This window comes from Hemiscyllium ocellatum, chromosome 3 (genome assembly GCF_020745735.1).
Source record: "Hemiscyllium ocellatum isolate sHemOce1 chromosome 3, sHemOce1.pat.X.cur, whole genome shotgun sequence".
In the NCBI taxonomy this organism is placed as follows: domain Eukaryota; kingdom Metazoa; phylum Chordata; class Chondrichthyes; order Orectolobiformes; family Hemiscylliidae; genus Hemiscyllium; species Hemiscyllium ocellatum.
Genome location: NC_083403.1, coordinates 14111304 through 14399661, shown reverse-complemented (window position 1 = coordinate 14399661; position 288358 = coordinate 14111304). Strand labels below are relative to the sequence as shown.

General features: G+C 41.7%; 2 protein-coding genes across 3 annotated transcripts; one reads left to right on the top strand and one right to left on the bottom strand.

Moving 5' to 3' along the window:
- Positions 1-69623: 69623 nt before the first annotated feature.
- mrpl14 (mitochondrial ribosomal protein L14) lies at positions 69624-84824 on the bottom strand. Its single transcript, XM_060855780.1, has 3 exons — positions 84501-84824; positions 73288-73362; positions 69624-72075 (listed from the first exon to the last, which is right to left on the bottom strand). Exons 2-3 carry the CDS (start codon positions 73353-73355, stop codon positions 71709-71711), a joined length of 435 nt encoding a protein of 144 aa, XP_060711763.1. The 5' UTR covers positions 73356-73362; positions 84501-84824; the 3' UTR covers positions 69624-71708.
- Positions 84825-85087: 263 nt separating this feature from the next.
- LOC132830770 (CSC1-like protein 2) lies at positions 85088-281125 on the top strand. Of its 2 annotated transcripts, XM_060848613.1 has the most exons (25): positions 85088-85329; positions 171456-171638; positions 176140-176219; positions 188426-188464; positions 195308-195398; positions 218342-218379; positions 224295-224437; positions 227208-227259; positions 233512-233620; positions 235366-235436; positions 237702-237782; positions 238207-238318; positions 238657-238790; positions 240904-241041; positions 244919-245072; positions 250458-250564; positions 253792-253878; positions 258280-258345; positions 261826-261988; positions 266555-266660; positions 269763-269930; positions 271441-271556; positions 273263-273322; positions 276157-276234; positions 278628-281125. In XM_060848613.1, exons 2-25 carry the CDS (start codon positions 171477-171479, stop codon positions 278778-278780), a joined length of 2508 nt encoding a protein of 835 aa, XP_060704596.1. In that variant the 5' UTR covers positions 85088-85329; positions 171456-171476; the 3' UTR covers positions 278781-281125. The 2 variants fall into 2 exon arrangements, with proteins under 2 accessions (XP_060704596.1, XP_060704604.1); XM_060848621.1 differs by lacking the exon at positions 273263-273322.
- The last annotated feature ends 7233 nt before the right edge of the window (positions 281126-288358 follow it).

Sequence of the window (288358 nt, the reverse complement as noted above, 5' to 3'; positions counted from 1 at the left end):
TAGCAAAAGTTTATAGTGTGATATAACTGAAATTATACATTGAAAAATACCTTGATTGTTTGTTGAGTCTTTCTTCTGTTCGAATACCATGATAGTTTCACTTCTTTCATGTGTAAATCATGAAACATTTTTTTTAAAGTTGCATTCTCAGATTAACTGTAACAATCAGTGTTAGTTAGTACTGCGCTGTATTTTTCTATGTTCTATGTTCTATAACCTGGTGTTGTGTGATTTTTAACTTTGCACACCCCAGTCCAAGACCGGCATCTCCAAATCGTGCTTTCAGATGGCTGGGTCCAAGCTCTGGAATTCCTTCCCTAATCCTCTCTAGTTCTCCACTTCCCTCTCTTCTATAAATCTATCACTTTGAATAAGTTGTTGGTACATTGTAATATCTCCTTATGGGACTCGGTGTCAAGCTTTGTTTGTTGATGTCACTATGAATTGCCTTGGAACATTTTATTGCATTAAAGGTACAATATTAATGCAAGTTATTATTGTTGTTTAACCTCTTGACTTCTTACATTTTAGGTGGAGATAATAGAGAAGATCTGAACCTATGATCACTCCAATGGACCTACTTAAGTGCAGTAGACAGAAAGGAGCACAGTTATAAGAAAGAACTCTGTTAAAATTAGAAAGATTTGGGCATGTAGAAGTGTCCAGAGTTAGAGAGGGGAACATAAACCAGGAAATGCTGGTAGTTACACCAATTTTCATAGTGCTACTGCTGACGGATGTTCAAAGGACAGCTACCGGCGTAAGGTTCCAGCTGTTGAGCATCTGGTATCGTTGGCCAGCAAGATCACAACAGGAAATGGAAAATGGGGTAAAATGTATGAAATTGGTATTTGTACGAAGTTTGGTGGAAAGTGGAGAGCAGCTGAGGACAGCAACGTGATTGAGCTCAGGGAAATCAGGCCACTGACGTGCATTGAGACGTGCCTTGTCTCTGGAGACCTTGACAATGTATACAGTGTCACCAACACTCCCACTGTGCAAATGGATTCCAAATAAAACAATGTTTACAGGGAGTGCATTGTGCAGAAAATAACAAACATCCTGTGCATTATGACATTCATATTCTGACATGATGTAGACAGGAGAGATTAAAGTCTTTTGATTGTTTCGTCTTTGTCCCACTGCAGCCACTGAACAAAAGAAGAAATATGCTTGAAGTATGAATTGCAGCTGTGTCCTTGCACTGTTAGCAGGAGTACCTTGCTGAACTGTCACAAAAAACTTTTTCCCAACCATGAACTTGTACTAGGACTGGGTGATATTGATATTTCTAGCCCAGTGAATCTTCATCCAAACTGACTATTCAAGCCTGAATGTCAAAACATTGGTTCTGCTTTCTGCATGTGGCCAGACCTGCTGAATTTCACCAGCATTTTCTTCTTCTGTTTCAGATCTCGAGAGCCTTCAATTGTTTGTTTTGTATTGCTATTATTTGTGGTTGGTCACACCAGATGTGAAGCCGCTGGAATTTGGGAGTGCCTCCTGACTACTCTTAAAGTTGGGGGAGATGGAGAAGTAAACAGCAGGACCAACAGACCATTCTGACATATTATGGTCAGGATGAGGCCATTCAAACTATTCCACCATTCAGCTGGATCTACTATATCTCTGTTCATATTCCAAACAGGTGGCACATGGAATATAATGTAGGAATATGTGAGCTTATGCACTTAGAGTCATAGAGAATCATAGAGATGTACGGCATGGAAACAGACCCTTCGGTCTGACCGTCCATGCCAACCAGATATCCCAACCCAATCTAGTCCCACCTGCCAGCGCCCGGCCCATATCCCTCCAAACCCTTCCTATTCATATACCCATCCAAATGCCTCTTAAATGTTGCAATTGTACCAGCCTCCACCACTTCCTCTGGCAGCTCATTCCATACATGTACCACCCTCTGTGTGAAAAAATTGCCCCATAGGTCTCTTTTATATCTTTCCCCTCTCACCCTAAACCTATGTCCTCTAGTTCTGGACTCCCTGACCCGAGGGAAAAGACTTTGTCTATTTAGCCTATCCATGTCTCTCATAATTTTGTAAACCTCTATAAGGTCACCCCTCAGCCTCCGACGCTCCAGGGAAAACAGCCCCAGCCTGTTCAGCCTCTCCCTGTAGCTCAGATCCTCCAACTCTGGCAACATCCATGGAAATCTTTTCCGAACCCTTTCAAGTTTCACAACATCTTTCCGATAGTAAGGAGACCAGAATTGCAAGCAATATTCCAACAGTGGCCTAACTAATGTCCTGTACAGCCGCAACATGACCTCCCAACTCATGTACTCAATACTCTGACCAATAAAGGAAAGCATACCAAACGCCTTCTTCACTATCCTATCTACCTGCGACTCCACGTTCAAGGAGCTATGAACCTGCACTCCAAGATCTCTTTGTTCAGCAACACTTCCTAGGACCTTACCATCAAATGTATAAGTCCTGCCAAGATTTGCTTTCCCAAAATGCAGCACCTCGCATTTATCTGAATTAAACTCCATCTGCCATTTCTCAGTCCATTAGCCCATCTGGTCCAGATCCTGTTGTAATCTGAGATAACCCTCTTCGCTGTCCACTACAGCTCCAATTTTGGTGTCATCTGCAAACGTACTAACTGTCTATCTTATGTTCGCATCCAAATCATTTATGTAAATGACAAAACGTAGAGGGCCCAGCACCGATCCTTGTGGCACTCCACTGGTCACAGGCCTCCAGTCTGAAAAACAACCCTCCACCACCATCACCCTCTGTCTTCTACCTTTCAGCCAGTTCTGTATCCAAATGGTTAGTTCTCCCTGTATTCCGTGAGATCTAACCTTGCTAATCAGTTTCCCAGGGGAACCTTGTCGAACGCCTTACTGAAGTCCATATAGATCACATCTACTGTTCTGCCCTCATCAATCTTCTTTGTTACTTCTTCAAAAAACTCAATCAAGTTTGTGAGACATGATTTCCCACGCACAAAGCCATGTTGACTATCCCGAATCAGTCCTTGCCTTTCCGAATACATGTACATCCTGTCCCTCAGGATTCCCTCCAGCAACTTGCCACCACCGAGGTCAGGCTCACTGGTCTATAGTCCCCTGGCTTGTCTTTACCACCCTTCTTAAGCAATGGTACCACGTTTGCCAACCTCCAGTCTTCTGGCACCTCACCTGTGACTATCGATGATACAAATATCTCAGCAAGAGGCCCAGCAATCACTTCTCTAGCTTCCCACAGAGTTCTCGGGTACACCTGATCAGGTCCTGGGGATTTATCCACCTTTAACCGTTTCAAGACATCCAGCACTTCCTCCTCTGTAATCTAGATATTTTGCAAGATGTCACCATCTATTTCCCTACAATCTATATCTTCCATATCCTTTTCCACAGTAAATACTGATGCAAAACATTCATTTAGTATCTCCCACATTTTCTGTGGCTCCACACAAAGGCCGCCTTGCTGATCTTTGAGGGGCCCTATTCTCTCCCTAGTTACCCTTTTGTCCTTAATATATTTGCAAAAACCCTTTGAATTCTCCTTAATTCTATTTGCCAAAGCTATCTAATGTCCCCTTTTTGCCCTCCTGACTTCCCTCTTATGTATACTCCTACTTTCTTGATACTCTTCTAAGGATTCACTCGATCTATCCTGTCTGTACCTGACATATGCTTCCTTCTTTTTCTTAACCAAACCCTCAATTTCTTTAGTCATCCAGCATTCCCTATACCTACCAGCCTTCCCTTTCACCCTGACAGGAATATACTTTCTCTGGATTCTTGTTCTCTCACTTCTGAAGGATTCCCATTTTCCAGCCGTCCCTTTACCTGCGAATATCTGTCCCCAATCAGCTTTCAAAAGTTCTTGCCTAATACTGTCAAAATTGGCCTTTCTCCAATTTAGAACTTCAAGTTTTAGATCTGGTCTATCCTTTTCCATCACGATTTTAAAATCTAATAGAATTATGGTCGCTGGCCCCAAAATGCTCCCCCACTGACACCTCAGTCACCTGCTCTGTCTTATTTCCCAAGAGTAGGTTGAGTTTTGCACCTTCTCTAGTAGGTACAGCCACATACTGAATCAGTAAATTGTCTTGTACGCACTTAAGAAATTCCTCTCCATCTAAACCTTTAACACTATGGCAGTCTGAGTCGATGTTTGGAAAGTTAAAATCCCCTACCATAACTACCCTATTATTCTTACAGATAGCTGAGATCTCCTTACAAGTTTGTTTCTCAATTTCCCTCTGACTATTAGGGGGTCTATAATACAATCCCAATAAGGTGGTCATCCCTTTCTTATTTCTCACTTCCATCCAAATAACTTCCCTGGATATATTTCCAGGAATATCCTCCCTCAGCACAGCTGTAATGCTATCCCTTATCAAAAATGCCACTCCCTCTCCTCTCCTGCCCCCTTTCTATCCTTCCTGTAGCATTTGTATCCTGGAACATTCAGCTGTCAGTCCTGCCCATCCCTGAGCCATGTTTCTGTAATTGCAATGATATCCCAGTCCCATGTTCCTAACTATGCCCTGAGTTCATCTGCCTTCCCTTTTAGGCCCCTTGCACTGAAGTAAATGCAGTTTAATTTATTAGTCCTGCCTTGTCCCTGCCTCCCCTGACTGACTCACTTCTGTTCTCAGCTGTACCCGCGTCAGATCGATCTCTTTCCTCACTATCTCCCTGGGTCCCACCCCCCTCCCCCCAAGCAGTTCTTGCAAATTTCCCTGCCAGTATATTAGTCCTCTTCCAATTTAGGTGCAATCCGTCCTTCTTGTACAGGTCACTTCACCGAAAAGAGATTCCAATGATCAAAAAATGTGAATCCTTCTCCACACATCAGCTCCTCAGCCATGCATTCATCTGCTCTATCCTCCTATTCCTGCCCTCACTAGCTCGCAGCACTGGAAGTAATCCAGATATTACTACCCTTGAGGACCTCCTTTTTAAATTTCTACTTAACTCTCTGTAATCTCCCTTCAGAGTCTCAACCTCTTCCCTTCCAATGTCATTGGTTCCAATGTGGACAATGAACTCCTGCTGGCCCCTCTTTTGGCAAAAATAGTAGCTAAATATCATTTGAATGGTGAAAGGCTGCAGAAAACTGTAGTACAGAGGGATTTCGGGGGTCATAATGTATATATCAGGGAAAGCTAGCATGCAAGTACAACAGACATTGGGGAAGGCAAATGGTATAAAGTGTGGTTTTTAATTTAATGCAGTATAAAAATAGGGAGGTCTTGCTTAAACTATACAAGCTATTATTTTGACCATCTCTATGATACTGTGAACAGTTTTAGACCTTTATCCAAAGAAAGATATAATAACGCCAGGGAGGGCACTCCAGAGAAACTTCATTAATCACAGGGATGCAGAGATTTTCTTACGAGGAGAGGTTGAGTCGGTTGTGTCAGTATTCATTGGAAAAATAAGAGGAGACCTTATTGAAACATTGAAGAATTTTAGGGGACTTCACAAGAGTAGATACTGAGTGGTTGTTTTCCTTCGTGGGCGAGTTGAAGACAAAATCTGAAATTAAGAATCTGCAGAATTAAGGCAGAGACGATGATGAAATTTCTTTTTCTCATTGGGTTGTGGATCTATAGCATTCTTTAGCACAGAAAGCTGTAGGATATGTGCTGTAGAATATATTCATGGCTAAGACAGACAAACTGTTAATCGGTGTGGTGCTGAAGCATTAGTTTGGGCTCTTCATCTAGAGGCCCAAGCTAATGTTCTGGTGCAACACAACAAAGAACTGAAGATCTAAAACCAAACCTAACAAAGAGTTGTTTTACTCAAAACATAAACTCTCTTTTGCTCTCCACAGAATCGCCAAACCTGTTGAGTTTGTTCAGCATTTTCTGCTTTTGTTAATGTTCTGGTGGTATGCATTCAAATGCCACAATGATAGATAGTGAAATTTGAATTCAACAAAAATCTGGAATTGAAAAGCTGACCTAATAGAAACCATGTAAGCGCTGTCCATTGTTGTAAAAAAAAATCTGGTTCATTAATGCCCCTCATGAATGAAATCTGCTGTACTTACCCCATCTGGCTTACTTGTGACTCTCAGACCACAGTAATGTCATAGAGTCATAGAGTCATAGAGATCTACAGCATGAGACAGATCCTTCGGTCCAAACCATCCATGCCGACCAGATATTCCAACCCAATCTAGTCCCACCTGCCAGGCCCATATCCCTCCAAACCATTCCAATTCATATACCCGTGGGTAAAAAGTGAGGTCTGCAGATGCTGGAGATCAGAGCTGAAAATGTGTTGCTGGTTAAAGCACAGTAGGTCAGGCAGCATCCAAGGAACAGGAAATTCAACGTTTCGGGCTGGAGCCCTTTATCAGGAATGAGGAGAGGGTGCCAAGCAGGCTAAGATAAAAGGTAGGGAGGAGGGACTTGGGGGAGGGGCGATGGAGATGTGATAGGTGGAAGGAGGTCAAGGTGAGGGTGATAGGCCGGCGTGGGGGGCGGAGAGGTCAGGAAGAGGATTGCAGGTTAGGAGGGCGGTGCTAAGTTCAAGGGAATCGACTGAGACAAGGTGGGGGGAGGGGAAATGAGGAAACTGGAGAAATCTGAGTTCATCCCTTGTGGTTGGAGGGTTCCCAGGCGGAAGATGAGGCGCTCTTCCTCCAACTGTCGTGTTGTTATGTTCTGGCGATGGAGGAGTCCAAGGACCTGCATGTCTTCGGTGCAGTGGGAGGGAGAGCTAAAGTGTTGAGCCACGGGGTGGTTGGGTTGGTTGGTCCGGGCGTCCCAGAGGTATTCCCTGAAGCGTTCTGCAAGTAGGCGGCCTGTCTCACCAATATAGAGGAGGCCACATCGGGTGCAGCGGATGCAACAGATGATGTGTGTGGAGGTGCAGGTGAATTTGTGGCGGATATGGAAGGATCCCTTGGGGCCTTGGAGAGATGTAAGGGAGGAGGTGTGGGCGCAAGTTTTGCATTTCCTGCGGTTGCAGGGGAAGGTGCCGGGAGTGGAGGTTGGGTTGGTGGGGGGTGTGGACCTGACGAGGGAGTCACGAAGGGAGTGGTCTTTGCGGAACGCTGATAGGGGAGGGGAGGGAAATATATCCCTGGTGGTGGGGTGGGTTTGGAGTTGGCTGAAATGACGGCGGATAACTGACTGACTCCCACAGCTACCTGGACTACACCTCCTCCCACCCTGCCCCATGTAAAAACTCCATCCCATATTCCCAATTCCTTCGTCTCTGCCGCATCTGCTCCCAGGAGGACCAGTTCCAATACCGTACAGCCCAGATGGCCTCCTTCTTCAAGGACCGCAGATTCCCCCCAGACATGATCGACGATGCCCTCCACCGCATCTCCTCCACTTCCCGCTCCTCCGCCCTTGAGCCCCGTCCCTCCAACCGCCACCAAGACAGAACCCCACTGGTTCTCACCTACCACCCCACTAACCTCCGTATACAGCGTATCATCCGCCGTCATTTCCGCCTTTAGTCATCCAGCATTCCCTATACCTACCAAGCTTTAATTTCACCCTAACAGGAATATACTTTCTCTGGATTCTTATTATCTGATTTCTGAAGGCTTCCCATTTTCCAGCCGTCCCTTTACCTGCGAACAGCTGCCCCCAATCAGCTTTTGAAAGTTCTTGCCTCATACCATCAAAATTGGCCTCTCTCCAATTTAGAACTTCAACTTTTAGATCTGGTCTATCCTTTTCCATCACTATTTAAAATTTAATAGAATTATGGTCACTGGCCCCAAGGTGCTCTCCCACTGTCACCTCAGTCACCTGCCCTGCCTTATTTCCCAAGACTAGGTCAATTTTGCACCTTCTCCAGTAGGTATATCCACATACTGAATCAGAAAATTGTCTTGTACGCACTTAAGAAATTCCTCTCCATCTGAACCCTTAACACTATGGCAGACCCAGTCTATGTTTGGAAAGTTAAAATACCCTACCATAACTACCCTGTTATTCTTACAGATAACTGAGATCTCCTTACAAGTTTGTTTCTCAATTTCCCTCTGACTATTAGTGGGTCTATAATACAATCCCAATAAGGTGGTCATCCCTTTCTTATTTCTCACTTCCACCCAAATAACTTCCCTGGATGTATTTCCAGGAATATCCTCCCTCAGCACAGCTATAATGCTATCCCTTATCAAAAATGCCACTCCCCCTCCTCTCTTGCCTCCCTTTCTATCCTTCCTGTAGCATCTGTATCCTGGAACATTCAGCTGCCAGTCCTGCCCATCCCTGATGTTTCTGTAATTGCTATGCTATCCCAGTCCCATGTTGCTAACCATGCCCTGAGTTCATCTGCTTTCCCTGTTAGGCTCCTTGCATTGAAATAAAACCAGTTTAATTTATTAGTCCTACCTTGTCCCTGCCTCCCCTGACTGTTTGACTCGCTTCTGTTCTCAACTGTACCCGTCTCAGATTGATCTTTTTCTCCACTATCTCCAAACTAGTAAGGTGACTGGGGTGGGTTGACTCTTAACTGATATCTGCATAAACCTGGATGTGAGATAAAGGCTAGCCTAGCCATTAATGCCAACATCCCATGAAAGAATGAAAAAGCATTCAAGGGTTATGAGGAGAAGGCAGGAAAGTGGAGTCAAGGATTATGAAACCAGTCATATCCCATTGAACAGCAGAGAAGGTGCGATGGGCTGAATGGATATGCATCTACATCTTACGGTATTATTGAAAGCTCCAACTGACACCCTGCATCCAAGTCTTTTGGAGAAACAAGTTCCAGACTTCTACTATTTTTAGTACTTCCTTCTGGAATAGTCTCTTATTTCAACATTCAAGCTCAATCCAATGACACCGAGCCCAATTATAACAAAGAACAAAGAAAATTATAGCACAGGAACAGGCCTTTTCGGCCCTCCAGGTCTGTGCCAATCCAGATCCTCTATCTAAATCCATTGCCTTGTGATGTCCTAGCACACCCAACATTGACGATGGCCATTTGCTTGTAAATACATTTTAGACTGACCTTTCTGAGCCCCATGGATTGGTTAGGAAGTGGAAATAGCAGCAGTGCTGTAAAACAAAGCAATGCTGTCATTATTTAAAATATTAATTTTACTCATTGCACACATCACCTTTTGAGGTACCATTGGAATCTCCTGTCTGTCTCATATATCCTCACCTCACCTGGTGTGGCTGCAGGCACTCTATGATTCCCCTCCTTGCCTAGTCTGCTTGCCTTCCTTACCTGGATGGGACTTCTGGAGGAAACATCTCTCTTGGTCACCCTGGGAAGGTCACGACTAACATCCCACCAGGATCACAATCAAATGACAAAAATTCAGCCCATTGTGTCAGTAGCTACTGAATCAAAATGTGGCGACTCATTAATTACAGCAGGAGATATCAATACCAACCAAAACATCAAAGTTGACTCTTTCACCCCTCCTTTGCTTTGCTATGGTCATGGAATGACATATTTCACCAAGCCCTTTCTTCATAAGGATAGTGCCCCTTTAAGAGAAAGTAGTCTGTAGCAGAACAACCAATTTGTTCAGTAAAGTGGACCATTTAGCGTTTACAGGACATCCTATTCACACATCGTAACAAGCTGTTCACTTGAATTCTGGAGGTCAAGGGTGGAGGAATGTTAAGGACCCAAGACACCTGACTCTTATTTGGGATAGACTGAAAATTCCTTCACCTCTGACCTTCAAAGGGCATTATAACTTCCTGTTCTGATATCATGAATAGAGACGATTATGATGTAGCAATGTGTGGCAGTCAGAGTCCACCAATTAGAGAATAATGAGATGTCAAATTGGATTTATAGAAATAATCAGTGTAATAGCCTCACTGAAAATGTGGCACTAGTCTACTCTCCGAATGCATTGGGTTATTGAGCCCTAAAAAGCAGCTGGTCACATTCGGACATTATTAATCAATAGATTCCACACATGTGTGTGGAAAGAATATATACTCTTAAAAAAAAATTCATTAGATAAATTACAATGAAATGTCACACAACTGGAGTGCTCCTTGTAGTGTGAAAATGGACTGTACAGAGCTAGAAGATCCCATGTTAAATCAGAGTTAGTTATCCCAACGATGTACACTATAGACAGACAAATATCTCAACTGTTACAGAACAACCTAAAGCAAGCAGAGTTTCTCCCAGCCCAGCAGATCCTTGTACAGAGTAATTAGGAAGACAAATGGAATATTACCCTTTGTTAGGTGGAGTATGAAATTATAAATGTAGAGGACTCGTGCAGAGTCTTGGTGAGACACTATTTGATACATTTTTGATCTCCATACTTAAGGAAATATTTGCATTGGAGGCAGTTCATAGAGAGTTCACCAGGCTGATACCTGGGATGAAGGGGCAGACTTGCATGGAAAAGGTGAGGAGGCTAGGTCTATATGCTTGGAGTTTGTAAGAATGAAATGTAATCTGATTGACATGTATAATATAGAGTCACAGAAACTCTACAGTGCAGAAGCAGGCTATTCAGACCATCAAGTTCACACCAATCTTCCAAAGAGCATCCCACCTAAACCCACCCCATCTCCGTAACAATTCCCATGGCTAATCCACTGCACATTCCTGGACACTATGGGCAACTTAAGTATCATTGCAATTTCCTGTCTGTCTCATATATCCTCAACTCACCTGGTGCAGATGCGGACATTGTTGCAGACATTCTATGGTTCTCCTCCTTGCCTAGTCCACCCACTTTCCTTAATTGAATGGAACTTCTGGAGGTAGTATCGCTCTTGATCACTGTGGGGAAGACTACAACTAACATCCCACCATGGCTGCTTCAGGGTCATGACCAAATCGCAAAAATTCAGCCCATTGTGTCAGTGTGTGCCATATCAAAATGTGGAGATTCATTAATTACAGCAAGAGATATCACTACAACCCAAAATATCAAACTTGAATCTTTCACCCCTTCTCAGCTTAGCCATGGCACGGAATGACACATTTCATCAAACCCTTTCTTCATAAGGACAGTGACCCTTTAAGAGAAAGTAGTCTGCCACAAAACGGCCAATCCACCTAAATCGCATATCTTTGCGCTATGGAAAGAAGCCCAAGCATCCAGAGGAAACCCACCCAGACACAGGGAGAATGTGCAAACTGCACACAAACAGTTGCCCGAGGCTGGAATCAAACCTAGATCCCAGGTGGTGTGAGGCAGCACTGCCAGCCACTTAGCCACCATGCCACCCTAATAATAGCATGATAATCTGAGCGGGCTCGACAAGATAGATTCTGAGAAGATGTTTCCCCGAGAGGCAAATCTAAATTTAGGGAGTATAGTTTAAAGATGTAGGGTCTCCCAAATGTGATGGAGATGAGAATGATTTATTTTTCACTTGGGGTCACTGGCCTTTGAAATTCTCTTCCACATGTAGCAGTGGATCAGTGAATAAAGTCAAGGCTGATTTACACAGTTTTTATGACAAGGGCATCAAGAGTTATGGAAGACGGGCAAAACAAGACTGGTCATTAAGGCTTCAATCAGATCAGCCGTGATCTTACCGAAATATTGAACAACAGTTTTGCAGGTGGAGATGAGATCCCTCCCCACAGGAGGCAAAATTGACACTGGATCAAATCCTTCCTCCTTACCTACTCATCCATGATCTGCCATGGAAGGCAGAAGAATTGAGTTTAGATGAAAATCAGGAAATGATGAATGGAGCGGCCTTCTTTTTTTGGTTACAGTGAGAAAAATTCAATAATATCCAATTTTTTTTATTCATTCACAGGATTAAGCCATCACTGGCTAGGCTATCATTTATTGCCCATCCTGAATTGCCCAGAGGGCAGTTAAGTGTGAACCACATAGCTGAGGGCCTGGAGTTACATTAGGGCCAGACCAGGTAAAAATGGCAGTTTCCTTCCCTAAAGAATATGTGTGAACTAGATGGGTTTTTCCGACAATGAATTTGTGATCATCATGAGACTATTAATTCCAGATTTTATTGAATTCAAATTCCACCATCTGCCACGACATGATTCAAACCCTAGTCCCCAGAACATTATCTTAGTCCTTGCATTAACAGTCCAGTTATATTACCATGAGGCTATTGCCTCATCTTTCTGAAGCCTAACCTGACTATACATTGAAAATCCCATTCAATGGAGGCAAGAATCAATCATTTTGGATTAACTTTGTAAACACAAAATGCAAAATGAGGTGGTACTAGCTCTCTGTAAGATGTCCAGTAACTGAGTCTTTTCCAAGAATACTCAGTTGAAATCAAGAAGAAGCATAATATAAGGATATAACAAGATGATAACTGGGCACAGCTGACCTGAATAACACAGAAAGGTTAGGGCCATCTTCTCTCCAAGTATTCAAAATTTCTACGAAGAATTGTTAACTATAGATAGATGATTTCCATTGGCAGGGAAATGAAAGGTATAGGCCGTGAACTTAAACTGAGCAATAGATACATAAGGAAATCTTTCCGTCCACAGCTAACAGAAAGGGAGCACTTTCCCTTTAAAGGCAATCAATTACAGTTCCAAAATATTACCAGTTCAATGCGTAAATGAGAGAGAGAGGGAAGGGGATGAGAGGAGAGAGAAGTAGACAGATGATACTCTTTAAAAATCATCCCCCAAGACGGGTAAAGTTGCTATTTCTGGCCCAGGAGGCCTGAGTTCAAGGGGGTTAGTTCAACTCAGTTGGTTGGATGGCGAATCTCTGATACACAATAATACTAACAGCCTGTGTTCAATCCCAACTCCAGCTGACTTTATCATGAAGAACTCGCCTGCTTAACTTCTCACCTGAAGCATGGTGACTCTCGGACTAAATCACCACCAGTTGTCTCTCTTTAATAAGCAGTCCGTGGTCTGGCAGGACTGTGGTTTACTGTAAGGAGACGGTATTATGAAACAAAACACTAGGGCCTACAGTTTAGAGTGGTTTGAATCTATTTCTAATCACTGCTCTTAATAAAAGCCATTCACCAGAACCAACTCAGTGATGGAACTTTCATTGGCTCCATTCTTCAGCTGAAAACAACACCTGTTTATTGAGCACTAACTCTCAGCAGTCTTACCATTACAAATGGAAACCAGATGATTCACAAGCAGCATGTTGGGGCACTCTACTTAAAATGATTACAAATGCCAAATAAATGGTATTTATTTGCTCAGCTCATTAACACATGGATTTTTAAAAGGACACACAACTCTGTAAGTGTTGTATTTATCACTACATGTTGGCCTAGATTAAAACATGGTCAAGGTGAGATTACTGGGCTTTATTCATTTACACTAAGAAACAACCTCTACTATTTACCAGACTATTTATATCAACAACTCTGAGTAATAATAAAAAATTAGCAATAGGGACCACTTTGGAAACTGCATTGAGAAAGTATTGATAGCAGGTATCTCATGTAACTAAAATTCCAAACATACGCTATCTGAACCCCTCGATTAGATTCCAGTCTGTAATCATCCCCAGGGATCCATTATTCTATATATAAACCAGCTGAACCCCTCGATTACATTCCAGTCTGTAATCACTCCCAGGTATCCATTATTCTATATATAAACTATCTGAACGCCATGATTAGATTCCAGTCTGTAATCACGCCCAGGGATCCATTATTCTATATATAAACCATCTGAACCCCTCGATTAGATTCCTGTCTGTAATCACTCCCAGGGATCCATTATTCTATGTACATAAACTATGTGAACCCCTCGATTAGATTCTAGTCTGTAATCACTCCTAGAGATCCATTATTCTATGTATAAACCATCTGAACCCCTCCATTAGTTGGGGACTAAGTATAGTGTGTCAAAGTTTGCAGGTGACACTAAGATGAGTGACAGAGCAAAGTGTGCAGAGGACTGTGAAACTTCGCAGAGGAACATCGATACTTTAAGTGAGTGGGCAAAGGTCTGGCAGCTGGAACAAAATGTTAGTAAATGTGAAGTCATCCATTTTGGTAGGAATAACAATAAAAAGGAGTATTATTTGAATGGCAACGTGTTGCAGCATGCTAATATGCAGAGTGATTTGGGTGTCCTTGTGCATGAATCAGTGGGTTGGTCTGCAGGTACAGCAAATAATTAAGAAAGCAAATGGAATGTTGTCCTTCATTGCTAAAGGGATTGAGTTTAAAAGTAGGGAGGTTATGTTGCAGTTGTATAGAGTGCTGGTGAGGTCACACCTGGAGTACTGCGTGCAATTTTGATCTCCTTACTTGAGAAAGGAGGGCTGCAGAGCAGGTTCACTAGGTTGATTCCGGAGTTGAGGGGTTTGGCTTAGGTGGAAAGACTGAGTAGACTGGGATTATATTCATTGAAATTCAGAAGACTGAGGGGGGATCTTACAGAAACACATAAAATTATGAAGGGAATAGATAAGATAGAAGTAAAAAGGATGTTTCCACTGGCAGGTGAAGCAAGGACAAGAGGGCACAGCCTCAAGATGAGAGGGAGCAGCTTTAGGACTAAGTTGAGAAGGAACTTCTTCACCCAGAGGGTTGTTAATCTGTAGAATTCCCTGCCCAGGGAAATAGTTGATGCTACTTCAGTAAAGGCTTTTAAAGCTAAGATAGATATTTTTGAAAATAAAGGATAGCTGAGATTGCAAGTAAGTGAAGCTGAGCTCATGAAAAGATCAGCCATGATCTTATTGAATGGTGGAGCAGGTTCGAAGGACCAGATGGTCTACTCCTGCTCCAAGTTCTTATGTTATGTTTTATATTATGTTATGATTAGACTCCAGTCTGTAATCACTCACCGGGAACCATCATTCTATATATAAACCATCTGAACCCCTCGATTAGTTTCCACTCTGTAATCACTGCCAGGTATCCATTATTCTATCAATAAACCATCTGAACTCCTCCATTAGATTCCAATCTGTAATCACACCCAGGTATCCATTATTTTATACATAAACTAGCTAAACTCCTCGATTAGATTCCAGTCTATAATCACTCCCAGGGATCCATTATTCTATATATAAACCATCTGAACCTTTTGATTCATTTCGACTGTAATTACTTCCAGATATCCATTATTCTATGTGTAAACCATCTGAATCCCTTAATTAGATTCCAGTCTGTAATCACTGCCAGGGATCCATTATTCTGCATATAAACCATCTGAACCCCTCAATTAGATTCCAGTCTGTAATCACTCCCGGGAATCCATTGTTCTACATATATAAACAATTAGATTCCAGTCTGTAATCACTCCCAGATATCCATTATTCTACATATAAGCCATCTGAACCCCTCAATTAGATTCCAGTCTGTAATCACTCCCAGGAATCCATTGTTCTACATATAAGCCATCTGAACACATTGATTAGGTTCCAGACTTAATCATCCCAAGGATCCATTATTCAACATATAAGCCATCTGAACCCCTTGATTAGATTCCAGACTTAATCATTCCAAGGATCCATTATTCTACGTATAAACCATCTGAATCCCTCAATTAGATTCCAGACTGTAATCATTTCCAGATACTATTATTCTACATAGAAACTTGATCCATATCCCTTCATTCCTTGCATATTCATGTGCTTATCTAAAAGTCTCTTAAATGGCCCTATCGTATTTGCCTCCACCACCACCCAAGACAGCACTTTCCACAATTCTACCACTCTCTATGTAAAAAATGTGCCCCTCACATCTCCTTTGAACTTTTCCCCTCTCACCTAAATGCCCCTTAATAGTTCTGACCATCAACCCTATCTATGCATCTCATATAGACTTCTGTCAAGTCTCCCCTTAGCCTCTGCCGTTCTAGAGAAAACAGCCTGAATTTTTCTAACCTCTCCTTATAGTTCATACCCTCTAATCCAGGCAGCATCCTTGAAACCTCTTCCGCACCCTTTCCAAAACCTGCAACCAGAATTGAACACAATACTCTAAGTGTGGCCTAACCAAAGTCTTTATGAAGCTACAACATGACATCCTGACTCTTGTACTCAATCCCCCAAACAACAAAGGCAAGCATGCCATACACCTCCTTTACCACCCTATCTACTTGCTTGGCCACTTTCAGTGAGCTATGGACTTGAACCCCAAGATCCCTTTGTACACCAATGCCGTTCAGGCTCCTGTCATTAACTCTATACTTTTCCTTGAACATTTGATCTACCAAAGTCCAGCACCACAAACTTACATGGAGGGGGAGGTGGTGGCCTAGTGGTATTATCACTTGACTATTAATCCAGATACCTAGAATAATGTTCTAGGGACATGGGCTCGAATCCCGCCATGGCAGATGGTGGAATTTGAATTCAATAAAACAAAAATATCTGGAATTAAAAGTCAACTGATGATCATGAAACCACTTTCAATTGTCGGAAAAACCCATCTGTTTAGGGAAGGAAATCTGCCATCCTTACTTGGTCTGGCCTACACGTGACTTTAGAGCCACAGCAATGTGGTTGACTCTCAGCTGTGTTCTGAAATGGCCTGGCAAGCCATTCAGTTGTGTCAATCGTTACAAAGTCACAACAAAAAAATGAAACTGGACAGTCCATCTGGCATCGAACTTGGTACCAGAAACGACAATGGCAAAAATACAAACAGGCCTGGCAACCATGCAAAGTCTTCCTTACCAACATCTGGGGCTAGTGCCCAAATTGGGAGAGCTGTCTCACAGACTAGTCAAGCAGCAGCCTAACATAGTAATTCTTATGGAATCACATCTTACACATAACATACCAGACACCGCCATTACCATCACTAGATATGTCCTATCCCACCAGCAGGACAGAGCCAGTAGAGGTGATATACAGTCGGGAGGGAGTTGCCCTGGAGTCCTTGACATCAACTCCAGACCCTATGAAGTCTTATGGCTTCAGGTTAAACATGGGCAAGGAAACATCTTACTGGTTACCACATACCATCCTCCTTCAACTGATGAATCAGTACTCCTCCATGTTGAACAACGCTTGGAGGAAGCGCTGAAGGTGGCAAGGGTGCAAAATGTACTCTGGGTGGGAGATTCCACCACGAAGAGTGGCTTAGCAGCAGTATGACTGATCGAGCTGGTCGGGTCCTAAAGGATATGACTGCAAGACTTTGTATGCGGCAGGTAGTAAAGAAACCTACAAGAGGAAAACCCATATTTGACCTCATCCTTACTAATCTACCGGCTGCAGAAGCATCTGTCCATGACAGTATAGGTAAAAGTGACCACCACACTGTCCTTGTGGAGACGAAGTCCCACCTTCTCATTGAGAAGTGTTGTGTGGCACTATCACCGCACTAAATGGGACAGACATTGAATTGATCTAGCAGCTCAAGACTGAGCATCCACAAGGTGCTCTGGGCCATCAACACCAGCAGACCTGTACTCCAGCAGATCTGCAACCTCATGGCCTGGCAAATCCCCCACTCAACCATTACCATCAAGTCAGGGGATCAACCCTGGTTCAATGGAGAGTGCAAGAGGGCATGCCAGGAGCAGCATCAGGCATATCTAAAAATGAGGCGTCAACTTGGTGAAGCTACCAAATAGAACTACTTGCATGCCAGACAGCATACACAGCAAGTGATATACAGAGCTAAGCGACTCCACAACCAATGGATCAGATCTAAGATCTGCACTCCTTCCATGTCCAGTCGTGAATGGTGGTAGACAATTAAACAACTGACTGGAGGAGAAGGATCCACAAATATACCTATCCTCAATGATGGAGCAGCCCAGCACATCAGTGCAAAAGATAAGGCTGATGCATTCACAACAACCTTCAGTCAGAAGTGCCGAGTGGATGATCCATCTCGGGCCCCTTCAGTGGTCAGCATCCTTCATTGGTCAGCCAATTTGATTCACTCCACGTGATATCAAGAAATGGCTGGAGGCACTGGATACTGCAAAGGCAATGGGCCCTGACAACATTCTGGCAACAGCACTGAAGACGGGTGCTTCAGAACTTGCCGTTCCCCTAGCCAAGCTCTTCCAGTACAGTTACAACACTGGTAACTACCCAACAATGTGGAAAATTGCCCAGGTATAGCCTGTACACAAAAAGCAGGACAAATCCAATCCGGCCAATTACCGCTCAATCAATCTACTTTCCATCATCAGTAAAGTGATGGAAGTGGTCATCAACAGGGCTATCAAGCAGCACCTGCTCAGCAGCAATCTGCTCAGTGATGCTCAGTTTGGGTTTCGCCAGGGCCACTCAGTTCCTGACCTCATTACAGCCTTGATTCAAACATGGAAAATACAGCTGAATTCCAGAGGTGAGGTGAGAGTGACAGCCCTTGATATCAAGGTCACATTTGACCGATTATGGCATCAAGGAACCCTAGCAAAACCGGAATCAGTGAATATCAGGGGGCAAACACTCTGTTGGTTACAGTCATAACTGGCACTGAGGAAGATGGTTTGGTTGTGGGAGGGTCAGTCATCTTAACTTCAGGTCATCACTGCTGGAGTCCCTTAGGGTAATGTCCTAGGCCCAACAATCTTCAGCTGTTTCATCAATGACCTTCCCTCTGTCATAAGGTCACAAGTAGGGATGTTCGCCAATGATTGCACAGTGTTCAGCACCATTCACGACTTCTCAGATACTGAAGCAGTCCATGCTCAAATGCAATAGGATCTAGACAATACCTAGGCTTGGGCCGACAAATGGCAAGAAACATTCATGCCACACAACAACCATCACAAATAAGAGACACTCTAACCACCACCCCTTGACATTCAACGGTACTGCCATCACTGATTCTCCCACTGTCAACATTCTTGGGGTTACCATTGACCAGAAACTCAACTGGACTCACCACATAAATGTAGTGGGTACAAGAGCCAGTCAGAGACTAGGGATACTGAAGCAAGTAACTCATCTCCTGATACCCCAAAATCTATCCACCATCTACAAGGCACAAATCAGGAGTGTGATGGAATACTCCCAACTTGCTGGATGGGTGCAGCTTCAACAACACTCAAGAAGCTTGACACCATCCAGGACAAAGCGACCCGCTTGATTGGACCATATCTACAAACATCCATTCCCTCCACCATCGGCACTCATAGCAGCAATGTGTACTATCTACAGATGCACTGCAGAAATTCACCAAAGATCCTTAGACAGTAAGCCCATGAGAACTTCCATCAAGAAGGATGAGGGCAGCAGGTAATTGGGAACACCACCACCTGCAAGTTCCCCTCCAAGCCACTCACCACCCTGACTTGGAAATATACTGCCATTCCTTCACAGTTGGGTCAAAATCCTGGAATTCCCTTGCTACTGACATTGTGGGTCAACCCACAGCAAGTAAATTGAAGTGATTCAAGAAGGCAGCTCACCACCACTTTCTCAAGGTAAAATAGGGATGGGCTATCATTGCTGGCCAGCCAGCAACACCCAAGTCCCACAAATGAATAAGAAAAAACTTAATTCCATCTGCATTTTTCCACCAATATCTGCAACAGATCTATATCCCACTGTATCCTTTGTCAGCCTTCTATACTATTCACAACTCCACTGATCTCTGTATCATCAGCTAACTTATTAACCCACCCTTTGGACAGGTATTGAAGAGTGCTTGTGGTATTATTAGCTGAAAGCATACAATAAATCGTAGTGGGCAACTTGGAGTAAGATCCCCAAAGTCCAGATCTGAAATTAGAACATAATCCACAGGACACGAATGAAAAGCAAAGTGAGACAGGATCTTGGGAGTCTTTGAGAAAAAGCTGGAAAATGAGAAGACTCCAAAGGCCATGAAAGAACCTCAAAAGGCTTCAAACACAGGGTAACAGAGCATTAAGTCTTGAAAGTAAAAACTCCACCAGATTTGAAGTCAAGCTACCAACCAGCAGTGCTCTGGAGAATAAAAGCGCAGAAATGGAACAGTTCGACAGTAACAAGGGAATACGTCTACACACCCAGGTCGGTAAAGCTTGCTAGGGATAGCAACCCCACTATAGACTTTACTATAGACATTAAGGGCCTGCAACAAGGCTGAAACTGGGAGCTCTGGCAATTTCAGTTCCATAGATCTATTTCATTCTCACACACAAAGCAACAGTGGTACCAGATTTGCAAGTTTTTACAAATTGTAGTCCAATATCTGGTAAGACAAAGCATGGAAGAAAGTACTTACATCTATGACGCACTGATTTAAGCATTAGATGTGTACATTAGACCCAAACAAATTTAGTAATAGAATTTTAATCAGGATGCATTTTAAACAGCAATTTCAAAGTTTAGTGGATCAATACAAATTTAAAAAGGATTTACATCTCCCAATACGATGTTGTTGATAGGAAGTTTTAAAGGATGAATTATTTAGGGACCACAGAGAAATAATTGTGAGAGGTGAAAGGTTGCTGGACTTTCTCAACCCTAGAAGGATTTAACATTGGAACAGGCACTCCAGAGGGAAGAAGAGTGACTGCTCTTGACATTAAGGCCAAATTTCATCAAAGAGCCTTCGCAAAATTACAGCATATGCAACCAAGGTAAAACTCACTGCTGCTTGGAATCATACCTGGCACAAAGTAGGATGGCTCTAGTTGTTCAAGGTCAGTCAGCTTAGCTCCAGTGACATCCTTGCAGGAGTTCCTCAGTATGGTGTCCTTGGCCCAACCATCTTCAGCTGCTTCATCAATGACCTTCATCATGTCAGAAATGGAGATGTTCATCAGTGATTACACAATGTTCACCACTGTTCATGATTCCTTCAGTACATATTTGGGCAGACAAGGGGCAAGTTACATTTGTGCCATGCAACTGCAAACAATAACCATCTCTACCAACAGTGAATCCCTTTGACATTTAATGGCAATACCATAGCTGAATCTCCAACTATGAACATCCTGGGTGTTGCCATTGATCAGAAATTGAACTGGACGTGCTGTATAAATACTGTGCTACAAGCGCAGATCAGAGGCTCAGAATCCTACAGCAAATAACTGACCGCCTGATTCCCCAAAGCCTGTCCACCATCTACAAAGCACAAGTCAGAAGCATGAAGCAATTGCAATCTTTCCCCTCTCCTGAGACATAATGATCTTCAGCTTAAACCACTAACAGTCATCTCTCTCTAATTATTAAGGCTATGGTGACTTTATCCTTTGGGCTAACCGGTCAATGCAGCCTCGATGTCAACGATAGTCAGTTTCACATCGGTTGTTAATGGGAACAAAGTTAAAAACAGAAATATCACAACGCAACTTCAAGCCAATAAATGTCTCAAGACCACAAGCAGATAAAACATCTAGAGAAAGGTGCATAGAATAGCAAAGGTGGTATAACTCTCGACACAGACCAAAAACTCTATTAAAACAGGACAAAAAGTCAGGTTGAGGGACAGGAAATCAAATGCGACAGTCATGACAAGAGCAGATCAAGCGAGATCATACACAGCCAGAATGCCAGAAAGGGCACTCCAGAGAAACAAGATGACATTGATTTTACTTGAGCCAAGAAGTGATACTGAGGATGATTATCACAGGATTATCACACATATCTATCAGGTAGTGTACAGAGTAGTACAACAGGATACATATCATCAGGTACCATGATTTGGAGATGTGGGTGTTGAACAGGGGTGTACAAAGTTAAAAATCACACAACACCCAGTTATAGTCCAACAGGTTTAATTGGAAGCACTAGTTTTAGGAGTGTCGCTCCTTCATCAGGTGGTTGCACCTGAGGCGTGCGAAAACTAGTGCTTCCAATTAAACCCGTTGGATTATAACCTGGTGTTGTGTGATTTTTAATCAGGCACCATACCATCCTTAGCACTGAACCCCAGGCAAACCAGATTGGCCCATCCAGTCAGAGCTCACGATCATCATGATCTATGTGATTTGGGCTTTGAGGCAGGTGAGTGGGGAGCAAATGGCTTATGATGTCAATGACTACAAAGATGATGTAAGTAGCTAAAAGTGAATTATTGGTATAGTGTATACCAAAAGAAATTTGGGGAGAGATACAATATAATGATTTCTGCAAATGACCATGATATAACTGACCACAGGAGATGGGTGAGATACTAAACGAGTATTCATTTACTGTGGAGATGAACATGGAAGTTAGCAAACTTAGGGAAAAAATAGTGGTATCCTGAAAAGTGTCTATATTACAGCTGAGGAGGTGCTAGACAACTTAAAAGGCATAAAGGTAGATCAACCCAAGGACCTGATCAGGTGTACTCTGGAATTTTTTGGGAAGCTAGGGAAATGATTGCTGGGCCCCTTGTTGAGATATTTGTATCAACAATAGCCGTGGGTGAGGTGCCAGAAAACTGAATGTTGCCTAATATAGTGCCATTATTTAACAAAGGTGGTAAGGAACAACAGACTGGTGAGCCTGACGTTAGTGGTGAATAAGTTTTTGGAGAGGAATCTGAGGGTCAGGGTTTGCATGAACTGATTAGGGTTAGCAAACATGGCTTTGTGTGTGGGAAATCATGTCTCATACACTTGAATTCTATAAAGAAGTGATAAAGAAGACTGATGAAGGCAAAATAGTGGACATTGTCTCTACAGACTTCAGTAAGGCATTCAACAATGTTCCGCATGGTAGATTGGTTAGAAAGGTTGGATCAAATACAGGGACAGCTAGCCCGATTGAAACAAAATTGGTTCGAAGATGGAAGACAGAGGATGGTGGTGGAGAGTTAATTTTTGCACTGAAACACTGTGACCAGTGGTGTGTCGCATGGATTGGTGCTGGGTCTACTGCTTTTTGACATTTATATAAATGATTTGGATGAGGAGATAGGAAGTATGGTAAATAAGTTTGCAAAGACACCAAAATTGGTGGTGTAGTGGACAGCTAAGAAGGCTATCTCAAAGTATAACATGACCTTGATCAGATGGGCAAATAAGCCAAGGAGTTGCAGATGGAGTTTAATTTAGATAAATGTGAGGTGCAGTATTTTGATAGGGCAAATCAGAGCAGGACTTAGACACTTAGTAATAGGGTGCTGGGGGGTGTTGCTGAACAAAGAGACCTAAGGGTGCAGGTTCATTGTTCCTGGAAAATTGAGTCACATGTAGATAGGGTGATGAAGAAGGCATTTGGCACATCTGCCTTTGTTGGTCAGTGAGGTAAAAAACAATGACTGCAAATGCTGGAAACCAGATTCTGGATCAGTGGTGCTGAAAGAGCACAGCAGTTCAGGCAGCATCCAAACTGCAGCGAAATCGACGTTTCAGGCAAAAGCCCTTCATCAGGAATAAAGGCAGTGAGCCTGAAGCGTGAAGAGATAAGCTAGAGGAGGGTGGGGGTGGGGATAAAGTAGCATAGAGTACCTAGGTGAGTGGGGGAGAGGATGAAGGTGATAGGTCAGGGAGGAGAGGGTGGAGTGAATAGATGGAAAAGAAGATAGGCGGGTAGGACAAGTCCGGACAAGTCATGGGGATAGTGCTGAGCTGGAAGTTTGGAACTAGGGTGAGGTGGGGGAAGGGGAAATGAGGAAAATGTTGAAGTCCACAGTGGACCTACCTGCCTATCTTCTTTTCCACCTATTCACCCCACCCTCCTCCCTGACCTATCACCTTCATCCCCTCCCCCACTCATCCATTGTACTCTATGTTACTTTCTCCCCACCCCCACCCTCTTCTCGCTTATCTCTCCACGCTTCAGGCTCGCTGCCTTTATTCCTGATGAAGGGCTTTTGCCTGAAATGTCGATTTCGCTGCACTTTGGATGCTGCCTGAACTGCTGTGCTCTTCCAGTACCACAAATCCAGAATTTGTTGGTCAGTGCATTGAGTATAGGAGTTGGGAAGTCACGTTACAGCTGCACAGGATATTGGTTAGGCCATTTTTGGAATATAGCGATCAATTCTGGTCTCCCTGCTATAGGAAAGGGGTTGTGAAACTTGAAAGGGTTCAGAAATGATTTACAAGGATGTTGCCAGGGTTGGAGGGTTTGAGCTATAGGGTACAGGTTTAGGCTATTTTCTCTGAAGCATCAAGGCAGTGGGATAACTTTATAGAGGTTGATAAAATCATGATGGGCATAGATAGGGTGAATAGCCAGGGTCGTTTCCCCGGGTAAGAGAATCCAAAACTAGTGGGCATATATTTAAGATGAGAGAGGAAAGATTTAAAAGGGACCTAAGGGGCAACTTTTTCATGTAGGTGTGGTGCATGTATGGATTGACCAGAGGAAGTGGTGGAGGCTGGTACAATTACAACATTTAAAAAGCATCTGGATGGGTATATGGACAGGAAGGGTTTAGAGAGATATGGGCCAAATGCTGGCAAATGGGAGATAATAATGTAGGAGAACCAGTCCGCATGGACAAGTTGGACCAAAGGATCTGTTTCTGTGCTGTAGCTTTCTATGAGTCTATGATGTAATTCTAACATCAATAAGAGAGAACAAAAGACAAAGAGAAGCATGTACAAAGAGTGAGAGGGATCTTGGACAGTACTCTCGAAAGCAGTATCAGGAAGATGAAATGTACAAATTTAAATAAAAGACAGCACGGTACGTGTGGAGTGGAAGTGTTTGATTTAGAAATAAGGAGCCATCAGCCTTAGGGACAGTGTATGTGTAGACACCCACAGTCGAGAATACTAAGGTCATGTGCCTGGATGTGCTGGCAGCAGTATTAGATTAAAGCACTTTAAAGCAACCATGAAAGTAAAATGTGTTTGGACATTCAAAGATCATAAAAGATGTGGCCAATTTTTTTTTTAAGTTAAAATCTGATAACTAAGAGGGAAGTATGAAAACCCTCTCTTCACTCGGTATATCTCCAAGCCAGCAAAAAGTGCTCTCCAGGGCAATTGCAGTTCTGTCAATAAATGATGGAAAGAGTTCAAGCCATCACTCAGGACAAATAACCTGCTCAATGCTGGTCAGTTTTGGTTCCTCTACAACTGCTTAAATCCAGTAGTGTAAAATTTGACTTGGATGGAGTCAAAATTAGACAACATTGCACCTTCCATCTGTTGGATCTCATCACTTTGGATCTCACCACAATCCACATCTACACAATGACACAACAGCTGAATACGAGAGAATTGTGTGAGTAACTGCTTTTGACAGAGTGTTCAATCAAGTGTGCTGTCAAGGAAAATGAGCAGAATTCTCAATGATGGGTATGGTTACTTAGAGGTACTGTTTGTAGTACTACCTGATGCAAAACAAGATGTCAGAAGCATTGCCACCATGTGTCCAGATATTTCACCCAGGATAAGACAGGGGTTCCTTGTGAAATACCCTCAGCACGACCATCTTCACTAATAACATGAGTAAATTTTCCTCAATCAAAAGGTCAGGATGCCAAAACAGAGAGAAAAGAAGGTTGCACACAGATTCACACACTGTCCTTTCCCCTTTGAGACTGGGTGCTACAGTGGGTAACGTACTGTCCTTTCCCCTCTGGGACTGGGTGTTACAGTGGGTAACGTACTGTCCTTTCCCCTCTGGGACTGGGTGTTACAGTGGGTAACGTACTGTCCTTTCCCCTCTGGGACTGGGTGTTACAGTGGGTCACACACTGTCCTTTCCCCTCTGGTACTGGGTGTTACAGTGGGTAACGTACTGTCCTTTCCCCTCTGGGACTGGGTGTTACAGTGGGTCACACACTGTCCTTTCCCCCCTGGGACTGGGTGTTACAGTGGGTCACACACTGTCCTTTCCCCTCTGGGACTGGGTATTACAGTGGGTCACAAACTGTCCTTTCCCCTCTGGTACTGGGTGTTACAGTGGGTCACACACTGTCCTTTCCCCCCTGGGACTGGGTGTTACAGTGGGTCACACACTGTCCTTTCCCCTCTGGGACTGGGTGTTACAGTGGGTCACACACTGTCCTTTCCCCTTTGAGACTGGATGCTACAGTGGGTAACGTACTGTCCTTTCCCCTCTGGGACTGGGTGTTACAGTGGGTAACGTACTGTCCTTTCCCCTCTGGGACTGGGTGTTACAGTGGGTAACGTACTGTCCTTTCCCCTCTGGGACTGGGTGTTACAGTGGGTCACACACTGTCCTTTCCCCTCTGGGACTGGGTATTACAGTGGGTCACAAACTGTCCTTTCCCCTCTGGTACTGGGTGTTACAGTGGGTCACACACTGTCCTTTCCCCTCTGGGACTGGGTGTTACAGTGGGTCACAAACTGTCCTTTCCCCTCTGGGACTGGGTGTTACAGTGGGTCACACACTGTCCTTTCCCCTCTGGGACTGGGTGTTTCAGTGGGTCACACACTGTGTTTTCCTGCCTGGGCCGAAATGGTTTTGGGTAGTTGTAATTGGAATTCCATGTCAGCATAAGTAAATGCATAAGTTATTTTGGGGTTAGTGAAAATACAGAAAAATATGCGAAAATGTTTTAAAGATTATCTGTTCACACAGTGTTTAAAAAAATCAGCTCTTGAGTAAGTGCGAAAAGTCACGTTGCACAGTTCCTTCCCAGTTGATAAAGATTTATTTCAAGTATTAACTTTCCTATTACAACAATGTTTATCAGTGATATATAAAATACACACACAGCAACTGCTAATGTCAGATTGTACACAAATGGTGCCAGATTTTATATACAGATATTCACGAGTAGTACCTTCTTTGAGTATTACAGGTGTGATAGTTATAGAACAAAGAGATAGTTCTTTATCATAGTTAAACTGACCCTGGTGGAGGGGGTGGGTGTGGTGAGAAAAAGAAGGAAAAATGGAAAGTAATGCAGTGTGTGTCTCTCTCTGGCATTTATCAGATAAACGGTGTTTGTGTTACAAAGGGCAGTGCGTGTGTTATCACACTATTACCCAAATTGTTTGATTTTCCTCTGGGGTGGAGGGGGGGCTTGGAATGCCACAAGGGGTCTTAATGTCAATGTTCTATCTTCAGAACACAGATTGTGTAAAGATGTGGCCTTGGATGGGTGTAGTGGGAGGTTGCATGCTGTGAGCCTTGACGTCAGTTCCAAGGCGAAGACATCCATTCCTTCAATGAAAGGCAAACAGCCTTTGCACAACAGTTCCTCGGCTGCAATACTTCAAGGTCATGTGACTTTGATTTGCTTCTAAAGTCCTCTGTACATTCCCTTTGTTCTTCAGTTTCCCACAGCTAGACATCTGCAGACTCAGAAGATTGTGTACAATGGCTTCTGAGCTCCAAAAGGCCAAGAAGGTTTCTGTTTGGATTCCCAGGCTCCACTGAAGGAACTCAACACAGTCAGGAAGGTCATAAAATTCTCTATAATTGACTTCAATTTACCCAGTTGCAACATCTGAGAAAAATGGCCGCAAGAAAATAAACGTCTCACTTCTTATCCATATCTACCTGCTCCAACCAGTGTAAGTGCAGGTGCTCAAACCAGGCCAGACAAACTTGATCACAGATTTCCCTGAGATTTTTTTTAATGAATGACATAATAGATGGCCACCAGCAAAACTAACTTCTTTATAGAAGACCTGTCCCAATGCCTGTCAGTAACGAATATTGAGGGTTACAAAGATATCAGTGGGCATCCACAAATTATAATGGAAGTAGGAAAAGTCATTAGGAACATGCAGGGGAGTCCATGATTTTACCATTCATTCTCAGACTGTTGATGGAGGGCTTGAATAGGACAATGTTCTTTTTGGTAATCATAATGGCTTTCATCTATTTTTTATATGTTCAATCAGACATTTATAGATCCCTGGATAGTAATAACCACCAAGGAATATGGGATAGTGGGGAGGTAATGAGAAAAAGGTACATGATTAGCTATGATTTGTTTGATTGACACTTCAGGCATGAATAGGTTATTCATGCCTGAAGTGTCAATCAAACAAATCAGGCATGAATAACCTATTTTCTATGTTCCTGTGCTTCACTTGAATATTGGAAAATGGGGAGGCAATGAGAAAAAGGTACATGATTAGCTATGATTTGTTTGATTGACAATTCAGGCTTGAATAACCTATTTTTCTATGTTCCTGTGCTTCACTTGAAAATCAGGTACCTGAATATCTGTGCAAGTCTGAGGCAAGTGTGTGTGTGTGTGTGTGTGTGTGTGTGTGTGTGTGTGAAAGAGAGAGAGATGAGGGAATGTTGTGGACTGGAGGCTGTAGTTTGTGGATTTGTGGAGAGTGAGGTTGTCCATCTGTATGATGGATATTTTGAGTGGGTTTTTAGCTTGTAAATGTTGCTTATGATGGGAATAAAGTGTTATGGGTGGTATGCAATGTAATTTTGTCTTATTTAGTCATTCATGAAATGAGGCATCACTGGCTAGGCTAGTATTTAATACCTATCCCTAATTGCCCATGACAAAGTGGAAGTGCACTGCCTTTTTGAACTGCTGCAATCTATTTGACATAAGGAGACCCCCAATGCTGTTAGCAAGGAACTTCCAGGATTTTAAACCAGCAACATTGAAGGAATGGCAATTTATTTCCAAGTGAAGATGGTAAGTTGGAGGGGAACTTGCAGGTGGAGGTGATCCCGTGTATCTCGTGCCTTGTTCTTCAAATGGGGAAGAGATGGCAGGTTTGGAAGGTGCTGTCAGAGGAACTTGAGAACAGTAGCTGGCCATTCAGCTCATCATGGCAGATTGAACACCTCAATGTGTTTTACCCACATAACTCTCTATGCTACTGATTCAACCCTTATTTTAAATATGCATGGCTTAGAGGCGCCAGTGTTGGATTGGGATAGACAAATTTAAAAATCACACAGCACCAGGTTATAGTCCAACTGGTGCTCTGAAAGCTAGTGCTTCTAAACAAACTTGTTGGACTATAACCTGGTGTTATGTGATTTTTAACTTTAAATATACCACTTTCTTAGGTAGAGAATTCCAAAAATTCATTACCCTCTGAGTACAAAAGTAGTCTCCTCACCTCAGTCCTAAATGGCATCCCCCTTATTTTTAAATTGTGTTCCCTTATTCTGGACTCACTAACTAGGGAAACATCCTACCTGCATCCACCCTGTCTATCTTAATAAGGATTTTCTAAGTTTCTGTGGGGTCACCTCTCATTCTTCTAGAAAATTTAGAGAATGCATGCGCAGTTTGCCCAATCTGCCTTCATAGGAAAAGTGTCCTTTTGAAGGGGCACTGATGAGTTCATGCAGTGCGACTTGTAAATAGTACACAACGCTGCCACTATGCAGTCGTGGTGGAAACAGTGAATGTTGAAGGTGGTGAATCGAGTGTTAATCAAGTGGGCTGCTTTATCCTTCGTGAGTATTTAAAACTGTACGCATTCAGGCAAGTGGGGAATATTCCATCACATTTCTGACTTATATCTTGCAGTTGGGGGACAGCTTTTGGGGAGTCAGAAGGTAAGTTACTCTTGCAGAATTGTTAGCCTCTAATTAGCCCTTGTAGTCACAGTATTGTATCCACCTCTCAAACCCATGACTACTACTATTTCGGAGGACAAAGGATATATGGCAGCAGATATATGGGAACATCACCACTTTCAAGTTTTTCTCCAAGCCATTCACCATCCAGACTTGTAAATATATCACAATTTCTTCACTGTGGTTGGGTCAGGAACTCCCTTGCTAACAGCACTGTGAGTGCACCTACACTCTGCAGAAGCTCAAGAAGGCAACTCACCACCTTCTTCTCCAGGGCAACTGGAGACAGACAATACATATTTCAAGAGGCTGGTCATGGCCCACAACAACTCTAATCCCCCGGCCTGCCTTGATCCCCTTCAATTTGCCTATCGATGAAACAGATCCACAGGGGATGTCATTTCCCTAGTCCGACACTCATCCCTGGAACATATGGATAACAAGCTCAAGCTCAAGCTCCTAGTCATCAACTACAGCTCCACCTTCAGCACCATAATCGCTACCAGACTAATCTTAAAACTCCAAGACCTGGGTCTCGGGTCTGCCCTCTGCAACTGGATCCTTAGCTTCCTGACCGACAGACCGCAATCAGTGAAGATAGACATCACCTCCTCCACAAAAATCCTCAACACTGGTGCCCCACAAGGATGTGTTCTCAGACCCCTACTGTCCCCCCCGTACACCCATGACAGTGTAGGCAAATTCCGAACCAACGTCATCCACAAATTTGCTGATGGCACTGAGGTGGTAGAATGAATATCAAACAAAGATGAGTCAGAATACAGGATGGAGATAGAATGCTTAGTGTTGTGGTGCAATGATAACAAGCTCTCTATGCTGACATAATAAAAAAAGGTTCATTGAGTTCAGGAAGAAAGAAGGCGGATATGTCCCCGCCCCCCCCCGCCCCCATCTACATCAACGGAGCTGAGGTGGAGAGGGTTGAGAGCATCAAGTTCCTAGGAGTGACGATAACTGGTAATCTGTCCTGGACCTCCCATGTAGATGCGACAGTCAAGAAGGTACAATGCTTCTTCTTCCTCAGAAGGCTTGGGAAACTCTGCATGTCCTCACCAACCTTTACTGATGCATCAAAGAAAACATTCCCTTGAGTGCATAACGGCCTGGTACAGCAACTATTCTGCCCAGGATCCTAAGAAACTACATAAAGTTGTGTGCACAGCCCAGACCATCACGGAAGCCGACATCCCAAACATGGACTTCATTTACACCTCTCATTGTTGCGGAAAGGCTGCCAACACTATCAAAGACCCATCCTACCCCAGTAATGCTGTCTTCCGACCTAGTCCATCAGGCACCAACACACCAATAGGTTCAAGAACAGCGTCTTCCCTGCCATTATTAGACTGCTGAGTGGACCTCTCTAACTTCACATAATGTTGATCTTGGTAATGTTGATCTTGCTTTGTGCACCTCCTGTGCTGCTGTAACCTTGTATGCCTCGTTCTGTCTAAGCACCTATGACCTGTATGTCCTTGTTTGCTATGACCACCTGTACTGTTCACAAAGCAAAGCTTTTCACTGTACTCAAGCACATGTGACTACAACTGATCAAACAATGAATTTTTTTTAAAGAAAGCTTCTCCAGTTCAGTTTCTGGTCAATGGTAACCCCCAGGACGTTGACAGTGAGCAATTCAGAAGTAGGTAATGCCATTGAATTTCAAGGGATGATGGCTAGATTCTCTTCTTGGCGATAGGTCATTGCCTAGCACATGTGCCTGAAGCATTATTATTCACTTATTTGCCCAAACCTGGATGATGCTCTTGCTGAATTAATGAATGAATGATTTATTTATTGCCACATACATCTAAGGAGAAAAAGTAAAAAGTGTTCTGTTGCAACAAACTGGCGCCATTTTGAGGTACAAAAACAATAAAAGAAAGTACTTAAATAGAGTTCATCATCATCAGCCGGGGTCCCAAACATGACTCTAGGACTTTCTGCAAGGTCCCCATGCCAGACCTATCGCAGCCAGAACCCTGCATTCCACATACCGACACCGCCACAGTCAATGACCTACTGCCCCCAATGAATCCACGCTCTGTGCCTACCACAGCCAGGAGATCTCAGTCTGCCATCGCTGTAGCCAACACCCCAACACCAATCCAGAGTCCACACATTGGGGCCACGAAGCCAGAAGTCCCCGTCTCCCCACGACGTAAGGAAGATGAAGAAGAGAAAAAGGAAAAGAGCGAAAAGGAGAGAGCAAATGATTGCGGCCAGACTGAAGCAGATGGGCTCAGCCAGAACACCACCTGCTTCTTGCTCGCTAGGAGATCCTGGGCTTGGGATGGAGCTGTGTCCGGCTCATCCTGGGATTGTTGCCACTGCTGCCAGAGACCGCCTCCTCCACCTGATGTTCTCCAAGCTTCAAAAAAGAAGAGAAATGGAAAGAACAAAAGTTAAAAAAAAAGAAAGAAAGCAGATGGAAGTGGACAAATCTTGGGCTTAGCCCTGCTACTCTGCCACCATCTTGAATGTTGCTACTTATTGGCTTAACTGCTTCAGTATCTAAGGAAATAATAGTAAATTACGTGGATGCTGAAGATTCAAAACAATAAACAGAAAATTCTGCAGGACTGGCAGCATCTGTGAAGAGAAACAGAGCTGATGTTTCAAATCCAATCTGTGGAATTCAGTTTCCATGAAGACTCAAAACATTAACTCTGTTTCTCTTTCCACAGGTGCTGTCAGACCTGCTGGGTTTCTTTACCACTTTCTGTTTAAATTCAGTATCTAAGGAGTCATAAATGATGCTGAACATTGCACAAATATCAGAAATCCCCATTTGTGATTTTATGATGGAAGGAAGGCCATAAGTGAAGCAGCTGAAGGTGGTTGAACTTAAGATTCTATCTTATGAACTATCCACATGCAGCAGGAATTGGACAGGACCAAATCCTGGTTTGGGCTGATAAGTGGCAAATAACAGTTAGGACACACCAAGTGCCATGTTTTGCAGGTGTTATTTGAATACAGATTGTTGTTATACCATTCTACAATTCTTTTGCTGAGAATGTCAAACTTCAATAAGAACAAGTCCAACCAATAGCCCAATATTCAGCAGTATTACCATCACCAAGTATCCTGTTATCAATATTCTGGAGCTCACTATTGACCAGAAACTCACTTGGCTTCTAGAGCAAATCAGCTGGATTTCCTATGTGAAATCCTGCAGTAAACAATACATCCATCCACTCTCTAAAGTCTCTCCAACATATACAAAGCAAAAATCAAAAGTGTGACAGACATTGTGTAGCTGCAGTGTGTGTACTAACTATAAAATGTACTGCATCAAATAACCAAGACTTCTTCAGGCAGCATCCAAAGAGATGATAGCATAATGGTGGACCGGTAATCCAGCGACATGGGCTAATAGTCCTGGGACATGGTTTTAAACCCTACCATAAGGACTGGTGGAACTTAAATTTAGTTAATCAATCTGGAAATGAGAGCTAATCTTAGTAATGGTAACACTGAGACTATCATCAATTGTTGAAAAAACTTATCTACATTAATGTCCTTGTGGAAAGGAAATAAGCGAACTTTACTTGGTCTGGAATACAAGTGAGTCCAGAATCATAATAATATGGTTGTCCTCTGAAATGACCTAGCAAGCAACACAGTTCATAGGCAATTAGGGAAGGGCAACAAATGCTGGAGATGACTACGTCCCATGAAAACCCTCTTACATTTGGTATGTTTGTCTTTATCGGTCAGTGTACTGAGCATAGGAGGTCGCAGGTCATGTTGTGACTGTATAGAAATTGGTTAGGTCAGTTTTGGAATACTGAGTTCAGTTCTGGTCTCTTTGCTGTAGAAAAGATGTTGTTAAACTTGAAAGGGTTCAGATAGATTTATAAGAATGTTGTCAGGGTTGGAGGGTTTGAGCTATGGGGAGAGGCTAAATAGGCTGGGGCTATTTTCCATGGATCGTTGGAGGCTGAAGGGTGACTTTCTAGAAATCTATAAAGTCATGAAGGGCATGGATGAATAGTCAATGTCTTTTCCCCAGGGTAGGAGAGTCTAAAACTACAGAGCATAGGTTTATCATGAGAGAGGAAAGATTTAAAAGGGACCTGACAGATAACGTTTTCACACAGAAGATATGGAATGTACTGCCAGAGGAAGTGAGAATTAGAGTGGTGCTGGAAAAGCACAGCAGGCCAGGCAACATCCAAGGAGCAGAAAAATCGAGGTTTCAGGCAGGAGCCCTTCATCAGGAATCAGTGGTGCTTTTCCAGTACCACTCTAATCTTGACTCTGATCTCCAGCATCTGCAGTCCTCACTTTTGCCTGCGAGACGAAGTGGTGGAGGCTGGTACAATTAAAATATTTAAAAGGCATGGGTATATGAATACAAAAGGTTTTGTGGGAAATGGGCCAAATGCTGGCAAATGGGATTAGATTAATTTAGAATATCTGGTCAGCATGGACAAGTTGGACCAAAGAGCCTGTTTCCATACTGTACATCTCTACGACTCTATAACTTCCACCAGATGGATGGTCTGGGACTGCTGATGTGTGGAAATATCACCACTTCCAACTTTTTCTCCAAATCATGCACACTATTCTGACATGGGCATATATTGCTGTTTCAACATTGTTAGAACTCACTACCTAAAAACATGATGGGAGCAACGTCAGCACATGGACTGCAGTGGTTCAACAGGATGATCACCACCATCTTCACAAAGACAATAAAAGATGGGCAATAAATGCCAGCCTTGCCAGTGATGCCCATGTCCCAAGAACTAATGATAGTTGTGCTTTAGCTTATTATCCCAGGCTCTTAAGTAAGGCTTTATTTTGATAGGAATATGACAGAGTAACCTTGTCAGGCTGATGGTGACAATCCTCTGCTGGGTATAAGGTCAAGTAACTCCACCAACTAAAAGTTGGATTCATGTCAAGAGTATGCGAAGCTATCAATAACATGTTGACTGGGTAATCAGTTCCAAGCACCAAATCTGGCATGTAAATTTTTTTTTCATTTATACTTCCTTTGATTCAATGGGTTAAAGCTTGTTGGTGCCCACTTGTGGTTTAGCATTGGAACAACACCTCTCACATTATGATTTTGTATTCAGTTTTGAATTGGTTCCTGTGGTATTACTTTTACCTAATAGCACAGAGCTTACAGCACAAACTTAGCTGGCCATCTCAACTGTTGTCTGCCAAGGTTTATGCTCCATACTACCCTCTTGCCAATCCTCAATAAAACAAGTTGTAGAATGGGACAAGAACAATTTGCATTCAAATAGCACCTTAAAAATTGGAAAAAAAAGAGCATTGTAAATCAAAATATGGCATTATAGTGATTAGAACAAGTACCAGGTGGATCTGATCGACCACAGGATCGTTGATTGGGGTTATTAACAAGGGCCAAACAGGGAACCCTGGACTCGGGCAACTGTGCCAGTCCTTTCGTGGGTTCAAGGTTCGTGGTCATTGTGGATGCCCATTCAAAGTGATTGGATGTGCATAGAGTTCATTCAGCAAACTTAGTGATGACAATTGAAAAGCTGTGAACATCATTCTCGATACACGGACTCCAGGAAGTATTGATCATGGACAAACGGACATCATTTACGAGCAGAGAATTTCCTAAAGTCAAATGGCATTCCACATGTTTGGACAGCTCCTTATCTTCTATCAATCAATGGTCTGGAGGAAAGAGCAGCCTAAGTATTGAAGACAGGTTTAAAGAAACAGCCTACAGCTTCACTCAATCCAAAATGTCCCGGTTCCTGTTTGATTATAGGACCACCCCTCCTCATGCAACAATAGAGAAAGCTCCAGCAGAGTTGCCAATGGGGAGAAGACTCCTTACCAGGTTAAACCTTATTATACAAGACTTTTCTTCGGGGGCGGGAGGATGTGCCAGGGGGGCGAAATAGCAGCGGGAATGCCGATGCTGACCACATGCCTCCTCTAAGCAAGAGAGAAAGCTTACTTCAGGGACCGAAATTTGGTGTCAAAACCATGCAAATGACCCTGAATGGGTATGAGGCAAGGTCGATGCGAGGTCAGGTGCCCTGACACACAAAGTTCGGGTAAGTGAGGCAGTCCTGAATATTGTATGTCACAGGATCTAACTTTGTATTGACCTCACCTCATCTTCATTGGTGTTTCTGCTGCCATTTCTTCCTCCGGCCCCAGGTCCAGGAATATCGGGTTTAATCTGGTGAGGAATCTTCTCCCCATCAGCAACTCTGCTGGAGCTATCCCTGTGGATCACCTGAAGCTGTTACATTGCAAATAGGGCAGGAGCAAAACATACCCGGCCCCTCAGAACAGCCAGAAAGGCTGTCAGAAACATGGTTTCTCCCCCTCTGTCTAGCGACATAGAAACCTTGGACTCCGAGAGGATGCAACCTCGATACCATTACTGCCTGAAGAAAAGGAAGAAACTCACACAAGACATTTCAGGCACAAGAGACAGGCTACAATCCAGTAGGCGCTACCTGTGTCGAGAATGCACAAGAGAAAGAACAGGCCAACATTCTTACATTTAGCATGGTGGGGGTGGGGATCCAGTGATAGGAATGATCACCAGATGGATTTCAGTGACTATGGGATCCTTGGTTGGGGTTGTTAACCAGGGCCACTCAGGGGCCCCTGACTGACAGAAATAACCAGAAGATTCACACAACATTGCCTTTTGTGGAGGGCACTGCTTGTCACTGGCCACTCGGGTGGTTTCCTGTCTTCCTGGTGGTGGAAATTGAATGAAGATTCGTGCACCTTGTGTCTCTCACTGTGTCTCACACCTGCACACACACAACATGGGTGCTGGGGAAAAATAAGCACTACTGCAGTTAGGCGGTAGTGTGGGGGTTAAATAATTTTTAAAAACCAGAAGATTCACACAACATTGCCTTTTGTGTAGGGCACTGCTTGTCACTGGCCACTCGGGTGTTTCCTTTCTGCCTGGTGGTGGAAAAAAATAAGAAAAGAAAATAAACAGGAGTGTCAGAGGTTCTGTTCACTCTGAGAGCTGGCTCTGAGGGAGCTGGATTAAGGACTCTCCATGTATAAATAAAGGGTGACTTGGTGACAGGATTTCAGCCTTTGTGGAGTTTTGTTCAGTGGTGGTGAGACAAAAGCACACTCCTGAAGAAATCCAATCGCAACAATCATGCTTAACTTGGACAGAAAAAAAAATTACCAGAAGATTCACACAGTATTGTCTTTTGTGTGGTGCACTGCGTGTCACTGGCCACTCGAGTGTTTCCTTTCTTCCTGGTGATGGAAATTGAATAAAGATTCGCACACCTTATGTCTCTCACTGTGTCTCACATCTGCACACACACAACATGGGAAGAAAATAACCAGAAGATTCACACAACATTGTCTTTGTGTAGGGCACTGCTTGTCACTGGCCACTCGGGTGTTTCCTTTCTTTCTGGTGATGGAAATTGAATAAAGTTTTGTGCACCTTGTGTCTCTCACTGTCTCACACCTGCACACACACATGGGAGCTGGAAAAAATAAGCACTACCGCAGTTAGGTGGTAGTGTGGGGAGAATGGGAAAAAAATTTTAATAAATAAATAAGTAATAAAAACAGGAGTGGCAGATATCTTGCTCACTAAAAAAAAGAGGATTTAGGGAAAAAAGGAAAACAATATATATATATATATAAAACCAGGGACAAAATATTAAAAGGAGAGTCAGAAAGTCTCCTGATTCTAGGGATTGGCTTTGAGCTGGCTGGTCAGAGCCCATGTACTCTGTACATGAAAATAAAGGGTGACTTGGTGACGGGATACTGGCCTCTGTAGAGTTAGTTCAAACATCAAACTACATAAAGTGATATTAGGGCAGATTGTTGAAAGTGAAAACAGGCAGAAGTGAAGTAGCAAAGTGGAAAGGTTTAGGGAGGGAATTTCAGAGCTGAAAGTATGGCTACCAGTGGTGATGAATTAAATTCACAGATGCTTACAGTGCATGTAGCACAAAGAAAAGCCACTTGACCAATCTGCTCATGCTGTATCTTTTGTCATGCCATCCGCTCATCTTCCTTGTCCCCATTGCCTCGTATTTTGGTTGAAATTCAAACATTTAATCAAATGTCTGTTAAAGAGTCCAAATGAATTTGTTTCCAGCTAGCTTTTTTGTCATTTATATAAATGATTTGGATGCGAGCATAAGAGGTACAGTTAGTAAGTCTGCAGATCACACCAAAATTGGAGGTGTAGTGGACAGTGAAGAGGGTTACCTCAGATTACAACAGGATCTTGACCAGATGGGCCAATGGGCTGAAAAGTGGCAGATGGAGTTTAATTCAGATAAATGCGAGGTGCTGCATTTTGGGAAAGCAAATCTTAGCAGGACTTATACACTTAATGGTAAAGTCCTAGGGAATGTTGCTGAACAAAGAGACCTTGGAGTGCAGGTTCATAGCTCCTTGAAAGTGGAGTTGCAGGTAGAAAGGATAGTGAAGAAGGTGTTTGGTAGTCTTACCTTTATTGGTCAGAGTATTGAGTACAGGAGTTGGGAGGTCATGTTGCGGCTATACAGGACATTGGTTGGGCCACTGTTGGAATATTGTGTGCAATTCTTCCTATCGGAAAGACGTTGTGAAACTTGAAAGGGTTCAGAAAAGATTTACAAGGACGGTGCCAATGTTGGAGGATCTGAGCTACAGGGAGAGGCTGAACAGGCTGGGGCTGTTTTCCCTGGAGCGTCGGAGGCTGTGGGGTGACCTTATAGAGGTTTACAAAATTATCAGAGGCATAGATAGGATAAAGAGACAAAGTCTTTTCCCTGGGGTCGGGGAGTCCAGAACTAGAAGGTATAGGTTTAGGGTGAGAGGAAAAAGATATAAAAGAGACCTAAGGGGCAACTTTTTCACGCAGAGGGTGGTACGTGTATGGAATGAGTTCTCAGAGGATGTGGTGGAGGCTGGTACAATTGCAACATTTAAGAGGCATTTGGATGCGTCTGTGAATGGGAAGGGTTTGGAGGGATATGGGCCGGGTGCTGGCAGTTGGGACTAGATTGGGTTGGGATATCTGGACAGCATGGACGGGTTGGACCGAAAGGTCTGTTTCCACGCTGTACATCTCTATGACTCTATGACTCTATGACCACAACCATTTGCTATGTAAAATAAAAATTCTTCATCTCGATTCTGGTTATTTTGCTAATTGCCTTAAATCTGTCTCTGCTGATTCCTGACCATTCTGTCATTAAAAAAAGACATCTCTTTAATTATTCAAAGGAAATCATTTGTGATTTTGAACACCTCTTCTTAAATGCTTATATTGTACAGAGAACCTCTACAGTCATTCCACATAAATGAAGTCTGCCATCCCTTGTACCATTCCAGTAAACCTCTGCTAAATATTCTGCCCACATTCCCATTCTTTAATCTTTCATGTGTTTATCCACGTCATCCTTTACTTCTCATCTCAAGTATTCGTTGTACTACTAAGTTATGTGTTCTCATCCCTTGTAAGTCATTTCTCGATTTATTTGTGACTATCTTTTACTTAAAACTCTAGTTTTATTTCCTCCACAAGTGAAGACATCTTTTTGTGATCACCCTGGGAAACGGAGGAGGTGATGACATAATGGTAGTGTCCAATAATCCAGAACCCAAAGTTAATGTTCTGGGGAGGTGGGTTCAAATTCCCCCACCATGGCAAATGATGAAATTTACATTAGTCTAAAGACAATTGCTATTAAAAACCAGTCTGGTTCAGTAATGTGCTAAGGAAGAAAATCTGCTGCCTGACATGTGACTCATAGTAATGCGATTAGCTCTTCATCGGTCAATCAATTCTGGCCAAGGCAGTGAAGCCCATGTTCCCACGAACAAATAATATTTTTAAAAAGTTAACATTAAAATCTTCTGTTCAGTCACTCCTCAATCCTTTCTTAATCCTTCCTGATAAATATATGGCATCACCCTTGTGAATTTTGTGGTCACCTTCTCTAGTGCCCTCAATATACTTTTTATCATATGGATACCAGAACTGTGCAGTATACAGTATTCCAAAAGTAATTTAACAAGGCTCAACATGAGATTACTCCCTTTCCAATTTTATACCTTTGAAGGGTCTAGAACCAGAGGACACAGAGTTAGGATGACTGGTAAACCAGGCAGCAGGGGTGAAACCTTTTTAAGAGGGGGGCCCTCAGTCATGAGTAGGAATCCTGGAGAAGGTAAATTCAATCAAAACAGAATTAGATGAACGGCTGAATGGAACCAATTTGCAGGGCTTAAAAAAAACAATGAAGGAACGGGACTAGCTCAGGCTTAACAGGCCCAAGCAACCTATTTCTCTTTTTTTGAACACTTGATTTCTCTCTGATTCCAACACTAATACTTGGTTTTCTTTTATTTAATGGCCTAAATTATCTGCATCTACATCTACTTCTGTTCTACTCAGCTGGACTGGGGGGTGGGGGATGGCAGACTTTATTTAGCTCAAAAATAAGAAATCTCACATTTAAAATGGAAGTGAGGAGGAATTTCTTCTCTCTAATTTCTTCTTTGTAATTCTCTTTCACAGAATGCATTGGATGCTTCTTCATTGAATATATTCAAGGCTTGACTTAGAAGACTAAACATTTTTGACCTACAAAATAATGGTTACCCTGTGCTCCTACATTGTTTTGCTCCCCCAACACATGGGACACTTAAATAAAAACAATGAACTGTGGATGCTGGAAATCTGAAACAAAAATAGAAGGTTCTGTAGAAACTCACTAGATCTGACAGCATCAGTGCAGAGAAAAACAGTTAACGTTTCAAGTCCAGTGACCCTTAATTTCCAAGAAGCACGTAACCTCCTGGATCATCCAACCAAAGTATAACACTCCCGCTTAACATATTTGTTAACTGCGCACCAATTCTTCAAGTTTATTAATGCCTTCTTGTGTTTTGTCTTACTTTTCCTCAGTATTGGTTGTACACCAGGAGAAAGTGAGATCTGCAGATGCTGGAGATCAGAGCTGAAAATGTGTTGCTGGAAAAGCGCAGCAGGTCAGGCAGCATCCAAGGAACAGGAAATTCGACGTTTCGGGCATAAGCCCTTCATGAGGACACCACTCCAGTTTGGTGTTGCCAACAAAAAATGAGATTGTACATTCATTTCCCAAGTTTAAATCAATTCTACTACAGGAGATCAGTTTCAATTTTTGCAAATCCTTAATAGTACACAGGATGTGTAAAGTGCAGATACTTTAAGGTAGACAACCATTTGTTCAACTACAGAAAAGTTAAAGCACAGACATAAACAGGTAGATATATACTGTAGACTGACCAGGTCTGCTTGCCGTATAATCAACAAAAGGTAGCACAAGGAAAGGAACTCCAAATCTAGCTCATTCAACCATGATGCAGGTTTCAATGAGATTCTGTCTGGTGTCTCATACTTGATGCAGCATGGCTCTATCATGGTCCCTCCTGGTCAATGTCCTGATCCTTTCTTTTATTCATTCATGGGATGTGGACACCGCTGGCTAGGCCAGATATATTGACTGTCCCTACTTGAGAAGACGATGATAAGCTGCCTTCTTAAACTGTTGCAGTCCACCTGCTGTGGGTTGACCTGCCATTCAGGAGAGAGTTCCAGGATTTTGACCTCGTGACAGTGAAGCAGTATTGTTACATTTCCAAGTAGGATGGTGAGTGGATTGGGGGCTAAACTTGCAGGTGGTGGTGTTCCCCTGCAGCTGCTGCACTTGTCCCTCTTGATGGAAATGGTCATGGGTTTGGAAGGTGCTGTCTAAGGGTCTTTGGTGAATTTCTGGAGCACATCTTGTAGATAGTACACACTGCTGCTCCTGAGCGTCGGTGGTGGAGGGAATGGATGCTTGTGGATGTGGTGTTAATCCAGCAGGCTGCTTTGTCTTGGATGTTGTCAAGCCTCTTGAATGCTGCTGGAGCTGCACCATTCCAGGCAAATAGAGAATTCCATGAAATTCCTAACTTCTGTCTTGTAGATGGTGGACAGACTTTGGGGATTCAAGAGGTGAGTTAGATACTGCAGTATTCCTAACCTCTGACCTGCTCTTGTAGCACTGCATTTATGGGGCGCATCCATTTGAGTTTCTGGTCAATGATAATTCCAAGGATTTTGATCGGGAATTCAGTGATGGTAACACCATTGAATGTCAAGTGGTTAGATTGTGTTAGGTTTTTAGATTAGATCCTTATCCTCATTCTCAGAGGATTACTTGTTATCGCCCAATTCATCTTTATCTAGGACATCCCGCCATTTGTCAGTCCAAGTAGTCAAGGACACATCATGCCAAAATGATATGGCACACCCTTTCAGGGTTATACTGAGATGCCCCACCAGAGCAGTTCAGGCACTGGAACCACATCTTAAAGGAGGCATATGGTCTTTTCCACTATAAAAGAAGGAAGAATTTTTTGCCTCAATTCTGAGACAGTCTGAAGTTTTCATAAAGATATCATCAGCCAGGTTTGGAAGAGATAGCCCTTGTCTCTCAACATCAATCCTAGTCAGGCACAACAATCTTGAAGGAGGCAGGAAACTATTAGTCATCCAGCATGGCAGCTCATAGGATACCTCCAAAATATAGTATTGATGGTAAGGAATGAGTTTATTTGTCACTAAATGTAAAAAGAATAAATAGCACCACACATCTACATACATCAGGAACAAGCAAAGAGTCCAAGAAAAACTAAATTTGAAAGATAAAGGAATCAGTCTCTGGGTTATTTTGTGAATAGTAGATAGTCCATCAAATACAGAGAACAGTGGAGAAACTCAGCTTCTCCTGTGATCTCTGTGTTTGTTTCAGATTTCAAGCTTCCAAATTAGCGAGTTTTGAGAAGATTTGTAACTCAGGTTGAGGTTCTGGATGTAGGTTAGCTCGCTGAGCTGGAAGGTTCATTTCCAGATATTTTGTCACCCTACTTCAGTGTCCCGGAGGCCCACTGAAGGTGTTACCTAGTAGGGTGACATAACAAAACATCTGGAAATGAACCTTCCAGCTCAGCAAGCAAACCTACATCCAACTTCCAAATTTTTCCTTTATTTTAGTTGATATGGAATGTTGTCAGTTGAAGTCAATTTCAGGACTCTGGGTTTTGCAGATTAGTTAAAACTTTTTTCTCCTGTTTGTTTTTTTAAGATCATTGGCTGTCTGTACTCAAAGAAGAGTCTAAGCCTGGCTCTGTGGCTCAGCAGAGAAGGGGGAGAATAGGAGAGTGATAGGAGATTCAATGGTTAGAGGAATAGACAGGAGATTCTATGATCGTGAATGAGACTCCCAGATGGTGTGTTGCCTCCTGGATGCCAGGATGAGGGAGGTCTTGGATCAAGTCTACATGATTCTAAAGGGCGAGGATGAGCACCCAGAAGTCATGGTATACATCCGTACCAATAACATAGCTAGGAAAAGGGATGACAACTTGAAAAGTGAGGTTGAAAGATAAAAGGCAGGATGAGCATGGTAGTTATCTCTCAGGATTGCTACCAATGCCTTCAGCTAGTGAGGCTAGGAACAACGAGTGAGTGCAGCTGAACACCTGGCTGCAGAGCTGGTGTAGGAGGGAGGGCTTCAGATATGTGGACCATTGGGATAATTTCTGGGGAAGGTGGGGCCTGTACAAGGAGAATGAGTTGCACCTGAACTGGAAGGGCACCAATATTCTGGGCGGGAGGTTTGCTAGAGCTCTCCAGGATGGTTTAAACTGGTTTGGAAGGGGGATGGGAACTGGAGCTATGGATCAGAGGATGGGGTAGCTGGTGAACAGGCAAACTCAGCATGCAGAGATCTGTGAGGAAGGATAGACAGTTGATCAGATGCAGAAAGGGAGATCGTCAAGGAGGGTTTGTCTACTGAGTCATTATGGGTAGCAGTCAGAAACAGGAAAGCAGCAGTCACTTTATTGGGAGTTTTCTATAAACACACCCCCCCTCCCAATAGCAACAGAGACACAAAGGAACAGATTGAGAGGCAAATTTTGGAAAGGTGCCGGAGTAACAGGGTTGTTGCCATGGGTGACTCCAACTTCCTTAATATTGATCAGATGCTCCTTAGTACAAATAGTTTGGATGGAGCAGACTTTGTCACTTGTGTCCAGGAGGGATTCCTGATGAAGGCCTTTTGCCCAAAACGTCGATTTCCCTGCACTTTGGATGCTGCCTGAACTGCTGTGCTCTTCCAGCACCACTGATCCAGAATCAATATGTAGATAGGCTAACTAGAAGGGAGGCCATATTGGATTTGGTGCTTGGCAACAAACCAGGTCAGGTGTCAGATATCTCAGGAGGAGAGGATTTCGGTGATAGTGATCACAACTCCCTGACCTTTACTATAGTCATGGAGAGGGATAGCAGCAGATTGTATGGGAAAGTATTTAATTGGGGGAGGGGGAATTACAATGCTATTAGGCAGGAACTGTGGAGAATAAATTGAGAGCAGATAGTCTCAGGGAAATGCACGACAGAAATGTGAAGGTTGTTTAGGGAGCACTTGCTGTAAATGCTGGGTAGGTTTGTCCCAATAAGGCAAGGAAGGGATGGTAGGGTAAAGGAAGGTTGGATGACAAGAGATGTGCAACATCTAGTCCAGAGGAAAAATGAAGCTTACTTAAGGTTGAGGAAACAAAGATCAGACAGGGCTCTACAGGGTTACAAGGTAGCCGGGAAGGAATTGAAGAATGGACTTAGAAGAGCCAGAAGGGGGCATGTAAAGCCTTGGTAGGTAGGATTGATGAAACCCCAAGGCATTCTACACTTATGTGAGGAACAAGAGAACTGCCAAAGTGAGGTTCAGGCCAATCAGGGATAGTGGAGGGAACTTGCACCTGGAGTCGGAGGATGTAGGGGAGGTACTTAATGAATACTTTGCTTCAGTATTCACTAGTGAGAGGGACCTTGTCATCTGTGAGGTTGGTGTGAAACAGGCTGATACGCTCGGTGTTAAGAATGAGGATGTGCTGGAAATTTTGAAAAACATGTGGATAGATAAGTCCCTTCGGCCATGCGGGATATAGCCAAGGTTACTACAGGAAGCGAAGTAAGTGATTGCTGCAGCATTGGTGATGATCTTTGTGTCCTCACTGTACACTGGAGTAGTACCAGATGATTGGGGGGGGGGCAAATGTTATTTCTTGGTTCAAAAAAGGGAATACAGATAACCCTGGGAATTACAGACCAGTCAGTCTTATGTCTGTGGTGGGCAAATTATTGGAGAGGATTCGGAGAAACAGGATTTATAATTATTTGGAAAAGCATATCTTGATTAGAGATAGATAGCATGGCTTTGTGAGGGGCAGGTAATGCCTCACAAGCCTTGCTGAATTTTTTAAGGTGTGACAAAACACATTGATGAAGGTAGAGCAGTGGATATGGTGTACATGGATTTTAGCAATGTGTCATAGAGTCATAGAGATGTACAGCATGGAAACAGACCCTTCGATCCAACCTGTTCATCTGACCAGATATCCCAACCCAATCTAGTCCCACCTACCAGCACCCGGTCCATATTTCTCCAAACCCTTCCTATACATATACCCATCCAAATGTCTCTTAAATTTTGCAATTGTACCAGCCTCCACCACATCCTCTGGCAGCTCATTCCATACACGTACCACCCTCTGCATGAAAAAGTTACCCCTTAGGTCTCTTTTATATCTTTCCCCTCTCACCCTAAACCTATACCTTCTAGTTCTGGACTCCCCGAACTAGACTTTGTCTATTTATCCTAGGGAAAAGACTTTGTCTATTTATCCTATTCATGCCCCTCATAATTTTGTAAACCTCTATAAGGTCACCACTCAGCCTCCAACGCTCCAGGGAAAACAGCCCCAGCCTGTTCAGCCTCTCCCTGTAGCTCAGATCCTCCAACCCTGGCACCATCCTTATAAATCTTTTCTGAACCTTTCAAGTTTCACAACATCTTTCCGATAGGAAGGAGACCAGAATTGCACGCAATATTCCAACAGTGGCCCAATCAATGTCCTGGACAGCCGCAACATGACCACCCAACTCCTGTATTCAATACTCTGACCAATAAAGGAAAGGCTACCAAATGCCTTATTCACTATCCCATCTACCTGTGACTCCACTTTCAAGGAGCTATGAACCTGCATTCCAAGGTCTCTTTGTTCAGCAACACTCAATTAAGTGTATAAGTCCTGCTAAGATTTGCTTTCCCAAAATGCAGCACCTCGCATTTATCTGAATTAAACTCCATCTGCTACTTCTCAGCCCATTGGCCCATCTGGTCAAGATCCTGTTGTTAATCTCAGGTAACCCTCTTCACTGCCCACTACACCTCTAACTGTACCTCTTATGCTTGCATCCAAATCATTTATGTAAATGACAAAAAGTAGAGGACCCAGCACCAATCCTTGTGGCACTCCACTGGTCACAGGCCTCCAGTCTGAAAAACAACCCTCCACCACCACCCTCTGTCTTCTACCTTTGAGCCAGTTCTGTATCCAAATGGCTAGTTCTCCCTGTATTCCATGAGATCTAACCTTGCTAATCAGTCTCCCATGGGGAACCTTGTCTAACACCTTACTGAAGTCCATATAGATCACATCTACTGCTCTGCCCTCATCAATCTTCTTTGTTACTTCATCAAAAAACTCAATCAAGTTTGTGAGACATGATTTCCCACGCACAAAGCCATGTTGACTATCCTGAATCAGTGAGTAAAAAGTGAGGTCTGCAGATGCTGGAGATCAGAGCTGAAAATGTGTTGCTGGTTAAAGCACAGCAGGTTAGGCAGCATCCAAGGAACAGGAAATTCGACGTTTCAGGCCAGAGCCCTTCATCAGGAATATGAAGGGCTCTGGCCCGAAACGTCGAATTTCCTGTTCCTTGGATGCTGCCTAACCTGCTGTGCTTTAACTAGCAACACATTTTCAGCTCTGTCTTGATTCAGTCCTTGCCTTTCCAAATACATGTACATCCTGTCTCTCAGGGTTCCCTCCAAAAACTTGTCTGTTAAGGTTCCCCATGGTAAGCTCATTCAGAACATAAGGAGGCATGGAAGATTTGGCTGTCTGACCCATAGAACATATAGGATGGTAGTTGATGGAAAGTTTTCAGCCTGGGGCTCGGTGACCAGTGGTTTTCCACAGGTATCTATTCTGGGACTTCTGTTCATTGTGATTTTTGTAAACGATTTGGATGAGGAAGTGGAAGGATGGGTTAGTAAGTTTGCCGATAACACGAGAGTTGGTGGAGTTGCGAATAGTGTAGAGGGCTGTTGTAGATTGCAATGGAACATTAACAGGATGCAGAGCTAGGATGAGAAGTGACAGATGGAATTCAACCTGCAAAAGTGTGTAGTGATTTATTTTGGAAGGTCAAATTTGAATGCAGAATACAGGGTTAAGTGAGAATTCTTGACAGTGTGGAGACACAGAAGGAACGTATCTATGGATCCCTCAAAGTTGCTACCCAAGTTGATAGGGTTGTTGAGAAGACAGATGGTGGGTTTGCTTTCATTAACAGGGGATTGAGTTTAAGAGCTGCGAGGTTATGCTGCAGCTCTAATGCCCTGGTTAGACCACACTTAGAATATTGTGTCTAGTTCTACTTGCCTCATTATAGGAAAGATGTGGAAGTTTTAGAGATGGTGCAGAGGAGATTAACCAGGATGCTGCCTGGACTGGAGGGCATGTCTTATGAAGAAAGGTTGAAGGAGCTAACGTTTTTCTCATTGGAGTGAAGAAGGATGAGAGGTGACTTGATAGAGATGTACAAGATGATGAGAAGCAGAGATAGATTGAATAGTCAGAGACTTTTTCCCACGGTGGAAATGTCTATCGTGAGGGAGCATAATTTTAAGGTGATTGGATGAATGTTTAGGAAGATGTCAGAGGTAGGTTCTTTACACAGAGAATGGTGGGTGTGTGGAATGCACTGCATTAGGGACATTTAAGCGACTCTTGGATAGGCACATGGATGACTGTAAAATGTAAGGTATGTAGGTTAGTTTGGTCTTAGAGTAGGACAAAAGGTCAGCACAACGTCAAGGGGTGAAGGGCCTGTACTGTGCTGTACTGTTCTATGTTCTATGTAAGGTGTATCCTTCATGTCCTCTGTCCCTCTGATTGGCTTGCTGGTTAATTGGCTTCTAGCACTCAAAGAGCGAGTGAGTCCTTTTACTGAGAACTCAGGGTAGTGGATTAATAGTTAGTCAACTGTGACCTTTACGGTATATTGCACTGAAACAGGGCAGTGAATCAGGTTATTCACATACCTTCTTTATTTGCATGCTCAGACCTGGATTAGAAACGTATAAAATAGGAGCTGTAGTAAGCCATTTGGCTGTTCGAGTCTGCTCTGCCATTCAATATAATCATGGCAAATCATCTAACTCTGTACCCTGTTCCTTCTTTCTTCCCATACTATTTGATCTCTTTAGCCCTAAGAACTATATCTAACTCCTTCTTGCAATTTTTAATCCTTTCTAAACATTCTTGGAATAGCAAAACACAAAAAAAGACGTTCACAGGAGGTGTCTTTCTGCCAAGGAGGGGTAATAGTCACCCCTCATTATATTTTCTACTGCATCTCTCTCTCTCTCTCTCTCTCTTGCAGATTCCCTGACAATCTACATGGACCACAATGAAACTGGATGGACCACATGGCATCAACTAAAGCACTAGAAATGGGGCAGCATAGTGGCTCACTGCTGCCTCTCAGTGCCAGGGACCTGGGTTCAATTCCCACCTTGGGCTACTGTCTGTGTGGAGTTTACACATTCTCCCTGTGTCTGCATGGCTTCCTCCGGGTGCTCCAGTTTCCTTCCACAAAAGATGTGCAGGACGGATAAATTGGCCATGCTAAATTGCCACAGTATGGAAACCAACAAGGTAGCTAATTGGACGTAATTCTTTATTACAAGAGCAATTTGAATATGAAAACAATCAAGTTACGCTTCAGTTACACAGGATATTGATGAGACCTATCCTGAATACTAAACAAGCGGCACAGTGGTCAGCACTGCTGTCTCACAGTGCCAGAGACATGGGTTCAATTCCCGCCTCAGGCAACTGCCTGTGTGGAGTTTGTACATTTTCCCCGTGTCTGCATGGGTTTCCTCCAGGTGCTCCATTTTCCTCCCACAGTCCAAAAATGTGCAGGTTAGGTGAATTGGCCATGCTAAATTGTCCGTAGTGTTAGGTGAGGGGGTAAATGAAAGGGAATAGGTCTGGGTGGGTTGCGAGTCGGTGTGGACTTCTTGGCCCAAAGGGCCTGTTTCCACACTGTAAGTAATCTAATCTAAATGAGAATAGCAAAATCAACTCTGTTGACCATTCAAACTACTCCTTACAAAATCTTGTGGGATCTGGTCAATTACCGGCAAGGGACCTTGCCGATTACAACATATCTCGCCCCCTCTGATGAATCAGTATTCCTCCAAGTTGAACAATACTTGGAGGAAGCAGCGAGAGTGCCAAGGGCACAGAGTGCACTCTGGGTAAGGGATTTTAACGTTCATCACCAAGAGTGGTTTGCTGACTAAGTTGGTCAAGTGCTAAAAGATGTTGCTGTTGGATTGAGCCTGCAGAAGGTGGTGAGGGAACCAACGAGAGAAAAAACATATTTGATCTCTTCCACAACAATCTGCTTGCCACAGATGCATCTGACAATGACAGTATTAGTAACAGTCCTTGTGGAGACAAAGTCTCATCTTCACATTGGGAATACTGTACATTTTATTGTGAGCACAATCACTGTGTTAAATGTCATAGACTTTAAACAGATCTAGCAACTGAAAACTAGGTATCCAATGGGCCATCAGCAGTAGCAGAATTCCAACACAATCTGTAACCTCATGGCCCAACATATCCACCACTCCACCATTACCATCAAGTCAAGGGATTAACCCTAGTTCAAAGAAGAGTGCAGGAGAACAAACGAGGTGCAGAATCAGATAAACCTTAACATGAAGTAAGGTAAAAAGGTAAAAACTTTTATTCCTGATGAAGGGCCTTTGCCCGAAACGTTGATTTTATTGCTCCTCAGATGCTGCCTGAACTGCTGTGCTGTTCCAGCACACTAATCCTAAACATGAAGTATCAACCTGGTAAAGCTACAAACAAGACTATTTGCAGGCCAAAGGAGGATAAGCAGCAAGTGACAGATAATGCTAAGCAATTCCACGACCAATGGATCAGATCTAAGGTCTGCAGTCTTGTCACATCCAATCATGAATGGTGGGAGATATTTATACAACTGACTGAAGGAGGAAGCTACACAAACAACCCCATCCTCAATAATGGAGATACCCAGCACATCAGTGCAAAAACAATGATGCTGGAGCATTTGCAACTGTCTGGTTTCTGTGTTTGTAGTTCTGAAGTTCTAGTTGCATAAATCAGAAATCCTATATTTTCATTGGTCTTTTTAAAATAATGTTTTACAATGAATAGATTTTTTTCCGTTATTTAAGAAACCTGGTGTGAACTGTGTTCAAGTCATACTGATTTACAGCACAGAAAAAGACCCATCAAGCCTATACTGGTCAAAAAGAACCATCCAACTATTTTAATCACCTTTTACAGCATGTGGCCAATAGCCTTGTATGCCATTGTCCTGAACAGTATTCAGGCAGGAAAATTTGTTATTTTGAGGTCTTATTGGGATTTTATACATTTATGCATTTTGTGAGATGTGGAACAGAGGGACATGATTATCGAAACACTCTTGCCAGTTAAGAAGTCACATGTTGCTGTGGTGGAAACGCTTTACAGTCGATTATGATATAACACGATAGTTCCATTCTGCATTATAAGAAAATCACACAATAGCAGCACCATTTAAACCAAAGGGACCGGAATCACATTATAGCCAATACTGATAAGCAAAGTTCACATTCTACAAATAATGGTCTAAATTATTCAATCGCGCTATAGCAAGAAACATGGGTTATAGCAGAACCGACTGTACTTGTAAGGGTGTACAAGGAGATTAACTCATCATATTCAAAAGAGAATTGGATAAATATTTCAACAGTAAAAAATACAGGTTTAAGAGGAAAGAGCAGGAGCAATTGATAAATTTACCGAAGACCTAGTACTGTTGTAATTTTCTGTAATTCTAAGAGCTAGATCATAGTTATAATCACACTGAATAGCGGCTGCAGAGATTAAATGGTCTATTTATGCTCATATTTTCCCCTTAAGAAGTTTGTGGTGAGCCTACTTCTTGTGAAGATTTTTCCATAGTATGAATCATTGTTTGGGTATCAGGAACAGGTGTCTTGGCCATATCAATCTCCTCAAATTGCAGGTGCCACAGCCAGTTACAATGTTACTGCTGTCCTAATTGAGGTCAGCAAGTTTAGCAGAGCTTGGAATCAAATCCTGAAACACATCTAGTGAGTAAAGATCAGAAACACTAATTTAGGTTTGTTGGATTTCTTAACTGTGTGTATGAATTGAGAGAAAGAACTCATACTTCTATTACACTTCATGATTTCAGGATATCCTGAAATGTTACAGCCAATGAATTACTTTAGAAGTGCAGTCACTGTTCATTCACAGCCAGTGCCGATACAAGATCCCAGACAAGCAATGAGACAAACAATCATTTCAACTGTTTATGACAATACTGGTTGAGGAATAGTTATTGACCAGGACATTAATATTTTTCAAATTAGTGCCATATGGCTCTTACATTGACGTGAGCATAAATAGGGGCTTGAATTAATATCCTACTGGAAAGATAATGTAAAAGGTAATCTCATGAGAATGTACATAGGAAGCTACATCATTGAAGGTGCCATGACCATATGATGATGAGACTCAGGAGAAGGAGCAAGAGCTTAGATATTGTACAAGTTATGATATACGTAGAAAGCGCAATGTTAGTAGCCAGATGCTTTTAAAACAATTCTAGCCATTGCTTTACCTTAAGTTGTGTAACCACAAGACAGATGGCACCTCCAGCAATGCAACACTAGAATCATTAAATTTAGCCTAAGAAAATCTTGAATAATTCAAATTCAGAGGCTAAATGTTACTGATCAAACCAGGACTGACATTGAAGGAAAAAACAGATGATGACTCAGAAGATATGAACAGCAATAAGAACACAAAATACGAGAGAATTCAGCAGATTAGTAGCATCCATGGAGAGACAAACTAAGTTAAAGCTTTGAGTCTGATAACTCTTCTTTGGAATGGAAGAGTATTGTTAAGTGATGGTATTTTATGCTGTTGACAAAGGGGAAGTAAATTGAACAGATAGTGAGGATGCCAGTGCAAAACCAAAGGAAATGCTAATAGAGTCATAGAGATGTACAGCATGGAGATAGACCCTTCGGTCCAACCCGTCCATGCTGACCAGATATCCCAACCCAATCTTGTCCCACCTGCCAGCAACCGGCTTATATCCCTCTAAACCCTTCCTTTTCATATAGCCATCTAAATGCCTCTTAAATGTTACAATTCTACTAGCCTCCACCATTTCCCCTGGCAGCACATCCCATACACGTACCACCCTTTATGTGAAAAAGCTGCCCCTTAGGTCTTTTTTATATCGTTCCCCTCTCACCCTAAACCTATGTCCTCTAGTTCTGGACATCCCAACCTTCGGGAAAAGACCTTGTCTATTTACCCTAACCATGCCTCTCATAATTTTGTAAACCTCTATAAGGACACCTCTCAGCCTCTGATGCTCCAGGGAAAACAGCCCCAGACTGTTCAGCCTCTCCCTATAGTTCAAATCTTCCAACCCTGGCAACATCTTTCCGATAGGAAGGAGACCAGAATTGCACACAATATTCCAACAGTGGCCTAACCAATGTCCTGTACAGCTGCAACATGACCTCCCAACTCCTGTACTCAATACTCTGACCAATAAAAGAAAGCATACCAAATGCCTTCTTCACTATCCTATCTAGCTGCGACTCGTTAGCAAAGGATCAATATAGATTCAAAATAGGTGTTAATCGTAGAAGTGATTGGAGAAAACAGATCCATACAGCTGAAAGTAAACATATGCACTCCAGACATGGTTGGAAAACTGGCGGGGGAGCACTCAGATGATAGTGTTCACACTTTGAAGTTGTTGAACTCAATGTTGAGTCTTGAGGGCTATAAAATGCCTGAACTGAAAATGAGGTGCTGTTCCTCCAGTTTGCATTGGGCGTTGCTGGAACACTGCAGTGGCTCAAGAATAGAAATGTTAGTCAATCTCCAGCATCCATAAAGGCCGGTTTGGTAGCTCAATGGTTAGCACTGCTGCCTCACAGCACAAAGGATCCAGATTTGATTCCAGCCTTGGGCAACTGTCTGTATGGAGTTTGCATATTCTCACCATGCCTGCCTGGGTGCCCCCCGAATCCTCTGGTTTCCTCCCACAGTCCAAAGATGTGCAGGTCAGGTGGATTGGCCATTCTAAATTATCTGTGATGTGCAAGATAGATGGATTAGCCTTGGAAAATGTGGGGTTAAGGGATAGGGTAGGGTGGTCTTCAAAAGGTCAGTGCAGATTTGAAGGGCCGAATGCTCTCTTTCTGCACTGTAGGGATTCAGTGATTCGTTGTACTTTTAAAATACACTGTTATATTTCTGTAGATCAAAATGTCAGGGCCTGTAGCTGATTGTTGATCTGTAAGAATCATTTGTAGATATGACAGCTGTGCTTGATTCCAAGCTTTGAGATCAGTGTGTCTACATTTCCTTCACTGCTATGGATTACATTGGTCTTCCACTGCCTAAAAGATGCAACTGAAAGAAAATAGTATGGATAGAAAATAGATCATGTGGGCGGCACGGGGGTTAACACTGCTTCCTCACAGCGCCAGAGACCCGGGTTCAATTCCCACCTCAGGCGACTGTCTGTGTGGAGTTTGCACATTCTCCCCATGTCTGCGTGGGTTTCCTCCGGGTGCTCCAGTTTCCTCCTACAGTCCAAAAATGTGCAGGTTAGGTGAATTGGCCATGCCAAATTGCCTGTAGTGTTAGGTGAAGGGGTAAATGTAGGGGTCTGGGTGAGTTGCGCTTTGGCGGGTCGGTGTGGACTTGTTGGGCTGAAGGGCCTGTTTCCATGATATGCAGCTGAGGTGTTGCTCTTGAGACTAACACCATCTAGTGGACAGACAGTAGTGTTGCAAATAAAGGAAGAGAAACGTGAAACATGCATCGTTGCATCCTTCCTAAAATATGAAAGCAAAAAAAAAGTAACAAATGTAATCTAAACTATCATAAATAGTGATGGGATTGTTGAATGCTGCATGTTGTAGGCATCTGAAATATTAGGCAAAAGTGAGGACTGCAGATGCTAGAAACCAGACTTTAGATTAGAGTGGTGTTGGAAAAGCACAGCAGGTCAGGCAGCATCCAAGGAGCAGGAAAATCGACGTATCAGGCAAAAGCCCTTCATCAGGAATGGAGGCAGGGAGCGTCCAGGGTGGACAGATAAGTGGGGGGGCGCTGGGGAGAAGGTAGCAAAGAGTACAACAGATGAATGGGGGAGGGGATGGAGGTGATAGGTCAGAGGGGAGGGTGGAGCGGATAGTTGGGAAGGGAGATTGGCAGGTAGGACAGGTCATAGGGAGAGTGGTGAGCTGGAAGGTTGGAACTGGGGTAAGGTGGGTAAGGTGGAGGGAGGGGAAGTGAGGAAACTGGTGGAGTCCACATTGATGCCTTAGTATTTAAAATATTAAAACTAGTATTTGTGCAACTGAGGGGAGTGTGAATGAAGGGAGAATTAGAATTGGGGTTCAAATCCATACATACTTTAAAATTTAAGGTTACAGTACATTTGACTATTGTTAACATTGAACCAGAAGTGTGAGTATTATTTTTGTTACATTTTTTTTTGCTTTTATACTTTATGAAGGATGCAACGATGCATGTTTCACGTTTCTCTTCCTCTATTTGCAACACTACTGTCTGTCCACTAGGTGATGTTAGTCTCAAGAGCAACACCTCAGCTGCATATCATGTACAATCCTATAGAAATGACAATAGGGAAACAAGCCACTCAGTGCAACATTGGTTAGAGGCAAAAAAAACTGCAGATGCTGGAATCCAAAATAGACAAGCAGGAGGCTGGAAGAACACAGCAAGCCAGGAATAAGAGTTACACCTGAAACATGGACTTCCCCACCTCCTGAATCTGCCTGGCTTGCTGTGTTCTTCCAGCCTCTTGCTTGTCTAACTCAATGCAACCTGCCCAAGTTGATGGCTGTGGGGTCACACAGCCTCTCTGAGGTTCCTCTGCTGTCCCACCTTCTGATTAGCAGGTTGATGCATTAATGTCCCGTTTTGGAATTCAATGCCATACACAGATTTGATTAGATTCCCTACAGTATGGAAACAGGCCTTTTGGCCCAACAAATCCACAATGACCCTCTGAAGAGTAACCTCCACTATATTTACTCCTAACTTGGCAATTTAGCATGGCCAATGCACCTGACCTGCGTATCTTTGGATTGTGGGAGGAAACCGGAGCACCCGGAGGAAACCCATGCAGACATGGGGAGAACGTGCAAACTCCACACAGACAGCTGCCCAAGGCAGGAGTTGAACACAGGTCCTTGGCGCTGTGAGGCAGCAGTGCTAGCCACTGAGCCACCATGCCACCTGTAAATCTCAGAAGTCTATGCACTGAAAGAAAATAAACGGAGTATTGCAATATTTGTTACATTCCAAGAAGAACCAAGAGGCCAAAATGTTAAATAGCAGAAGCTTTATTATGGAGGTATCCACTGGTGTACTCAGAGCATTGTTTGCACAATGTTGTGACACTCACTGCCAAGTTACTGTCTCCATTAGATGCTCCAGTTATTGTTTTATCCTCAGTATATCTAGGTCACTATTTAGCACAGTTATTTGTGGAACTTCAATTATTGTTGTCCCTGGCATATTCATTCTGGTTGGTGAGAATTGATCTGTATGTTTTCGCCATGCTACATTGTCACTCATCTGTACAATGTAGGACACTGGTCCAGTCTGTGCTGCAATAATGGCTGGTACCCACATCTTGCCAGTGGTGTAATTGTTCACCAATACTTTTTGATCTTTTTCGATGCCTCTAGGCATGGTATATTGGCAAGACTATGGAGACACTACAACAACGGATAAACGGACACCGCACAAAATCACCATACAGGAATGTTCCTCCCAGTCAGGGAACATTTCAGAGGTCAAGGATACTCAGCTTCCAATCTTCAGGTAAGCCTCCTCCAAGGTAGCTTTCAAGTTACACAACGCAGAATCACCGAGCAGAAACCGATAGCCAAGTTCCGTACCCATGAACATGGCCTCAACCATGATCTTGAGTTCATGTCATACTACACGTGACCTCATCATACTTCTGTATCTGTAAAATCTTCCCTACAGTCCTATTTTCACACCTTCACCTTGATAAATGATGATCTCTCTACCTTAGTTTGTACAGTTTTGGATCATTTATTAATTTGATTAGACCCTTGGCATGTGATTCTTGTACCTATCATGTCATTCCAGTCAAATAAAAACTGAAAGAACTGTAAAGTCAGCTGTAAATCAGGAGCAAGGGCAGGGTTTTTTTTAAAGAAGGGGTTCTGAGACATCTGTGAAGAAAGATCAGAGTGAATGTTTCAGGTCTGGTGATCCTTCCTCTGCTTTTCAGCAGCTTCTGGTTTTGTTCCATGTTATTCCAGTCATTTGGCTTGTCTCCAGCACCACTTTATTTTTAATTTTTTTTGTAATTATCTCTCTGGTTCATTTGATCAGATTATAGGTCATCACTTCGGTTGATATTCATCTCTTGAAACTTTACTCACACTAACACTCTTGGTCACTTCCAGAGACTTATTATTCGACACTCCACTCACTCCATTTGTATGGTCTTTTCATCTCTCTGCATAAATTCTGCATTCTGTGTGCTTCCCTCTCTCTTCTCACAAAGGGGCTACGCTCCAAAAGCTTCAAATAAACCTGTTGGACTTTATCCTGGTGTCGTGTCATTTCTGACTTTGTTCACCCCAGTCCAACACCAGCACCTCCACGTCCATAACAGCTATCTGATTCTATTTATTTACTTTCTGCTCCTTATTCCCATGTCTACAGGCAAATGCGTGAATCACTTCAAGGCAACCAGCACAGAAGTGATTATAGTTCAGAAATAGAAAAGGGCAGGGATGACAGAAAGATTGCCAAATATGTGTTAGAATATTCCCTGTATACAATGTCTGACATCAGGCCTATTAATGTACACCTCAAGTCTCAAGATTGCTTGCAGATCACCTGCTTCACAGACTGTCTGAAGTCAGTCCCATGGGTTCTCCAAAATGTGTTGTGTTTGTCTGGTACAGAAGACGACGTAATTATCATTGAACTTGTTCCATTAACCAGATGAAGTGTGCAGGCAGCATCATAGTGGTACCACAGCAAGACTCGTACTTTATTTTTTTGTAATCTTTTGGTTGATGCTCTACAGTTGATGCATTGATTTTCACCTTAGCCAGGAAGTTGAGCTGTTATCTCAGTGGTGCTGACGAAACAAACCCATGGGGCAATGAGGTATTCTGTTTATTACATTGCACCAGTTTTAATTCTTTCTTGTTGGTGTAAGGGACAGCTTTGCCAAACAAAATTTAACACAACAAAGTGTGAGATAATACATTCTGTGGTACTTTGAATCAGAAGACACGACACATATTATTTTTTTGAAGGTGCAAAAACACAGACACTTGGGCAGGTTTCTGAACAAACATTTGTTGCATTGTTAACCTGCATTATTACCTTCAATGAGCCACATAGCTCCCGAGCTTAAAAAAAAAGAAACATAATTAAAACCATTAAATTATGCTACACTAACATTTCCTAAAAGCGTTTAAGAGATTTGGTGTGAAGACTGCAGAATCAGGAGCTGGAGTGGAAAAGCTAAGAAACGATTTGGTACGGATGTCTGAAATCATGAAAGTTTTAGATAGACAAATTAAAGACAAATTGTTTCTAACGGCCAAAGAATTGTTCAGCAGAAGGCATAAATTTAAGATAATTATGTCAGAAGAACAGAGCCAACATGAGGAATTTTAAAGGTATTGCCTGATAGGTTAGTGGCAACAGGTTCAACAATAATTTTTTTTAAAAACTGTATAAATACTTAATTCTAAAGTAACGAGGAAAGAATTTGTCAGTTTGACTAACTGAATTGCTCTTCAAAGGAACAAGCATAGACTGGATGTTCCAAAAGGCCTCCTACCCTACTGACTTTTTCTCTTACACCATCCATATTTTTTGTTAAATCTAGATCTGACTGTGTCAAAGCTTGCTCAAACAGCCTCCCACCTTCCACTAAACCTAGACTCATCAAAAGCTCTGCTGCTCACAACTTAACCATATCATTCCCTGGGGAGGCAATGACCTAGTGGCATTATCTCTGGACTGCTACTCCAGAGACTCAGGTTCAAATCCTGCCAAGGCACACGATGAAGTTTGAATTTAATTTTAAAAGTCTAATGATGATCATGCAGATTGTCAGGGACAACCCATTTGATTCACTAAAGTTCTTTAGGGAAGGAAACTGCCATCCTTACTTGGTCTGACTCACATGTGATTCTGGACACACCAGCAATGAGGTTGACTCTTAACTGCCCGCTGGGTAATTAGGATGAGCAATAAGTGCTGCCTTGCCAATGATGCCCTCCTCCCATGAATGAATAAAGGAAAACAAAATCACAATGTTTGCTGATCTACAATGAGAAATTTTGTAAGAGTGATCATTCAAATCCTTCTATAACCTCACCCCCCAATGTTTTGGTAACTTATTGAATCCTATAAGCCTGCAAGATCTCTGCACTCTTCCAATTCCCACTGCCTGAGCACCTCCTGTTGTTATGCTGGATGTTTTGCTCCAGTGTTGTTCATAGATATGGGCATTTCTGGCTGGGCCAGCACTTATTGCCGACCCCCGAGTTGCCCTCAAGCAATTGGTGATGAGCTAACACTTGAACCATTGCAGTCTTTGGTATTTAGGGACAATGCTTTTAGGAAGAGAGCACCAACAACAATAAAGAAATAATGACATAATTCCAAGCCAGGTTGGTGAGCAGCTTGGAAGGAATTTGCAGGTCTTGTTTTGAGAAGAACTTGAGGGTGGTGGTGTTCCCATACATCTGATGTCTTGTTACAAGTCACGGTTCTAGATGGTGGTGTGAAAGATTCAGTGATGGATAATGGCAATGCATCTTGTTGATTGTGTGTACCTACTGCCATTGTGTGCAGTGATGAAAGGAGGTGTTAAATGTGGTGGATTGGGAGTCAATCAAATGGGTTGTTTTATTCTGGATGGTACCATGCTTCTTGAGTGTTATTGGAGCTGCACTCATGCAGCCATGTGAAAAGTATTCCATCACACTCCTGATATGTATCCTGCAGATGATGGATGGACACTGAGAGACAGGAGGTGAGTTACTCACCAAAGAATTCTTAGTTCCTGACTTGGTTTCGCAGCCACTGTATTTATATGGTTGGTCTGGTCCTGTTTCCATTCAACAGTCACCCCCAGGATGTTGCTATTGGAGGTTTCAGTTACGATAATCTCACTGAACAGCAAGGGATGATGGTTACATCCTCTTTTGTTGATGATGATCATTGTCCAGCACTTAAGTTGCAAAAAACCTTCATACCACTATCAGCGCATGCTTGAATGTTGTCCAGGTCTTGCCAAATTTGGACACGGACTGCTTTACAATCTGAGGAGTCACATATGATGCAGAAAATTTTGTTTTCATCAGTGAACATTCCTACTTCTGACCTTATGTTACAGAGAAGGTCCTAGTTAGATCTAGGATACTATCTTGAGAAACTCCTACAATACTCTTAGACTGAGATATCTGACCTCCGGTGACTACAAACATCTTTCTTTGTGCCAGGTATAACCCAACTCAGTGGAGATTTTTTTCCCTATTCCACTGACTCATGTTCTGCTAGGTTTTCTTGATACCATAACTCAAATACTGCCTTGATATCAAAGGCAGTCATTTTCATCTCATTTCACCCTTCATGCTCAGCTCTTCTGTCCATTATTGAACCATAAGTTTTAACGAGGTCAGAAGTGACCCTGGCGAAACACACACTGAGCACTGATGAGTGAGTTATTCTTTTGCAAGTGCCACTGGATAGTCAACAATCCCTTCCGTTTAGGAAAAGCTTCCTTCCAGGGAAAAGCAGTTGATGTTGTCCACATGGCCTTCAGTAAAGTCTTTGACAACATCCCCCATAGCAGTCTGATACAAAAGGTGAAATCACGTGGTATCAGGTGGAGCTGCCAAGATGGATTCAGAACTGACTTAGACATAGGAGACAGAGGGTAGCAGTGGAAGGATGCTTTTCAGAATGAAGGGTTGTGACTAGTGGTGTTTCACAGGGATCAGTGCTGGGATCTCTGCTGTTTGTGGTCTACGTAAATGGAGGAAAATGTAGCTGGTCTAAATAGTAAGCTGGCAGATGATACAAAGTGGTGGTGTTGTAGATAGTGAGAAGGATTGTCAGAAGATACAGCAGGATATAGATCAGTTGGAGACATGGGCAGAAAAACACCAGATGGAGTTTAATCCAGACAAATATGAGGTGATGCATTTTGGAAGGTCAAGTACAGCTGGAAATTATACAGTGAATGCCAAATATTCAGAAGGACATGGGTGTGCAGGTCCACAGATCACTGAAGGTGGCGTACTTGACTTCATTGGAAGGGGCATTGAGTATAAGGATACGCAAGTTATGTTGCAGCTTTATGAAACTTAATTTCTGGATTAGTGGTGCTGGAAGAGCACAGCAGTTCAGGCAGCATCTGAGGAGCAGATTTTACTGCTCCTCAGATGCTGCCTGAACTGCTGTGCTCTTCCAGCACCACTAATACAGAATCTGGTTTCCAGCATCTGCAGTCATTGTTTTTACCCTTTATAAAACTTAAATTAGGCCACACTTGGAGTATTGTTAACAGTCCTGGTTACCACACTATTAGAATGATGTGGATACTTTGAAGAGGGTCGCTATGAAGAAAGGTTGGCTAGACTGGATTTGTTTTCACTGGAACACAGGAGGTTGGGGGAGTAGGGAGTTACCTGATAGAAGTTTATAAGATTGTGAATGGCACAGATTGAGCGGAAAGTATGAGGCTTTTTTCCAGGTTCCTAGGGGACACAAGTTCAAGGTGCAGGGGGAGATTAGTTTAATGATGTGCGAGGAAAGGTTTTCACACAAAGTGTGGTGAGTACTTGGAATGTGCTGCCAAAGGAGTGGTGGAAGCAGACATAGTAGCAGCATTCAAGAAAAATCTGGACGACTGCATGAATAAGAAGGGAATAGAGGGATACAGATCCTGTAATTGAAGATAGTTTTAATATGGAAGGACAAAATGTGTTGGCACAGGCCTGGACGGCCATTGCCGACTGTTCCTGCGCTGTATTGTTGTTGGCTCTTTGTATCATTTTACCGATGATTGTGATATGGCAGTAATTAACCGGTTTAGATTGTGCTGTTTTGTGAACAGTACATAGGCAAATCTCCGCACTGAGGAATAAATGCCAGTAGACCAGTTCTGATAAAGCGTCACTGTACCCAAGCTAATGACTCTGTTTTCTCTCCACAGATGCTTTCAGAATTTTCTTTCCCACAATTTCTGTTTGAGCTTGATGAGGGGCATGGTTGGTTCTAGAGTACAAGATTTCTGTACTATTACCAGAATATTGTGAGGACTCATAGTCTTTGCAGTATCCAATGCCTTCAGCCATTTGTTGATACAGGAACACGGAAACCAGAAGCAGAAGGCCATGTGGCTCTTTGATCCTGCTCCACCATTCAATGTGATCATGGCTGATCCATTTATTTTTTGCTTAATAAAATCAGTGACCTCTCCTCCACAGACCTCTGTGGTAGCAAATTGCATATCAAAAGGAGTGAACTGAATTGGCTGAGACGGATATGTTTTATTCCTCGAAATGTCGAAGATGAAGTACTCTGTTACTAGGATGCAACATAAGCAAAGCTACTGTGTGGCATGGGAGAAAGTGAGGACTGCAGCTGCTGGAGATCAGAATCAAGAGTGTGGTCCTGGAAAAGCACAGCCAGTTAGGCAGCATCCGAAAAGCAGGAGAATCGATAATTCGAGCATAAGCTCTTCAACAGGAATGAGGCTCATTGTGGCATGCTCTGTGGCATGTCATTCCCACAACAGGATTTAATTTGTAGATGTAGTGTTGAGTGAAATAACTCCATAAAGGCCAGTGTCCCATCACCAAGTCACCCTTTATTTACTTGTATATAATACAGGATCAATCTGGTGAACTATCAACCATAAAATCTTCATTCACTCAAGCTGCATGTCCCCTTGCAACTTTCTTATCCTGTATATGTTACAATGTCCTTCTTATTTAGTGGTATAATGATCTGTAAAGGAGATAGTTAAATTACATAAGTGATATTAACAGAATATCATGAACAAGAAGGCACACATTTAAGTTGAAAGGGGAAAAATTTAGAAGGGACCTAAGGGGCAACCTTTTCACTGAGAGGGTGATGAGTGAATGGAATGAGTTGCCAGAGGAAGTGGCGGAGGCTGGTACAATTACAACATTGAAAAGGCATCTGGATGGGCATGTGAATAGGAAGGGTTTAGCGGGATATGGGCCATGTGCTGGCAAATGGGATTAGATTGGTTTAGATATCAGGTCAGCATGACGAGTTTGACCGAAGGGTCTGTTTCCATGCTGTACATCTCTATGACTCTATGACTATGACACTGACCCAGCTAGCACAGAACTGGCTCCTGGAGTGAGCAGATCTCCTGATACTCCTGTTTAGGTCTGTCAGCCAGGACCCCCTGATTGGACCAGGTTAATAGCTCCAATCAGGGAACTCAGTCTATGAGATCCACCTGGCTGACCTTGTTTCAATCACTAGATCCCTTCCCCATTTGAGTCCTGGGATGTAGGCTCATTCTTTATCCTGTAGCTTCTCCTGGGGCATTTTCACAACAGGTTCAGCTCCTCCAACTCTATCTTGGATAACGATGGCATGTACCAGACCTTAGGCTGCCTCTTGTGCCCAGCTGAAACACATTTTATTCTTCAGGCAGTAATAGTGTCGAGGCTATAACATCTGCCATGTCCATCTTGTCCTCAGAGATTTCTTCAACGCCAGGCATAGGGAGAGAAGCCATGGGTGCTGACAGCCGTGCCAGATGTTTTGAGGGACTGGGTATATTTTGCTCCTGCCTCGTTTGCGCGGTTGCAGTTTTCATGTGTCCATTCAAGACCACCTCTCCAACCGAATTTTATACATCACGGGATCTGACTTTGCGTTGACCGTGCCTTTTACCCACGCAGAGCCATTCCAATGTTTTCGACACCAAACATCTGCTGAAAGAAATTGCCTTTCTCACTTAAGGGAGCCTTGTTCAGCTTTGGTGTCCTGATGCCATTTCACCCTCCTGACAAACCGCCCCCCCCACCCCTCCGAATTAGATCTGGAATGATCAGATTTAACCTGGTGCAGAGTCTCCTCCCCATTAGCAACTCTGCTGTCACTGTCCGTGGTTGCATGAGGAATGATCCTATCATCAAACAAAAACCAGGACAGTTTGATATTGAATGAAGCTGTACTTTGTTTCTTTGAGCCTGCCTTCAAACATTGGATTGCTCTTTCCATGAGATAATTGTTTGATGGGTGGTATGGAGCTGTCCTTATACTAAGAGTGCCATTCAACTCGGAAATACTCAAATTTCATGCTGGTAAATGATGACCTGTTGTTTGTGACCATCACCTCTGGGAATCTGTGTTTTGCAAAAAATGCTCTCAACTTTTCAATTGTCATCCCAGTGCTTGACAAATGAACTCTATACACATCCAACCACTTTGAATGAGAAACCACAATGACAAAACAGAGAACCCATGAAAGGACTGGCATAGTTGACACATAATTGAGTTTAGGGTTACCCAGTAATTTCCATAAATGTGTGGGTGCATCCTTGTTGGCACTCTGTACACTGCCCCACCAATGCAGCTACGTCGGCATCCAATCCTGACAACCAGACATAATTTCTCATCAACATCTTGATTTTGGAAACCCCTTGATGATGCTGGTAGAGTTCAGCCAGTAACTTGTTGTGACCTTTGCTCGGGACAATCATTCTAGTGCCCCATAATAATACGGCATCAATTACTGTGATCTGGTCTCGCTGGGTCCAGAAAGATTCCAATGGCCCTTTTGTTTCTACCATCACCACTAGCTGTTCTACTTTTGTCACAGCAGGATCATTTTGTGTCCTATTATGGACCAGGCCAGACCCCCTCAAAACATTTCAAGAAAGTAGCCCAGATCCTAACTTTGCTCATTGTCTTAAGCAGGTGTCAAGAGGATAGTCCAGGAGAGAATCGGCTGGTCAAACTAATTAGTTTTAAACAAAACAGATAGAGAGAGAGACAAAGAGATAGACAGAGAGAGAGAGAGAGAGAGAGAGAGAGATGACAGAGAGATATTCAGCATGAACACTTTCTTCCATGTAGCTATTTCTTGGACCAGCAGCCTCAAACTGACTGACTGCTTTCAGTGAACAGCCAGACTGCTAAACATACAAACCAAACCAGAGAAAAGCTGAGCAGGGAGAACCGGCCACCTCCCTTTCACTGTACAAGTGTACTTTTTAAAACTTGAAAGCATTCTTATGTGTATCAACCCCAGATATTTTGGAGTCTGTGTCTTTATGATGTCCTGAAAAAAAAACCAAGGACAACCTAACCTTGTCAAAAGAGCAGCATCATCACACTTCCCCTCTTAAAAAAAAATGAACCATCAATATCCAAAGATGGCTTAATTTTAAAACACTTAATTTTAACTGTTAGTACTCCTCAACACACATATTACATTCACAATAATCATGCAAACATGAACCACATTTTGTTTCAATTTGTTTTACTCCTGCCACCGAATGCCTCCATTTTTCATTTTCTGCTAAGAACAGAACGGGCCCTGGAGGAATATCAGAACAGTAGGACCAGTCTTAAACAAGGAATCATGCAAGGAGTCATGAAGCAGCTTTAGCAAGCAGAATTAAGGAGAATTCCAAAGCCTTTTATTATTATATAAGAAGCAAGGGGGTAACTACAGAAAGGATTAATCCACTAAAGGGTAGTGAAGGAAGGCTGTGCATCGAACCTGAGAAAATGGGTGAGATGCTGAATGATTACTTTGCATCAGTGTTCACTGCAGAGAGGAACATGATTAGATTAGATTAGATTAGACTTACAGTGTGGAAACAGGCCCTTCGGCCCAACAAGTCCACACCAACCCGCCGAAGCGAAACCCACCCATACCCCTACATTTACCCCTTACCTAACACTACGGGCAATTTAGCATGGCCAATTCACCTGACCCGCACATCTTTGGACTGTGGGAGGAAACCGGAGCACCCGGAGGAAACCCACGCAGACACGGGGAGAATGTTGAGATTAGAGATAGACGTTTGATTAGTCTGGATCACATTGACATAAGTAGGGAAGATGTGTCAGGTAGGCTAAAGGTTATTAAGGTGGACAAATCCTCAGCATTGGGTGGGATCTATCCCAGGTTGCTGAGGGAGGCAAGAGAGGAAATAGCTGGGGCCCTGACAGATATCTTTGTGGCATCCTTAAACACAGGTGAGATGCTGGAGGACTGGAAGGTTTCTCATGTTGTCCCCTGTACAAGGAGGGTCGTCAGGATATTCCGGGTAACTACAGACCAGTGAGCCTGACGTCAGTGGTGGGAACGTTGCTGGAGAAGGTACTGAGGGATAGGATCTATCTATATTTAGGAAAGAATGGGCTTATCAGTGATAAGCAATGTGATTTTGTGCAGGGGAGATCGTGTCTTACCAACTTAATAGAGTTCTTCGAGGAAGTGACCAAGTTGATAGATGAAGGAAGGGCTGTTGATGTCATATACATGGACTTTAGTAAGGCCTTTGATAATGTTCCCCATGGTAAACTAACAGAGAAACTGAAGTCACGTGGTGTGCAGGGTGTTCTAGCTTGGTGGATAAAGAACTCGCTGAGCAACAGGAGACAGAGAGTAGTAGTTGAAGGGAGTTTCTCAATGGAGAAAGGTGACCAGTGGTGTTCCAGAGGGGTCAGTGTTGGGCCACTGTTGTTTGTGATATACATAAATGATCTGGAAGAGGGCAGTGTTGGTATGATCATCAAGTTTGCAGATGACACAAAGATTGGTGGAGTAGCAGAAAGCATAAGGGACTATCAAAGAATACAGGAAGATATAGATAGACTGGGCGGAAAAGTGGCAGATGGATTTCAATCCAGACAAATGTGAGATGATACATGTAGGCAAGACTAATTCTAGAGCGAATTATACAATGAACGGAAGAGCCTTAGGGAAAGTTGATGGGCAGAGAGATCTGGGAGTGCAGGTCAATTGTACCCTGAAGGTTGCTGCACAGCTGGATAGAGTGGTCAAGGAGGCATATGGTATGCTTGCCTTCATTGGATGGGGTATTGAGTATAAGAGCTGAAAAGTCATGTTAAAATTATAAAAGACATTGGTTCAGCCACATTTATGATACTGTGTACAGTTTTGATGACCACATTACCAATAGGTTAGTTTTGTTTTCATTGGAAAAAAATAAGCTTGAGCGGGGAACTGATTGAAGTTTATAAAATCATGAAGGTTATAGACGGGGTGGATAGAGATAAGCTTTTTCCCAGGGTGAACGATTCAATAACGAGAAGTCACGCTTTCAAGGTGAAAAGGGGGATACACGCAGCAAGTACTTCATACAGAGGGTGGTGAGTGCCTGAAACGCGTTGCCGGTAGAGGCATGGTAGATTCATTTAAAACCAGTCTGAACAGATACATGAGTAGGTGGGGAGCAGAGGAATACAGATACTTAGGAATTAGGCGACTGCTTTAGATAGTAGATTTGGATCGGCTCAGGATTGGAGGGGCGAAGGGCCTGTTCCTGGGCTGTAAATTTTCTTTGTTCTTTGTCCTTTCTTCTTCAGTCAAGTCTACCCAATGCATTGGCAATCATGTTTCTCATCCTGCCACATGCACAATTTTTAAAATTGAATGGCTATAACAACAAGCTCTGTCCTTTCAATTTCTCCACAAACTTCAATGGGTTACGTTCAGTGTATATGGTTGACTCAGATACATTACTGGTAACATAAACATTAAAATGTTGCAATGCCAACACCAAGCTCAAAGTCTCTTTCTCAACTGTCTGATTTCTGCTGATGAATGTTCAACTTCCTGGAGAAATACTCAACACCCACATCACTTGTAACGATAGCCACCTTGAATGGCTTTGCACAATTAGGGCTGAAAATGTGTTGCTGGAAAAGCGCAGCAGGTCAGGCAGCAACCAAAGAGCAGGAGAATCGATGTTTCAGGCATGAGCCCTTCAGGAATCCTTTGCATAATTAGGTACAGCTTATAATGGGGCAGTGGTTAATACAGCTTTCAGGCTGTCAAATGCCTGGTGACAGTCTGCTCTCCACTGAAACTTCTTGCCCTTCATTAGCAATTCAGTGAGTGGAGCAGCCACACTGCTAGAATTTGGTATGTATTTTTAATCAAATCCACTCAATGCCAGGAATCATAGTTCGCCATTGCTGCTGGAAAATGGCACAGGCTGATGATACCCAAAAGTTGGTATCACATATTGGTACAAACTATTATGGGTATTAATTGTAGCATAACTCTGGGAGTCCTTATCTAATCGCAATTGCAGGCTTGCATCGCTCACGTCTAGCTTCGTGATGGACAGCCCCTCACACCAGCTTTGCATACAAGTCATCTATACGAGGGATTGGGTATTTATCCAACTGTGAAAAGCTGTCCACTGTTTGTCTGAAATGCCCACAAAAGCAAACTGACCCGCAGGCTTCACAATTGGTACAACCAGAGCTGCTCCTTCCGCAAACAATACTGATTTGATGATTCCTTCACTTTCCAGCTCCTGATTTCTGTCTCTCCCATTGCACGTAACGCAAGTGGCACGGCAAACCTTCCTGAATCGTGGAATTGTTTCTTGGTCAACATGTAACGTGTTCTTGGCTCCTCTCATAGTCCCTAAACCTCCCTGAATAACATCTAGCTATTTAATTAAGACTTCACTCAGGCAGCTATTTTCTAATCAAAAAAATACTGAGCCAATCAAGTTGAATCTTTCTCAAGCAAATTCTCCCCATCAGCTTGAGCCTTTTACTGCAATTAGTAGTTACTGAACCAGTGGTGTTTCATAAAAGACAGGAATGAAGTTGCATCCTTAACCTGTAGCAGTTCCCCAGTATATTTTCTCAACCTGGCTGCGAACTCATGCAAACTTAAAGATTGGACAAAAGTGAATTTGGTTCCACAATCATCAAGACAGTGCGTCCATTAGAACTGGGTGACCATTTAACCAGATTTTTATTTTGATTGATCCTGATTTGGACATTGCTAAGCAATTTAACTATTCCAAACAGCTATAGGATCTGGGTGAGTAGGCCCTTGCAGTTGCTGCTGGTACAGGGATACGATACAACAATAGAGTCCTGAATTGATTAAGAGAACTCACAGGTTGATATTCAGGAGAGTGCACACTCTGGAAAGCCAACTTGGATAGTCTAAAAGAGTGAGCAAAGGAGTGGCAGCTTGAATACTATGTTGGAAAGTGTAAGGTTATGCGCTCTGGTAAGAATAGAGCAGAAGACTATTTTCTAAACAGCAAAATACAAAGGGACTTGGGAGATCTTGTTCAGGATTCTCTTCAGGTTAACAGGCAAGTTCAGTTGGCAGTTAGGAAGGCAAATACAGTCTTAGCATTCGTTTCAAGAGGGCTAGATTACAAGTTGCACTGCTGAGGCTATATTAGGTTTGGTCAGTTTGCATTTGGAACATAGTGAGCAACTTTAGTCCCCATTTCTAAGTAAGGATTTGGTGGCATTTGATGGGGACCAGAGGAGGCTTCCAAGTATGATCTCCAGGATGAAGAGCTTGTCATATCAGGAGTGTTGATGTCTCTGGTTCTGTGGATTTAACCCTTCAAGTCCACACCAACCCTCAGAAGAATATCCCACCCAGAACTACCACTCCTACCCTATCGCTGTAGCCCTGTATTTCCCATGGCCTGCACATCTCTGGATATTATAAGCAATTCAGCAAGGCCAATCCACCTAACCTGCACATCTCCAGACTTGATGGGGTTTAGAAGGATGAGGGGGATTGCATTGAAACTTAAAATACTGAAAGACTTAAATAGAGTGGGTCATGGAAATATTTCCACTTGGAGGAGAGACTTTGATCCAAGGCCAAAATGGAGAACTGAAATGAGGAGGAATTTCTTCAGCTAGTGGGTGGTTAATTTGTGGAACTCATTGCCACAGAGGGCTGCAGAGGCAGTCACTGAGTATACTTAATACAGAGGAGGATATGTTTTTCACTGGTAAGGGTATCAAGAGTTACAGGAAGATGGCAGGAGAACAAGACTGAGAAATGACTGTAGCTCAGTGGTTAGCACTGCTGCCTCACAGCACCAGAGATCTGGGTTCAATTCCAGCCCTGGGCTAATGTGTGTGTGCAGTCTGTACATTCTCCCAGTGTCTGCATGCAATTCCTCCAGGTGCTCTGGTTTCCTCCCACAGTCCAAAGATGTGCAGCTTAGGTGGATTGGCTATGCTAATTTGCTCACAATGTGCAGTGATGTACAGGTTAGATGGATTAGCCATGGGAAATGCAGGGTTACAGGGATAATGTAAGGTGTGAGTCTAGGGTGGGATGTTCCTCAGAGTTGTTGTTGGGCAGAATGGACGGTTTCCACACTGTAGGGATTCTAAACAAATGCCATTGGGGTGGTGTAGTGGCTCAGTGGTTAGCATTGCTACCACACAGCACCAGGGACCCAGGTACGATTGCAGTCTTGAGGGACTGTTTATGTAGAGTTTACAAATTCTCTCAGTGTCTGCGTGGGTTTCCTCTGGATACTAGATTAGCTATGGAAAACGCAGGGTTATAGGGATGGGGAATGCCCTTTGGAGGGTTAGTGTAGACCCAAAGGGCCAAATGGTCTGCTTTCCCGCTGTAGGAATTCTATGATAAACGTATCTGTCATAATCAAATGGAGGTGCAATAGCCCGATTGCTCCTGTGACTTGAGATGGAGGAGGAGACTGAAGAACAGCAAGTCAAAAGGATCATCTCACCAAGCTCTGTGAATTGGAACCACCAAACTGCTATCCCAGCTCTTTCTTCTTCACAATAATCCCAATTCTTTAGGTGTGTGTGTATAGGGGAGTTTTATAAGGGGTTAGTATTCTAACTAGTAGAATAATATGACAAAAGTTGATGATTGCTTACCTGTGTACTGAAGCCTGGTCTGTGTTTTCTGTTATCATAATTTGATAAGACAGACAATAACTTGGGGAATTTTACATACTTTAATAAGTACAAAGAAAACCAAAAGCCAATTAAGACAACCAAAACTAAAGATAGTATTCCACAAATGGTCTCACTAATGTCTTGTACAACTGTAGCAAAACACATTTATTTATTAAAAGGGAATTAAAAGTAGAAGTTATTTGCATTTCTAATCACCTGCTGTAAATGCTTTCTAATTTTTCTGATTTACAGACCAAGACACCCTCCTTATCTCAGTACTGCAATCTCTTGTAACATAGATTTTTCTACACTTTTTTAACACTTTATTTTGGAAATGAAATGAAAGTTTATCGGTTATGGCTGAAAGGCCAGGAAAGTCTTGCAACCTTAAAATCAAGTGCTGCATTGTGTTGAACAATGCAATACAACATAGTCTTTGAAGCAGCAAGAGGGAGAACTCAAGACTGAGCAGCATTGGGAATCTTTTGAGTAAAGAAATTTTGCCTGACAATAGCCCTCTGATTAGTTGAGCTGTGCCGTGTTTAAAAAAACCTGTGAGCACCCACAGCAATGATCAAGATACATCCAAAGTCTGTAATCTCTCCTTCCCTAGTTCTCCAAAATAAACCCAAGAATGTTTCAAAGAAAGAAGTCTGAGACAAAGAATACTCTGATCAACAACAGAACTGAAGAATGACTGCCATTAGCAGCATGAAAAACCTGTAAGATGCACTGCAGAAACAGCATCTTCTGAACCCACAACCGCTTTCATCTTAAACAAGGGCAGCAAATACATGGGAATACAACAACCACCTGCAAGCTCCCCTCCAAGCCTCTCATCATTCTGACTTGTAACTGTACTACATTTCCTTCAATGTCAAAAATCACTGAATTCCCTTTCTAGAGGCATTGTGAATCTACACACAATACACAGACTACAGCAGCTCAAGATGGCAGCTTGAGAACAACAGGAGATAGGCAATAAATGCTGCCAATGATGCCTGAAACCCTCGAGTAATTTTTTTTTTAGAGAAAAAAAATCTTAAAGACAACAACGTGTCAACTTTGCTGAAATCAACAGTTCGAGAATGTAACCTAGCATTGTTGTGGTCTGGACTTTTGATCTTCAGCATTTTGTTTACCTTGTGCCATCTTTTCTAATCCATAGTAGATGATTAAACTTTTGCCAGTCTTAATCATGATAGTGTGAGAGATGTATTTGGGATTGCAAAAGGGTATATTTTAAATTGAATAGTTGTAAATTATAAATCCTCTGTTTCACTGCTTTTGTTAGAGACTAGTGTGTTACAATATTTTTTTTTTGGTTGCTGATATAAACTGGTCTGAATTGCTTTTGGCTTGAGCACCAATCAGTCAGGTAAATCTGTCATTTTGGTGTGCTCTTTGGGATTGTATAAATTTTGTGATGGCAATTGGACAGTGGGGCATGATTAATACCAGTCTCCCAGTTAAGTTGTGACACTTTCTATTGAAATAATATGCTGCTTTTATTTCTACATTCCACCTAGATAACATCCCTAAGGCATACTATGCCAAACAGAATGCAGTTCCTCTACTTCCATATTCTGGTGTGTCCAGTGCCTTCATTCTACCATCTGCAGCTGCACCATCCTCTGAAATTCTCTTGCTAAATCAGCTCCACAACTTTGCACTTTATTTAAAACTACTTTGCTATTAATTATCAATGCTCCTGTAGTTTATCCAAAGGAGCCCATTCAGTCTGTCCCACAATCAGTTACAAAATGGTGGCAAGATTAGGGAAAACTGCTTCAGTAATACATCAAAAAGGTCATGTTGTAAACTGGGGCCACAAGAGAAGGACAGCTGAGAAAGATTTGAAGGGAAATAGGTGCAACAGTATGCAATGCTAAACTAGATGCAAAACAGAACTAAATTATACAACAGTAAGCGAAGCTTATGGGCAAGGTCTTGTTGAGGAACAAGATATTTAATGTATAAACATATAGCTGTTATAAGTGAACCAACTTTTGCAACTCAAATGTCCGAGACGTCTATAATGGAAGTCATGCTTGATCTGCACGGGAAAGTTATTTCTTTCCGTAAATGATAGCCACTGTTGATAATTCTTTCAGTAACTCAGCAAGTCCATCAGACAAATTTCTGAGCAATTGCCAAAACTTTGGAATAATCACCTTCCAACCGACGCAGGCTAGTGGGGATTGGTACTTTGATACGTGTCCCTGTTGGGTTCCCATTATCTTCAATGAGCACCACGTTGTTGGAGTCAAATCTAGGTGTCATCCTTGGACCAGGCATCCGATGACCTACAATCAATGCCTTCTTCTTCTGCCCTTTGATTGCCAATAATATTTTGTCTCCGACTTTGCCAATTCCATTTTTGGTATACACATGGATGCATTTGGGTGGTCTATGGTAAGGGGTGTTGCCAAGAGAACTGTTGTCCACTACCCGTACTCTGGTCATTTTCTGTATGGCTGTACAGGCTGCTGAAGTACTGAAATATGGAAAGAGAATGAAGGGTATTTTTAAAATGTCAGGAAAGGCAGATACCAATGTCAGTTTTGAAGTCTCAAAGCTTTCTTACATTTTTAGATAGGATTCAATCAATCTTCAATGTCTCATTTAATAAATACAAGAGATTAGAAAAATGTGAAGAATACATGTGCAAGTGGCAAAACTGTTCCAATATAGATGAGTTTGATGTGTGCTTTTTGGTGGGCAGGAATATGCACATTGCAAAATAAGCTTTGAAATGAGGGAGAGAAGCAAACAGATCTTGAGGATATTCATTCATAAATCACACAGTGTAGCAACAACAAGACCAATAAAAAATGAAGCTTGATTTCTGATTTCAGAATTGAAAGGTGAAAGATTATATTCAACTTGTATGGACCCTTAATTAGGTTGTATTTGAGGTAAAGTTAATGGTTCTGATTTCCATATTATAAAAATGAGATAGAAGCACTGGTAATGGCAAAAAATGAATTACGTAGATATGGCATCATCCATCAGGAAACACTGAACAGACTGGAGCTCTTTTGTCGAGAAAAAGAAACAGCTGAAAGGTCACCAAATTGAGGTTCTTACAATTATGAAGTAGTACAAGGGGATGAATAAAATGTTTCCACCTGTGCACAAGACCCAAAATATATGTCAGAAATAGAATCAGAGCACCAATGAATCCAATAAAGGATTTCAGGCAAAATGCTTTAGTCAAAAATTGGTTACAATGTGGGACGTTTCTCATGGTTGAGGAAAGTGCAGAACAAAGGAAAATTGAATTGAATGCAATGCTGACATGGATAGATCAGGTAAGGCAGTATTATGTTTATGTCTTACTACTGTAAATTCCATGTGATTCATTCACGTGCTAAAATGAGGCGCTGCCTGTCTGCTCCATTACACATGAAAGATTCTTTAATCAACAGTCGATTAAAAGGCCGATTGCATCATTGGTGTTTGTGCAATCTGGTGTACATAAATAACAGTCATGTTTGTATATATAACATCAGTAACTGCTTTCAAGAAATTCACTGCATCTAAATTATCTTGTGATGTTGCAGAAAAAAAGTGATAAGCGCTTTAGGAATGCGAGACTTTCTTTCAATACAGGTTTGAAAGAAGCTGGCCTTTTTAAGCAGCAACAATAACCCTTTGGAGGCTGGCTGGAATCCCAGGATCGATGCACAAAACGTGTGCGCAGTACCTGAACATTTGGTTCATTATTTCTGTTGCACGAGTAAATGGTACGATGGTTTTCCTGTAGAGAGCCATGACGAACCTAAAGACAAGAACATTGAGATTTACACTGAGGCACAGAGATTGCACTGATACGACATATTGTTCATACAAATCTTTCAGATTGGCTAATTAAAATCCTTTCAGTACTTTACACCCAATTATTTCATTTATAAATACTGTCAATTATTTATTGGCTTCCACTTTAACTGTTTCAAAAACTTTATCTTTATGCTAAAACAAAGTTGCATACATCCCACCAACTACAGCAAATCACGTAGCTCATATGCAGTCAATTATGTCAAAATTGGCCCAACATGCATCCGGTTATCTGAACTTCATGCTTGATTGCAAATTAATACTTTCTTTTTCAAAGGAACTTTCCCTGGTTAGAACCTGAATGTTTGGAAGAAATGTTTCTTCTGACCACACAACAAAGTCCAAATCTCTTCTGCTGTTTCCTTCTTCACAGCTGTGGGATCTTTGCTAAACCACACCCTTACCTTGTTGGTAATATGTTTCTGATGACAGAGCAGGCAGCGCCTCAATTCCTTGCGTCTCCTGCCAGACATCGGAAGCTGACCTACACAAATCTATGCTTTAAAATCTGTAAGCCCTAACTCCTGCTATATTAGGAAGGGGGGAAAAATGGCTCAATAGTATCAACAGGTGCTTTGACTAGATTTGGCAATGTGTTTTATCTTGTCTTAACTTATATCCAAGCACATAAATGAGTGTCCCTGGTGTTTCTTCTACAGTTTATAGCATTGAATCAGATAGATGGTCATAAATGAACGATTGTATCTGCAACCTTTGTGATTCAGTTGCACAGAAAGCATTGCAGTTACCAGACAAATGGTTCAACAGTACCATCGGCAAGGCACACCACATCAGACATGTGTTCTTTAATTCCACATGAGTGAACATCCAATTTACCACTGTTTTTAAATTCATTCATGGGATGTGGACATCACTGGCTTTACAGCATTCACTGCACATCCTTAGTTGCCCTCGAGAAGGTGATGGCGATGGCGAGCTGCCTTTTTAAATGCAAAACACTATTATACAGGGGGTTTCAGGATTTTAACCAAGTGATTGAAGGAAAGGCAATCCATTTCCAAGATAAAATTGTGTACGGCTTGAAGGGAAACTCATTGGTGTTAGCATCTATCTTTTGACCTTGCCCTTCCAGATGACAGACGTTCACTTAAAAAAATAAAGATTTTGTCAAAGATATATAGTTCTAGTAGGATAGAATTTTTAAAAAATTACTAAAAGACAAAGAGGGAAAAATTACAGTTCAAGAGTAAAGTAGCCAAAAGTATGAAAACAGATTAGTTCTTTTAAATGCTTAAAATAATAAATTTTAAATGAGTTTGGGGAATTAGCAATAGAGTATAAAGAGATGACAGATGAATTGAATATCAGTCATCAATACAGAGAATTCACATAGCAGCCCGGAAATAACTGCATACCATGAATTTTCTGAAAGGGAAGGAAAAAAAATCAAGAAAATTACTGGGTGACCACTTCACAGAACACCTATGTAGCACAGAAAAACAATGAAGGACCCAGAGGAGTATGAAAAGTGCCAGGTGAAACTCAGGAATACAATTAGGAAAGCAAGAGGAGAAAATGCTGGTGGGGAAGATTAAGGAGATCCCAAGGTATTCCACAAGTATATCAAGGGGAAGAGAACAACTCACGAACTTGATTGAGTTTTTCTGAAGTAGTAACAAAGAGGATTGATGAGGACAAAACGGTGGACACGATCTATACGGACTTCAGTAAGGCGTTTGACAAAGTTTTAGATTAGACTTAGATTAGATTAGACTTACAGTGTGGAAACAGGCCCTTCGGCCCAACAAGTCCACACCGACCCGCCGAAGCGAAACCCACCCATACCCCTACATTTACGTCTTACCTAACACTACGGGCAATTTAGCATGGCCAATTCACCTGACCCGCACATCTTTGGACTGTGGGAGGAAACCGGAGCACCCGGAGGAAACCCACGCTGACACGGGGAGAACGTGCAAACTCCACACAGTCAGTCGCCTGAGTCAGGAACTGAACCCGGGTCTCAGGCGCTGTGAGGCAGCAGTGCTAACCACTGTGCCACCGTGCCGCCCACCAAAGTTCTCCAAGGGAGAGTGGTTAGCAAAGTTAGATCTTATGGAATACAGAGAAAATTAGCCATTTGGATTAAGAACAGAGGGTGGTTGTGGTGGGCTGTTTTTCAGATTGGAGGCCTGTGACCAGTGGAGTGCCTCAAGGATCAGTGTTGGGTCCACTCCTTTTCGTCATTTATATAAATGATTTGGATGTGAACATAGGAGGTATAGTGAGTAAGTTTGCAGATGACACCAAAATTGGAGGTGTAGTGGACAGTGAAGAAGGTTACCTCAGATTACAACAGGATCTTGATCAAATGGGCCAATGGGCTGAAAAGTGGCAGATGAAGTTTAATTTAGATAATTGCGGAGTGTTGCATTTTGGGAAAGCAAATCTTAGCAGGACTTATACACTTAATGCTAAGGTCCTAGGGAGTGTTGCTGAACAAAGAGACCTTGGGGGTTCATAGCACTTTGAAAGTAGAGTCGCAAGTAGATAGGATAGTGAAGTCGTCGTATGGTATGTTCTCCTTTATTGGTCAGAGTATTGAGTAAAGGAGTTGGGAGCTCATGTTGTGCCTGTACAGGACATTGGTTAGGCCACTTTTGGAATAGAGCATGCACTTCTGGTCTCCATCCAATCGGACAGATGTTGCCAAACTTGAAAGGATTCAGAAATGATTTTCAAAGATGTTGCCAGGGTTGGAAGATTTGAGATATAAGGAGAGGTTGAATAGGCCTAATGGGGAACAAGGAGCTATCTGTACAGAGGACGATGTCAGTGTTAATGAGTACTTCATGTCTCTCTAAATCTGATGCAGGAGAATGTAAAAAGATAGACTGTGATGTTCCCAAGTTGATTGATCTAACAGAAGAGGTGGATTGGTGGGTTTAGAAGTGGACCCATTCAGGTGAGTTGTATCCTAGGCTATTGTGGGAAACAAAGGAGGAAATTATAGAGGCATTTAAATTTTTAAGTCATCTCTAGCTCAAGGGGTGTTTCCAGAGATGTGGCTCATCTGGCTCCACTTTACAAGGAGGATAGTGAAATAGACCAGGGAACTAAAGACTAGAGAGAGTAACATTGGTGATAGGGAAATTATTGGAAAATACAGTAAAGGAATAAATTAATCTTCATTTCCAAGAGCAAGGTCTGATCAGGGATAGCATGATTTTGTCAAAGGGAGGTCATGCCTAACAAATCTAGTGGAATTTTGGGGTGACTAAATGTTTGGATAAGAGTAGACATTTTATGAAGCTTATTGAGATTTGCGCAAGGCTTTTGACAAGGTCCCATGGGAAACTGATAAAGGAGGTAAATACTCATGGGACACACAGCAATCTTGGATCCAAGATTGGCCGAATGACAGGAAACAGAGGGTGGTGGTGGAAGGTTGTGGGAGCGGCTACACTCTATTGTGCAGTGACTTACCATAGGCATCAGTGCTGGGTCGCCTATTGCTTGTAGTATTTATAAATGATATGGATGATTGCATGGAGAGGGATGATAAGTAAATTTGTGGAGGACAAAAAGTTTGGCTCGAGGCTTGAAACTTTGGAGGAAGGTGTTAGGTGACAGGAGAGTATCAATAGATTGGTCAGATGGGCAGATCGGTGGCAGATGGAATTTAATCCTGATAATTGTGATATGAAGTACTTTGGAAGAAGGCACAAGATTAAGGGAGCCCTCAGTGAATGATAAGACACTAAGAAGCTCAGAGGAATTTTGGAGTACTTGTACCTGAAGATGACTGGAAAGGTTAATAGGTAGTTAAGGCATTAAGGACACTTGCCTTTATCAGTTTTGGCAGAAATTATAAGAGCAGAGATCGTGTTGGAATTGTACAGAACTTTGGCTAGGCCAAATCTGGAGTATTGTATGCAGTTCTGATCACCACACTATAGGAAATGATATGATTGCATTGGAGAGGTTGCAAAAGATATTCAACAGAATGAACATGGGATGGAGCATTTCAGCTATGAACAGAGGCTGGATAAGTGCGGAGGTTTTCTTTGGAACAGAAAAGATTGAGACGGACCTGATTCAGGGATGAGGTAGCAGCCATTCCCCTTCATTTAAAAGTTAATAACAAATGGGTATAAGTCTGAAGTGAAAGGCAGGGTTTGCAGGGGATTTGAGAAAGAGGTTTTTGCTGAAAGGATGTTGATGTCTGAAAAGCACTGCCTGGGAGAGTAGCTGAGGTGGGAAATCTCACAACCTTTAAAAATACTTAGAAGAACACTTGAAGTTTCATTACATTCAAAGCTATGAGCTTCATGCAGAAAAGTGACATCAGCGTAGACAGTAATACGTTCTTGGTGGACTTGATGAGATGGTGGCCCTTTTCTGAAGTATGAATCTTTGATTTGAGAACGAATTTGTTCATGCCTTGATTTATCCCATTCTGGTCCTCTTGCCTGGTGGGCGATAGTGAAGCTCTGGAGGTTTTCAGATAATGATTACCAAACAAAATTCCAACAAAAAGCATCTTATTAAGACAAAACAAAGGCTAAGATTTGCATTTTAGACTTCAGGGTGAGATGTTGTTGGGAATGGGGGCAGAGAGAATCTGGGGTTTGAGGGAGGTGGTGGTTGAGAGGATGACCTGATTGAGGTTTAAAAAAAATGAAGAGTATAAGTCACATTTCACTTGATAGGGTTACTCCAGCTAAATAATTCAGAGAGAAGCAGAGGTCACCAGTTAAGCTGTGCGAGGTCAGAACTAGATTAGATGTCAGGAAGTGGTTAACCAGTTAATAAGAGAAATTTCCACCATATTTATAAATGACTTGGGTGAGGAGGTTGAGGGGTGGGTTAGTAAATTTGCTGATGTCACAAAGGTTAGAGGTGTCATCGATAGTATAGAGGGCTACTGCAGCTGCAGCGCGACATAGACAGGATGCAGAGCTGGGCTGAGAAATGGCAGATGGAGTTCAACGGATAGATGCGAAGTGATGCATTTTGGAAGGTCGAACTCGAATGCTGAATATAGGATTAAAGACAGGATTATTGGCAGAGTGGAGGAACAGAGGGATCTGGGTGTGCGAGTACATAGATCCCTCAAAGTTGCCACCTAAGTGGATAGGGTTGTTAAGAAAGCATATGTTAAGAAAGAGCCGCGAGGTTTTGCTGCAAGTCCCTGGTGAGACCACACTTGGAATATTGTATCCAATTCTGGTCACCCTACTATAGGAAACATACAGTGGCTTTGGAGAGGTTGCAAAGAAGGTTTACCAGGATGCTGGCTGGACTGGAGGGTTTGCCTTATGAAGAAAAGATGAATAAGGTCGGACTTTTCTCTCTGGAGAAAAGGAGGAAGAGAGGAGACCTGATTGAGGCATACAAATAATGAGGGGAATAGATAGAGTCAATGGCCAGAGACTTTTCCCCAGGACAGGATTGACTGGTACTAGAAGTCATAGTTTGAAGATATTACCAGGAAGGTATAAAGGAGACATCAGAGGTAGGTTCTTTACAGAGTTATGAATGCATGGAATGCATTGCCAGCTGAGGTGGTGGAAGCGAAGTCATTGGAAACATTTACGTGACTGTTGGACATGCACATGGATAGCAGTGAGTTGAGGGGTGCATAGGTTAAGTTACGATATTTTATATTAGGATTAAGTCGCGGCACAACATCATGAGCCAAAGGGCCTGTTCTGTGCTGTACTTTTCTAAGTTCTAACTTATCTGTGGATGATGGACAAGCTTTGGGTTGTCCAAATGTGATTCATTTACCACAGAATTCCCAGCCTCTGGCTTCTTGTAGTTTTTAATTGGTTGGTCCAGTTACTTTTCTGACCGATGCGACTTCCTCTGAATGTAGATGTTCAGGTTTCAGCAGTTTGAATGCTGTTGAATGTCAAATGGATGTGGTTACATTAATTCCTTTGTTTAAATCACCACTGTCTGGCATTTCTGTGGCTCAAATGTGGCGTGCTACTCACCAGCCCAACCTTGAAAGTTCTTGCTGCATATCTGCAAGGACTGCTTTATTGTCTTTGTTATGTAATCATTATCTGAATCATAAAACAGGATCCCATTTGTTGCTATGCAGTTGTTATCTTACCTGTGATCTTTATATCAGGTTTTTAATTAATTTTGCTGACTAGCTGTGGGCAAGGATACCAACACTTGACGTTTGGAGAAGACTGGGAGTTTTGCAGGAAATGCACTGGCCAAATGAATTCTCATTAGGGAGGCAATCATGTTGCGATAATGTAATTGGACAAGTAATGCAGAGATGTCAGCTCATGCTGTGGGGACATAGGTACATATGATGAAATTTGAAGTCAATTAATAAGTCTCTAAGTCAAAAACTAGTCTAATGCAGACCACATAACCAACGTTGTAAAACCACTTGGTATATTCTTGTCCTTTAGCAAAGAAAATCTGTTATCTTCACTTGGTCAGGTTTACAGATGACTCCAGACCCATAGCAATGCAATTGACTCTTAAAATGCCCTCTGAAATAAGCGCTATAAAGTCTAATAAAATGAATGAAATTGGATGAACAACTCTGCAATAACCAAGCCAACAGAAATGATCACAGAAAACACCACCCTGTGCATTCTTGAATATCTGGTGGCTTGAACCAGAATTGGAGAGTTATCAGACAAACTAGTCAATGCAACAGCCTGACATTGTATTTAGTATGATTCTATGAGTAACACAGTCATGCCAAATACAACAACCCATGGCACCAATAGATCACCAAAAGTACAGGCACAGTGGTAAAGGGTTGGAAGGCAGTTGTCTTATCCTCAGTACATATGGACTCTGTATCACATGAAGGTTCATAGTATCAGATCAAACAAAGGTAAGAAAACCTCTTGCTGATTACCACTTCCTAAGCCCTCAGTTCTCTTGCATGTTGAACACCACTTGGAGGAAGCAGAGGCTAGCAAAGACACAGAATGTAGCCTGGTTGGAGAAACAACAATATCCATCAGTAAGAGTGTTTTGGTAGCCACTACTGACCGAGCTGGCAGAGTCCAATAACACATAGACTCAAAGTGGTGCGGGAACCCAACAAGAGGGAAAAATCTACTTGACCTCACCATCATCGATTGATCTGCATTGTGGAGATATCCAGAACAGCATCAGTAAGTGTGACTACCACAGATCTTGTGGAGTCAAAACCCTGCCTTCACAATGAAGGTACTCTCCATTGCGTAGCATGGAACTATCACTGTGCTAAATGAGAGAGATTTTGAACAAATCTAAACTCAAGACAGGGCATCCATGAGATGCTGTGGGCCATCAGTGGCAACGATATTTGATTACAATCTGTAACTCACAGCCCAGTATATTTCCCACTACCATTAAAACGGGATCAACCTTGGTTCAATGAAGAATCAGAAGAATACTTAAGGAACAGCATGAGGCAAACAGAAAAGATCTGGTGAAGCTACCAAACAGCATAAACAGGGTATAAGATGCACGACTAAGCAATTCCACAGACAATCATTGCTCAGACTTAAGCATTACAGTCCTAACATATCAGCTATGATTAATGGTGGACAACTGATCAACAATTAAACTAGAGAAGACTCCACAAATATCCTTATCTTCAATATTATGGGTGCCCAGTAAATCAGTGCTGAAGATGAGACTGAAGCATTGGGAACAATCTACAGCCTGAAGTGTTAAATGGGTGATCAATCTCTGCCTTCAGGCAGAAGTCCCTAGCATCACAGCCAAGTCAGGCCACTCCATGTGATATCAAGAAATGGCAGAAGACTCCGGAGTTTGCAAAGGTTTTTTGCCCTGACAAGATCCAGGCAATAATATTAAGGCCCTGTGTTCCAGCCACAACACTAGTATTGACAAGGCAACGTAGAATATTGCCTGGATATATTTAAGCACAAAAAAGCTTGAAATACTCAGCATAGCAGATAGCCTTTATGGAGAACAACAAAAGAAATGTTTCACGATTATGATTGCTCATCTAATAAAGGTTCATCAACACATGGAAATGTTCATAAAATATTGGCTCTCTGATCCTCCTTGTCTTTCCTTCCTTCTATAAATCTAAATGCTTTCAAATTCAGACTGCACCTCACACAGCCATACCTTAAAATTTAAAATAGCTTTTGATCTGTGGAGGTTGCACCCAAGTTTCAGCAAATAAGAGGATAATTTCACCATTCCAGTGGACAAAATGAATTCTGTTTGATCCTGTTCTCATAGATGCACATGCACCTTCCTTCAAATGTTCTACCGGTTACAATTCAAGAGGAAGAAATCAGGTTTGTATTTTCTTTCCTCAATGGACACTAATTCTGGAATTATAGTTCAATAAGTGTCAATGTCCCTCATGTATGTCTTCACCTGCGAGTAAACTTAGGTAGAGTTTCAGCAGGCTGTTCAGCCAAATCCACCCTTCCTCTCACTTTCCAAAAAGTGCCAATCACCCTATTCAAAAGATTGTTCCATCCAGTCTTCAATCATCTGAGATTACTCTATTAATCAATAAGATTTAGTGTATTTTCCACCTCAGATCAACAATCCAACACATCACCATATATCGGGAAGGATGGTGTCATCAATAGTGGTATCAAGCAGCAGCAGCTCAATGATGCCCAGTTTGGATTCCGTCAGGGCCATTTAGCTCCTGAACTCATTGCAGTCTTGGTTCAAACACGGACAAAAGAACTGAATTCCAGAGGTGAGGTGAGAGTGACCTCACCGCTGGGATATCAAGGCTGCATTTGACCAAGTGTGCATCAAGAAGGCCTATCAAAACCTGAATCAATGGGTATCGGGGGACAAACTCTCCAGTGGTTGGAGTCAAACCTGGCTAATAGGAAGATGGTCGTGGCTCCTGGAGGTCAGTCATCTCAGCTCCAGAACACTTTTGTTGCAGTTCCTCAGGATAGCATCCAATGCCCAACCATCTTCAACTACTTCATCAATGATCTGCCCACCATCATAATGTCAGAAGTGGAGATGTTCGTCAACAAGTGCACAATGCTCAGCACTATTCATGTCTCCTCATACACTAAAGTAGTCCATGTTCAAAGACAACAATATCCAGTTTTGGGCTAATAAGTGGCAAGTAGCATTCACGCTACACAAATGCAGAACTGTGACCATCACAATAAGAGACAATCAAACCACTGCCCCCTAACATCCAAGGGTGTTGCCATCACGGAATCCCCCTGCTATCAACATCATGAGGTTATTACTGACCAGAAAATCAACTGGGCTCACCACAGAGTGGCTACAAGAGCAGGTCAGAGGCTAGGAATACTGCGACAAGATCTAGACAGTTTGGGAGAGTGGCCTAGGAAATGGCTGATGAAGTCCAATGTGATCAAATGCGAGGTCTTGCACTTTGGAAAAAAGAATACAAGCATGGACTACTTTCTAAACGGTGATTCATAAAGCTAAAGTACTAAGGGATCTGGGAGTGCTAGTCGAGGATTCTCTAAAGGTAAACATGCAGGTTGAATCAGTGATTAAGAAAGCGAATGCAATGTTGTCATTTATCTCAAGAGGGTTGGAATATAAAAGCAGTGATGTGCTACTGAGACTTTATAAAGCTCTGGTTAGGCCCCATTTGGAGTACTGGGTCCAGTTTTGGGCCCCACACCTCAGGAGGGACATACTGGCACTGGAGCATGTCCAGCGGAGATTCACACGGATGATCCCTGGAATGGTAGGTCTAACACACGAGGAATGGCTGAGGACCCTGGGGTTGTACTCATTGGAGTTTAGAAGGTTAAGGGGAGATCTAATAGAAACTTACAAGATAATACATGGCTTGGAAAGTGTGGACGCTAAGAAATTGTTTCCGTTAGGCAGGGAGGCTAGAACCCATGGGCAGAGCCTTAAAATTAGAGGGGGTCAATTCAGAACAGAAATGCGGAGACATTTCTTCAGCCAGTGAGTGGTGGGCCTGTGGAATTCATTGCTGCGGAGTGCAGTGGAAGCCAGGAGGCTAAATGTCTTCAAGGCAGAGATTGATAAATTCTTGATGTCACAAGGAATTAAGGGCTACGGGGAGAATGCGGGCAAGTGAAGTCGAAATGCTCATCAGCCATGATTAAATGGCGGAGTGGACTCGATGGGCTGAACGGCCTTACTTCCACTCCTATGCCTAATGGTCTAAGTCATAGAAAAAGCTTGTCCACTATTTACAAGACACAAGCCAGTAGCCTAGTGGAATACCCCCCACTTGCCTGGATGAGTGCAGTCCAACAGCACTCAAAAGGTTTGACACCCCCAACCTTACCCGCTGCTGGAATGTCGATATCTCCAACCTTACCCGCTGCTGGAATAAATCGATATCTCCAACCTTACCCGCTGCTGGAATAAATCGATATCTCCAACCTTACCCGCTGCTGGAATAAATCGATATCTCCAACCTTACCCGCTGCTGGAATAAATCGATATCTCCAACCTTACCCGCTGCTGGAATAAATCGATATCTCCAACCTTACCCGCTGCTGGAATAAATCGATATCTCCAACCTTACCCGCTGCTGGAATAAATCGATATCTCCAACCTTACCCGCTGCTGGAATGTCGATATCTCCAACCTTACCCGCTGCTGGAATAAATCAATATCTCCAACCTTACCCGCTGCTGGAATAAATCGATATCTCCAACCTTACCCGCTGCTGGAATAAATCAATATCTCCAACCTTACCCGCTGCTGGAATAAATCAATATCTCCAACCTTACCCGCTGCTGGAATAAATCAATATCTCCAACCTTACCCGCTGCTGGAATAGGTCAATACCCCTCAACCTAAACTACTCGCTGCAGATTAACACTATTACCAGAGAGATGAGTAACGGCACCAGTCCTCACGTTGTCCTATTGCTGGCACCAGTCAAAGCCACCATCACCTCCCAGCCGCCCCCATTCCGAACCTGCAGCTGGCACCAGCCATTGCCCCAACCCCACCGGGCACACACAGGAAACCTATAGAAATGGAGGGAGTAGGCCTCGAGGCGCGGGCCAGAGGTAGGACAGACCCGAGGCGCAGTGAAGCGACACCGAAGCCGGTCGCTGTGCGTGTGTGTGAGAGAGACTCGCTGCGGGTTAACACTGTTACCAGAGAGGCGAGGACCGGCACCGCCCGAATCGATGGCCAGCCGCGGCCCAGCTCCAGGGGCTCGGGGAGCGGCGCGTGAGGAGACCGCGCGGCGGTTGGTTTCAAACTGTCCCGTCAGCTTCAGGAACAAACGGCAGCGAACTGGAAGTTTTATCTGTTCTCACACGGGCGCGGGACCCGAAATGGGGGGGGGGGGGGGGGGGAGCCAAAACGATAAATGTTTTTAAAAAAAAGCTCAATTCGCAGACGGGGAAAGAAGAAAAAACGTTACGCCCTGGGGAAAGAGGTCGAGAAACGGGCGTGGCCTGTGGCCGGGACGTTAAACAGGGCGTGGCCTGCGGCCGGGACGTTAAACAGGGCGTGGCCTGTGGCCGGGACGTTTAAAATAGGGCGTGGCCTGACGCGACTTGGATTAAAATCGCCCCGTTACGTCATCACGTCGAATCTGCTCTTTTCACCGGCAGCCGCAGGTCTCCAAAGCGTACGGCGTTTATCCCGCCCTCCCTCTTTGACGCTATCACGTAATAGTTTCAGCACCGTCATCGCGTAAGGGGTGGGGCTTCTTCAGTGGCTGTCCGCCCCTCTTCCAGCCGGTGCTGCGGTCCCTCTGACGGCTCCCTTCCCCCCTCGACGAGAAGCGGGAGGGGGCAACGTTTATTTACCGGCAGCGTCGAAATCGTGAGCCGAGACTGCGTTTTATTTTGCGGGCGAGGAGTGAAAATATTTAAATTTTAATTCTGAGCGACCTCTCATGGATCCGGGGATTTAGGAGCGAGGGTGGAGGTTGTCGGTTGCTAAGGGCTGGGCTCGCTGCTGTAAGGTGGTGCAGGTAAGGAATGGGCCTCTCCCTTCCCCACTCCCACCCCCATCCTGGCTTATGGTTATCCTGCCTTGGGGCGGGGGACAAGAGGGCGGCAAAAAAAAATCTCGGGCTCCAATTGAGCGCAAGGTGAAGCGAGTTAAACGCCACAAAGCCACTCTGACGGCGCAGCGATGTTTTATGCCTTTAATTTGTGCGGCGGTATGGGGATAGTCGCTTTATTCTGCTGTCGTTCTAAGGTGTTGGCGGGGGGGGGGGGTTTGCGGAATATGAGCAGCTGCCTCGGATGCTTGCTGTGCTTTTCCAGCACCACTCTGATCTTTTTTAAAAACTGCTGATTTTTTTTGTTGATGCGGTCACCCACCCCCCCCCCCCAACGTTTTGAACAATGAAAACCCCGTTTTAAAATGTTTGCAATTGCAGTTAACGTTTCCGTTCAAAACGTTGGTCGTTTTATTTTTTTTATATATTTAATGGGTTTTTTAAAGCAGTATAATTGATCTCAGCACGTTGTCACCTCAGGTTTCTTTCATGTCTTACACTCGTTTCTGCTACCTCGATTAAAAGGGCACTGCTAATCGTTTCACAGTGATTGATTTGTCGATTTTTAAAGGGTGTTTTGAGGGTGAGCGTATTTTGCCTGAATGCTGGTGAGGAGTGAATTATAAGTGCTTGTTAAGGTTTTTTGTTCCTCGGAGGCTCTGCGCGTCCGGGGTACTGGTCTTCCCTTTGGACGCGGTGCATTCAAATCCTCGTAAAATGTACAGAGCGCCATTTCGATTATTCGAGATGTGTGACACCGTGGTTCAGCTAAACACTAATTTGCACGCATCGTTTTTAGCATCTTATTCGATGCAGTGATTTGTAGTCCATCGTCTCTTTTGAAATAATGGATGTTCTAATCAACAGAACTCTATTAGCCGAATGCTTGCTGTGCGGATTCATCTCGATCGAGGGTTGCTCTTTATCGTTGGGTGTAGATTAGGTGGCAGTGGGTTTGAAACAGTGGAAATTCAAATTAGGAACGAAAGTGTACAATGACAGGCTGACTATAACCTGAGAGGGAGTACCGGTAGGAGGAAAGGTTCTTTGAAGCACCCCACGTTGAACTTTGGTTTTAAACACTTTTTTTTTGCTGTTCTCTGCTTGGATTATTTCAATTATTTGCTGTTCTATTTGCATGTTGTTCTCATTCAAGCAGTTTTCTCAGGCTAATGTAATGAATGAGTCCAAAGTCCATATAAATCTTAGCATGAATAGTAAACTTCTAAGTGTTTTCAAAAGTACCTTTTTTAAGATGTCTTTATCAACCATTGCCATGATAGCTAGAGGAAAGTGAGACTAGATGAATGGAATATGTAAATGTATTTCTTACAAGCGTGCCAACAAGAGATGTGCCGCTGCCCTCCCCCCTGCCATTATCGTCTTCAGCAACTGAACCAACAGCTTCACTGATCTCTTTCCACTGCTCCCCACTCCATCATCTCCTCCCTTTAGTTGTCTGGCTATTCAAGTACACCCCTACATCCCACCCCTCCCAACCTCCATGACCCCTGATCTCTCTCCCCATTCTTGAAACCTACCCCTATCTCAAACACCCCTCAATTTGGCAAGCTGTGGCCAGGAAATTGAGCCCAAAACTGATCTCATCTTGAGAGATGCTGAGTATAATTTTCCACTGAAGCATACCAGAAAGAGAAAGATAAGGAGGTCAGTGGTGAGTGGTCATCACTTTTTAGAATTATCACAATGAGAAAGATTAGCTGACAACTTTTTTATTGAAGTATACTCACATGGACTGATTTGCGAAATGTAAAAGGCACAAATCAGCATTTATTTGAGGGAAGAGTGAGTAAACATTTGAACAAAGGGAGATGCCAATTTTTTGCAAGGAATTAGGATTGTTGTGGTGTCAACCTGGTGCTGATATGATAGGTTATGTTACTACTTTCTATTCTGTAAATCTCAATAGTTTATGGTTCAATCCTAATGTCACAATAATGGAAACAGCAATCGGGAAAAATCATCTCCTGTGATGTTACATAGTTCTCATTCTGAAGTAGCAGAACAGTCCTTTGAGGAGTTTTCAATTTGGATGCAGACTTTGTACAGAATGTACAAAAGCTTTGTTATGCGGGTTTAATTTATTTAAATAATGGTATCAATGTTTAACACTCCTTTTTCTAGAATTTAGCTTTAACATGTTGCTTAATGATTAAGAACACCTATTCAAAGCTGCCTTCTCTCATGTGAAGAATTTTTAAAAATATAATTTTAGCTTAAAATTTGAGTTTTAAGTTTTCTTTTAAAAGTCTGTGCTAAAATATATTTGTATGTTTTAATGATGGAAAGGTATGCGATGGAGTTTACCTGGTAGTTGGTTGAGATTGCAATAAGATTGTGACTCATTGGCAGATTGGGTAATCCAATACAATATAGAGTTTTATAAAATCATGAGGTGCTTAGATAAGGTAAATAACAATACATTTTCCAGATGGTTGAGGGGAGTTCAAAGCAAAGGGGCATGGTTTTTAAGATTGATATTTAAAAAGGACCTGAGGGACAAATTTTTTGCATCTAGTGGTTTGTGTGTGGAATGAATTGACAAAGGAAGTGGTTGATGCAACTACAGTTACAGCATTTAAAAACCATTTGGACAGGTATGTAGATAAGAAATATTTAAAGGGATATGGGCCAAACACAGGCAAGTGGGGCTGGTTTAATTTGGGGAACTTGGTCGGTCCAGACTTTATAACTGCATATAGTCAGAAATGAATTGCAATGGTGTTTTAATCTACCAACTTCTAGCACCTAGGGAAACTGCAGCATCCAGATTTTAGGTCAGGGTTTTCTAAAAGATGGGTTGTGACTCCACTGGGAGCCAATGAGTCTGACTCTGAGACTGCAACGTCTGTGTGGAAATGGGATTGGTTTCTGGGTATTAAAAAACCCTCTAAATGCTTGTGGTGTTTTGGTGGGTATGGCCTAACGGATTGCTCTCTGAGCACCCATTAATGCTGCAAAAAAATGAATGTGAAAAGATGTATTCATTTTCTTGGGAAACCTTACCTTTTCATCAAACCCTAAACCCATATTAAATTCTCTCATTCTTGCTGATCAAGAACTAAAACCTCACTTGCTAAACATCTCTCATGGCACACTCCATCCCAATTCAAACACTGGGGTCATATACATTTTAGAGGGAATAAATTGTGGTCAAACTGGGGTAAAAGGTTTGGGAAATATTGTTCTAAATATCAAAAGGAAATGGCAAGTCTGGATCACTGTTAGGTAGGCAAAAGTGAGGACTGCAGATGCTGGAAACCAGAGGTTAGATCAGAGTGATGCTGGAAAAGCGCAGCAGGTCAGGCTGCATCCTGATGAAGAGCTTTTGCTCAAAACGTTGATTTTTTTTCCTCTTCGGATGCTGCCTGACCTGCTGTGCTTTTCCAGCATCACTCTGATCTAAACTCTGGATCACTGTTAGTGTCTGCTCCTCATCCCAAGGGGAGCAGGAGGCATGTCAGTAGCTACCAATGCTGCTATTATCCACCTAAAATTTCTCTCTTTCTGGTTGTTATAGCAAACACTGATTTCTGATTTTTTTTTCCTTGGGGCCGCTGTCAAGCAAGTTACTCATTAAAGCATAGGTGAAAAAGAATAGGGTATGAAGTGATTTTCAAATGGGCACTAAATGTATAAAATCCTATTTAAATTATGTTTAATATCTTCCTTTGTGTGGAAATAAATTGCATTTGTTGGGGAGGATGGGACTTGTGTATTTTACTAGAGCTGATGTAAGAATATGATGGAACATGTGATCTTTATATACTTTGTGAGTAGCAGCTTTGAGCAATTGGGATGCAATTAGCAAAATAATTATGTAGATTTTCCATTACATTGTGAACAAGAGAACAGATACTTGTACTGACCAAAGGGGAGCAGTTATTATTTCCAAGACCAGATTCATGCATTGGCCTTTCCTGCTGCATATTTTCTGTGATTGTTAAGATGCATATGAAAGAAATGTAACTGACAAGTGCCTTGGATGTTGCTTTTAATGGTGATTTGTTGATGGTTCCTACTTTCAATGCAACTGCGCACAGCCTTTGCTACTATATCGCTAGTAGATTGTATCGAAAAATGTGGGCTCCCTTGATTGCCGATGGGAAACAGTAGCCTGTTGAGCTTATTCTGCCATTGAGATGCGGCAGATCTGCCACAAACTTCACGAGCCCTTTTTTTTAGAAGCATGTTGCATAACTGCAAATTTATGTAATAAAGCATTTTCAATAATTTTTTTACCATTTGGATGTGGTATAGTTAATCAGTTGTTCACAGTTAAATGTGGAATTTGTTTTTGTGCTGCATGATTCCACAGATATCACAAGAATGATTTGGCTTTTGAATGGCATTGCTGGAAGAGTTTTGGCCTGGGCACTTTGTAAACTACTTAATTTCTTCAAAGTGCTATATAATTGAGGCACAGATATGGTTCACCGTACAAAAAGCACCAGCATCTTTTTCTCTTCCTACACAGTGCTAGAATTTCAACCTCCAACTTCTGGTATGGATTTGAAGCTGCAGTCTTTTAACTGAAGTAACTGTGCGACAAGCTGAGCTGCATTGACACTATTGTTCAATCTAAGGGGTCTGAAACTGCAGCAGATGATTGATTCTGACAATGCTGCCAGTACCAGCTCACTGCTGTTCCTTGTGTGGATTTGCTTACTATTCAGACTGAAGCTTCCTTTTTTGATGCACTGAAAGTGAACGAATGCATTGTATCCATTGTAATTTTTCATTGGCCTGCTGTCTGGACTGTATTAGTGTAATACTTTGTTCTTTTTTTTAAATAATTGATATAGGGAATAAGTACTTTTTGTGCTCTTGCATTTAGTATTGTACTGTACGTACTGAGTACGATGTTAAGGAGTATTGTTCAGTGGAAATTGCACTGCCCACTAAACCAGTGTTTGAAAACTGCAAATGACCTGTGGAATAACTGTCCCCTTTGAATTTCACTAGTTACATTGGTCATTGGTGTCCTCTTACTATCTTTATAGCTGCACTAATTTTAATATGTCCACTTTTCTGAGGCTCAGTTGGCTGGATAGCTGGCTTGCAATGCTGAGTGCTGCCAACAGTGAGGTTTAATTGTCTCACTGGCTGAGGTCAGCATGGAGGTCCCACCTTCTCAACCTCTTCCCTTGCCTCATGTATGATGACCCTCCGGTTGAACTCAACAGCAGTCATCTGAGTGTGATTATGGTGAATTGCCTTTAACTGTTCATTCACCGAGTCTTCAAACATAATAAATTGCCTCATCAATTCTGTGTATTTTGCTTTTAAAGTTAGTCTTGAGTTGGATAAGGGTATAGTCCAACAGGTTTATTTGGAAGTACTAGTTTTCACAATGCTGCTCATTCAGTTACCTGACGAAGGAGCAGCACTCTGAAAGTTAGTATTTCCAAATAAACCTGTTGGACTATAACCTGGTGTGTGACTTGCTTGTTTGTTGATAATTCCAAGCAGACCAGGAGTGTTGTTTCCATTCCTCACTTTGTGCAATCTGGTGAGGAATACAAGTCATTGAATTGGTGTTTAAGAGTTTGCTGTGTGCTAATTCACTGCCATGTTCCTTGCATTATCACAGTGACTATGCTTCAAAAAAATGCTGTATCCATTATAAAGAGCTTTAGGAAACCTTGTGATTTGTGAAAGGTGTTTCATTAAATTGCTCTCAAGATATTTTTATTTCACAGTCTATATTTCTATGGTTTAGATCGTAGGTAAGTTAATCTCCAAACACCCTCTTGTATCTCTCAGGAGCGACATACCCCCCTCGACCTCTTTTCAATTCTGGGGAAAATGCTCTTTTCTCAAGTCACCTATCGTTACACTTTCAAAGCTGCAATACTTTGAGTCTAGCCTTCCATCTATCATTCAACTTCCGTAACCTGTTGATCAGCTCAGTCACCCTACACCACCTGTCCTTGTGTCATGTAAAGCCTTTGCTCTCAACCCCACCTTTTTTCTTTTCATTCCTAGTCACTATATTAAATTTGACCTCCATTTGCTGTTATGTAAGTGCAAAGGGTTATTGGACTGTTTGCCGCAAGAATATACTTGCTGCAGCTGTCATTGCTGCTAACCCTGTATTCTTCAAATCTTTTTCCAATGCCTTTCGTTTCTATTTTTTATTTGCATATCTCTAAGCTCCTTTTGACTGCATAGTGTGTACCTCCTGCTGAATTCCCCCAACTATTGAGGATGTGGTTTCCTTCCTGGCTTTTATGCTAACCAACACTGTTTTGTTCTCTTTCCTTGGGTATTGTCAGGACCCTTTCGACGCTCTTCCCAAATGTCCAAAAACCTGGTCTGCAAGGTCTGAGAGTACCAGAAAATATTCAATCTACAAGCTCCCTTTTCTCTTCAATGAATGTGTTACCCCAAATACATGTCCACCTTTTTATAACTTGTAATTACAACAAATGCTACATCTCATTAAACTACAATTCAGGGTCAAAAAGTGTGAATCTGCCTCACTTTCTCCTAGTAATTCAGGAATCCAAGCTAATTTTGTGGGAACATGGGATCAAATTCCATTGTGGCAGTTAGTCACATTTAAATGAATCAATCTATTAATTGGCTGTTGTAAAAAACCACTTGGTTTGCTCACCTAATTTAGGTAGGGAAATCTGTCATTATTATTGCTGAGTGTGCAGTCATATGTAGACAATGTATACAATGAAAGAATAAAGCCACAGCCTTGTGGTGACCTAATATAAGTCACAAATGACACCCTGTATGATTGTGATCATAGTACTCCTTTACTCATCCTTCCTGATTCTAACATAGCTATTGAATCATTAGCTGTGCCATCCAGCTTAAAGTGCCTGTCATCTGTTATCTAAATCTATAGGATTTCTGTTCATTTAAATCCTAGCAATTATGGACAGAATCTATAATGATTTCTCTTCCTTTCCTGTCTCTGTACCATTGTCTCTGGAGCTTTCAAGAATTTATCCCAGCTCTTTTTGCTACCTCATCTACATGCATTGTCAACATAGTCTGAAGACATAGGATTAGCTAATAATGCTACATTGGCAATGCCCATTTGAGGGAGATCTTTAGTAGTGAATTGATGCATGTGCTTATTGTTACTACATGGACCATAACTGTTCAGACCCTTGAAACTTAAATAAAACCCCATTGAGGCATAGCAAAACAAAAGTTTTCAATTGCATGTGATGAAAGAGAGAGAACTTTCAGAAGTAAGTCCTATTGTATAAGAGGAAATTGGAAGAATTTCAGTAGGATGTTAGAAAATGATGGCAATGTAGCTGCAGGTGCTGGATGGAGAAAGAGTTGAACTGGAAAAAGCACAGCAAGTCAAGGAGAGGAGGAATCGACGTTTCAGGTTGGGGCCTTTCATCTATCCATGGGCAAAGATGCACGTCCATCTGCAATGGCGAAGGCCTCCAATCCCTGTGTTTCTTTCTCTCCCGTCGAACCAACTGTACCTTTCTACCAATGCACTCGTTTGATTGGTGGAACTGGTCCTCACTCTTGACAACTTCTTCAAATCCTCTCACTTCCTTTACACCAAAGGGGATAGCCTTGGGCCCCAGTTATGCCTGCCTCTTTGTAGGATATGTGGAACAGTCCATCTTCCACATTTACATTGGCACTGTTCCCCACCTTTTACTTCTGCTGCAGTGATGACTGTATCAGTACCACAGAGGGCTCCCATGAGGTTGAACAGTTCATTAACCTCAGAAACCTCTTCCACTCTGACCTCAAGTTCACTTGGACCATCTCGGACACCTTCTTTCTCCCCCCCCCCAACCCCCCCCCCAACCACCTCTGGCAACTGACTAAAGGCTGACATCTCAAACCCCACGACTACCAAGATTACCCCCAATCCCCCCCACACCTCCAAAGCAAAAAGCTATCCCTTAGACTCAATTCTTCTGCATCTGCTGTACCTGCTTCCACTCCAGGGCAGTGTTTCAAGGACCACAGTTTTCCCCCCACATGGTCAACAATGCTGTCCTGCACCTCCGCCCTTGAACACCATCCCTCCGAAGATAGAACCCCCCAGTCCTCGCCTTACATTCCAACAATCTCCAAATACAGTGCATTATCCTCTGCCATTTCCACCATCCACAATCAGACCCCACCACCAGAGATATATTTCCCTCTCCACCCCCTCAGCATTCTGCAGAGACCATTCCACAACTCCCTCATTAGGTCCCCCCCCACTCCAACTATGCTCTATTCCTGGCACTTCCCTGTGCTGCCTCAACAGGTGTAAAACCTACTACCCAACCCCACCACCACCGCCTCCGTCAGAAGCCCCAAAGGATTCTTCCACATCGGTCAGATTTTCCTGCATGCCCAAACACCATCTACTGTGTCCATTGCTCTCTATATAGTCTCCTCTACATTGGAGAGACAGGATGCCAACTCACCAAACATTTCACGGAACATCTCTGGTGCGTGCACACCAAACAACTCTATGCCCTCTGGCCAACCACTTCAACTCACCCTTCCACTCCGTCAAGGACATGCAAATCCTGGGTCACCTCCACTGTCAAATCCAAACCACCCAACGCCTGGAGGAAAAACGCCTCCCTTTCTGCCTTGGGACCCTCCAACCACACAGCATCAGTCAATTTCACCAGTATTCTCCTCCTCCCTCTTTCCCACCCCCACCACCTCATCCCAGATCCAACCCTCCAACTTAGTAAAGCCTCTTGAACTGTCCTACCTGTCCATCTTCCTTCCCACCTATCCACTCCAACCTTCCCTCTGACCTATCACCATCACACACCCCCTTCCCCCTCCCCCAATATCCACCTATTGCCTTCAGAGCTACCTTCCCCACCCTCCTGTTCATCTCTCAGCCCCCTTTTATCCCCTGCGCAACCCATCACCCCCACCCCCATTATGCCTGAAACTTCGACTCTCCTGCTCCTTGGATGCTGCCTGACGTGCTATGCTTTTCCAGCACCACACTTTTTGACTCTGATCTCCAGCATCTGCAGTCCTCACTTTCTCCTTGCCTGGTCCGACTAAATCTAGATATAGTAATGTGGTTGATTCTTAACTGCCCTCTGGGCAACTAGTGGTGGGCAGTAAATGCTGGCACAGCCAGTGATGTACATATCTCATGAATTAATCTTTTTTAAAGCAGCCAGACTTGAAGTTATGGTGGCAGGATTTTGATCAGTTGACTATTTTGTACTATGGTATTTTAAGCACCAGGGCAAGACTTGAAAGTTAAAGCAGTCAGCAGCATTTGATGCCAGTTTGAACAGCAGTGTTTTGGTTAAGTGGAAGTTTACAGAAGAGGGGTATTGCAAATACTGAGGGTGACATCAGAAAAGGCAAATCTGTAGATAGCATTGGCAAATATCAGTAAACAGATGGAGAGAGTCAGGCAATGTTACATGAGCTCTTGCTGGAGGTGATTCGGAGTTGACTGATCAGCTTGGTCAAATAAATGCCAAAGTTATAGAAACTGCTGAGAGATAGTGGTTGGCAATGGAGTTGACTGGATATTTGAAAGCCATCTTCTAGCACAGAGTTTGAAAAGTACAGCATGGAATTAGATGTGGTCAGTACACAAATAGTGGAAGAGCCCATATTTATAGAATGTTGTGTTGGAAGATGGATATGGTTAATCGTTGACCATATAATGTAGCCACACTGACATGTCGTAATTTAGAGATGGATGACAACTACTTTTGTAAGGTTATGTAAGTTGAGGTTAACACAGAAGCTAATGCAAGTTCTATTGCAGGTAGAATTAACAAGTAGAATATAAAGACACCTCAACACAAACATGGTTAATAATTCTGTTATTACTTTAATGTTTGAACACTCAGCCTAATCGTTTAAGATGTCTTTTTTAAAACAAAATGCATGGCAATAGTTGTTTTGTACCAACTTAAACTGTAAATTTTGTCCATTTGTGAAAGTATCTGCCCAATACTGTGCTGAACTGAAAACTTTAACTCGCGTCTTATTTGTACTTGAGCTGAGTTCATAAGCTTGTTTGCTCCATCTCAATCTATCTATGCCTGCTTCTGCCTTTCATCTTAGCTGTGCTGTGTCATCCTGGACATTATGGTTTATGTAGCAAGTTTAACTACTTGGGATCAGTAATCCCTCTCTAATGTGTACAGTTGAACTTAAAGATCCCCCAGGGTTACTACTGGATTCTAATGTTAATTTGACTCCCTTGTTCAGATTCTCAAAGTTGTGGAATTATCCCCTCCCTTAGTATTTGAGTTACCAATGAATGAATAACTACACTTATATTTTCCCTTAACATAGCAAAATGTTAAAACCTCTATAGTGCACAATTTATCAGACTAAGGGCCACACACAGTAACAATGGTGACTAAAACTTGGCATGTTCTAAATGGAGGATTAGAAAGTGGAGAATTTTAGGTAGGCAATTCAAAGGTTCATGGCTTTGAATCATAGACTGACTGCAGCATAGACTGTAGGCATTGCAGACAGTGAATCAAGGATATTCTAGGGCAGAATGATGCTGTGTATGTGTTTTAAAGTGTGGCCGAGAGCTGTGCAACACACTTTTTAAACACTGTGTAGAATGCCTGTATGGGAATAATGAAGCATAGTATCTTTTTAAAGGAAAACGGTAACCTGGCAAGCTGCCATGCCCTACCACTCCAGTTGATAGCAAGCTAGATACTTTACTAAAAATATATTTATTCTAATTCCTCCAAGTTGTATCATGATTTGAGAAATGTTTTAAAATTTGAACTTGTAGAAATTACTGTGAAACTTCCAAACTGTTTAAACTGAATATAGCTATCACCTCTTTAGTTGATGTATGATCAGTTGTATCTTTAGTCATCCTGAAATACAAAGCATGACACCACACCAAGCAAAACTTTGTGATTTAAGTATTCCAACATGTTTTATTGATATTAGTTACTTTCAATATGTAATAAATGTTATGTAGGTGCAGCCACAGCCAATTTCTGTACAGTGAGATCCCACAAACAGTTAATGTCTAATGAATGCTGGCCAGGGTATGAAGAAAATTTGTTGCCTAATGCCTTGACATCTAATGCATCCACCTGAGAGAGTGACGAGTTTGAGCCTGCAGCCTAAAGTGGTGGTCCAGTGCAATTCTGAGAAAGTATATTCAGCTGTTTCATCAAGAACCTTCCCTCCATCATAAGGTCAGAAGTGGGGATGTTCATTGATGTTTGGACCATATTGACTATTTGAGACTCCTCAGATACTGAAGCAGTCAATGTCCAGGTTTGGGCTGACAAGTGGCAAGTAATATTTGTACCACACAAATATCAGTCAATGACCATCTCTAATAAAAGTCAATCTCCTCCCCACCACACTTCGATATGCAATGGTCTTGCCAGCAGTGTCGCCTACTGTCAACATCCTGGAGGGGTTATGATTTAGCAGAAATTTAATTGGATTTGCCACATATACAGTGGCTACAAGAGCAAGTCAGAGCCTAGGAATACTGCAGAAAATAAGTTTCCTCCTGACTGCCCAAAGTCTGTCCACCATATACAAGGTACAATCAGGAGTGTGACGGAATACTCCCCACTTGCCTGGATGGGTGCAGCTCCTACAACACTAAAGCTCGACACCATCCAGGACAAAGCAGCGTGGTTGATTGGTGGAGGGAGTGGGTGTGCTACCATCGAGGTTCCAGAGCAGCAGTGTGTACTATCTCCACAATATACCTGAGAAATTCACCAAAGATCCTCAGCACCTTCTAGAGTCAATACTATCACCTTTGGGTTCCCCTCCCAGCCATTTCCCATCGTGAGTTGGAAATATCTTGCTGTTCCATCACTGTCACTGGGTCAAAATCCTGGAAATAGCTCCCACAAGGCATTGCGGGTGAACCCATAGCATGTAGACTGCAGTGGTTCAAGAAGGTTGCTCACCACCATCTTCCCAAGGGCAACTAGGGGCAGGCAATAAGGGGTAGCCAGCGAGCAATGTCCATGGTCCCAAAATGAATTTTAAAATGTGCTACTATCACTTAATAAAGTGTGATTCAATTTATCCTTTTGCATGAGTATAAAATATCCAATTTTTTGTTTTGTTGATGGGTGTAGGCATCACAGGCTGGGCCAGTATTTATTGCCCATTTCTAGTTGCCCTTGAAAAGTGCTAGTAAATTGCCTCCTTAAAGCACGGAATTTTGAAATTGGGGATATTGTCAATGACTGAGGAAATATCAGACATGTCAAATAATTACTTTGCCTTATTATTTACTGTGGAAAAGGAGGGTAGCTTGCCAGAAATCAAGGGAATTAATATAAAGTGGAGACAGGGAATTAATAAAATTTAATGTGAATAAAACATGAACAATGAGGAAATTAGTGGCATTAAAGTGAAAAATCCCCAGGACCTGAAGATTTCCATCTAAGGGTGTTAAAGTAAAGGAGCATATTGCCATGGCCTAACTATAATCTTTCGGAGTTTTTTTGAGTTATTCCTCTGGATTGAAAAATTGCACGTCACCCTTTGCTTTTTCAGAAGGGCTAGAGAGGTAATTACAAAGGAATTAGTCTAACATATGGTGGGGGAAAGTGTAGTAGACTCCAATCAGGAATGGGGTAACTGAACACCTTTTTAAATTATCAGTAAATCAGGGCAAGCCAGCATGGATTCATCGCAGGTAGATCGAGCCTGACAAACCTTTTTGAATTTTTTGAGGTGACTGAGGTAGAAGATGGGAATGTCTACATGTGATGTTTGTATGGACTTCTAGAAGACATTTGATAATGTTCCACATAGCTAATTAAGAGAAAAGCCAGTGGAATTGAGTACAAATTACTGACCAGGCAGGGAAATTGGTTGAATGGCAAGCGAAGAAAGTAGGGTTAATGCATAGTACTCAAATTTGGCAGGGTGTGACCGGTGGTGTCCCTCGGACCTATGTTAGGGCCTCAATTATTCACATTATTTATTAAATGATGGCAAAGGACATCCTATTTCCAAATGACTGATATGTGGCAAGTTAGGGAAGAAATTGCAGGGCCTAGTGCAAATATTTCTGCTCAATCTATAACCATGGGTAAAGTGCCAGAGGAGTGGAGGATGGCTAATGTTGTACTTCTTATTTAAGAAAGGCTTCACGTCACAGCCTAGGAACTATAAACCTGTGAGCCTGCCATCAGTGGGAAGTATGTTGATGATATTAAAAGATAGGATTCACATGCATTTGGGGAGGCAGGAACTGATTAGGGATAGTCAGCCTGGTTTGCTGCAAGAGGAAATAGTGTGTCTCAAACTTGGAGTTTTTTGAGGATGCAAGCGAAAAGATTAGCTGAGCGGTAGATTCTGCACAGTGGGCTAATTAGATCACATGGGATTCACAGTGAGCTTGTCAGTTGGATACAAAATTGGCTTTATGGTAGGAAGCAGAGGCTAGCTGAAAGTTCTTTTTCAGCCTGTGATCAGTGGTGTTTCACAGGGATTGATACTGTCTCATTTTTGTCACTTACATAAATGAGAATATAGGAAACGTTAGCTGCAAAGGCGATAGGTAGAAGCAGTGGGGCATGATAGGTCTATGGGGAGGATGGAATGGATAGTTGGGAAGAAAGATGGACAGGTCGAAAGGGTGGTATCTTGAATCTGAGATGAGGCGGGGGATATGGGCCAAACATTAGACAAGTGGGACATGTTTAGTTTGGGAACATGGTCGATGTGGACTAGTTGGACTGAAAGGTCTGTTTACGTCCTGTATGACTATGATGGGTTAAGTAGACACAATTGCAAATGATGTATAATGTGGAATTAAATTTTGGCAAGGAGAACAAAAAGTGTTAATTGAGGAAAGTTGCAATGTGAAGAGAGTACTTGTGTCTGAAACACAACTGGTACACAGGTGCAGTAGGTAATCGGGATTGCTAATGGAAATGCAACCCTTGTTTCAAGGGGATTGAGTATGAGTGGGGATTCTTACTGCAGCTGTGCAAGGTGCTGGTGAGACCACATCTAGAGTACCATGAGCAGTTTTGGTCCCTTTTTTGTTAAGGATTCATTTTCATTGGAGGCTGTTCAGAGAAGGTTCACTAGGATGATCACTGGTATGGAGGGATTGGCTTATGAACAAAGATTAAACATATTGGGACTCTATTGGAATTTAGAAGAATGAAAGGCGATCTAATCATTCGTAAGAGGCTTGGTAAGGTAAATGCCGAAAGGATGTTTCACCGACTGGGAGAGTCTAGAACCACAGGACAGCCTTTAGAATTAAAGAGCACTAATTTTAAGATAGATGTGGAATTTCTTGAGGGTGAAGTCTTTGGAATTAGGGAAGAGCAGGAGAGTGGACATGTCAGATTAACCATGAGTAAAAGTTTGCACAAACTATTATACACACCAACAGTACCCCTTATGCAATTCTATTTTCATAATCTTTCGGGAGTGCTTTTTATTTGTTGAAAGAGCTGTGATGTATCATAGACATAATAAACAGAAAATGCTGGAAAGGTAGAGCTGATCTGGCAACATTTGAGAAATGTTAATATTTCAAGTTGATCAGAACTCATGTCAGTTATCTCCAAATATGCTATACTTCAGATTTGATATATACGTAAGTACCTCATTGTATAGATTTTAAATAAATCTTTTCCTCTTGGGCTTATTTTCAGGGAACGGTACATTACTTTCATGGTACAATCTGCATCTAATGTATATGAAAGTCATCAGAAAATTGGCTTGAGTTTCCAGTGCAGCACCTCCAGCAATTTATTATGGATGAATTCAATTCTGTGTGCTGTTCTGTATTTCAACAATCATGCTCTTGTAAAAATAATACCCCTAAGATAAAAGGGAAAGGAAAAACTGATAATCATGCAGAAAAATGCCACCTTAGCAAGGAAGTATCTTTGCTTTTCTAATATTTTCCTTAAAGGTCATGATCCCTCCACCACTGCTCAGTAGCAGCAGTGTATATGCAAGATGCAGTGCAGACATTCACCAGAGATCCTCAGCACCTTGCAAACTCTCAACCACTTTCTTCCAGAAGGACAAAGGCAGCAGATACGTATGAACAACACTACCTTCAAGTCCCCCTCCAAGCCACTCACCATCCTGACATGGAAATATATCACAGTTCCTTCACTGTCGCTGGATCAAAAATCCTGGAATTCCCTTCCTCAGGGCACTGTGGGTCTACCAACAGCATATGGACTGCAATAGCTCAACACCACCACCTCGCAGGCAATAAATGCTGGCCAGCTAGTGACACCAGCATCTCTCAGATGAATTTTTTAAAAAGTATTGATGTTTACATAATCTGACTTAATTAGATGTCTTGGATGTTAAACAGTTGAGCCTGATCTGGATACTCCCTGATAAGGTATGAAGGTAACTGGTGAAAATGTTTGTGTACTTTGGGTAGAAACCAGTTTTGCAGTCAACAGATTGTGAAATTGGTGCCAAAGTTAGCACTGCTGGGTGTAGTGATTTGATAGTTGTTATTACACAGCATGGCTTTCAGCTTTTTGTTAAAACAACAGCTTGAATTGTTCCACCTCCCCACCACCTATCTTATTTAAACTGTTCCTTCAGCTGACCTGTTGAGTAATTGTTATTGGAATAAGGGGGTTACTTTGGGTTTATGCAGTCTTCTATGAAACAACCTTGCTTGTACAATTTCATGTCTCCTACATGTAAATGTAAGCTTGATGTGACCAGTTTGGCCATTTTCAACATGGTTTCAGATGGGGACATAGCACACAGTGCAATCTGATTTTGATGATAGACCCTCCATTTCGGGCATTGTATCAACTATGGCAGGAAATTTAAAATAAAACATTAAATGCTGGAAACCTGTGACAAAAACACAAATTGGTGGAGAAATTGAGCAGGTCTTGTAGCAGCTGTGAAAAGAAAGCTGAGTCCATGGTTCAAGTTCAGTGAGCCCTTATAAGAGTTAATAGTATAACTAGTAGTTCTGATGAGTCACTGGATCTGAAATTTTAACTCTGCCTTCTCTGCAAACCTGAGTTTCTCCAGGAAACAAAAATGTCTTACTGGTGAGCATCAGTAACTTTAGTTGAACTGAAAATAACGGTGCACTGGTTTTGGCAGAATTGTCTTTTGAGGTTTTGATTAGGGCATTGTTGAAGGAAAGTACTGTACAAAGTTAAAGATTGATTTCTGCCTCACTGTCATGAGTCCATTTTGCAGTATGGGTGAAATGTAGACAATAGATGCATTTGTAGTGTTTTGACTACAAGTCTGGTATAATGTAATTGTTAAAGTACCCATTTGAGACAGCTCAGGGAATCCCTAATATACTCGATCTGTAACACCCTCTCAGTTCATCTGGAGATCATACTCTGTGGCAGTCTGGAATAACTCTTGCAGCTTAATTTTAATTATTATCTTTATTTACCAATGGCATCAATGTTACATTATAACATAACTTAAGCCTGGCTTGTAGGTATCTAAGGTTTTAAAACCATTAGCGGAGTAGCAGAACTTGCTCTTACCACTAAGAGCGCGCTCAGGCGCTTATTGCTGCAAACATGCTGTCTTTATACAGAAATTGGTACTGAGATTATAAAAACACCACACGTCCTTAATCAATAAGCAGTAATAAAATGGCAAAAGTTTGTAGAGGAAAAGAAACTAATTGACAGGTCAGCATACGCTTGACTAATTAAGCTACATGCATATTAAAGTGGGAAACCCTGATCAAGCCAGGCCAAATGGCCAATTGTTTTGGCTAGATAAGCCTCCCTTTTAACAATACATCATAATGAGAGGCTAGTCTAAACTATGTGGAAAAGGTCATGAGGTAACCATTGTCCTGCAACATGGCTTTTTTTTAAATCCCTTTAGATTCTCAAATGCAAATGAAGTTGATAACATTCCTGCATCTTGAGCTACAGGGATGTATGAATATCTTCCAACTTTTCTTACTATCTCAGTTTTAGCCTTTTGTTTTTCTAGCTTGTAAGGGTAATGGATCATGCACATTTCAGAACGCTCAAGGTTATAGAGCTGAGTTTCATAAAGTCAGATTCCAACTGTAAAATATGTGTAGCTTCCAGCCCTCTGGGTCAAAAGGAAGTATGGCCACCCATTCCTCAAGTGAACAAATGTTATCCCCTTATTTACACTGATCCATTGACATTAAGAACAGATGGCCTTAATTCCTCTGAACAAATGCGCGTGCCCCCCCCCCACCCTGCCCAAAATTGGTCAAGCGCTGGAGCAGATGTTGCGTGTAAGACTACAAGCTTTCTCATAATGGTCTGTCAAAGCTGCCACTTGATTGTAAACCTGTCAGGTTGATGGCTGCTTCTCCTTAGCATATTTTGTGTAAATCTAACAAAAACCCCAATTTTAGCAAAGACGTTTAACAGGGCAGCAAATAGTTTTAATCCATTTGGAACTTCAGAAATATATTGTAGCAGTATGCATTGTGTCTGAGATCATGTTTATCTATTCAGCACTCCATTATATCTGGCACTGGTTCAGCTTTGGCTGTGGTGCACCTGCCTACAAATCAGAAGGATTTGTTTTCAAGTTCCATTCCAGGACTCTGTCTTAGTTATGGAATTTGGGCATCATTGGCTAAGCCCATGGAGGTGCACTATCTTCTTACATTGCTGCATTCCTTGGGGAATGTGGGAGCTCATGGTGCTGTTAGGAAAGGAATTCCAGGATTATGACCTGGTAGCAGTGAAGGACTGATGTGGTTCTGATGCAAGATGGTATGCAGCTCCAAGGAGAACCTATAGGTTATGGTGATCCGTGTAACTGCTGCCCTTGGCCTTCTAGTTGTAAAGATCATTGTTTTTATTATTTTGTGGGACGTGAGCATTGTTAACTGGCCTGCATTTATTGTCTGTCCTTTGTTGCATTTCAGAAAGCAATGAGCTGCTGACTTGAACCACTGCAGTCCATGTGCTGTAGGTAACCTGCGATGCCATTCCTGATGAAGGACTTATGTCCAAAGCATCAACTCTCCTCCTCAGATGCTGTCTGACCTGTTTTCCAGCACCATGCTTTTTTGACTCTGACTCTGATTCTCCAGCATCTGCAGTCCTCACTTTCTTTCTCACTGCCATTAGAGCAGGGGTTCAGGGTTTTTAACCCATTGACAGTGAAGGAACAGTGATTGTTTCCAAGTCAGGATGGTGGGTGGCTTAGAGGGGGACTTGAAAGCAGTGGTATTCCTGTGTACCTGCTACATGTGTCCTTTTCAGATGGAAATGGTTGTGGGTTTGAAAGGTGATGTCCAAAAATGTTTGAAATTCTCAGTGCATCTTGTCGACGGTGCACACTCCTCCTGAGTGTCAATAGTGGAGGTAGTGGATCCTTGTGGTCGTGGTACCAATCAAGAGGGCTACTTTGTCATGCATGGTGTCAAGCTTTGTGTGTTTTGGTGTTTGGAATATTTGGAGGTGTTACTCGCCACAGTATTTCAAGCTTCTGACCTGCTCTTGTAGCTGCTGTGTAGATATGGTGATTCTGGTCAATGCTAGTCCCCAGGATGTTGTTAGTAGGGATTCATTGATGGTGACATCATTGAATGTCAAGGGGTGGTGGTTAAATTGCCTCTTACTGAAGATAGTCAGTCATTACCTGACTTTTGTGTGGCACGAATGTTACTTGTCAGCCCAAAAGAAGGTACTGACAAAGGAACCTCTGAGTTACTCCAGTGAATCTTACAGATGATCTCACCACATTGGTGATGGGGATTAATGTTTGTGAATGTGGTGACAATTGAGCAGCTTTCTAGCTTCTTAATTGTTGGAGCTACAGGCAAGTGAAGAGTATTCCATCACACTTCTGACTTTACCTTGAAGATGCGGAGGCATTGGAATCATGGGTTTGGTGGCAGCGAGGAGCAAAAACGAACTGCAGTAGTCCGCTTATTAGAGTCACATGTTTTGTGCCTTCAGCTGAACTCAGCTAGTATAGGAGTTTAGCTTGTGCTGTTGGCATCACTTTTATATTGCAAACCAGCCATTCAGCCAACAGATGGACATGACACCTCAGATACAGAAGTCATCTAGTGCTGAACATTGAACATTGGAACATTGGATCACTTAACATCCCTACCTCTGACCCTGTGATGGAGTCAGTAAATTTAAGGCTGATATACAAACCTGGAACAGGCCATCCAACCTGCTTTGGTACTCTAAAGCTTATGGCTAACTTGACTTTTGGCCTCAACATAATGACCACTGACTCTCCTGTTCATTAAGAATCAGTCTACCTTTACCAGTGGTACACACTGGAAGAATGTTCCACAAGATCATGACTCTTTGGAGAAAATCCTCTTACGGTAGAATGCTAATCTTTAAATTCTATCCCTTAGTCCTAGATAACTTCTCATTCTTCTACCTTCTAATGATGAGTCCAGGCTGCCCAATCTTACCTCATAACATAATTGCAGCTTCCTCTCTTAAATGCATGCATATGCACATGCACACCCTAAATTTTCATCATGTGAATCAAATCTTAATAAAAGGAGGCCAAAGTTGTATGCAGTATTCCAGGTGTTGCCTTGCCAGTGTTAAGGGAACCTTCTCCTTTGCAATAAACTAAATACATCATTTGCCTTCCAAATTCTTTACTGTTCCTTTTGTGATTCATGTACCAGGGCACGCGGATCCCTCTGAATTTTTCAATTTCCAGTGATACAATATATTGCTTTACCATTCTACCTTTCAAAATGGCAAGTTTACATTTCCCATGTTTTACTGTTTACACCAAATTTTTGTCCTCCATGTCTATATCCCATGACTGAACATTCTTTACTTAAATTCATAGTGATGTACCGAACACACCCAGCAATAACTAGACTGTTTAGCTTCAATTAATCTGCTTTCCTGGTTTTTAATTACCTTTAAACATGGATTAAAGTGGTGATTTACGATGGTTCTTCAACTCCCTACAGGTCTCTTGTCTCAACTTTTCCATCATGGTGGGGTAACCTTAGACTAAATTGTCAGACTAAGTCAGGGTGGCAACATGCCCAACCTAATCTCTTTTTACAGCATAGGACATGGCTAAAGAGCAGCTTTTCCCCTAAAAACCCAACCCAAATAAAAGCAAAACACTGCAGATGCTAGATATCTGAAATAAAAAAAAATTGTTGGAGAAACTCAGCAGGCCTGGCCAGATCTGCAATGAGAGGTTTACATGAATGTTCCCAGAGATGAGTAATTTCAGTTATTGGGACAGATTAGAGGAGCTGGGATTATCCTCGTTGAAAAGGAGAACGCTGAGAGGAGATCGGAATGAAGTATTCAAAATAAAGTGCAGCCTAGAAAGGCAAAGTAGGTACAAAACATTCCCACTGATGAAAGGATTGAGGAAAAAAATAAAAAAGAAACCGATACGAAGCTAAGACTTTCTTGCAGATTTTAAAGGCCTCCAATGTTAAATGGTTTCCTGTTTAGAACTTCTGTTTAAAATGTATGCACACACAAGTTGGTGAATTGTCTGAAGGAGACTTCTTGAAATCTGAAAATTAATTTGTTATCCATTGTAATGGGTTAGTACTTTTTTTGAGCTTTTCACAACGCATGGTGCACGAGCAACTGAAAAGGTCCCTAGCTTGACCTTGGCAGAGCTCCCTCTGACTCAGTACAATAGTTGGCACAGTTCACTCCATTAAGAATTCTTTTCTCTGAAGGCAGTCCCTCTGTCTGTGACAAACTGGCATGGTGATATCATGTCTGTTTGCTGATCGTGTTACGTGGGTGGAATATGTTAATACTGTAATTAGAGATGATTGGGGCAGCATGGTGGCTCGGTGGTTAGCACTGCTGCCTCACATTCGATTTTCAGCTTGAGGTGAGTGTCTGTGTGGAGTTTGCACATTCTCCCTGTCTGTGTGGGTTTTCTCCAGGTGCTCAGGTTTCCTCCCACAGTCCAAAAATGTGCAGGTTAGGTGAATTGGCCACGCTGAATTGCCCATAGTGTTAGGTCCATTAATCAGAGGGGAACGGGTCTGGGCGAGTCATTCTTCGGAAGGTTGGTGTGGACTTGGTGGGCCAAATGGCCTGTTTCCATTCTGCAGGGAATCTAATGAAATTAGGCACACTCATCCTGTTCCTTTTCAAGATGATGATAATTGGAATATGATTGGGTTCTGCATGTTTGTGCTGTCTAAGGGAATTGTGGAAAACTGTCTGCAATTGGAATCATAAAATAATTCCTAGCCTTTCAGTCAATTGTATGTACCAATTCTTTGAAAGTCACTCAGATAATTTCCCTTTTTAGCCCTTCAAGAAATGTGTACATATTTTATGTTGCTTCTGAAGCATCCTCCGCCATCATTCTCGAGCAATGCATTCCATTCCCAAGGACTGTAGCTTCTGGTTCTTTATCTTAATCTCCTAAAATCTGTGTACCCATGGTTAACGCTCTTGCCACTAGAAACAGTTTTTCCGTTTTCACTCTATTCAAACCCATTACAGCTTTGAAAGCTTCTATTTGATCTCCTCTCAACCCCTCTCTGCTGTAAGCAGTCCAATCCAAATCCTGAATTAGCTTTACCATCTGAAATACAGCATCCTTTTTACCATTCCAGTAAATTGCTTTTGTAGTCTGTTTCTGTGCTGTACAACTGACCTTTCAGTCCAACTCATCTGTGCCGACCAGATTCTTTATTGATCTCATACCACTTACCAGCATTTGGCCAATACCCTCTATGCCCTTGTCTATTCCTATACCTATCCAGATGCCTTTAAATGTTGTAATTGTACCAGCCTCCTCCACTACTTCTGGCAGCTTTTTCCATGCAGAGGATGGTACATGCGTGGAGCAAGTAGCCCTTTTTTAAATCCTACCTCTCTAATCTGAAAACTATGCCCTCTAGTTTTGGAATCTCTCCTACCCTGGGAAAAGACCTAGGCTATTCACCATATCTATGCCCTTGTGATTTAATAAATTTCTATCAGGTCACTTCTCATCCTCTGCTCCTGGGAAAATAACCCTATCCTGTTCAACCCCTCCAGACCAGGCCACATACTTGGAAATCTTTTTCTGAACCCCTTCAAGTTTCACAACATCCGTCCTCTACCAGGGAGACCAGAATTGAAAGTATTATTTCAAAAGTGACCTGACCAACGTCCTGTACTGCCGCACATGACCTCCTAACTCCTATACTCCATGCACTGACCAATAAAGGCATATGTACCAAACATCTTCACTACCCTGCGACTCTGCTTTCAAGGAACTGAGCCTGCACTCCAAGGTCTCTGTTCAGCAACACTCCCCAGGACCCCTCCATTAAGTGTGTAACTCCTGCCCTGATTTGTGAGTTGTTGCACTTTGGTAGGACATTCTTGGCCTATTGGCCGATTTGATCAAGATCATGCTGTACTTTGAAGTTCCCCTTTGGTGCTGCAGCACACAGCAATTTTGGTGTCTTCTGCAAACTTACTGACCGTGTCTCCTGTACTCACTCCCAAATCACTTATTTAAGTAACAAAAATCATTTACTATTTTTGATGTGGCCAAATGCCTTTTTTAAATAAACTTTCTCGATTTGTCCTGTTGGCTTCAAAGATTGTATACGTACTTACCCCATCCCAATGAGTCGAGCAGCACACTGTCAACTCCAGTCCACAGTCCTGTACAATCTAAACTTTGTTGTATTCATTAGATATTGCTGCTTCTCATTCTTCTCGCCGGCATGTCACTTTGCAATTTTCTCTCTGTATTAAGTTTTGTCCCCCATGTACCTGCCAGATTCACCAGGCTGCATATTTCCCCCAAGCCTGTTGCTGTCCTCCTTTGTTCATTTCCTTTGGCCTGCATTTCTATTACTGGTTTGTATCTTTTTAAGAACTTTTTTTTTCTTTTTTTGCATTCACATTTTGCTTTATTTTAGATCTGTTCTCAAAGAATCATAGAATCGCAGAATAGAATCATAGAATCCCTGCGGTGTGGAAGCAGGTCATTCAGCTCATTAAGTCCGCACTGGGGCTTTGAAGAATACCCCACCTAGACTCACCCTCTTGTCCTATCCCTGTAACCCTGCATTTCACATGGCTAATCCACCTAGCCTGCACATCTCTGGACACTATGGGCAATTTAGCATGGCCAATCTACCTAACCTGCATACCTTTGGACTGTGGGCAGAACCTGGAGGAAACCCATGCAGACTCTGGGAGAACTTGCAAACTCTACACAGTCACCCTAGGCTGGAATTGAACCCAGGTGCTGGCACTGTGAGGCAGTAGTGCCAACCACTGAGCAATTAATCATAGAGATGTACAGCATGGAAACAGACCCTTCAGTCCAACCTGTCCATGCCAACCAGATATCCCAACCCAATCTAGTCCCAGCAGCCAGCACCTGGCCCATATCCCTCCAAACCCTTCCTATTCATATACCCACCCAAATGCCTTTTTAAATGTTGCAATTGTACCAACCTCCACCACTTCCTGTAGCAGCTCATTCCATACATGTACCACCCAGTGTGAAAAGGTTGCCCCCTTAGGTCACTTTAATATCTTTCCCCTCTCACCCTAAACCTATGCCCTCTAGTTCTGGACTCTGCCACACCAGGGAAAAGCCTTTGCCTATTTACCCTATCCATGCCCCTCATAACCTCTATAAGGTTACCCCTCAGCCTCCGACACTCCAGGTAAAACAGTCCCAGCCTGTTCAGCCTCTCCCTATAGCTCAATTCTCCAACCCTGGCAACATCCTTGTAAATCTTTTCTGAACCCTTTTCAAGTTTCACAACATTTCGAAAGGAAGGAGACCAGAATTGCACACAATATTCCAACAGTGGCCTAACCAATGTCCTGTACAACTGCAACATGATCTCCCAACCCCTGTACTCAATACCCTAACCAATAAAGGATAACATACCAAATGCTGCCTTCACTATCCTATCTACCTGTGACTCCACTTTCAAGGAGCTATGAACCTGCACTCCAAGGTCTCTTTGTTCAGCAACACTCCCTAGGACCTTAGCAGGACTTATACACTTAATGGTAAGATTTGCTTTCCCAAAATGCAGCACCTTGCATTTATCTGAATTAAACTCCATCTGCCACTTCTCAGCCCATTGGCCCATGTGATCAAGATCCTGTTGTAATCTGAGGTCACCCTCTTTGCTGTTCACTACACGTCCAATTCTGGTGTCATCTGCAAACTTACTAACTGAATCTCTTATGCTCACATCCAAATCATTTACGTAAATGACAAAAAGTAGAGGACCCAGCACCGGTCCTTGTGGCTCTCCACTGGCCGCAGGCCACCAGTGTTTAAAACAACCCTCTGAGCCAGTTCTGTATCCAAATGGCTAGTTCTCCCATTATTCCATGAGAATAATTTATTTTTCATTTTCAGCTTGGGTCTCTGGTTTGAATCATGCAGATATAGATTGGGAAATCTCTTCTTCTTTTTAACCGCTTTTATCTCTAGTCATCCAGACACTGTGTTTTGAGTTCTATTTCCCCACATTTGACTTTCTCCAACCTATGTTCAAATCACCTCGTTTAAAACTTCCTGTTTTGATCCTAAGTCAACTGGGCTAGTTCTGTTTTCAAATTAGTGAAGTTAACCGCAAAAGCAGAAATTGCTGGTGAAACTTGGCAAGTCTGTCAGCGTCTGTGCAGAGAAAGCAGAGTTCATGTTTTGAGTCCAGTGTTTTGAAAAAGGCTGACTGGATTTGAAACATTAATTCTGCCTTCTCTCCACAAATGCTAACAGACCTGAGCTTCTCCAATTTGTTTCCGCTTTTGTCGATGACCCTCAGCATCCACAGTTATTTCGTTTTAGTGAAAAATACCCTTTCTACAGTTATGTATTATTCCAGAAAGACTGTAGGGTAATACCTGGTGGTGATTAAATACTAAGTGTTTTGGGCTGTGTGGAAATTCCTCACCATTTGTTTGATTTGTTTTTTAAATGGATTTGTACATTGTCAGCTGATGACAGTGTTGAATTAATTAAAATGTAATTTTGTCTGAGTATTGGAATTCTACACATGATGCTTATTTGATCACATTAATACAACACATCCAGTATTACATTCTATTTGAAGAATCTGAAGAAGGAAGTATTAGACAATGAGGCAGTTTTCAGCCAAAATATTAAAAACCTGTATAGTCTTTTGCTCATAACAACAGGTTTTGAAAAAAATTAGTGTGCTGCAGAAAAATATAGTTTCTTAAGCACCAGGGAAATTGTGAATTACCCGAGTTATGCAACGGCATTTCAAATCCCACAGAATGGGTTGGTGCTTGAAGGTGGTGATGCTCCCCAGAAATCATGTGTTTGAAAGGTACATTCACTCAAAACAGAACTTGAGCTGAATTTCAAACAGATTGTAATGCCAGTGTATTATTCTCTAGCAAGATAAAGCATAACCTGGAATGGCTGAATCTAAATGGCACAGCATGCTAGAAGAGTATTTCCTTAGTGACTAATACTGTGTGCATTTACAAACTGCATGAAGCCAGTTTGATGATCCTTTTTGTTTGTTTGTTTCAGGATTTGTCAAGGAGTGCAAAATGCTAACAAGGCTGCATTACTTTCCAATTCTTACAATAGCCTTGGTGAGCCTTCAGCTTCTGCAGATCTTATGATGTGGGCACAACGGTTTTTGAAATGTCATGTTATGGTACAGAAGGAGGCCATTTGGCCTGTCATATTCACACTGACTCTCTAAATGAGCATGATGACTTAGTGCCATTCTTCTGCATTTTCCTACGCCCTTTTACTCGTGTTTAATCATCAATCATATGTCCATTTGTCTGCCTCTGCTAAACCTGCCTCAGCTCTTTTTTTCCCCCCACACACAATTCATTGCAGGTCACTTGTGATTTTGTTTTCTCACATTACATTTTCTTATTTTGCTGATCACTTTAAATCCATTGCCTCTTCTGCTTAATCCTTTTAAATGGGAACAGTTTCTCCCAATGACGCTATCCAGGCTCCCCTCATGATTTTTGGAAGCTTTCACTAGTTCTCATTTTCTATAACCATTTTCCTTGAATTTCTTCTGCCCTGACTCCCAACACATTCATGCCCTTTATACAGTGCGATGCCACAGCACTCGCAAGTGTCTGAAACAAGTTCAGCATCGCCTTGCTCATGTACTCTGTCCCCCTATTAATAAAGCCCATGATTATTGTATGGTTTGAATCTCGCTCTTGCGTGCTCTTGCCTCAATTTGTGCACTTATGCATCTGGGTTCCATTCTACAACCCCCTTTAGACTTTTAGTCCATATCACATCTGACTTCTCCGCATTGAACTTCATCTGTTATCTATCTTCCCATCATCTGTCCTTTTAAGCCTTCTGTACTGCCTTCCTTGTTAAGAGTTTTTAAGTTTTATATCTTGAAGTCTTTGAAATTGTCTCCGGTATACCAATATTCTAGATCATTAATACATATCAAGAATAGCAAGGGTTCAAAAACCGAACCCTTGAACTTCAATATGAATCTTCTTCCTCTTAGCCTGAAAAATATCCATTCGCTGTTGCCCTTTCCTATCATGTGCCAACATTATTACTGTCTCTTTTTTGCACCAACACTAACTTTCCTTACTAGTCTGTTACACCATGCTATATTGAACAACTTCTGGAAGTGTATGTACATATCAACAAAATAAGCCATTGATCCTTTCTGTCACCTTTTCAAAAAGATCCAGTATGTTCATTAAATCTAACTTCCTCCTTAAAAATCCATGCTGGTGTTTTCTCATCAACCCACCTTTTTCCAAGTAACTAAGTCTATCCTCAGTAATTGTTTCTGGAACCTTTGTCAGTTCAGAAGCTAAACTAACTTCAAGGATGAAAGAATTTTAACTTCTGTCAAGGAAAATTGAATGGAATATATTCTGCTTTGGAAGGGATTTGGAGGTATTGGTGTTCTTCTAGTGTTACTATTCTTTTTTTTAACCTGTGGTGAAAGTGTGCCTCTTGTAATGGTGTGTTGGTGAGTTGTGCAGTGAATTCTGTAGATCATGCATACTGCAGCTATAGTGAACTAATTCAGGGGAAAACTTTAATATCGGCGTATTCTTTAACGTAACGGAGGAAACAAAATTCTACGTGTAAGTGATTTACTTGGCATTTAAGGCATCCAATTCTAATTGAGTTGGATTTTGCTAGCAAGATATCCATTCAATGTTTTTGTTTAAATTTAATAAGTTTTAGTAACTTGGTTGGTAGTAGAATTAGTGTACTCTGCAACCTTGCCAGGAAATGACAAAACTTTTAATTTAAGTGTCTGTCTTGACCTCTGAATATTGTCTAGCACAGCAACAAAAAAGAATTTTTAAAGTGCAGTTACTGTGTAGGCACTTTTTTTCTCTACGTGTATTTGTTTACAGCAAAGCTCCGCAACCATCAGTGAACAAAGTTGATCTGTTTCTGGCTGTTTTTGATTTCTGGAGGAATTTTAGTTGGGTCATCAAGGAAATTTCTTAATTCATGTATGCTAATTTTTGTTTCATTTCATGAAGTGAGTGTTACTGGCAAGGCTTTCTTATTTTTTCCAGTGCTCATCCCTCATTGCCTTTCTGAATTTGGTGAGCTAATTTCTTGAACCACTTGTGAATGATGTAGTACTAAAACAAGGAGTTCAGGTTTTGGTCAGGATTGTGAGTGTGATGGAGGGAAATTTACAAGTAGTAGTAGTGGATGACATTAGGTTGGATGGAAGGTGCTGTCAAAATAAGTTTGGTAAGTTGCTTCAGTGCACGAGGTTAACCATGAATTCTTTTGTGGCGTTGGAGGTGATGGGTTGCGTGTCGAACAATCATGCTGCTTAGAAAGCTGCTCCATTTTGAACACTGACTGTAATTTGCAATGCCGCAATTACTGACAATCTCAGAATAGTTCAGTGTAGAAGGATGCCATTTGGCTCATTGTGCCTGCCCCTGCTCTTCAAACAAGCATCATTGTCCAGTACCAAACTCTTGCTGTTTTTCCCCCCCCCCCCCCCATACCCTTGCACGCTGATGCTATCCTAATAATCATCAAATGCCCTCTTGAATGCTTCATTTGAGCCTGTCTGCACCTGCTCTCCAGGCAGTACATTCTATACCCTAACTACTCAGTGTGGAAAAATAGATTTCTCCTATTGCTATCGTAAATGGTAGCAGACGCTATATGTAATTGCTTTCTTAATTCACTAGTGGGTTGTGCGTAACACTGGCTGGCCAGCATTTATTTCCTATCCCTAACTGCCAGTGGGGAGGTGCCTTCTTGAACTGCTATGTGGTGTATGGTGATCCACAATACCCTTAGGGAAGAAATTCCAGGATTTTGAAACCGCAACAGAGATACATTTCCAAGTCAGGGTTGTGAGGTGCTTGGAGGGGTACTTGTAGGTGGTGCTATTCCAATGTATCTGTTGCTCTTGTCCTTCTAGGAAAAAATGGTCATGAGTTTGGAAGGTTCTTTCTTGGGATTTTTGGTGAATTGTTCAGGAAATCTCCATTTCTGACTTTAAGATGAAGGTATGTCATCTGGAAATGGTTAACCTAGAACACTATCCTAAGGAACTACAGCAGTATCCTAGAAACGAGATGATTGGTCTCAAAGCTGCAGCCAACATTCCGTATGGTAGGCATGAATCTTTCATTAATTCACATTGACTTTAGTGTTTATTGGATCTGCAGTTCTCTAAAGTCCTGAGGTTGGATTTGTTCCTAAAATCCTTAATTCAGAACCAAAATTGTGCTTGCATGTATGGATATATACTTGGAGTGCAGGACTAGAGAAAGTGGAAATGAACTTGTAGACTGGAAAATAAAACAAAGGCATGAAATGGGCTCCTTCTGTGATAGATGTTATGATTCAAGGTAAGAGATTGACCTAAGTAGCCCCTTGAATATATTTTGTAGACCTAGGAGAACAGATGGCCTCTCTCAACTACCTCAGGGTTTCGGGAAGGGGTTAGAGGAGATGAAAGTTCCAATTCACTGAAGAGCAAAAGGGTGGCCTTCTGATGGCTCAATTTAAAAAGATAATGCCCATTGTTGTGAATTTGAGTCCCTCGGTTTATTCCTACTATTCCTTTGTCCTGAACTTACCACAGTTATGGGTCTTGCAAATTTTAAGCTAGAATTTGTCACTTTAGTCATTATGCAGAGACAGAGTGCACTTTCCCCACACTCTCTGAATTTTAGATGAACACAAGGTCGCCTTGGTTGTGTCACATTCTACAAAGCCTTTACATGGAGTCTAGAAAAATCAGACATAGAATTGAAATCCTTGGATACCATTAGTGTTATAAACTTGGAAGTACGAGTTGGCTATCTCTGAGAAAAGTGTTCTTTCACTGAGGTAATGAAGTGGCATGATACTAGCTCAACAGATGAGAAATGTTGCAGTGCAGCGAAGATTTAATTGAGTGGTTTCTGTTCCTACGAATGGGCCAATTAGTGCACAATATGTGGCAAGTTTGTTGGTTGACTCTACTTGCTCATGATGTTCTGAAGGCTGAAAAATCTCTACAACTAAAATACCCTGGCGTTCTGTTGGAGAATTGCATTAATATTAAAATACAGATGGAACTATTTGTAACAATACTCGATTTTTTTTGCCTAACTGGTATTTCCTGACTCTGCAACATTCTCCTGCTTGATTGTGGTTGGCCAACTGCAGAGATATAAGCAGGCAGGCTGCAGTTCACTCTCCTTCCAGTTTATATTTTTGACCCTTGCCTCAGTTCTGGGTTTCAATACGCTGTGCAACTGATTTGTGTGGTCGATGCAATCTTTATTTAGGTTTTAGGTGTTAGCTTTTAGCATGTGCTCATTGCTTATTTTCATTTATCCTTCTAATTGCCCATAGAAGAAAGTGAACCACCGACATGAGCTGCTGGCAGTTTTGAAACAACTGAAGAGCCTTGTTAGGCCATGCTTTTAATCCCACCAGTCTACAACTTGCCTTTTGACCACACAATCTTGATCTATTTTTCCTTTTTGAATTGTACCTCCCTATCTTCCTACAGACATACGGAGATAACCTAATGAATCAACAAGTCTTTTTAATCAACCCACATATTTCAATATCTTCTCTATTTAATATTTTAAATAGAAATTTTAAAGAATGCCAATTAAGGCAGCATATGTTGTAGTTTGAGGAAGTGGTAGGGATTCAAATCATAGCTAACCATGACAAACAAAATCACTTTAAACAAAGTACAAGCCACTGAAGGCTCTTGAGGGAAGAATGTGCAAAGATCTTCAAGCTAAATTCAATGTCAAACATAATTTATGAGTTGCATAAAGAACATAGAAACATATGAGGATGGACAATGGAATACTAACACTTTTTTTAAAAAGCCATTAAAATGAACAAAAAAGTAATGGAGGAAATAATTTCAGGTGACATGAAAACAGACAGACAGAGCTTCTTTAATTACATAAAATGGAAAGAGGTAACAGTGGACATAAGCCACTCTTTAAACTCCCATCTTCTAATGCCATTTTGACTCTTAAGACCGGTCTTCTGTAATCAAGATCTTAAGGGCCTACAACATTTTCTGGATTGTGTAACTTGTAAATCTACTGACATCCCAAGAATATTACCTTATTGTATTTTGTAGAGAATAGTAGTGGACCATTCAGTCTATTTGAGCCTGCTCTACCATTCGTTATAATCATGGCTGATCATCTAACTCAGTAGCCTGTTTCTGCTTTTGCTCCATATATTTTGATCCCTTAGCTCCAAGTTTCAAATCCGACTCGTTCTTGAAGTCCTATAATGTTTTGGCCTCAGCTGCTTTCTCAACTCATGTAATTCTTTTAATGATCAGCATTGTCGTCATCTCCTTTCAAACCTTCCATGTCATATGTAATTTTAAAAATCTTGTTATTCCATTTTTGGACACTTATTTGCATAAATAGAATTTTAAGTTGTGCCTGTTGACCATATCTGAAGGATTCCTGTGGGTTCATCCTTCCTTCCTTCTGTCACTTTTCTTTTCCCCCAAATACTGTAGTCTGTTTATAATTGCCAAAGGTCTCTGCTCAGGCCATTAATATTTTTGGCTTGTACAGTAATATCGCATTGCAGTGAATTGAATCCTGTTTTTTTTTGTTACTGCTGAATATCCCATTTGAACTCTGAACAAATTACAAAAAAAATTGTAGCAGTAAAAATAGTTGAAGTTGATCCCCAGTCCTGTTGAGGTACAATCTTTGATTTGTACAGATCCAACCCTACTCAACACAATGTCTCCAGTGGTGTATTTGTCAGCTTTATCTTCTGGTTATTGAGCTTGCACACTGGCAGCAATCCAAACATCGTTGTCTTTTGAGGCTCAGTTTTTCAATGGCCCAACTATTCCTGTGACTATTGTTTTTGTTTTCAATCAAATCTTTAATATTTTGAATTCAATTTCCCTCCCTACTCTTTCTCCACCCCTGTACTGCTCTGACATCTGTATGAATAAAAAGCTAGAAAGATGGGGGATTTGGATAAGCAGAGCTGGTAGGGGCTGCACTAGGTATGGCAAGATTTGGCTCTGCCAATTCTGTTCAATGTTGGAGGAGGAGGGGACACCCTCGTTAATATGAGGGATGGGGCACAGGGTCAGTGGTGTTGACAGGTAGGCTGGGGTCAGGGGTGAGACCAGTGTCAGGTATGAGCATGCCAAGGGGTATGATTAGGGGTTATAGTGCTGAGAGGATAAAATTGACCTGTAGTAATAGGGTAGATGAAATGATTAGAGGGGGTTGCAAGCAAAGCAGGGTGGCATTGTTAACGAGATAAAGAAGTGAAAGGTATGATCAGAGCTTGGGAAGCAGAGAATAAATAGAGCAAGGGTGTAGTGGATGGAAAAGAGGAGGAAAGCTGACTTGTATGGTAATGTAGAGTTTCAACAAAGCCAGGAAGGCAGTAGTATTTTGGCATTCCTACTGACTTGTGTCTATGTTCCTAGGCAGATTTTATGCTCCAAATAGATCCATGTAAAACCTAGAGTCAATACCAGATAAGCATTAACCTTCAGAGCGCTGTTCCTTCAGGTAGCTACCAAGTGGTGATTCCAAATAAACCTGAAGGACTATAACTTGGTGTTGTGATTTTTAACTTGGTGCTATACAGGCAGTCTGCCATCCTGGACTACTTGCATGAAGTGCCTGCTTATTTACAATGGAAGACTCCACCAGTGTAGCTCTCCCTCCTTCGTCCATAACAACCGTTTTCCACCTCATGGTATTACTGAGCCACCATGATACCTGTACTTCTGAGAGAAACCATCACTGTTACCGATATTCATAACTGGATGCCAGCTGAAGACTGGGATGCATTCAGGGATCCTTGTCCTCACCTTCTCCTCTTTCTGACAATTGTGCATACAAATTTCACTAATGAGAGCAGACCTTGACTCAGTAGGAAAAGGTCACAAATGGATGAATTTGTGACATAAGTGTCTGAGCATGTTCAGAAATATGACCATACCTATCCTGTGCAAGCTAATAGAAATAGATGGCAGAAACCTGATTACAATATGCTTAGCAAAAAATGTTTTGTTTTTGCTCTCTTTATCTGGTTTCACCTGACCTGTCACTTGTGAGAAACCATTAAGCATTCTCAGCACTCCCTTTCCCACTCCAAATATCTATAGTCTGATTAATAATATTGTACAAAATATCCTTCAAAAATTGGCCCATTCTTTCACTGGCTTTGCCATACACATTGTAAAACTGCATCAAAGTTATGGGAGGCTTTTCAATTGGGAAAGATCCAGCTGTAACAAACCAATTTGTAACCATAATTTTCATGTAACAGGAATGTGGCAGCTTCTGTTTTGTATGCTGCAAAATTATCCAGTTTTTAAATGTTACTAGGTTCTTTTAGACTCTTTAAACTCTTAGAGCTGTACAGCATGGAAACAGACCCTTTGGTCCAACTCGTCCATGCTGACCAGATATCCTAATCTATTCTAGTCCCATTTGCCAGTACTTGGCCCATATCCCTCTTAAACCCTTCCTATTCATATTCCCATCCAGATATGTAATGAAATTTGAGTACATAGTTCATATCCCCTGCTCCTCTGTGATTAGCTCTTTAAGAGACCAACAGAAGCAAGATGTGCAGATTGGCTTCCTTCTGTGCTATGATTCTGTCAGTTTAAATGGAGTTTGAAATGATTAAACTTGGTGAATTCATATTATGTAAAAGTGTTGCCATGGAAATGTAAGCAGAAGAGCATCATCATTCCAGTGAGTCACTGCTTTGAGGCTGTCTGTCTTCGTTTCCAAGTCTTCCATCGGGTTATTTTACACAATAAGGTACAATTTATTTTGTGAGTCAAATGTTAATTTGTAAATAGTTCATAATGGATTCTTTCTGCAAAGAACTAGACTGAAAAAGCACAAGTGTAGCAACAGAAATCAGCTTGACATATTGAAACTGCCAGTAAAGTTTAATTTCTTTTCTAATCCAGGTACTGTGTTTTTAATAGGATATCATTTGAAAGTCTACTGCACAAGTGTATTTACATGTGCCTTGCTTACAAAGGTATTTAGGCTGCATCTGGCATACTGTGTACAATTTTGTTGTATGAAGAAGGATGTTGGTTTAGAAGCAGTTCAAAGAAAGTTTATGTGAGCAACAAATGAATATAGAAAAATAAGCCTGAGGATAAGACTAGAGAAGGGGCTGAACAGCCTCCCACAGTGTAGTAAGCTGGAGATGGGGCTGAATGGCCGCCTTCTTTTTCCATTTTCTTTTTGTCTCTACTAATGTGATCATCATTACCATGAGAGATAGTAATGCAGTAATAATGACATTTGCATAGTAATCGCTGTGGGGGAATGGTTTATATCATACCATAGGAGCAAGTAGAATTCATATTCTCAAATATGAGGCATGCCTCCGTCATGACAGTCAGCATCAATTATTGTAAGAACCCATCTGGATCTCTACAATCCTTGAATGGAGAAAATAATACCTAGTCTGGCTTGCATGTAATAGCAGAACTAAGTTATGAATGTATCAGTCCTGAGGAAGATTGGACTCTAAGTTTTTTAACTGTTTCTCTCTCTCTCCAGACACTGCCAGACATGTCGAGTATGGGCAAGTGTGAGATTATGCACTTTGCTAGGAAGAATACAGTTGTAGACTATTTTCTAATCAGGGAAAGGCTTCAAACATCTGAACAAACCTAGGAGTCCTAGTTCCAGATTCTCTCAACCTTAACTTGCAGGTTTTTTTGGCAGTCAGGATGGTGAGTGGCTTGGATGGGAATTTGCAGGGGGTGGTGTTTCTATGTATCTGCTGCCCTTGTCCTTCTAGATGGAAGTGTTCATTGGTTTGGAAACTGCTATCTAAGAATATTTGTTGAATTTCTATAGTGCATACACAGTGGTACACGTTGTGGCTACTATGTGCGGTGGTGGAAGAAGTGGATGTTTGTGGATGTGGCGCTAATCAAGCTGGCTGCTTTGTCTTGGATGATGTCACGCTTTTTGTGAGTACTTTTAGAATATGGCATTCAATTCTGGTCTCCCTGCTATAGGAAAGATGTTAAACCTGAAAGGTTCAAACTATATTTAAGAATGTTGCTAGGATTGGAGGGTTTGAGCTATAAGGTGAGGCTCGAACAGCAGAGGCTGAGACATGACCTTTTTATAGAAGTTTATAAGATTGAGGGCATGGATATGGTGAATAACCAAGGAGACCCAAAACTAGGGAGCATAGGCGGAAGATGACAGGGCAAAGGTTTAAAAGGGACCTGAGTGGCAACTTTTTCATGCAGATGGTGGTGTGTCCAGACTGAGTTGCTGAAGAGATAGTGGAGGCTGCTACAATCACAACATTAAAAAGGCATCTGGATGGGCACATAAATAGGAAAGGTTTAAAGAGACATGGGCCAAATGCTATTGGACTAGATCAGATTAGGAAACCTGGTCAGTGTGGGCGAGTTGGGCTGCGTGCTGTTTCTGTGCTGTAAGCCTCAATGACTCCTTAAAAGTAGACCACTCAGACTTTCAAGCCTGCTCTGTCATTCAGTAAGGTCATGGTTGATCTGATTTTAATCTCCACAAATTTCTACATATCCCTGATTAATCTTTCATTCCCATGATCATCAAGAATCTATCTGCCTTGAAAATATCAAAGAATCAGCTTCCTCTGCCTTTTCTAGAATGCAATTCCAAAGACATTCAACCCTCAAATTTCTTCTTTTGCCTGAACTGGACAGCCCCATACTTTTAAACTATGACCCCTCATTCTAGATTCTCCTGCAGGGGAGGGCATCCTTTCCGCATACACCTGGTCAAGTTCCCTCAGCCTTTTGTTTCAATGAAATTACCTCTGCATCTTAATGCCAGAGGGTACAGGCCTAACCTTTCCTCATCTGGCCATCCACTCGTTCGAGGTAGTCTAATGAAGAACTGCTTCCAATGTATTAACATCCTTCTTAAAGAATAGTGACAGGTCTCTTTGCAATTTAGAGCTCACTAATCTCTCATCATTTAGATTATATATCTTTTCTGCCAAAATGGATAATTTCACACGGTTCCACATTGTGTTCTACTTGCCAGATATTTGCCCACTTGCTTAACTTCTGTGTCCCCTTGTAGACTCCTTATGTCTGCCTTACAACTCACTTTCTTACCCATCTTTGTCTCATCAGCAAGTTTGAATACTATGTCTCTGTTCTCTACAATTTAAATAATTTGGATCATTCCTGTGATGTCCTGTCAGACTAGAAAAGGCTCACTCGTTCCTGCTCTCGGCTTACTGCATTGCAGCCAAAGTTTCTGTCCATTCCTATATTTTGCATCATTAGCTTTTATTTTCCGCAATACCCTTTGTGGCATCTTTTATAGAATGCCTTCTGGAAATCTAAATACTGAATGTCCAGTGGTTCCCCTTTATCTCCAGCACAAGTTTACTATTTCAAAGAACTCCAATAAACTAATCAAACATCCAAAGCCATGTTAGATTTGCCTGATCACCTTGAAATTCCCCGTGACAAATATTGCAGGGTCAAAATCCTGCAATTCTCACCTGAATTGCAATGGGGGTCAATCCACAATTGATAGACTGCAGCGGTTCAGAATGCAGCTCGCCACCACCTTCTCGAGGCCAGCAGTGACACCCACACCCCACAAATAAATTTCATTTTAAAAGACACTGACCTACTTTCTTCCTCCTCTGCCTTTTTTGAGTAAAGAGTTAAATTTAGCTATTTTCCAATTTAAAGTATGCTTCTTGGAATCTATTGACTCTTTGAAAATTAAAACCAATGCAACAACTATCTCACTAGCAGCTAATTTTAAGACGCTAGGATGAAAGCTGTTAGACCCTGAGGACTTGTCCATTTGCAGTTCTGACAACTTACTCAGTACTATATCCCTGGTGATTGTAATTCTTTTTCAATTTCTGATGTTAGTTTGGTTTTGGGGTGTTTTGTATGTACCGGTACAAACTTTGTCTGTCATCTCTTTTATATTCCCAATTCCCCAAACTCGTTTTCCATAAGACCAGATATTTTTCTGATAGGAAAGTTTTTAAACTTTTAAGTCCGGTTTTGTTTTTGGTTAGCATTCTCTTGTTTCCTTTAGTAATCTTTGAATAGTTCTTTGCTGTTTTTAATATTCTGTCCAATCTTCTGACCTACCTCCTATCTTTGCAGATTGCCTTTTCTTTTGAGTTTTGAAGTATCCTGTCTTCTTTTTAAAGTGAACCATTATCACCTGGAAGAGCAAGATCAAAAGATAATGCTAACACCCATGAGTTTCCCCTCTAAGCCCCACACAATCTAATCTTGGAAGTGGATTGCCTTTCCTTCTCTCACTTGTTCAAAATCTTTGAACTCTCAACATTTTTGAGGATTTAGTTACATCAAATGCAGCCTGGCTTAACAGGTTGCTCACCATCACTTTCTCCAGGGCAAGTAGGGATGACCAATGAATGCTGGCCAAGCCAGTGACGTGCATGTGTCCCATTAATTTTCAAAAAGTGTATGTTTAGCTATGTGGAATGAAAGAACACGTCTCACATATCACATGGGATGTGGCACTCTCAACCTGGTGTGCCTTGCAGGTGACGTTGAAGTGTTTGGGAATTGTAATGCTTTCTATATGATTTAGAATACAAATAGATATTGATCAGATGGGCCTGATACTGTACGCCTCTGACTCTGACTGTTGTGTTAATCAGGTTGCAGTGTCAATCTTCTGATTATCATTGTGTCTGACTCAGTGGTAAATGTAGATGATCGCAGTGACCCCAGGGAAGGAAGAAACCAGGCTGCTTAGCACCATGACTCTCATTCATGTGCCTGGGTATCAGTTAAGACAAAATGAGACTCATTGCCAAATCTGATCAAATGAATTGTGAACACCAGTGGGGGAAAAAAATGGTCCACTTCCCTCTGGAGTAAGCTACAATTTCAGCCAGGGTTTAGGTTTTTGAGATTTTGTAGCAATTGACACAGCTGAGTGGCTTGCTAGCCCATTTCAGAGGGCAGGGAGATGCTGACCTGCTGTGCTTTTCCAGCAACACACTCCACGCACAATTCAGAGGACAGTTGAGAGTCAATGACATTTCTGAGAGTCTGGAAGCCAGATCAGGTAAGGAGGAATGGAAGCAGTATTTCATATATTTACTTGACTGATATCTGGGATGGAGCTCTTACCTTGTAAAGAGTCATACAGCAGAAACAGACCCTTCCATCCAACTTGTTCATGCCAACCCAATTTCCCAAACTGATCTGGTCCCATTTACCAGCGTATGGCTCCTCCCTCTAAACCCTTCCAATTCACATACCCATCCATATGCTTCTTAAATGTTGTAATTGTACCAACCCCTACTACTTCCTTTGGCAGCTCTTTCTAGACATCCATCACCAGACATATATACATGATAAAGTTGCCCCTCCAGACCCTTTTCTTTTTAAAAAGCCTTTTCCCCTCTCGCCTTTGTCCTCTAGCTCTGGACTCCCCAGCCTGGGAAAAAGACCTTGGCTATTCACGCTATCCATGCCCACTTTATTTTAAAAGCCTCTGTTGTCATCTCTTCAGCTTCTGGTGGGGTGGGGGGGGAAGCCCCAGTCTGTCCAACCTTTCCCTATAGCTCAAACCGTCTAATCCTGGCAACATCCTTGTATTTGATTTGTTACTGTCACATGTACCTAAATATAGTGAGAAGTTTTTTTTGTTTTGTCTGCAGTACAGCAGATCAAAACATGGTTGAACAGAGCAAGGAATTTAAAGATTATGGCTGCAAAGAAGCTGTACAAAAGCAAGATCACATTATATTTGAAATTTGAGAGATATATTCAGAAATCTAATAACAGCAGGGAAGAAGCTGTTCTTGAACCTGTTATGTGTTTAGGCTTTTGTATTTTTTTTTTGCCTGATTTTAAAAAAGTTGGAAGAGATTATAACCGGAGTGAGAGGGGTCTTTGGCTGTGTTTCTGCAGCAGCAAGTGTAGATGGAGTCAATGGATGGAAGGTTGGCTTGCATGGTGGTCTGGTCTGTTTACTATTTTCTGAAGTTTCTTGCAGTGCAGTTGCTGTACCAAGCCATATGTATCTAGATAGAATGCTTTCTATAGTGCATCTGTAGAAGTTGGTGAGGGTCCTTATGGACATGCCAAATTTCCTTTGCCTCCTGAGGAAGTAGAGACGTTAATGTGATGCCTTGACCTTCGCATTAATGTGAGTGGTCCAGGACAGATTGGTGATTGTCACTCCTATGAACTTGGTGTTCTTGACCATCTCCACCTCCTATCTTTTGATGTAGATAGGGACATGATCTCTTGCTATTTCCTGAAGTCGATGATCAGCTTTTTAGTTTTGCTGATGTATGTGTGTGTGATGTTATCTTTGCACCACGTCACCAAGCATTTTCTCTCATCGTTGTTTAATATCCAGTTTCATCCGTGAACATGTAGATGGAGTTTGGGTGAAATCTGGCTATGCAGTTGTGTACAGGGGATACAGTGGGAGGTTATGCATCTTTGTAAGGTGCCAGTGCTGAGGATTATTGTGGAGGAGCAGCTGTTGCTTGTCTTCAATGATTTAGTCTGTGGGTCAGGAAGTCGAGGATCAGTTGCAGAAAGCAGAGCAGAGGCCGAAGTCTGAGTTTGGAGATTAGTTTGATTGGGATTGTAGTGTTTAAGGTGAAGGTGGAATCAAAAGTTAAAGCCTGATGTGGAATTCCTTTATTATTCAGGTTTGAGTGAAGGACTCTGGGAAATTGCATCTGCCGTGGACCTGTTGTGCCAGTCGGCAAATTTCAAGGGATCAAGGCAGGCTGGTAGGCTGGAGTTGATGTGAGCCACAACTATCCACTCTCAATACTTCATAATTATGGAGGTCAGAGCCATCTGTCTGTGGTCAGTGAGGCATTTTGCATATGTTTTCTTTGGTGATGGGTTGTGCTCATCTTGAAGCAGGTGAAGACTTCAGATTATAGTAAGGAGAGGTTAAAGTTGTCAGCTGATCTGTACAGGATCGGAGTGCGTGGCTGGGGAACTACATCTGGGTTTGTTGCCTTCTGTGGGTTCACTCTCAAGAAGATCGACCTGACGTCTGTAGCAGTAACTGAGGGAACAGGTGTGTCCAGGGCTGTCAGACATCATTTCACTGAATTGTAAATAGTTTCTGAGCCCTTTCAAGTTTAACAATCTCCGTGCTACAACAGGGAGACCAGAATTGAATGCCGTACTGCAGAAGTGACCACCTCAATGTCACATACAGCTGCCACATGACATCCCAACTCTATGCACTGACCAACGAAGTCGGGTAAAATGGCCTGGTGAATCCCTTCCAGCATTTGAAGCAAATGGTTGAACAGGTTGGGCCTGTTCTCACTGGTGATTAAAGAATAAACCGTGATCTGACAAATGATCAAAATTTTGAGGACTTGATAGGATGGATATCAAGAGGATGTTTACTCTTCTTTGGGATGAAGAGCATGGTCTTGGTATGTGCCATTGTCTTTCCCCAGAAAGCAATGAAGGCTCGATAATTTGACTAATTCAAGGTTATGTTAGGCTTTGATTAACTGACCAGGTTAATCTAGGATTATGGGGAGGTAGACGGGAAAGTGAAAGTGGCACCACAGCCAGATCAGCAATGATCTTATCATTGGGTGGAGCAGGCACTTGGTGTCAAACGGCCCAATTCTGCTCCTGAGTCTTGAATTTCTATTCATTTTTTTGTAGATTAAAAAAAAATCTATGAACTGCTCCATGATTAAGCAGAATAATTTCTGTGGCGAAGGTGGCCATGCAGTTTTTATCTGGACCAGTTCTCAAAATGACCATCTTGCTTCATGTTATTTCCCCCATCTTTACCCATAATCCTGGATGTTTTATCTATTTCAGATAATGGCCTAATGGCCTTTTGAGTGCTTTGATTGAACGTTGGTTCACTTGACATTTGGAGCTTTCCAGGCCTTAACTTTCTCATTTCGTGAGATTTTATTTGCTTCTTTTGACGTTAACTTAAGTCTGTACCTCGAGTTCTGGATTCTTTTGCGAGTAAGCTGTGATCTGATGTAAAATGTGAACTTTTCAAAAAATGAATGTAGAATCTTCAGAAAACTTACAGTACAGCCATATAGATGCAAAAATAGAAAACTTTTAAACTGCTGAATAGCAATAGGAGGTTTCATTGATTAAGAGGTGTAATTTTGAAGAGCAGGGAGTTCCCTCCAAACAATGCAAACCTCAAACTGAAGTATCAGTGAAATTGTCATTTGTTGTTTGAGGAATCGTTTGAGTTAACATTTTTTTAAACTTATTGAAGCATGCATCCTAAAAGTTTAACAAGGTTTTTGATTTTTAAAAAATTCAGTGAAACCTCTATTTGGGATGAGCTACGGAATACAAAAGATGCAGCCTTGCTCCGTGGCATTTGAATCTGGTCCTTTAAATATAATTTACTCCAGCTTGATGAACCAAGATTTTCATTGCAGTCTTACAAAGCAGGAAGCTGCTAATTTAAAGTTGCTATAAAATGACCTTTTGCAAAGGTTCACTTCAAAGACCAGTTTTGACTAATAGATTTCTTCTCTTCCTCACCCCCAATGGTGAAGGGCTCTCCTTTTAAGGTTCTCCTTCCAGGGACGACTTCCCGAAGTTGCAATTGATGCCTGAGCAATTTTTAATTTTAAATCTGACAGATTTTTACTCTTTAAGGTACTAAGGGATATTTGCAGAATAATGCCGATGCGGGAGATCTGATGTCAGTAGAAAGTGCTGAAGATATTTCACAGGTCTAGCAGAATTTGTGACATATAGAGTTCGGTCCGAGAGCAGTCATGAATGGCAGAGCAGATTTGCGGGGATAAAAGGAATCCTCCTATCCTCTATGGTTGGCTCTCGGAAGTTTGCCTTGAACATTGTGGCCAACCTGCTTTGATTATTTTGACAGCCCTTTACACGTGATGGCATTTCAACAAATGCCATCACGTGTCCAGTGTCTGATCTGTTGCCCATTGCTGAGTCAGTCTTGTGGTTTAATTGCTAAGTCATGCACCAGTGTCAGAGTATGCCATTTGGGGAGAGGAGTTTCAGTGACGTACTGCTGTTTCAACTAATAAGTTTACATCTAACTCAATTTTCATAGCCCAAAAGTAATGTGTACAGCAGAAGTTATGCTATTAAGTGCCATGAGGTTCTACACAATCAATTGAGTGATAACTTTTTCCATTTTAGCTGTGCTTATGGTTTGCATTTGAATTTTCATTGCTTCAGTACTAATGTTTTAAATAACTTAATTGGTCATATGTGCTGACCTTATCTCTACCTCACCACTTGCCCTAAAGGGTCATAAAATCCATGATTCCTTTCATTTTTAGCTTACTTCCCTTTCTCATCCTATTTGGTGTAATCTCAATCAAATATAATAAACCCTCGCCATAACAAAATATTCTAGAAATGCACACTAGATCATCTTGCAAAGAAGAAAGGCTGATTAGTCCAAGGGAACTGAGAAAAATTTGCTGTAATTTTGTTCTCCCACTTAACCCACGTAGCACTTTGATCTTCTGATAACTCATTACTGGTGAATTTATTTGAATGACTAAGTGTCTGCTATTAAACTGATTTTTTTTATCTCAGTATATCTATTGATTTTGTCCAGTCAGCAATGTCATAATTATGGAAGCATTTATATTCAGTCTTTGAAGATAGGCATCTTGAGCTTATGTTTACTTCAGTAGCTGTGATCAGTCCTATTCTAATGAAGGAATAATTAAAAATTTGAGTGATTTCTGGTGGTCAGGGGAGTTGCTTCTCTTATGACCCTCTATTTATTTGTCTAGAATCCAGAACGCTTCAATTGCATTGTAGCAGTAAAACATCTGATTACACAATGTTTTGATTTGAAATGGGGAAAAGGAATCCTATTTGCCTGTTCCCTTTAAGAGTTTTGTTTGGGTAAAATTTTAGTGAAACTTTGTTTTCAGTTGGCAGGTGATTGGACCACACTGTTTAGCTATTAGGATTTCATTCATGGAAAATTTGTTTGAAAGAACACAGGCTTTTATTTGTTCATCATTAGTCAGGATTTGCAACTATAGAAAAATGTTTTGTTTGCCCTTTTCAGTGAAGTATTAGAGAATGGGATGGTATCAGGATGTAGTGAATGTTACTTAATTCTCATGCTGTAATGGGTGAGATTTTGCCTTTCACTTCTCGATCAACGCAATGGCTTTGAAATTTAGTTAGTTTTGAGCAGACTATCTCGTAACATGCTCAAATATGGGAGGAAATAGTTCCACGAGATGGAATTCAGAGATGAGCATTTCTGCTCCATGCATTGATTGTCACTCACTGCATTAACCTGAAACCTGCTACTTGCATTTATATCTCTGCTGTGTTCGTTGCCATGAAGTTAAATGGTACAAATTATCATAGGGGGGAAGCATGATGGCTACTGGAAATGAGTGCCCTGTGCAAAAGACCCCACATCAGAACTTGTTCAAATTATTTTTAATACAAAAGTAGTGTTTTGAAAGTTCATTTTGAGCAGTTGTAGCAGCTACTGAGGCGTAACAATACTTTGGAGCAATCCATCAGGAGTCTTGGTCTTTCTGAGCACCATTAATGGTCTCAACCTTGAAGTATAGGGCACAGTTTCAAAATTTGTAGATGATGCAAAAACTTGGCAACATTATGAACTAAAGATGCTAATATAATATTTCTGAAGGACAAAGCTAATGGAATGGGCAGATAAGTGAGAGGTGAAAAATGTAGGGAAAAAGTATAATTCTGAGCAGCCTATGTACACAAGTTATTGAAGGTAATTGGTTACTAAAACTGTACAGCATCCTAGGTTTTAATGGAATCCAGGAGTACAAAAGCAGGGAAATTGTTAGAGAGGTGCAGAAAATATTCACAAGAATGCCAAGGATGAGGAACATTAGTTGCAAATAAAAGACTTGCTCTACAAAAACTGTCCATGCTCTCTCTCAGCAATAACATGGGACAATTCAGAGACTATGATAAAGAACCTATCTGACCAACCACACGCAGACACTGAAAAAGTCATCCCAGTACAGGGGATGAACTTCAACCACAGGGGTGTGGATTAAAAAGGACTTCCTAGCAGCACTGCAATCCACCCCTGAAAGACCATGGACTTATGGAAGAAAGCCAGCAGGCCATCAGACAAACAGTAGCATCAGCACTAAACAAAAAGAAAGAAAGGAACTCCCTCAACACACTGGAAAGGAAAGCCCAGGAGGGACTCGAAAGACAGAAATATTGTAATCCTACTGGTAGACGAATGGCGCATGAATGTGTGTTCTGTTCAGGATGGCAATGCAAAAGCACTATTCAGTATATTGACACCTACCAACAGGTGGCGATGGATCCGACTCCACAGTTAGCAAACTGCATTACAGCATCTGAGGAAACTCCACAAGGCAGGTGAAATTTAACAAGACAGACCTTCAAAGAATGAAGCCTGAAAGTTCTAACACACCCCATTTCTACAGATTACCAAAGGTGCATAAACAGGGGACCCCCCTCAGACCCATAGTCTCCCTTCCTGGCATGCTGATATACAGACTAGCAAAGGAACGGCAATGGAAACTGAAACATCTTGTAGACACAACCCACTCCATCCACTTGGCGCAGAAAATTCCTTAGCCTCATCAAAGACACCAAGGCAGAAAATGACACGGTCATGGTTTCTTTCAACATGACAGCCCTATTCACATAAATAAACACTACCCTAGCCAAAGAAATACTGGTCTCACTGCTAGAAGAACCAAGGATACAAACACTTGACAGCACCAACTCCATCAGCAAGGACAGCATCCGCCAACAAGTAGACCTGTGCCGTACAACCCACTTCCCCCTCAACGACAAGATCTACAAACAAATCAGTGGGATGCCTGTGGGATCACCAATATCAAGTCTTTTAGCAGAAGCAGTTATGCAGAGGTTAGAATAGACAGCCTTTGCACAATCCAGCCCAAGTTTTGGGTTCACAAAACACAAATTAGAAGAAACTCTCAATCAACAACCTGTTATGGACCAGGCCAGCACCCCCTCCTCAAAACACTTCAAGAAGGTAGCCTCAACCCTAATTTTGCTAGTTGTTTAAAACAACTAAACAGTGGATATTCCAGTGGAGAATCAGCTGGTCAAACCACTTTGTTTTAAACAATCAATTTATTTAGATTACTGAATGAAGCATAGGTTATCCAGTATTGCATTGTATTGTATTTGTTTTGTGTTCTATCCTATCCGAAAACCTAACCGATTATCCCAACCTAATGCTGTTGCAAGTATTTTTGAACAATTCCCATAAACACTCCTTGACACAAAAAGTAAAATCAAACACATTCTTGCAGGAAAGAAGTCAGAGTCCAGCAGTCTTTCCTCACCACCCTCCCCACCCCCACCCACCCCCTTTCATTATGCAAGCTTTTTTTTAGAACTTGAAAGCATTCTGTCTGTTAGCTGCAAACAAATTGGCCTTAAAATCCATCCAAATGCAGACTTTTCAGAACCTGTCACTTACAACCTCTCTGGAAAATAAAACAAGGACGTTTACTTTGTGAAAGGAGCAGGTTTGTCACAGTTACTGCTATAAAGTTCACCAAAGAGGAAGAGACAATAACAGACTCCCCTTCCTAGATGTCATAGGAGACCAAAAAGCCAATTGAGAGCTGCAGGCCAGCATCTACAAAGCCCCACGCACTGATCAAATACTCAACTACAGGAGCAATCAGCCCAACACCCACAAATGGAGCTGCATCTGGATATTATTTAAACAAGCCACAACATACTGCAGCACCCAGGAACTACGAGAAGCCGAGGAAAAACACCTATACTTATTCAAGAACAGTGTGTACCCAATAAGTGCAGACTGCTGACTCCTGCACAACAGACCTAAACAAGAAGACAATGTGCCCAGAGACTGTTGACACCCTACCATACATCAGACATCTGAGAGATGACAACCAGGCTACTCTGGCCCCTAAACGTCATGGTAACACAAATCTACCACCCCACTTAAACAACTCGTGATGAATTTAAAGGACCCAGAACCAACCACCAGCAGAACGAATATCATATACAAAATCCCTACAAGGACAATGTGCCACTGAGGCGTATCAGTTAGGCTTTTAAAGTTAATCAGATTATTAATTGAAAATAATATGCAGAGCTCTAGAGAGAAGACAGGAGATTGTTACTAGAATTTAACTAAGTTTTTCTCTCTTCTCCTCCCCCCCCCCCCCCCCCCCCCCCCCACCCTGAGGTTCCTACACACTTGATGCAACTGCAACATGCCAACTTCTGTGAACAACAACCAAATTTTATTAAGCACTGTACAAAACTAGCTTTGGAGAAACCCTGAATGCGCACACTTTGTCATGGTTGCGAAGTGTGTCCAGGGAAGTACTCGCTGAACAAAGGAAACAGTTCTTCCTTTATACAAAATCCTTACAGGTCAGTAATGCTCATAAGATAGCACCCCCTTCCCCTCAGGTCACTCCCTCACAGTCACATGCCACTCGACCGTGCAGTGACCAGAATTACTGAGCAATATCTTAAGTGGTAAAAACAATGACTGCAGATGCTGGAAACCAGATTCTGGATTAGTGGTGCTGGAAGAGCACAGCAGTTCAGGCAGCATCCAAAGTGCAGTGAAATCGACATTTCGGGCAAAAGCCTTTCATCAGGAATCCTGATGAAGGGCTTTTGCCTGAAACGTTGATTTCGCTGCTCTTTGGATGTTGCCTGAACTGCTGTGCTCTTCCAGCACGGGGAGAACGTGCAAACTCCACACAGTCAGTCGCCTGAGGCGGGAATTGAACCCAGGTCCCTGGCACTGTGAGGCAGCAGTGCTAACCACTGTGCCACCGTGCCGCCCAAATACATTCTGTATTAAAATAGAGCGCACTGACCATGTTCCAACCAGTTTGTATTAATCTCTACCTATAACTGAAGCAATAATTATGTAGTTTAACCCTGCCAACTCATTTGGTACCCTGCCACTACATCCTAATGCGTCGTGGTGTCAAACATTTTTAAAAATCTCTACTTCCAAAAAAAAAACCAAAGTTGGATGATTGCTTCTCTGTTGACTCTGAACAGCTGAAGGCGCTGACAGTGTTTAAATTGGGTGAAAAAAGCTACAGCTAGTTATTTCCAGTTGTACTAAAAGATGAATTATTAATTTTGAAAACCAGGATGAGAACTTTCAAAGTTTAGTTATTGTAAAACTGGAAACCAATAAAAGTCCTCTAGCACTGGAGTGATGGATGGGAACACAGAAAATAGGAGCAGATATAGGGCTGTTTGGACAATGATCATGCTTGATCCTGTATCTCAACATCTTATTCCTTGCTTCCCCATCTCACTTGATCACTTTTTTGGTCTGTAGAAGTCTATCAATTTCTTTATTAAATGCATTCAGTGACTGGGGTTCAGAGTTGGGATGATACAACGTCTCCACATCTATTCTTTCTGGGCTTGTGAGACACAGTTGACCTTGTTTTAGCTATGGTTGAAATATGGAAAAAAAGAGCTGAATTCCAGACATGAGGCTAGAGTGGCAGCAAGGCTATATTCAACAGTGTGGCATCAAGGACCCCTAGCAAAACTGGAATCGGTGGGTATTGGGACAATCTGAAGTGGTTGGAGTCTTACCTGGCCTGTAGATAGGTCAGTCTTTTGTAGGTCAGTCATCTCAATTTGAAGGCATCTCTGCAGGAGTTTCTCAAGGTTGTATCCATGTCTAATCATCAGCTGCTTCATCAATGACCTTCCCTCCATCATAAGGTCAGAAGTGGGGATGCTCACCAATGGTTGTACAATGTTCTGCACCACTTGTCACTCCTCATACTGAAGCAGTCAGTGTTCAAATACAGGAAGATTGGGACAATATGGCAAGTGGCAAGTAACATTTGCACCACACAAATGCCAGATAATGACCATCACCTAAGTGGCAATCTAACCACCGTCCCATGACATTCAACAGTGTTACCATCACTGAATCCCCCATTATCAACATCATGAGGATTAGCATTGACCAGAAACTCAACTGGCTGCATCTCTCAAACAGTGGCTACAAGAGCAGGTCAGAGACTAGGAAAACTGAGGTGAGTGATTCACCACCTGACTTTCTAAAGCCTGTCCATTTACAATATACAAGTCAGCAGTATGATGGAATACTCCCCACTTGCAACTCCAACAACACTCTAGCTTGATAATGTCAAAGACAAAGCAGCCTGCAAATCCACAGACATCCACTCCCTCTGCTACCAACACTGTTGCTACTATCTACAAGATGCACTACAGAAATTCAAAGATTCTCAGACCTTGCAAATTCATGATCACTTCCATCTGGAAGGACAATGGCAGCAGATACTTGGGAACACCACCATCTGCAAGTTCCCCTCCAAGTCAACCATCGTTGATGCGGAAATAATATCCTTTTGTGATTTTTTTTCTCCCAATATCAAATACGTTATCGTTATACATGCTGATACTGAATGCTTGGTCTTGCACAACACATGCAGGCTCCATAACCAAGTGGATTTATCCATCTACTATCTGCTGAAGAGTCATTACAATAATGGCTCAATCTGAGAGATGCCCCTACTGTGTTGTGAAACTTGACCCTTTACTGTCCACTGCCTTTTAAAGAAGGAAGACCAAATCACTCCCAATCCCAGATAAGGTTAGTCTTGCCTCAAAAGTGTGACAGCAACTTTATTCATCCCATTAGTATGTTGGTCGTGTGTTGGTACTCATGAAGCAGAGATACCTGTACTGTTAGCAAGATGGAAAGTGATCACATACCCGAAGATAATCAGGAAGATGAGCTTGCCACAGCCAAATGGCTAGTAGGGTACCCAAAGCATCAAGGCAGTTTCCAAGCGTAACATGAAAGTCCTATATATGCAGTGGAAGACCATTAGACCCCTTGAGTCTCCTCTCCAAGCAATAAAATTTATGGTTGACTTGATTCTGACCTTAATTACACTTTCCAGCCAGCCCCAATATACCTTGCCGATCAAATATCTATCTTGAATATAGTCAGTGAATTTTTCTTCTGTCTGGGTAGAAAATTTCAAAGTTTAATGCCCTTTTGAGTGAATAAACCATATGTGGTTGCTGAAGCCTCATGAAATGTCCAGTTCAGCCTTGCTGGAATCTTGTATCACAGGGCAGATTTTTGAACTGAAGTCAAGGGATGTAAAATGAGTTGGACCTTTTGTGCCAGTGACAAGAACAATGATTATGATACTTCTGTTGAAACATTACACATGCTTAAACTTTTTAACTTGGACTCACTGGGGTAAATGCAAAGGTGCCAAATTTCAAACAATCACAAAGTTATATCAAAGGGAGGGTGTGCTGATTGGTTAACCAGGAGAAAGTGAGGACTGCAGATGCTGAAGATCAGTCGAGTGTGGTGCTGGAAAACACAGCAGGTCAGGCAGCATCAGAAGTAGGACAATCAACAGTTCGGGTGTAGGAATGAGGCTTGTGGGCTGGGGGCCTGAAAGATCAATAGGATCAATACTGGCCTGGACACATTTCCATATTAGCATAGATTTTAAAAACACATATTTTGGAATTTTGTTCTTGACAAGTTTATGCCCCTGATCCAAATCTTGGATTCTAAGAAGAAATAGATAATTGTCAATAGAGGTGATTCCTCTGCTAATTCATTCAGTCAAAGCAGCATCTGAATTTGAATGAAAGTAATAGCAAGAACGGGTTTCCTCCCACAGTCCAAAGATGTTTAGGTTAGGTGAATTGGTCATGCTAAATTGCCCATAGTGCTAGGTGCATTATTCAGAAGCAATGAGTCTGGCTGGGCTATTCTTCACAGGGTCGGTGTGGACTTGTTGGGCCGAAGGGCCTGTTTCCACACTGCATGGAATCTAATCTTTTTAAAAAAAACTGATCAAAGACAATGTACTAAGGGCTATCTGGCCTTTACCACACTGGCTAATACAGAACACCACCAGCCCCATAAATTGCAATTTATTTTTGCTCTGATCCATTGTTCATTAATAATTTAGAAATAGTGGAGTTGAACAGATTTAGAAAGTGTGAGCTTGCAATCAAAGGCTCTATTTTTTGCCAGTGCATTTGAAACCTGAATGCTTTTAATCATTCAACCTGTTTTATGCACTATGTTGCAAACTCCTCTAATAAGGCTGTAAAACATACTATGATTATGTAAGCAATTCAGCTGAAAAAAGGTGTGCCATGGAACTCTCTCTCATTTAGATGTGCCTTGATACTGAAACCATTGGGTACCTCTGCATTAAACTCATTCCTGTGATAGCAGCTTTGCTGAAGGGGAACAGATTCGGGTGAACCCCAGTGAGCGTAGGCTCAATGAGAATGGAGGTCGCAAACAAAATTCTAAAACACAGTTTAAGAATTCATTTGTGGGAAGTGGGCATTGCTGGCTGGTCAGCATTCATTGCCCATCCTTAGTTGCTCTGGAGAAGATGGTTCAGGATTAGTGGTGCTGGAAGAGCACAGCAGTTCAGGCAGCATCCAAGGAGCAGCGAAATTGACGTTTCAGGCAAAAGCCATTCCTGATGAAGATCTTTTGCCTGAAACGTCGATTTCGCTGCTCCTTGGATGCTGCCTGAACTGCTGTGCTCTTCCAGCACCACTGATCCAGAATCTGGTTTCCAGCATCTGCAGTCATTGTTTTTACCTTTAAGATGGTGGTGAGCTACCTTCTTGAACCGCTGCAGTCCACCTGCTGTGGGTTGACCCACAATGCTATTAGGGAGGGGATTCCAGTATTTTGACCCAGTGACTGTGGTCTCTAAAGAAGAGGCCATCTGGTGTGTTCTGTGGTGGAACTGCTCCTCCTGGGAGCAGATACAGTGGAGGCGGAGGAATTGGGAATATGGGATGGCATTTTTGCAGGAGGTAGGGTGGGAAGAGGTGTAATCCAGGTAGCTGTGGGAGACGGGTTTGTAAAAATGTCAGTATCAAGTCGGTCATCATTAATGGAGATGGAGAGGTCCAGGAAGGAGAGGAAGGTGTCAGAGATGGTCCAGGTAAATTTAAGGTCCGGGTGGAAAGTGTTGGTGAAGTTGATGAATTGCTCAACCTCCTCATGCTCCCGAGGTAGCGCCAATGCAGTCATCAATGCCGTGGTAAAAGAGGTGGGGAGTGGTGCCGGTGTAATTACGAAAGATGGACTGTTCTACGGAGCCAACAAAGAGACAGGCATAGCTTGGACCCATATGGGTGCCCATGGCTACCCCTTTGGTCTGGAGGATTCGAAGGAGAAATTAAGGGTGAGGGCCAGTTCGGCCAGACAAATGAGTGTCGGTGGAAGGGTACTGTTGGGTAATCGGGAGAGGAAGAAACGGAGGGCTTGGAGGCCCTGGTCATGGCAGATGGAGGTGTAGCGGGATTGGATATCCATGGTGAAGATGAGGCCTTGGGGGGCCGGAGAAACGGAAATCTTGGAGGTGGAGGGCATGGGTGGTGTCTCCAGTATGTGGGGAGTTCCTGGGCTAGGGGGATAAGACGGTGTCGAGGTGGGTAGAAATGAGTTCGGCAGGAGCATGCCGAGACAACTGGTCGGCCAGGGTGGTCTGGCTTGTGGATCTTGGAAAGAAGGCAGAACCGGACTGTGTGGGGTTCCTGGACTGATGTTGGAAGTTGTGAGTGGGAGATCTCCTGAGGTGATGAGGTTCTGTATGGTCTGGGAGATTTTTTTGGTGATTGGGGGGGGTGGGGTCATGGTCGAAGGGGCAATAGGAAGAGGTGTCCTCGAGTTGGCGTTTGGCTTCAGTGGTGTAGAGGTCAGTGTGCCAGGCTACCACTGCACCCCCTTATCTGTTGGCTTGGTGAGGTCGGGATTGGAGCAGAGGGGATTGGAGGGCTGTGCAGTGAGGATGAGGGGTTGGAGTGGGGGAGGGGGGTAGATGGGTTGAGGCAGTTAATGACCCAGCAGCAGTTGGAAATGTGGAGGGCAGGTAATAGGCCAGCATGGGGTGTCCAGGTGGATGCAATGTGTTGGAGGTGGGCGAAGGGGTCCTTGGAAGGTAGGTGGGAGTCTTGATTGTGAAAGTAAGCTCGGAGGCAGCGGAAGAAGTGTTTGAGGCCTGATGAAATGTATCCCAGGATACTGTGGGAGGCAATGGAGGAGATTGCTGGTGCCTTGGAGGTATTTAATATCTTGGTCCCACAAGTGAAATACAAAATGGCTGGAGGATATCTAATGTGGCTCTTTAAATCATAAAGGGCAGTAGGGATAGACTAAGTTATTACAGACAAGTTAATTTGATTTCAGTGGTAGGGAAATTTATCAGAAAAGTTTCTGAAGGATGGGATTAATCAACAGTTGGAAAAGTGGGGATTGATCAAGGATAGTCAGTATGGATTTCTTTGAGGGAAATCCTGTCTGGCTAATATTTTTTTTTGAAAAGATGACTAAATGTTGATGAGGATAGTTGATATGATTTTACATGGACTTCAGTATGGCCTTTGACAAAATTCCACATGGAAGGCTAGTCATAACGATAAGAACCCGTGGGATCTAAGGCAAGTTGACAAAAAGGATCCAAAATTTGCTTAGGAATAGGAGACGAAGGGTGATGGTGGAGGGTTGTTTTTGTAATTGGAAGCCTGTGACAAGTGGTGCTCCACAGCATCAGTGTTGGGACCCCTGCTCCTTTTTTGTATGTTACGGTCTTTGATGTCAACATATAAGGTATAACTGTTTGCAGATGACATGAAAATTTGTGTTGATAGTGAGGCGGGTAGTCTCCGGCTGTAGCCTGATGTTGATCAGGGGATGCATCTTCTTGGCAGATAGAATTTAATTCGATAAGTGCAAGGTGATACATTTTTGGGAGGTCTAATAAGGGGATACTGAATTGACCTTGGTGCACAAGTTCATAGATCCCTGAAGGTGTCACCACAAGTAGACAGGGTGCTGAAGAAGGCATATGGGATGCTTGACTTCATTAACTGGGTCAGAGAATTTAGGGGCAAGGAGGTCTTGTTACAACTTTGTTTAGGCCACAGATGGAGTAGTGTGTGCAGTCTAGTTACTACACTATTGGAAAGACGTGATTACCTGGAGATGGTTCAAAAGAAATTGACCAGGATGTTGCCTGGGATGAAAAGTCTTACGAGGAAAGGCTGAAAAAAGGATGACTTTGTTTTTCTTGGAGCAGAGGCTGATGGGGGAGATCTGATTTCCACTCTATTTTGTATGGTTCATAGACAGTAGACCATGACAATTCCTGCCCCCACCCCCCCAAAAAAAAGACTAGAGGATGCAAAACTTTTTAAATATGAGATCAGCAGAAAATATTTTTTGCCCAAAGGTTAGATATTTGGGATGTGCTTCCTGAGAAGTTGGCTAAGACAGATACACACCCAAGACTTAAGCAGCACTTGAATGAGTATTTAAAATGCCAGAGCATGGGCTGTGGACTAAGTGTATGTAAATGAGATTAATGTAGTTTGGTGTTTATTAATCAGCAAAGACCCAGTGGGCTGAAGAGTCCATTTCTGTGCTCTGATTCAATGATTTATACATTTCTAGATTGATAAAATACTTTAACTTCCAGGTTTCTGTACCGTTCATGACTTTGGCACTTTCCCCCACCTTTATGACTGGTTCCCTTTTTCCTGCCACCTAGAGGCAGCCTTTTCTGTTCACCAATGAAAATTTGTTTATGACCACTTTTGCTTGAAGTATGCAGATTAATGAGCATAAATCCTGATTTCCTTCCATATCCAGTTTAGGTTGAACTAATTTTATTTATCAGGTGAGATTTATGTAGTGGAATTGTAAATATTTCTGTTTCGGTGCAGTTTTCAGTCCAAAGTTTAACTCCTGCACACTGAGTTTGTTTTGCATTATTTTCAAAATTTTGCAGTCTTTCTGGCAGATGTTTAAAAACTCGTGTATGTTCGGTCTGGATATTCAGAAGTTGAATTTTGCAGGATCTTTAGATGTTTCCCCCATGTCATCCAATTGTCTAAAAGCTGAAATAATGCAACAGAATTTTATTCTAATTCATTGAAAATTAATTCAACAAATGACTGTTACTACATGGAGGTTAGTGAGGAGCAAGTCAAACCTGCTAGAATATCAACTGGATTGCTGTTTTTATATCCAGATGCTTAGATTTGTGCTTTGCATCATTAACCTTCCTAATGGTCTCATTAAGAAGAGTGAAATTGTTAAAGCAGTAAAGTCATTCATCTGTAGTAATGCAGCATAATTGTTGCATTTAATACAGTGTAATTGAGAAATTTGAATAGGGGCATGCATTAGCCAAGGCAGTCGGGATACTCAAATTTGAAAAGAGACCACAAAATAGGATAAATCCAGAATCTATGGTCAGCTCCTATATTTTCCATTTTTAAAACCCTGTTAATTGCAGGTATAAGGGGAGGCTTTCTGAGATGGGGAACTGCATAGCATTCAGCAATGGTTTCCAAACCAGTCATATGCTGACACCTTCCATTCAAAATCCAGGAATACTTGGTAGCTTGTATTAATTACAGCAAATGCAAATGTGTTGAACGAATAAATAAAATGAACCAATCAATCCGGCTACCTGAATTAGTGTAAGCTTCCTGTAAGGGACCAGGAACACCAAATCCCCAATCTGGATCAAAATAATGGAATGAAAGATTTTGTGCTGCAATTCAGACTTCTCCATTGAGAGAAAATTGTATGGAACTGGATGTAGAAATGGCTTGTTTAAATGGTTTAAACAACATCCCTAACTGCATGAGTGCAGATCCGAATCTTGCCCTGAAAATTAGTAGCAAGCTTGGCAGGTTTGCACAGGTTACAGGTGATGCTCAATGGCTTCCTGATTAAAGCTACTTAGATTAGATCACTTAGAGTGTGGAAACAGGCCCTTCGACCCAACAAGTCCACACCGACCCGCCGAAGCGCAACCCACCCATACCCCTACATTTACCCCTTACCTAACACTACGGGCAATTTAGCATGGCCAATTCACCTGACACGGGGAGAACGTGCAAACTCCACACAGTCAGTCGCCTGAGTCGGGAATTGAACCCGGGTCTCAGGCGCTGTGAGGCAGCAGTGCTAACCACTGTGCCACTGTTACTTATTCTAACCACTCTGCTCCCTTATCGGAGTTCTCATGTTGCTCATCAACTGAACAGTCAATCAAAGCATTAATTTCTGTTAAACTTTTGAGAGCACAAATTGTTGTCCTCTATCCTGTCTAAAACAGCATTCCCTAGCTACCACTTTGGCAACTGTCTCCACTTGAACAGGAGTGTAATGGCCCTACATATTCACTTAGTCCCAAGCAGAATAGCTGTCTCCACATATTTTCCATCACTTAGACTATCTACTGACGTAGTGATATCTGACCACCACTTCTCTGAACTTTCTGCCACGGTTGCTACAGTATCAGTATTGAATGAACACAAATTTCTTTTCAGTTAAATATCAATAGTGCTGAAGCTATAGTTTAGTCCCTGCACTCAGCTGCCATGGAGGGGGATGGAGCTATGAAAGTAAATCTGTCAGTTGTTAGTTTTGGGGTCTGTTTATCTCCAAGGTGAGCTTCAAACCACAGGTTGCCATTACGAAGAACATCTCCATAAAATCCACCTGTGTTTTCCCATTTTTGATGTGATAAATCTCATTCATATCTTTACTACCTCCAGACTGAACTAGTTCAATGTATTCCTTGCTCTTTCTACCCTCTAAACTTGGAGGCATCAAAAACGCTGCTTGTTCTAGATTATTCACACCTTCTCTGGTCTATCAAGTTTTCTGCAGACCTCCAGTGACCCAAGGCAGTCTCAAAAATGGAACATGCCCAAATATTTTTTTCATTTGAAACCAGTACATTACAAAATACTGTTATAATCGCATCTCATGACTTATCCTTACAGTGCTTGCTATTACAAGTGAGCTGGTGTATGTGGATTTCTCCAAGGATCAGATGGAAACTGATGATGGGTCTATTCCATCCCAACTTCAAGTAGATAATTCCTATTCGTGAATTAGATAGCTGTTGCCCTGAAGTGGTTTCTCTTGTACTTTTTTCCATGCATAATCAATCAATTGTCCATACTTCACACATTCAACAGTTGACCACCGAAAAACATTGCAACTGTGTCACATCTCCCATGTTCAGTTGACCTTTCACTCATTAGGATAACTACTTGTTTTCTCTGAAAGGAGGCTTGTCTCTGGTCATCCAATCCACTGTGATATTTGCACAGCATGATCCAGTGGTCAATGCACTTCTCACAACTAATGTCCTCCAAACCAGACAAAATACTGGTAAACCACTTCTGTACATGTAGACAACATGCACCACCCTGCTCTCAATGTCTTTGCCACTTTCTCAATGAACTCAATCAAGTTTGTGCAGGGGAGGTGGTGTCTCGCCAAGCTATGCAGCTTGTCACCAGTAAGCCTGTATTTTTCCAAATGTAAGTAAATCCTGTCCCTAAGAATCTTCAATAATTTTCTTACCACTGACAAGTTCCACCATCTTGTAATTTCCCAAATGATCTCTGTTGCCCTCCTTAAACAAAGGAATACATTGGCTATTCTCCAGTCTTCAGGGCCTCTCCTTTGACTAAAGAAGGTACAAACCTCACTATGCCAGCAAAACCAAGGAACTCATTGACTTTTGGTGGGATATTACTAATGCCCCCCTACACATTAACAGCACAGAGGTGGAACAAGTGGAGTGTGTCAAGCTCCTGGGAGTGGTCATCCACAATAAGTTTTCTTATACTCTTTGTGTGGATGCACTGGTTGCAAAGGCCCAACAACATCATCTCTTTCTCAGGCAGCTGAGGAAATTTGGCATGACAGTGAATATCCTTGCTAACTTTTATAGGTGCACCATTAAGAGCATTCTGTCTAGATGTATTACTAGAGCAAATGTAGATCTGAGATGGTTACAGAGAGTGGTGAACTCAGTCCAGGGAATCTCACAGGCCATGTCCCATCTATAGAATCCATCTACCAGGCCAGCTGTCAAGGAAAGGCCGCCAGCATTCTTGAAGATTCATCCCACCCTGGCAATGTTTTTCTACAACCTCTACCACTGGGAAGAAGGTACAGAAGCCTGAAAACACAAACCAGCTGGTTTCATAACAACAGTTTCTACCCTACTGTTAGAATGGACTCTCAAACCCTTAAGTCACCTGTACAGTGTACCTGTGTTTTTGTTTATGCCACTATTATTTACTATCTATGCTACTTAACTCTGATCTGCCTGTATTGCTCGCAAGACAAAGTTTTTCACTGTGCCTCCGTACATGTGACAATAAATTCAATTCAATTCAAATCAAAGACTTCATACAAGGACACAGCAATTTCTCCCTCAACACCAGTGTTCTGGGATAGATTCTATCAGGTCTTAGGGACTTGGTGCTTTTCAAAACAGCCAACAAAACTTTTTAATGTATTGGCATGTCCTAAAATATCAACATACTCCTTTCTAGACTCTCCATCCACTATGTCTGTCATCTTTTGTGAACAGCAATGCAAAATATTTGTAAAGGACTCTGTCACTTCCATTGCCTCCATGCATAAAATCCCTGCTTTGTTCTTGAGTGAACCTACCTTTTCCTAGCTGCCATCTTGCTCATTGTATATGTATAAAACCTATTGGGATTTTCCTTAATCCTCTTTATCACTGCCATAACCCCTTTTAGCCCTCCTAACTGCTTATTTAAGTTCTTTTTTGCTTTCTTTATACTCTTGAGGGCTCTCTGTTTCCAGTTTCCTAAACCTTGTATGTGCCCAATTTCTTTTTCACTACACTTACAATTTTTCTTTGTAATCCAAGGTTCCTGAATCTTGCCATCCTTACCCTTCACTTTCACAGGAACTGTTGGTCTTGAACTCTATATTCAACTGGCCTTTAAAAGGTTCCCACATGACAGATGTGGATTTACCCTCAAACTGCTACCCCAATCTATATGTCCAGTTCTTGCCTAATGTTGTAGTTAGCCTGTACCCAAGGGCTACTCTTAACCTTATCCATCAGTAACTTCAAGTTTATGGGATTATCTTTGCTGTTCCTAAAATATGATTTGGAGATGCCGGTGTTGGACTGTTGGACACAGTTTTAAAAAATCCCACAACGCCAGGTTATAGTCCAACAGGTTTAATTGGAATCACACTAGCTTTCGGAGTGACGCTCCTTCATCAGGTGATTGTGGAAGGCTTGATCGTAACACAGAATTTATAGCAAAAATTTGCAGTGTGATGTAACTGATATTATACATTGAAAAATTGATTCTGTTAAGCCTTTCCTCTGTTAGAATACAGTGATAGTTTCACTTTCATGAGTAAATCACAAAACCCTTCTTTTTAAAGTTGCATTCTTAGCAGCTTAGAACCATTGTTAGCAGCTAAGCCGAGAATGCAACTTTAAAAAGGGTTTTGTGATTTACACATGAAAGAAGTGAAACTATCACTGTATTCTAACAGAGGAAAGGCTTAACAGACAATCAAGTTTTCAATGTATAATTTCAGTTACATCACACTGCAAATTTTTGCCATAAATTCTGTTACTATCGAGCCCTCCACAATCACCTGATGAAGGAGCGTTGCTCCGAAAGCTAGTGTGCTTCCAATTAAACCTGATGGACTATAACTTGGTGTTGTGATTTTTAACTGTGTTCCTAAAATACTTTGACTTGGCTGGACTCATTTCCCAATACAAGACCTAGTTGGCCTGGGGCTTCAAGAAACTCTCCTGGAGATGTAACAAATTCACCTCCACTGCCCTACAATACCCGTTCCCAATCCAAACCTTCAGTACTAAGGTCATAGTAAATTTGGGGGAAGTTTAAAAACATTTACCACAACAGTTTTCACATTTTTTCCATCATGTTTCCACTGGGAGACCTGGAGTACAATCCCATCAAAATGATTGCAGCCTTCCTATTCCTGAACTCTACACAAATGACCTCACTGGATGAATCCTGCGAGGTGTCCTCCCTCCATGTATATCTGTGGTAATGTCCCTAATCAATGCCATAAGTCTCTGCCAGTGTTGCTAGTACCAATTTGTACCACAAACCTGTGGCCGATTCCCCTCCCTTTTTTGAGAATGCCCTGTGCCTGCCCTGGCATCAGGGAGGCACCATACCATCCTGAACTCAATCTTGTGACCACAAAAACCTATCTATGACCCTGGCTCTTGAGTCTCCTGTTACTCCACTTTGATCCTTCCTGCTGTGGTGCCACCTGTCTGGCTGCTGCTATTGCAGTCTGTGACAGGCAATCCCTGCCAGCAGTATACTTGTTAGGGAGATGGTCAAAGGAGAGGTTCCGGCACGGTTTCCTAACCCATCATCTCTCTGCTTAATTCCCTGCATTGGCTTCAAGTCAAGCAACATCATAATTTTTAAAGATCTCTCCTTCCTTTTCAAATCCCTTCACGGGCTTGCCTGTCTCTGCAATCTCTTCCAGCCCACAGCCATTTTGAATTATCCGTACTCATTAATTCTAGCCTCTTGAAGTCCTCCATTTTACCATACTTTTAGTTGTCTGAGCCCTAAAGTCTGGAAATCCCTCCCGACACCTCTTTTTCATGTAACATATTAAGATATCTTTTGGACAGCAGTAAATTTGGGTTTGCATCCTACTACTCATGTAATACTGTTGCTTCACTGCATCAATGTCAAGATCTGTCAATTTAGTTTGCTGATGCAACTCATTTTGGGTTTCTTGTACGAGAGGGATTGTGTGCAGAATCATAGAATCCCTACAGTGTAGAAACAGGCCATTTGGCCCAACAAGTCCGCACTGACTCTCCAAACAGTAACCCACCCAGGCCCATTCCCCTACCCTATGACTCTGCATTTACCCCTGACTAATGCACCTAATCTACACATCCCTGATCACTGGATAACTTAGCATAGCCCATTCAACTAACCTGCGCATCTTTTGGATTGTGGGAGGAAACTGGAGCACTCTGAGGAAGCCCACGCACAGACTCTAAGAGAATGTGCAAACTCCACACAGCCGCCCAAGGCTGAAATCTAACCCTGGTCCCTAGGCAAGTGGTTCAGATTGTTATCCACATTTGCAGTATTTTTGTCTTCTGATTTTGTGGTAAAGTAGTGCATACGCTGTTGTTATCTCTCACCCCTTGTTTTTGGTAATGCTTTCTTTTTCTCCATGTTTAAAATGCTGCTAGCCTTTTTTTAAATTTATCGGTGGGCCAGCCTAGCTTAATAGCATTTTCACTTGTATCATAATCTTGTCAGTTCATGAATAAAAATTACTAATTTATGATTACATCAGTGGACATGAACTATGTGGCATCTGATGATGCACATCTGAAAGCATCTTTGATCTCCGAAGCTAAGCAGATTCAATCTTAGTATTTGTTGAGGATACCACCAGAGAATATTAGGTGCAGTAACTTTAAGGGGCATGCGGTCCACTGTTGGCGTCCTTTTTCTGGGTTCAAGTTTCATTTTGGGATTTGATGGCTATTGAGATGTCGTCATAACATCAGCAGCTATGTTGGTAAATGAAGAATCAGTGTGAATATTAAACAAGGGCACCTACCACACTTGAGTTCAAATAGTGTTTACAAGATTTCCTTTTCACAAGCAATGAATGTGGATTCTGATGTTTTCAACAAGCAATTTGTTAAAAATATTCATGTGGCACAAAGTGTAACAGAATGGGTGCAAGATCATTTTTGACAAAGTAAAGATGAACGTTGACTGGGTAATACATAGGAAAAACATTGACAGTGAATGCTAGATGTCCACTTGCAGTGTTTTCTAATCAACTTGTTCAGAGATACTACTACACACCTCTGAAAGCAGGCGGCCTAGAGGTAAGGGCACTATCACTACACAATGTGCAGACAATTTGGACATAGCTGGAGAAAGATTTTGATAATTCAAGTAGAAGGCTATGGAGGAGTGTAGTTTGATTACTGAAGCAAATAGTGAGTATAGATATGATGGCCCCTTCTACAGTTGTATACTCGAGCTAAAGCTTCAGTGCTACCCTCTTTTTCAGGCATTAAACGAAAAGTGTATCTGCCCTTCTGGGAAGATGGAGAAGGAGCAAGTTATCCAAATTTGATCTGATTAATATTTATCCCTTAAATTGTTCTTGGAACAAATTAACTAACTGATTGTTCATCACATTCTATTTTGTGACTGCAAGTAAAAATTGACCGCCACGTTTGTTTATAACATATGTCCCAATAGTTCATTGTAAGGTTCCAGCATTGCTGTGAAAACTGCAAGTACTTTTGGCACATTGGAACTGTCAGTGATGGGCTGGCTGGATCCGATTGGACATGAGCGAGATTAATATTATGTTGGTATAATAATATCACAGGGCTGCCGGGAAGGTAAGGGCTTAATCTATATTTTGGCAGTGGCTAAACCCAAGATACTACACTCCCCCAAAACCGGAAGAAAAAGCCCCTGTAAGGTAAGGCTTTTATTTCTTGTCTACCTTTTTCATTTATTTAAGTGCATTGACTGGTTTCAGTTTGCTCATATAAAGCTAAGCTTACAATGGCAGGGAACCTCAGACCTGTGGCAGGTGACTCTTGCTTGATGTGGGAGTTCAGGGATGTGGCTGATGTTCCTGACTCTTACACTTGCAAGAAGTGTGTCCAACTGCAGCTGTTGTTTGACCGCATGATGGTTCTGGAGCTGCGGATGGACTCGCTGTGGAGCATCTGCGTTGCTGAGGAGATTGTGGATAGCACGTTTAGTGAACTGGTCACACCGCAGGTTAGGATTGCTGAGGGAGACGGTGAATGGGTGACCAAAAGACAGACAGAGTAGGAAGGCAGTCATCTCCCTTTAAAACAGGTATACCGTTTTGGATACTGTTGGGGAGATGGCTCACTGGGGAGGGCAGCAGTTGTCAAGATCATGGCACCGTGGCAGGCATTGCTGTTCAGACTCGTAGGGCCATAGTCATAGGGGATGCTATTGTGAGGGGGGCAGATAGGCGGTTCTGTGGCCGAAAACGGGACTCCCGGATGGTATGTTGCCTCCCAGGTGCTCTGATCGGGGATGTCACTGATCGGCTGCAGAGCATTCTAAAAGGGGAGGGTGAACAATCAGTTGTCTTGGTTCATGTAGGCACCAATGATATAAGTAGAAAGTGAGATGAGGTCCTGAAAAAAGAATCCGGGGAGCTAGGAGAGAAGTTAAAGGGGAGGATCTCAAAGGTAGTGATTACCACCAGTGCCAGGATGAACACATGGCTTGAAAGATGGTGCAGGAGGGAGCGGTTCAGATTTGTTGGACATTGGGACTGGTTCTGGGGAAGGTGGGACTATTACAAAATGGACGGTCTACATCTGAACCAGACTGGAACCAATGTCCTTGGGTGAGTTTTTGCTACTGCTGTTGGGGAGTAAACTAATGTGGCAGGGGGCTGGGAACCAGAAGAGAAAACAAGTAGGCAGCGAGGTGGAGACTATAACAATTATGAAGATAACATTAATGAAGGGATGAATAGGCAGAGCAGGTGAGCGCAAAAGAACTAGTGGCCTGAAATACACCTACTTTAATGCAAGGAGTGTAGTGTGTAAGGCAGATGAACTTAGGGCTTGGCTTGGTGCCTGGGAGTATGACATTATTGCCATCACAGAAACTTGGTTGAAGGAAGGGCATGACTGGCAACTAAATGTTCCAGGATACAGATGCTTCAGACAGGACAGGGAGGGAAATAAGAGGGGGTGGAGTTGCATTGCTGGTCATGGATGATATCAAGGCTGTGCTAAAGGAGGACACTGGTCTTGGGTAGTGAGGCATTATGGGTGGAGCTGAGAAATAAGGATTCCGTTACATTGGGGCTGTATTATAGGCCTCCCAACAGTGAGCATGAGGTAGAAGAACAAATAGATTATGAATAGATGTAGAAGCAATAGGGTAGTGGTGATGGGAGATTTTAATTTTTGCAACATTGACTGGGATACACTTAGCATCAGAGGTCTGGATGGGGTAGAATTTGTAAGAAGCATCCAGGAGAGTTTTCTAGCACAGTATGTCATTAGTCCAACAAGGGAAGGGGCCAATTTGGACCTGGTACTGGGGAATGAGCCAGGACAAGTGGTAGAAGTTGCAGTGGGGGATTTTTTTGGGAACAGTGACCACAATTCTGCAAGTTTTAGAATACTCTACTCTTCGATAAAGAGGAGTGTGGTCCTAAGGGAAGAGTGCTAAACTGGGTCAAGGCCACTTTAACCAAAATTAGGCAGGAGCTGGGAAATGTGGATTGGACACAGCAATTTGAAGGAAAGTCCATATTCGAGATGTGGGAGGCTTTCAAAGATAGGTTAACAGTAGTGCAGGATATTCATGTCCCGTTGAAGGCAAAAGATAGGAAGGGCAAGATTTATGAACCATGGATGACATGAGAAATTGTATGACGAGCCAAGAGGAAAAGGGAAGCATACATAAGGTCTAGCCAGCTAAGAACAGAATGGGCCCTGGAGGAATATCCGAAGAGTAGGACAAGTCTTAAATGAGGAATCAAGCGGGCTAAAAGGGGTCATGAAATAGCTTTAGCAAGCAGAATTAAGGAGACTCCCAAAGCCTTTTTTTTTTCTTATATAAGAAGCAATCGAGTAACTAGAGAAAGGATTGGTCCACTGAAAGATGAAGGAAGGCTGTGTGCTGAACCTGAGAGAATGGGTGTGATTCTGAATGATTCCTCAGTGAACACTGATACAAAGTAGAGGAACATGATGAACGTTGAGGTTAGAGATAGAACTTTGATTAGTCTGGATCACATTGATATAAATAGGGAAGATGTGTTGGGTATGCTCGAGGTTAAGGTGAACAAATCCCAAGGACTGGTTGGGATCTATCCCAGGTTGCTGAGGGAGGTGAGATAGGAAATAGCAGGGGCCCTGACAGATATCTTTGTGGCATCGTTTAAATACAGGTGAGGTGCCGGAGGACTGGAGGGTAGCTTATGTTGTCCCCCTGTACAAGAAGGGTAGTCGGGATATTCCTAGTAACTACAGACCAGTGAACCTGACGTTGGTGATGGGAAAATTGTTGAAGGTACTAAGACAGGATCTATTTATATTTAGAAAAGAATGAGCCTATCAGTGATAGGCAACATGGTTTTGTGTGGGGAAGATCGTGCCTTACCAACTCAATCAAGCTCTTTGAGAAAGTGACCAAGTTGATAGATGGAAGGACGGGCTGTTGATGTCATATACGTGGACTTTAGTAAGGCCTTTGATAAGGCTCCCCATTGTAGAGTAATGGAGAAAGTGAAGTCACATGGTGTGCAGGGTGTTCTCGCTTGGTGGATAAAGAACTGGTTGAGCAACAGGAGACAGTAGTAGTTGAAGGGAGTTTCTTGAAATGGAGAAAGGTGACCAGTGGTGATCCACGGGTCAGTGTTGGGGCCACTGTTTGTGATATACATAAATGATCTGGAAGAGGGCAGTGTTGGTATGATCAGCAAGTTTGCAGATGACACGAAGATTAGTGGTGTAGCAGAAAGCATAAGGGACTGTCTGAGAATACAGGAGGATATAGATAGACTGGAGAGTTGGGCGGAAAAATGGTAGATGGTTTTCAAACCGGACAAATGTGAGGTGATGCATTTAGGCAAGACTAATTTTAGAGTGAATACAATGAATGGAAGAGCCTTGGGGAAAAGTTGATGAGCAGAGAGATCTGGGAGTGCAGGTCCACTGTAACCTGAAAGTTGCTCAGGTGGATAGAGTGATCAAGAAGGCATATGGTATGCTTGCCTTCATTGGACGGGGTATTGCGTATAAGAGCAAGTCTTATTGAAATTGTACAAGACATTGGTTTGGCTGCATTTAGAATACTGTGTACAGTTCTGGTCGCCACGTTACCGAAAGGATGTGGACCCTTTGGAGTGGGTGCAGAGAAGGTTTACGAGGATGTTGCCTGGTATGGAAGGTGCTAGCTATGAAGAGAGGTTGAGTAGGTTAGGTTTGTTTTCACTAGAAAAAAGGAGATTGAGGGGGGACCTGATTGCAGTTTACAAAATCATGAAGCGTATAGACAGGGTGGGTAGAGACTAGCTCTTTCCCAGGGTGAGGGATTCAATAACGAGAGGTCATGCTTTCAAGTTAAGTGGAAAGTTTAAGGGGGATACATGTGGCAAATAGTTCACACACAGGGTGGCGGGCGCTTGGAATGTGTTGCCAGCAGAGGTGATAGAGGCAGGCAGGGTAGATTCATTTAAGATGCGTCTGGACAGATGCATGAGTAGGTGGGAGTAGCAGAGGGATACAAAAGCTTCGGAATTGACCAACCGGTTTACGTGGTAGATTTGGAGCGGCTCGGGCTTGAAGGGCTTGTTCCTGGGCTGTAAATTTTCTTTGTTCCTTGTTCAGTCTGAAAAGTCTGCTGTCTGAGCTCTCTGGATTGGATTGCTGTCCAACTGAATTTGGCTTTTAGAAATCCAGTGGATGCTGGGTTTAATTTCAAAATGCTGTAAAAACTCAACATGTCTGGCGATATCTAAAGTGTTAATGTTTCAGGTCCAATATGACTTCCCAAAACTGAAGGGAGCTGCAAAATTATATTTTTAATTTTTAAGAAAGGGAGAAGGAGGAGTGAGTGGAGCAGATGGTGAGGTTGCTCAGATCAAATAGCAAAGTGGGGAGAGCTATTGGTAGGAGGGGACAGGAAAAAAGAGAGTAGATGTTAATATCAGGAAATATGTTGCTCATCAGGGATTGGGGGCGGGGGAGGATAGAATGACAATTGAAGACTGTGTTCAATCCGGAAGGCTGTAAAGCTGAATTGAAAATGTTCCTTCAGTTTGCATTGGACTTGAACAGGCCTAGTACTACAATGTTAAAATGAGAGCTACTCGATGTTACTGGTTGCTGAGCAACACTTGCAGTAATTCCGTAGTGATAATTGCATATGTTCGAATCCCATTAAATTGGATGGTGATATTTGAAATCAATTAAATAAAAAAAATTGGAATTAAAACGATCTAATGGGGATCATGTAACCATCGTCAGTTTTCATAAAACCCATCTAATTCATTTAATGTTCTCTTTGATAACTCTCTCTTCTGACATATTGTCACTGGCTAGTTTATCAATATTTATCGCTTGCCTCTAATTGGCCTTGAGAAAGTGATGGTCGTGGTGAGCTGCCTTTTTGAATCACTGCGGTCCATGTGCTATATGTTGACACTTTAAGAAGGCATTTTCAGGATTTTGACCCAGTGACAATGAAGAAATGATAAAATATTTGTAAGTCAGGATTGAGAGTGGCTTGGAGGGGAACCAGCAAATGGTGTTCCTATGTATCTACTGCCCTTTTCCTTCACGATGGAAGTGTTTGTGGTTTGGAAGATGTTGTCTAAGGAACTTTGAATTTCTGCAGTGCATCTTACAGCAGCAGTGTGTATTACTGAGCATCAGTATTAGAGGAAGTGGGTATTTGTGGATGCCGTGCAAATCCAGGCAAGTGGGAGTATTCCACCACATTCCTGACTTATCCACCACCTACAAGATAAACTTTAAAAAGTCAGGAGGTAAGTTACTTGCTGCAATATTCCTAGCTTCTGGCCTGCCCTTGTACCACTATTTACATGGCAAGCCCAGCTGAACTTCTGATCAATGGTGACCCTCAGGATTTGACAGTTGGTGAGTCAATGGGAATGCCATTAAATTTCAAGTGTGGTGATTAGATGGCTCTAATTTGAGATGTTCATTGTCTGGCATTTGTGAGATGAATGTTACTTGCCACTCGTCAGCCCAAGCCAGCATTTAGTCCATATCGTTGTTGCATTTGGTCTTTATCTGCTTCAGTGTCCAAGGAGTCATGAATAGTGCTGAATGTTGTGCAAACCATCAACGAACTTCCCCACTTCTGACCTTTTTTTTATGGTGGAAGGAATGTCATTGAAGCAGCTGAAGGTGATTGGGCTGAGGGCACTACCCTGAGAAACTCCAAGATATCCTGGAGCTGAGATGATTGACCTTCAACAACCACTACCGTCCTCCTGTGCCAAGTTGACTGCAACCAGTGGAAGAGTTTGCCCCCAATCCCCATTGATGCCAATCTTTTTTTTGGTGTCCTTTGATCCACCCTGTCAAATGCAGACTTCATATCGAAGGCTATCGCTCTCGCCCTGACTTCTGGATTTAGCTGTTTTATCTGTGTTTGAACAAAGACTGTACTGAGGTCAGGAGCTGAGTGGCCTAACAGAACCCAAACGGCCCATCACTGAGCAGGTTACTGTTGAGCAAGTGTTGTTTGATAGCAATGGTAACACTTTTTTTTCCCCATAACATTACTGCTAACTGGGAGCAGTAATTGGCCTGATTTGAATGTGTCCTGATTTTCGTGTACAAGACATGCAGAGGCAATTTTCCACATTGTCAGGTGGATGCCAGTAACTGTACTGGAACAGCTTGGTCAGAGAAGTGGCAAGTTCTAGAGCGCATGTACTCAATGCTGTTGCCAAGATGCCAGCAGCAGCGGAGTAACAGCATTTGGGCTCCTGTTCACCTTTCTTCCATCCATTTCTCCTTTTCTTTTCTCTCTACTTGAATGATCCCTGCGGTTTCTTACCTTTCTTTTGATTTGGGAAGCTTGGCCGCAGCAAAGCCAACTGCATCAGCAGTGGCAGCTAGTGTAGGCCCACTGGTGAGAGATGGTGCTGGAACCTGGCGACTTTGGGCCCAGTGCAGCACCCTGTAGTGCCAGCAGCAGTTTTCAAGATGGCAGCAATTTTAGGCAGCATCTGTGGTTGGCAATCAAATTGGGATGTTGGGCTTCCACTGTGGTACTGCAGTAGGCCTGAAGCAGTACTCCTGGTGGATTAGCAGTTGCATCAGTGGCAGCATAGTAGCCCCACTGGTAGGGGCGTTCCATAGCAGCAATCCTAAGGTGGACTGTGATGTGGGGACTTAGGTGAGTCCAGAGCCAGATATGGAGATCCCCAGACAGCTGATGCCAAGTTGAGTGCAGAGAGGGAGGAAGAACTTCATTTTTTTTTAGTTTATATTTTGGGTATTTAAATAGTTTTTGTAACTCCAGACTGCTCCAGAGTGTGACATTTTTCACTCTTTATTTGCTTTTACAATTGACAATAAATCATTCAATTCGGAAAGTTATCGGGGTCTATAGCCTTTGCAGTATCTGGTGCCTCCAACCAGTTTTTTTCGTCAGATGGAGTGAGTCAAATTGGCTGAAGACTGGCATCATTAATGCTGGGGACTACTGGAGGATGCTAAGGTGGATCATCCATGTGGCATTTCTAGCAGAGGATTTGTGAGTGCTTCAGCTTTGTCTTTTGCACTAAATTGTTGGGCTATTAATTCATTGACGACGATATTTGTGGAGCTGTCTCCAATGAGTTGTTTGTGTATACCACCATTCACCTGGATGTGGTAGGACTGAAGAGTTTAGGTCTGGTCTGTTGGTTGTGGGATTGCTTAGCTCTATTTATCACTTGCTTATGCTATTTGGCACACGTGTAGTTTGATAACTTCACCTCATTTTAAGGTAGGTCTGGTGCTTTCTTGGCATGTTCCCTTGTATACACTATTCGACCAAGCTTGATGGTAATGGTTGAGTTAGAGATATGCTGGATCATCAGGCTGCAGATTGTGCTGGAGTGCAATTCTGTTGATTCTCATGCTGATCCTCGTGATTCTGTTTGTTTGAAGTCTGTCCCATTTGCATGGTCAACTTCAGAGGGCAATTGATTCAATCACACAGATGTGGGAGGGAAATCTGTCTTCAAACCCAAAGCAATCTGATTCGTAAGTGCCGTTAAATGTCCAGCAGGTCACCCAGTTGTATTAAAATTGCTACAAAGTAAAGGACAAATCCAGATGAACGTCCGGCATCAATCTAGGCATGTGAAATGACAACTGTAAATTCAGCCCTGTTGTTGACCCTTAGTCCTCCTTGTTAAATCTGGTGGCTTGTCCCAGAATTGGGAAAGCTATCCAATAGTCTAGTGAAATCAAATACAATTTGTCATTCTCATGGAGTCGAACCTATAGGCCATGTCCCAGATACCACCATCGCCATTGCTAGATACGTGTCCTGTCTTTTGGCAGGACAGACCCAGCAGAAATGGTAGCTTAGTGGAACACAGGGCAGGATTACCCTGGGATTCCTTAATATTGATTTCATACTTCAAAGAGTTCTATCGAGCCCAAACTTTAAGTCTCTCCCTTAAGTGTTGCCAGACTTGCTGAGTTTCCCCAATTTTTTTTTTTAATTTTCAGATCTGGCATCTGCAAGACCTTTGCTTTAAATAAAAGTAAAAATCTTGCTTGACCTAATTCTCAGCAGTCTGTCAAAGATGTACCTGTCCATTTCAGTATTGCTAAGAGTGAACAATACATGTGCTATGTGGCACTATCGCCTTGTTAAGTGGACTAGATTGTGAATAGATCTGGCAACTAACTACTGAGCAGGCATGAGGCACTGTGGGCTATTTCTAAAATTGTGTTGAACCACATCTGTAAGCTCATTGCCTGGCCCCCACTATACTCTTGCCATTAAGCTGACGCATCAATGAAGAGTGCAGGTAGGCATGCAAGAACAGCACGAGCTTATCGGAAAATAAGGTGTCAATTTAGAGAAGCTATCACACATTATTTGTACGTGACAATTGTGTTCCTTTGCAACCTCTCGCTAGAAAAAATTGCACTATGGAAAACTACTATAGAAAATAGTCTGTTTAAAAATTGCTAATAGAAAATCACTATGCACGGTCAGTAGAAAATCTGCATTATTTAGATGTCCACAATTCATCAATCAGCCGATTTGCACTGATCAACAGAATAACCCTGTTGACTATAAGTCAAAGGAAATATGAGTACAAGCAGTCCGTTCGGCCCCTTGTCTGGTCTGCTGTTCAATAAGACCGCGGTTAGAGACAAAAAAAACTGCAGATGCTGAAATCTAAGGTAGACGTGCAGGCGGCTGGAAGAACACAGTAAGCCAGGCAGCATCAGCAGGTGGAGAAGTCAGCGTTTCGGGCGTAACCCTTCTTCAGGAATATGGCTGAGCTGTTTGTGTTTCGAATGGCACATCCTCCATTCTATCCAGGATAATCCTTGATTTGCTCTATCTAACAAGAAGCTGTCCATCTGTCTCAAAATTAATCAATGACCTTCACCACTTCCTTTTCTGCGAAAGTGTGTTCTAAGGTTGCACAACGTTCAGAAAAGTAATTCTTAACTCATCTGTCCTACAACGTGATCCCCAATCTTAAATCACTGCCCCTTTTAATTCTGGACTCCCACAAGAAACAGCAGTTCAATATCATCCTCGTCAAAATCATTCTGTATTTTGAACATTAAGTTATCTCTCTCACTCCTAAACGATAGTGGAAAAGAGGAAGGTCTGTCCAATGTATCTTGCTATTCTAGGTATTAATCTAGTAAATCTCCTCTGAGTCATACGTTTACATCCATCCTTGGATAAGGATACCAGAATAGTATTCAGGATAGGTCTCATCAATACCGTGTAACTGGAGCGTAACTTGATTGTTTACATATTCAAATTGCTGTAGTAATAAAAAATTGCATCCAATTAGCTACCTTGTTGGTTTCCATACTGTGGCAATTTAGCATAGCCAATTCACCTGTCCTGCGCATCTTTTTGTGGAAGGGAACTGGAGCACCCGGAGGAAGCCATGCAGACACGGAGAATTTGTAAACTCCACACAGTTGCCCAAGGAGGGAATCGAACCCAGGTCCCTGGCACTGAGGCAGCAGTGCTAACCAGTGAGCCACCATGACGTCCCAACCTAATCTAATAAAGACATATGCTAACTGTGTGCCAACCTTTTGTATCTCCTACACTGGAGCACTTAAATCCCTCTGCACCTCTGAATTGAATAGTCATTCATAATTTAGATAATCCTGATTTTTCTTTCTTTCTTTCCTGCCAAAATGAGCAACTTTACATTTTCCCACTTTATACTCCATCTGTCAGATATTTGCCCACTCATTCAAGCTATCTATTTCTATCTCCATCTTCCTCATCGTATAAATTCCTGCCTATCTTGATGTTGAATGTTGCCATGCCATGACAGTCCTCATCTACATGAATGCTATAAATTGTAAAAATTGAGGCTGTAGCACAGACCCTGAGAGATTCTACTTATCACATGCCAATTAACCAAAAACCATTTATGCACTGTTCTCTCTGGCCAGCCCAACAAATATCCATGCTGATATATTACCCCATACCATGAGTTTTTATTTTCCCTTTTTCTCACTACCTCTCAAACTGCTTCTTCATCCTAGTTTCCTAAATGGCATCCTTGATTAACACGGGCTACAACAGTTCAAGAAGGACTCTTTCCACCACCTTTTCAAGGACAACTAGGCACGAGTGATAAAGTGCTGGCTCAACTGGGGACACAGCTGAATTTCAATAAATGCTACCCCTTCACCTATCTTGAATACTGCACTCCAGTATGCAGGTAAAACTGCTAGTCTTACCAGACCAGAGGGCTGCTCTCATTAGAGAAATGACTGATAATGAGTTCATCCTGAGGTGAGTAGGAGAGTCCTTCATGGCAATCTTAGCTGGTTTGGGAATTGAACCCTTGCTGTTGGCATTGCACTGTATCACAAACTAGTCAATTGAGCTAACTGACCCTCTTGCACATTGCAATCATAAGAAAACCTTTAGTGTTGTCTTTATCTTTGCAATACCTAGTCATTAAGACCATTAGAAATAGGAACAGGAATAGATCATTCAGCTCCTCAGGTCTGCTGTGCCATTTATTTCATGGCTGGTCTGACATTCCTACTGTCTACTTTCCTGTTCTTTTGCCATAACCCTTGATTCCCTTACTGATCAAGAATCTATATCTATCTCAGACTTAAATCTACAGAAGGACTGTGCCCCTACAGCTGTCTAGCAGTTCTGAAGACACTCAATCCCTGACTCCTCATCTCCCTCTCAACTTAGTACCCATTTATTCTGAGACCACATCCTGCAGTCCGAGACTCTTATTGTATTCCTGGGTCTCTTCTCTCTGTTGCATCCTGCTATTCTTTGACGCTCATTTCTCATTGCTGGTTTGCTCTCCTACCTTAATTCTATTTTGACTATCCCACAGCTTTTCACATTTCATCTATGTAAAAGCAAGAACTGCTCATGCTAGAAACCAGAGTGGTGCTGGAAAAGCACAGAAGGTCAGGCAGCATCCTGGGAAGAGGAGGCAGCTTTCCATATTTCATGCCTTGTCCCTGTTATTTCATTAAACATTCTACCCACCTGCCTGGTTGATAAGAGCACTGGCCTCACAATTCAGGTGTACACTTTCCCAACAGTATAACCTTGTATTTACCCTCCCAGCTGGTGCCAATGGCTCATGAAACAATGAACTTCTCTCACTTTGTGCCAGATTTCAACTTGCATGCTGTCAAGCAAGAACACTGAAATTATAAGGTTTGTGCATTTTAATTCAGTGCCTCATTTTTAAGTATCCCTGAGCAGATGTCCTGAGCCCTGGCAGGGGATACAGCTATCTTAACTTGTACTCTCTGCTGCATATGGTGGGATTTCTAAAATTCACATCTTTGTTTCCAGCTGAAGCATTGCCCGACTGCTGGATCAAAAGAGTATTGGATAAATGGTGCAAACTAAGATGTGTATAAGTTGACCAAAGCTAACCTGACAGCTTATCTATGCGAACATTAAGTCAGTCTTGAAGTAACAAAAATGTAGTTGATGAATTTAGCTGATTCAGTGTGGCTGTCTGCACTTGAGCATAAAATGTTGGCTTTTATGAACCAAGTTGTTACGGCATTATAAATTTTAATTGCACAATGGACCTTGTGCACAATTATTCCAGCTTTACTAATGAACTGTCATTATATTCATGTAAAATATAACTTGCCGTAAAGTAATGTGTTGAGTTTTGTTTTTTATCAAGAACTAATTGCAGTCTAAACCTGTGTGAAGTTTGGCTGACTGATTAGCTGTCAAGGTCATTCCTAAGCCTATTATTCTTGCTGATGACTTTAAATCGTCAGCATGTTTATCAGATTATTTTTATAAAAATGTAAGTGTCTGTCAGGATTCATTTTAAATCAATTTTGAAGCATTTTAATTAGCTTCTGTACTTGCATGCTTTCATGGAAATTACAAGCAGCTTTTCACCTTTTTCTGAAGGTGGTGTTGTCCTGTTAGACCTGAGGGAGCTGAATTTTACCTTAACAGCAGGTCTTGACATGAGTAAGTCTAGACTGTTGCCAGATTAACTGGAAATAGTGTGCCTGAGCCATTATCCACACAGTATTTCATGAAACACTAATTAGGAGTAGGAACCCTTTTTTAAATGTTTTATTTCTTTTTCTGTTTCTCCATTAGCTCCCCCCAACCCCCCCAAAAAAAAATCAATTGCTTCTGCAATTCCAGCTCCTTCTCAACTTGGTGGATGTGTAACTAATTGTAACCTTACCAAATCTCAATCACAATGGCAATCGAGCTCTAAGTATGAGCGATCTGAAGGAGCTCTGAAGTTTGTTTATTTTTAAGTGATGTCCCAAAGCATAAGCGTGTCCCTGCTTAAAGCTTTCCTCAAAAAACAAAATCAAAATCCCGAAACATCACCTTTAATCAAGGTCTGTCTTGTGTGATTGCAATGATGCTGTGGCTTTAAGAGGTGTTGCTTTGACCTGATTTCCTTTGGAGGTGGTGGGAGAAAGAGGGAGACAGGTGACCAGCTGTCTGAGAATATAAACTTGAGACCTTGGGCTTTTTTAAAGATGGAACAATAGAAGTGGATGTTGTCAAGGTCTCTCTGATCTCCATTTTTAGTTAGCTTTCAGCAGATGCGTTACATGTGTTTATCATTGGGGGGAAAAATATCTTTTAGACTCCTCAGAGGTCTAAACTACAACCTGATCCATGTGGGGATCTGAACAGTTTGATAGTTTTAGATGTTGATCACCATATTATTAATACATGACTTCTCTATCTATCTGATCAAAACATTGATAGGAAATGACCTGGTTTTTAATGCTTGTGACATACTGACAGGAGGAAAATGGGTTGGATGTAAGACCTTTATAAATCCAGTTTATTATTAATGTTTGTTAAAAAGTGTTTTTATCTCGTAGCTAGCGTACAATATGTTCCGTTGCTAAATTGTTTATTGATCAAGACTAAAACATATAATTTGTCATCCACATGGAAATCTGTAGTTACAAACTCCATTCTGTATCCTGATTGATTTGCCCAACTTTGAATTGACATCAGCGTAAAATGGTTGAGTTTTATTTTTCTAGTTTTTTTTAAGATGTGGAGATTACTGTCGAGATCAACATTAGTTACCCGTTCCTAACAGACCTTAAAGACTTGTTTGGCCATTTCAAAGGAATCTTGAAAGCTAACCCCACACTACTGTTGTATTGGCCAGGCCAGACCAAATAAGGATGGCAGGTTTTCGTTCCCAAAAGACATCTGTAAACAAGATGGGTTTTTCTAACAATGAGCAGTTTCATGATAGTTACTGAGACTAGCTTTTAATTCCAGACTTTTAATGAATGGAATTTAAGTTCTACCAATTGCCATGGTGGGTTTTGAACTCGTGACCTCGCATTAGCCTGGGCCTCTGAATTTAGTGAAATTACCATTCCCCCTCTTTTTTTTTGTATAATTTTTAATTAAACATCTGGTTGTAATTTTAGTTTTGAATGGCACGCATATCTAGAGCATGACAATTGATTTGAAAACTGAATTAGTGGATCTTCAACACAGCCATTGCTTTGTCACAAGTGAAGCTGCTGGGATGAAGGTGGAAGAAGAGAGATGTACATTTTAGATGTAAAGATTTAGAAGTCTATTAGGGCTTTATGTAGAGAATTTAAATCTCTTTGATTCCTGAAATTTTGCTTCAGTTAATTATGTCAGCTTCAAAATTCTCTCAATAAAATGATATAAAACTGCATTGTTGATCAGAATTTCTGGGTCAAGAGTTTTTTTTAACATTTTTTATTGCAAGTATGAGAGAAGTTCAAAGTTAGTCATACTGGACTCAGTGTTAACTTTCTCTCTTCACAGATGCTGCCAGACCTGAGTTTCTCAAGTAATTTTTTTAATTTCGGGTCTCCAGCATCCACAGTAATTTGTTTTTATTTAAGAGATAAACAAAAGCAAGATTTAAGTGGGTGATGGGAGTACATGAGACCAAGTAAGTGAAGGGTTAGTAATCCCACAGGCCTGAGGCATTTGATTTTTCCTCTTCCTCTTCCTTTTCCTCTTCCTCTCTTTTTCCCCCCCCCCCCCCCCCCCAACATTCCCTAGATACCCATTTCTGCTAAGTCAAAATCTTCTGTCTAATTTGGAATCGTGTGCTTTAAGGGTTCCAATAGTTGCCAGTAGGAAGGTTAAAGTTTGTGAGCTGAAAAATGTGTTGCTAGAAAAGTGCAGCAGGTCAGGCAGCATCCAAAGAGCAGGAGAATCAACGTTTCGGGCATGAGCCCTCCTTCAGGAATGAGGAAGGTGTGCCAAGCAGGCTAAGATAAAGGTAGGGAGGAGGGACTTGAGGGAGGGGAGTTGGGAATGCGATAGGTAGAAGGAAGTTAAGGTGAGGGTGATAGGCCGGAGAGGGGGTGGGGACGGAGAAGTGGGGAGGAAGATTGCAGGTCAAGAAGGCGGTGCCGAGTCCGACGGTTGGGACTGAGATAAGGTGGAGGATGGGGAAATGAAGCTGGAGAAATCTGCATTCATCCCTTGTGGTTGGAAGGTTCCGAGGCGGATGATGAGGGGCTCTTCCTCCAGGTGTCATGTTGCCATGGTCTGGCGATGGAGGAGGCCAAGGACTTGCATGTCCTTGTCAGAGTGGGAGGGGGAGTTAGTGTTCAGCCACGGGGCAGTTGGGTTGGTTGGTGCGGGTATCCCAGAGGTGTTCTCTGAAACGTTCCGCAAGTCGGCGGCCTATCTCCCCAATGTAGAGGAGGCCACATCGGGTGCAGCGGATGCAGTAAATGATGTGTGTGGAGGTGCAGGTGAATTTGTGACGGATATGGAAAGATCCCTTGGGGCCTTGGAGGGAAGTGAGGGGGGAGGTGTCTGCGCAAGTTTTGCATTTCTTGTGGTTGCAGGGGAAGGTGCCGGGAGTAGAGGTTGGGTTGGTGGGGGGTGTGAACCTGACGAAGGAGTCGCGGAGGGAGTGTTCTTTCCAGAATGCTGATAGGGCGGGGAAATATCTTTGGTGTCTGTTTGGAGGTGGCGGAAATGACAAAGGATGATACAATGTATCTGGAGGTTGGTGGGGTGGTAGGTGAGGACCAGTGGGGTTCTGTCCTGGTGGCGATTGGAGGGGCGGGGCTCAAGGCCGGAGGGGCAGGAAGTAGAGGAGATGCGGTGGAGAGTATCGTCAACCACGTCTGGGGGGAAATTGCAGTCTTTAAAGAAGGAGGCCATCTGGGTGGTTCAGTATTGGGATTGGTCCTCCTTGGAGCAGATGCGGTGGAGGCGAAGGAATTGGGAATATGGGATGGCGTTTTTACAGGGGGCAGGGTGGGAGGAGGTGTAATCTAGGTAGCTGTGGGAGTCAGTCGGTTTATAGTAAGTGTCCGTGTTGAGTCGGTTGCCCGAGATAGAAATGGGGAGGGAGGAGTCTGAGACGGTCCACGTAAAATTGAGGTGGGGGGTGGAAGGTGTTAGTAAAGTGTATGAACTGTTCAACCTCCTCGTGGGAGCACGAGGTAGCGCCAATACAGTCATCAACGTAGCAGAGGAAAAGGTGGGGGAGTGGTGCCAGTGTAGCTGCGGAAGATGGACTGTTTCTCATATCCAAAGAAGAGGCAGGCATAGCTGTCGCCCATGCGGGTGCCTATGGTTCTGCTTTTCGTTTGGAGGAAGTGGGAGGATTGGAAAGAGAAGTTGTTCAGAGTGAGGATCAGTTCAGTCAGTCAAAGGAGGGTGTCAGTGGAAGAGTACTAGTTGGGTCCGCAGGAAAGGAAGAAGCGGAGGGCTTTGAGGCCTTCGTGGTGGGGGATGGAGGTGTATAGGGACTGGATATCCATGGTGAAGATAAGGCGTTGGGGACTGGGGAAGCAAGTCATGGAGGAGGTGGAGGGCGTGGGTGGTGTCTTGAACGTAGGGGGGAGTTCTTGGACTAAGAGGGACAAGACCGTGTTGAGGTATGCAGAGATGAGTTTAAAGTTTCAGGCCAGTTACTGCCTAGTCACTGCATTGGAACTTAGTTATGTTCTAGGGTATATCTGGTCTCCAGCTATTTGCAGCTAGGAAGATCTATACCATTGTGTTCGTTTGCTGCTCAGGCTTTTGAGAGAAGGTAGATGTTCCAACCAGGAAAATCTGAGGTGTGCACATTGTAGATCAAAGCCTGAACTAACACATTCCTGAAATGTTGTTGACATGGGCTGGCATAGATAAATACATGATTGCACTAAGAAATATGTCTTACACAAATAACCAGTTCATTGCTTAAAAGTTAAAAGGTTAAGTGATGGAGACAATGTCTGTATATCTTTGAATATAGAAGTTGAAGGGTTATCTAATTGAAGTGTTTAATGTGCTGCAAAGATTTATTGGGGTGGAATTATCTGTTGGATGTATGGATCCAGAACAGGAAAGACTAACCTTGAAATGAAACAGAGGTTCTCAAGTATTGTCAAAAGGCAAGCTATGGGTGGAATAATGATCCAGTTCAACGATAGAGACCCTGTGGTACAGTGACCATATCTGTGTACTTAGAAGGACTGGGTTCAAGTCTCAGCTGCTCCAGAAGTCTCTCATAATGGATCACTTTAAAGATGTCTGTAGATCATTAGTCAGAACTGAATGATACTACAGGCTCAAGATTGGGCATCCTCCTTTTGTATATTTAACTTCCTCTGGAAGCTCATTCCATATGCGCACCACCCCCTGAGTAGAAAAAGTTGCCTCTTAGGTCTGTCTTGTATCTTTCCCCTCTCACCCTAAACCTATGCCCTCTAGTTCTCGATTTCCCCCACCTCAGGGAAGAGACTGTTTATCCTTTCCATACCCCTCATGATTTTATAAACCTCTATAAGGTCACCCCTCAGCCCCCGATGCTCCAAGGAAAACAGCCCTAGCCTATTAAATGATCTGGGAGAGGGCACTGTTGGTATGATCAGCAAGTTTGCAGATGTCACGAAGATTGGAGTAGCAGAAAGCATAAGGGCTTGTCTGAGAATACAGGATATAGATAGACTGGAGAGTTGGGCAGAAATGTGGCAGATTGTTTTCAATCCAGACAAATGTGAGGTGATGCATTTAGGCAAAACTAATTCTAGAATGAATTATACAATGAATGGAAGAGCCTTGGGCAAAGTTGAAGGACAGATCTGGGAGTGCAGGAACATTGTAACCTGAAGTTTGCACAGGTGGATAGAGTGGTCAAGAAGGCATACAGTATGCTTGCCTTCATTGGACGGGGTACTGAGTGTAAGAGCTGGCAAGTCGTGTTAAAATTGTACAAAACATTGGTTCGGCCACATTTAGAATATTGTGTATAGTTCTGGTCGCCACGTTACCAAAAGGATTTGGACGCTTTGGAGAGGGTGCAGAGAAGGTTTACGAGGATGTTGCCTGGTATGGAAGGTGCTAGCTATGAAGAGAGGTTGAGTAGGTGAGGTTTATTTTCATTAGAAAAAAGGAGATTGAGGGGGGACCTGATTTCAGGTTTACAAAATCATGAAGGGTATAGACAGGGTGGATAGAGATCAGCTTTTCCCAAGGTGAAAGATTCAATAACGAGAGGTCATGCTTTCAAGGTGAGAGGTGGAAAGTTAAGGGGGATACACGCTGCAAGTACTTCACACAGAAGGTGGTGGATGTTTGGAATGCGTTGCCAGCAGAGGTGGTAGAGGCAGGCATGGTAGATGCGTCTGGACAGATGCATGAGTAGGTGGGGAGCAGAGGGATACAGATGCTTAGGAATTGACTGACAGGTTTAGACTGTAGATTTGGATCGGCTTGGGCTTGGAGGACCGAAGGGCCTGTTCCTGGGCCGTAAATTTTTTGTTCTTTGTTCAACCTCTCTCTATTGCTCAAATCCTCCAACTCTGGCAACATCCTTGTAAAGCTTTTCTAAACCCTTCCAAGTTTCACAACATCCTTCCAATAGGGAGGAGACCAGAATTGCGCACCAATATTCCAACAGTGGCCTAAGCAATAACTTGAGAAATTGAGGTTTTGGTTAAGAAAAAGATGTGTCCGCTATAGACAGATGAGATTGAGTGAATCCTTAGAGTATAAAGCCAGTTGAAGTATACTTAAGAGGGACATAACGTTGGTAAATAGGGTTAAGGAGAATCCAAAGGGTTTTTATACATGCAAAAGGGTAACTAGAGAGACAATAGGGCCCCTCAGGCAACCTATATGTGGAACAGCAAGAAATGGGGGAGATACCACATGAGTACTTTGCTTCAGTGCTTACTGTGGAGAAGTATGTGGAAGATTCAGAATGTAGGGAAATAGATGGTGACATCTTGAAACATCTGCACATTAGAGGATGCCTTAAAATGCAGTAAATTGGATAAATCCCTAGGACCTGATCAGGTGTACCCTAGGACTGTGGGAAGCTAGGGAAGTGATTTTTGGGCCCTTGCTGAGATATTTGTATCATCAATACTCTCTCACAGGTGTGGTGTCAGAAGACTGGAGGTTGGCTAATGTGGTGCTACTATTTAAGAAAGGGGTAAGGACAAGCCAGGGAACTATAGACCAGTGAGCCTGACATTGGTGGTGGGCAAGTTGTTGGAGGGATTCCTGCAGGACAAGACTTGCACATATTTGGAAAGGCAAGGACTGATTAGGGATAGTCAGCATGGCTTTGTGCATGGGAAATCATGTTTCACAAACTTGATTGAGTTTCGTTTTTGTTTTGAAGCCGAGAGGATTGATGAGGACAGAGTGGATGTAGTCTATGTAGACTTCAGTAAAGCATTTGACCAAGGTTCCTCATGATAGACTGGATAGCAAGGTCTCATGGAATACAGGGAGAACTAACCATTTGGATACAGAACTGACTCAAAGATAGAAGACAGAGGGTACTGGTGGAAGCTTGCCTTTCAGACTGGAGATCTGTGACCAGTGTGCCACAAGGAGCTGTGCTGGGTCCACTGAGTTTAATCATTTATATAAATGATTTGGATGCGAATGTAGAAGGTATAGTTAGAAGTTTTCAGATGACACCAAATTTAGAGGTGTAGTGGACAGTGAAGAAGGTTGCCTCCAAGTACAACAGGATCTTGATTTAGATGGGTTAGTGGTCTGAGGAGTGGTAGATGGAGTTTAATTTAGATTAATGTGAGGTACTGCATTTTGGAAAGGCAAATCAGGGCAGGACTTGTACACTTAATAGTAAGGTCCCAGGGAGTGTTGCTGAACAATGAACCTGCACGCCAAGGTCTCTTAATTCCTTGAAAGTGGAGTCACACGTAGATGGTATGCTTTCCTTTATTGGTCAGAGTATTGAGTACAGGAGTTGGGAGGTCATGTTGCGGCTGTACAGGACATTGCTTAGGCCACTGTTGGAATATTGCTTGCAATTCTGGTCTCCTTCCTATCGGAAGGATGTTATGGAACTTGAAAGGGTTCATAAAAGGTTTACAAGGATGTTGCCATGAGTTACGTGGAAAGGTTGAATCGACTAGGGCTGTTTTTCCTGGAGTGACAGAGGCTGAGGGGAGACTTTATAGAGGTTTATAAAATCTTGAAGGGCATGGATAGGATATATTGACAGTCTTTTCAATGGGGTTGGGGAGTCTAGAACTAGAGGGCATAGGTTTAGGGTGAGAGGGGAAAGATATAAAAGAGACCTAAGGGGCAACATTTTCGTGTAGAGGGTGGTACGTGTATGGAAAGAGCTGCTGGAGGATGTGGTGCAGCATTTAAGAGGCATTTGGATGGGTATATGAATAGGAAGGGTTTGGAGGGATATGGGCCGGGTGCTAGCAGGTGGAACTAGATTGGGTTGGGATATCTGGTCGGCGTGGACAGGTTGGACCAAAGGGCCTGTTTCCATACTGTACATCTGACTCTATTCCATGGCATCATTGGCAAAGCTAACATTTATTATCTACCCCCTACTTGCCCTGAGAAGTTGGCAATGAGCAGCCTTGAACCTGTTTTTGCCTTGGGCAGTCTGTCTGACTTTCTTCCATTCTGGTATTTTGAGTCCTGAGGGAAATTAAATAGTTCAAAACTGGATCCCAATGCACTGACACAGGTAGGGCAGGTGGTCTTCCCTGAAGTGAGAACATAGGATACTTAGGTTTTTCACAAACTTCTCTTCCTTGGCCTCTGCCAATGGCTAATAGAGACAGTTGGTAGCTTTGTGGGCGCTTCCACTCTAGTTTGGGCAGTGTTAGGCATGAGATACCCATGGATCAGTGGGAATATTACATTTTTTTTCAGCAAGACTTTGAGGATGTCCACCAAGTGCTGTCTCTGCCCTCCTGGTCTATTTGCCATTACAAAGCTCAAAATAGAGAACCTGTTTTCGAAGCCTTGTCTGCTATCTAACATGTTGCCACCCAACACTGTTATTGACCATTAGCAGTGCCTTGATGCTGACCTTTTTGAATGAGGATACTGAATGCCTGTTTGACAGTGGATATGCAGGATTTCACTGGTGAAATTTGAGAGATTTGTGGTGTCTGCTGTTGTCATCCATGCCTCCCAGTGTAGAAGGGTGGTAACACTGCTGCCCTGTAGATGATGAAATTGGTGTCAAGTTTGAGGATTCTGGCTGTTCTAGGAGCAGTATGCTTGTTTAAAAATGAGGTCTGCAGATGCTAGAGATCACAGCTGCAAATGTGTTGCTGGTCAAAGTACAGCAGGCCAGGCAGCATCTCAGGAATAGAGAATTCGACGTTTCGAGCATAAGCCCTTCATCAGGAATAAGAGAGAGAGAGAGCCAAGCAGGCTAAGATAAAAGGTAGGGAGGAGGGACTAGGGGGAGGGGCGATGGAGGTGGGATAGGTGGAAGGAGGTCAAGGTGAGGGTGATAGGCCGGAGTGGGGTGGGGGCGGAGAGGTCAGGAAGAGGATTGCAGGTTAGGAGGGCGGTGCTGAGTTGAGGGAACCGACTGAGACAAGGTGGGGGGAGGGGAAATGAGGAAACTGGAGAAATCTGAATTCATACCTTGTGGTTGGAGGGTTCCCAGGCGGAAGATGAGGCGCTCCTCCTCCAGCCGTCGTGTTGTTGTGTTCTGCCGGTGGAGGAGTCCAAGCACCTGCATGTCCTCGGTGGAGTGGGAGGGAGAGTTAAAGTGTTGAGCCACGGGGTGATTGGGTTGGTTGGTTCGGGCGGCCCGGAGGTGTTCTCTGAAGCGTTCCGCAAGTAAGCGGCCTGTCTCACCAATATAGAGGAGGCCACATCGGGTGCAGCGGATGCAATAGATGATGTGTGTGGAGGTACAGGTGAACTTGTGGCGGATATGGAAGGATCCCTTGGGGCCTTGGAGGGAAGTGAGTGTGGAGGTGTGGGCGCAAGTTTTACATTTCCTGCGGTTGCAGGGGAAGGTGCCGGGGGTGGAGGTTGGGTTGGTGGGGGGTGTGGATCTGACGAGGGAGTCACGAAGGGAGTGGTCCTTGCGGAACGCTGATAGGGGAGGGGAGGGAAATATATCCTTGGTGGTGGGGTCCGTTTGGAGGTGGCGGAAATGGCGGCGGATGATACGTTGTATGCGGAGGTTGGTGGGGTGGTAGGTGAGAACCAGTGGGGTTCTGTCTTGGTGGCGGTTGGAGGAGCGGGGCTCAAGGGCAGAGGAGATGCGGTGGAGGGCATCGTCGATCACGTCTGGGGGGAATCTGCGGTCCTTGAAGAAGGAGGCCATCTGGGCTGTGCGGTGTTGGAATTGGTCCTCCTGGGAGCAGATGCGGCGGAGACGAAGGAATTGGGAAAATTGGCGTTTTTACAGGGGGCAGGGTGGGAGGAGGTGTAGTCCAGGTAGCTGTGGGAGTCGGTCGGTTTATAATAGATGTCTGTGTTGAGTCGGTCGCCTGAGATAGAAATGGAAAGGTCTAGGAAGAGGAGGGAGGAGTCTGAGACAGTCCAGGTGCTCCCACGAGGAGGTTGAACAGTTCATCAACTTTACTAACACCTTCCATCCCGACCTGAGGGGATCTCCCATCCACCACCTCCAACCTCATAGTCCCACAACCCCGCACCGCCCGTTTCTACCTCCTGCCCAAAATCCACAAACCTGCCTGCCCCGGCCGACCCATTGTCTCAGCCTGCTCCTGCCCCACCGAACTCATCTCCCAATACCTCGACACGGTCCTGTCCCCTTTAGTCCAAGAACTCCCCACCTACGTTCGGGACACCACCCACGCCCTCCACCTCCTCCAGGATTTTCGCTTCCCCGGTCCCCAACGCCTTATTTTCACTATGGACATCCAGTCCCTGTACACCTCCATCCCCCATCACGAAGGACTCAAAGCCCTCCGCTTCTTCCTTTCCCGCCGCACCAACCAGTACCTTCCACTGACACCCTCCTTCGACTGACTGAACTGGTCCTCACCCTGAATAACTTCTCTTTTCAATCCTCCCACTTCCTCCAAACTAAAGGAGTTGCCATGGGCACCCGCATGGGCCCCAGCTATGCCTGCCTCTTCGTAGGATATGTGGAACAGTCCATCTTCCGCAACTACACTGGCACCACCCCCCACCTTTTCCTCCGCTACATCGATGACTATCGGCGCTGCCTCGTGCTCCCACGAGGAGGTTGAACAGTTCATCAACTTTACTAACACCTTCCATCCCGACCTGAAATTCACCTGGACTGTCTCAGACTCCTCCCTCCCCTTCCTAGACCTTTCCATTTCTATCTCGGGCGACCGACTCAACACAGACATCTATTATAAACCGACTGACTCCCACAGCTACCTGGACTACACCTCCTCCCACCCTGCCCCCTGTAAAAACGCCAATTTTCCCAATTCCTTCGTCTCCGCCGCATCTGCTCCCAGGAGGACCAATTCCAACACCGCACAGCCCAGATGGCCTCCTTCTTCAAGGACCGCAGATTCCCCCCAGACGTGATCGACGATGCCCTCCACCGCTCCTCCGCCCTTGAGCCCCGCTCCTCCAACCGCCACCAAGACAGAACCCCACTGGTTCTCACCTACCACCCCACCAACCTCCGCATACAACGTATCATCCGCCGCCATTTCCGCCACCTCCAAACGGACCCCACCACCAAGGATATATTTCCCTCCCCTCCCCTATCAGCGTTCCGCAAGGACCACTCCCTTCGTGACTCCCTCGTCAGATCCACACCCCCCACCAACCCAACCTCCACCCCCGGCACCTTCCCCTGCAACCGCAGGAAATGTAAAACTTGCGCCCACACCTCCACACTCACTTCCCTCCAAGGCCCCAAGGGATCCTTCCATATCCGCCACAAGTTCACCTGTACCTCCACACACATCATCTATTGCATCCGCTGCACCCGATGTGGCCTCCTCTATATTGGTGAGACAGGCCGCTTACTTGCGGAACGCTTCAGAGCACACCTCCGGGCCGCCCGAACCAACCAACCCAATCACCCCGTGGCTCAACACTTTAACTCTCCCTCCCACTCCACCGAGGACATGCAGGTGCTTGGACTCCTCCACCGGCAGAACACAACAACACGACGGCTGGAGGAGGAGCGCCTCATCTTCCGCCTGGGAACCCTCCAACCACAAGGTATGAATTCAGAGTTCTCCAGTTTCCTCATTTTCCCCACCCCCCACCTTGTCTCAGTCGGTTCCCTCAACTCAGCACCGCCCTCCTAACCTGCAATCCTCTTCCTGACCTCTCCGCCCCCACCCCACTCCGGCCTATCACCCTCACCTTGACCTCCTTCCACCTATCCCACCTCCATCGCCCCTCCCCCCTAGTCCCTCCTCCCTACCTTTTTATCTTAGCCTGCTTGGCGCTCTCTCTCTTATTCCTGATGAAGGGCTTAAGCTCGAAACGTCGAATTCTCTATTCCTGAGATGCTGCCTGGCCTGCTGTGCTTTGACCAGCAACACATTTGCAGCAGTATGCTTGTTTGACAACCTGTGCTGGCAATTTGGAAGTGATGTTGAATTTCACCAGTGTTTGCCCTCACTGAAGGGAGGTGACCAAGGTGTGAAAATTGAGCCATTTTACCCAGTAGCCTGCCATGATTTTGACAGTCATGGGCAGTGGTGTGCAGTTGGGAGCAGGCTATCAGGAGACCTTATCTTCTGGATGCTTAAAATTAGGCTTATTCTGCTGTATGTTTCTAAATGAATCAACAATAGTTTGGAGCTCAGCCTTGGTGTGCACATGTATGTGTTGTCATTGTACTATAGCTCTACAACAGATATTAGGATAGTCCTGGTTCTCAACTGGAGGTGACACAGGCCAAAATGATTCCTCCTTGTCCTGTAGACTAGCTCTACACCAATTGGAAGCTTTGTGGAGATGGATACAGTATTGCAGCAGGGAAGATTGAGAAGAGCTGTTTGTGTTGAGAGCCTTGATTTGCCTGAATTTGAATATTTAAATATGTGGTTGATCCTTTGAGGATCAGTGATGTATTATGAAGCAGGCAGAGTATGGTGTGAATTTCAGCATGCAACCAAATTTGAGGAGGATACTTCATCAATTGTTGACTGTGGACTGAAATGAGAATAAGACTTTGTATTTTAAAAAAAGATTGTGCTGTGCATTTTGAAAGCAAACTAGTAGCTATTGTAAATTATTTATATTGATGTTCAACTAGTGGAAGAGGTTTAGTTGCAGACAAATCAGCACCAGAGTGTGTGGTGTTTTTTTAAGAAAAAGGTTCACCTGGCAACAAATAACTGATAACTGGTCACCATTCCAGAGATTAATGACAAAGGCCTTCTGCCTGCCATCAACTATGTAACTGAATCCTAGCTTGTGGGTGTGAATGAGATGGCCAGAAGCCTTTGCCCATCCGAAAGGGATATCCTTTTGCAGTTTAAAAAGAATATAAAGTTGAGAGCCAGTGTATTTTCCCTCAGTTTGCTGTAAGCTGTTGGTTTTAACCAAGAAGTCAGGAAGTTTATAAATTGTGAACCAGCTGCTCTGCTTTGTGCCTGCTGCGAGCAAGTGAAATCACAAGAAGAGACCGAGGAGCAGCATGTTCTGGCAATCAAAACTTATCACCTCGATAAGCCTGTGTGCAGAGACTGTTGAACTGATTTTCCTCTATTCATAACACCAATGTTTTCTTTCCATCTGTATGGAGGCTGTATTTTCTTAATGTGTTAGTTTTAACTAGCAGTTATATGACATTTCTTAGTTGCTTACCTGAAGCCAGAATCTAATTGTTTGTAATAAATAGCAGTCTTAAGTATAGAAACCTGGTCCATGCTTTCAGTTAACCTGAGTTCTACACTAGAGAATTTTCAACTGCTTCGTCAATGACCTTGCCTCCATAATCAGGTCAAAAACTGAGAGTTTGTCAGTGATTGCATTACCGTTCACAACTTCTGCATTTGAAACACCCAATAGGAGGGCTTCCTACAACACTAAGAACTGTGTAGAATCATAATGAGATGAGTTTGAGGCCATAAAACATAGAGGACCTGTCTGGTGGCTTGTTTACTGACTTCCTCATGTATGGCTGTTTAAAGTGCCAATAATATTGTATTTTCTTCTCACTTTACAGATAAATAATGAAGTAATAAAGATGACTTCCAACTTTCAGGCAACACTCAGCTCCATTGTGACTACAAACCGTAATTCGACTAAGGAATACTGCTATAGTGCTCGAATAAGTAGTACTGTATTGCAGGGTTTGCCCTTCGGAGGAGTTCCTACAGTTCTTGCACTAGATTTTATGTGCTTTTTGGTACGTATGCCAGAACTGGTATGTTAAACTTGTATGTTTGTAAGCATCGAGAGTCCTTGTCATAGATGTACAGCATGGAAACAGACCCTTCGGTCCAACCCGTCCATGCCGACCAGATATCCCAACCTAATCTAGTCCCACCTGCCAGCACCCAGCCCACATTCCTCCAAACCCACCCTCCCTATTCATCTACCTATCCAAATGCCTTTTTAAATGCTGCAATTGTACCTCCTCCACTTCTGGCAGCTCATTCCATACATATACCACCCTCTACATGAAAAAGTTGCCCTTTAGGTCTCTTTTTTATATCTTTCCCCCCCTCACCCTAAACCCATGTCCTCTAGTTCTGGACTACCTGACCCCAGGGAAAAGACTTTGTCTATTTATCCTATCCATGCCCTTCAAGATTTTATAAACCTCCTATAAGGTCTCCTCTCAGGCTCCAGGGAAAGCAACCCCAGCCTATTCAGCCTCTCCCTATAGCTCAAATCCTCCAACCCTGGCAACATCCTTTGCAAATCTTTTCTGAACCCTTTCAAGTTTCACAACTTTTCTGGTTAGACCACTGTTGGAATATTGCATGCAGTTCTGGTCTCCTTTGTATCAATGTCCTGTACAGTTGCAACATGACCTCCCAATTCCTGTACTCAATACTCTGATCAATAAAAGAAAGCATACCAAATGCTGCCTTCACTATCATATCTACCTGCGACTCCACTTTCAAGGAGCTATGAACCTGCACTCCAAGGTTTCTTTGTTCAGCAACACTCCCTAGGACCTTACTATTAAGTGTATAAGTCCTGCTAAGATTTGCTTTTCCAATGTGCAACACCTTTCATTTTATCTGAATTAAACTCCATCTGCCACTTCTCAGCCCATTGGCCCATCTGGTCCAGATCCTGTTGTAATCTGAGATGACCACCTTTGCTGTCCACTAGACCTCCAATTTTGGTATCATCTGCAAACTTACTAACTGTACCTCACAGCCAAATCATTTATGTAAATGGCAAAAAGTAGTGGACCCAGCACTGATCCTTGTGGCACTCCACTGGTCACAGGCCTCCAGTCTGAAAGACAACTCTCCACCACCATCCTCTGACTTCTACCTTTTGAGTTGGTTCTGTATCCAAATGGCTAGTTCTCCCTGTATTCCGTGAGATCTGACCTTGATAACCAGTCTCCCATGGGGAACCTAATATTTTGCTTGTTATTTTATTGGTAAATCAACCCATTTCAAGAGGCAGTGCTTTTTTATCTTACCAGTGCTGATATTTGTATATAATCACTTAGCCCAGATTTTCCGCACAAAATAAAAGGTCGTGTAAAGGCCTACTTCAGGAAAGATGCCTAAAAATTTGAACCTTGTCTTTGTCAGTATAATTTAACTTTTTAAACGTAGAATCATTTTCATAGAATCCCTATGAAACAGGGCCATTCAGCCCATCAAGTCACACCAACTCTCCAAAGAGCATCCCACCCAGACACCCCTTACCCTATACCTGTAGCCCTGCATTTCCCATGGCTAATCCATCTAACCTATACATCACTGAACGCTCTAGGGAATTTAGCACGGCCAATCTACCTAATGTCTTTGAACGTGGGAAGAAACGGGAGCACCCAGAGGAAACCCATGCAGAAATGGGGTGAATGTGCAAACTCCACACACACAGTTGCCTGAGGCTAGAATTGAATCCATATCCCTGGCGCTGTGGCAACAGTGTTAACCACAGAGCTGAATGTTAATTACAGACAGTCACTTCCTCTGGCACAAGTGTCCCACCGTGAGTAAGATAATTGCCAAAGCTTTGGTAGCACAGGCAAAAGTCAGGCTGTTACCTGACATATGAGCACACTATTACATTCTCTGCTGTTTCCAGGGATTTCCACAATTTTCTAAGCCATTTGGGGTGGTTGACCAACTACAACAGTGTAGCAATACATGTACAATAAAATATCAAGTTGAATTGCAGGGTCCCATCCACACTTGTGTGTTAAGAGGAACTGTGAGGTAGCCAAAGAAGCTCCTATGGAATCAGATTTGCCTAAAAATCTATTTTGACAAAATGAAAACGAAATAACACAATAAACATTCAAATAAATGGTGTGATCTTTTACAGTAAAAGGTAATAAATAAGAGTTAGCTCGTGATAAATATTGGGTTCTTTTTCTCTATTTAGTGTACTATCTTCAGAAAACCCCACCATGTCATCCAGGTGGTCAAATATGTTCCTGTGGTCCAGGGTGAAATCCAGAGTGCCTCTTGCATTTGCAGCTTAAGATTGGGAAATAGATGGGAATTCATCAGACTCCTTTTTGACTGATTTACTCCACACCTCCACCTACCCTAATAACCTTTCATCCACTTCCTAATATGTCCACCTCTGCCTTAAAAAAAAATCCAAATACTTGAAGTCTAATCCCACTGCCTTATGAAAAAGAAAGACACAGGACCGATGAAGAAAATATTTTTCCTTTCATAAATTGGCAACAGCTTCTTTTTAAAGAGTGATCCAAAGTTCTGGATTTTCCCACAAGCAAAAGTATCCTTTCCATGTAAGGCAGGCTGAATGGCCTCCTTCTGTTCATAGCCAGTCTGCACCATCATTCAATGAGACACTGATCTGATAATCCTCAGCGCCACTTCCCTGTCTCTTCCTGACTACCATTGATTCCCGTACTTCAGTAATCTATTCCATAGATTCACTACCCTCAAGAAATTCCTCCTTGCCTTTGCCTTAAATGTACAACCCTTATTGAGATTGTCATCTTGTCCTAAACTTTCCCACAAGGGTAATCTCTCCACATCTATCCTGTCAAGACCCCACGAATATTTTATGTTTCAATAAAGTCATCTCTCATTTCTAAACTCGATGACTCTTAACAATTTTATAGAAAGCATCCTATCCAGAGGCATCGCAGCTTGGTATGACAATTGTTCTGTACTGGAAATTAGATTAGATTCCCTACAATGTGGAAACAGGCCCTTCAGCCCAACAAGTCCTCATCGACCTCCGAAGAGTAAGCCACCCAGACTTATTTCCCTTCATTTCCCCCACCCCCGCGACTAATCCACCTAACCTGCACATCTTCCAAAAGACCTTTTAGAGAGTTATGAACGCAACCATATCCTCACGAGAATCATCCTTCCTTCCATTTATTCCATCTATACTTCCTCCTGCCTTCGGAAAGCAGCAAACATAATCAAAGACCCTGGTTTTACTCTTCCAGCCTCTTCTGTTGGGCAGACAACACAAATGTTTGAACAGATACAACAACAGCTTTGCTGTTATCAGACTTATGAATGGACTTCTCCTATATTAAAGTTGATCTTTCTCTGTACCTTCTCATGCACCTGTATCACTATTTTGCATTCTGTTCTATTATTCTGGTGTATTTAATTAAAGTATGACTTGTTTGGATAGCATGCAAAACAATACTTTTCACTGTATCTTGGTACATGTGAAAATAATAAATGCAATCAAATGAATGTAGGTCCAAGTTATTCAACCTTTCCTGAAAGGTAGTTAGTAATGAGGAAGAAGATCTTCGAATGCAGGAAGACAAAACTTTGAGGCCACAGCTGGGAGTACTGTTTGCAGTTCTGGTCACCACACAATGGGAAGGATGTGATTGCTCTGGAGAAGGGGGCATTGGAGATTCATCAGAACATTTGCCTAGGATAACAATATTCCTTTGCACATTATTTGTGCCATCCTTGCCAATTGCCTTCCCACCTAATTTTGTTATCTACAAACCATGAATGTACTATGTACGATTGGTTCTAAATAATGCCAATAATTTCTGGCACAATTAAGTTGCAGTGAAACATGGATGAGCTTAAGAGCTAATTGGAATATCTACATTCAGTAGAGTTGGTCAATAATTACTATCCAGTCCCTCTGTGTGCCTCATATATAGTGAGCAAAGCAATAGTTGAATATCGACAAGGATGTATATTAAGTCTGGAGGACCGTGAATAAAATAATTATACAGAGTTCCACAACTTTTGATACTTTACTTTAAGGTGCTAACTCATTTACAGCATAATTTGGAAGGCCTTATACTATAATTTTTTTTTTAACAGCTATCATTTGAAGACCATGTTTGCTGACCCCCAACAACTTTGGGCAATGATACATGTGCACTAATCTAGAAACATATGTGTTTACTTATACATTCTACATGATGTGATATCTGTATGTGATGTCATTAAAGCATAAGAATTTTTGGCACCAGATTCAGTGGTGAATAGTATGAACACAGGAGGAAGGAATTGATGGGGGGGCATGAGAGGATCAGAGGTGGGGAGTCCCCTCTTCCTGGGTCCCAAATGCTCCCCTTCCCAACCCAGGTCATGTTGGCTGAATCTGTTTAAATGCGTGTGTGTGTGATTTAAAGCAGTGTATAGGCATGGGCTGATGTCGGAAAACACAGCTATCATTGAATATAGAATGCAATATACTTGGCTGTGATTGTTTTATTTTCCTTTGTTTCATTTTAGGCACTGCTGTTTGTGTTCTCCATTTTGCGAAAGGTAGCTTGGGATTATGGGCGACTTGCACTAGTCTCGGATGCTGAAAGGTAATGGCTTCAAGTGTATTAATCATTGCTTTTCAGTTGCTTATGAAGACAGCTCTACTACTTTAAAAGCCAGTGGAAGTTTTTTTTAATGTCAACAATAAAAGCACTAATTTTATTGAATAACAGAATAGATAATTTATCAAATGTTTGTGAAGTAGATTAGTCTACCTGTGCGTCAAATCTACTTTACCCTTTTTCCCTTCCATGTCTCTTGACACCTTTTTTTAACAAAATACTTGACTATTCCAGCCTTGAAGATTGCACCTAATAAATCATCCTTGGTTTAGAGAGAATTTAACCATTTCTTCTGTGAAAGTATTTAGTATTTCGCTCTTTTTAATAGCCGAGGTATTAGTTTTGAAGGTTAAATCTGTTCTTATGTCTATGTTCCCTTGTTGATCTCCTAGCCAAATAAGGAGTTGGTTTGCACCTAACTTATCAAATGTCATCTCAAGAACTTATCAGATCACCCCTTCAATCTTCTAAATACAAAGGAGTACAAATCAACTTCATGTTCCATGTCATCAACTGCCAATTCTGAAGTAAGGTTGCTGGACCCGAAACATTAACTCTGCTTTCTCTCCACAGGTGTTGCCAAACCTACTGAATTTTGTTTCTGCTTTCCAGCATCCGCAGTTCTTTGTTTTTAGTTCTTATTCCTTAAAACACTAGTCTTGTTAACCTTTTCTCATAGATTTGTGACATCCAAGGTTAATAGATCCTTCCAGAACTGCATTACTCAAAATTGAATGCAGTACTGTAACTGGGTTCTGTGCAGGACTCGACAACTGACCTGATTGGGATAGAATCTAGGGACGGATGGTGATGGCAATGTCTATTGCAGCATAACAACAGCATCTCTTGCTACTTCAGCAGAAATGTTGAAAGTGAATGCTAATATCAATGTAACTTTTTTGTTTCTAAATTGGGCACTTACTTGGAGTCATAGAGTTGTACAGCACAGAAACCGGCCCTTTAGTCCAACTCATCCATGCTGACCAGATGTCCTAAACAAATATAGTCCCATTTGTCAACATTTGGCCCATACCCCTCTTAAACTCTTCCTATTCCTCTACCCATGTAGATGCCTTTTAAATGTTGTAATTTTAGGTCCCTCTTAAATCTCTCCTCTCACCTTAAACCCCTCTACCCTGGGGGAAAAAAGACCTTGACTATTTACCCTATTTATGCCCCTCATGCTTTTATAAAACCCCTATTAGGTCACCCCTCAGCCGCCAATGCTCCAGGGAAAACAGCCCTAGCCTATTCAGCTGCTTCCTATAGCTCAAATCTTCCAACCCTGGCAACATCTTTGTAAATCTTTTCTGAATCCTTTCAAGATTCACATCTTTCCTTCGGTAGGGAGACCAGAACTGAGTGTCGTATTACAAAAGTGGCCTAACCGATGTCCTCTACAGCCACGTGACATCCCAACTCCTATACTCTGCGCACTGACCAATAAGTGCAAGTGTACTAAACACCTTCACTACCCTTTTCTAGCTGACCAATAAGCCTGCACCCAAAGGTCTCTCTTTTTTTCAGCAATGCTCCCCTCCCATTGTGTACAAGTCCTGCCTTGATTTTCCTTACCAAAGTGAAACACCCCACATTTATGGAAATTAAACTCCATCTGCCACTCCTTGGCCCATACTTACCTGCACCCATTGTCCTGCCACCTTCTGATAACTCTGCATGTTTCTCCTTTGTGGATAGTGATATAATTCCCTTTTTAAATTGCAGCAACTGAACCTACTTCCACCAGACTCTCCAACAGTGCATCCCAGATGTTAACTACTTGCTGCATGAAAAAGATTTTTCTCACATGAATTTTGAATCTTTTTGCCAATGACACAGATCTGAGCCTTCTGGCTCTTGATCCTTTCCCCTGAAGGAACAATTGTTCCCTATCAACTCCATCCAGATTTGGAATATCTCTATGAAATCTCCACTCAGCCTTCTTTTCTCCAAGAAAGAGTTCCGCATCTTTGGAATTATTCATGTGAATTTTTACTGGACTTTCCCTTACGTTGATATCGTTCCCAGAACTGGATGTAATACTCCAGATGAGGCTCAACTAAGTCTTATAAAAGTTCAACATAAGTTCCTTGCGCTGTATGTCCCTGTTAATAAAGCCCAAAATACTGTATGCTTTATTACCTGTGCTTTAAAGTACAACCTTAATTAGAGTAAATCCAATAAAGTGTAATAAAATGATATTAAGGACAGCAGGTTAACTCAATAATATTTCCTGGGAACCAACATTGTTTTGCACGTGTTATCTCTCTGCACCTGCATCTTTAAGGTTAACTAGGATGGTTAGTAATGTCCTATCTAGCTTGGTTAATTCCATACTGTGAAGGGAGCATTGTCTGCTAACCTTTGATTCAGTTAGCTCAGGAATGTAGCTTGTAGCAGGGTGAAAAGCCATTTTAAACGGTGTTAATTTGCAGCCTAAAAAGCCATTTTATTATGTTACTTCATCTTGTATTAAGAATCCATTTTGTACTTAGTAAAAGCATGCATGAAATGGTTGCTCCTGACAGCAGCCTAAATCCAGATTTAAGATCCTCATATATAGGTTCCTCTGCTCTGGCATCTCCTTCAGACTTGTTTCTTCCATGTTCTTCCCATCAAAATGAATACTTTGCAGTTCACTAGATTGTGCTTCATCTTCCTGTTTCAACTGTTCCACTAAAGAGCTAACCTGACAATAGGAAACCACTCATCAATATGGGTTTTCAGAAAGCAGTCTGTCCTCATTGTCCGAAATTATGACCTCATTTTGACCTCCATTAAACTCTGCCGCCTGCACTTGATTCCATTCAGGAGTTCATAACTGTGCAGGACTGTGTAGGTTGCTCAAGTGTAACAATGTTAAATGACTGCTAGTGTGGAAAATTACTGAATGGCATTGGCACTAAACCAGCTGGTCAAGGTATCTTGGGGTTGTGTTTTTGAGGCGTCCACTTGGTACATCCAGCTTCGAATAGATGTAAGACACTCAACCAGTCACTGAGTGCTATCGTTTACTTTGTGATTTCTATTTGTACTCTCTTACCTAATATCAAAAATGTCCTGCAAATTAATGAATTTATTCACTTCCATGGTGAGTAATAGATAAATATTTAATAAATTCAAAAGCAAATATGATTTGCGCTGTTGACATTATCACCCAATTCCCATCATTTCAATGCCCCTCCACCTTGCTAACTGTGATTAGAATTTAAACAAACTTTAATGTCGGTTTGAAAAAGATTTTTAGCTAGTCCAGGCTAATAATGATTAACGCAAAAATATACTTTTTGTTCAATTTGAAGCTTAAATTATAGATATAGTTTTGGGAATACATCATGAAAGTAAGAATAAAGTTGCTGTAATCTGAGGACCTCCAAAATACTGTCTTTAGAAATACACAGTGGTGGTGGTTTAACCTGAGGGTCAGCACATCTCCGATGAGAGGAGAAGTTGAGAAACAGAAACCTTCATGGTAACCTCAGCTGATACAGGAATTGAACCTGCGCTTTTTGTATAATTCTGTTCCCCCAAACACACAGATGGTAAAAAGTAGGTGGAAAGGCCATTTGCAAGAGGGATGTAAAATTTAGAGATTAATAAGTTAAGTAATTGGGGGAAAAAAATTTACATGAAGCATCTGGGGAAAATATGACCTTCATTTTGGAAGGGAGTCAGAGTCCTAGAGATGTGCAGCACGGAAACAGACCCTTCGGACCAACACGTCCATGCTGACCAGATATCCCAACCCAATCTAGTTCCACCTGCCAGCACCCGGCCCATATCCCTCCAATCCTTCGTATTTATATACCCATCTAGATGTCTTTTAAATGTTGCAATTGTGCTCGCCCCCACCACTTCCTCTGGCAGCTCATTCCATACACGTACCACCCTCTGTGTGAAAAGGTTGCCCCTTTGGTCCCTTGTCTTTCTCCTCTCACCCTAAACCTATGCCCTCTAGTTCTGGACTCCATCACCCTAGGGAAGAGACTTTGTCCATTTACCCTATCCATGCCCCTCATGATTTTATAAACCTCTATAAGGTCCCCCCGCAGCCTCTGATGCTCCAGAGAAAACAGCCCCAGCCTATTCAACCTCTTTGTACAGCTCCAATCCTCCAACCCCTGGTAACATCCTTGTAAATCTTTTCCAAACCCTTTCAAGTTTTGGAGAACAAAAGGACAGCACTATTTAAATAATGTTACAGGTTTCTGCAGTTTTTCTAAGGGGTTTAGGGATACATTTGCACAAGGAAAAGGTCAGCGCACAATTGAAGCAGGTAATCTGGAAGGCCTTTGCGTCGAGGGGTTTGGAGTATAAAATTAGGGAAGACTTCAGTTGTACAAGGTGCTAGTGAGTCCACATCTGCAGTACAGTAAGATGTTTTGGCCCCCTTATTTAAGGAAATATGTCATTTCATTGGAGGTCGCTGACTAGGATGATTTACTGGTATGGAGGGAATTGTCTTACGAGCAAAGATTTAAACAGATTGGGTCTGCACTCGCCAGAATTTGAAGAATGAGAGGTGATCTCATTGAAACAAATAGATTCTTAAGGGGATAACTGCTAAGAAAATGTTTTTCCTTTCTGAGAGAGTCTAGGACTAGAGGGCATACTCTAAGAATAAAGGGGGACCAATTTAAGGCTGAGATGAGGAGAAATTCCTTTTGACAGTATGGAGTCTTTGGAAACCATGTATAGAAGCATATTGTCTATTGTAATTGATTGCTGTATCTCATCCAGTGGCTTAACTAAATGGTGAGCAAAAGTTTGCTGTAGATAACCGCTACCTCGAACCTTCCCCAGGCTAGGGGAGTCCAAAACTAGACCGCTTGGTTTAAGATGAGAGGGGAAAGACTTAAAAGGGACTTGTGGTGCAATTTGTTTCATGCAGAGGGTAGTGCACATATAGAATGACGTGCTAGAGGAAATGGTTGAGGCAGGTAAAGTTGCAACATTTTAAAAGCCATCTGGATGTTTGCATGGATAAGAAAAATTTATTGGCCCAACAGGCAAATGGGACTAGTTCAGTTTAAGAAACCTAGTCCGTGTGGATGAATTAAGATCAAGGGCATGTTTCCAAGTTGTATGGTTCTATAACGCTTTGCCACCAAGCGCTGTGGGAACAGTGTCCTTCTGCGCCTTTAAGGCCGAGAGAGATTCTTGATCAGTAGAGGAATCGGGGTTTATAGGAAAGGACAGGAAAGTGGACAGGAGGAATATCTGATCAGCCATGATCTTACTGAATGGTGGAGCACGTTTGGGGAACCGAATAGTCTACTTCTGTTTTTATTTCTTGAAGTCTTAAGGCATTTGTTGAGTTACACACATCAGGTGACCTTTTAGGATGAGGCCGTGTTGGAGGTGGTGTATTAGCATGAATAGAGAATTTTGTTTTCACTCTTGAGCATTGTTGGCTCATCTGGCATAAGTGCCCTCGAAGGTGATGAGCTGCTGCCTTGAACTGTTACAGCTCATGTGCTGTGGGTAGATCCACAATACTGTTATTGAGGGAATTCTAGGGTTTTAACAAAGGGTACAAGGGGTGGTGAAACTACTCAGAATGGTGAGTGACTTGGATGGGAACTTGCAGGTGGTTCCCATGTATCTGCTGCTGCTGTTCTTCTTTGGAAGGATTCATGAGTTTAAAGATGCTGTCTTTAGGAATTGAATTTCTGAATTACATGTTTTAGATGCTGCTGAGCATCAGTGTTTGAGAGAGTGAATGTTTGTGAGGACACCTTTCATCACTTAAGAGTAGACTGGACAATAATTGGCCAGATTTGGATTTGTCCTTCAGCTTGTCTATAGGGCATACCTGGGTAATTTTCTGCATTGTTGCATATATCCCAGTGTTGTAGCTGGGACTTTAACTGAGACAGTGGGCGAGGTGTATGACAAGCTGTGGAGTGCTTCAGTACCATTCAGATTTTTATTCCAAACTTGCACGATCGTTTTGCTTTATGTTGAAACTTTACCATATCTGCTTGATAGCTTTGCAGTATCCAGTCCCTATGAGTATTCCTTTATCATGTGGCTGAAGACTAAGGGCAGTGATGATGGGGATCTCTGGAGAAGGCCGAGATGGGACCTCTACTTGGCACTTCCAGCAGAAGGTTGTTGCAAATGTTTCAGCTTTCTCTTTTGCACTGATGTGCTGGCTTCCCAACAGTTTGAGGTATATTTGTGGAACCGCTACCTCCAGCAAGTTTAATTGTCAATCACCACCACTGCAGAGCTTAGATCTGACTCATCGTGGAATTATGTTACTGTCTTTCCCTTGCTCAATCAGTTTAGCACATAAGTAGTCCAGTTTTTGTAGCTTCACCAGGTTAACACTTCGTCCTTTGGGTATACTTTTAAAAATAAGGGCACAGATATGTGGGGGCAAGGTGGCACGCAAGTTCTTTTCCAAGCCTTCCACCATCCTGAATTTTTTTTTAAAAAAAACTTCTACTGGTTTTCAATGTTGTCAACATGGTTCCGAGGTGGGGGTGTTTTCCTGCAGAACATAAAACTGAGAACCACCTTGGTCCATAAACATTGAAGAGATTTTTATGTAACGTGTGTTGTCGCCATAGTCTTCCCAGACCATAGGTGCTGCTCTCCTTTTAAAGAGAAGTGACTGGTGGTGATTTGACCTGAGGGCCACCAGATCTCAGGCAAGGGAAGAAGTTGAGAAAAAGAGTCCTTCATGGTAAAGTCAAACAAGTGGTGAGAATTGAACAGATGCTGTTGCAATCATACTGCTAGGTAAATAAACGATCCAGCTTACTGAGCTAAACTGATTCCTTGCACAGGCAATAGGTGACTTGCATTCTCGTTTTTTTTCTGCACAAGTCTTAATCAATTTGCAATGTAAATTGTGCTTCCAAGATGATTCTTCATACTGAATCTTCACTTTTAAATGAAGAAATTTGTTCCAGATGCTGGATTTTTAATATTTTGCAAAAATACCTGTGGTGAGCGCTCCACTGTAGGAGCTCACATCTGGCCAAATAGAAGGTAGGATATAGGCACAATTCCAAGAGCTAATGCTATTGTATTGCTCAAATTAGGAGTGTACAGATTGAAAACTTATTTTTATTCCAAACCTACATTATAATTTTGCTTCATAAGGAAATAATCCATATTTATTTCATCTATTGAATTACTTGCAAGTATTGTGCATGCTGAATCCCTCTACCTTCATCACAGTAGATACAGTTCAAAAAGAAAATCCAGCTGAATGGTTGTTTCAGCCCCAAGATGAGAGTTTCCAGGAAGTTGCAGCATCCTGACAGATGCATTTCAGTTTGATGTTATAGGCAAATAACATAAATAAGATAAACAACTTCTTTTTATGTGAATCTATTTGTTAGCTAATCAGCAAACACATATATAATCAGTTTGCCCGATTGGTATTTTCTAGTAAGCTGCATCGCTTTTGTCTTTGGAAATTTGGTTGCAGCTTCAGTTGAAGGTATTTTGAACTATGGATCTACTACTTTTTCAAAAGTTGACACACTGTAAAAACATAGTATAGTGATACTTTCCTGAATTCAAGGCCCTTCTCAGTACTCAACTACTAGTGAGTTTGGTGAACATCAGCTGAAATCTTTTAGTGTAAATGTTTAAATTTAATTACTAAATTGGCCAGTTGCTTCATTTCAGTAGTTTTGTTATCCAGAACCAGGATTATTTGAGATTCAAAAATGACTTGTTTGAGGAATAGGTTTAGTTTATAGTAAACAAGTGGAAAAACTGGTTTAGCAGCTAAACTACGTAGTAGAGTTAAACTAGATTTCCTTAATCCCAATTTAATACATTTACAGGGGAAACAAGACAATGCGGTTCTATAGACACTTTATTTTTCAAATAGCAACATCCTATGGGCCATGGATCTGAACTCAAAAGTATAAAATTGGATGACTGCTCATGGTTCTTCAAGATTCCTCCAATGATATTGAAATGCTAACCACTACAGAGTGTTGGAAGAAATTCCATTCAGCTGCAAAGCCAAGTAGAGTTAAGTCTTTGAATATTTGGGAACATACTCAGGTTCTCAAAACACACACAAGTCACTGGGAGGGATACACCTTCAGCTTGTTTTAAGGTCTGTTAGCCTCTCAAAGGAGAAAGTGTTTTGTTTAATGATGTTGAAGTATTTGCATTGATTCATCCCAGTGTCCTGGAAAACTGAAGGCAACTCCTGAAGGTTGGTGCTAGGCAACCTTTAGTGCACAGGCTCAACTCTTCCAAAGCAAGTTTGTTCAGTAATTATGCCATAAACCTCATCTCTCCCCTCAAATGCTATGCTTGTCTCCTTTTAAAAGTTAGTTCAATTTTCAGTAATTAGGTGAGTCACAACTCACATGACACTTTTCCACTGGAGCACAGGAGGCTTATAAAAGTATGAGCAGCATAGATGGGGTGAATAGCCAAGGTCATTTCCCCCAGGGTAGGGGAGTCCGAAAGCAGATAACTTAAGTTTAAAATGAGAGGGGTAAGATTTAAAAGGAACCTCGGGCAACTTCACACAAGGGAGGTGCATATATGGAACGAACCGCCAGAGGAAGTGGTAGAAGCAGATGCAATTACAATGTTTAAGACATTTGGGCAAGTGTATGCAAAGAAAACGTTGAGGGATGGGAGTCAAATGCAGGCAAATAGTACTCGTTTGGATTAGGAAACGTGGTTGGCATAGACAAGTTAGGCTGCAGGACCCATTTCTGTGCTGTACTCTGCTGCAAAATCTGGTACATTGATTGTGATTAACAGTTTTAGAATAACTGCACAATTCTGATGAAATTTGAAATAGTGAAAAGATTAAACACCTCAAAACTTCAATTTGCAAACAGCTGGAACTAAATTACCAAGTCTGATTTAATAAGTTTGTTCCTGTGTTCACTCTCTTGCACCATTATTGTCCTACAAGTTTTTTACTCCGGAAATTGCTTTTTTTTTTGAAAACCATTGTATTCTTTGTTAATCTTTGCCTATCGTCCAATATAATCATGTAAATTTCTTGTACCTTTTCACAGATATTGTATACCAATGATGCATGCTAAGTTTTATGATGGACAAATGAGCGGAAGGCCAAGTAAATCTCTTTGCTATTTAAGTGTCTTTCTCTGTCATGCCACATCATCATTTGTCCAAGAATCAGGTGATGGTTGGAAACCATTACAGCTTGACCAGTATGGTTACATTGGCAAAGACTGGGGTGAAACATTGGTGTGGGTTAGTTGGGCTAAGCTGAACCAGCTGTATGCTCTGAGCCTCTGACCTGTTGTAGCCAAAGTTCTAAGGTGTGTGACTCCTCAAAGCAAGTCGGGAGTATGCTTGAAGAATTCTCCACTGACCTGAATGAATGTAGCTCCAACAATAACCAAGAACCTAGACACTATTTAGGACAAAGCAGACAATTTGATTGGCACCCATGTTGGGATGCCCCCCCCCCAGTGTTTGAGGGAGGCAGTGCCCAAAGGGTATTATCACTGTACCAAGAGTCCTGAAACCCAAGTTCAAATCCTGTCTTCACATAGTAGAATTTGAATTCAATAAAATTTAGAATCAAGTGTCTAATACTGACCATGAAGTCATTGTTGATTGTCATGAAAGACGGATCCACTAAAGCCCTTTTTCGGGAAGGAAACCACTGTCCTTGCCTTGTCTGGCCTATATGTGACTCCAGACCCACAACAGTATGGTTCACTCTTAACTGTCCTCTGGGCAATTAATGCTAACCCAGCCAGCATCGCCTAAATCCCATTAATAAATACATTAAGATATTCACTCCCCCTCCCCACTGCACTGCAGAACTCTTGGATCCTCCAACACCGCCTTTTATAAACTGACGACTTTTACCATTTAGAAGGTCAAGGGCATGGAAACATCAACCCTTGCAAGTTCCCTTCAAAAACTCATACCTTATTGCCTTGGAAATATATCACCATTTGCTGGATCAAAATCCTGCTTAGCAACATTATGGGTGTCCCTATTCTGCAAAAACTTAGTTCAATCAGCGGTCACTATTGTCTCGAATATTTAGGGATGGACAATGAGCAATGCCCACATGCTGTGAATGATTGATTGCAATAAAACAATGGCCTGCACTGTATAACTTCAAAACCTGTCTTCTGCCTTTTTCTTTGTTGAACTGTTCATTTCTGCATCCATAAATATTTCTTAAAAATAAGACTCCCTATTACCTGTGCCACTGTCTGAAATGTTCTCATAGTCAAGTGAACCACTCCAGATGAATGGATGCATCTAATTCTATGTGTCTCTCCTCACTGACCTCTAGTCGCACTTGAATCAACTGGGTTTATCATAGCGTCTGTCACTTTTTTGAGATCAGATAAATCAGCACATGGTTGCTGAAGTTCTAATTGGGAAATAAAGCTACATTAACGTTCAGTACTTCTATTTTCTAATTCCAATGCAAATCAGTGGAATTCTCAATTTTTTTTAAAAATGGATCAACTAGGCACACAGCTTTGAAAGTACAGATTAAGTTGCCCAACTGTATTACTTTGAATATTTTTAATGTAATACTTGAAATGGGCAACCCTAGTTTTCTGGATGGTGTCACCTTGTGAAATGGGTTATGTCCATTCAAAATAGGTATTTCTTTCCTATTCAGGAAGTACTATTTCAACTGTTATGCTAATCACTTCTAAGACCATTTCTTCAGAATTCTTCCAAATAGTTATCGTAAACAGCTAACAGGATATTAATATTGCCAAATGGTGTCCTGAATTGTATAGTGGTGCATTATTAACTTTTTTTTTGTAAAATGCAATCTGGTTGCAGGTTTCCATTGCTTCACACAACTCAGTTCTTAATACAGGTCATTCTGCTATAACGAAGGTTTCCTCAACACTAATTCACTGTAACACAATTGACAAATCGGGAACGCTGATTCTAAAGTGCAAACTTTGAAAACATTTTGTCTATAATGGGACTACTTTACCAAACACTAAGCACGGTTTCTAAATCATGATTTTTCTACAATGCAGAGTTGCACAAGAATGCAACTTTTGCATTTTAGAACTAGCTATAATGCAAATTAACACTAATTCTTGCATTTCATATTAGGAACCACCTCTTTCACCTAGTAACTAATCAAAGTTCTTTTTCCCCTACACATCTTCAGTAAGTTGTCTTCATTTGCATAATTTCTGCTAAAATTTGCTAAATGATGGATATCAAACTGTTGAATTTAATCCTTTTGTCCATTTAACCGACCCATCAACATTTAACTGTTGTTTCTGATTCAGGTGATTAAAGGTTTTAGACATGCAAGTTCTCTGGTCTTGTATTATTGGGAGTGCATTTTGTTTGGGTTATGTGCACTGAGCTGAACCAGATCCTTCCAATATATTGGGCTGCACTCAGGTTGACTAAGGCACTATCTTTAGAACTAAAGACAGATCATGTGAATGTGTGCAACCAGTTTATTTCCATGGTGCACTGAAGTTCCAAAGCTAAGCCTCTACTGGCAGCACTCAAAATATCCTCAGAGGTGTTTTTGAACAGGTGAGTGGTCAGTTCTTAAGCACTAATTCTTGGTAGATTCGTTCCATGTTTATTTAAATATTTTGCTGTTGAAAATAACTGGATTTCACCTGATAAGAGCTGCCATCAGTTGAAAGGTTGAGTGCCCTCCTGTGCTGTACTATCCTATGATTCTGAAATTGCATACTTGGGTTGTATTTGCTCCCCCACCCCAGTAACTGTCCTGATGGTACAATGCTTTCCTTCTCTCTAGCTCTCGTTAAGTCCCTGCATTGGATCGTGTTGGGAAGCATCATTATTTTTCTCTTGTTTTATTGTTTTCATTATGGAAAGATTGTGATATAAATTGTCTTCAGTTGGAACTAGAATAAGAGTCATCCATGAAAACTTCTTTTTAAAAAGAAAACTGTCCACATGTTTAAATGGAAGCCGACATGTTTGTTGGGTCTATTACCCTCTCACTATTACAACACTCGGTTGTCGGATTTGCCTTCAACCCACAATGCTGGTGAATTTCTGCATTAGACTTTAATATTGCAAACAGCAATCTTAATATTAGAACAGCATGACAAGAGAAATTGCAACTTCCCCACTTTGAACTTGTGCTAAGTTCTTTTTACCAGCTAACCAGTTCTGAAATTGAACTTCTGTCCTTTTTGTGTATTGTTAAGAATTTTCTTTTACATTTTTAGAAAGAGACGTGGAAAACATCGAGCGGAAGAGCGGGAATAGTACGTTTGTGTTTTTTCCATTTTAGTTACCTCTCCCATGATCTGTGACAATATTAACATTTTAATTCACATGATCACTGGGTTGAGGTGATACTAATGTTAAAAAATGGTGAGGGTGCTACTGGTGTCTTAATTTCCTTTGGCATGTATAGTAAATGAACTTTGTACCTCTATAAAATAGTATCAAGTCTCTCAATGCTCACTGTATGCTGCCCATGTGAGAAGCTGTACATAATTTTAAATTCAATAATCTGTCCAAACCTTAATGTAACTCGTTCTGAAGGACTGTATTTGAACCATTGAAGTTTTTCTTGCTAATCGTACCACTTGTCATGGCTTACAACTAAGTGCATTCGATATTAGAATATCCCAAGCTACTTTCTAAATAGACTTAGGAAAGAAAGGCAGTGAGTCAATCATTGGGGGATTAAAGGAAAGTACTAAAGGTTTGGTTTGAGAAGTGGGACTTTGAGCTCATGGAGTGAATTGACAGGGTGCCCAAAAGCTTAGATTGCTTCTACAATTTCAGGGGAAAATGAGTGGTTTTGAATCTGATGCTCCACTAAAAAGCAACAATGCATACCAAAAAAAAACAACCGTGTAAGTCTCTGAAACATCCTCCCGCAAATTAGTGTGATTTCAGAACAAGGTCAATTATAATGTGATCTTCAGTTTGGTAGTTGCAAGACAAATACCACAAACAAATAAACAGACAGTCTCCAGATGAAGTTTATTTGCATGGTCATTGGAAGAGGGACACAAACTGCATACAGCCAAAATGTGAGGCTGGTGAATTGTGCACTTTTTCTAGCCCACCATCTTCCTCTGCAGCAAATGAAGCATCATAGCTGGAGCTCCTGAGTTATTATCGAATGATGCTCAACAGTTGACCACCATGGTATTAACCAAACTTTTACAAGATCACCTTGTTCCAGTAGTTATATCACAGTAAAAAATCTTGGTTTATTGTTTTAAGTTGAATTTGGTCAAAAGAGGGAACAAACCAGACTGAAGAAACTCTGTTTTGGGATATGTGACCGCTAGTGCCATTTCCGAATGCTCCAGGGAGAAGTAAGATTTAAGAGATAACAATTGTGGGAAAGGAGGAGTACACTGATGGATTTTGAGAGCAAAGTTTTAAAAAGTAATAGATAAGCATTGGAAAACGTTGAGTTGAAAAACGTCATAAATTGAAATGAGGAAACATAAGCTGGGAAAGTAAGTAGTGTTGACGAGCCGATGTATTGGAGGTGTGAGACTGGGGAACGGCTGGACAGGAGCAGTAAGGACGAAAGAAAAATAAGTGCAGATACTATCGTCAATTAGCTCTATAATTTCTATAATCTAATTTGGCCATACAGCCATTATAATGTGGAAATTTCTGGTGATGAGGTTTATTTAAAATTCACAAGTAATTCCACCTTGTGTCTCACACAGTGAAGCTTCTCACAAGGTGCACTTATTGCATGGTCAACCCTGGTATCGAAGCAATGTTAATTGTTCTTAATCACCGATGTTCAGTTGGACTGTCCTGCAATTTAATGCTTCTACAATGTGGTTATATAGCGATCTCTTAGATGTTGATAATAATCAGCATTGGGAAAACCAACTACCCACAGCAATTGGTGGTATTTGCCCATAAACTTTGCTCGGAGTTTTGTGTTGGCCTTTTACGAGAAGGGGTACAAGCAGCATTCCAGAAATAGCTGTAAATCAGGAATTAAGGGGGTGGGAGGAATTCAAAAATTACAATTACCAGGAAAGTAATACTGAGTAAATTGTTGGAAATGTAAGTGGACAAGACCAGAGGTCCTGAGATTTCATTCTCAGGTCTTAAAGTAACTAGTGAGATGCTGATGTTTTGATTTTAATTTTCCAAAACTCATTAGATTCAGGAACGTTCCTTTTGTTTGGAAAATAGCTAATGTAACCTCTTTTTTTTAATTCAAAACGAGGGGATGGAGGCAGAAAGCAGAAAACGGGTCAGTTATCTTAGCTTTAACATTTTCTCTATGATAGATATTATTAAAGACATTATTACAGAGTACTTGGATATGAACAGAATGATCTGGCAGAGCCAATGTGATTTTATCAGAGAAATGTTTTACTTTGTCAAATAACACCAGTAAATTGTGCTATAGATAAAGGGGAACCAGTGAATGTGTTCTACTTGGATGTACAGAAGGCATAGGAAATGGTGCCACATCAATGGTTATTGTGGAAAATAAAAACTTTTTTTTATAATGAAATAAAAAATATTTCATTATAATTTTTTATAAGATTATAAAAATCTTTTAAAAGATTTTATAAGAATCTTTTAAGAGTAACATATTGGCATGGACAAAAGATTGCCTGGCTAACGGGAAGCAGAAGGTAGCGTGAAACTGGTCTTTTTCAAGCTGACAAGATATTGTAAGTGGTGTGCCAAAGGAGTCCATGCTAGGGCTTCAGCACTTTTTAATCCAAATCAGTTAAGTAAATTGTAGGGAGTGAAGGTCTGATAACCCAAAATAGGAAAGTGAATTGAAAGAAAGCATGAGTCTACAAAGGAATAGAGAGAGGTTGAGTGGACAGAGGTCTGCCAAATGGACATAGTGTGGGAAAGCATCAACTTTAGCATTTTGGCAGAAATTTTTTTTTTTAAATTTTGTCGAAGTGGAGAGATTGAGATGTCATGAGATCTAGATGTCAGTGACTGAATCGCAGAAAGTTAGCACGTGATAACAGCAAGTAATCAGGAAAACTAATAGGATGTTATGTTTATTGTATGGGATATTGAATGCAAGAATAGGACATTTGTTTCAGATGTACAGAGCACTGGTGAGACCACATGTAGGGTAATACTTGTTACTAGACTTATGGAAGGGTGTTGATGCATTGGAAGCGGTTCACAGAAGGTTATCTAGACTAATACATGGAATGAGTGGATTGCCTTGAGGGCAGGCTAGACAGACTAGGTCCATATCCTCTGTAGCATAGAAGAATCGGGTATCTTTTAATTGAAACAAGATCCTGAGGGAATTTGACAGGATAGATGTTGCAAGAAAAATTCCTCTCACTGGAGAATCTAGAACTAGAGTCATAAGTCATCCATTTAATACAGATGAGGATTTTAATTTTCCTTTCTAAAGTTGAGTCTTTTTGGAAGCCCCTGTCTCAAAATGGCAGCGGATGCAGATTATTTAAATATTTTAAAGCAACAATCGGTCGATTATTGATTACTTGGATTATCAGAAACCTGCAGAAATGTAGAGTTGAGGTTAAAACCATATCAGCCATGATCTTATTGAGTAGGCTTGAAGGGCTGAGTGGCCTACCTTAGTTCCTTGTTTGTATGTTTATATAAAAACTGCGCAAAAAAGTTTGAATCATTTCAGTGATGTTTTATTCAGCAAACTGTTTCAGAACAAAACAAAGTTCCATGAGTATCAGTTCTGCATTGCCCTTATTTCTGTTTCAAATCTTGCCAGTGCTTAACATTTCCAAACATTAATTGGATAGTCATGGTCAAAGAAGCCAGTCATGTACTGATTGAGGTATGGGAAGTGAAAATATTCTAGTGGAATTAAGACAGAGGAACACAGGCCTGTAGTGGGTAATAAGTAGTCTGAAATTTTATATATTGCGTGCTGAACTAACCACGGTTTAATGCAAATGTAGAAAGGTAGTTAGAATGATTTGGGATTTTCTTGGATAGGTATAAACTAATTCCGATTGACAGAATTTGGAATGCAGAATTTCTGATTATTTTGTTGGCAGTCCCAACTGAACATCTGCCTTTTACTTCTCTACTTGTTGACTGTGATGATTTTCAAAGGTCCTTGGTTCTGAAAATTTTAACCCTTATCTAACCTCTCTCTCTTCCCTCACAAGTTGCACGTGATGCCAGCTGATGAACTACTAGAGGTGGTGGTGATTGGCAACATGATTCCATGTTTAAAGTGGCATTGTCTTGTATGTCAGCAGGCCTGATGTGCTTGATATCTTAATAGGGCAGTGAAAGAGCGAGAACTGATCTTTTCATTATACTCCAGCTGGGTGTCCAGTCACTGGGCAACTAAACCTTCACTGTGTATTTACTGTGCAAGACTGCTTTCGTGCTGAAATATAGCAGAATAAGGAAATGATAATGCAAATTTTCATTTCAATCAAATCTACAAAGCACTTTGAGAAAAATTAATTATTTTTAAATGCAATCACCATAGGCAAATAACGAGGCTGATTTCCACTCTGTGATGCCTACAAGTCACAAAGCAAATGACTAAAACTGTTTTTTGCATTTTGACAGAGGTATGTTTGTCACAGTGCATCAAGTGACCTATTCTTCTATGAATTGTCCCCACAAGATCTCATTTTGGTGATATTTGAAAGTCTCAACCTTATTTTTGACATTTTAAGAACATTTTTGAAAAAGAAAAGTTTAGGAAATTCGTTATCACTTTACTATCATGTTTTAGATCCTTTTGGTAAGCTTTCTGAAAATTTGTTTTGATTGTACCATTATTTAACCATCTCAATCTAATGGTTGTGCATCAAAGTACTAGTAATATATTAACTTGCAAATTAAAACCAATTTAAAATTGAAAAACTCAACAAAAATTTTGAAAAGAGAAAGAATGATTAAATTAACATTTGTACAATTGAAGAGGTTGGCATATGTCATTGCCTCTATCCTCTCCTACACCCCCATCTCCATTCTGTGGAATGTTACTCAGCTTATGCATGTATCTTATGTCCAGAGAAATAAGGAGATCTGCTCCGAACAGGGAAAATAGTTCTGTCCATCACCATAAATCAAGCATATGCTGCTTAGCAATTTGTTTTATTGGGTTTAGTCTGAAAGTGCTCTTTTTTTTACTCACTCGTCAGACACGTGTCCCAGCATTTATTGCCCATCCCTAGTTGTCCTTGAGATAAGCTGTCATCTTGAAGCACTGCGATCCAGGTGCTGTAGGTAGACCCACTGTGCTGTTAGGGAGGAGATTCCAGAATATTGACCAAGCGACATTGAAGGAATTTGAGGAAAACTTTGGGAATTGTGGCAAAATCTGAATGGAGAAGGTAGTTTCTGTCTTGTATAGAGAGTTTGTCCAATTGGTCATTTAAGTTGGGACCTCTTTCCCATTCTTGCCTCCCCAATCTTGGTTTCCTGTTAAATAATGGCTGAAGAGGACATGTGATCTCCTATATTACTGATATTGATGCCAATGATTTAAATAATGCATGCAGCAAAAATCATCTGTTGACCGTGTTACTAGAAAAGCACAGCAGGTCAGGCAGCATCCGAGGAACAGGCAAATCTACATTTCTGACATAAGCTCTTCCGAAACGTCGATTCTCTTGCTCCTCTGATGCTGCCTGACCTGCTGTACTTTTCCAGCACCACACTCTCGACTCTGTTCTCCAGCATCAATAGTCCTCACTTTCTCTTCGCAAAAATATCTCCCAATCCCTAATTTGCTCCTAATATTTTACATACAAGCTCTATCCTTCATAATTGAACTGGCATAATATGTCCAGTTTAAAGGTATTTTAATATTGAAACACTTCATCTTTGGATTGTCGTCTTTTGTTAAATTTCAATGGGTCTTGATGCTCACGGCCTCCAGTACATGATTCTTGCATAGCTAGTAGCCACCTTAGTTGATTATGGCACTAAGAGTGTAGAATAAGTAGTACAGCATCGAAATAGGCCCTTTGGCCCACCATGTTTGTGCTGACCATGATGACATTCTAAAATAATCCCAGCTATCTGTAAATGGGGTCTATATTTCTGTATACCCTGCATGTTTGTTTGTCTGCATGCCTCTTGAACATTGCTGTTGTATCTGCTTCTACCACCTCCCCTAGAAGTGCATTCCAGGGACCTACCACCCTCTCTGTTTAAAAAAAACTTTAAAATTTTTCCCCTCACTTTAAACCTTCACCTATTATTTGACATTTCCACACTGGAAATGAAAGACACTCTCAATTTTATGTATGTCTATCAGGTCGCCCCTCAGCCTTTGATGCTGTAGCAAAAAGAATCCAAGTTTGTCCAATCTCGCCTTCATAGCTAATGCACTCTAATCTAGGCAACATGCTGGTAAACCTCTTGCTTCCTCTCCAAAGCCTCCACTTCTTCCTCATAGTGCTGCAACCAAAACTGCACATAATGCTTCGAATATGGCCAGACTAAATTCATATACAGCTGCAAAATAACTTGCCAATTTTTATACTCATTGCCCTGGTCAATGAAGACAAACATGCCATATGCGCCTTTACTACCTTATCCACTTGCGTTGCTACTTTCAGGGAGCTATAGACTTGCATCCCAAGATCCCTCTGTATGTCAGTACACAGGATTCTGCCATTTCCTGAATACATTTTCTTGCATTTGACCACCCAAAATGCATTAACTTACACTTGCTCCCCCGCTGACACTTCAAACACCTGACCAGGCTCATTCCCCAGTACACGGTCTAGTACGGCCCTCCCTTTGGGCTATCTAGATCTAAGGATTTTAAAATATTTATTTAAGAATACAAGCATTGCTAAAGTGCACAAGTCTATTTCTATTTGCTTGAGTTGGAAGCATGCCAGTTAACTACATTGAGACAGTAAGAGTTTAGTGGTAAAGTGAAGACAAATTACCTGAAGGTTTGCTGCTCATGAATATTCTGTTTGATACATTTTGAAATGCAGTCCTTTTTGAATGTCAGCATTAAAGTAGAAAGATCAGCATCTTCAAGGCCTGCTGCACAGTACTTTTAATGGCACTTTTGTGTCACGCTAATTAGCGTTAGTGGTGTAATTGTGCTGGTCATGGCCTGTGTTAGAAGCATTTATTCTCCTCTTCTTCAGTGTGGCTTCAGCTCTGGATTCCGAAAACCATGACCGATACGAACGCCTGACATCAGTATCAAGCTCAGTTGATTATGATCAGCGAGACAATGTAAGTAGCTTTACTTTTTAGTTAGTGAAAGATTGACAGGAAATATGTACTTAAATTATTTTTCATTTTTAATCCCAACTTGCATTGTATCTCTAACACAAAACATTCTAAGATTGTTTGTTTGCCTAATTTAACTAGGTGTGAGATTAACTACTGGGCACAAATTTGTTTTTGTTTCAAAAGGGGAAGTGTGCACACAAGACACATTTGAAACCGAAGGTGATAATACTTGACAACCATTTGCAAGGTCGATAATATTTGAAAGGAGTAGGGGAATTCAAAACTAGAGGGCATATATTTAAGGTGAGAGGAGAAAGATTTAAAAAGGGCATGGGGGCAAATTCTTTTCTTTAGTTTGTGTGGAATGAGCTGCCAGAAGAAGTGATTGATACAAGTACACTTAGGTTTAAAAGACATTAGGACAGGGACATAAATAAGAAGAGGTTTGGAGGAATATGGGCCAAGTGTTGGCAGATTGGACTAGATTAGCTTGGGTACATGTTCGGCATGGACTAGTTGAACCAAAGCATCTGTTTCAATGCTCTGTGACTCTGTGTCCGAGGGTCTGTTCATTTTTTTTTTGCTTTCAAAATATTCTCAGTTTTTAGTTAATTTTTTGAAGTGTGGATAAAGGACACCTGACCTGCAGTGAGTAATTGATCTTTTTCAGTTTGTATTAGAACGAATGTTTGTATTGGAACTCCAAAGGGATCAATTTTAGAACTTGCTTTTCCTGATATGTCTTAATGATATTGATCTTGTTTTGCAGGGGACTATTCTGTGGATGGTACAAAGTTGGGACCACTGTAAACTGAGGAGGAAAGTGTAAAACTGTGTGAAAATGTATTGACAGGCTATTGGAGAGGGTCGGTAGTTGGCAGGTGATGTTAGTATGGAGAAGTGAGTGTTTTGGTAGAAAGGTCATAGAAAAACTAAATTGCCCGTAGTGTTAGGTAGGGGGTAAATGTAGGGGTATGGGTGGGTTGCGCTTCGGCGGGTCGGTGTGGACTTGTTGGGCCGAAAGGCCTGTTTCCACACTGTAAGTGATCTGATCTGATCCGATCCGAAGGAGCAGAGGGACCTGAGTGTATGAATGTATGTCATTAAAGGTGGCAGGGCAGGTAGAGCAACCAGTTAATAAAACATACAGTTAAAGCATGTATTGGTTATAACATGATTCCAGCCCCATTAGTTTAAATGCTGCATGATTTTCTTCTTATATGGGATTGTACTAGAACAAAACTATCATGTTATAGCAGAACTGACCGTAATTCACAGAGCGCATTTGGCAACACCTTGGCTTTTTTGCACTCTTAAAGGCCTCCAACTTAGTTGACAATGGCCATGCTTCATATCTTCTCCAAAGGAGTGCAAGTGGTTTTGAAAAGCCAGTTGATACTTCTGTAATAAAATGAATAAAATTAAAACTTACAACCGAGGGAGAAACAATTGAAGCCACTGATGCAGTATGAAGGTTTTTGCTGAGGGACTGACATTGTTCCAAGTCAGGCTCATTCATGGCCTTTTCCAAACAATGCCAATACAAAACTACTAATTAGGTACAATAATAGACTTATCAAACTAGTATCAACTGTTCTTTTTGCATTCATTGTATTGAAATACTTGAATTATAATTTGTTTTGCAAAGCACAATGGCAGTATGGTACTGGGTCATTGAATCTATTCATTCTGCAGGTCAATGACACAAGATCAATTTGATGGAGCAATTTCCACATCCTTTTTATAGGCCCTACCAAGGCCTCCAACGATAAGCCATTTCATGCTGATCAATCAAATGGTTTTCACGAGTGCAAAGATTAGGCTGGTGACTTATTATGTAAATAGCTGAACAGTCATCATGATTTTATAATGTGCTATTTGGGGAGGAGATGGAATGGAACAGAGTAATTCTTAAATTGACTTGAAGTTTGTATTCTATATTTTGCAGCAATTTAAAATATCTTGACTGACTCTTTTTCCTTCCTTATTCCACTTCCCAACCACCTCAGTGTCAGTCTCTGAATAGGATTGCAGTTACACGAATAGCAGCTACTCTCATGCAAGAGACTTTATTAAGTGGAAAACTATTTGAGCATTCATCCCATCATTCCATTTTAATATTATCAGGAGTCCTTTCTCTATCCTAGAAAACAACTGTAGCTCAACAACGGTAATTCAACTGCTGCCACTCCCCCTTTTTTAAATAAATTCAACAGTAAATACAGAAGGTTCAAAGTCTGATTTGAGTAGAACAAGAAATACAGTTGAGAACCAAGTTTCAGCTTTCTCTTAGGAAAATAGAATTTTACTTTGGGGCAACCAGTCAGTATAGCTGAAGTGCTTTTACTTGTGGCTTCTAAGCCAGGGCAATTTTGATTTTAAAAATATTCAAGTCATTGGAACTGAAATCTTAGGTAATCTATTATGAAAGGTTCCTGCCAGTGGACTCAAAGCAGCTATTTTTTTTTTAAAAAGTCTCTGCCGACTAAGGAAAAGAAGCTAAGAGAGTGAACGATGAAAAGTGTCTTATATTTTAGGATTTGCTTTTCAAAACAGAGGCAAATCAATGTAGGTCAGTTCTGTGAAGGTTTTTAAAGCAGGTCAAAAAGTCATCTGAAACAATGATCCAAGCGCATCAATTCAGAGAGCGTGCAACCGCAACCAGGGAACCAGATGCATTTTGTCATAAAGTCAACAGTACAAACGATGTATCCAGGTCCCAGGGTGCAGTTGCGTGCACTGTTTGAATTGATGCACTGTTCCAGATGACTTTCTGACCTGCTCAAAACAAAACTTCTCAGAACTGACCCACATTGGTTTGCCTCCATTTTGAAAAGCAAATCCCAAAATAAGACACCTTTCATTGCACATTTATATAGCACCTTTCTTCAACACCAGACATCCCAAAGTGCTTTCCAGCCACTGAAATTTCAGAAATATATTTGCTCTTGTAATGTAGTAAATTTAGCAGCTAATTGGTGTTTTGCGGAAGCTTGCTGTATACCAATCTGGTAATGACCTGATGATCTATTTCATAATGTAGATTGAAGGATAAACGTTACCCAAAGCACTAGGAATATTGCTGCTCCTCTTTGAAATAATGCAATTGGATCTTTTATTTCCTCCTGAGGGGGCAGATTGGACCATGCTTTAATATCTCATCCAGAGGGCTGCATCTTGAACAACACTCTTTCAGCACTGTGCTGCCAACCTACACTAATTCTCAAGTGGTTGGAGTGACAGAAATATCTGCTAAGTCCATGGTTGCTCTCTTCCTAAATCTTTTACTTTTTCAAGATGTGGAGGTCCTGATGTTTTACTGGGGTGGACAAAGTCAGACGTCACTTCACTTGACAAAGGAGCAGTGGTCTGAAAGCTTGTGATTTCAGATAAACCCGTTGGACTATAACCTAGTGTCGTGTGACTTATGACTTTGTCTCCAAGGTGATATAACTCTACCATATTCAAGATGCTATGAAGGGCTATTTCAGTTTTTTGTCCCATAGACCTCAATGAATCCCTCTCTGCTCATTCTGAAGTTCCTGAGCTTGACCCAAACCTACAGCCTTGTGATTCTGGTGAGAGTGCTACCCACTAAGCTATGGTTAATGCCTAATTTCCTCCATTTTCTTGACTCCTACAGATGATGGAACACAGTTCTATGTAAAATAACATGATTCCAGATTCCCATCCACTTTATTTTCATCATTTTGAGGATGTGGGCATCACTGGCTGTGCCAACATTTATTGCCTATCCCAAGTTGCCCCAAACTAGTGATTAATTGACACCTTAATCACTGAACTCTATGCATTCTAGGAAAACCCACAATGCTGTTGGGGAAGGCATTCCAGGATTTTGACCCACTGACATTGAAGGAATGGGCTTTGTTTCCAAGTCAAAGTGAGTGTCTTGAAGGTAAACCTGCAGGAATTGATGTTTTCATGTACTCTGCTGTACTCGTCCTTCTAAATAATAATGAATGTGGATTTGGGAGGAGGCTGGGTGAGTTACTGCGGTGCATCTTGTAGATGGTCCACACTCCTGTTGGATGATGTCAAGCTCCATGATGTTGGAGTTGCACTCATTCAGGCAAGTGGGAGGTGTTCCATGACACTTCCTGACTCCTGCCTTGTAGATAGTGGGCAGGTTTTGAGGAGTTAGGAGATGGATTACTCAGCAAGATTCCTAGCCTCTGATCTGCTGTTGTATTTATGACAAATACAGTTCAGTTTCTGATCAAAGATAACCCTGCGATATTGATAGTGGAGGATTTAATGATGGTAATGACATTCAATGTCAAGGGGCAATGGGTAGATTCCCCCTCGTTTGAACCAAGGCCAAGGTCAGGAGTTGAGTTTTTCTATGTGAGGCAGTGATTGTCAAGATGTGCAGCAAATGACAGCAGTTACAACTTGGTCAACATTCATATGTACCCTTTCGCCCTGTCCATTTAGGGTTCAGTGTGTAGCAGTTAGAAAAAAGGACCCTGGCACAATCCAGCCTCAGCTGAACACAATGCGATTTTTAGCAGCCCTAAAAGTAGACAGTTAATTCTGTAAGATCAGGGTTTAAACTTTCAACCTTCCCTGTCCCAAAACCTAATGACTCAATACCATAAAATATGAGTTGCAATTATCCACTCATTGCAAATGCTCATGAATGAATAAATTCTCCATGACCTGTCTGATCTCTTTTTAAAAGATTTCTGTTTGCAGAGTTGCTGTGTTAGCTGCCTGTGTTGCTGGGCTGCTGCTCATACTGCTTAATGTTGTACAGTGTAACATGTTTCAAACATAATCTGATCATGCAAATTAAAGATCAGAGTTAATCTACACATTGGTCATTCGTCATTGAGGCTTTTTAATAACAATATCATTGGGATAGCCTTTGAAGGGGTTGTTTAAGGTGCTAATGTCATAGAGTCATGGAGATGTACAGCATGAAAACAGACCCTTCAGTCCAACCCATTCATGCCGACCAGATACCCCAACCCAATCTAGTCCCACATTCCAGCACCTAGCCCATATCCCTCCAAACCCTTCTTATTCATGTACCCATCCAAATGCCTCTTAAATGTTGCAATTGTACCAGCCTCCACCACTTCCTGTGGCAGCTCATTCCATACAAGTACCACCTTCTATGTGAAAAAGTTGCCCCTGAGATCTCTCTTATATCTTTCCCCTCTCTCCCTAAACCTATGCCCTCTAGTTCTGGACTCCCTGACCCCCGGGAAAAGACTTTGCCTATTTACCCTATCCATGCCCCTCATAATTTTGTAACCCTCTATCAGGTCACCCCTCCGCATCGGACGCGTCAGGGAAAACAGCCTCAGCATGTTCAGCCTCTTTTCTATAGCTCAAATCCTCCAACCCCGGCAACGTCCTTGTAAATCTTTTCTGAACCCTTTCAAGTTTCACAACATCTTTCTGATAGGAAGGAGACCAGAATTGCACGCAATATTCCAACAGTCATGTCCCATTACAGAATCAGGAGGAGGCCATTCAGCCCACCCTCTAACTTCCAGCTCTGTAACAGCAGCTCAGCTGATACCTTTTCCTTGTAATCTGCATTTTTTTTCCCCTTCTCGGATAATTGCCCAACTAGCACGTTTCCTGGGGTTTGCATGAGTGTCTGAGGAAGTCCTGTTTAATTCATCAAACATGCACTACCATTCATCTGTACATATTTTAAATTGCTGATAATGCATTTTAGTTTTCTGATAGGATTTACCCAATATTAGAAAAGCCTAAGAATAGCTTTTTCCGAAGCTTGAGGGCCATAAGCTTGAAATGTGACAAACTTGTGAGAAAAATATAAGTGGGACAAAGTGAGGACTGCAGATGCTGGAGATCAGTGTCAAAATTGTGGTACTGGAAAAGCACAGCGGTTAGGCAGCATCTGAGGAGCAGGAGAGTTGATATTTCCGGCATATTCCCTTAATCAGGAATGTAAGGGAGGGCAAGGGGGCTGAGAGATAAATGTGATGGTGGGCTGGGTGGAAGGTAGCAGGGCAGGTGTTAGATGGGTACAGGTTGGAGATAATTGTGATTGGTCAGTGGGGAGGGTGGAGCAGATAGATGGGAAGGAAAAGGGACAAGTGCGAGAGGTCGATAAGGCGGTGCCAAATTGGATCTGGGATGAGGTGGGGGAGGGTGATTTGGAAATTAGTGAAGTCAATATTGACGATGTGTGGTTGAAGGTTCCCAAGGCAGAAGATGAAGTGTTCTTCCTCCAGTCTTTGGGTGGCTTGGATTTGGCAGTGGATGTGACCCAGGGCTTGCTTGTCCTTGGTGGAGTGGGAGGGGGAGATGAATTGATCAGCCACAGGGCAGTGGGGTTATTGAGTGCGTGTATCCCAGAGTTGTTCCCTGAAACACTCCGAGATGGCAATCTATCTCCCCAATGCAGAAGAGACCACAAAGAGAGCAACAGACACAGTAAGTGAGGTGGGTAGATGTGCAGGAAAATCTCAATGTGAAAAGGTCCTTTGGAGCCTTGGACAGAGGTGGGGGGGGGGTGGGGGGGTGGTTTACACCTCTGTGTGGCAGGGAGGGTGCTGAATTGGGGGTGGGGGGGGAGAGAGAGAAAGAGTGTGGACCTAACAAGGTAGTCATGGAAGGAATGGTCTCTGGAATACAGATAGGGATAGGGAGGGAAAGATATCTTTTGGGGTCTGATTGTAGATGGCAGAAATAGTGGAGGATATGCACTCTATCTGGATATTAATGGGATAGAAGGTGAAGATGGGGATGGGGGAGTTCTATCCTTGTTACAGTTGTGGAGGGGTGAGGTTCAAAGGAGGGACATGGGAAGTGGAAGAGATGCACTCGAGGACGTTGTTGATCGTGTGGGAGGGGAAATTGTTGTCCTGAAACTAGAAAGCCATCTGGAATGTCCTGGAGTGGAATTCCTCCTCTGAGCAGATATGGCAGAGGCAGAGGAATTTGGAGTAAGGGACAGTGTTTTTACAGGAGGTGGGGTGGGAAATCATCTAGTCCATGTAGCTGTGGAAGTCAATGGGTTTGAGATGTCAGTGTTGAGTTGATTGCCAGAGATGGAGACAAAGCCCCAGTAAGGGGAGCGAGATGTCTAAAATGGTCCAGGTGAACTTGAGACTGGGGTGGAAGGTGTTAGTGAAGTTGATTAACTGTTCCATCTCCTTGTGGGGGCACGAGGTGATGCCAATAGTCATCAATGTAATGGAAGAAGTGGTGAAGGATGGTGCCTGGTGGAACTGGAAGATCCACTTCTACATATCCTATGAAGATGCAGACATAGCTGGGGCCCATGTGGTTGTCCATATTTACTCTTTTTTTTGATCTGAAGAAAGTGGGATGAATCGAAGGCGAAGTTCTTGAGGGTGAGAACCAGTTCAGCCAATCAAATGTGCATTGATAGAGGGGTACTAGTTGGGTCAGCATGAGAGGAAGAAATGGAGGACTTTGAAGCCTTCTCCACGGTAGATGGGTGTGCATAGGGACTGGATGTCCATGAGGATGAGGTGTTGAGAGCTGAGGAAACGAAAGCCATGGAGGTGGGGGGCATGAGTGATCTCCCAAGTGAATTCCTGGACCAAGTGGCACAACTCAGTGTCAAGGTATGAGAAGATAGGTTTGATGGGGCAGGCAGAGACAATAAGTCGACAGGTCAGTCAGGTTTGTAAATTTTGGTTACTAAGTAGAATTTGGTGTACAGTTATGAAATGGAGGTTGTGGATGGGAGCTCCCTTGAGGTGATTAGGTCATGAATGGTCTGGGAGATAATGTTTTTGTACTGGAAAGTGAGGTTGTGGTCGAGGAGGTGTCTGAGAGTTGGCACCTGGCTTCAGCAATGTTGAGTTAGTGTGCCAAACTGCCACCCCCCACCCCAGCTGCTGGTTTAATGGTGAGGTTGGGGTTGGAGTTGAGGGATGCATGTTGAGTGAGGTTGGAGTGGGTGAGAGGGATGGACAGGTTGAGGCAGTTGAAGTCACAGCAGCAATTGGAGATGAGGTTGAGGGTAGTTAAGAGACCAGGGTGGAGTGCCCAAGAGAATAGAGTATGTTTGAGGTGGGAGAAGGGGTCCTTGGAAGGTGTAAGTGGGAGTCACAATTGGGGTAGCATGGTGGCTCAGTGGTTAGCACTGCTACCTCATAATTCCAAGGACCTGAGTTTGATTCCAACCTTGGGTGACTGTCTGTCTGTATGGCATTTGCATGTTCTCCATGTGTCTGCGTAGGTTTCCTCTGGGTGCTCCAGTTCCTCCCACAATCCAAAGATGTCCAGGTTAGGTGAATTGGCCATGCTGAATTGCCCCTTAGTGTTCAAGGAGGTGTAGGTTAGGTGCATTAGTCAGAGGTAAATGTCGAGTAAGTGGGAAGGGAAATGTTTGGGTGAGGTCAGTGTGGACTTGTTGGGCCGAAGTGCCTTTTTCCACACTATAGGGATTCTATGAAAAAGTAAGTGTGGAGGCGGTGGAAGAAAAGTTTGATGTCTGTCTCAGTTCATACGAAATTCGTTGACCTGGGAGCATAGTGCAATGGTGAGACCTCTACTGAGGACTGATCATTCATGCTCAATGAGGGGAGGTCTGGGGGGGGGGTGGTGGGGATGGTTAAAAACTTGGCAGGGCAGGGATCTGGTGTAGAGCTGGAGTGGGGGTGGTCATGTAATCATTGATAACATCACCAGAGGAAATGATGTAGAGAGAAGTGCCAATTGAGACCAGCTACCTTGGCTTAGCAAGTTGCCCACAACCTGCAGTTTGGATAATTCCTGGTATGGATTGCAGGATCTAATATGCTATACTAATTAGCAGATTGTATCTTCCATTCTTACTCCTACAGGATATACAGGCTTTAATTTAACACTGCCATCAGTTTTGCTTCAATACGAAGTGTTCCCATTGCACTTTAAGCTCAAACAGCAGGATATCACATGAAGTGGGGATGTTGGTGGTGGTCAGGTGTCTCTTGCTGAGATTTCACTTGCCTAAGGATTTTTACATTAATTTTTGTGTCTGAAAAGTGTATATAAAGGAAACAATTTGCTCAGATTTGTTTATTCTTTCAAAAAAAAACATATAGTGCCCCTATTTTTTACATTTTCATGGAATGTAAATGTCACAGCATCTATTGCCCATTCTAGTTAACTTTCAGTTGGTAGTGAGCTGCTTTCTTGAACCGCTAGTGAACAATGAAGGTGAAGAATGGGTATCATTCACCAGGACTGCTTTGTCCTCGGCTGTATTAAGCTTCTTGAGACTTGTTGGGTGTTTCCTCACCCAAGCAAGTGCAGTGTGTTCTATGACGTTCCTCATTACGCCACGTAGATGATGGACAGGTTTTTGGTGTCTTGGGAGATGTTACTTATTTCAGAAGTTCCAGACCTTCTAATTTGCCATTGTAGGCACTGTGTGGAAAGGGCAAGTTCAGTGCTGTTTCTGGTCAATGACGAGCCCCCATGATGTTGATAGTGGGAGATTCAGTGACCAGTGCCATTGGATGGCAAGGGTAATTGTTTTTTGCTGGTTTAGCTTCAAAATATGAGAGAGATTGCAACTATCTTTATTGAATTTTATCTACACTCATGGGACCATTTGTAAATTTTGTTTAATTCCTTTTGTAGATCCTTGGCTGTTTCCTCCAATTTCCCCATTCCCTGACAGTTTTCCAAAGTTTGAACCCAAGCCAAGATTTAGAATACCATGAGATCTAGCACCATCACCATAGAGACAGTTCAGTACTTCTCTTTTCCCCTCTGTATGTTTCCCCTAAGGTCCTGTTGCTTCAACCAATTCCTCATCCAGATCCAGGGTTACCTATTCTTAAATCAAACAGTTTGCATCATTTTCACTCCCTTGGGATTTCGATTTCTGTGAATAGCCCGGAGCAGTTTGGATAGGATTTTGCCATTTTGATATCCATCCTGAATTAATATCCATAATATATGCAGTTGTCTGTTTTGCTGTTGTAAATATTGTGTAATTACTAGATCAAAGTCTGTTAGAGGTTTCCTTGCCCACAGCACACAGGAACTGGATAGAGGTTAGAAGGATGCTTGCAGAGTTTCTGGAAGCAAAGAACATGTGGGTTTAATCTAAATGCTTGTGGCATATCAAACCAGGAGTTTTCACTTTTTAATTATCCAACTTGTAATGCTATTGTAATTCTCTGTATCACTCCATCATATTCATAGAAAAAGTTTTTATTTCTCTGTTTAACTGAACATTTTGATGGAGATATATAACACAGCCTTTGTACCCATGGTCAGCTTATCAAAAACTAACAAATGATTTCTCCCCTCATCACCCCAACCAACTTTTCTTTTCCTGTTAGCCTTTTGAATACCTTTTCTCTGCAGTATTTATCCCATCCATGTTTAAAGCTGCCAATTTTCTTCTTGATATGTACTACTTGTCAATTTTTGTGGAATCTAACCAAGCCAAAGCTTTCCATGTGATCTCTTTTATTAAAATTTGATCAGTGATGTGTGTCAATGGCCTAGGCCAGCATTTATTGCTTATCTGTAATTGCACAGACAGCAGTTGAGAATCAACCCCAATGCTGTGGGTCTGGAGTTATTTGTAGATTAGACCAGGTATGAATGGTGGAATTTCCTTCCCTAAAGGCTTAGTAAACCAGGTTGGGTTTTACAGCAATTGACAATGATTTTAGATGTTTGTTGGGCTAGCTTTTTGTTCCAGGATTTAATTGAAGCATCCAAAGTGGGATTTGAGTTAGTGTCTACAGAACGCTCACTTAGCATCTAAATTGCTTATCCAGTTACGTTATCGTTGCACCACCTATGTATTGTCTTGCTGATGTGATGACCAGACCTAAAGCTGCTCTTACCATCTTCCTGTTTCTTTATACCTACTATTTCCTGCACTGTGAACTCTTGGCTTTAGTTGCATGTCCGTTGACAGCTATGGGGTAAATGCTGGGAACTTCTCCACAAGAAGAGGAAGATAGTTTCATATAGTCAATTATATTGTGTAATAAAACACCACTTGTTTTAGAAATCTTCATGATTGGCATGACTAAAGATCATGGGACTTTAGTCAATTTGTAACAAGCTCCTTCATTGTATAGGCTAATAAAATAAACAGCAATGCCTGAGAATTTCCTGTGTAATAAATTGTGGAATGCAGTAAGAAATTCATCCTGACTTTCAAAGGTTAGTTTCTACACCTCACTACTGATGCAGTGTAGTACGGATCTTCGAAGTAGTAAAAGGCTAAATGTAAAATGCATAATCTCCTTTTGTTCATCACCTAGGATTCCAGTGATTAGATAAGATTCTAGAGAAGAATAAGTTGATTAGGGATAGCTTTGTGAAGGGTAGGTCGTGCCTGTCAAACCTTATTGAGTTCTTGAGATGGTGACCAAACAGGTGGATGAGGATAAAGCAGTTGATGTGGTTATATGGATTTCAGTAAGGTGTTTGATAAGGTTCCCTATGGTAGGCTATTGCACAAAATACGGAGGCATGAGATTGAGGGTAATTTAGTGGTTTGGATCAGAAATTGGCTAGCTGAAAGATGATGTAGGGTATGGTTGGTAGGAAATGTTCATCCTGAAGTTCAGTTACTAGTGATGCGCTGCAAGGCTCTGTTTTGGGCCACTGCTGTTGGTCACTGTTATAAATGACCTGGATGAGGCCATAGAAGGATGGGTTAGTAAATTTGCAGATGACACTAAAGTCTGTGGAGTTCTGGATAGCGCTGAAGGCTGCAGCAGTTTACAGAGGGACAGATAAGCTATAGAGCTCTGCTGAGGGGTGGCAAATGGAGTTTAATGTGGAAGAATGTGAGGTGACTCACATTGGAAGGAGCAACAGGAATACAGAGTACTGGGCTGATGGTAACATTCTTGGTGGTGTAGATGAGTAGAGAGATCCATATCCATGTACGTAGATCCCTGAAAGTTGCCACCCTGGTTGATAGAGTTGTTAAGTAGGCATAAAGTGTTTTAGCTTTTATTGGTAGAGGGATTGAGTTTGAGAACAGATGTCATGCTGCAGCTGTACAAAACTCTCATGTGGTCTGGTATAGTCTGGTCACTGCCTTATAGGAAGGATGTGGAAGTTTTGGAAAGGGTGCAGAGGAGACTTACTCTGATGTTGTCTAGTATGGAGGGAAGGCTTTATGAGAAAAGGCTGAGGGACTTAAAGCTGTTTTCATTAGAGAGAAGGTTGAGAAGTGACTTTATATTTTGAATATCAGAGGGGTAGACAGTGAGAACCTTTTTCCTCCGATGATGGCTAGCACGAGGGGACATAGCTTTAAATTGAGGGTTGATAGATATAGGACAAATGTCAGAGGTAGTTTCTTTACTCAGTAGTAGGGGCGTGGAACAGACTGCCTGCAACAGTAGTAGACTTGTTACCGTGAAGGGAATTTAAATAGTCATTGGACAAAACATATGGATGAAATGGAATAGTGTAGGATAGATGGGCTTCAGATTGGTTCCACAGGTCGGCACAACATTCTGGGCTGATGGGCTTGTACTGCACTGTTATATTCGATAACAATAGCTGTTGACTATTCAGAGCAATTACACTCTTAGTCTAAAATAGACCCAGACATGAAGTGAGGAAACATTCCAGTGTAAGAGAACTTTGGGAACCATAAGTCCACCAGCTTTTGCAAAGCTTTCTGTATCTAATGCATGTTATGTCTCAAATGCCTCAAATATTCTTTCTAAAACTTTCTTTTTTTCTAAAATAAATTATTTTTATTTAAATAAACCAATTCCAAATGTGCTTACTGTCTCCATGGCACCCAATCCCAGATTGATTATTCATTGTAGTAATGGCTAATTTTGTTACATTGGGTCATCAGTGTGTGGACTATCCCTTGTCCTTCAGTTCAATTTCGTCCCTTCATAAATACCTTGCACATTCTAGAAATATTATAAGAGTGAAAAACACAGAAGGATGACAATGGAAATTGTTACCTGAAGTCAAAACAGATCGCTAAAGACAAAGTGTAGAAAAGTATTTTTAAAAGGTTTTAAAAATTAATTTCACTGCTGGAGGGATGAGACACCATTGTTTAAATTGTTCAGTCTCTTAGAGGTTATTAGTAATTTAAGAAGCATAAACCTCCATCAAAAAGATGCTGGCACAGTTAAGTACCTGCTAGCCTGATGACAAGCTGATATTTTTGCAAGACTAGCAACAGTAACTTCTCGGTTGCAATTTAACTGCTATCTCCTCTTTAGAATAAAATAAAGAATTTTATCTTGACATCAAATTCCATTCAACTCTTACCTTGTCTGGAATATTTGAACCACTTTTAGATTTGAGTTTTTTTTCCCTTCCGCGTATAGCTGAGTGCTCCAGTCAAGGTGGCACAGCTTGTCATGATTGAAGTCTGTCTTGTCCAAAAATACCATTAACCAATACTAAATTTATGTTCACAAACAAAAACCAATTGTTGGAAAAGTTCTGCAGCATCTGTGGAGAGAAATCAAAGTTTAATGTTTTGGGTCAATTAATCCTTATAATTTACCCAAGTTTACCTTGGTGAATTTGGATTAGGTTGGCCATCCAAATGGTATGCCTGCCAATCAAGTGGGATACATCCTCCAGGTTGGACAGAAGGTCAGGGGAAAGGCTTTCTCCTCCTACACTGCCACTAGCCCTGAACGAGAGGCAGCCTGGATGTTGGAGTGGCCTTCCAAGGCTGGGGGTGTTGGAGGGGGAGGGGGGGGGGGGAACGTATGTGAGGGAAGGGCGGGATTGTAGAGAGATGTTGTGTATGTAAACCAGAGATTGAAGAGAGCCAGCTGCACGTTCTTCCCTTTCTGCTCTCCCCCAAAAAGCCATCCATGAAGCAGGTTGGGAGAGGAGAAAAACTCCCACTGAGAGGCAAACTGCCTCTCACCCTGCATTCTGTATGAACTCTGCTGAAGGTCACTGGTAATTAGTAGCAACTCATGAATCAGCCCACCTGCATCTTTCCCTGGTGATCAAGGGAAGAGATGGCATACTGGTAATGTCACTGGGCTGCTAATCTAAATCTCCACAGGCTACAATGTTCTAGGGACAGAAGTTTAAAGATCCCCAGAGCAGATGACAAGATTTGAATCTAACAAGTTTGAATTAGCAAAACTGATGTAATGACATCAACTGTTGGAAAAATCTACCTGGTTCACTAATGTATTCATTTAGGGAATGAAATCTGCTGTCCTTGCCTGGTCTCCTCATCATGTGACTCCAGACTTACAAATCTGGTTGATTCTTAACTAATCTCTGAATTAGCCTAGCAAAGCACTCAACCCCAGAGCAATTAGGAATGAACAATAAGATACTGATCTTGCCAACAATATCATGAACAAAAATGCTTTCTGAAATGTGGACTTGGGACCTTGGTCTAACTGAGTTTCTTAACCAAAAAGGGTTAAAACCTTGGCACTTTTTAATGGTCCCTTTCATTGCTTACATATTTGTTTAAATTGTTGATATTGCTTTGAAATTTTCTTTCTGAAATTCATATTTATTATTGACAGACCATGCTCTTCTGAAATTTGCTCACTGATCCCCTGAGGGATGGAAAAGTTGAAATGTGGACCCCATTTTAAAAAGTTTGGATGACATTTACTGACAAAATTTCACCTCTTTTGAAGAGTTTCAAAGTTCATGTGACTGCTTGTAATCAGCTCCCTCAGAATAAATAACTTGTGTTTATTTAGTTCCTGACCACATCTTAAAACATGTACAAATAATTTAGATTGTTATGGTCTTTTTTTTTAAAAAGATCTCAAAATCCCAAAACACTTTACAGTCAAAGAAGTATTTTTCAAGTGTTAATCTTGTAAATGTCAAATGTGGCAGTTAATTTAGGCTCTCGAGTATCACATAATGTGTCCAAATCCAGGTACAGCATGAGTCCATAACCTTCTGACTGATAGGATTGCCCCCAAGAAATGCAGTGAAAATTGCAATCATGTAGACAAATACATCCGATGTTTTAGGTACAATATCCTGTAGTATAGAAATAAATAACCCATTCATTTGTTCAACAGTTTTTCAAGTAGTATCACTTCTCCATCAGCAGACACTTCAATCAGCGGAGCTTCACAGGGGCCCTGATTTTCATTCCTGAACCAAGGAACAGACCTTTTTTAATGTTCATTGCTCCTTTAGCACTGTATTAGGAAGTCAACCTGGATAAAATACCCGGGCCCTGAAGTGGAACTCAAACTTACAATGTTCTGATTTTCTAGAAGAATCCTACTAACTGAGCTAAACCAACTCCTATTTAGGATTTTTGTGGCACATTTCAACTTTTGGGCTGTGTTGTTGCCTTGTAACCAGATTGTGAGCTATTAAGTTGCATGACAATCTTAGTAAAATAATTGGTTTCTTTTGGCACATTTAGTGCTATCTCGCCGCTTGCTTTGGTCACGCCGAAGAAGTGTAACAAATGAATAAGCAAATGCCAATCGAGCCTAACAGAGAATCTTTGCTTCTACAGCTCAACAAGAGTTACAAAAACTGAAAACCCTGGTAGAAAGCATGAAATCAGTTAACCAGTAGTTGTCATTTAGAGAGCATTTGCCCATGCTCAGGGTACTGATGCTTGGATATACTTAAGGCCTTTCATGACCACCAGATGCCTTTTGAGTGCTTTATGGCCAATGGATTGCTTTTGAAGGGCTGTCACGCATTCATTGGGAGGACTAACAAAGCAGGGGTGTGCATGTTTAATGGTAGGGCCTCTGGCACCTATCTGTGTGGAGTTGGCATATTCTCCTTGTATCTGCGTGGGTTTCCTCCGGGTGCTCCGGTTTCCTCCCTCAATCCAAAGATGTACAGGTCAGGTGAATTGGTCACGCTAAATTGCCCATGGCGTTAGGTGCATTAGTTGGGTAAATTTAGGGTAGGGGAATGGGTCTGGATGGCTTACTCTTTGGAGGGTCGGTTTGGACTTGTTAGACTGAAGGGCCTGTTTCCATACTGTAGGGAATCTAATCTAATCTAAATACAGATGATGAGAGGAGCTTTGATTTGCATATCCGTAGATCCTGAATGCAGTAGGAAAGGTAGGTAATAAAGCATGAGTTATCTGCCTTTTAGTCGAGGCATTGAATATAAGAACAAGGAAGTTATGATGCAGCTCTACATAACATTAGTTAGACCACAGCTGGAGTACTGTGTCCACTTCTGGTTGTCATATGTTTGAATGGTCATTATTGCTTGAGAGGGTACAAAGAGATTCATCAGAATGTTGCCTGGGCTGGAGGGAAAGAGCTATGAAAAGAGATTGGATAGGGCAGGAAATCTGTTTTGAGGTGTTCTGAGCATAGGCAAGGTGGGTGGGGAGAAACCTTCTCCTTTTAGAGGGGTAAGTAACCAATGGCATAGTATTAAGGTAATGTGTGTGAGCTTTTGAGGGGATTTAAGGAAATTCATTTTAGCCCAGAGAATTGTGGGTATGTGGAACTGCAGATTAGTGTTGCTGGAAAAGCGCAGCAGGTCAGGCAGCATCCGAGGAACAGGAAAATCGACGTTTCGGGCAAAAGCCCTTGAGGAAGGGCTGAGTCTGATCTCCAGTATTTGCAGTCCTCACTTTTGCCGGTATGTGGAACTCAGTCTAAAGGGAATGATTTGGATAAACACTTCAAAGACCATAACACATTAAAATGTGGGTCAAGTACTGGAAAATTGAATTAGAATAAATGTTTGATGACCAGCATGGATATGATGGGCTCAAGGGCTTTCTGTGCTGTAAAGGTTCTGACTGTATGACTTCAGTGTTGTGCAACAAAAAATGCATCAGCCAGTTTTATACACCAGCGATGGCTCTTCTGCTTTTCTCAAAATCAAATGGCATCCACTTGTGAAGGCAGATGGAACCTTTGTTTTAACATCTCATCTAAAAGAATTCTGATAATGCAACACACCAACATGGCACTCTAGTGTCAGGCTTGATTTATTTTTGTACACAAGACCTGGTCTGGAAATTGGATCCAGAATTTTCATTCGACAAGAATGCTGCCAGTTGATCTGTGGCTAATATCACACTTGGACCAATAAGAGCTTGCAGAAGACCGAATCATCATTTGTGTCACACAACAGTCCCTGGTTTCACCTTTTATGTATGCACATGTCCCTTAATGCACACTTGTGCTCTGTTACTGACACCAACTCTTCAAGCCTAAGATGGAGCTGGTATTATATGCCCTCTGCTGGATGTGTGATGGTATAAAACCCTGGATTTCCTTTGAGAGCCATCTTGTTGAGACTATCCAAATGTATTTTGTTTCTAGTATTGATGTGCAGCTGTGATCTTAATTGAGGCTGTGTATTGAATGTCTTGTATCCCAACGCTGAGTGTGAGATAGGATGAAGGCATTGATCACTTGAATTAACCAGGTTTTGTTTCAAAATTGACTAGTCTGAAATCCATCTTATAGCTTTTGATATTTCTGGTTCTAGTGACTAATGACTAAGTACATTAATTCTGGGTAGCTGTAACTTTTCATGTCTTAGTGTACTTTTCCCTGTATCAGTATACAGTGAAATCTGGTTTTTGGCATTGTGTCCTGGCAGAGTTTTTAATGGGAGAGGGAATGTGGAGAGAAATTACATTTGAAAAAATGTATAGTTTTTTTTCACCTGACGCTCATTCCTCCCTGCTCTACCTCAACAGTTGAGGAAAATTGAAGAAATTGTAAACAGATTTTGCTATGGGTAACAACTGAGGAGTGGGTTAATTTTGCCTTGTCAAATAATGAAATGGAGGAGAACCTAAACAAGCGAGTATATGTGTCTCTTTAAAATCATAATTATCATGTTTGATGAGCAGAGATGTGGTAGATTAAGTTGTGGGCTCCTAATTGAAGGGACTCAGCAATAAGATTACATCAAAAGAATGATGCAAAACTGCAGCTTTCCTGAAGCCGTGTACTTCAATATTATCATCCAATTGAGCCAGCTTTATGTAGCAGTGTATTAACTGGGATAATCAACCTATGTACGGTATTAGCTGCAGATTTAATCAGTTGTATACATTTGCTGGGCCATCATGGAAGTAAACGTTAACACAGCCTGCATGTTCCCAAGTCACTGGAAGGTATTATGTTAAAGCTTAAAGGTCAAAATATATACTTGATAAACTGCACAATTAGTGATTGTGCCTCAAGATCAAATCACCATCTAGATTTCTTGAGGATTTCTTGATTTGTTATTATGCGGAGGAGCTGGTGTTGGACGGGAGTGGACAAAGTTAAAAATCACACAACAGGTTATAGTTCAACAGGTTTATTTGGAAGCACTAGCTTTCAGTGTGATTTTTAAACTACATCTGCTATAAGCATACTTTTCTCAGTGACCAGTTAAAGCTCACGCACTCTATCAGTAGCTGACTACTGTGCCCTTGCAGTAAACTGTGAAGTCTATTTCAGATTACTTAGTGTGGAACAGGCCCTTCAGCCCAATAAGTCCACACCAACCCCCCTACACCTAACCCTGGCAATTTCGAATGGCCAATTTGCCTAAACTGCACATCTTTGGACTGTTGGAGGAAACCAGAGCACCCAGAGGAAACCCACGCAGACACTGGGAGAATGCGCAAACTCCGCACAGACAGTTGCCCAAGGCGAAATTGAACCTGGATCCCTGGCGCTGTGAGGCAGCAGTGCTAACCACTGAGCCACCGTGCCACCCATAAAGTTCTTCTCTTTAATTTCAATTTTTTTTGCTACCAGTTCCAATGACCGTACACCTTGACATTCAAGAATCTCCAGCAGCCTTTACTTCCTTTAAATTCGGTTACTAATGAAATTTGCTTCAAATGCACACTTTGGTTTGGTGTCATGTTGTCTTGTGTATCCTTGCTGTATCTCTAAATACTTCACAAAATGTATTACTTTTGAAGCAGTCTGTTTACAATCTCTTCAATTTTCTTCAACTGTGGAGGTGGAGCAGGGAGGAATGAAGGTCGGATGAGGAAAAACTACACTTTCTCAAATTTAATTTCTCTCCACATCCCCCCCTCCCATTTAAAAACCCTGCAAGGATATCAAATGCCAAAAATCTGTGTATACTAATACAGGGAAAGGTACACTAACAGACGCCTGCAAAGTAATATACTTAGTCATCAGTCACTTTGAAGTACCTACTATGGTTATGAAGGTAAACATTACAGTTTGCTTCTGCTGCAATCTTGACAAAAAAACAATCTGAGTGTTTAATGTGTTTGGCATTTTGAATGAGCGCACAATGTTTATTGAGCATGTTACTGTATCCATCTTTTCAACCAAAGGACCTTACCCAACAGCTTGTTCAAACACTTCGAAGTGAATTGTTGTTTTTCCTGATGTTTTTAATTGGCAGTCAATGAGTTCTAATATATCACAGTATAGCAATAGCTATTGAGTCATTTATCATGGGTTTGACATGGGTTCACAACAGTATTCTCATTTACTTGAGTTCCTGATCTCCGAGATATCTCCATGGGCAGTCACTGAGAAGATTGTGCTTCCTCACAGGGTTAGGACAGAGCTGTGCGCCCCTGTCAACTGTTCAGTATTAGCACTGGTAAGAGTGGTGGTCAGTTGTGACTGCCTGCTGCTACATCAATAAAGATGATCAGTGGATAGAAGCACCCTAATTAAGTAAACAGGTGGAGGAAGAAAAACTAATGTTTTTCTTGTACACTATCAGAGAGTATTCGAGGGAGTTGGTAGCAGAGTGGAAGGATGAGAATCCTCCATACAACTGAGAATTTGAGTGAACACCATTGAATGGGACATGAAAAACTGAAGTTCCATCAGTGAATGAGACAGTCACTCCTCTGTGGTTACTTTTGGAATTAAGTAGTGACCATAACAATTAATTGGCTTCTTGTGGTTTCATCAGCAACATGCCAGAAAAAGTGCAGTTGGGAGGATATAGCAGCCTTTATAAAGTCTTAAATTTCATCCAAAGTTATGTTGGTCCTGCAAGTATTCAACTGTGACAAAAAAAATGGGTACAGTATCTTGGGACAGTTCAGAGAATAACTTGGAGTATATTGCAAATAATCCTCCTAGGCAAAAGAAACTATTGAAAGATTTAAAAACTTTCACTGGTTATGTTGCCATGTTTAATTTTAACAAAATCATGAAACTTTAAGATAGAATATGGAAACCTGTCATTTTACTGAAGCTATTTCATTGTTTACACTCAATGTCAGTTAATTCTCAAATTTCACCCATTCTGTTTTCCCATATCTTAATTTCTCTTTTCCTTCATGCATCTAACAAATATTGAACATTGACCTTATTTCTACCTTAAACACTCATGCTGCAAAAAAGTGTACCTGACTGTTTTAAATGTGTGCCTGAAGCAGCAATTTTTTTAATCCAATCTGTTCAATTCATTCATAATTTTAAACATTTCTATTTTAAGTGCAAAAATGTCCCAGCTTTTCAAGACTTTATTTGTATTTTGCTATTAGCATCCCAATGAATCTGTGTTGCACCCACGGAAAAGCTTGTTTTGTCTGTAGTGTGCAGCCCTGTATTGAACATGGTACTCTTACAGTTTTATATAGGTTCATTTATATTTCTGGTTTTTAAATATTCTTTCTGGTTATAAGCTAAATTCCATTAATTTTATAATATTGTCATCCCAAGATTTTTTAATCTAATTATTTTCTCTCAATCCCCCTGTATAAGACATCAAGTATATATTGAATATGATTATTGCTGTGGTTTTAATCAAAATATATCACTCTTCAGTTACTAATATTGAATTCCATTGTAACTGTTTAGCCAATTTCCCTTTTAAAAATGTCCTTTCCCAAGAACAATCTCACTGGGTAAAAATGAACTACCATCATCTGTTAATTGTAATAATTCATTCTCTATGTTGATGTGCAAGTTGTCAAAACTAATCCCAGAATTCAATTCTATGCATTCACTACTCATTTATCATTCCAGAAAAAAAATGGCCTTCCAATTATATTTTTATCAAATTATTTACCAATCCTCCAAAGGATGTCTTGTCAAAAATCTCCCTTGCGTTCACTACCTAGCATCCACAGTTTTTCATCCCTTTCTTTAAATATTAATTCACAGGATGCAGGCATTGCTGACTAGACCAGCATTTATTGTCCATCCTAAACACTCTTAAGGGCAGTTAAGTGTCGATCATGTTGCCGTGGGCCTGGAGTCACATGTCTACCAAACCAAGATGGGTAGCAGTTTCCTTCCCTCAAGGACATTAGTGAATTGGATGGATTTTTCAGACAATCAGCAATGGTTTCATGGTCATCATTAGATTCTTAAATTCAGATTTCGCTATCTGCCATGGCAGGATTCAAACCTGAGTCTCCTGAACATTACCTACATCTCTGGATCAATAATCCACCAATAATGACATGAGGCTATCACCACCTCAACAATATGCACCCTTCATAATGAGCCTTTTGAGCAGAATCATCCAGTTTAAAATCTGTGCTATCTCCTTTCTAGTTTTTTTTAAAGTAAACTTGCAGTATTGTCTTCTAAGTAGAAGACTTAAAACTATTTCAGAGCGCAAATGGTAAATTGTCTTTATCATATTGAAAATATATACCACAATGGCCACTCTCCAGTCCACTGGCACACTGCTTTACTGTTCTGAAATACAATTTTTAAAGCATTCACTTTCTTTCCTCTACTCTCTCCGGGTCCTACAAATACATTCACAGCAATTTGAGAAAGCACCTTACTATTGCCAATACACACTTTACTGACATCAGGAAAATACTGTTTCTTTTTCTTGTTTTTTTTAAAACTGTCCTTGAAGTTTAGGCTCTCACCCTCTTTATTTTCTCCTCTTCTTTACTGTTCCATTATTCTTCTAGATTCACTTCAATTTTAATTGCTTTCTATACTCTTCGTAATTCAAAAATATCAGCCATTTCCTTAGTAATGGTATATTATTCTGTACCTTAGTAATCCAATTTTTGTTGTGGAATATTTTCCTTCCACCCTTCTCTTAGCTAAAACAATTCTCGCATTCTAAAATCTGCTGTAAATCAAGTTCCATTTTTGTAATTACTTTTTCTCTTTTTTTAAAAAAAGCTTTAAGATCATTACTGTAAAAATTCACTTCCACATTTAGCACATTTACCTGATATTTCAAGTCATGTAACCAGATCTAGGAATAGTTGATCTTTGTGTGCTTAGTGACAAAACTTCATGAGGCAAGAGTAGTGTGTACAGCTAGCAAGTACATTTATTTTTCTCCCCCTCTCTTCCAATCAATGTGTATGTAATTTAAATCATCCAGATTGATAATTTTGTACTTTACATTCCTTTAATTTGCATATTTCCTCTTCTGTTTCTTTCCCTAATTTCTAAGCTCTTCAATATGCCTCTCCTCTATATAAAAAAAATTTCCGTAGTCTTTAATGTTCAATTTTTTGACACTCTACTGTTTGCTTGTGTACTTCCCTCCTTTTGTGCAGTGTATATTGTTGCCAAGTCGTAGATAGGTTTTCTAATCCAGCTAACTTTCATTCTTATCCCATTTGCAGACAGGTTTGAATGTGATTTAGGTCCAAATCTTCCTGTAACATTGCTTTACGTTCGGGTTACTTCACAACTCCGACCTCTCTCAACTAGAGAGTTTCCATAGTTCCAGAAGGCCCAAAGGGCAGTTAGAGAGAGACAACCTGTGGTGAGTTTAGCCTGAGTGTTGCCATTCTCCAGGCCCGGTATGAGGTTGAGAAGGCAGGTCCTTCCTGATAACCTCAGCTGGTGCTAGAATTGAATCCATGCTGTTGACATCAACCACTCTGTTTTGTCAGTTGTAACCATGTTCTGAATCACCAGGTGGCTCTTTGGATTGCATTTCTGCAGCCTCCTCAATTTCACTACCTTGAATGTAAAGAACTGTATATAATCAAATTTGGCTATTTGTAGCACCAGAGAAAACTTAGAGTTGTGTACTTCTAACATATCTCTTTTTCTTTGTTACAGGGCTTTTGTTCATGGTTGACCGCTATCTTTCGAATAAAGTAAGTGGTTCCATCAATTTCTTTAAAAATTATCAAATATTGAACGTGGGATTTGGGCATTGCTGGCAAGGTCAGCACTTACTACCCATCCCTAATTGGCCAGAAGGCAGTGAAGAGTCATCGACATAATCCAGCAGACAGGATTTTAAGATGACAGTAGAAATGCAACATGTAGGCTCCTCTGTCTAGGAGCCTGGAGCTTGTCTACTCCGACCACTTTACTTCCTTTTCCTTTTTTTAATGTTTCCACTTACCTTACCTTCCTCCTTATATCAATGTCAGAAGTCATCATCTCCTGGTCCAGGCCTAACGATGAGGTGGCTTCCAATGGCCCAGAATGGTGGTATAGGCCTTGTGCCAGGAGGGGCGGTCTCCCACCAATGTGGAGGTAGTCTTTGGCATCTTGCCAGGCATTCCAGCAGCCCAGCGTGAAGTTCTAATCCCAGTGCGGAGGTCTCTTCTTGGCATGGAGTTCTGGTCCTTGCTTTGGAGGCAGCTTCTAGCTCATCCAAAAGCCCAGCAATGAAACCTAATCCTCGTGTAGAGGTCACATCTTGGTAGGACAGTCTTGGCCTGGCATAGTGGTCTTTACCCTGCCCTGCATGGCAGACTCAACCCAGTTTCCCAGCGTATTCCAAACTCGGAGGATGTTAATTGAACTGTAAATTTTTATATTTTTTCTCCTTATTTATGACATCGTTCATTAATTTGAGGGCCATGTATTGCAACTTTTAACATTTCTCACTCTTTGTTTGTATAAATACACATGACAATAAATTGCTATTCTACTATATTCTGTTTTATTCTATTCTACATTGCTGTGGGTCTGTAATCGTGTGTAGGCCAGACCAGGTGTGGACAGCAGATTTCTTTCCTTAATGTCCTTCAGCAAAGGATATCTGCTGTCCTTATCTGGTCTGCCCTATATATGACTCCGGACTACAGCAATGGTATTGACTCTTAACTGTTCAATAGGTCACTGAGGATGTGTTATTAATGCTGACCTTACCAGCATTTCCCACATCCCATGATTGAATTCAATAGGAGTACAGAGGAACCTTGATTATCTGGCATTCGATTAACCGAACTTTGCGATGTTGTTTGGATCCAAGGTCCCAATGCTTGGCTAACCATGTTATTTGACATCAAATATCTGGCATTTGATTAACCGAACGAAATACTCCCCGTCTGTGTCCTTCTGGTCATCAAAGTTCCTCTGTATATAACTTATGCTGCATGATGCTTTTTGAGGTATTTAATCTGTGAAAATTTGGAAGTTATGGAAATATCACATGACCCAGAGGTTTCATTTGTGTTGAGGCAATGTTTGCATTGTGCTGTTGACCTATGTGCTAAGCATCACCTGGTGCAGCCTCAGAAGCCCTCCCTGGCATAGATGTTTCTGTAGTGCTTCCTGCAGAAGAAGACTAGACTGATCAGGAGCACAATTTGCTAGTCTCTTGTCCTCTGGATTATCTCCTTAGCCATTTGAGCTATTTATTGTTCCTAGTTTCTTCCACTACCCTTCCAAATAGTCACCTCCCAGAGGTTACAACTGAGATTAGCTTTGAAAATAGGTCAAGTTTTGCCTCATTGTTAAGCTTGGACAAGTGATTCTTCAATTGATCATTTTTGATATTACTTAGGGTTATTTTTAGACGTGCCATGTCCCATGTTTGTGTTTCTGTAAACTCATTTGATACTGAACCATATGTTGCTAATGCAACACAGATTTTTAATCACCCTGTATGTGGTTATGACACCCCTCTGGAGGAAGTGGGATTTGAACCCAGGTGTCCTTGCTTGTATGTAGGGGCACTACCACTTGCCCACAAGATCCCTAATAAACATATTTTCTAATCACCTGTTCAGAGATATCATTAGACACCTCTGGAGCAGGTAGGACTTGAACATGGGCTTCTAGTTCCGATGAGAGACACCACCACTGTGCTATAAGAGCCCTCCTGTTTTAACATGTAGGAAATCTCTGTCTCCCTCCTCTTGCTGAAATTGTTTAGTGTATGATTTTCCATTTCCTATAAACTCTGTCTTATAGTTCTGTTCCACAACCACTTGATGAAGAAGCAGCGCTTTGAAAGTTAGTGCTTCCGACAGTAACCTGGTGTTATGAATTTTTTACTCGAAGATTTTTACCTTTGTCCACCCAAGTTTAACGCGAGCATCTCCAAGTCATTTCCCAGTGGCCCTTGTTAGTGTTAACACCATCAAACTCTCGAGTGCCTCTAAGTATTGACAAGCTCTGACCCTTGTAGACAAATCAACATACTTCTAGATTCCTATGTTGTGCCGAAAAGGAAACTATACAATTGCATTAAGCCTATTTAATTGATTTCCAACAATAAAGTGTCATTATCAACGAGTACCAAAGCAAAAGCCTGTCCTGTTGTAGGAACTCTGACTGTTGACTCTTCCCATGTGAAGATCTACACACTCAGGTGGTTCATTTTTGACATTTAGTCCTATGTCATTGTGTTATTTAACCATTGTTTGCTCATACTTTGAAACTCTCAACATATTTTTATCTATCATTGCCAGCATTATCCAAAGAAAGTACAACGTCAGTTATAATTAGTTTTGTAGTTCATTTGCTTGCTACTTATCAATCATTGAAATAATGACTACTTTTTTGAGGGCAGAGAGAGGATCCTAAGCCGCTGAGAATAGTTAGCATTTCCAAATCAGGTTGTGTAGGACAAGTAATGCAAACTTGAAAAAGCACCTGTGACCTGTCCAGTAAATTTTATTTCATGCCTTTTCAAAGCTCTACATCAAAAGTAATAGATGAGCAGGGAATAAGAGGAAAAAAATTCAAAAGTGCAGATGCTGAAAATGTAAAACAAAAACAGGAATTGCTGGAGACACTCAGCAGAGCAGCATCTTGGAGAGAAAGCAGTTAACATTCCTGATTCAAATGACCCTCCTTGTGTTCTCATGAGTTGCTGGACTTGAAATGTTAACTCTGCTTTCTCATCACATGCTGCCAGGCCTTCTGAGTTTCTCCAGCAATTTTCCATTTCTGTTCAGGAAATTTGAGAGGCTTATACAGTGCAACTTAATAACAGGATGCAAAGCAGACAGAGAAGAGATTTTTTAAGTATTGAGTATGGGAATTAATACCTGTGAGCTTTGCATGTGTATAACTGAGTCCTGGGCCCCAGTCCCTAAAGTTGCACTGGTTAAAAGCATATGTGTAATACTTAGTCTGGAAGTAAATGTGGCTGTATTTTTTTCAGTTAACGCTCTTCCCCCTCCCCCAAACCCTCATCAGTTCTACAGAACTGACTTGCAGCAATCATGAGATCTGCATCCCTTTAATTATGCCCCACTCCTATTTGAATATATTAGAGAAACATCAGCTAGCCATTATACACGTACCTCCATTATTCTATTCAATCCTAGCTGTTCTGTATTACAACTTTCTTTAATGTCTCTTGAGGTAGTTCCCTAATTAAAAGAAAAACTACAATCTTGGTGTTGAAAGCTCCATTGGCCAGCATCCACAGACAACTGAGTTTCAGATTTCTACTATCCATGGTGTGAAAAAATACATGCTGATTTTTAACAGCCTAATGCTAATATTGAAGCATCTCTCTTCTGAAATTCTCCATGAGAATATACAGCTTCTTCACTACATCAAACCCTTTTATTTTTAAATTTCTACAGTTAAATATTTGCATTCTCTGATATCAAATCAATTTCTGCCAACTTCATTAAACAGTCTGCTATAAATCAAAGTAGATTGTTACCACTGAAGGTTTCTTAAACTGCAAACCATCAGACTAGCTACAGACCCAAGATATCGTACATAGATGATAATAGAGTTAAAGCTATTGAATTAAAAGTTTGATTTACAATTGAAGTCAAATGTAAAGCTTTTCTTTAGTTTTCTAAATGTAGCTCAATGTGTTAGCTTTTTACCCTAACTGCTATCGCTGTATACTTGGCATTCATTTCCACTTATCAAACAATAGTTTATTTGTGCTCCGTAGCCACAATTTGTTCTGTTTCTACCATAACTCTAAGCAAACTGCTTATCTGAGTGTTCCTCTGAAGTCACTTCCTGAGAGAGCTGAAGAGAAGTGTGGGAGTCACCATGGATATCCAGTCCCTCAACATTTCCATCCGCCAAGACCAGGGCCTCCAAGCCCTCCGTTTCTTCTTCTCCCGACGTCCCCAACAGTACCCTTCCACCAACACACACATTCGTTTGGCCAAACTGGTCCTGACCCTTAACAATTTCTCCTTCGAATCCTCCCACATCCTCCAGACCAAAGGGGTAGCCATGGGGACCCGTATGGGCCCCAGCTATTCCTGTCTCTTTGCTGGCTACGTAGAACAGCCCATCTTCTGTAATTACACCGGCACCACTCCCCACTTCTTCCTCCGCTACATTGAAGACTGCATTGGCGCCACCTAGTGCTCCTGCAAGGAGGTTGAGCAATTCATCAACTTCACCAACACATTCCACCCTGATCTTAAATTTACCTGGACCAGCTCTGACACCTCCCTCTCCTTCCTGGACCTCTCCATCTCCATTAATGATGACTGACTTGACACTGACATTTTTTACAAACCCACTGACTCCCACAGCTACCTGGATTACACTTCTTCCCACCCCACCTCCTGCAAAATGCCATCCCGTATTCCCAATTCTTCAGCCTCTGCCATATCTGGTCCCAGGAGGACCAGTTCCACCACAGAACACACCAGATGGCCGCCTCCTTTAGAGACCGCAATTTCTCTTCCCATGTGGTTAAAGATGCCCTCCAATGCATCTTGTCCACATCCCGCACCTCCGCCCTCAGACCCCACCCCTCCAACCATAACAAGGACAGAACCTCCCTGGTGCTCACCTTCCACCCTACCAACCTTTGCATAAACCAAATCATCCGCCAACATTTTCGCCACCTCCAAATGGGCCCCACCACCATGGATATATTTCCCTTCCCACCCCTTTCCGCCTTCCGCAAAGACCGTTCCCTTTATGACTACCTGGTCAGGTCTGCTTTCCCCCCCAAACAGCCCACCCTCCTGTCCCCTGCCGCCATAGGAATTGCAAAACCCACACCTCCTCCCTCACCTCCATCCAAGGCCCCAAAGGAGCCTTCCACATCCATCAAAGTTTTACCTGCACATCCATCAATATCATTTATTGTATCCATTTTTCCCAATGCGGTCGTCTCTACGTTGGGGAGACTGGGTGCCTCCTAGCAGAGTGCTTTAGGGAAACTCTGGGACACCCGCACCAATCAACCACACCGCCCTGTGGCCCAACATTTCATCTCCCCCTCCCACTCTACCAAGGACATGGAGGTCCTGGGCTGCCTCCACCGCCGCTCCCTCGCCACCCGAAGCCTGGAGGAAGAGCTCCTCTCTCCCGCCTCGGAACACTTCAACCCCAGGGCATCAATGTGGAGTTCACCAGCTTCCTCACTTCTCCTTCCCCCATCTCACCCCAGCTCCAAACTTCCAACTCAGCATTGTCCCCATGACTTGTCTTACCTGCCTATCTTCTTTTTCCACCTATCCACTCCACCCTCCTCCCTGACCTATCACCTTCATCCCCACCCCCATTCACCTATTGTACTCTATGCTACTTTCTCCCCACCACCACCCTCCTCTCATCTATCTTTCCACCGTTCAGACACTCTGCCTGTATTTCTAATGAAGGGCTTTTGCCGGAAACGTCAGTTTTACTGCTCGGATGCTGCCTGAACTGCTGTGCTTTTCCAGCATCACTCTAATCTAACCTTCAACTTCCCTGATATTCTCTCCCGAAATACTCAGGCCTATGCCAATCACTGTAGTCCGATGACCCCATTCCGAACAGTGAAAGTGTACTGATTTCAACTCGGGAACAACCCATCACCTATGTGCTTTTCTACTTGGTTCAGGGATGAAGAGATCAGAGAGAAATGTGGTGAGGATGCCGTCCATTACTTGTCCTTCCAGCGTCACATCATCGGACTCCTCGTCGTTATTGGCGTTCTGTCTGTGGGTATAGTGTTACCCGTAAACTTCTCAGGAGATCTGCTTGGTGAGCTTTGCACCTCAGGGATTGAAACTTGCTGAATGTTATCTTATTAACAAAAATTATTTAAAAGGTTCTATAATATTGTGTTCTCAATATGTTGCTTTTTAAGTTGATAGTTTCTGGAGCAGGCATATTGTGAGATGTAACAGTAACAGCAGAAAAATCGTATCCAAAACTATGTAAGCAACATTGGCCCTTATATTGTAAAAATGAAAAAATGACTGTGGTAAGGTGCTAGTTGGAGACTAAGCAAACTCCTTACAAGTATTTCATAACATTCTTTACAGACCAGAGGTGAGGGGGCGATTGAGGTGAGCATCTAGTTTGGCTGACTCCACCTGTCAGTGTAATTTGTGTATTTTTCTCCCTGGATTTTGTTCTCACTCTTGTTTTGGAGCAGTGGCCTGCTTGTCCCCTCAGTTGAGCTAATGTTGATCTGTGCATCACATGCATATATTGCAGAAGTATGGCTCGGCATCAGATGGTCAACACAGCCGTAGTCTCACTCTCGTGATGCCTAATGCTATTGGATCCTCTAACAACTTAGAAGCCAAATTTGGTCCTTTTATAGTTAAATAAAAGCCCTGAACAGATGTACACATACATTCTTCTGTCCAAGAACTACAAATATTTGGATCTTTTCCTGTCCACATTGGTTCTCCATGATCTTGTTTTAAAAGCACTGGTCTAACCAGAGGATGTGGCAACTGTCTGTTGTCTACTGTTCAGTGTAACGAGCTAGTGCCCATGTTGAGTGCTGCTTGGTCTGTTAGCATGGTGTAACAGATGAGCATTATTTATATATAATGTCTCTTGAGAATGTGTATCTCTTGTTAAGTAAGCAAAGTGTAACAAGAATGAAATCTGTTTGTGAAGTGGTGCATAATTAGTTACTGTGATTCTTTTACAAATAATTTAGATCTTGCATACAATGAATATCCTGAATAGCTGAGACCCAAACACAGATTCTTGTGACGAACCTGATAAGTTCACTTCAGTTTGACTACATACTTGCTATCCTTATTCAGCTTGGTGATTGGAGACAGAACAACTAGCCAAGTTAATAATTTGCCTTCAAGACCTTGAGCTTTAATCTTGGGAGATGATGGGAGGTTGACTGACCTATAATCCAGCAGCCTTGGCTACTGTTCTGAAGGCTGTGATTCAGGTGCTATCAAAGCAGCTAGTGGAGTTCATTAAATAATGCTCATCTGTTACACCACGCTAACAAACCAAGCAACATTCAACATGGGCATTAGCCTGTTGTACTGAACAGTAGACAACATATACAGTTGCCATTATCCTCTGGTTGCTCCAGTGCTTTCTGTGGTAAGTATGTTAGTAACTCATTGCTAAGCTGCTCATGTAAATTTCTGACTAAAGGTACCTAAGAAAACAGTTTACAAGATCTCCACCTTTCGTGCCAACCCCAAATGACTGCAAGGGAGGGGAAATAACATAGTCTTTGCACCACTGTCAAATCAATCATCCAAGAAAGGAAATCTTCTCCAACTAATGATTACCCATCCATCTGGGGAAATTTGAAGTAAGGTCTTGAGCATGGCGCCATAAAACAAATAGGCAGCAGGTTAATATGACCAGTTGTACAAGGTGGCTAGACTGTAAGCTTAGAGATTAAATAATGGCGTTATCTGACAAAGATGCTCAGTATTCCACGCAGCCTGTTAGATTTAATTACAAATGAGTCAAAACTATAATGTCCTATGTATGGTTCTGTATATTTTCCCCAAACAAAATAAAGAGAACCCAATCCAAGATGGAGAAAGGAGAAAACATTTATTGGTGTTGAACTGTGTATGTGGTATGTCCAGTTTCAAAATCACACACCCCCCCCCCCCCCCCCCCCCCCCCCCCCCCGCCAACCAATAAAAAACCCAGTCTTTTTAAGTAAAGGATGGACAGTTCATCTTGTGTTAACTTGATAGCTTGAACCAGGAAATCTGTTGGTCTTATTATTGTAACCATCAATATTTTTTGCTATTTTTTTTTCTCAAACTCGTTGAAGTTATCTTGTGAAAAGGAAGGCAAATGAAAGCAGACTTTGGTTGTACTGAATTGAGATGAGTTATTGAGACTGAATCCTTTTACTTTAGTTGGTTTTTGTCTAGAAAGCCAGATCTGATCAAGAATGAGATGGTGGACTTGGTTTTGAAAGGTATGGTTTAATCCGGGCCAAGACCACTTGGGACCATAAAATTGTATCCTTTACTAGGGTCTGTAAAGCTGAGTCCAAATTAGTTAATTAGCACTGATTTTTTTTAAAGCAAGGAATTAAGAGTTTTGTGATTTAGTTTGTTAAACCTGGTCTGTTGTTTTCCATGGCAGCTCTGTGTTGCCCATTGTGGAGATCAGGGGCTTGGTGTGAGCCATAATCTGCCAAGATACCAGTATATGGATCAGACTAAATCCCAAACGCAAATACAGATAATTAAATTCTTAAGAAAATATTGAATAAAATACTACAAATGCCCATCAGCATCGTTCGTGAGGACACTGAAGAGTTTAATGTTTTGGGTATCAACTTTTTCCAGAGTTGATGAATGTCAGGATGTTGTTTTGTGACTGGCAGACTCTAACTATTAACTTGTATTTCAGATGATGCCAGACCTGCTTATTCTTCAGCATCTTCGATTCTGCTAGATCTAATTAATATTTCATCCCTTCTGGGTATGTGCAGGGAATTTGCATGCCTGAATACAGGTATTGATTTGCAATAGTAAATTAACATTCTCTCTCTCTCTCTCTCTTTCAGAAAATAATGCAGTTAGCTTTGGCCGGACAACTATAGCAAACCTGAATTCTGGGTATGTAATTTAAATCTAAATAATAGTTCCAATAGATCCAAGAATGTGTTGTAGCTTGAAGAACAACAGTGTGATGCCAGTGATATATAGTTTGTAAAAAGTGTTCTTCTACCTCAATCTGCCCTTAGCCTGTCCCCCTCCTTCCCTCCTACCCCTTTTCCTGAATGTAATGGATAGTACTAGGGTTCAGTTGTATGGCTGTCCTGAAGTGTCTGGTAGCAAGAGCCACTCAACTGTGAAGTTTTTGATGGGCTGTTTAATTACACACAAGCTTCACTCAAATCTGATGTTTTGCCCAGGAGCTTTGTCATTACATATTGTTTTCCAACAGTGGCTGATAGATAGTGTTTGGTAGCAGATGCCTTGACTTGCTGTTTTTCTCCTCCACTACTACTTCTCTACCACCTTCCTCTTCTCACTTCAAGACCTAAGGATGTTGAGGTGTCTTTAATGTCCCAGCATTGTCCTGTCTGAGATCAATGAACGTGTGTCTTTTCAGCATTTTGTTGAGTAGTGGTGTTACGGAACAGAGGTCAGCAGTGCTCTGAAAGCTAGTGCTTCCAAATAAACTTGTTGGACTATAACCTGGCATTGTGTGATTTTAACTTTATCCTCCCCAGTCTAACACCGGCACCTCCAATCAGAGCAGAGGTCAACACCCCTCTGATGATTAAAACCGAAAAAACTCGGAGGACCACCTCACCTTGTAATCTGATAAAAACAAAAGTGTGACCAGGCCTCTTATCCCTTATTTGTAATAAAGGAGTGGTTAAATGAAATGCAATCCTTTCAACCACTCCATAATTAACAATTATCAACAATTTATTTAACTAACTCTAACAGTAAACAAACTAACAGAATTCCTAACAAGCTGAACAATTACTCCCTAACTGAATTAAATTCTATTGCTATGCTAGTTCAATAACACAGGTCCTACTTCTAAAAATCCAATTAATATGAAAACAATAAATTTAAACTTAGTCTCTCAGTGGCTCCTCCGGAATGTTTCTCCTCCTCTCCGCTGATTCTGCTGTCAGGGAGGTTTTCTCTAATTTTTCTATGCTAGGCACCCCTCTCCGTTGAATTCTTCCATCCGAAATTCATTTTGTCACTTTCTGGTGTCAAGAATATCAACTAAATGTGCCTTTTACCTTTTATAGAGAGTGCTTTTGAGAGGGGTTGCTTGTGAGAACCTGGTATTTCTTTCTCAGGTGACCGTTCGCGTGCTCACATTTGGCTTTCTCATCTAATTTTCAAATGCCCATATCTTCTTATACCTGGGATTGCATATTAACTTATTTTCAATCTGATTAGTTCAACATAGTCGAAACCAACCGATTTGAATTTCATCGATCCTTAATCTCAAAGTGCCTCTTTAAATTAACAGAATTTAAACTTTTGTCTGGCTAAAAATGCTGAATGGCCCTGATAACTGAAAAGTTTTTGATACGACTATTTCAGTTTTGGGGCTCTCTGCACAATGCTTGCAAATTTTCAAGCACAGACAATGCACAAACTCTTACAGGGACCACGCACTGTTTTTTGATTCATTTTACAATTTTGTCATTTTTACACACCAACTTTGTGACTGTGGTCAGGTTGTTTTTCTTCCTTTGAATTGTTGTGCTGCTTCAACTGAAATGTATTGATGCGAGGGAAGGACATACCCTGCATAACACTGATGTCTTTTAAAGACATAGTCACATTGATTTCCAGATAAAACTGGCCTATTGAGAGAAAAGAAAAATTTCTTTTTTTTTGGAAGGTGATCTTTGGACTTAGCCATTTTTAGACTTGTCTCCTAATAATGATCCAGGAAGGTTGGTGGACCCAACTGTTGTGTGCTCTGCTTCAGAGTCTTGGCTCACCCCTGCCATTCCTGACTGCACTCTTGCAAGCTGATGGCTTCTCTGTACATTGCATGGACCGCATGCTGTCCTCTGGTAAGGCAAAGGGCGGTTGGCATTTCCAGATCACTACCTGGTGCTCGGACTTAGCAACTCTGGCAAGCCGTTGTTTCCTGCACCTAGAGCACCTTGCAGCAAAATGCCATCCCTACTACCTACCATAAGAGTTCACCTCTACCAGCCTGACAGCAGTCTACATACCACCCCATGCAGATGTGAAGAATGCCCTAGTCGTGATCTACACTGCCACAAGCACTCTGGAGATGAAATTCCCCGAGGCCCTATTCATTGTGGCCGGTGACTTCAACCAAGGGGTTGCTACAAAATACGACTAACATATCTTCTGTCCCACTAGAGGACCAATCATTCTGGGCCCCTGCTACATAACCAAAGGTGCCTGACCCTCCATCACCCACCCACACTTCAGAATTTCAGATCACAGTGCTGTGTTCCTCCTTCCAGCTTAAAGCAAAAGCTGAAAAGCTGAGGACCCTTCATAAAAGGAAGTACGAAGTTGGTCCGAGGTTTTAGAAGACTCTCCGGGACTGCATGGAATTGGTGTACTGGACCATGTTCAAGTACTCGACAGAAAACCGAGAAGAGTATGCCACCACAGTCACAGATTTCATGAGCAAATGCATAGAGCACTGCATGCCAAAGAAGCCAATCAGAGTGCTCTCCAACTGTAAACCTTGGATAACACAGTTTCCTGAAGAAGGGCTTATGCTCGAAACGTAGATTCTTTTGCTCCTTTGATGCTGCCTGACCTGCTCTTTTCGAGCAACACATTTTTGAGAACAGGAAATCCAATCCCTACTGAACACCTGACATGCTGCCTTCAAGTCAGATGACCCAGACCAATACCTCTGCAAAGCCATCAGGGATGCCAAGAGGCAGCACTGGACCAAGTTAGAAGATGCAGAAGTCTGTTTGGTAGGCTTGTGCCTATGGCAAGGCCTAAATGAGAGGCGCAATGCTGCAAAGCAAAATAGCAGACAGACGCATCCCTTCCTGATGTGTTTAATGCATTTTATGCTGGTTTGAGCAGCATGCCAGCGACAAGGTGACAACAGCCCCAGACATACCTGTTCCCTCGGTCAGCGCTGTAGACATCAGATTGGTCTTCCTGGGGATCAACCCAAGGAAAATGACCGGCCTGGATGGAGTCCCTGGCCAAGCACTTGAATCCTGCGTGGACCAGCTGGTGAAGATATTCAACATCATCAACCTCTTCCCTCCTTGAAGTAGGTGGGGGCTACAGCTTGTAGAAGACCACCGCCATCCACGTATTTAAGAAAAATCATGCAATGTGCCTTAATGACTACTGCCCAGTGACTCTGACCTCATACACAGTGCTTCAAGAAGCTGATCAAAGCCCATATTAACTCCAGACTCCCAGCCTGTCTCAATTCCCTACAATTTTCTTACAGATGTGACAGGTTGACAGATGCCATATCCCTTATCCTGCACTCATCCCTGGAACACCTGGACAACAAGGACACCTACGACAGACTCTCACTCGTTGACTATAGCTCCACCTTCAATACCGTTATCTCTCCAGGCTCATCTCAAAACTGTGACCTTGGTCTTAGCTCCACCCTATGCAATCGGATGTCCAGTTTTCTGACCCATAGACTGCAATCAGTGAAAATAGGTAACCGCACTACCTTCACAATAACCCTCAACACTTGAGCGCCGCCCCCCCCCCCGCCCCCAGGATGTCTCCTCAGCCCCCTACTGTGCTCCCTCTACACCCTCGACTATGTAGCTAAATTCCAAATGAATGCCATCTAAAAGTTTGCTGATGACAACACTATAGTGGGACAGATATCTAAGCGATGAGTCAAAATACCGAAGGGAGATAGAAAGCTTGGTGATGTGGTACAATAGGAACAACCTCTCTCAACATCAGCAAAACTAAAGAACCAGTCATTGACTTCAGAAAGGAAGGAGGCAATTATACCCTGTCTACGTCAATGGGACTGAGGTTGAGAGGGTGGAGAACATAAAATTCCACTGAGTGATAACAGATAACCTGTGTATAAGAAACCTCACCAATTTCTACAGATGTACCTTTGAAAGTGTACTGTCTGGCTGCATAATGGCCTAGTATGGCAACTGCTCTGCCCAGAACTGTAAGAAGCTATAGAAGGTGTGCCCAATCCAGACCATCGCAGAAGCCAACCTTCCATCAATGGACTCCCATTTACATGGCTCACTGAGGCAGAAAAGTTGTCAGTCTCATCAAAGACCCATCACACCCCAATAACGCTCTCCTGCAACCTCTACCTCAGGCAGAAGCTACAGAGGCTTAAACACACCGGGTTCATGAACAGTTTCTTCCTAGTCGCTACTAGACTGATGGACTCTCTAGCCTCAAATTATGCTGATCTTGCCTAGTGCATGCCCTGTGCAATGTAACCTGTAACCATGTGTCTGATTGTTTATTCTGCATGATCTGCCTGTACTGCTCATGAACAAAGCATTTCACTGTACTTCAGTATACGTGACGACAAACCAATCAAATCCGTTGCAGAACAATACCAGTGAACTGTATCCCAGCCTTGTTGGTGCTCCATTCCAGCACTGAACAATAAAGTAGCTGCACTTGCTCCGACCCACCTATTTTATTTACTACTCATTTAAAATCATCAAACCTAATACAGTAGGGATGGATGAGAATGATCTAACATGGTAGCTGGAGTCCAGGTTTATCCTGGAAGGGAAATGTAGCCATTAAAATATTGGAGAAGGAAGAGCAGAGCAATTACAGATGATGGTGTGCTATTTGAAATAAAAGATATCAGTGAATGTAGGCACTCATCGATGCATGACTCTCCTTGGACCATAAGACTCAGCAGCAGAATTAGACCATTTCGGCTCATTGAGTTTGCTGTTTTGATCATGGCTGATGGATTTTTGCATCCCCCAACCTCCTATCTTTTTCCCGCAAACCTTGACTGACTTCATACCAATCAAGGACTTGTCTATCTCCAGTCTTAAATATACTCAATGACTCAGTCTCCACAGCTTTATGCAGTAATGAGTTTGACAGATTAACCACCCTCTGGCTGAAGAAATTCTTTCTCATCCCTGTTCTAAAGGATTGTCCCTTTACTCCAAGACTGTACTACTAGTGGCATCATCTTCTCCACGTCCACTCTATCCAGGCCTCTCCATATTTGATCTCCCTCATCATTCCAAACTCTGAGTTTGGGATAAAGGAGGCTGAAATATGATTGGTTTTATGCTGTTCACAAATGGATGGGAAAGATAGTCAGGGTCCCCAAAGCAGCAGAGAATGTTAATGGTAGTAAAGAGATGTTGGTATGAGAACTTACTTGCCATCATTTCCATCCAAGGCGTGCTGCAATATTCCAACTAAACCCAAAGTAAGCTGAGGAATTAGCTCCTCATTTTCCACTTAAGTGCTTGAGCATGAGTATCATCATCCATTTCAGTTGCGCTTCTCTCCCTCCACTCCATCAATCCTCTTCATCCCCGCCCCGCTCCCACAGCCATACCTTTTGATGGCACTCAGAAAAGCAATCCTGTTTTCCATTGTTCACACCTATCATTAGCACTTAGTCTACATCTCTCCTTACTACTATTACCCTTCCTCAGATCTTTGTCCTGGCCACCCTCATTGTCTGTTCCACTCGATCCACCTTCTACTTTGGCAGCATAAAACCGTCATATTTCAGTCTGTCACTTCTGAAGAAAACTGAATATTGGACCCTGTTTTCCATTCACAAATATTGGATGGGAAACTTACTGATTTCCCCCAGCATTTCCTGTTTTTTTAATATCTTAGACCACCAGTATCTGCAATACTTTTTTTTATATATGAAATATTAGTGAGTGCCACTTAATGTGGAAGTGAGGATTTAGATGAAAAGAAGGGGGGGCACGCTGGCACAGTGGTTAGCACTGCTGCCTCACAGCGCCTGAGACCTGGGTTCAATTCCTGACTCAGGCGACAGACTGTGTGGAGTTTGCACGTTCTCCCCGTGTCTGCGTGGGTTTCCTCCGGGTGCTCCGGTTTCCTCCCACAGTCCAAAGATGTGCGGGTCAGGTGAATTGGCCATGCTAAATTGCCTGTAGTGTTAGGTAAGGGGTAAATGTAGGGGTCTGGGTAGGTTGCGCTTTGGCGGGTCGGTGTGGACTTGTTGGGCCGAAGGGCCTGTTTCCACACTAAGTAGTCTAATCTAATCTAAGGTTTGTACTGTTGATCCTCTGGTACAGGAAATAATCAATCTGTAGTTTTATGATATCATCTGTATACCACTTTCATGTAGGAATGTTTGTTTGAGTCAGCCAAGTAACCCTCTTCATTTCAAAACAGGAATGACCTGCTATGGCTCCATACGGCTTTCTCTTTCCTTTATCTGCTTCTCACAGTCTACAGTATGAGGAGACATACCTCAAAGATGCACTACCGAGAAGATGACTTGGTAAGTATTGAAATAAAATCTACTTTAATCAGTTTTAGTTTTACAATGAACTTACCTAAGCTATAGTCTCATCCAATAGTTGTCATTATAGTTATTTGACCAGGGAATGGAAATTTCCTTGCTCCATTAGCTGCGAGCATGGAATGGATTTTTGCAAAATTCAATGATAGCTGGAATTGGATGCTAAGACCTATAAACTTTCTCCCATTGTGGTCAATATTACTTATCCTGCAATACTTCCAGACTGCATGCTCTGAGATCTGCAAATGGTGCTTTCCAACTTTAATTTGGAACGATTCACTTTTATTTTGAGTGGCAAACTCCAAATTTTATGATACTTATGCAACAAAAGTGTGAAGTGCAAACATATTGACGATGACGATTGAATGTTGAAATGTATGAAATGTTCAGTACAAAAATATTCCAAGTGGAAATGTCGCAGACTGCATATGCAGGGGAGCTGAATCCGTGATGAAAATAGACAGTGGCATGACAGGGAACCTTAGCTATGTTTCATACCTCTGCTGAAAGTGGAAATCAGATTTTAAATTATGCTAGATGTGACCAAACATTGTGCACTGACACAGGCAAGAACAGATTTTAGCTCTTTGGTGTTGAATCACAGAAAGTAGGCTTACTAACAGGTTTGCAGAGAGAATGTAACCATAAAGTACAAATAACTAGGTGAAGAAATCATATTACGTCAAACTTGAATGCATTTAACATTTGGTGGGCTAGAGATGTGATCAGCCGAGCAACAAGAATATGGGTCACGTTAACTGAGCCAATATTGGTTTTGTTGGCAGAGGGTTATGAAGGGGAGCTTGGATGGAATAATTGGAATTTCATCCTACATGATGGAAGGAGGAAATCGTGGGTAGGGAATGTAGGTTGGGAAGTGTCGTTTCTGGGTGTATGAATGGAACTTCTATAAATAGTCTTTGGAAACACAAGTGTGAAGTTTCTTTTACAGTGATTCTGTTGGTAGAAGAATAAAACCTACAAGTATGAGGTAGAATTTTTGGATTGATATACAATCCTGGCCATAAGTTGTTGAGGAAAGCTATTTATAAATAGATGACATGTATAAATAGGGCTTGGTGTCTAACCCAGCACACCCACACCTATTAATACTACTTAAAATAAGAAAGCCAAGTTCTTTAGATTCAAGGTATATTGCTGAAGTGAAATATGTTCATAGCTTAAAAATAAAATATCCATTTGCACCAGAATGCCCAACAAATAACTGTGTCCAAACTGCATGTCACCCTCCTCTAGTCCTTGTGAAGAAAATACCTGAGCTGAGTACATTGGGGAAAGGCAGTGACAACTTTATGTAGCAAATCATGAAGGTACTTCTTGTGGACCTCAATCAAGTAAAATTTGATACTAAACCACAAACCTATTACCAGGCAGGAAGTTTTTATGGAGCCTTTGAAAGGTGAAGAAAGTTGTAAGTTTAAAAAGTGAATTCTCATTCTAAAGCCAAGGCAATGGAGGGCTGGAGAAATAGTCCTTTTAAATGTTTCATGCTTTATTTTTAAAAAACCCAGTAGTCTAATTAGTTAAAACTAAAGGGAATTTTCCATAGTTGACCATTAGCGATACAGGTGAGTCATTCCAAATCTCTATTGGAGACCAAGTAGGTGTGGTTGGAGATGTAGACTAACTGCTGTTTGAAACTCACTACTATATTGGGTTGTAAAATCTGGCAAATCTTTTTAAGGTGCATTTTGTTTTTGTAGGTCAAACGCACTTTATTTATAACTGGGTTATCAAAATATGCTGAACCAGAGAAAATAAAACTACATTTTCAGTAAGTACAATTTCAACAGTCTTACAGTTGATAATATGAATAGTGTTCTTTGAACAGGGGAGCAGAGGAGGGCAACAAGAGCAGTTGTTACCCACTGTCATTGAACCTTGGTGCCATTGCATATGTGAAACACCTTTCTAAGATCATTTCTTGTCTTTTGAGATGAATTTTCCCAAATTGTAATGGCTGTTCTCCAGTATTTTGTTTCAATTCAAATCTCAGAATAAACCTCTTACTCGTACATCCTCTAATTTTTAAACTTGTTTCTTGTATTTCAGTTATCATTTAGAATTGATGTGTGACCAAACACTCAGCAATTTAAATGTGTCATTGTCTGTCTTCTGCACACACAAGTTAACAACCTGATTACTCCATTGAAATACTCAGGCATATTAAATGCCAAGTCTCCATTTGGTTTGATTTGGCCAGCTTTCCACATTTGTACAAAGTTTAAAAATCTCGCAACGCCAGGTTACAGTCCAATAGGTTTATTTGGAAGTACTAGCTTTCATTTATTTTACACAGTTCTTGATACATGCCAGCGTAATACTTCATTTGCATTGTTGCACTTGTATACATTTTGATTAACTTGCAGTGATTGCACATTGATATGATCTGCAAGATAAACCCATTTGCATTAAACTTCTGAATCTTAACCATAATATAAATTTTAAAACGTAGGACCAATTCCTGGTCACTTCATTTAAAAGTTCCCAGTTTTCTTCCTTTCTCCCATTCTTAACAAAATGAATGAAATAATACATTTGAGTTTCATCTGTCATGTATCTCGTACCTAGTGACCTCTTAGATTTAGATCTATTACGTGCATATAAAAATATAGTAAGAGGTGTTTTCTCACGTGCAAGATGCAAGCTCTGGCACCATCTTGAAGCACTCAATATAATGCAAGATTTTACTGCAGTAGAGTTCATCTTTCCCTCCTCTTGTTATCCTCCAATTCTCCTCCTTTTGCTGCTTGTCATCATCTGGGGTCCCTGTAATGGACTCCGATCTCTCTAACTGGCTCTGGGATATTGATTCCAGGCCTGCCCCTGCTGACGCCACCACTCCCACAACAGCCACATCCAAGCTGGAGCCCTGGACCTCATCTCATAACTCCCAGCTTCCACCCCAACACTCCTCTGCTGCATGATGTCTGTGAGTGGCTGAGCCTGGGGATCAGGAGCCAAATGCTGCCGATCCAATAACTGCCACCATCTTGAAGTTTATAACAATCCTAGCCACTAAAGCTACACTTGCAAAGTGTTCTGTCTTTTGCAAATTTTGAAAATGTCCCTTCTATCCCCAAGTCATTAATGTTTATTAAAAGGCAACAGTTAGCCTAGTGCTGACCCCTGGGATTATCACTGCTGCTCTCCAATTGGTAAAGCAACCATTCACTTTCATTCTGTTTTCTATGGCTTAACCAACTTGTTAATTCTGTGGTACTTCATCAGGTAGTTAAGCAATCTCTTGCTAAGTGCAGCAAGTTCAGGCCAACATCGCAGCTTGGGTTAAATTGTGCAAAGTAATATTCACACTACACTAGTTTATGGGCATTGTCCATCTCCACCAAATATAACCATCTCCCTTGACATTATCATCCCTGAATCCCCTACCATCATTATCTTGGAATTACCTTTGACCAAAAACTGAACTGGACTAGCTACCTAAATTGTGGCCTCAAGAACAAGTGGGGGCTAGATATTCACCTTTGTGTACACAGTTTTTTGTTTGTTAACAATCCACAAGGTCCAATACAGGTGTGTGATGGAATCATTCATTGGTATTAGCCGTTGTATCTATGGAGGATTAAAGTAGCTCAGATGGTTTATTTATTTTAATCAATAGTTTAGAGTATTTGCAAGACTTGAATCTAAACATGAGTTCAGTTCCCACATTAGCAGAAGCTACCATGAAGGATTGGCCTTCTCAACTTCCCTTCATCTGAGGTGCGGTCACCCCTCTGGTCAAATCATCGCCGCCTCTGTGTCTCTAATGAGTGGCAGCTTTTTGATCTGGTAGTTATATGGCAACTTTATTTTTACCTTGTATAGAATATTTCTGTTATACTTGGGAGTGATTGCAGGGCTAGAATCTAATGTAGAATGTGAACTGACTTTATCGCATAAATCAATAAATGAAAGGTAATTCCTCAGTATGGTGAAGCGGTTGTGAAAAGTAAGTTTGAATATTTTCTTACAAGTGTGTGTGTGTGAAACCTGAAGCAGTGATATTAATGTTTGATTTATCTGTACTTTGCAGAGAAGCTTATCCAGACTGCACTGTTTATGAAGCGCGACTCTGCTATGATGTGGCAAAACTGATGCGTCTTGATGCAAACAGGTAAGTACTTTTGTTCAAGGACAGTACTTTCATTTCTGTCACGATGATATTTAATACCCTGTTTCACTTTTGTGACAATACAGCAGAGCTTTTTGTTCGCTCTGGTGCTAGCATATGTAATTCACTTTTTCACAGCTTTTCCATGTAGACACTTGTGGCTTTTGGATCACCTGTACAATACTATAACCTCTACAGAAGTACCGTTGTGTTAGCCACTTCTGCACCCTAACCCCTCAAGGCCTTTTTCCTGTGTCTGCAAAGAAAATTCAATACATTTAAGTAATCAATATCCAACTGTCGTGTGCAATGGAGTTTGTGATAATTAAAAATACTTGTTTTCCCATTTGGAAGAGCTGTCTATTCACAGCTTTATCTTTGCTCTTTTTGTTTGTTTCAATATTTTATTGTAAATCCCATATTTCAGGAGAAAAGCTGAGCGTAGTCGAAACTACTATTCTAAAGAAGAAACATCAGTTATGATAAATCCTAAGCCCTGCGGTCAGCTTTGCTGTTGTGTTATTAAAGGCTGTGAACAGGTATGGGAGTGATTTTAATTAGAGCTGGTTCACATTTGGTTGTTTTCACTATCAACCTCAAATAGGTCATGAGATAATCGGTGTGAAAATCATGTCAGGAAAGTCTTGGACAGCACCTGGATCCCTGACATCAGGTGGCAGTTTACATTTTATAATCTATTTTTCTATTATTAGTGTAGATGAGCCATGGATTGGAATGAAGTGCAGAAATTGTTTTTCTTTCTAATTACAGCTTTAATGTGTAATACTGAAGATAGCAAGCCAACATTTGCTAAGGGTTTGTGCTTTTTATTCGGTTGGACCTCTCTTGAAATTGAGAATGGTTTTTCTTACTGCAGGAAAATGCTGTGGAATATTACACTAAATTGGAACAAAAACTGAAGGAGGAGTATATGAAAGAAAAGGAAAAAGTGTATGAGAAGCCGCTTGGTATGGCTTTTGTAACCTTCCAGAATGAAGGTGCAGCAGCCAGGTGAGTCAAGTTTACAAATGAGTGTTGTAGATAAGCCCTTAGAATGTGCCAGTGTTCTTTGGTGTTTGGAAAAATTTGAGAAGTTCAAAAAAGGTAAATGCTAATGAGGATTATGCTTGCTAGTTGGAAATTCAGCTTCAAGGAGAACCAAACTTTCTTAAGTCCCCGAAGAATCTTTCATGTTTTAATCAGGTCACCCCTCATTGTTGTAACTTGAAATGAATGAGTCCAACCTTTTCAACCTCTCTTTTTTTTATAAGACAGTTCTTCTATACATAAGCCTAGTGGACCTTCTATATTCTGTCTCGAATAGAGGGCCCAAAACTGTTCATAATATTCTAGCTACAGTCTGACTAGTGCCTTGTATTGATTTAGCAAAAGCTCCCTGCTCTTGGCATCATTGAGGTAGTTCAGTGGCCCCAGTCCATAGTGTTGAGATGATCTCGTTATTTGTCAGGACTTTGTTTTTCGATCTCTTACTCAAATTTTTACTTTGCAGGAGGTACAGGTGATTGGTACACAAACTGCAAAGTCTCTTTGTTAGTTACCATAGAAGTTGGAGTACTGTGTACAATTTTGGTCACATGATTTAGTGACCATAATTTAATAAGATTTAACATGATTATACATATGAAAAAGAATGAACAAAAAAAAGTTCTGATTTGGGGAAGGCCAATTTTAGGAAGACAGGATATGGCTAAAGTGGGCTGGGAGCAGTGGGCAGGAAAATCCACATCTGTCCACTGGCACACATTCAAAAGAGTCAGTGTGTAGGACCAACATATTCCTGTCAAGGTGAAGAATGGGACTAGACCAGAGAACTCTTGATGTCAAGGCTCATATAAGACTAAATAAGTGAGTAGAGGGCAGAAAAGCTGATGAGCAGGTCCTGAAGGCTCAAAACAGCCGGAGCTGTAGAACAGATTAGAAAGTGCAGGGAGTTACTTTTAAAAAAAAAGAATTAGGAGAGCGAAGAAGGAACATAATAAAGCATTGGTGGCTAACATTAAGGGAAATCCAAAGGTGTTTTGCAAGTAAATTAGGGATAGGAGAGTAACCAGGAAAACGGTAGGGTGCATTAGGGACTCGAGTAGCAATCTGTACGTACAGCCAGAAGAGAGCTGAGGTTTTTAATGAGCGCTTTGCATTTTTATTCATTACAGAGAAGGGCAGTGTTGGCATAGAAATCAGGAAAGGTGGCTTTGGAAAAACTCGAATGAATTAAGATCCAAAGAAATCCTACAAATATATTAAGGTCAAAAGAGTAACTACGGAGACGATAGTATCCTTTAACGATCAACAAGGTTGTCTTTACGTAGGCCCACTGAAGATGGGTGAGATCCCAAATGAATATTTCTCACTTGTATTTACTGTGGAGAAAAACACAGAAGCAAGGGAACTTGTCAGGAGAATATCGTGATGTCTTGATAAGACTCCACGATACAGAAGAAGAGGTGCTAGAGGAGGAAAAGGTTGAAAAGCCTAAGGGACAACTTTTCACCACACAATGGTGCTTGTGTGGAATGAATTGCCAGAGAAAGTGGTCGCAATGTTTACAGTTACATTTTAAAAGACATTTGGACAGGTACGTGGATAGGAAAGACTTTGGCGTGTTACGGGCCAAACACAGGCAAATAGGGTTAGTTTAGTTTAGGAACCTGGTCAGCATGGACAGGTTGGGCTGAAGGATCTGTTTCTGTGCTGCATGATTCTGACTAAGTTCATTACCATTCCACCAAACCAAGGTACTGTGAATTGTATGCACACTTACCCTGTGTTGTTCCTCAAGTGTGTTACTTGCTCTTAGAGACGACTTTGCAGACTTGCAATAGGACAACTTCACAGGCACTTCAAAAAAAGTGCAAGGGATTATCCATTTATAATCCTACGGTATACTTGCCTAAACACTATTGAGCTCCTACCGCTTGTCCAGTAAGGGATTAAATTGTTGGCTTACCTGAAGCCATGTGGTAAGTAGAGATCTCAACAATTAAGGGACAGTTTTGTTTAATTTCACATATTGTTGCACGTGGGAATTTCCTCTTAAAATGGTGCATTATCCAACTTAGCATAGAAGACTTAACCTTTTGCTTTTACATCTGTTTTCCCACAGAATTCTCAGAGACTTTAATGCCTGCAAGTGTCAGGGCTGTATATTCAGCGCAGAGCCTCTGCGATCTTCATACAGCGAGTTCCTCCATACTTCAAACTGGAGTGTGAGTTATGCCCCTGATCCCCACAATATTTATTGGTAAGTTATTAATTTGTGTTGCTCTCGATAGGAGGTATCCACAAAACCATTGAGGAACAGACGACTATGCTGAGTTGAGATGCAAGAGAAGTTGAAGCCTGGGACAGATCAGCCATGATATCATTGAATTGTGGGGGAAGGCTTGAGGGACCCAATATCCTATTCTTGCTCCAATTTCTTTTATTCTTCAGTTCAACTGAGAATTGTAAATTACATTTGCCAAGTAGTCGATCATTCAGATTTGGTAAAACATTATCCCTTAGCCATAATTTGAACTGAAAAGGTTGTATGGAGCCACAGTCAACTGCTGTGACCCATGAGACAGTTGCATGTTGTAGAGGATTTCAGTTTTGGTCAAACAACATTGAGGTCATGTGCAACTTACAAGTGAAATTGGTCATCTTAGCTACAGAACATCTCTTCAGGGTGGTGTCCTAGGCCCAACCATATTCAGCTGCGTCATCAATGACCTTCAGTGTTTTCAGAAATGGGATGTTTGGCAATAATTGCACAATGTTCAGTACCATTCAGAACCCCTTGAAACAGAACAGTCCATGTTCAAATGCAACAAGATCTGGACTATATCCAGCTGTGGGCTGACTAGTGGCAAATAACATGCCACACAAATGCCAGGAAATGACCACGTTCAATAAGACAATCTTATCCCTTCCCCTTGACATTCAGTGGCATTTCCATCAACACATCCCCCACTATCAAAATCCTGTGTGTTATAATCGACCAGAAACTCTACTGATCTTGCCAGGGCACAACAGGATTGAGATAGACTGGAGACTTGGTCAGAGAAACGGCAGATAGAATTTAATCCAGATAGATGTGAGGTGATGCATTTTGAAAGGTCCAATGCAGGAGGAAAGTAGACAGTAAATAACAGAACCCTTAAAAGCATTGAAGTATAAGTCCACAGTTGAGGCATATGGCATGCTTGCCTTCATCAGTTGGGGCACAGAGTATAACAATAGGCAAGTAATATTGCAACTGTGTAAACCTTATAAAGGTCACGTTTGGGATCCTGCATATAGTTCTGGTTGCCACACCACCAAAAGGTGCAGAAAAGATTTACCAGGATGTTGCCTAGTTAGGAGGGTATTGATGATGAGGAATGATTGAAAAAACTCAGTTTGTTTTCACTTGAACATTAGAGGCTGAGGGGCAACCTGACAGAAGTTTAGAAGATTGAGAAGCATGGATAGTTCGAGTCTTTTTTTCCCCAGAATAGAAATGTCAATTTTTATTTAAGATAAAAGGGGGACGGTTAAGGGAGATATGAGGCTTTTTTTTTAAATACATGGTGGTTAGTGCCTGGAATGTACTGCCAGAGGAGGAGGCAGCAGCAGATAGTGTCTTGACAGAGGCACAAATTGGCAGGGAATAGACATATTTGGACTGCAGAGTCAAAAAGATTAGACAGGCTTGTATCGGCAGAGGCTTGGTCTTCCAGAGGTATTTCCTATGCTGTACTGTTCTGTTCTGTAGGAATACGGTGGCACCACAAGCTGGCTAGAGGCTAGGAATACTGCAGCAAGTAAGACCGTTCCTGATTCCCTGAAGCCTGTCCACCATTTACAAAGTAAATCGGCAGTGTAGTGGAATACCCCCAGCTTACCTGGGTGAATGCAACTCCAACAAAATTCAATAAGCTCAACAATCACCCAGGACAACACAACCACTTGATTGACGCCATATCCACAAGCATCCACTCTCCCACCGCCAAAGCTTGGTAACAGCCGTGTGTATGGTTTCCAAGATACACTGCAAACATCTGCCAAAGATCCTTGGACAGCACCATCCAAACCCATGACTATTCCCATTGAGCAGGACAAGGGCAGCAAATATCTATGAACACCATCCCCTGCAGGTTTCCTTCCAAACCATTCACCGTCCTGGCTCAGAAATATATTCCTCCAAATTCTGCAATTTCCTCCTGAATGGCATAAGGAGTCTACCCTACAACATGTGGCCTGCAGCTATTCAAGAAGGCAACACACCGCAACCTTCTCAAGGGACTGGCAATAAATGCTGATCCAGCCAGTGACACCTATGTCCCATGAGAGACTAGAACAGAATAAAAAGCATTAGAGCTGATAATGTAGCCATGACATTTCCACACTCCATGATACAGATTTAAAAGCTGAGGGAAGTTGAAACCACTGGGACTGCTTTCCTAGCGTAATCTCCAAACATTGGAGTGATTTACAAATCCAAAGGTTAGGAGTAAGCCAGGAGTAGTCTTTTGAGCCTGCTTCACCACTCAGTGTGATCATGACTGATCATCCAACTCAGTACCTTGTCCCTGCTTTCTCCCTGGACCTTTCTGACCCCTTTAGCCCCAAGAACAATATTCAACAACTACTTGAAAACATTTAATATTTTGGTCTCGACCACATTCTGTATCAGAGAATTGCATAGGCTCGCCAAACTCTGAAGAAATTTTTCCTCCTCTCAATCCTAAATTACTTATCCTGTATTCTTAAGCTGTGACCTCTGATTCTGGACTCCCCACTCATTGGAAACATCCTCCTTGTGTTTACCATGTCTAATCCAGTTAGAGTTCTATGTTTCTGTGAGATCCCCTCATCTTCTAAACTCCAGTGATTCTGATCCTAACTGATCCAGTCTTTGTCAGTCTTGCCATCCCAGGGATCAGTCTAGTTTTGAAATGTAAGTTGAGCAGGGATTGCCAAATATTATCTTGATCCAAATATTCAGACGCTGCTTCCACCATCTTTTGCGCAAGAGTTCCAAAGACTCGTGTCGCTGTAAGAAAACAATTTCTCACCTTTTTCAAATGGGTAATCCCTTTTAAACAGTGGCACCTAATTGTGGGTGGCACGGTGGCATGTGGGCGGCACGGTGGCACAGTGGTTAGCACTGCTGCCTCACAGCGCCTGAGACCCGGGTTCAATTCCCGACTCAGGCGACTGACTGTGTGGAGTTTGCACGTTCTCCCCGTGTCTGCGTGGGTTTCCTCCGGGTGCTCCGGTTTCCTCCCACAGTCACAAAGATGTGCGGGTCAGGTGAATTGGCCATGCTAAATTGCCCGTAGTGCTAGGTAAGGGGTAATGTAGGGGTATGGGTGGGTTGCGCTTCGGCGGGTCGGTGTGGACTTGTTGGGCCGAAGGGCCTGTTTCCACACTGTAAGTCTAATCTAATCTAATGTAAATTCTAGATTCTAGAATATCTTTCCACATCCAGGTATTAGTCCAGTAAATCTTCTTTGAACTGTCCCCCAGTGCATTTACATCTTTCCATAAGTAAAGAGATCTTGTTGTAAAGCAGGTAATGTTTTGTCACGGATTTATTGGATTCAATCTCATAGTTTATTTTGGTAGGATTTCATCTTGTGACCCCTGTTGTTGACCTAGCAGAGTAACTAGTCCACCCAGGTCTCAGTAATGTTGGTAAATCTCTGCTGCTCGCCCCTTCAGTTTGCGAGGTTGAAATGGGGAAGATAAAGTCCATCAGCTTGCTTCACCTGGGTATTTCACTTGGTAAGCCTCTGTGTCCTGCAAGACAGATGGGTCACTGGTTAGCACTGCTACCTCACATGGCCATGGACCCGGGTTTGATTCCACCATCAGGCAATTGTGCAATCTCCTCAGACATTCTCCCCTATGTCTGCATGGGTTTCCTCCCAAAGTCTAAAGACGTGCAGGTTAGGTGGATTAGCCAGGGAAATACAGAACTGCAGGGATAGGTAGAGAGGTGAGCCTGGGTAGGGTGCTCTTCGGAGCATCAATGTGGACTCTCGCTGAATGGCCTGCTTCCACAGTATAGGGATTCTATGAAGATCTGTTGAGAGCTAGATGACGAATCTTGAGGTACAATGACAGTAAATAGAATCATTTTATTTACACAGGGAGCACTTGTCACTGAGGGGGATTTCATGGTGGCTGCGTTGTTTTGTCATCAACTGTGTCCTTTTTATTCTACTCTTCTTCTTGACCACTCCTGCTATCATCATTACGACAATGGACAAGTTCAATGTTACAAAGCCTGTTGAATATTTAAATGTAAGTTATTTCTTATACATCAATTTTTTTTTAATGAAAAGTGTTGCTTAGTTTCTGCTATTCCCCACCCCTAACTCTGCATTACAACGTGTATGTTCATTCTCTCTCTCTCTCTCTCTCTCTCTCTCTCTCTCTCTCTCTCTCATGTGCGTGCGCGCACACTCATTTATCTATTTTCTGGAAAAAGCACAAAAACTAGGGGGAAAGACATATAACAATTTAGGGAGAGGGCTGCCTTCAAGATTAGGAAGCATTTACCCAAATTAGTTTTAAAGAGACAGTAATCAATGTCACTAATCTGTCCCCAATTCCAGTGATCTGTCTTTGTCACTTGCAGGAACTGTTTCAGATGCCCTTTGAATGCTTGCATGAAACCGCACTCATTACATATGGGGCAACATGTTCCATAGTTTAGCAGTCTCTGCAAAATGAATCCTCTCTTGGCTTCTTAGCTAATTGTATATCGCCATAACTTTGATTATTTTAACTAAGGAGGTTATTTACATGGTGGGCCTTATTCGGGTCATATAACACCGAAACAAACCCTTTGGTCCAACTTGTCCGTGCTGACCGAGTTCCCCAAGCTAACCTAGTCCCAGTTGCCCGCGCGTAGCCCATATCCCTCTAAACCTTTCCTACTCATGTCCAAATGTCTTTTAAATGTTATACTGTACCTGTGTTTACCACTTCAAGCTATTTATTCCACAAATGAATTATCCTCTGTCAGGTTCCTTTTTAAATCTGTCCCCCCCTCACCTCAAAAAGAAAATGCCCCCTAGTTTTGATCTCCCCCACATTAGGGAAATGACCTTTGCCATTCACCTTATTTATGTCCCTCATGACTTTATAAACTTATATAAGGTCACCCTCAACCTCCTATGCGCCTGTGAGAAGTCCCTAAGTATCCAACCTCCTCATAACGAAATCCTTCCAGTTCTGTTAACACCTTGGTGAATCTTTTCTGAACCATCTCCAATTTCCTATAGCAAGGCGACCAGAATTCTCCTCTACTCCAAAAGTGGCCCCTCCAGCATCCTGCACAACATCAATATAATGTCCCAACTGCTATACTCAGTAATCTGAGCAATGAAGGAAAGTGTGCCAAACGCTACCCCAGCCACCCTGTCTACCTGTGACGCAACTTTCATAGAGCTATGTACATGAACCCCAAAGTCACTCTGTTCAACAATACTACCCAGGGCTCTACCATTAGTTAAACAAACAGGACTTGTACAGTTAAAGTGCAGTACCTTGCATTTATCCAAATCAAATTCCATCTGCCACTCCTCAGCCCATTGGCCCAATGGATCGAGAGCTCTTTATAATCTTAAAAATTAACCTCCTTCGCCTTTGACTGTACCACCAATTTTGATCTCGTTCACAAACTTACGAACCATTTCTCTTAAATTTTCATTGTTAATATAAATGACAGACAAAAGTGGACTTAACTCTGGCACTATTTTAAATCCTTTAGTTATCTCCTGAAAGCCCTGAACTTTCAGAGCAAAAAAAGCCCCTAATTGTCTAGGCCTGTCATGAAAATTCAGCACACTTTTACACCATCCTTCAATTGAATGGCCACACAGCACCATTGGTGCGCTCTGAAACTTTTTCACAGCACTGATATTCAACTACATGAAGAGCCTGTACTATCAATCAAAATATACTTGACTGCTGGAGAAAAGATTTGCTTTGATGGTTGTTGTCTTGGCCTCATCAGGGCAATTTGCAAGACTTCCAATAAGGAAAACCAACACTTATGCTGTATAAGAAGAGCGTGCACATTGGATGTCAAGTGACTCTTGATTAGTTGCGGTCTTGCCATAGGGAGTACAGTTTTAACGATTGACGGTTAACTGCCATGCTTTGTTTAGGTCTTAGTCCAGGCAAGTTGACTGGCATTCTTCTCCTCAGAAGCTGCCTAATGTGCTGCTTTTCCAGCATCTCTCACTCGACTCTGATCTCCAGCATCTGCAGTCCTCACTCTTTCCTGGTCAGAGCATTATATAGAGAAATGACTCAGCAAATGGTTGTCACGTATTTTGTTGATTTGAATCAGGTGCAGTGCATGTAAGTGATCTTTGTTTGCAAACAATAGTATTAATATATATATAGTTAAAAATCTCAAATTGAAGAATGTGGTGCTGGAAAAGCACAGCCGCTCTGGCAACATCTGAGGAGCAGGAGAATCGACGTTTCCAGCATAAGTTCTTCATACTCGAAATGTCGATTCTCCTGCCCCTCAGATGCTGCCTGACCGGCACCACACTCTTCGACTCTGATCTCCAGCATCTGCATTGCTCACTTTCTCCCAAAAATATCACCGGTACCAGGTTATAGTCCAACAGGTTTATTTGGAAGTAGTGCTCCTTCAAGTAACTAGTCGGGCAGGATCATAAGACACAAAATTTATAGCAAAAGATCATAGTGTCATACATTAAAGCAATGTATTGAACAAACTTAGATTGCTGTTAAGTCTAACCTGGTGGTGTGTGATTTTTTTTAACTTGGTCCACCCCAGTCCAACACCAGCACCTCCACGTCATTAATATATGTAGCTTCTAATACAAAAGTGCGAAACACTGAGCGCAACTGGCTATCCTAAATTGGTGAGGTGTTGGACTGGGGTGAACAAAGTTAAAATTCGCAACACCAGGTTATATTATTCAATGTATCATGTCAGTTGAATGTCACTATGGTCTTGTGCTATAGATTGTGTCTTATCATCCTGCCCCACTAGCTACCTGATGGACAGTGCAACGCCCCGAAAGCTAGTACTTCCAAATAGACTTGTTAGACTATAACCTGGTGTTGTGATTTTTAACTTTATCCTAAATTGATTGTCACTAACTTTTTGCATATTCAGAATTATCCAGCAAATGTCCAATTCTTGACACGTTTTAATGGAAGCTGAGTGTTTGCAAGTGAGAGTTGGTTGGGCACTGTCAGTACTTTGCCTGTTGGACAGCCAAGATGGTGGCTGTTAAATGTGATCATGAGTCTTTGGGATGTTCAGCGTCAAAACTGGTATTTCACTAGCACTGAAATTGACATCCCACACTCATCATTTGTGATGGGCAGAATGTTTTTTTTCAGCCTGAAGGCAGCATCCTGTTAATGGTGAACACCACTCGTTGCTACCATACAGTGTCAGTGTGAAACTGCTAACTTCACGTGTTGCCCAATATTTTCCCTTTAGACTGGGCACTTTTAAGACCGAGAGTGACAGCTTGTGTGCATTTTGCAGCAAAAGATTATCTAATCTGGACAGCCATTATAGTGTAGGATAGCCTTGTTGTGCTCTATTTCAGCGTTGAAAAGTGTGGTGCTGGAAACGCGCAGCAGGCCAGGCAGCATCCGAGGAGCAGGAGAATCGACGTTTCGGGCATAAACTTATGCCCGAAACATCGATTCTCCTGCTCCTCAGATGCTGCCTGGCCTGCTTGGCGTTTCCAGCACCACACTTTTCAACTCTGGTCTCCAGCATCTGCAGCCTTCATTTTCTCCTATGTGCTCTATTTCAGCATCAAGTTTGTATGGTGACCAAATGGCTCTGGCCATCTTGATGACATTGCAAATGAGACTAATTGTGTAGTGCATGGAACAGTAGGAACCCCGATGTGTATATTGACCAGTGAACATAGGTTTCCAATAGAACTGTTCCATTTCAAATGTGAGGTTGATTATAGAATGGAGCCCAGTAAAACAAGTTTAAAAAATATTGCATGCAGCCGAAAATTCAAAGAGAGCAAATTTACCGATATGTTAGTAGTATGTAAGCTGTTGGTGGTTAGGTGTCGTGCTGTCAACCACCGGTTTCTCATGTTATCCAACAAAAATTTTTGAGAGCTAGCAGAGTTCCCACACATCATCAATATGGGCATGCATAGTGTCATTGAAACTGAGCTCAACTGCACAAGTTACCATGGTGACCGGTCTGGATTGCCATGATTTGGTGTTGCAATGTATATGTCAATGGCATCCTTAAGTGGTGCATTGGTAAATGATGATGCGATCACGGATTCCCCAACCATTGTCATCCTGGGATTACCATTGATCAAAAAACTCAACAATATAAATCCATGTAAATACTGTTGCTACAGAAGCAGGTCAGAGGCTGGAGATTCTTCAGTGAACCTCCTGACTCCCTGAAGCCTGTCCACCATCTAGAAGGCATAAGTCAGGAGGTGATGCATTCCTTCACACTTGTTTGAATGAGTGCAGCTTCAACAATATTCGTGCTTGACACCATCCAAGACACAGCAGCCCTTTTGATTAGCACCACTTGCACTAACATCCATTCCCTCAACCACCACGTTGGATAGCAGCAATGTGTACCATCTGCAAGATGCATGGCAAAAAATTCAGCAAGGCACCTTTGACAGCACCTTCCAAACCCACAGCAACTTCCAATTCCAAAGACCAGGGCAGTCAATACATGGAAACATCTTGAGCTGCAAATGCAGTTAGAAGCCACTCCTCATCCTGACTTGTCACTGAGTCAGACTCCTGGAACTCGCTCCCAAATGGCAGGTTAAGCTCTGCAACAGCCAGAAGAAGGCAGTTCACCACTACCTTCTCATAGGCAAGTGGAGAGAAGGAATAAATGCTATTGATATGCAAGATCTGTATGGACTTGCAAATGTGAAGCAATCTTTTTACTGTGTTAGTGGAAATCTTGCTCAAAACTGGTTGTAGTAATTCACCCTAACCTGTCATGTAAGACAGGTGTAATGAGACACATCATTTTTGTGTGTCTTGGGCAACCTTTGCATATGTGGACACAGTGAACTGAGAGATTAAAACCTATTGTGTATTTTACTCAGTGCTCAGTGGTTAGCACTGCTGCCTCTCAGCACCAGGGTCCCAGGTTCAATTCCAGTCTCGGGGGACTGACTGTGTGGAGTTTGCACATTCTCCCCGTGTCTGCGTGGGTTTCATCCGTGTGCTCCGTTTCCTCCCACAGTCCAAAGATGTGCAGGTCAGGTGAATTGGCCATGCTAAATTGCCCGTAGTGTTAGGTGCATTAGGGGGTAAATGTAGGGAAATGTGCTGCTCTTTGGAGGGTCCATGTGGACTTGTTGGGCTGAAGGGCCTGTTTCCACACTGTGTAGGGAATCTACTTTAATCTAAAGTCTACTCTTTTTTTTTCTCTCAATTCAGAAATGACGGGAGTTAACAAATGAAGTCAGTGATGGTTGTAGTACATGTCTGTTATGGTTTCATTGCTTACGAACAGGTTGGTAGGTGGAGGTTACCAGCAGAACTTGTACCTTGTTCAGGATAATTGTCAAATGACAGTTGTAGATCCTGATTTTTCAACCACTTGATTCCATGCATCAAAAACATTTTAAACTGATTTTCTTCTCTCTCTCTTTCTCGCAGAATCCCATCATTACGCAGTTTTTTCCAACAGTCCTACTATGGTGTTTCTCTGCACTTCTCCCAACCATTGTTTACTACTCAGGATTTTTTGAAGCACATTGGACAAGGTATTTTCATTCAATTGTTTTCATTGAGTGTTTCTATTTTTTAAACAGTTTTCTGTTCTAGATACATGGAAGTGGCAGAAACCTGCTGAGTCGGAGTCTATTGTTTGTTCAGTGTTTGGAATCTGTGATGAAATCCTCTTTGTATCTTTTTTTTGCTCTGAGTAAGCCAGCAATCTGTGATAACGTTTTTGGAGCAGATAGTGCCAAGAATTGTCAGGTGGGGCATTCAGTTCTGCTCAACACAAGTAAAACCTCCGCCTGAACCCGCAATCCAAGAATTTCTATGTTCCTCTTCTATCTCATTTGACTTTCCTTCCTCAGGCAAAATCACATTAGCGGTTTCCTATCTTATGGTAACGTCCCTTGCCTTTTCATAAACATTTGTGATATTACTTTCTCTGCCTGCAAACTGCCAATCCATGTCAACTTTGTTTTTCCAGTCCTTAAAAATGAATCTATGTTCATTTTCCCCGTAATTGTATGAATCAAATTTCAACCATTAGCAACAGCAAACAAAGAATCTTACGCAAGGTTTGTGAAGGTTTATAGCTCAGGTTGAGGTTTAGGGTGTAGGTTTGATATCCAGACGTTTCATTACCTGGCTAGGTAACATCATCAGTGGCAACCTCCAAGTGAAGCGAAGCTGTTGTCTCCTGCTTTCTATTTATATGTTTGTCCTGGATGGGGTTCCTGGGGTTTGTGGTGATGTCATTTCCTGTAAGTTTTCTGAGGGGTTGATAGATGGCATCTAGATCTGTGTTTTATTTATGGTGTTGTGGTTGGAGTGCCAGGCCTCTAGGAATTCTCTGGCATGTTATTGCTTAGCTTGTCCCAGGATAGATGTGTTGTCCTAGTCAAAATGGTGGGGTTTTTTTTCGTCCGTGTGTAGGGCTACAAGGGAGAGAGGGTAGTGTCTTTTTGTGGCTAGCTGGTGTTTGTGTATCCTGGTGGCTAACTTTCTTCCTGTTTGTCCTACGTAGTGTTTGTGGCAGTCCCTGCATGGAATTTTGTAGACTACGTTGGTTTTGGGTTGTACCAGGTCTTTTAAGTTTCAGTTTTTTTGTTTGAGTGTGTTGGTGAGTTTATGTGCTACTATGCTTCCGAGGGGTCTTAGTCTGGCTGTCATTTCTGAAACTACTTTGATGTATGGTAAAGTGGTTAGGGTTTCTGGCTGTGTTTGGTCTGTTTGTCGTGGTTTGTTCTTGAGGAATCTGCAGACTTTTTTTTTTGAGTATCCATTCTTCTTGAATACGTTGTGGAGGTGGTTCTCTGTTTTCCAAAGTTCGTCTGTGCTGCAGGGTGTGGTGGCTCGTTGGAATAGTGTTCTGATGCAGCTTCGTTTGTGTGTGTTGGGATGGTTGCTGGTGTAGTTAAGTATTTGGTCAGTGTCGGCTTTCTGTATACACAGGTTTGTAGTTCTCCGTTGTCCTTTCTTTCGACTGTGACATCCAGGAATGTAAGTTTGTTGTCGGTTTCTTCCTCCTTGGAGAACTTTGCCTGTGAGTGTTGTTGATGATGTTAAATGTCTCTTCTATCTTGTTTCATTTGTGATGACAAAGGTGTCGTCTACGTAGCAGATCAAGATTTTTGGTTTGATGGTTGGTAGGGCTTTTTGTTCTAGTCTTTGCTTACCACTTCTGCTATGAATCCTGAGAGCGGCGATCCCATGGGTGTGCCATTGGTTTGTTCGTAGATTATGAAGGTGAAGTGGGTGGTGAGGCACAGGTCCACTAGCTGCATAATGTTTTCGTTGGTAATGTGGTTGGGGTGTGTGAGATGGTGTCCTCTTATCTCGGTCAGAGTCACAGAAGACACCTGTTTGGCTGTTATTCTTTGACCCCTAAGGCCTTTAAGAGATACAACCACAATCCTCCAGCAATACTTTTTTAGTCTTGCCTATCAGATTGTAGCCTGAGAATCTTCAGCAGAAGCTTCTCCATGTCCCTTACAGCATTGCCTTTGGAGTCCTATGGTATCTATTCTTGGCTTTTCGACTGAAGATGTGTACAGCCTCTGATTTGCACAGAGAGCATCTGGCTCCATCTTCCTATATCTTTCTATATTGCTGTCTTGGTGGATTGGCTTATCTCCGATTAGGTGTCGGATGAGTAAAATCATTTTTCAGCCCTTGTAACAAGTTACATGCACTTGCTGTAATCCCAATGCACTTGTCCAGCCATCATCTCCGGTTGATCTAGATTTTCCTCCACGTTTGACCTTGAACCAACTCCAAATTCTATTTTTTCCACAGTGCTAATCCTCCACCTCTAATATTGTCTTTCTGTGCTCTTATTTCAGCCCATGCATGTTGTTAATTCCATTGCTGTTCTGCTTGGCCCATGATCACCATTTTCTGGAATCTTTCACTTCTCTAAAAATTCAGTATTTTATCCTACATTTTATCCCACTCTTCACCCCTCCCCTGCCCCACCTTCACATTCCTTTCTTGCTTTGTTCTACTCCATGTCTGCTTTCCTCCAGCCTGATGACTGAGTTCCTCTGGTGCTGTTATGTGGTTCACTGTTACTGTGTCAAACCCTCACACCTTCAGGAATTGCCTTCTGGAAATACTCCATTTGTCTTCGTTCCAGGCTGTCCTTAATACCCACTAGGCTTTTTGTAATCCATCTTACTATTATCCTTCAGCCTGGCTTCTATTACAGCATCTAGCAAAGACCACTTTTGCACTGAATACAGACGTGTAGAGTGGGCTCGTGTTCACTTGCTAGAATGAGTACAATATTGGGAAAGTATAGCAGTTCCTAAATTAGTCAGGGGGGGAGAACTGAAATATTTGCTTTTTCTCATAGGGAAGTAAAACTAGAATGCATTTGCACTTAAAAAGGTGCTGAGTGCTTCTCAGACACTAAAGTGCTTTTCAAATACCCTCGCTGTTGAATTATACCAAAAATGCAGACAAATTGTACATAACAATTTCCCACAATTACCATAGCTTTTTTTTTAGAAAATGATCTATCTTGGTGCTGTTCCAAGGTAAACCAGGTCACCAGGAAAGCACTCCTTTTTTTTTTCATTTTTGAAATTCTATCGATAACCAAATGGTAACATTCATTGGTTCCGGGAATACCTTGTCTAAAAGATGTCTATCTCCAATAATATAGAGTCCCCGCTGTACAGTAGTGCTCATGTCTATAGAGGCTCATATACTATGACAGAGGCTTACAAATTTCTGCGCAGGTTTTAATCACAGCTGTATCTTTTTTCAGATCAGGGGAAAATCGAACCACCATGCACAAATGCTACACCTTCCTTATCTTCATGGTCTTGATTCTACCATCTCTGGGTCTAAGCAGGTGAGTTGGTTCATCTGTGAAAAAGACAATATAACATTCAGGAGATTACAGCAATTCTCCACATACTGACCGAATGTAGACGTGTGTGAACAGTGCTGGTTCATTAGTCTTAGAATGGGAAGAGGTGATAGTTTTTTTTTATTCAACTGATGTGGGTTTCACTGGTGAGGCCTGCATTTATTGCCCAGTTAAAGGCAGTTGAGAATCAACCACACTGCTTTGGGTCTGGAGTTGCGTGTAGGCCTGACCAGGTTATGATCACTGTTTCCTTCTCTAAAGAATGTTAATGAACCCAGGTGGGTTTTTCTGGCAATGGTTTCATATCGTCATTAGACTCTTAATTCTAGGTTTTTATTGATTTGAAATTCCACCATCTGCTCTGACCACATTTGAACCCAGGAACATTTACCTGGGCCTCAAGAGTAATAATCGAACAATAATACCACTAGACCAATTCCTCCCTTTGACCCCTACATGTGGTCCCAACTCCAAATCATCTAGTAAATTGTAAATAATTGCAGTCCCAACACAGATCACTGAGGCACACCACTAATCACTGTTTGCCAACCAGAATAGCACTCAATCCTCACTCTTTGCTTCCTGTTGGTCAGCCAGTCTTCTATCTATGCTAATGCTTTACCCCTAAAGCCATGAATCCTTATCTTATGTGGCAGCCTCTTGTGTGGCACCTTGTCGAAGGCCTTTTGTAAATCTAGTACCACATCCACTGAGTCCCCATTGTCCACTTTGCTCGTAATGTCTTCATAGAATTCCAAAAGATTTGTTAAGCATGACCTGCCCTTCATGAATCCATGCTTCGTCTGCCCAGCGGGACCATTTCTATTGAGATGCCTTGCTAGTTCTTCCTTGGTACTAGACTCCAGCATCTTCTCCAGTACAGAGGTTAAGCTAACCGGTCTATAAATTCCCCATCTTTTGTCTACCTCCCTTTTTTTTTTAAATGGTAATGTCACACTTGCTGTTTTCCAGTCTACTGGGACTGTCCCAGAGTCCAGCGAAATTTGGAAAATTACTGTCGGTGCATCTGCTGTTTCTCCCGCCAACTCTTTTTGTACCCTGGGATGCATTCCGTCAGCCCAGGAGACTTGTCAATCCTTAGCTCCATTACCTTGACCAACACTAGCTTGTTCCATAATAATGATTATTTCCAGGTGCTCACCCAGGTCTCTTTGTCAATTACTGACATATCAGTAGTGTCCTCCACTGTGAAAACCAATACCAAGTACCTGTTCAATGCCTCGGCAATTTCATCATATCCCATACCTAAATTCCCCTTCTCATCCTCTAAAGGACCAATGTTTACTTTAGCCACTCTTTTTTTTTCATTTTATATATTTATAGGAATTCTTGCTATCTGTTTTTATGTTCTGTGCTAGTTTTTCTCATGTTCTATCTTGTCCTTATGGCTCTTTTTGTGGCTTTCTCTTGATCTTTAAAGTTTTCCCAGTCTTCTAGTTTTGTGGGTTTTTTGGCCACTTTGTATGCCTTGTCTTTCAATTTGATAGCCTCCCTTATTTCCTTAGACACCCATGGCAGATTACCCCTTTTCTTATAGTCCTTCCTTTTCACTAGAATATTCTTTTGCTAAGCACTTTGAAAAATTACTTTGAAAATCCTCCACTGCCCCAGTCTACTTCAGCCAAGTCCTCCCTCGTTCTATTGTAGTCCCCCTTGTTCAAGCACAGGACCCGAGTATTGGATTTTATCTTCACACTCTCCATCTGTATTCTAAATGCAACTAAATTGTGATTACTCCTTCCAAGAGAATCCCTAACTATGAGATAATTAATTAATTCCTGTCTCATTACACAGGATGAGATTTAGGATAGCTTGCTCCGTTACATACTGTTCAAGAAAACGATCACAGATACTTTCAGTGAACAACTCCTCAAGGCTACCTTGACCAAGCCGGTTTGACCAATTGACATGTAGGTTAAAATCCCCATGATAATTGCCATGCCATTTTTACAGGCATTAACTAGTTTTTTGTTTATTGCCCACCCCAATATGATATTATTTGGTGGCCTATTGACTATGTCTATCAGTGACTTTTTCCTTTTTAGGATTTCTACTTTCCACCCAAATGGATTCAACCTCATTCTCCATCGAACCTATACCATCTCTCAGCAACACCCTGATGTCGTCCTTGAATATCAGAACTGCACCACGTCCTTTACCTTCCTGCCTGTCCTTCCAAATAGTCTGATACCCTTGGATGTTTACCTCCCAGTCGTGACTGTCCTGTAACTGTGTCCATAATAGTTACCAAGTCGTATTCGTTCACAATGATTTGTGCCGTTAAGTCATGAACCTTGTTACGAATCCTGCGAACATTCAGTTAAAATGCCTTTATGCTAGCTTTCTTACCCTCCTGATTTTCAATTAATGATCTATATTTTGCTATGCAGGATGCAATTTCAAAATTTATAGATAGTTAACAATGCTTCCAAGTTTTGCACTGAGGAGGCTATTTCTCATAAGGCCATAATATCTAAGAACAGAATTGGGCCATTCAGCCCATCGAGTCTACTGTCATTTGATTTAACATTTCTCAACCCCATTCTTCTGCCGTCTCCTGTTAAGTCTTGATCCTCTCTCTAAACAGGAACCTGTTTCTGTCTTAATTACACTCTAACTTTGCTTCCACAGCCTTCTATGGCAATGAGTTCCACAGATTCATCACTCTTTGGCTGAAGAAATTCCTCCTCATCTCAGTTCTAAAGGGTCATTGCTTTACTTGGAGAATTTGTCCTTGGGTATTAGTCTCTCCTACTAGTGGAAACATAATCTCTGTATTCTGTAAGTTTCAGTCTGATTTCCCCCATCACCTTTCTAAACTCCAAGTACAGACCCAGAGTCTTCAACCATTCCTTGTATGACCAGCCCTTCATTCCCAGAATTGTTCTTATAAGTCTCCTCTGGACCGCATCCAACACCAGCACATTCTGCCTGAGATACGGGGCCCAAATTTGTTCTCAATATTTCAAATGCAGTCTGACCAGAGCCTATTACAGCCTCAACAGTACGTTCTGTTCCTGTATTCTCTCTGAATGAATGCTAACATTGTGTTTGCCTTCCTAACTGACAACTGAACTTGCATGTTAACCTTGAACCCCCAAGTCCCTTTTTTACTTGAGATTTCTGTAGCCTTTCCCATTTTAGAAAATTAATTTACACCTGTTCTTCCCACAAAAGTGCACAACGTCTCACTTTCTTCCATCTGCCATTTCTTTGCCCACTCTTCCAGACTGTCCAATCCCTTCTGCAACTTCCTGCTTCCTCAACACTACCCATCATCCCTCCTGTCCTTGTTTTATCTGCAAGATTAACAACAGTCCTTTTGTCCAGTTGATTAATTTATAAAGTGAATAGTTGTAGTCCCAGCACTGACCCCTATGGAGCTCTGTTAGTCACCAGCTACCATCCTGACAGCTTGCTTTAAAAAGGCACAAGTTGGTGGAATGGTTGGGTAGGTGGCAGGTGAAATTATTCATTTTGGCAGAAAGGGTGCAGAGAAGCAATATGAAATAGAAGGTTAAAATCTAAAGGACAGAAGAACCAAGGTCTGTGGGTGCAGAAGTTATTGAAGGTGGCAGAGCAAGTTGAGAAAGCAGCTTTTTTTTAAAAAAAAGCATAGAGTATCCTGGATAAGTCTAGAGTACAAAAACAATGGGTAAAATACTAATTGGAGTATCACATTCAGTTCTGGTCACCTCACCACCTGAAGGTTGTTATGGTGTTAAAGTGGATGCAGATGAGGTTCATGATGTTCTCAGGAATAAAGAACTTCAGTTACAAAGATAAATTGGAGAAATTTGGACTTTCTTTCCTTGAAGAGGAGATTTGAATGAGGCATTCAAAATTACAAGGTCTGCACAGGGTAGATATGGCAATACTTTTTCCATTGATGGAAGGGTCAAGATCTAGAAGGCACTGATTTTAAAGTAATTCACAAAAGCAATGGCAACATAGTCTTTCATGCAACGATTAGAATATGAAATTCACTGCTCAGAATGATTCAAAGGAGGTATTCAAGGAGTGAATGGATTATCATCATACTCTCTGAAAGGGAAGAATATACAGAGCTATGGGGCAAAGGTGTTGAGTGGTTGTAGATAAATTCCATGTTGAGGTTAAAATCCTGGAAACCCCCCCCCCCCCGATAGCATTTTTGTCTCCCTAAAACAAATGGACTGCTGTAGTTCAAGAAGGCAGCACGCCACTGTCTTCTCAAACGAGGTAAAGGCACATTCCATGAATGAATTTTAAAAGTGCACTTGAGAGACAGCACGGACATGACAGATCGAATGGTCGCATTCTATGCTGTAACCATTCTATATTGAAAGCTGTATCTCTCAATGGGGCTTATTTCTATTCCAGTCTGGACCTGTTTTTCCGTTGGCTATTTGACAAGAAATTTCTGGAAGAAGCTACAGTTCGATTTGAGTGAGTACCTAATGAGAGAGCCTCCCAATATTAACAAGTTGATTCACTCCTTCACCCTATCTATTAAAGTGTTCGTTGTTGTGTGCACAGACGCTCTTGGAGAATTTGAGAGATAAGTGACTGCAGAATCGGGGGACTTGTCTATGATGGAGACAAATCAGAATTAATGTTTCAGGGTCAATGACCCTTCCTTGGAACTGAGAAAGGATCTCCTGACCCGGAACGTTGACTGTGATTTCTGTTCTCAGATGCTGCCGGACCTGCTGAGCTTTTTCAGCAACTTGTTTTCATTCGATTTACAGCATCTGCAGTTCTTCCGGTTCTCATGACCTACGCTGGTCAGCATACGGGTGGAAGTCTGAAGAGCCATCATCTCTAGATGTTAAGAGTGGGAACCTTTTATCGAAAATGTGAACTGATGTATAAATGTTAATTTTATAAAAACAAGTTCACAGCTATATTTCAGTTAACCAAGTGCATTTTGAAATAGATATATGGCAAAGGCCAAGTTCTGTGGATGCGAGAAATCTGAAATAAAACAATGTTGGAAACACTGAACAGGGCTGGCAGCATTTGTGGAGAACAAAACTGAATTAATGTTTCAGATCAATAGCTCTTTATTTGAGAAGGTTGATCCTCTTCCTGTCTCCACAGATGATTTTTGTTGCATCCATTTCTAGCCTTTTCTTAGATTTGTTCCTGAAATTAGGTTCGATTAGATTCCCTACAGTGTGGAAACAGGTCCTTCGGCCCAACATGTCTACACCGACCCTCCGAAGAGCAACCCACCCTCCTCTGATAAATGTACCTAACACTATGGGCAATTTAACAATGGCCAATTCACCTGATCTGCACATCTTTGATGTGGGAGGGAACCGGAGCACCCAGAGGAAACCCACGCAGACGCAGGGAGAATGTGCAAATTCCACACAGTTGCTCGAGGCTGGAATTGAACCTGGGACCCTGTGCTGTGAGGCAGCCATGCTAACCACTGAGTCACCGTTCTATTAACTGTGTTTTCCAAAGGTGTTCTGAGTAGGCTGTCTGGTGTGCCAGTGCAATTGAAATAATTTGTATCTCTTTGGCACCTTGCATCTTTAATGTTTCCAAATCTGTCTCTTTCAGGCCATTGAAGATGTTGCTAGAAGGTGCATCATTAGCCCTTTCTCCCTTCCTCCTCTTTTAATTTTTAATGCATTTTGTGTTTCTCTGCCAAGTCTTTCAGCTCTCCCAATGTTTTGAGAAGGAGGTGTGGCATGTTGCCTAAAGTCTAATCTCCACCCTTCGCCTACAGTCCAGTGCCACTGATCACCTGCTCAGCTCCCCATTTGATGGAACAGTGCTTGCAGATTCCAGAATAAGAATATGTTCAAAGGGGTTTTGTGAAATTCTAGGTGCAGCAGTTATAAAGCATAGAACTGCAAACCCTTCCCTGAAGAGATGGATATGTTTGCACATGTTGCATGTTCCAATGAGTTTGAAGTGTCAAAAATTCATACTCTTCTCCATTTTGATTATTAAATAACTTACTTAGTAAAGCAATTGCATTTCTTTACTAAAACTAATCAAAATGCTATGGCTTCGCTTGGATTTATGGCCTTAGCTGTGTTTTGCAAGTAGTAAGATGCCTGTTTTACAGGTAGTGCAGGGACAGGTAGTGTTGAGGAAATGGGGAAGCTACAGAAGTACGTGAACAGGCTAGGAGAGTACGCAAAGACCTGGCAGATGGAATACAATGTGGGCAAGTGTTTGGTTATAGGAAGAGGCATAGATTATTTTCTAAACAGGGAAAGAATTTGGAAATTTGAACCACAAAGACTTGGGAGTCCTAGTTCAGGATTCTGTTAACCTTAACACGCAGGTTCATTTGGCAGTTTGAAAGGCAAATGCAATGTCAGCATTTATTTCAAGAGGACTAGAATACAAGAGCAAACCTACACTGCTGAGGCTGTAGAAGGTTCTGGTTAGACACATTAGGAGTATTGAAAGCAGTTTTTGACCTTGTATCGAAGAACATGTCTGCTGGCATTTAGAGAGGTTTTCGAAGAGGTTTACAAGAATAATTGGATAAAAGGCTTGTCATATGTTGAACCCTGGAGTTCAAAAGGATGGGGAGTATCCGATTGAAACTTGCAGATTACTGAGGCCTGAATAGAATGAACTTGGAGAAAATGTTTCCATTGGTAGGAGAGACTAGAACCTGAGAGAACAGCCTCAGAATGAAGGGGTGACCCTTAAAACCCTTCAGGCAGAGGGTGGTGTATGTATGGAATTTGTGGCTGCAGAGGGCTGTGGAAGAAAAGTCATTTGAGTTTATTTAAGAGCAAGATAGATTCTTGATTGGTAAGAGTTATGGGGGAAGGCAGGAGAATAGGGTTGAGAAACCTATCAGTCATGATCAAATAGTGAAGCAGATTCAGTGGGTCAAATGATCTCATTCTGCTCCTATGTCTAAGATCTTATAAATATCAGAGTTAAGAACTTTGGGCTAGTGCAAAAGGGTTTGCAGTAGTGACTGGCTTGAGACACTAAATTGGCCTGGTCCTGCTTCTGTTTCTTGTGTTCTTATGAAACTCTGAAGTGCAACAGTATTGATACAATGACTGGCAGGAGTTTACTGCCAGTCATTAAACATGTCGCTGCTCAATGTACATCGTGCTTTGAGCTGCAGTGTTTAATGAGGCCGGACAGTGGCAGAGAAGGGAACAAGAGGAAGCAAAGACTGCATTTCAGGTCCCACTACCTTGTAGGTAAGCCTGATTTAATATGCCAAAAAAATCTGCAAGTAGGAATCGGTTCATTGAGTCACACTAAGACCTATGGCAGAAACTGTCAATGCAGGGCAGGTATTGTCCTCCAATTGTGACCCAGCCACCCTGTAAACAGCTGACCTAAACCAATAATGTCGCAGATCAACTGTTGACAAAAGTATTTTTAAAAACTACCATTTAATCCATCCCTACATTAGTATGCAAGTTAATAGCCAGCATTTAAGAGTTAGTTGTAAGAGCAAATCACATCTTACAATTGTGTTTCCTTGTTTGATATGCAGTTGGCTTTCTGAAAGCTTATTTTGTCAAAGTCGCAGCTAAGAATTTGAATTGACTCTCTGTAAATCAATGCTGATTAATAAAATCCAGACTTATTTAAGTACCTAAATCTGAGATTAGTGACCATCCATCTTAAATGTTACCCATAAAAGTTAGGTCTATATCGGAGCGTTTGACCAAGTGGTTTAAGAACTAATGAATAATTTCTGCCTTTTACATGAACTTTACTCAATTCCTTTAGTCCATTTCCTCTAATCTACAGGGTTCCAGTTTAAACAGGTTATTTGTCGCCGATATACCTGACTAATGTTGTTTTGGGTGTGGAAGTTTATTCTGATATCAAAAGAGCCATTCATCATCATTGTATGTCTATTCATTAGCTCTGTATAATTTTTTTTTTTCCTCAGTCTGTTCTTGCTTTCTATTTTAGGTGTGTCTTTCTCCCTGATAATGGCGCTTTCTTTGTAAACTATGTGATTGCTTCGGCATTCATTGGGAATGCCATGGATCTACTGCGCATTCCAGGCCTATTAATGTACATGATCCGCCTCTCCTTGGCCAAGTCAGCAGCAGAGAGGAAAAACGTCAAACGTGTAGGTGTCTTTGATCCATCTTTCTCCTTTTTTTTTATTTTGTAATGGGATGTGGGCCTCTGTAATGAGGCCAGTATTTATTGTTCATCACTAACATCCCCTCAACTGAGTGGCTTGTTGGGCTTTTACAGAGAAAAGTTGTGTGGATCTGGAGTTGCATGTAGGCCAGAAGTAGGCAAAAATGCTAGATTTCCTTCTCTAAAGAGCATTAGTAAACCAGATGTTTATCATGGTCACCATTGCTGATTTATTATTTGAACTTAAATTCCATTAGTTGTCATGATGGGATTTTAATTTATGTCCCAAGATTGTAAGCTTGGGCCTCTGCCTGTGCAATAATATTAACACTAAGCCGCCATCCCCCTCTATATCAAGCAAGTTGGTTCGAAGGTTTAAACCTATTTGAAAATAATTTAGAAATTATACCCCTGCTCAAGTTTAAGGCGACTTTCTCTCTTCCATGGTTCCCCACCCACCCTGTGACACCACCACCACAGGCACGTCATACACCCAGTCATCCTGTAGGTGAATACCTGAAGGCTGGAATTCCTTGTATTGTCTACAGATAACTCTTGCAGAACTGATGGGTCAAGTGAGTCCTGACTGGGCAGGCAGCCGGAAGCTTGTTGATGAGCGGTGTTGTTTTAGCAGATCCACTGACTTCCAGTCAACCCTGTGCACGTGCTTGGGATTCCTTGTGCTCGGATCTTTCCCAACTTGCACCTAAGCTCTGAACTTAGTGACACGTTCCCATTCAAGAGGAATGGGCATGTAGTTTATTTCGGGTAAATGTGATCTTCCCCATATTCCCATCTGTTTGATTTTAACAAGTATTTTATAATGACGCAACACTGCTAGACAAGGAAGAACTTATAAAACTTCTTGGGGGTGGCTTTTTTCTTTCTTCCCTCAAATTATTGCATTTGCTTGAAATTATGAAGTCTCCTTGGATGAAGTCTTTTGAATGCCCTTCATGTCATGATTCTTAATATCTACTCTGTCCAATGTTTTGAGATTTGAAGTGACAGTTTACTGAAGCTGTTTAGTAGTTTTAACCAATCTGGAGCTGACACTTCTGAAACAGTGTTGCACATCTGAGAGCTATGTGGGCTTTTGTCAGTGCTGAACATACATATATAAAAATCCATTTGCAAGTGCACTTACACTTTAAAAGTCAACTCTGTACTCAAGTTTAAATTGGGAGTTTTGTAGCTTGCATCGTAAGCCCAAGGTATATCTGAACACTGCATGTACCAGAGAATTTCTGAAATAAAAGTAAAGTGCTGGACAAACTCCTCCATCTGACTGCATTTTCTGAAAGAGAGCTAACGTTTTAAGTCCATTTTGAGTCTCTTGAAGTTGGTTTGCTTATTCCAGACTGAGTTAGCTGATGTTGACTAAGGCAAGATTTGGATTGCTACAGTTTACCTAATTGCCCCTTTGGTAAGTGGAGTTCAGTAAGTGGTTCTTATTCCTAATAACTCTTCTGATGTAAAGGGCGCAAGTACTAATGAGCTTATGAGAACAGGGCTTGCAGGAATGAGTCATTGAGCACGCAAACAAATCCTTCAGTCCCACTAGTCCATGCCGGCCATTACCCCAAACTAAACTAGTCCCACTTGGCCCATATCCCTCCAAACATTTCTCATTCAGGTACTTATCCAAATGTTTTTTTAACTGTTACCGCATCCACCACTTCCTCTGGATGTTCATTCCGCACACGAACCACTCTCTAAAAGAGTTGCCCCTCGTGTCCTTTTTAAAAATCTTTCTCCTCTCACCTTAAAAACATACCCCCAATGTTGAAATTTCCCCCACACTAGAGCAAAGATATCTATAACCCTAATGATTTTATAAACCTAAAAAGGTCTCACCTGTCAATCTTCTATGGTCCAGTGAAAAATGTCACAGACTATCCAGCCTCCTCTTCTAACACAAGCCTTCACTCTGAACTTTCTGGTAAATCTCTTCCAACCCCTCCCCAACTTAAGATCTTTCCTATGACAGGGCGAACAGAACTGTACACAGTATTCCAGAAGAGGCTCACCAATGCCGTGTACAACCTCAACATGGCATCGCAACTCCTGTACTCAAAGTCTGAGCAAGGAAGGCAAGCATGCTAAACAGTTTCAGAACCACTCTGTCTATATGTGACGCAAACTTCAAAGAATTATGAATCTGAACCCTTTGGTCTCTCTATTCTACAATGCTACCCAAGGCCCAACTGTTGACTCTTGCTTTTGTTTGTTTTACCAAAATGCAATACCTCACCCTTTGTCTGAATTAAACTCCATCTGCCGCTCTTCAATGAGTCACTGACACTCCTTGATACCTTTCCCATTCCTTCATGGGTGTGTCAGAGCATGTCTGGTAACTTGAATTTTAAAACTAGAATTGCGAAGGTTTTGGAAATAAAGGTATCTTCAAAAGATTTAAGCAGATAAGGAAATGGCTATTCAAATATTTATTAATATAGAGACAGTTTTGAAAATGCTTTTTTATTTTATTAATTGATGTTTACTGCCTCCATTCTCAAATATAAGCTAAATCTGGTATTCTGTGTAGGCTGCCTTCAGTAAGGTTCTGACTATTGCTTAGTGATTTGTGGTTTAAATTTACACTCTCAAACCATTCAGGGACCCCAAAATGCACTTGATATTACCTCATTGTGTTCATTGCCTCTAATCCTTAGGGAGTGAGAAAGGAAGGAAATGGAAAGCAAACAAGAAATGCAAGTGAAAGAGAGGCAAAGAAAAAAGTTGAGTAAATATGAAGGAAAAGTTAAGAACAGGTGAGAGTAAGGGAAAAAGATGATATTGGGACATATTTTTGAACTCAAAACAAATACGTTGGAAGAGGCAGAAACCGGTAAAGTGATGACTGTCCACAGTAATTGGTCATGTTATGCAATTTGCACCAACTCAAATACACTAACTCTACAAAGTTAGTAATCTTGGTCTAATATTAGAATAACACTCCTATGCTCCAGTTTACATTCTTTAACCGTGAATAGATGCTGCACAGCTCTTTCTGAAAACTTATTTTTGACGAGCTACTTAATGAATCTTATTCCATTTCTATTAGGAATAGAATACTTTTTTTATATTTTAGGATCAGGAATGGAATGTGTTAGATACAATTAAAATTTTCTATTTTCCCTCTCACCACAAGTGTCTCACTGATTTTCAATTTTGTTCTGTAGTGGACCATCTTAAAATACATAGTGAAGGATAGAAACTGACATCAGAAATTAGATTCACAAAACCCTTGAATTTCCCCCTCCACATCCCATTCCCTCCACCCAGCCCTTCTGAATAATCCAGGAATTGCAGTCTGTAAGTCTATACTTTAACCTATTTGTTTTCTCTTACATGATAACCCTCCCCTGCCACACTGTTAAGCTCTTGATCGGTGCCTTTTTGACTTCCTCTGAAAAATATTCTCCAGGTCCATGCATATCTCTGAAATCTAAAATGGAAGGTTCATTTCAAACACAACCATGTTTTGCAGCTCACATTCACACAATATTTTATTATAATCTACTGCAAGGTAGTGTTTGAAAGAACAGCCATGTTATGCTTCAGCTTCAGGCATCCAGCACTAGTATCAATAATGCCAGATGATTTATAGAAGCGTTTATTTTATTGTTATCTTAGCAGTCTGCTTCTGACACACACATTCTCATACACGTCATTGAGGTATTTTTGTACTTCCATGTCAGGGTTACTTGATGTTGCTGAGCAGTTTGGAAACAGACCCTTTGGTCCAACCTGTCCATGCTGACCAGATATCCCAACCCAATTTAGTCCCGCCTGCTAGCACCCAGCCCATATCCCTCCAAACCCTTCCTATTCATATACCCATCCAAATGACTTTTAAATGTTGCAATTGTATCCGCCGCCTCCACTTTCTCTGGCAGCTCATTCCATACACGTACCATCCTCTGTGGAAAAAGTTGCCCCTTAGGTCTTTTATATCTTTCCCCTCACCCTAAACCTATGCCTTCTAGTTCTGGACACTCTGACCCCAGGGAAAAGACTTTGCCTATTTACCCTATCCATACCCCTCATAATTTTGTAAACCTCTATAAGGTCGCCCCTCAGCCTCTGATGCTCCAGGGGAATCAGCCCCAATCTGTTCAGCCTCTTCCTGCAGCTCAAATCCTCCAACCCTGGCAACATCCTTGTAAATCTTTTCTGAACCCTTTCAAGTTTACTCGTTAAGATCCTTTTGAGGTAATCAAGAGCACAAGCCCTAGCTCACTGTAACTGAGTCAAGGTTCTAGATGTGAAAGACCACATATAACATATATTCATCCTGTTCTCTTTCTAGTTTGTTTTTAATGTGAAATAATGTTGACATTGTTCATTTTGCTTGGAGCTCAAAGTTGAGTTAGCTGATTCCGATGTATACGTGCAGAAGTGATAAAAATGAAGCCTGCTCTTTATTGATGCCATTGATTTACCAGCCTCCTCCCAGCATTAAATTAATCCCTTCAGCAAATATTCCTGCTGATATTTGTAGTTAGTTTGACTTGTGTGTCTCGGTTGCGTTTTCGTCTTCTAGCATCAAGCATATGAGTTTCAGTTTGGAGCTGCCTATGGGTGGATGATGTGCGTCTTCACTGTTGTCATGACCTACAGCATCACATGTCCGATTATAGTCCCATTTGGTGAGTATTTGACTTGGTGACATGTTAAAGGATGTATCCAAGATGCGCAGCCTCTTCCACCATGCTGAATTAACCAAGATAGAGCAGCGCCATCTCTTCAGTAGATTATCCCATCACTCCCTCTTAGAGTGAGTTTGCTGCTGTCACCTTTGGATGGTTTATCTCTGATGCAGTGCGCCTCTGCCTTGATTTTAAGGTTTAAGGAGTTGATTTATCCAAGATTAGACTTTAGATTAGACTTAGTGTGGAAACAGGCCCTTCGGCCCAACAAGTCCACACCGACCCGCCGAAGCGCAACCCACCCATACCCCTACATTTACCCCTTACCTAACACTACGGGCAATTTAGCTTGGCCAATTCACCTGACCCGCACATCTTTGTGACTGTGGGAGGAAACCAGAGCACCCGGAGGAAACCCACGCAGACACGGGGAGAACGTGCAAACTCCACACAGTCAGTCGCCTGAGTCGGGAATTGAACCCGGGTCTACAGGCGCTGTGAGGCAGCAGTGCTAACCACTGTGCCACCGTGCCGCCCAAATGCTCACTAATAACTGAGTTCTCAGAAGATGAAAAATATTGTTTGTTTTAATGCAACTATGAAATAACAAAAATATAATTGGGAATAGATAGCAATGTATCTGGGTGCTCTTCCCCTTGTGTTTGAGTAATCCTAATTATCATTTTCAGCTAAATACAGCATTTATTTTCAAATAGAGCAACAGTGACCTCTCCTGGAAATTTAAAATCCTAATGCAGTAACAGGTTAAGTTTGACACAACATAATGGTCCTTAGTGTTTTCCATGGTATTCGTTTTACATCATGTACAACAATAAATTAAATTACTTTTCAGTTATTAGTTTACAGCTAATCAAAACATCCTTTTTAATGGAGTGAAATATGAGCCATAATATATGTATTGGTTACAGTGCATGAATGCTCTTTTAATTAAAATCCTTTTTATAATGAGAGCAAAGGATTAAACAGCAGTGGTTGCTTAGCAAAGTGTTATCCTTCTATAATTGATTTTTTTTTGTCATATGGTGAACATGTGAGCTCCCTTGAAGGCTTAGTGGTTATGTGCACCACTAAGTCTAGTCTGATACGGAGTCATAAAGATGAGGAAAAGTCCAGGCTTCCCTTCAGTTGAAGAAGCCAATCGCAGCCCAGGTGACTTTCAGGATTGGCAGCCTGTCTCAATATTCCTGGATTAGGGAGTAAATAGCTAGGCAGTGTCCTAATTTTCAGTAACAATAGGACACCACTCACTATTTGTAAAATGATTCTCTAGATTGTAGTTCATCAATTTCCAGCTTAAAAGTAGATCTTCATCTCTTTAAACAAATCCATGGGAGTGTATAGCCTTAATTAAGATGTGTTTTAGAGACTTGTCTGTCAGTTGGCAAGTAACCAGTTTACATTTTCAAGGTTTGAATTTTGATTTGGTTGCAGAAGCTTAATTCCGAAAACTTTCCACTTGTCTTTTTCTGTTTCTTGCTCTCCTTGTCAACGTTGAGCCTCCATAGTGAAGCTGTATACAACTACAATCGTGTAGACTGTCAGGATCAGTTTTAGTGGTGTATAAGCAATAGCTCCTTGAGCCTTTTTCACAATTCTTTCAGACCAAAATTGATCTAATCTCAACAAGTAAAGTCCTTCAGAGCTGGAGGGCTGCTGTCTCACTGGACAGATAACTGGTGGGGAGTTTAACCTGAGGGTCACCATGCCTTAGGCAAGAGGTGAGGTTGAAAAAGTGGGAGCTTCATGGTGACCTCAGCAGATACAGGAATTAATCCCTTGGCGATGCATTAGTTCCATTTCCTTGCAGAATGATATAGGAGACAAAAGAGCTGAATAAGCACAAGCTTGCATGGTTAACTGGCTCCGTCCTACAATGAAATGGAGACTTTAGACCTTAACATACCAGAAGTAGGCTATTCAGCCCATCTAGTCTGCTGTGCCATTCAATGAGATCGTGGCTGATCAAATCATCCTCACTCTTTCCTGCCTTATTCCCACCACCCTTGATTGCCTCATGATTTGAAAAATATATCTATCTCATATATACTTAAGGACCCAGTCAAAACAGCCCTCTGCAGTGTAGAAGTCTACTGATACACTACCCTCTGAGAGAACAAAATCCTCTTCATTTCTGCCTTAAATGGACGACACCTTTTTTTTTTATGCATTTATTTTTATACCACCTCTTCAGAAGGGCCTGATTAGTGTGATTTTACATCATGATAGCTCTCCAGCATTTCACCCACATGGCAACCCTTTTGAAATTCTGCAAAGTGTCAAAAATTACTTTTTATTTGTTCCTCTGTTTTCAAGTCTGGAAAAACTATATATTTTCATGACAAAAGGGAAGAATAAATTCTGCATGATTTTCATCAAATCCACTATTCCAGCTGAGTTCAGATGGTGGCTTTCTCACCACCCAAGATTGAACTGTGGGATCAAGATGGACATCCTCTCAGCCAACAGAGTAGCTGGGAGATCTAACCACAAATCTCCATTTATATCATCAATTCCATTCAAGATGCTTGAGAGTGTCCTTTACTCCTGTCTCTTGGCAGCAGTTGTCTGTTTCATCTTTGAACACTCTTGCATGTGATAAGATGATTTTCTCCCCATTTTAATTGACTCCTGACATGGTGCTTTATAAAAGTGACGGACAGGCTTTGGGGAGTCGGGAGATGAATTACTTCTGCAGGATTTCCAGCCTCTGACCTGCCCTCTGGCGTTGCTAGTCCAGTTCAGTTTCTAGTCCGTGACAACTGTGACTACACTTCAAAAATACCACTTTGGTTATAAAATGCATGTGCTATGCTAAAGTCACGAAAGATGTTATATACAGGCTTTTTTTAAACCTTGATTCTGCTCTGATGAACTCTTCTCCTTGCCCCACCGTTACCTTCAGCTATCATGGTCCTGCATCCCAGTGCATGCCTTTGAGCAGCAAACTGCCTCTCCAATTTCATGTTGTATCTTTCTTTCGCCATCAAGACGCAGCTACAAAAAAAAACTCAGTTGTTTGTTTTTTAAATTGTCTGCATTTTTTTTTCTTTAGAACTTTTCTAAACAAGGTTCTTTTATTAGGTTTGATGTACATGCTTTTGAAGCATTTGGTGGATCGCTACAATCTGTACTATGCTTACCTGCCTGCCAAACTGGACAAGAAGATCCACTCAGGAGCAGTGAATCAGGTGGTGGCGGCACCAATATTGTGTCTGTTATGTCTGCTTTTCTTCTCTACTGTAAGAACAGGTAAGGTGACCATCCTGTGGGTGTTTCTCTTGTTTTTCTACTGCTTCATCTGTTTCATCCAATCCTTCTGTCAACCTCAGTGGTTCACACACTTGCCTCCAAGTCCCAAGGCGGTGCATTGAAATTTAACCATACGCTCCTTGACTGCTCCATTGTCAGTTTTCAGATGAAGCATCAAGTTGAGGCCCAATCTGCCTGTTTCAGGTGGCCTTGCAAGACCCAATTTGAAAGTCCTTGCCACATCAATGCCTCCCCCACCCCCTGCCTCAAGTGTAGCAGAGTCCCCAGTAGCTGTGTCGGTCTGTACAGCCACCTACGGACTCACCCTAAGAGTGAAAATCATCCTTGTCTGTGAGGGACTGTTGCTGATGATTTTACAGTCCAATGTCCATATAAGCAGCTATGCAGGATACTCTAAATCTGTGAGTAAAAATCAAACGATATGCTGGAAATACTCAAGAGATCTGGTAATATCAGAGGATAACAAAACAACTTTACTATTTTAGGTCAATGATCCTTCATCAGAATGCTCCATCCCTTCAGAGATCTGAAGTAATAAACAAAGAGCGTGGATTCAAAATCCATCATGGCATGTTGAGGATTTTAATTTTTTTTTCAAAATATGGAACAAGTTTTGTAAAATTAACATGGATCCTTCAGAACTGTAGTCAAAAACTAAACTAATTCATTGTTTTTTTTTGAAGAATGAAACTTGCCCTCATTTTGAGTCTTCATGTGACCAATATGAGGAACTTAGCTGTGCAGCACAAGTCACATTCTTGATTGTACATCTGATGTTGTGCTTCCTCACTGACTGCATCTTGCTGCACATCTCCTTCTCAGTGCTGCCCTTCTGATACTGTGACAAAGACTTGTTCAACAATCTTATGCTTGTACAGGTTGTTTGTTTTTAACAAAAAGTACTGCTAATATTGAACAAAGCCACTCACCATAAATATAATGTAATTCAGTATAGCAAAGACTCCTAACCCTCACATCATCCACTATTGGGAGACTACAGCATACTTGGTCATATCCTTGATGTCTCCTGCCAGAATCCTAAATCACCCCTTACACTACTTATCCATCAATCCTATGTCTAGCTTTCAGTTTGGCATTCATGTCATTCTTCAGTTCACACCTCTTCAAGGCTCTAATCCCCTTTCCAATTCCAGGCTGACAGTTGTCCAAGATTTCTGCATTCCTCTTGGGAATCCTAGATGTTCATTGCTATATTATTGCAGCCTTGCCCTCAGCAAATTAGGACTTGAACTCTGAAATTCCCTTGCTAAACCTCTCTGCCTCTCTTCCTCAAAACCTGACCAAGCTTTTGTTTGTCCTGGTATCTATTTATGTAGCTTCGTAACAACTTCTGTCTGAGAACGCTCCCATGAAGTGTCTCAGGACATATACTATGTTAAGCACCCTTTTTAAGTGAAAGTTCTTTGTTGAGGATGGAGATTAATTGGTTCATTAACCAGTCTTTAAAGTAAAACTCTTTTGTATGCAGAGTTCTTAGCTGCTACGTCCATGTTTACATTTGTTGTGCTGGTGGTCACTATCGTTATCTGCCTGTCCCATGTCTGTTTTGGCCACTTCAAATACCTCAGTGCTCATAACTATAAGGTAAGTCATGTTTTGTTATCTGAACATTGCTGTATGTTTTTTTGGAAACTCGTGGCGGGGTATACGGTTGTGATGTTGTTTGGTTTGTCTTTTGAAGACTACTGCATAAACACTCTCAAATTACAGTTTGCTCTGATATAATGCAATAGTTTCGTTCTTGCATGATCTCTCGTTATAAGGGAATCACGCAGCAGCCACACCATTTAAAGCAATGGAGCCAGAATTGAGTTATAACCAGACAAAAGTAAGGAAAGTTCATGTTCTAGAAATAATGGTCGAAGTTCTTCGATCACGTTAACACCGATTTACGTTAAAGAAATGGGCTTTATAGCAGAGCAGAGCACACTAAATATGGCGAGTTGGGTAATTGTAGCTATGAATGAATTTGGATATTGTAACGGTTTATAACATTCTTGGTCTTTATAAGTTTGGATGCAAATATGTGTATTTATTTCCACACTTCATTCGCCAACAGCAGTCCCAAATTGAGCTCCAGATTCACAGGTCACATTCACAACTTTGAATCCTTAAAGGCATAGCAGAATAATACATGGTACATTGCATGTATGGTCTGCTTGTTACTGTAAGGTAGATTTTTTTCAAGTTACTGAACGTACAAAGTAAGGCTTGATGTTTATTGTGGAAAATAGAAAGCTCATGGTGTAGGGTGTGATATTTAAGCATGGATAGAAAATCTGTTGGCCAACCAGAGGCAGACTGTAAGAATAAATGGCTAAATAAAAACCAAAAGAACTGTGGATGCTGTAAATCAGAAACAATGACAAATTGCTGGAAAAGCTCAGCAAGTTTGGCACCATCTGTGAAGAGAAATCAAAGTTAATGTTTGGGTCCAGTGACCCTTCCTCAGAGCTCAGGAATAAATGGGCTGTTTTCCAGGCTGGCAGAATGTCAAGAATAATGTTAGTTACCAAGGGAGTGAAAGATTATCCTGGCTTTGCAGGAATGTAGAGTTGTGGTTAAAGTCCGATCTGCCATGGTCATATTGAATAGTGGAGCGGGCTCAAAGTGTCAAGAGTGTGCTGCTGGAAAAGCACAGCAGGTCAGGCAGCTTCCGAGGAACAGGAGAATCGACGCTCTGGGCTTAAGCCCTTCATCAGGAATGAGGCCATGTGGCCTATCCATATTCTTTATTCATGTTTCTTTCCCTCTGCCCCAATCTTCCTTCTGCCAAAAGAGCTATTTCTCACTGGGGTAAAGTTCCATTTACTCTGACAGCCTTCCAGTGTTTCATCCCAGCGACTGTGGATCATGTCTGAACTTGATCAGTACAGCTGCCTTTGCAAACTGTTTAAAAAACAAAGGTATTCCTGTGAAACATCCTGTAATTCCTTATACCGGCAGAGGGTCTCTAAACAGCAATCAAGTACAGGCATACAGCTTTATTTATCTTTTGGTTATACGTTTTTCAAGCCCTGGAGTCTGGTGTTTAATTGTGAAGCATTATTAGGTTCCATTAATACCATGGGCTTTAATGGAGGAGAAACTGTCGCCCAGTTCTGATATTGGAAAGATGAATCTTGACAATTTTCTGGGGTTAATTGTAGAGCCAGTACTGGGATCAGATAACACTCTGCATTATAAAAAAGGATTTAAGTCTTCTGGTTTCATTATTAGGAAGATGATCCTTGCCAGGTTTTTTTTTTCCGCATGTAGATAATATAACTGTTGAAAATGTTGATTTTCAGCAACCCTCCACTCCAGCAGATGCTATAAGTACAGAGGACGAATCCTGTTACAGGACACTGGTAATTTTCACCACGTGGTTTTTGGAAATTAACTTTGACTAATTTTTACCATTCTTACTTGACGATCATGGTAATCCATAATAATCAAATTGAAAACCTTGATAACTCAATCTGCATGCTGGGATCTTTCTCTTATCATTTCATTTCATGCTTCTCTAGGTGAAGGATATCAATTCGGGCAATGACTTGCTCTCTGTCATTATTAGGATATATCTAAATGCATTTAGATGTGGTGTGCTGTATACAGCATAATACAAATTACAAATGCTAAGCTTATTTTATATTCACTGCTTTGTCATTAGTTCCAGAGATTTTTTGGGGGGGGGGGGAACCTCTCTTTAGCAGTTGATACATTGATGGGGACATGCAAAGTTGGAATTTGTGCCTAAATTGTTAATGTGCTTGGTTCAGTAGCACGAGCACAAAAAAAATGGAAATATTCTTAACCCCACGAACAGTCAGACTCCAGCATCACGCTTTAACTCCAGGAGTGTTTCCTCCTGCATTGCTGCAACTTCCTCTCTTCACACCAGCCATTCAGAGTAATTTTATGTCCCACGGAATTTTGATGGATTGTGTTTAAGGAGAGGGGACTCGGGGTGACAGAGCCAAGTTAGACAAATGGAAACAAAATACAGGTCACCTGTGATCTCACTATCGATAAACAGACTCGAGCTTGAATGTTTTTGGATCTGACACACAGGAAAATGATGATTGCAGGCCTGTCACAACAGCCAGAATAGCATTGTTTTCCTAAGGAGCCCTTGCATTCTCAGCCCAAACTGGTGACCTGATAGTTCCAGGATCAGGAATGGAGTGTTTTGTTCTCTATCATCTGCTCAAGTCAGCAGTGCACTTCTCACCCATGTTGCTAAGGTTATAGCAGCACTCTGAAAGCTCAACAGTAACCAGGATGCAGCAATTCCCTTGATCAGTAACCTTCCATTTCTCAAAGCACCGCACCACAGTGGCTGCAATGTATACTGTATAGGGGATAGATTGAAGTACCTCACCACGACTGCTTTGATAGCATCTTGCATTCACAGTTTTGTTTAACCACAACTGGGTCAACAACTGAATTCCCCACCTAACATTGTTCTGGAAGTGCCACTGTCACCAGAGCATCCAGCTGAATAGGAGTGCCCACCACTATCACCATGTGTTCAGACCAGCTAATCAATGGGGAATATTGAACCATTAAAGAGGTCCAATGCCAAAGAAACAACAGTGTTTAATGGAGAAAAATGACAAATTTAAGAGTCCCCGTTTCCGTTTTCACAGTGATGAAAACAGGCAACACGCTTGTGATACATGGGAAGTTGGAAATAAGCCAGCAAGTAGAGTAGAACATTCATTAAAATGTAATAAAAATATAATGGGTTTGAGATGAACAAGTGTCCAGAACCAGGTGATTCCCAAGGTGTGAAAAAAATACGTGTGCAAACTACAGATGTATCAGTCCCAATTTTCCAAAAAATCCTCCATTTAGATTTTGTGCTTTGGGAACTGAAGCTCCAAATGTATTTCTTCCCTTATGATGGGGGCGGGCAGGGAGCAGAGATAAGTCATTAGTCAGTATAACAAATTGTATGGGAATTGTTGGAATCTTATCAGAGACAAAATGACTAAGGTATCAATTAATCAAAAACAATTAGTGTGGCTTGGAATGAGTGAGATGTCCAGCTAAACTAGTTGAATGTACAGAGGAGACCATCACTACCGATGTTATCTATATGGACTTCCAGCAGAAACTCGGTGAGATTCCGCAAGGAGTTATTGACACCTTTTTTTAAAATCTTTATTCATGGATGTGGCTGTCAGAGATTAGTCCAGCATTGCCATCATGAATTGCTGCAATACAGATGAAGTAGGTATACTCAGCACAGTAGGGAGGCAGTAAGAATGAAGGAACAGTAATACAATTCTAAATCAGGATGATGTGTGGCAAATGGTGGCACTCATCCGCTGGTGGTAGAAATTGGGAGGTGCAGTCAAAGGAGGCTTGGTAAGTTACTGCAGTGTATCTTGTAGCAGGTACACACTGTAGCTACTGTGCTTCATTAGTAGGGGAAGTGGATGGGATGCCAGTCAAATGGGCTGCTTTGTTCTGGTTGATGTCGAGCTTCTTGAGTGTTGTTGAAGTTGTACTCATCTTGGCAAGCCACGTTCTCTTTACATTTCTTTCTTTCTTCTGCAATGATCTCCAAGGTCCCTGTGCAGCTGTGACTTGTGCAAAATGGTATCAGTATGTTTTTCTGCCATCAGCATGCATGCAGGTGCATGAGTTAGAGAGAACATTGCTGGCAAGTGCATCACACTCCTGACTTGTGGCTTGCAGATGGTGGATAGACTTTGGGGAGGCAGGAGGTGGGTTATTGCAGAAGTCCCAACCTCTACTTGGTCTTGCAGCCACAGTTGTAACTGGCAGGTTCAGTTCAGTTTCCAGTCAATGGCAACCCTCACAATGTTCACAGTGAGGCATTCAGCAATGGCAAACCATTGAACAGCAAGGGGCAGTGGTTGGATTCTCTTCTGCTGAGATGTTCACTGCCTGGTACTTGTGTCATGCAAATGTTACTTGGCACCTGTCGGCTCAAGTGTGGATGTTGTCTAGGTGTTGCTGCTTCTCAACAGGGACTGCTTAGTTTGATTCAATTATCTTTGGAGGATCAAGGAACATTCATGAAAACAATTCACAGATCAGTGAGATAGGAGAAAGCATCTGTGTTTAATTGGCACAGTGACCTTTTGTGCTGAGAGATTTTTGGGTTTGGAGTTGCATATATTAATATGCTATAATGCACATGTGTAATGAATGTTTATCTGACTTTCAGATTGATCGTAGTGAAGTGGACGGTGCTGTTGAAACAAATGGACAAGGGGAAGGTACTTCATCCCCGCCAAAGGTTACAGTAAGTTACCCTTTAATCTCTAACTGTACATGGACAGAAAGTGTAGTTCATTGCTGCTGGTTTATTAATGAATGGCTGAGTGTTTCGTCTTGTTCTAGTTCTTCAACTATAAATATGCCAATAACTAAGTTCAGCTCAGGACGAGGAGATTATGGCTTCACTCTCCACATCAAGGCTTGAGCACATACTGTCAGGAACTCCAGTGCTTTGTGAGCCACTAAATATTTTTTGTTTTATTTTGTTCTACAAGCAAGCTAGTTGACCCTGACAGTGGAACAATATTGTATTCTCTTGGACATGTTTGACATTACAGCGAGTAAACTGCTTTTGCTACAGTGCTCTAGAAGTTCCAACAAACATTTCAAGGTGTTCCTTTAACTGAGCAGAGTGAGATTTGTGCTTTTTGTTTCCTTTTTGCAGGATTTCTTTGTACCGAGTGTAAATTGTTGTTCCTGTCATTGCAAGGCAAGACTTAAGTTTCAAAGTTTACAACACCAAATTAGGTTAATCACACATCAACTCCTCCTTGACTCTCTTTCTCAAACAAGGAAGCTCACTGCCACATGTTCTCCTTTTTTTTGCCCGAATCTCCCCTGCTTCAACAATTTTTTTTCAAATTTACCATAAGTCTGTCTGTGTTCAAGCTCAAAATCATCATTAAAAAATGTTGTCCCCCTCTCTCTGTTGCTCAGTTTTGCTAAATTGAAGCCATGTCACTGCTCCTGCACTGACTGTGCTTTATTTTTCTCCATTGTTTTAAAAAAAAGCACACATCTCTTTTCTTGATATACAGAGATACTTGGATTTACCTCAGTTCCTGTCCTTACTGATGGAGTTGGGATTGTTGAGTGCTGAAAAGATTCTGATTCGTTAATCTAAGTTACACCAGGGCAGTGTATTGCTGGTTTAACAGATTAATCCACCTCCGTCTAGTCTCTTTCCAAAATGTTTTGCATTCTCTCTCTTTCCCCCTTCCACTGAGCCCCTAAACACTGATGTGAGGCAACAAAGTACAGTGGAGGACAAACAGTATGGTAATGTTTTGTTTCTTGCATCTTCTACAGAAACCGATGCTTCACCACAATTAATTCTTGAGACGGGGATTAAAGCATTTTTAAAGGATAAATAGAGCATTTGAACAATTGTGCAGGGGAATGTGATTAGAGTAAATACAAATAAGTAAAGCAACTAACGAGTAAAATAGCTGCTTCTATACTGGGATAAAAATTACAGTAAAAGTGAGGCTAATAATGCAATTATTTTTATTGGACAGCAACCTCAATGATAGACATGTAGAGTTAAAGCCGAAAACGTGTTGCCGGTCAAAGCACAGCAGGCCAGGCAGCATCCCAGGAATAGAGAATTCGACGCTTCGAGCATAAGCCCATGCTCGAAGCGTCGAATTCTCTATTCCTGGGATGCTGCCTGGCCTGCTGTGCTTTGACCGGCAACACTTTTTCGACTGTGGTCTCCAGCATCTGCAGACCTCATTTTTTACATGTAGAGTTAAACACACACATCCCACTCAAACTACTGCCCAAAATGTGCCATTCCTTCAGTCAGATTGTGTAAACAGCATTCTGCCATGTTAAGGCATGAAGTTCCTAAACTTCATAGATGGAGGTAAAATGCCACAAAGTTAGGCCTTGACTATTTCCATCCAACTAGCTTTCTTAACAACTTCATAAGTCCTCATTACTGTCAAGCAGTGCCTCTGTTGCTGAAAATCTTCTGGAGAAGTGGAGTCTCATTCCTTCAGTTTTTAGTTGGCTCTTTAATTTTTTTTCATCTATGTTACTTTTTCTTTTGACTAAGTGAGGGAGCAAAGATGACTATCCTTTTGCCCCTCTATTTCATTTTCTGAGTCTGATTTAACATTGAATGAAATAATCTAACTTGCACTTCTTGGTTCAGACTTCACTAATTATGGACAATTTTTTAAACTGTTTGAGGTGGAGTTATTTGCCATTTTCCCATAGGTCATGTAGAGGATGCCAGGCTGTTTCCAACCCCTTATATCAACATACATGGAAAATACTGCAGATGCTTAAAATCTGCAATAAAATAAGAAAATATTGATAATACACCTCAGCTGTTAATGTTTCTCCTCCATAGATATTCCAAAACTGGAGATCAGCATCTCCAAAACTGTTAATTTCTATCCTCCCATGAAAATAAATGTCAAACAAAGACCAGTCTAACCATTCCGTTGTCAGCTGCACAAATTCTGTCATAGTGAATCTTCCAAGAAACTTGAAATGAAGAATGGCCATGAATGTAAAATGTCATTTTTGTACAGTGGTGTGCAAAAAGACCTAGACTGCTTCTGTGCTCTCTAACAAACTACTTAGTAAAACAGTGCAATACTAACCTGTGCTCATTTTCATATGCAGAGATACATTGCCCAGGTACTGCAAGATCCTCAGTCAGAACCCACAGGAGATGACGATGAGCCAGCAGCGCAGAAGTGTTCTAGAGATGTGAATAATGAAGGAGAGTTCCAGTCCTGCGAAGACAGTCTAATTGAAAATGAAGTTCACCATTGACTGTTTTTAAAACAAATTAATCAGACTGCACGGTTTAGGACCTGGGAACTATGGCACCACTGGGTCATTGAAACTTCAGACTGTAATTATTAGCCTCTGGTACTGTTTGTACCAGTTCAACGCAATTTGCTAAACCTTTCCTGTCTTTGTTTGCTGATTGGAGGAACACAGCAGAAATGGAATATGATGTGGTGTGCTGGAGTTGTAGAGAAAATAGCTACGCATTTTTACCTGCCCGACTATAAATGCTCAGCCATCATATCCATTGATATTAGTGGTAGGAAATTTGACAGCATAACATCATTCCCAGGAAAGCCTTCTGATCTGCCACCAAAAGTAGGGAACAAACAAGTCAGCCTGATTTTGTAAGCACACATACCCTAACAGGAAGAGAGGGCTTGGTGGATGACAGAGGGGGGAAAAGGATTGATATTTGATATACTTTACTGTGTGAGACAAAAGAGCATCAGTGTTACAGAATCCTGGTGAAATTGATCCTTTTCCAATTCAAATCACGTAAGCATCTAAGGATGGTCAAATTGATCCAGCATGTTGGAATATTTATAAGTATACAATTTAGTTTAAGAGTTTATAAAGGGATTAGCAACATTGATCTGTCAGGACCAATTTAAATGTGTCCTTGGCACCAGGTATCATCTGTGTGATGTCACTTTTGTAGGTGGAGGTGATCTGTAGAAATCCTGCATTTTCAAGTGTTGAGATGTATACTTTCTGAAGCACCACTCTGCTGGACATTTTCTTATTTATTTTTAAAAGCGCATTTGTACACAACTGCAGTTGAAATATATATTTAAAAGAATGTAAAGTTTTCTGCAGAAAGTAACAGTCCTGGCTGTTGGATCTGTGGCTTACTATGTAGTTCACAGTTGCTAATAGGACTGTTAAAATGAGCAGTGTGGTACTCTTGATAATCCCATGTTGAAATTGCAGGTGACCTGATGTTTTTGTACTTCATTTCTCCCCCCCCCCCCCCCCCTCCCCCCTTGAAGTTTTCAGATGTCCTGTGTAAAGAATACGTCATTTTCATTATGGATTCATTTCCTGTTCAATAATCTGGTTCTCATCTGGTGTGTTTGGGACAGGGGTTAAAAGTTGAACTTCTACCTGCAGTCAAAGCATTTAAAATTATTTCTGAATTATACATTTAAGATTTACTGAAGATCATACAGCATTTCTAAGTTGGCCATTTAATAGATTTTTAAAATCTGATTTTGGGTACAGCTGATCCATTTTTTAAAATCTCAAGCAAGGTTGTAGGGACCGAAAGGGAAGTTGTCCGAAAAGAACCAGGACTGAAGCTCAAATCTTGTCAATTCTCTTTCTGAAAGTTGCTTGACAGAACCTTTCATATGTTGGAAAAGCAACTCTGGACAAAGGTGCCTGACGTACTTAAATTTATTGAAGCAGAACCAGCATTATCTACCGACTATAACCACCACAGGCTCAGGTGCAACCGTAGCTTGTCTTGGCAAGGATATTCTCAATCAAGGCTGAGAGGATGGCAAGGAGCCACTTGCAAATCAGTTTTTTATTGGCAATGATCAAGCTGCAACTTAAGAACAATGAGGATTGAAGTAAATTATTCCTCTTCCTCTTCCCCCTCTGTGTGTCTGAAATGATTACAGACCCAAATACAGTAGTATTTAACTCCTTCCACCTAGCAGCCTGTAAACTGTATCATCTATCTGATTTATATTTGGCTGAATTCTCAGTTTGCTAACATTACTATACCCAGACTCCATTCAATCTTAAAACAGGTTACAGAAAGGTAAAAACAAATTGATATTTAGTCCATCTTGGTGAGAAATGATCCTTTTATAGCAGGAACTGTAACATTCCTTTCTAACCAGGCCCTAACCCATTCACTAATTTGTATTACTGTTCCTTTCCTTCCTGTCAAAATGTCATTTGCAATTTGATCAGATGAAAGTGCACATTATTGTTGAACAAAGTTTGCATTCTTGAATTTATATAAACTACTGTTTGGCCTAAGGGTCTTTTTAAAGTGAATTAGATGGAAAATTAAACCCTATCGTCCATTATACTCAAGCAAATTTCTATATACTTAGGATCAAGGAGGGTTTGTTGTCTTTACTATCTTCAGATTTAACAGAACAAGCTATATGTGAGTCATTGGGATTTGTTTGTTCCAGCCTCTCTCTCTTTGCGGGTCACTGAAAGATAGTGGTTCCCGTGATACCTTCTTGCTGAGTGCTTTACATTGAATTTTAGCAAAGTATGATCCAAATTAATTTCAGTACCTGCATTACCGAGACCTGGTACTTTCAGACTTCAACGCATTAAAATGACAGGTTAATTTGTTATCCTTAGTGTGTCTTTCCACTCTGTTAAACATTCAACTGGACATTTTTATTTGGAAAATATGGGGGACTCAAAAGTCCATTTTATACAAGCCATCAGATTTAAATATATGCCTTTGTCCATGAGGGGTGTTTAACAGTGCATTTTCTGGATCCAGTACATGTAACATTTGAGAAAATATTTTAATGCAATTATGAGTGCTATTATAATGGGAGTAATTGGACATTCATTTATCCAAAGTGACTTCACAAATCTGAGAACTACTGCCTAGGGGGCATGACCTGACAATTACAGACTTTCACAGATGCCTATAATGAGAGTATATCATGGGTTCACTATTACATTTGATTGAAATAATGTTGAGTTGGGGTAGGGTTATATGTACATAGCTAACTGTACTAAAGTTTAAGTATTGTGTATATAATGTAATTAGAGATCAGCGAGTTACTTTACATCCGTCCTGTGGCACTGGTGACAACATCTGCAGTAACATATGCTATTAATCGTTCATACCATTGAAGCAGTCTATCAATGTTCTAGATATTCACTTTGAAGTTGGGGTTTCGTGGACACAGCATTCTTTACATACCTAACAGCCAAGTGACTGGAATAGAAATCTAAGCTACTGACTTTTTTTCCTTTTCCAGAAGGGCCCAGTATAATCACCTGCAATTTGTTTTGTCTGAGATAAAACAAATCCAGCCTGGTAAAATGAGCAGGCAAGGAATATGTGACTCATCTTGAGGTTGATGCTAATACACTAAGGAATTTTCCTTCAATTCCAATTAAATACTATTCAGAATGAGGTAAACACATCTTTACCTAATTTATACTGTGTGTAGCTTGGAAATGCTTAATGATGTGTCTGGATGCAAAAGTTAAATTCTCCACTGACTTCTCTTGGCAATATGATTATTCATAATAACAACAAAGGCACAGTGAGTTTACTGCTGTTTGCTAATTGCCATTTCAACTGTTGCATATTATTGTAGATGAATTGTTTTCTTATAAGAAACATAACTTAGTATTGCACTTTATAGAAGGTGTCTGACTTTCATGGTCAAGAAAGAAGTGAGTGATTTCCTGGTTGGCACTGGTCCATTTGTGAATTAAAATAATGTTTCCTATTCCATGAAAAGAATGATGACTCCTTTGTCAAAATCTGATCTTGCTTGACTAGTTCTCAGTTCCTATTTAGCTTCTGACATATCATCTGATTCAAATCTATGAAATGAAACAAATAACCAAATTGCAGCCTTCAAAATGCCTGAGATGTTTTTGAGCATTTGTTATGCTTTTAGGAAAGTGTAGGGTTGAATAAGCCAAGTTATGAGCCAGTATATGCACATTTGACATGTCATGTTTGTTCAGAAATGTATCTATTGAAAATACACCTTTATGACTATTGCAGCACAGCATATTTTTATAAGAACTACAAATATTGTTAACAGATTCTGCTGCACTTTGTAATCCATTGCCTCCAGGTAATGTGCATTATAGTTTTGGCTAATAGACAGGCCACAAAACCCTATCTCATTCCTTATTTGCTGAGTGTTGTGTTACATGGTCCACACTGTCTACAGTTTCAACTCTGATGCATCTGTTACCTTATGTCTTAAAGCCAAGAGTCAATGATATAAGGCCATTTGTGTAAAATCTAGCTTTTAAATATCATACAGCACAGGACATAACCATCAGGTGCCTGTTTTGCCTAAGTCTTCATTTATTTTGCCTCTCCCATTTCTCCTTTTCCTCTTCTCCACCTCTTTTTCTATTTAATGGTTCTGATCAGAATGTATAGTGTGACATTTGTCTGAGATTGCATTTGCAAGTAGCCTGATCCTAGCCAAGAGTTTTGCTCTGAGATCGATGTGATGCTTTCCATGCAGCGCACACAGGCATGAGGACACAATCCAATGGAATTCTGCAAATGCCTCCATCCCAAATTTCAGAAATAGATCAATGAAGCTGGTGCCACATTAGGTTAACAAGTCTTTTCATCTCTGACTGACCAATCACATTTCTAGTTTTTTTTTATTTTTCTTAACTGACCACCTCTTTACTCTATAAAGCTTCCCAATTTAAATAATTTTGGGCAGCTTCATAATCCAGTTCTTAATCATCTCTGGGTGACATTATAAACTTGGCATTCTATTTAGGGAAGACATAAAAACAAAATTCCAAGAATGGAATGAAATGTTGATTTAACAAAGGGATGTCCTTCAGGGGTGCGCTGAGACATATGTGTCAGGTTTTCTGTACACCAAGTGCCACTTATTACAAGTAGCAAATCTGCCCTCACCCTCCCATCATCTTCTGAATCCATCCTGAACCAAACATAGGGCCATATTTTTAACCACTCCAGTAAGGGGAATCAGTGGCCTAGTGATATTTATGCTAAGTATTAATCTTGAAACTCTGAGCACCTGGGTTCAAATCCCACCACTGCAATTAGTAGAATTTTGAATTTTTTTTAAAAACCTGGAATTAAGCATCTACTGATGACCATTAAACCATTGTAGGAAAAGTCTATCTGGCTCAATGTCCCTTAGGGGAAAAAAAAATCTGCCATGCTAGCCTAGTTTGGCCTACATGTGATTCCAGACCCAAAGCAATGTTGGTAACTCTCAACTGCACTCTGACGTCACTCAGTTCAAGGCCACCTGGGGATGGGCAATAAATGCTGGCCGCCCAGCGATGCCCATGTCCCACGTGACTTGAAGTGCAAAATTGTATAGATGTAGAACTAGGCTTCCTGTATTAGAAAGTTATAAATATTGTATTATAATCACCACTTCTTAAAACCTGCCAAATAGAAGGCAGCCTGACATTGATAGCATTTGCTTTTTGGCCACTGTTTCGCTCGCCCCCTAAAAACTTTTTGACTTTATGTTAATAAGCCAATTTAAGAGGATGGTGAAGAGCCATAAGGAGGAATGGTGGGGTACAGTAGATCTTTCGGAGAACTTGATGTGTGTGACCCATGTGCGTCAGACCTCTGACCTTGTGAATTTTGGCCACCCTCTTGACCTGTCCATCTTCCTTCCCACCTATCCCCTCCACCCTCCCCACCAAACTTTCACAATTACTTCCCACCTGCATATGCCTATTGCCTTCCCACCTACCTTTGCTCCCAGCCCCACCCCTACTTTCCTATTTCTGTCTCCTCCTCGGATGCTGCCTGATCTGTGCTTCACGCTTTTTGACTCATCTTGAAATTACTATCAACGTATTGGCTACTAGAGGTTAATGTGGCTAAAGATCCGAAAGATAGGTTCAGAAGCGTATTAAACTTCTTTAATGTGTCAATCTATATATTAAATTCCATTGCATTTTTGTATTGCCTCACTTGTTTCCTCATGCTCTAGTGTGCAACAATTGAAAGCTGCATTTGGTGATTGTACACTCCTGATCTGAATGAGTCTTTTGACTGCCAATAACATGTTAGTTCATATACCTTCTTCACCTTAGATTTTTCCAAACCTTCTATAAGACTATTTTGACCAGTTAAAATAATGCATGATGGTAAGAAGAGTAAATAAGGGGGCAAAACAAAGTGATTTAAAATATCAGTACCACAGTACAGCAGCATGAATGCAAACTTAAATTCACCCAAACTGACTTAAGTTGATGTTTGTGTAGGAGTCCATCTCTTCTGTTTCTCTCTGTCCTTTTGGTTGAAGGTTCAAATGTTAACGAAAGGTTATCCTTTCTAAAAACTGAAATTATACTAAATCTGGATATTCAGGCTCCTAAAAGCCTGTAATTTCGACTATGTAGCCTTAACTACTTATAAGATACTGCTCTGTGCACATAACTTCACAAATGTGTCAGAGTGGGCAAAAATTGTTTGTCTTTTTTTTTGAGCATTTCATTATGAAGTCTCGTCATTCCTCCAGATCAGTTTACTTGAAATTAGAAGCCTTGTCAACTTGAGTGGAGAGAGAAAATTAAATGAGGTACAGGAGCAACAGGTTCTAAAATGTAGAAGGTAAAAATAACTGGGATTAAATTATTATTTTAAAAATGCACCATACAATTTTGCATGTTTGTCAAAAATAATGCATCTTTTGTGAATCCTTCCCATCTCCTGAAACTCTGTCATGTGCAATATGATAGAGGATTTTGTCAGCTTCAAAGAAAACCAGTATCTCCTGTCAGTCTCTATTGAACTTAATGTATAAAATATTTGCTGATGGTGTAAAAGCATGCAAATTGATAACAAGTGAAAATTGCAGACTTCTATCTCTGTCCTGTGCCCATTTATGTGGAAGACAAAACGTAAATGATAGCTGTTCCCAGAGTAGTGTTATTTGTGTATATATGGACGTGCATAAGTCTAATTTGTGGTGAGCTGTGATGTGTGCTGTCCATTTATTTTGTGGTGTGTTTGAGAGAATTATCATTTTAGGCCAGCAAACTGGTTGGGGTTCCTAATGGAATAACTTTAGTACAAGAGATAAAAATTTGGTTTGCTTTGAATGCAATATATGCCCTGACTCTGGATTAGAATGTAATTATAAAAACAAATATTGCAGTTATAGAAGTTGTGCTTGCATCTCTTGATACAGTAGATCTGGTTCAGTATACTTAAAACAGCTCAAGTGTTGGTACTGAATGAACCTTGTACTATGATTTCCAATCAATCTGGGAAACTAGTTCTTGAGAGTGGAGTTGCCTTATTCCAATATACAACAAATGTCAACTTCTAGTCAAAGTTCATCACTATTTTGTAAGTTTTCAAATTGGTAGGTTGTGGTGTGTGCCTTGGATTATGTTAGCATAGTTTTAGATCAGTAGGCAGATAGACTGCTTACACCACCAATCTACGCACAAAAAACCATTTGGAGAGCTACTATGGTTCATTCGTGAAGCATTATTTTTGAAATCACAGGCTGGACTACTTTCCATAGCACCTTGATAATCAAGTAGGTGCAGGAATGGTGGATGCAAGTGCCATTAATCTGCTTGGACTTTTTAATGAGCTGCGATTAGGAAAATGCTGAGGACTTTCCCTGGGTTGAGAAGGATCATTCATCACTAATGATGGACCAGATCTTTGTCAATTGCAAATGTCTTCAGAAAGTGATCTTTGCAGAGGTGTTCTGTGATGTTTCTCTTTGCTTACCGTCTTCAGATGCACATCTTGGCATCCTTATTCAATACCTAGTGTACAGTAAGAATTGTGCTTGCTTGGCTTACCTATAGCGCAATGCCTCCTGCATACAAATCAAATCTGAATTTCTTGAAAGGTCTTTTTAGAACTAAGCTCAAACCCCACATTTAAATCATAACTTTAAAAGGATGGGACAGATTCAATCTTGGCATTATAATGGACAATCTTTCCTTTTTGGTTGACAGATATTGTCGCCCATTAACTTAGAGTCAGATGTACAGCCCACCATTCCGTCCAACTCGTCCATCCTGACCAGACACCCATAATCTAGTCCCATTTGGCCCATATCCCTTTTAAAACCTTCTTATTCGTATACCTATTAGATGCCTTTTAAAAGCTGTAATTGTACCAGCCTCCTCCTCTTCCTCTGGCAGCTCATTCCATACATGCACCATCCTCTGGGTGAAAACATTGCCCCTTAGGTCCCTTTTTAAATCTTTCTCCTCTTGCCCTAAACCTATGCCCTCTCGTATTTTGAGACTATTTCTTTGATCCTAGTAAGTTTTTTTCTTTTTTTTTTATTCCAGCTCACTTCCTTTGCAAGCAGTTACAACTGAACAGCAGGACAGTCCATTAGCAGAAAACTGACCTGACTGCATTTATAAACTCAACAGTCCTGTTCAGAGGGACTGCAAAGTACACCAAGTGAAAGTAATGCTGGAAATTCTTTGCTTAAGGGGCTTTGAGGTAATATAAAGGGAACCTACCTTCCTTCCTTTTTTTTCCCCAGGGAGGGTTCTGCCACACCATTTGTTCTCAAACAGCCAGAGATTCAAACGCTCCCACCTTTTTTGCCAAGTGAGCTGTTGAGTCACAGAATCTAAGCAAGGAGTTTAGCAAATTCATTTATAGTTAGCGTTGGGCTGGGAAAAAAGTGAGGCAAATCCAGGCTAAAACTTGATTTTTGGCTCTGTCATGACAAATGGGACAGATTTTCTTTTGCAGTTACAGTCTACACAGACTGACAAGAGTGTGGTAAGTCTGATCATTTTGTCGGAGTTCTATCTCCAGTGCTGGATAGCAGACTTCCAATAACATGTGACACTCAGAACTATTTGAACAATCCAAAGCCGTAAATATTCTGATCGTATAAATCTTTATATGGAACGCACTATGCTTGTATGTGTGTATTGGTTAATGTGTGTAAATTTGTTTTCATGTAGTCCTATTACCATTGATTTTTCCCAATTCTTTTCTATAAGCTTCTAGAAGTAGAAGGTCTCCTGTGGAGCTGCTTATGAGAAGTCTTTGCTGTGGCTACTAATTGTCCATTTGAGCTCACGGCTCTCAATAACCCAACCAAATTTGTAGTTTAAAATATCTGAGATCAAAGCGCACTGCTTGTAAACTTCAGGCTCAACAGTTGTGAAAATCTATAGATTTTCATATAAAAGACTTTTACACATCTTCCAATTTGGTACGAGATAGATATGTGCTGGCCAGGAGACTTTTTAATGTACTGGAAAAACTTGCCAGAAGATGAAGAAGAATATGCAAAACCTTTTTTGATCAAATTTCAAGACATTTTATAAGGGAAATTGTAAAAGATGCTTCTGTCACCACTGTCAGGGTTCTTGTTTTGGCATGGATGCAGTATTGTTTTGCCATCTTAGAGAATTTACAAAGTGTTTAACAAGGTTCAATAAATAAAAGTTACCAAAACCTGGGCAAAACTTTGGGTTTTGCAAGTGGATGTGCAGAAACCACCAATACCACTGGATGTTTGTGCTACCTAACACAAGATTGAATTAAAATTTCTCAAAGTTATTATACTTAATCTCTATCTGTGCATCTAAGATTTCAGTAAGTGATTGCAATCAACTTTAGACATGAGAAATCAGATTTTGACCTGGTGGGTCGGATAGGTGGGAGTTGAGAGTCTTGGCACCATGAGCTCAAGCCTCACCCGCACAAACCCTGGTTTCTCGCTAAAAGGCCAAGATGTCAGCAAATTATCACCTTTTGAGGACTCAAGTTACAGATTCTGGCACTAAGCTGAGTCTCACTGGTCATTCTTTGGCATAGTCTCACAGTCAGGGTGTACGGAATGATTGCTACC

Coding starts and splice junctions, on each gene's coding strand:
- mrpl14 (XM_060855780.1), bottom strand. CDS start 73,355: ATGGCTCTCTACAGGAAAACCATCGTACCATTTACTCGTGCAACAGAA. Junction 72,076..73,287: donor ATAATGAACCAAATGTTCAG/GTACTGCGCACA, acceptor TCCATATTTCAG/TACTTCAGCAGCCTGTACAG.
- LOC132830770 (XM_060848613.1), top strand. CDS start 171,477: ATGACTTCCAACTTTCAGGCAACACTCAGCTCCATTGTGACTACAAAC. Junction 195,399..218,341: donor ATTATGATCAGCGAGACAAT/GTAAGTAGCTTT, acceptor TCTTTGTTACAG/GGCTTTTGTTCATGGTTGAC. Junction 237,783..238,206: donor ATGCGTCTTGATGCAAACAG/GTAAGTACTTTT, acceptor CCCATATTTCAG/GAGAAAAGCTGAGCGTAGTC.